This window comes from Peromyscus californicus, unplaced genomic scaffold, assembly GCF_007827085.1.
Source record: "Peromyscus californicus insignis strain IS unplaced genomic scaffold, ASM782708v3 Scaffold_19__1_contigs__length_69161282, whole genome shotgun sequence".
Taxonomy (NCBI): domain Eukaryota; kingdom Metazoa; phylum Chordata; class Mammalia; order Rodentia; family Cricetidae; genus Peromyscus; species Peromyscus californicus.
The window spans coordinates 65,676,817-65,965,174 of NW_026294491.1; the positions used below are offsets into that span (position 1 = coordinate 65,676,817).

The following is a 288,358-nucleotide window of genomic DNA, read 5'->3' on the forward strand; positions in this document are numbered from 1 at the left end:
CATCCCCTCTAACCTCTTTGTGTTTCGATTTCCTCTTCTGTCATATTGTGATGAAAAAATAAGATACTTGCCTCAAAAGATTGTTGTATACATTTGTTCTATAGCACTGCCCTCCAAGCCAAACAGCCCCATCTTCATCAGAGCAGCAGTCCCTGCCTGTATGGTACCATCAGAAGCAGTCCTTTGGCTTGTTGATGTTTCCCAGAGAGGATGGCATTTGGGAGGCAGTGGAGGCACCCACTCCTCCCACCATTATTTATTTATTTATTTATTTTCAAGACAGGGTTTCTCTGTGTAGTTTTGGTACCTGTCCTGAATCTTGCTCTGTAGACCAGGCTGGCCTTGAACTCACAGAGATCCGCTTGGCTCTGCCTCCCTTAAAGATGTGTGCCAACTCTGCCTGGCCCTCCCACCATTTATATACACCTTTTGCCTAATTGCCAGTGGCTTCCTGGTCTAAGAGTCGGGCTCTAGTATAGAGGCTGAAAATGACTAGAGGAAAGAAGCTCCATCTTTGTGACCTTGAGGAAGCCATCATTTGTGCTGGGTGGAGTGTAGTCAGAAGTTTTCCTGTGTCCTGCCCAGCTGGTGGTTGGGACAAATCTCTCCTACTTTTGTCCCCCAAGTAAACACACAAAGGCTTATATTAATTATAACTGCTTGGCCATTGGCTCAGGCTTATTACTGACTAGCTCTTATACTTAAACTTAGCTCATTTCTATTAATATATGTGTCTCCACATGTTTCATGGCTTTACCTGTGTGCCATTACATGCTGCTCCTTGGACAGCAAGATGACATCTCTCTGCCTCTCCTTTCTCTTCCTCCTATCTCTCTTAGATTTTCCTGCCTGGCTCCATCCTGCCCTGACATAGGCCAATGCAACTTTATTTATCAACCAGTCAGAGCAACACGTATTCACAACAAACAAAGATGTTCCACAGCAGTGGAGGCTTTCTAGTGTGGCTGCTTAGGCTCATGCACATTCCTGACTATACCCCTTCGCCTGTGCTCTCTGTCAGTAAGCCTAATAAACAGACAACTGACCCACAAAAACAGAGTCAAGCTTTAGTGTCTGAAGGTAACTCAGACTCGCCTGTTATGGTTCCTAATTTTTGTGTTCAATTCTGTAACATCCTCATTACTTAAGTTCTGGATTTTGCCATCTTTCAGTAATATGTCATAAGAGTCCACACTCTTCTCACCTCCGTAACTAACCTGTGCCTGCTAGCTGTAGCTGTCTGCTGAATACCATTCCTGTTATGTTCCCAGCTAGAACTTAAGAAGCCTGGTTCAGGTGATTTCACAGGAAGACAGAGTAAAAGTCTCCCTGTCACTACCACAATAACTAGATGTTGTTTCATAAAACTAGCTCAGACCAAGGGTATGCCCTGCCAAGCCCCCATATCCATCCCTTTGTGTGTAGTTTGGCTTATAAGAAAGATTTAATAAAAGAGATAATCAGCGTTATGCGTGTTGGTGGAGAACAGATTCACAAAGGTGAACACTGTAGGGTAAAGGGTCAAAGAAAGAACACCTTGCTGCTGAATTGACCCCAAACCCAAGACCAGGGCCAAGAAAAAGAATCTCACTAATCCCCAAGCACAAAATCCTACCAGTCCCTGAGCATGAAATTCCATCAATCCCTGAGCTTGCTCCAGAGTCTGACCAGAGAATCCCACCAATCCCTAAGCTTTGCCCAAGATCATGGTACCAAAATCCCACCAATCCCAACCACCCTGGTAAGCCCCCCTCCCCAAGAAACCCTATATAAACCCTGCCCAGCCACCCTCCTGGGTTTTTCCCTCCCAATAAATGTCTTGTGTGAGGTTTGTTGTGTGGTGTGACTTTGTGGTATTTCTTGGCTCCCGATCCCTAGGACACCTTTCACTTGCCTTGAGGAAAACTTCCCCCACTGGAGCAGAGCTGTAACACTTCCACTGGGGAAGTCCTCCCCTTCAGAGCTGTAACACAAACAGGTTCAATTATAAACCCTACCTTTGCTGCATAGTCCAGACCTTACCAAGTGGTGCCATGTTGACTTCAGCCCTTCACAAAAATAAGCTTTACTGAATGTCCACAGAGTGTGTGAGAAAACCCCAGTGAAGTGGCCTGTGACCAGCATGAGTCTGATGAAGGAGGTGATGCTTGACTTGGATCTGACATGGTGGAAGGTACCAGCTGAGTGGAGACAGGAGGTAGAAATGTCTGGAAGGCTGGAGTGCTGGGAGTAGGAAAGGGGAATTCCAAGACACTGGTCAGGACCTATCAGCCATCTTTGTAGGGATCCCTTTGCACAACTGTGAGAAGAGTCCAGTGAGTACTCATCAAGACACGAGGAAGGTCAATTAAATGGGAAGGGTAAAGGACAGACAAGAGACAAACCCAGCAGGTTAGGGCTGCTTTGACAGGAATGTAAATATAGATGGCTCACCTACTTAGAATGTTTGGGATTCACAACGACCTGTTGATTTGGAACTTTGGAGATAGCTGTTCCAAATGACATCATTGAGTCACATTATGCACCTCCCCAGGTCACGTCCAAAGCCATTTGGTATATAAGAATCTATTTGGCTTCAGCACAGGCCATTTCAAGCCAAGGACTGAGCTGATCGGGCCTTGCTTTCTGCCGCACAGCCCAGCTATCTAACAGCTGTTCTGTAATTAACAGCAAAGGTCTGCTCAGGTCTGCACCTGTGCTTGCTAGGTTTCATCAACTTGGCACAAGCCAGAGACATCTGGGAAGAGGGAACCTCAAGTGAGGAACTGCCTCCATCAGACTGCCCTGTGGACATGTCTGTGGGGGCATTTTCCTGACTGATGATTGGCGTGGGAGGGACCAGCTCACTGTGGTGCCACCCCTGGGCAGGTGGTCCTGGGTGATAAAGAAAGGAAACTGAGAATCCATGAAGAGCAAGCCAATAAGCAATGCTCCTCCACAGCCTCTGCATCAATCCTGCCTTCAGGGTCTGCCTTGAGTTCTGGCCAGAGCTTCCCCAGATGATGGACCCTGTGAGTCAAATAAACACTTTCCTCCCCAAGTTATTTTTGGTCAGTGTTTTCTCATAGTAACAGGAAAGCAAAGTAGGACAAAGACTATCCTTTAAAATTTTTGAGGAAAAAAGAAGTAATTATTTGTTTTACAATAAAAATACTTAGATAACAATTCATTATTTTTGTGAAGAGATATGAACACCTAAAAAATATACCTGTCTGAAAAATAGGGGCGCAAATACCTACCTCACAGAGTGCTGAGGATTAAATGTGGTTCAGGCAATCTACCTGTAATGCTGACATAGCCAATATGTCCAACCAGACTATGCAAGAAGTTGTAAAATGCCCCCCCCCCCATTTCTTGGGTGTCATAAACAGGGGAAGTTGTGGAGTTATTCCAGGACACTATTGGAAGAACCCTTAAACATCTTCTGCCTTGAGGCAGAAAGCCAGAGAGGGATGGAGCCTCAGAAATCATTACACATGTAGCTTTCTGGCCTGCCACTCCCTCGTTCCTGCTTTTTACTTCTTAGGAGTGGGACCATGCTCAGCAATCATCAGAGAGAATGAAATATAACAATATTTCAGAAAATCTCTAGAAAGCAATGTTATAGTCCCTTTGTATTGTTTTATTTTCATTTCTGTTGTTTTGATAAAGTATCCTAACCAAAAGCCACTTTGGAGACAAGAGGGTTGATTGTAGTTAACAACTCTAGGTTATAGTCAATCATTGCAGAGAAGTCAGGGTCCCAGGAGCTTGAAGAAGTTAGTTACATCACATTCACAGTCAAGAGCAGAGAGAGACAAACATTCATACTTCTGCTCAGTTTCCTCTGAATGCTTTTTGTAAGTATCCAGGATCCCCTGCATAGTGGACTGGGTCGCAATGGACTGGGTTGTCCCACATCAATTAACAATCAAGACACTCTTCTACAGGTAGCCTGAAGGATAACCTGATCTCTGAGACTCTTGCAGGTAATTCTAGGTCTTAGCAAGTTGACAAACTAATGATCACATAGATGATGTGAGCAGCTTGCACAAGCATCAGAAAACTATTGTTATTGAAGTCAAGTTCAAGTGCTGGGCTGCTGTCAGAAACCATCCCACACTGGGCTGTATGAACTTCGCTAAGGTGAGGACCACAGCATCATCCTTTGGTGCCTCTACCTCATTCCTCCTTCGGTGTCATGATATGCATTGTGAGTATCAAAAGAGTTGGTAAAGCACCTTCTACCAACTCACTCACTCAATCACTGGGCAAGCTTCAGTGAAACATTTCACTATTAGGATAAGAATTTGTACTGTATCAAGCTGATAATAGAAAAAAAAAATCTGGAAAAAAGAGTTGGCAGAGCACCTTCTGCTTGTCAGAAACTCTCAGGCAGCCCCTGCTTTGTTTCCATCAGACACCTAACATGTTGATTAATGTGGCTTCTTTACTCTCTAAGTGCCTCCTTAGCTCCAGCAGGGAAGGTGGGCACTGTTCCCTGGACCCCAAACTCCCCACTGATTCCCTTCTGCGCTCACTTGGCTGAAGTCCTGAGCTCTGCTTTGCTGAGTCTCAGCCAGTCTTCAGAACAGCTGAGGGCCCACTTCTCTCTGAAGCCCTTTCGGATCACTCTACCCTGTAAGCATCCCCCTTGGCTCTCTACTTCTGTACTTGTTTGCAGTGACAAACAGTTACCACTTTGCGGCTGTCAACTCTACATTTACGTTTTCAACCAGACTGGAGTCACATTTAACATCTTGCCCTTCAGATCACATCAACAGAACTGAAAGTGAAGGCTCTGGCATTTCAAAATTCTAACTCCTGAGGTTTTCAGAGAAAAACCCAAGACTTAACCACAAGGCAGAGGCTTTTCCCTCCTCTACCCACTGCCAGGCCTGACTTCTAGAGCCCAGTCCTTTCTGTGCATGCTTTACATGTTGAACACCCAAGCAAACTTGTGTTTGGAAGAAGAATCCCTGTCTTAGAGGTTGCTCTATTGCTACAAAGAGATGCCATGACCAAGGCAGATCTTAGAAGAAAAAGCATTTAATAGGGGCCTTACCTACAGTTGTAGAGGGTTAGTCCATGATCGCCATGGCAGGAAACAGACAGACAGGATTCTGGAGCAGTCGCTGAGAGCTTTACATTCTGGCCCAAAGGCAGCAAGCAGAGAGAGAGAGAGAGAGAGAGAGAGAGAGAGAGAGAGAGAGAGAGAGAGAGAGAGAGAGAGAGAGAGCAGCCTAGCTAGAGTGGGCTCTTGAAACATCCAAGTCCACTCCCAGTGACACACCTCCTCCAACAAGGCCACACATCCTAATCCTTCCCAAACAGTTTGGGACCAAGTATTGAAATATATGAGCCTATGGGGGCCATTTCCTTTTAAACTTATACTCCCTTGATCAAAACTTGATATCTACATGTCCCAGCCACTGGAAATGTGAGAGTTAGTTGACTTCTATGGTAGTGAGGGATATTATATTCATCATCACCTATGAATGCTGATATACTTGGGGGAAATAGCAATAGTGCTCAGCCCTTGGGAGCCAAGCCCCCATAGGAAGGGCAATTCATTCCTTGCCATAAAGCTGATAATACAGAAAAGTGCAAAGAAAATCATAATCATCTTACCACCCAGAAAAGAACACTGTTAATGTTCCTGTGCTTTTCAGTTTTCCCATGGTACACACATGAGCAGAGCTCCCCACAGTTGAGAGCATTCTGTATGTTCCACTTGCTGTCCCTCTTTGATACACAATTATAATACAGTCTGCTACTTGTAGGTAGCAGTGGGACCATTGCCAGCGGAGCATCAGAAGGCAAGAATATAATAGTCCTATCGACAAATTTCCCCAACAGAACGATGCAGCCTTTGGGAATACTGCTACTGGTTTTCACAGTCACACAGGAAACTAGTGTCCCCAGAAAGCAGCTCTGAGGTACAGAGATGTGTGTGCTGTGTTGGAGAATGTGTCCTGAGACTTAACATGTGCCAAAAGGAAGAACAGGAAGCAGGGCAAACAGAGGAAGAGACTGAGCTGTGAGACAGGCCCAGGAAGACCTTGGTCAGCTCTTCAGGGAGGGTGCTGCAGTGCCCTAGGCTGCAGTGAAAGGTTTGAATCTCTATATCCCAAGTGGACCACACGTTAGTTTCAGGCTGCTCCTACAAGAATGCATACATTTTAGCAAGGCCATTTCTAGAGAGGCTCATAGCTGATGGTCAGCAATCTCTGGGGCTGGGAGAATATTCAGTTTATTCCTGAAGGAGGATCCAGACAGTACATCATAGTGCCCACTACAGAAATAATAAAATATAATATGACCAAGAATGGTGGAAATTGTATATTTACTATTTGACAACATTGAGCTAGAAGGCCTTACTTAGACCCACAACTGTCGAAGAGATGATTGGTGGTTTGTTTTGTTTCGTTTTGTTTTGGTTTTGGTTTTTTGAGACAGGGTTTCTCTGTGTAGTTTTGTGCCTTTCCTGGATCTTGCTCTGTAGACCAGGCTGGCCTCGAAGTCACAAAGATCTGCCTGCCTCTGCCTCCCAAGTGCTGGGATTAAAGGCGTGCGCCACCACCTCCCGGCCTTGTTTTGTTTTTTTGAGACAGGGTTTCCCTATGTAGCTCTGACTGTCCTGGAGCCCATTCTATAGACCAGGCTGGCCTTGAACTCATGGAGATCTGTTTGCCTCTGCCTCCTGAGTGCTGGATTAGTGTGCACCATCACCGCCCAGCCAAACAGATGATTGTTAATGGTGTTTCCTTTTACCAATGAGCTAAAAGGTCAGATGCCTATAGCTGGTCAATGGAGGAATCGGGCTTTGAACACTAAACAAGCCTTTGCTTTATTTGCTCTGGTAAATACTGAAAGAGTGCTGTGGATGAGAATACAATTGTCACACAAACGTTTTAGCACGCGTTGAAATGAGATGAGGGGGTACCACGTTTTCTTTGTGTTCTCAGGTAGCTGGGAAGGACCGCTTTTCAGAAGTGACAAAAATGATGTGGCCAGACCAGGGAAGTGAGGAACACTGAAATCATGAGAGCACGCTTCTAAAAGTGTGAATAAGTGACAGCAGGGACAGCGAGGAGTTCTGTCTAACGCGCTCAGTTCCTACTGTTGGACTCAAAACACAGCTCTTTGACGGGAAACCTGGGGTAGGCTGCCTTTCCCTTTCTGCATGTGAGCTATTATTTCTGTCACGTGTGAGAAGGTGATACTGGGGTTCTGTGTGGTCTTTTATGATCTGCACTGCTCTCAGTTTTGAAAAGGTTGTCCAAAAAAGCAATGATAAAAATTGACATTGCATTTTCTTATAATATTTTCATAGATTTTAGGGTTTATTTTGAGAAATTGAATTTCCATTGTCATCTACATATAGCAGTTATGATATTCTAAAGTAAGCTTATCCAGATTTTTTATACTTACCAACACAGTGTTCCAGAAAAGAGGAAGGCTTTACAAAAATAGAATATTTTTAATTGTTGTCTTTGCTATCCTGCAGTCTGTAGCTTATTTATCAAAATGGATGCTCTTTCAGGGTGGTTGTGTTTATTTATTTATTTAGCCCACTTCAGCATCAACACAAAAATTAAAATTCAGGGTTAGTTATTGCTGGGGAGTGTTCTCAGCGATGTAATTTGGTTGCTAGGCAACATGTGGGCGGGTATTAGCGAGAGGAAGGGAGAGCTCCTCAGCTTGCCTTCAATAGCAGTATTGCCTTTCATTGCGAACGTGCTAAATAACAGGGCCCTGCAATTTGCCTCCCTCGCCCCGTGCTGCTTTCTTCTCCTCTTGAATGGAAAATTAATCTGGTTTAGTGCCGGTAACGTTCGCAACCGTACTTCCTCTGCCAAGCACTAAAGGGGATGGGGGCGGCTCATTCATTTTGACTGTGAGAAATGAAAACTCCTGCATCCTAGTGATTTTTAGTTCTTCTTTACTGTTCCATTGTTCTTCTTCTTTTCTTTCTTGGTTGTTGTTGTTGATAAAATACATCATTTACAACCTCTTTATGCAGGATGGAGAAAGAGTAGAGGAGAAGCCTGGGTGGGACTTTATTTATAGGGTGCTGTGTGGAGTCTGGTGAGGTCATGGAGTTCTGTCAAGTCTGAGAAGATAGAGAGACAGAGTGGGTAATAGGCAGTGATTAGGGAACCTGGGAGAAAGTCAAAGCAACATTTTCCCCATCACTGTGGCCCAGCATCCTCTGCTGGACCTGCTCTTAACCTAACAGAGCACCTTACACAGAGTAGGTGTTCAACAACCACACAGAAGCCAACATTCTGAGGTGCTGGGCCTGGAAATAGAAAGTTTTTCTCAGAACAGCTGCAGGCTGTCATAGTGTTCAGATCTTACGTCATTTCCTGTCTCAGCAATATTTAAAAAAAAAAAAAAAAACCAAAGACAAGCATAGTAGCCGAGGCTGCCAAGCTGCCCTGGCAGCCCACAAGCCAGACTCCAGTTCTCCACTGCTTCTCTCCTGTGCTTTTTCTGCTCTGAGGAACTGAGTTCTTGGCTATTGAGAGGTGTCAGCGCTTCCTAAAGAAGAGATTTAACAGGAGGCCCGGGGCTCTGCCAGTCTGCTAACCGTGGTCCTGGGCTAGGAATATTAAGATACGAACTAGAGATTCTTCTTGAGAAATTCCTCTTCTCGCCTCCCATTGTCTCTGCTCTAGGCAGTCTAGATGCTTCCTGTTTTAGGGCTGGCGTGGATCCAGTCTTCTGACTGGCCTCCTGCTAGTAAACTTCCAGCTCCTCCAGTCTCCTCCTGTGTCCTTCCGACCACATTGCTTGCAGAATCTTCTCCAATTGCTTGTCAAGGTTTTAAAATATCACCTCCACCCACTCTTGTTTCCTAGAATCCTGTCACAGCCACAGCCAAGATCTCCAAGCCAGGCCAGTGCCTAACAGTGAGAGCTAGGCCACATTGGTGGCCCTCAGAGATTTCTTCCAGGGTCTAGAAGCCATCAGAGTCTGAGAAACAGTAACCTTACCAATTGTACCCAAACAGCTCCTCCTCCTCGGTACTGTGCACTTGGATTCTCTAACCCAAGGTGGCCTTGTACATTAATCCTGTGATGGGCAGTGACAGGAACAGCACCAGGAGAGGGAAGGTTATGGTTAGACCCTTAGAAGTTGGGCATCCCAGGGAAAGAGGACTGGGGATGCTGGAGCCAGCTAAGTCTTCAAGGGGGACTTGGAGATCTCAGAGCACAAAAGGCACCTTTAGATGACTGAGAGGTGACAAGCAGCTGGGTGCAGGACCCGGAAGTGTGAGGAGGAAGCTATCTAGAGCGGGAAGCCCAGGAGTGCACGCAGAAGTGCAGGCCCTGAGCAGGCCAAGACAAAAGACAGGAACCAGGCTTTCTCACTCTCCTCCCCGTGACGCTTCCCTCTCCTTTTCTTTTAGATTTCTTAGGTTTCCTTTCTTTCTTTCCCGAAGCCGTCAGTGTCTCTCTCTCCCAAATTTCCTGTCTTATCTTTCAAGTGTGTGTTTTCACAGGTGGTGAAATCAATGTTGTGAATAGTCACAAGCATTTTCAAAGCATTGAAAGACAACAGAATAATACAGGGCTGAGAGCATAGCTCAGAGGCACAGCACCTGCCTAGGCTGTGCACGGTCTTAGGCTTCATCCCCAACACTACAAAACAGGTAGTAACAGACCTGGGAAGGATAGAATGATTTCAAACTGATGTTTAGGATAATAGACAATAAATTAGGAAACATTTGAGTGTATCTAACCATGAACACAGGCTTTCACTTCACCCACGTGAGTGGGTACAGGTGTATGTGTGTGTGTGGAATTTTGAACCATGGATTGCCGTTAAACGTTTGGAGAGAGCCAGGAAGATGATGGCTCAGCAGTTAGGAGCACTTGCTGCTCTTTCAGAAGACTGGACTCAGTTTCTAGTAGCCACGTGGTATCGCACAGCCATCTGTAGCTCCAGTCCCAGGGGATCTGACACCCCTTTTCTGGTCTCCATGAATATCAGGCACACAGGTGGTACATATACATATGTGCAGGAAAAACACTCATGCATATAACAAAATTAAACGAAGTACATACAACTTTTTTAAGTTTGAAGATTATAAAATCACATATTTAGAACTTGAGAAACCTGTGCATTAGTGTAGTTGGTGATGCTACACTCATAAGAACCTTTGAGGGAATCATGTTGATAAAGTTTTAATATTTCTTTATCTTAACATCTATCCCAAACAAAAATATTCTTGAATTTAAAATTCTTTTTTTCCTGGAATTTTCCCTTTGTGGGTTAGTATCCTTGGAGGGAAAAAAATATGGTTTATTTCTACCCCCTAAAAAAGGCATAACAATAAGTTTACATACACACTGACTCTATACACACTGACTCTAGTTACAACTCAGGCAATGTCCATTCGCAGGATGAAATTAACTCAGTGCTGAGGCTTGGCTTGGAGGAGGTGAGTTCACTGGCCACTCTTAGATGCCTCTGTGGCAGGAAAATGTTGTGACATGTAACTAACTTTTATTAACTATGGCAGGCATTGCCCGAATGGATGGTAGGTACAGAGGAGCCCGTCTTTCCTTGATAAGAGCCTGTTGAGGTTTTGGTTTACTTGATCTGACATTGTACCACTGAACGTTAAAATTCATTTGTGGAGGCCCACAAAGGTTTCTTAGTGAGATCTGAGCTTGCTTTACCCAGCAGGGCTGCATTAGAGGATTGCTTGACCATGTGCATGGGTACTAGGTGATTGGAAGGGTCTGCACTTGGATGAGCTAGGGGGAGGTCTTTTGCTCCACCCCTTGGCATTCCTATAAATAGCCCTTTAGCAGAGATAGAAGGGGTCAGTGGAAAAGGATCCGGGCCCTCCCGAGGCTATCCTGTGGTTTCTATCTGTTTCTCTCCCCTCTATCCTTCTATCTAATCTCTTACCCCTCACTCCTCAAGACTACCCTGGGGTAAAATCTCCCAGTTGGCCTCCCACACATGATAAATATGTAGCCTACAGGTTGTTTCATGATGATTATTTCTTTACTGTTTCATAATTCACAAAAGACACACTTTTCATTGAGTTAAAGTCAAATAACACAGGTAAATAAAGGAAAACCCAAAGCATCTTCATATTGAATACCAGTCCCTGGTCTTACGCCTCACTTCAGTAACTTTTGGGTTGACACCCTCTCAGATATAGGCCACATCTACTGAAAATTTAATGGGCATTCAAGTCATCTGGGATGTCATTAACTGAAAGTTGTGATTCTGCAGGTCCAGGTAGCTGCTGTGACTCCATACTTCCAGCAGGCTGTCCAGGGAATACATAGGCTAAGGGTCTAGGGCTCACACTCTGACATCCCACTGAGGGAGTGTGTCCTGCCCAGTGCAGCAGCCCCTCAAACTTTGAGTAATTTAGATAGGAGTGAGATTATTTTTTATACTTTGTTTTAGATCTTTCCTGTTTATATCCTGTGTTATTTTTGAACCCCCTCAAATATACTGTTTTTATTATGTGGTGACAGGTAATGGTATATGGTATTGGGACCAGGTATAACTTTTTTGGTTCATGTCTGATGAAATGTTTCTTTTATAGTGAAAGAAGTAGATATCTGTTTATTTATTTTTTTCACTTGTTTATTTGACACTAGTATTGAATATGAGCCAGAAGAGAATGCAAGCCTCAACATTAAATTATTTCCAAGTTTTCCAGGGAGAGCATAACTTTGCAGTTTATGTCTAACTCAGTGAAACTGTTCATGAACCACCTTCATTTTCTCTTTTTCTTCCTTTTTTACTTATTCTTCTTTCATATATAACATCCCAACTCCAGTTTCTGCTCTCTCCCCTCCCCTGTCTCTCCTCCCCTACCTGCCCTTTCCCCCAGATCCACCCTCCTCTATCTCCCCTCAGAAAAGAGCAGGCCTCCCAAGGACATCAACCAAACATGGCATATCACACTGCACTAAGACCAGGCACACACCATCACATCAAGGCTGGACAAAGCAACCCAGTAGGAGGAAAAGGGTCCCAAAGGCAGGCAAAAGAGCCAGAAACCGCCCCTACTCCCACTGTTAGGAGTCCCACAAGAACACCAAGCTACACAACCATAACATATATGCAGAGGATATAGGTTAGATCCCTACAGGTTCCCTGATCCCTGTGAGCTCCCATGAGTCCTGGATAGTTGATATTGTGAGCGGTATCCTCATGGTGTCCCTGACCCCTCTGTCTCCTCTGATCCCTCCTCCACAGGACTTCCTGAGCTCCGACTAATGTTTGGTTGTGGGTCTCTGCATCTGCTCCCATCAGCTGCTGGATGAAGTCTTTGGTCCCTTTGATGATGATTCTGCTAGGCTCTGGTCCCAGAACACTCTGCAGGCAGGACAAACTGCAGGTGGAAGGTTTTTTGGTTAGGTTGGTGTCCCAATCCCTCTACCTGAGGCCTGCCTGGTTACAGAAGATGGCCTGTTGATGCTCCATTTCTCCTGTTACTAGGAGTCTTCGCTAGTGTCACCCTCATAGGTTCCATGAAATTTCCATTGCACTACATTTCCACTTTGCTCCCCAAATGCCCCCCAACTCCAGTCATCTCTCCCAGTATTCTCTCCCTCTACCCTCCCCATCTGATCCCTCCTGTTTCCGTCCCCACCCGCCCCCAGTCCATCCACGAAATCTACTCTATTTTCCCTTACCTGGGAGATCCTCGCATTGCCTCCCTAAGCCCTTCTTGTTACTTAGCCTTCCTAGGTCTGCGGATTATAACATGATTATCTTTTACTTGTTAGCTAATATCCTCTTATAAGTGAGTACGTACCATATTTGTCTTTCTGGGTCTGGGTTACTTCACTCAGGATGATTTTTTTTGGTTCCATCCATTTGTCAGAAAATTCATGAACTACCTTTAAATAATAATTAGCTATTTGTTTTTAAGAAACATATGCATGTGCATATAGAGAGACAGAGAGAGAGAGAGAGGTCACACACACACAGAGATCCTACAGACTCAGAAAGATGAGGTTTATTTAAACTTGTGTAGTAAGTAGGTGAAATCCAACCTCCCTGTGTGTGCCCAGGGAAACTCACTTTAACATGGCACTTACGAAATGAATATTATTGTCTTACAAGAATATTCTTACAGAATGCTGCAGATATTATCTTTAGAAAGCACATCTCTTTGAATGATTTGATGAACATTCAAACTTGTGTATCACAGACACAGTCCTGATGTGGGGGGTTCTAATATCCAGTGCAGCACTGACCCAACCATGGCACTTGGGCACGCCTTCCACTTCTCCCTACCCTAAGCAACCACTGTTCTGAGTTCTGCCATTACGGATAGGTTTTCAGTTTTAGAACTTTATAATAATAATTATATAGTGCATATTCTTTTGTGTTACTCTGTATAATGACTGGGAGAGTCACCCTTGTTGTGGCGTGTGTGTGTGTGGGTGTGTGTGTACCATGTGCATGCCTCATACCTGCAGAGGCCAAAGGGCATAGGATCTCCTGGAACTGGAGTTTAGGCAGTTGTGAGTCATGATGTGGGTGCTTGAAACCAAACCCAGGCCTCTACAGGAACAGCAAGAGCTCCGAACTGCCGAGTCACCCATCCAGTCCTTAGTTGCTCCTTTTAATGGCTGAGTAGTAGTTCCTAGCTGGAAGGCATAGCAGTTTGCTTGTCTGCTCATCTGTGATGACATTTGGGTTGCTTCCTGGCAGGAGTGATTGCGAACACTCTTCTCTGCGTGCCCACATCCATTTCTTGTTGTGGATGTGTGCTTTCACATCTCCTGGGTAAATATCTAAGAGGGTAACTGCCAAGTGCTACATTTGGTAATTATTTGACTTCCTAATAACCTGTCAGATTATTATCTAAAGTAACTATCCACCAACAGACAAGGTTCCAAGAGTTTCGGTTTGTTCACAGCCTCACTGATATTTGGTATCATCAGTCTTTAATATCAGCAATTCTAGTAAGTGTGTCAGGGTATTATTATGGATCCAATTTGCATTTCTTTAGTGATAAATAATGTTGAGTGTCTTACTTTTACTCTATTCTGCATAACTTTCTTTGAAATAGCTATTCCAGCCTTTGTTAATTTTCCTTATTATTGGGTTGTAAAAGCTGTTTACAAAATTTGAACATAAAATCCATGTCAGGTACATGTATTTCTAATGATGTTTTCCCTTGGTTAATGGATTCCCTTCTCCTCCCTCTCTCCCTTTCTTCCTTCCTTTATTTTTTTGTTTTATGCAGCCCAGACTGGTGCCAAATTCACGCTGTAGCCCAGGCTGGCCCTGAACTCCTTTTTCCTTCTGTCTCCATCTTCTGAGTACTGGGGTTAGAGGCTGTCCTAGAACTCACTCTGTAGACCAGGCTGGCCTCAAACTCACAGAGATCCACCTGCCTCTGCCTCCCAAGTGCTGGTGCTGGGACATAAAGATGTGTGTCACCACGCCCAGCTCCTTAAAATTTTCTTTTTACATTTAAAAAATTTTTAAAATAATATATTTTAAAAAGTAATGTTCTTAATATTGATGGGATAGAGTATGATTTACATGTGATTAAAATGTCCAAAATCCCAAGAAATCTATGTCTATCCTAAATTACAGACTTATTCTCCTGGGGTCCTTCTTCTAAATGGTCATAGTTTTTTCATGAACTATTTTTTGTTAACTTTAGAAGTATGGTGTGGATAGAGATTTGATTTCTTCTATATAGCTACCCAGTATGTCAGTGTCACTCCTTTACAAGACCACACTTATTCTTTCTCCATTAGATGACATCTGGCACACTTGTACAGAATTAGGTTTTTTAAAATATATGTGTGTGTGTGTGTGTGTATATTACATATAGCATAATATGTTGCATAATACATATAGCTAATCACTGATGTATGTATACGTATGTGTATATACACATCTATACATACATATATTTATTTGTGTACATATATATTAAATTAAGTTTTAGTGTGTGTGTAGGTTAGAGGACAGCTTGCCGGAGTCAGTTCTCTCCTTGCACCATGTGGGTCCTGGGGATCAAGCACAGGTTGTCAGTTTGGGCAGCAAGGGCCTTTCCACACTGAGCCATCTCACAGGCCATCTCTGGTGTATTTAAAGACTGGCCTTTTGTCTTTGTTTTTTAGTTTTAAAATATAAATTTCTAGAAATATTAAAAAGCAAATGAAGATGTGTTCTTTTACTAGTAAAAGGAGATTGACTTGAAAATCTTGGGCATGAGTCATTTCCACTTTAGCAGATAAATCATGAATACTTGTGGGAAGACAATAGTTAAAACCCAAAGCATGTTCCTGTCCTGTATTTATATGCTTACCAATGGTTATGGGAAGTTTTATTTGAATAATATTATCTTTTATAATTTTTGTTTCCTTTTTTTTTTTGTTTTTGTTTTTCGACAGGGTTTCTCTGTGTAGCTTTGGTGCCTGTCCTGGAACTCACTCTGTAGACCAGGCTGGCCTCAAACTCACAGAGATCCGCCTGCCTCTGCCTTCTGAGTGCTGGGATTAAAGGTGTGCGCCACCACCACCCAGCCCTTGATGACTTTTTAATTTAAACAAAATTTCTTTTAAAATATAAATCTATTCAGGTTATCAGGAAACACAGGCTGGGATTATTTTGTGTTTGGGTTTATGGTTTGGACTTGACCTAAAAGGTAACAGAGATACATGTGGTGTGTCTCAGTTAGGCTTCTGTTACTGTGATAAAACACCATGACTAAAAGCAACTTGAGGAGGAAAGGATTCATTTCAGCTTACATTCTTAGCCCATCCTCCAGGGAAGGCAGGGCAGGAACCTGGAGGCAGGAACTGAAGCCTTGGAGGGGTGCTGCTTACAGGCTTGCTCCTCATGGCCTGCTCAGCCTGCTTTTTCATAGCACCCAGGACCACAGCCCAGGGGTGGCGCCACTCACAGTGAGCTGGGCCCTCCCACACCAATCACCAATCAAGAAAATGCACCACAGGCTTGTCCACAGCCCAGTCTGGTGGGGGCATTTTCTCAACTGAGGTGCCCTCTTCCAAAATGACTCTAGCTTGTGTCAAGTCGGCATAAAGGGAGCAGCGCATGGCAGCAGCACGTCCCTTACACAGGCTGCATTCTACCCTGTGTAGCTGTGCTGAACACTTCGTGTAGAATTCTCAACAGACACACTCCCTAAGTCTGAGACTGGCCTTTTCCTTCACACCATCCTATTACTTCTTTGAGGCTCAGGAGTCCTGGGAAAGAGGACTCCTTACGGCTTGAGGCAGAACCCAGCCCACAGGGTGAGAGGGATAATTATCAGGTTGAAGCCTTCCTGGGGTCTGTGACCTAAACCACCAATTGGACGTTACTCTGCAGTCAAAAGGGGATCACAAAAGTGTAGGAGCAAGTGAGGGTGCACTTGGCATTGCTTTACAGGAGTAAATGTCTGGTAACAGTGTCCATCATCATTTTCTCATTTGCTTTACTTGTATGTAAATATTTATTTCATTTTATTAAGAACAGGAAAAAGTCCAAATTTGAAGCTTAACTCTAAGCCTTGGGTTGGAATCCAGTGCCCTGCTCTCTCTGTAGGCCTCCTGGAATTGACCCAATGGGAACAGTGAGAGAATGAAGAAATGACAGACACACGGACTCAGAAAAGCTGAGATCAGGTGGGCTGAGCTCTCAATGGAGAGGCTGCAGCAGCCTGGATGCTCAGCATGGTTCTTGTATATAGTTGAACAGGGAGCTGGGATTATCGCATACATCTGAACAGGGAAGGAAAATTATTACAGATAAACAAGAAGACACATTTAGCAATCTCAGTAGGAGCAGTTCTGCAAGCCATGAACATTCTTGGGGAAGAAAGCTATGATGGATGTTTTCTTCACACATTATCAACAGTCACACTTGGACCCAAGGAAGGCTTCGTAATCTCTCTGAGAACCACAGTGGAAGGCTTTGCCACTCCCGTAGACTGAGGCATTGGTCCTTGACTTGGCAGTGCCCATGTCAGACAACACACATTCACTCAGGACTTCACCCACCCCCAACAGTCTATTTCATTCATTTGCCTTGTGAACTTGGCACCAACAACAGAAATGTCTTTAGTGTCACTGGGCTGCTGTGAGCACCAAATAAGATCACTTCAAAAGCTTTGTATTCAAATGATATGTAAAGTAGGTGTTCCTCTAGTCACCCCAAAGTTATGATACTCAAATCTGAGCCATCATTTAAATGCACTTACTCAGTTGAAATCTGCTTCGGGATTCACTGTTTTTAAATTTCTATCAGCAAATGCCTGCTTGTTGAATGGTATTCCCAGAAGTTTAAAATAACCTAGAGTTAGTTTTATAGAAAGGCACTTGTTTCTATAAACAAGTCAAGGTCATGGTTTATTTGCCATTTACTAAGGGCTAATGTTTTGCTGAATAAGTATTGAAAAGATGCAAGAAAAGGACCTTCATCTGCGGCCGATTGCAGAAACGAAACAGAGCCTTCCCCAAAGGCCACAAAACACTTTACCGAACATACTGCAAAATAGATGCCAACAGCTTTCTTCATTTTTGAAAAGAGTTAATTTAGTTTTAACTACGTGTTTCTGCATGGATATGGGCATGTGAGTCATTGGATCCCCTGAATCTGGAGTTACAGGTGGTTATGAGCCACCCAACATGGGTGTTGGGAACCAAACTCAGGTCCTCTGAAAGAGCAGCAAGTGCCCTTAACCTCTGAGCCATCTATCTATCTACAGTCCCAATAGATTTTCTCTGATACAAATTAACTTTAATAAATATTTTGTCGGTAACCATTTTTCCTAATTATAATATGTAATACAAACCCATTATAGAAAACTTGGCATTCATAGACCTATGAAATTGACACTTAAGCTCACTGAGTACTTTATACCTACAGAGAACCACTGATTAATATTTTGATGAGTATTTTCCAGCCATTTGTGTTCATATATGTACATACTTTTAGAAGATGTGTTGTTGAAATAGCTTTGCATGCTTTCTCCCACATAGTAAGTAGCATATCATAAGCCAATTACACAGTCTGTGAGTGTTCTCACAGAGATAATTTTTAAAACCATTCATATTTTAGCATATTTGCAAATCATTTATAGCTCTTTCCAAATTAAGTTTATAAAAATTAATTTTTTTCTATTTAAATTTGTAGATTGAATTTATTGGAAGAGTTCTAAATTTGGCTTATAGTAAAGAAAATAACAAATACATTCAAGCACACACATAATATTTAAAAGTAGACTATGCATTCTTAGTGCAGGTGGTACAGCAGTCAGAAGGAAGTAAATTTGAATGAGAAGCTTGCTTTTGTCTACATTGAACACATACATGCCGTTCATAGAACACACACGGATCTATACTATATTCATAGCATCAAGTTTTCTTGGGTGAGCGGATAGCTAGGAAAAGGTTTCCTAGGGGGTAAATGAAAGATGAGGTGGAGAAACACTGTGTAATCTGTTCGCATGAAACCCCATGGGGTGATTTAACTGCTTGAAAGCTCCACCCTAACACAGACATTTCTGATGTGAACAAGTTCCACCTGGCATTAGGCAGTCATTTCTGTTGAGGATGCAGAGGCAGGAAAACATGCAAGATGGAAATTTCCATATGTTACAGTTATGTTGAGTGGCAGCACTGTGTGATAAAACCATTTGTGAAAGGGAAAATCCCCCTACTGTGCCTTAAAAACCCAGAATTCATCATTAAAATTTATTTGAAAAGGTCAGTTAATTTCTTTGTATTTTAATTTGGCTCCAGTGTTTTTCCAAAAGTATTCAAATAATCAAAAATTACATGCACAAATGTAGCAAAAATAATTCATCACAAAAATAAAAATGGGAGCAAGATACAGAGTTCATTAATTTCTTTCATAACAGCTTTATTGAGTCATAATTCATCTCTACAAAATTCACCCTTTTAAACCACCCAATGGTTATCAGTACTCTTACAGTTACATGGTCATCAATATTAATTTCAATGCCTTTCATCACTCCTAAAAGAAAGCCTATGCCTGTTACCAGTCTCTTGCCAACCCCACCCTACAGCCCTCAACACGACCAATCTACGTCCAGCCTCTAAAGACTTTTCATCATGGACTTCTCATAAAAATGGAATCACATACCATGTGGCCCTTAGTGATTAGCATCTTATATAGCATAGAGATTTTAATGTTCATCCATGTCGTAGTTTACACCAATACTTCATTCCTTTTTATTCCTTGATAGTGCTCATTGTGTGTACCACATTTTATCATTCACAAGTCAGCCCCCCTCCCCCCCCCGCCCCGTTAGCTGTTATGAATGACGGTAAATGAACATTTTTTATATGCTTTTCTGTGAGTACGTATTTTGATTTTGGGAAGTGGATGTCAAGGTCAAATTATATTTCCTTGTTTAATGTTTTAAAAAATTGTGAAACTGTTTTCCAAAGAAACGGTTGCATTTTACAGTCCTATCAGCAATGTATTAGGATTCCACATCCTTGCCAACACTGTTATTGTCTGTATTTTTATTTCTGCCATCATGGTGGGGATGAAGTTGTATCTCACTGTGATTTTGATTTACGTTTCTCCAATTAATAGTAATGTTGATCATCTTTTTATATGCTCATTCCTATTTTTAAACTGGATTATCTCTTCATTGTTGAATTGTGAGTATCCTTTATATATTCTGAATGCAAGTTTCTTACCAGATGTATAATTTGGACATATTTTCTTTCATTCCTTCAGTTATCTTTTTGCTTTCTTCAGGATGTCCTTTGAAGCATAAGATTTTAATTGGATGAAGATTCATTGTTTCAGTTTTATATCTGTTTCTGCAATAATTTACTTTTAATAAATGATTATTATTATTTAATAATTTATTTCATTGTAATATTTCTGGCAAAAAACAGCTAGGGGAGAAGGGGTTTGTCTTAGCTTACAGTTCCTGAAGGAATTGGTGGCTGTAAATCCAGTAACCTTACCTGTTGACTTGGGTAAGCTGGAACACCCAGATAGTCCATGGAACACTGGTCTGATGCTCAGCAGGTCTTTCCCAGATGTACAAATCAGGAGACTTTAAGAAAAGAAAAATCAACTTGAGAATCATGGTGGTCTTCATCTTCAGAGCAAAACCAAGCCTTCCTGGGGGAGAGAGCAGTCTGCTGGCCTGCCCTACGGATTCCCAGCGGTCAGCTCCACAACTGTTGAGATATGGTTAATCCATATGGGCTTTGGAAAACAAATCACCATTGTCGATGAGTGTCAGGTGTACTAGGTTGCTAAGAGCAGGTAGTTAATGAACAGTGAAATCACCTTCTGAATCTTGTGGAGTTTTGTTCCAGAAGCATTTGATGAAGATAATATGTAAGTGTCTAGGCTGCATCTTCTTTAGCTCTGTGACTTCCAACCTTTTGGATGCTTAAGTATTATCATGTCATCTTCAATCTTCAGCATGAGAGCATTTCAGAAAGACTATTATAAAGAAGTGAGTGTGGGCCTTCAGATGGTTATGAAATTTGCAGAAAACAACCATGAGTTTACTCAGACAATATGCATTACTTGGTTTCATTCACAGTATGTGGGGCCTACGCATTCAGTTTTTACAGCTGGCACTGCCTAAACCATTGAATTGTGTGACTCACAGTGAGCCAAGAGGTTACCGATTCCTTAGCTTATCCCAGGTACACTCTCTTTAATCATTCACAGTATTTATCTTTGTACAGACAAAGAAAACAGAAAGTACAGATTGTGGAAGCTCTTTAGAAAGACTGACTTCTATTATGGCTGTTTGGTTAAATGTATTTTAACAAACACAAATCTTGCTGCTGCTTGGTGTCTTTCGTTGTGAAAACCGCTATGGAATGCATTTGACATTGATCTAAAGTGATTCGCTGTGTATCATTTCAACAAGAGGAAGCAGAAGCGAAATGAGCTTCATGGAGACTTGTGCTTTGACTCCCGGCACTCTCCCTGGCTCGTGAGATGAAGTGTGCTGGTCTCTCTCAATGCCAGGCAATGGCCAGGGGCTGCTGGTGGACACCTATGGCGCCACCAGCGCAAACAACTGACAGTCGACAGTGGACTGTGTTGGGAGCCATGCTGATCAGTATCTAATGGATGCATGGTGTCTGACTTGCATCTTCAGCTTAGGATGGATTTATCAGGATGAAACCATAATGAAAATGGAAGAGCATTGTTAAATAATAGGAAATAAAACCAAGAGACCACTGAAATTCATTTCTTAAATCATTCACAAACATAAATCGAGATTATAAAGCTTTTGCCAGTAGGGATTTTAGCCTTTATAATTTTTATTGTCACCGATACCATAGGGACTGATATAGAGTAGGCATTCAATGTTGCATGAACATAGCAGTCAATCAATACTTGGGGGTCATTGTCTGAGGAATAGTCATTATGACCTAGCTTGACCTTACTAGGTCTTTACTAAAGCAGTGGTTTTATGTGAACTCTGACCTTCAACTGTGTAATTGAACATGCACTTGGCTCAGGTTAGAACTTAAGGCCTGGAAGGCTGGGCTGGGCTGGGCTGCTTCTTGGGTGGTGCTTTTATTTAGGCAAATCTGGTGGAAAGCACTTGCCTCATCATCAGTTGCTTCAAGCCTACCAGTACAAAAGCCGTGTGAGTGAGACCAGCCAGTTTGTGTTGTCGGCCTCCAACAGCAACAGTTGCAGAACAATCATGATGATTTCTAACTCACCAAGACTGATCTGTAGTAAAAACAATCCACTTCTCAGAAAAGGAAACTTTTATTTAGTCCTTTCAGTCAATACATACAAACACTAAAAACATGGCTAAGTCATCAAAAGCTATGAAGTGTAAGGGACAGGAATTAAAGTCTCTGACTAGAGACAAAGTGCAACAGTGAGAGTTTATCTTGGCAAAGAATATCAAAAGACACAGCACTTCGATCTGAGAGTGTGACTTCTAAGAAGAGAAACCTGGGATGATTGATGGCAGTGCGTGCTGCCAAGATTAGCCACCTGAATTCAGTTCCCAGGGCCCCACAGGGTGGAAGGCGAGAGCGAACTCTTAAGAGTTGTCCTGTGACCTCCACACGTGATCTGTAATATTCACATGCAATAAATAAATAAATAAGTAAATAAATAAATGAAAATGTAAACAAAATCTAAGGTAAAATCAGATTAATTTAAGAATTTTTTTCAACCATTGCTAATTTACGTTGTTGTAGAGGTCCAATTCAATGCAATAATATAAGAAAATACGGGGTTGGAGAGATGGCTCAGTGGTTAAGAGCACTGAGTCATTGAGACCCCAGTTACATTTCTAGCACCCACACTGGATGGCTTACAACTGCCTGGAACTCCAGTCTGTGGGGATCTGACACCCTTGTTTTGACTCCTTAGGCACACACACACACACACACACACACACACACACACACACACACGCACACATTTAAAGTTAAAATATTTTTTTTAAAAATAAGAAAATGTGGTTTTAAAAATTACATGGTTTAGCCGGGCGGTGGTGGCGCACGCCTTTAATCCCAGCACTTGGGAGGCAGAGCCAGGCGGATCTCTGTGAGTTCGAGTCCAGCCTGGACTACCAAGTGAGTTCCAGGAAAGGCGCAAAGCTACACAGAGAAACCCCGTCTCGAAAAACCAAAAAAAAAAAAAAATTACGTGGTTTAATGTGGATAGAAAACCATCTGAAAAGACATTCTGAGTGATCAAAAGGGGCTGTGTGGAGAAAACAGACTCCAAGGTGAAGAAAAATCTGACTTGTGCTTTCTTCCTGTGCTTCAGGGCAGCCTGAAATTTGTATTTTACCAAAAATATGCATTACATCTTGCATTTTAAAATTTCTAAGTATCAGGAAATCAGCATAATCATAACACAGCATGGGGTGAGCCAGAATCAGAGTGGAGAGAGGGGGCAGGCCAAAGACAGAGCATGAGGCAAGCCAAAAACAGTGTGTATGTGTGTGTGTGTGTGTGTGTGTGTGTGTGTGTGTGTGTGTGTGTATGTGTGTGTGTTGGGGGGAGTCAGGTGAGAGCCACATTTGAAGAGGGTGGGGATGGAGTCAAAGTTTGAAGAGCAGGAAGTCGTGAGTGAAATGGAAAGACTGGCAAGCCACCTGTGACAGCCCTGTGGTGACCGAGTTGTTATGTGCATAGTGCAGTTGGGTGTGCCTGTGTCTGTATGGTCAGAACAGAGATGAAAATCTGAGTGTGCACAGAGAAGTTCTGTTTTGCAGTTAAGCAGGAAATCATACAATCCTGTTTACATTTTCCCCTACTGTTTTACTTTTAAACATTCAACTCTATGAAAAATTAGAAGAAATTAGAATAAAATATTATGTACATTTCATCTCATGTTATTAAGATTTTGTAATTTTGTATTATTCTATGAAGTATTTAAAAGTAAGATGCTGGGATGTAACTCAGTGGTAGAGCACTTGCCTAGAGTGCCTGGTACAAACTCAGCAGGAGGAAACGGGAAACAAAGCGACGGGCATCGTGTCACCAGATCCCTAAAATGTCCACATATGCATATATAGTGATATATATGCACACACACACACACACACACACACACACACACACACACACACACCCCACAACTTAATTGTATACCACACAGTTTGAAGACTGTAGTCATAACTGTCCAGTTTAGACAGTGTTGCAGGCCATCCCTGTGGTAAACACTTGCTCATCAAGCCTTGCAGCAATCATTTAAGAAAGTTTGGCTAAGGTCCCTTTGAAGGGAAGACCAAGTTGAGATTCTAATCTATGATTGGTTCCAAGCATCATGAAACAGAAGGCAGGTAGAGTTAAGGGAGGAGATGAATGGAAGTTGTCATTGGACTTCAAACAGGGAGCAATTAGAGTGGACTCTGTTAGCTCAGGCGTGTTTCCCAGTGGGGGAGAGCTTTGAGCTGGGCTGACAGAAAGAGACTTGTCCTAATGTTGGGCACGTGTGTCCTAAAATCATGGACTCTTGCACGTTATTTCCCCTTTCATCTTCAAAAGGGAAGCAGTGTGTGAGCAGACTCTCTAACAGAGGAGACTACATAACATTTATCTTGCTCTGATAGCACTAAGCATTTTCCTGGTAGAAAACATTTTTTTTCTATGTATAGCTGTAGAGAGACTTTGAAGGAATCCACACAGTAAATCTATTTATAGCGTATGGAGGGGGTTTGTTATACAGAGACATCAGCCAAAATGTAGAATATTGAAAATGCAGATAAATATGTTTTATAAGACAGCAAAACAAGAGAGAAGCTGAGCCACAGCACTCTGCTCTTTGTGTTTCTCAGGACAAAGGCCTTTGGAGGTCATTTCTGAAGGACGTGAGTCAGAGGTGTGGAACGAGATGCTCTACTTGTACTTTACCAATGTTTTACTGACAAGGGACATGGGCTAGCTGTTCCCAATAAGGTGGTAAGTTACTTTGCAGACTCCGACCAGCCTTCTCTTAAGAGAACTGAGCTTCCCTAAACTGCTCTGATTCAGTGAACTGTACCTTGATCATTTTTACCTGGGCGGTCCCCACTAGGGACCAAGAGTGCCAGTAACCTTAGGAGAGGTTGGCAATATCCACAGCCAGCAGGAGACAAGGCTAGGTTGACCCTCTCCAGATCAGAACATGCGTGAAAACATACTAGATATTTGTTTACATTGTAGCTTTTTTGATGGATTTAAAAATTCTGTCATGATGAAAAGGTCAATGAAAATAGTCTTCTGACCTATGAAGGGGGAACTTTGTCTTGTAATTTGAATGTTCTAGTGTGATTTGGAAGTGTCCGAATTTCATTCCTTTGTATATTTCTCATCCCCACTCCCCAAATTTCCCCTATTGAGTCTAACATTGAAAGATTTTATATATATGTATATATATATGTGTGTGTTTTGTTATTTATTTATTTAATTATTTGTTTGTTTGTTTATTTACTTCCATGGTCTGAATGTGGAGGTTAGAAGAAAATTTGACAGTCCATTCTTTCCTTCTTCTGTGTGGGCCCAGGGAACCAGACTTGGCTGAACACACGCCAGACACTGGGGCCATCTTGCCAGCCTGGATCAGGATATTTGAATTCTTTAGTTTAGTGGTTCCTAATGAGCATCAGCTGTGGTTCCAGCACTAGACTAGGGAGCGGAAATCAACTCTATTTTAGTCCTGCTTCCCTCTATAATTTTACAAGTGAACCTTGTTTTCCAGCCAACTACCTGGGTATACACAAAGCAATGAAAAGAATGAACTTAATCTTTTCTGTGGATCCAACTTTTAAACTGCTGGAAGAGAGCAAGAGCTTAAAAAATACTTCTTCTAATTGGTGTGTGTGGTGTGATGCACGTAGCATGCATGGTCATTCGTGTATGCACATATGTGTGTGGAGGTCAGAGGCCAGTGTCAGGTGTCTTTCTCAAACACTCTCCTTATTTTTTAGATTTATTTATTTGTGTGTGCATGTGTGGTGTGCATGTGTGTGTGTGTGTGTGTGTGTGTGTGTGTCTGTCTGTCTGTCTGTCTGTCTGTGAATGTGTATGTGGGGCTGTGCCTGTGTAGATGCCAGAAGATGCATTGTGTCCCTCAGAACTGGACTCACAGGCATGGTGGGATGCCTGGCTTGCCATGTGGGTGCCGGATCTAACGCCCTATCCACAGTGGTTCACCAGGTACTCTTGCCTGCTGAGCCATTGCTAGCCCCTCTACTTTAGTTTTTAGAGCAAAGGTCTGTCCCTGAACTTAGAGCTCAACTATTTTTCTAGGCTGGCTGGTTAGCAAGCCCTTGAATCTTCTTGTCTCTGCCTCCCCGTGCTAGGTTTACAGACACACACCACCACATCGGCTTTTTACACGCGTCTGGAGATCAAAACCAGGTCCTCATGCTTAGGTGGAAAGCACTTGACTGATTTGAGCCCTAGCTCCCAAGGACAAGGCTTTTTTTGGTGTGTGTGTGTGTGTGTGTGTGTGTGTGTGTGTGTGTGTGTGTGTGATCGTAAGTGGCTTGTCTTGAGTTGCACACAAGGCCATGGTTTGTTTTATAACCTCACTACACCTTCTGTTATAGGGAAGGCCTATGTAACCCAGTGACCTGTCTCTGTAGTTACATTAAGAACATGTGTTCCTTCTACATACATAGCTTGTGAAAGCTGGAGTGGAATGGGAACTGTCACATATAACTCATTCTGCTATCAGTGCTGAAGGACCTGTTCTCTCATCTGCTGGCAGTGATGTCCACACATGACCCTCAGCCCTCTCCAGAGCTGGAGGGCCCCACCTTATGGGCCTGTCCTGTGACCAGGCACCTGTGCTATCCACACATGGCCCTCAGCCCACTCCAGAGCTGGAGGAAGCCACCTTGTGGGCCTGTCCTCTGACCAAGCATCTAGTCATTGGTCAATGGGGGCTTTAAGGCTGTAATCTCCAGCTTGTTCCAGTGTGGGCTGAGTCTTCAGGGCCAGTCCAGTTTCTGTGTTCCACATAGGGCTGGCTGCATTCTCCTGTGACATCAGAGCCAGAGTTCTCCCTGCCCAACCCTGTTCTTTCCTCTTTATCTCAGTCATGTCCCCAAGAGCACTTGTCTAACATCCCCTATCCGTCTATCTCTCTCTCAGTGTCAGGTTCCCAGAGAATCAACTCACATGACTGACCATAAAAATGAGAATTCTCTGGATATTTTACAGAATGTCGTAGAACACGTAATAAGGGATCTTCAGAGATTAACTTTGTGGAAAACTGTTTTTTGCTCAGTGTCTTTGCAGTGGGATTTTCCATTTTAGTTTGATATCCTTTCCATGGAGTTCTTACCCCCCACATCCCCATTTCCGGCTTGCTTTTTTTTTTTTTTTTTAGTGCTAAATGCTGTTTGATGTAAGATCCAAGGCTGAACTTCCACAGTAGGCAAGGGTATGGGACTCGATTTATGGCCATTTGGCCTTGGGTTGTTTCCATTTGATTTCAGAGGCTGATTAATCTTCCTGAAAATACCTCCAGGGACTGATAGTACTGTGTTGCACATTGTCAGAGCAGAATTATTCCGATGTTCATGTATTGGCTCTCCTCTGATGGCAGTTACCTTTTTAAAGTCCTCAAAGAGAGCAGCACTTTGAGAAGAAAACACTGAAGGGCAAAGAAATCACCTACGTGGGCCTCCGACGGTTGTCACGTGAAATAAAAGAGGGACGTAGCCCTGGTTTCCTGGTAGTAACACCCCAAGGCTAGGGAAGCTGACTTCCCAGAGAACATTAAACTTTCCTTATCCATCAGTTCCTCTATAACCTGTGGGCTCTCAATCTGTTGGAGTGTTAACCTTAGGATGTTCTAGGTACTCTGCCCTGTTAAATCTCTATTCCTAGACATGACCTCAGACCTATAGTCACATTGGGAATTGGGAAGAGCCTGGCATCTGAGTTGTGAAATATAATATGTGATATAATAATTAAGTGGCCAATATACTTTGTAGCCATGTTCAAATCTTGGCTCTGCCACTGGCTAGATGTTCAACCTTGAGTTGATTTACCTTTCTGTGACTCAGTTTCCTCATCTGTACAGTAAGGATGACAAGGGTGTCTAATGCACAGAGTTGTCATGGGGACTAGGTGCATTAATACATCTAGTACTTAGAACATTAAACACTGTATTTACTTTGCATAGTGGAAAGGGCAAAGTAATAAAGCAAGAGCATTTTATTTGGAAATGGGTCCATGTGACTACCTTTGACCAATAAACTGAGAGTCAGAGAATGGTGGGAGACTAAAGCAGGAGAATTGAGATTTTAAGGCCAGCCTGGGCTGCGTCACGAGATCCTATCTCAAAAAATTAAGACAAACCATATTCATAGTAATAATAAAACAGGAAATGTCCTGTTACAAAAATAAAGCCATCCAATAGCATGAGGGCAGCCTGTCCAGCTCCTCTGTGGCCCTAACTGTAACAAAGAACAGATCAGGTCAGTACCTGGAGTGGGTGGTGAGTGCATGGAGCACACAGATGCCGGCTAAATGGCCACATTTGAACAGTATTAAAGTAAGACTTTAAATGCTAAGAAATAGAGTGATATCCAAAGAAAATATGAAATTTTTTTTGACACAGGGTTTCTCTGTGTAGCCCTGGCTGTCCTGGAACTCTCTCTGTAGACCAGGCTGGCCTCGAACTCACAGAGATGCACCTGCCTCTGCCTCCCAAGTGCTGGGATTAAAGGTGTGTGCCACCACTGCCCCACAGAAAATATAAATTTTAATGTCCTCCAGAAAGACAAAAGCACAATGGTTAATTCTAGTTAATTCATTAATTAATGGTTAATTCAAATTGTTTAAGTCACCAAACTTACTCTTGGTAAGGATGTGAAAAACTATCCTGGTGCAAATCAATTCCCCACAAGAAGAGCCACCTTGGTCCCTGAAAGATAACCTGGGTGATTGTCAAATGGAATGTCTTATCCTGGTAAAGACAGCCTGGACAGCTATCGAAATGTGTTTAAGCCATGGACACATGGTATAATTCAGACAAAAGGAGAAAAATGGAGCCTGATTTTTTTTCTCCTTGTTAAGGTATTCTTTAAGCAAAACCCAGAATACGCAAGCATTGAGGATTGCAAACAAAATATGCCAAGAAGTTTCACATGACATACATTTTCAAACTCAAATCTGAACTCTGTGTGTGTGTGTGTGTGTGTGTGTGTGTGTGTGTGTGTGTGTGTGTGTGTGTTGTGTGTGTGTTCCCATTAGTAGCTATGGCGAGCACTATTCCCAACTCTGTCTTGAAGATTATTATTAAAGTATGAGAAAAATATGGAGAGTGGTCAGAAAGACTAATAATGAGCTAGTGCTTCATGTCAAGTCATCCGAGACTTTCAAATGCTGCGTGCTGTGGATGGGCCTCACATCCTATCATGGCAACTCTATTATGTATAATTCCAGTATGTTTTTTCTTAACAAATTTGCTATGAAAAATTTTACTGATTGCTTTTCCCCTTCCATTTTTTGGGGGCAAGATTCTTTTTGTTGTTGTTTTGTTTTCTTGTTTGTTTGTTTGCTTGCTTGCTTATTTTAGGTCCACAGAATTTTCTTTAGCCTGTGAGGAGCTCCTAGACTTTGAGCATTGGGTCTATACTGTCTAAGAAGTTAAACAATCCATTAAGCAAGTTGGGTTTTTTGTTTGTTTGTTTGTTTATTTATTGAGATCTTATTCTAGGAGCAGAGGAAGCCCAGAGGGAGTAAAGTCGTGAGTGAATGTATACTGTTGACACAGGCATGGCCATGACAGGGACCCCAAAGCCTCAGATCCACAGGAAAATGGCAAAGGCCTCCATGCCCCATGAGGCTCAGGGAAATGGAAAATCTTTCCAAGGAGGTCTCACTATGGATGCTGACAGTGTGAGCAGAAAAAGTCCACCATAGCTTTCTCCCTGGCCCCGTCTGGGTATTTACAGCCTGAAGACTGCTCCCCTACAGAGACTGCTCCTACTATATACATATATGTACATATACATATACATATATGTACATAGTCCTGCCTCCTGTTTGTCTCTGTGTAATAACCCACCTCTGTGTCCAGCTGTATGCAGTAACCGTGCCTCTCTGCCCCACTATATATAATAAACACACTGAGCTTCTGGGATGCTGCATTTTCTCTAGACCGCCCGACTCCAGCTTTTCCTCTGTGTGTGTGTGTGTGTGTGTGTGTGTGTGTGTGTGTGTATGTCATTTCTTCATTTTCTCCCCACCACCAATCAGGTCCAAGTCCCTGGAGCCATGCAAAGGACTTGGCAATCTCAGTTCCTCAACTATGAAGAAAGTGTTTTCTAAACTGAAATCTAAAGCAACTGGTGGGCTTAAGCTCTCTCTCATGAGTCTTTGGTGAGGTGGTAGGGTGGGTATGAGTCCAGTTACATTATGACTTTAGCACAGAGTAAAGGATTCAGAATTTGCTTTTGGTGAAGCTAATGTCCCCAAGATGCTGCCCAGGCCAACATTTTCCTAAGCCACTTCCTAGGTCAGCTGACTCCTAGGTGAACCTCTCTGGTTGCATTGCCTCAGTGTTCTGTGGGCACACTGACCAAATGGTCCCCACTGGTCACACGTGACTATTTGACATGAACTAAAATTAGATTTAAATTTTTCTTCTTTAGTCAAGTAGCAAACCATGAGGCAACTCGAACCCATGGCATGACATAAAATATTCCCATCATCCTGAAAGTTCTCATGGACAAGTGTTCTAAATTCTTACTTCTGGGTTTTCTTCAGAGAGAATTATTCTAATACTCAAATATTTATTTTTAAAACAACTTCACTGAAATATAATTTACTCACCCTAAAATTAACCCATTAGTTTTAATTAATCCATTTAAGTCTACAACTCAAGGCTTTCTCATACATTTACCAAGCTTCATCCTCTAGACCACAGAACACAGAAATGGTCGAGTGACTGCTTTCTCAGTTTTTTCCAAGGATGGTCCGTGGCTCACAAACTCCAGACGCCAAGAGGAGAAGTTAAACATTGTGGTGTACACATGTCTACCTTAGTGAACTGACACTTGCTTTCTCCCAACCCCGAGTGAGAAGGACGAATCTTTATGTGGCTGCGTCTTAAATGACATCAAAGGGAGGCGTAAGCCTAGCTGGATTCTCCTGAGTCACATGCACATGGCACAACTGTGTCACCAAAACTGGGCAACTCATGTGGTCATGTTGCAATGTAGCATAGCATTTCCCCTACTTTCCTGTAGACAAAAATATCTCTCTAGCAAGAGAGATCTAAGTCTATTAAAACACGGTCAATGTAAAAATGTTTTAGAACATTTGATTATTGCAATACACAATGTCCTATGTAGCAGTACGTTACTATTAGTATGTACATTAAGTAATACATTACTGTTAATGTATATAATTATGTAAAGTAGTATGTAATAGTATTGAACTCTATATAATTATGCAGTATTACTTTTGCATTTTTCATAATTCAGGTTTTTAATTTATAGTCATACAAAAATATATTATCATATAATTGAAAAGAATATTATGCAGTATTTCACTTGGGCTTTTTATTTTATTGCAATTTTAGTATTTTTGATATCTATTCTTAGTATCTTTAGACTTATCACAGGAGTTTTATTTTGTAGATTTTGTATAAACCGGCCTCTACTTAATGCTATTTCAGTGTTTCCAGTGTTTTGACATAAATAATACCACAATGATAAAATTGTACTCATTTTTTCTTTACTCATTTACATATGTATATACACATATATGTGTGTTTATATACAAGTATTTCTATACCATATTATGTAGAATATAATTCTATTATATGTCAACACATACAGTTTGCTCAACATGATTTTTATAAATTTATCAGTCATGATAAAATATGTGGAGCCTGAACAAACATGTACAATATTTGCAAAATGCACATAAAATTTGAAGATGGCTATAAGCAAAGAATGCAAAATATATCACTGATAACTTTCATATTGAATATATTTTAAAAGATTAAAAAATGATTAAAATTAATTTCACCTGCTTTTTAAAAATTTTTTCAAAATATGGCTACTGGATGATTTAAATTATATATGCTCTTAAGTTTCTTTTGACAACACTAGTCTAATGTCCTAAATGTATTTCTGATTTTCTATTCAGTTGATTACTTTTTTAATAATTGTGCCAACTTGATAGCTGTGTTTTGTATGACTTTAAGAATTTAAGCTGAGTGTGATGGTGCACATCTTTGATCCCAGCACTCAGAAGGCAGAGGCAGGCAGATCTCTGAGCCTGGCCTACAAAGTGAATTCTAAGACAAGAGCTGCACACAGAAACTGTCTTAAAAAAAATTAAAATATTTGAAATTAACATGGACGCAACCACATCTCTAAAAACAATTGATTCTTATTTCAGATGATTCATATCATCAATTTACAAAATGTTACATATTATCTTATGGGAACGTGATTACTAAGTGAATTGTATTAGATGGTTTTGTGTGTCAGCTTGACACAAGCTAGAGTCATCACAGGAAGGAGCCTCAGCTGGGGAAGTGCCTCCTCGAGATCCAGCTTTTGAAAGGGATTTTCTCATTTAGTGATCAATGGGGGAGGGCCCAGTCCATGGTGGGTGATGCCATCCCTGGGCTGCTGGTCCTGGGTTCTATAAGAAGGTGGGCTGAGCAAGCCAGGGGAAGCAAGCCAGGAAGCAGCTCTCCTCCGTGGCCTCTGCATCAGCTCCTGCCTCCAGGCTCCTGCCCTGTTTGAGTCCCTGTCCTGACTTCCTTCAGTGATGAACAGCAATGCTGAAGTGTAAGACAAATAAACCCTTCCCTCCCCAACTTGCTGTTTGGTCATGGTGTTTCCTCACAGCAGTAGGAGCCCTGACTAAGACTTGAATTAAACCTGCTTTTCTCTTCTTTAGTGACTAATCTTGTTGTTTAACATTTTCACACACATATACAACGTATTCGGATTATTTTCTCCCCGCGTTGCCTCTTCTCCCCCTCCCAAGTCTATCACCTCCCTCAGAACTTAGAAATATGTAGTCTTCCAAATTTAGGCTTTCCAAATGTCTGATTTCTACTTTATTTACTATATATTCCTGCACCATCCATGTTTTATGATACTTTAATAATAAGCCCATTCTGTCATTAGCTTTTTGTTTGTTTGTTTGTTTGTTTTTTGTTTTTTTTTGGGACAGTGTTTCTCTGTGTAGCTTTGCACCTTTCCTGGAACTCGCTTTGGAGACCAGGCTGGCCTCAAACTCACAGAGATCTGCCTGCCCTGTCATTAGCTTTATCTTACTGTTTTGATAGGAGGACTTCACATTTTCTACTAGCTGTCATCAGTGCAGAGAAATGCCATTGAGGTCTGGCTCTGTTGTCTGTCTGTCTGCCTGCCTGTCTGTCTGTCTGCACACACACACACCCCCTATTTGTTTTGTTTTCTGATACAAGGTCTCACTCTGTAGTCAAGGTTAGTCTTGAAATCAAGGCTAGACCCCTCCTCGGCCTCCTGAATGTTGGGGTTCTAGGCATAAATCACCATGCCCAGTGAATTTTGTGACTGTCTTACATCCCCTTGACAATTTCTGAATTATGTATAATACTATTGTGGCCTTTTTCTAGCTTCTGGGTGTAGGTACATTAACTTGATAAAATAAAATTTTAAATTTTATTCTTCCTTATGTTTAGATAGAATCTTTCCTCTTGAGAATACTGTGATGAAATTTATATGTGGCTTTTGGTGTGAAAGTAGCTATATGTATGTTGCTAATTTCTTATAATTCATTCCTTTGATACTAATGGTCCATTCCAGGGAGGATCCTGATTGTTCCCACTTTGGATGACTTTGCTCCTATTCTGTTCTGCTTGTAAAATATTGCTTCAGGTTTTGTAGTGACAAGTTTAAGCTCAACAGTTCATACTGTTTTGAAGGAGGCATACCATACTTTAAAACCATATCTTGGGGCACTTTAAGTTGTATAGGAATTGTTTATTTTTTAAAAGTTTTGAAAGAATGCACCACTAACGCGCTGGGATAATAGCACCCATCTTACCCTATGGTTTTCTATTCGTGACCATGTGTTTTCTATTACATGCTTGTGCAAAATCAGAAAAGCATGACTATTAAATCAATTAGTCAGACACTTGCAGCTAAGAAAAATGGGTTTGTTTGTTTGTTTGTTTGTTTGTTTGTTTGTTTGCAGGCTGGGATTGAACCCAGGAAAAGCCCTCTACCACTCAGCTGCATCTCCAACCATGAACAGTGTTTCTTAAAATTTAGTAAAATCAATTTGATCTTGATCTTTGCTGATCACATTTACTTGCTATTTCTCTATTTATTGGTTAAAACTTTGCCAGTTTTACCCATTTTGTCAAAATGTATACTGCTTTCATGTTGGCTTTCTTTATAGGGTTGCCATTGTATTTTTATTTTCTTACTGTGTTTTGGCTCATTACTTCCATGCTAGGAATTTTAGGTACAGAATTAATTCATGACATTTCTAATCTCATTTCTTTAATAGTATGTACTTAGAGAAATTTGCTTGCAGAATCTCATGGCATTTATTTTTTGTTACTATAGCTTCACTCTGTGAGGGTTAATACAGAACTTTGGCTTTCATTTCCATGAGCTTGACTCTGTAGAACGCTATTCTCTTTGTTTAATTATAATTGTATTGCTCTGTTGTAGCGGGAGAATATGGTTTCATAGATTTGATGCTTTTGTTTCTTGCATTTAGAAGAAGTACAGTTTTCTATCTCTGATTATGATTAATTTGTGTGACTAAAAGGCTCTCTTTAACCCTTTATTCTCCATAGACTTTCCACATGTCTACTCTTGTGCTTCCTTCCTTCCTTCTCTCCCAGTTGTCTATGGACTCGGCCATGTATTTCAGCACCGAGATCTGGGAGGGTCTTCGGCTGTTCCCATATGTGCTTGATGGGGGTGGCTTCCAGTATTTTATGATCTACCCATAGGTTCCTAGGCTCAGAATTTATTTTAATTCTCTGCTGTTACTCTGATGTCACTGTCTCACGATTCTTAGTCATTTCAGCATCTGTACTTTGCAGAGAGCTTACTCAAATTATGTAGCCAATGCTGCGTAGCCCTTATATCCATCGACTTTGCTGGACTCACATGTTGTCACAGGTTGATTGGGGATGATTTGTTGGATTTTCTAGATAAGTTATTCCATCATTTAAATGAAATACCTCTCCAGCAGGCAGTTTCGACAAAGTCCTCTGGTTAGCCTCCCTCCTAACCAGAGTGAAATCACTGCAAACGATTCTCTCTGTGTCTCCTTCACTTAATGTCAAATGTTCCTTTATTGCTTCCAGAGGAGATTGAGGTCAGGTGTCCAACAGATGGGACTCAGCTCAGGCCCTACCAGGGCTTTCGTTTGGAGCAGCAGCTGGAGTAAAAGGAAGCTCTGGTTTTAATCTTTTTTTTTTCTCCCATAATCCTTCTGCCCTAACTATACCCTACCATCATCCTGAAGGTGCAAAACTCACATTTCTCCAAAATACAGCCCTTCTCTGGAGCAGTGAAGGTATAGGGAGTCTTCTCTGTGCTTTCCAGGTCATAGAGCTGTCTTTGGTGGAGCAGCGTGGGGTTAACCCACACGGAGCAAACTAGAGATCTGACTTTGGCTCCCACTCCTACGTCAAATCCTTCTCATCTTCCTGTCTTCTTAATTCTCTCCATAAAATGGAGAAAACGGCAGTAAGTGTTCGTGAGCGTCTCTGTGTGGGCGAAAGGAGGGAGTCTAAGAAGCTTTTGGAATAAACAGGTGCCTGATAAGAACTCACTGCTTTTCCACTGAGCCTCACGGCTGCACCAAGATAGCCATGGTGTTTGAATATGCAGAAGAGTCTCTTTGTAGCACAGTCTCAGGAAGAGAAAGGAGAGAAGAGTGGGGAGATGGACATTCCTCAAGCCTCGGTGCCCTGGTAAAGCAGTAGCTAACCAGCTGACTGCCTTGGGTCCCAGTTTTCTGGAAACGATTGTGATATCTTATACCTACCCATTATGTTAGGGCTGTGCTTTTGTGGATGGCATCCTGACTCCTCTCTCTCCCCGCTTGGTTTTGCCCAGTTGTGATATAAATGGGCTGCATATTTCAGTTGTGTCTCAGTGTCTCTGTGAACGGGAATAAATGTGCCAGTTCTGTCCTTGCTCTGCTCTTGTCCCTTCCCTGTCACTCACAAGGGAGGGGGTGGCTCAGAGGGAGGTGAGTGTGCTTTGCTGTCACTGTGGACTCTAACTCCCCTTGACCAAAGGCTGAAACAACAAAGGAATCCCACTTCCAGATCTTGGACACAAGGTCTCTATGACATAAATCCATAATGTGCAAATGTCAAAGCAGGTCTACCATAAAATCTCTATGTGCTCCAAATGTCAAAGCAGGCCTACCATAAAATCTCTATGTGCTCCCCTCAGAAGGCCTGTGTGACAGCCTGAGTGTGAGGTGGCTCTCAGATGCCCTCTTCATCCCAGGATTCTTGTATGCCCCACCTGAGGCCTGGAATCAGTTGGACTTGCCAGGAGAACCAGTAAATAAGCATTTCATCCTCTCCACTGTTCTATTCTTGCTAGAAGTCAGGCCATTGAGCTAGCTGCCCAGGAAAACCCTAATTCTAATATGTTCTTTCATTTTGATACTGGGAACAATCCTGACCGGTGATGCCCATTCCTTACCTGCCTTTCTGGATTGATTAGTGGATTTCCCAAAAGACATTTTCTGTTTGTTAAGCAAGTACCCCTCTTTCCCAATGAGATCCTTCATTTCTCTCACTGTTCTGTTTCTTTCTCTTTGGAATTATCATCTTAGATTTAGAAGACTAAATGGTTTTATAGCTGAGTACTGATGGACAAGTTGATGTGCAAACAATCCCCAGGCCAATATGTCAAACGGGATCTATCTTTAACAGACTTCAGTGGGACACAGTGTAGTCTGTGTTTATGTTCACGATGAAACACATATTTTATTATATTAAACATGGAAATAAGGAGGCTGCTGGTCACAAGATATTACACCTAAAAACATAACCTTTAAGGAAACAGTGAGAAGGAAACATTACATGTTGATGTGGCTTAGATGTCTTGTGTGTCAGAAACGTCCTGTAGATTATTAGGGGAAATTTATTTATGGATTTAAGTTGCTACTTTTAAAATCAGTGTTCATGGCATTCTTCAAGGCTTGTGATTGGCTCCATCCTGGGTGCCAGATATAAAGTCCAGTCACTTTTTTTTTTTTTTTTTGAGACAGGATTTCTCTGTGTAGATCTGGCTGTCATGGAACTTACTTTGTAGACTAGGCTGGCCTCGAACTCACAGAGATCAACCTGGCTCTGCCTCTCCAACTATTTTTTATTTTTATTTAAAAAACTTTTATTACATTTATTTGTGTGTGTGTGTGTGTGTGTGTGTGTGTGTGTGTGTGTGTGTGTGTTGCTTCAGAAGTTGCTTCTCTCCCTTTACCACGTGTGTTTCCAGGGATTGAAATCAACTCCTTAGGCCATCAGTCCCTTTTCCTTCTGAGTCATCTCACTGCCTCCCTGCTCAGTCACCATTTTTATCCCCAGGTGATCAAGGTGGAAAAATAAAATCCCCACAGTTTAAAGGATTTGCTTTACATCAAGCAGCGTCTGACTGCCAGGCAGAGTGCCTTAGGTCTGGGCTGAGTCACCTAGGTAGGGTGCTTCCTACTAGCCTAAAGCAGATTGAGGGGAGCTGGAACAGTAGATTGTTGGACTGAAATGTTTACACAGCACTAGAGAGAAAAGGTCTTAGGGCTGACCTTTGAACTAAGCTACATGCTTAAGTGGAAAAAAGAGACGTAGTGGAGACAGTGAGGATAATTTTTATGGCTGAAGTATCAGTGCAGACTAAAAAGGTCTTTGTAGAGAGACGGATGGGTAAAGAACGTAGAGCTGGTTCAGTGTGTGCATCTGTGGAGGCAAGAAGGCTCAGTTTGATACTGGAGAATGTGGAAGGGAAAACAGCTTTATTTTGGATGCAATGTAAGTTGAAACCGGAAAGTACCAGAGCTGAAGACTGAAGGCAATCGCTTCACACACTTTGATTGCGTTGCTCTAGCACTGTGCCACACTCCTGAGCGCTCCTGATTGTCACAAACACAGCAAGCACACAGCATCAAAGAAGTTACTATATCAGGAAAAAGGCATTTATAATTGACCAAGTAACCAGGGATCTCTGGCTTAATGACAGAGAGAAAATGGGAACCTACTTTACAAGGCAGGGGAAATGGGCCAGTTAAGTGAACCGTTAGAACTCAGACTCTGGAAATACATGGCGACAGGATATTTGGTTTCAAGACACCAAAACTCCACAGGAGAGAAGTATGCATTTGGAAGAAGGCAAACCATTTTACTGCGTCACACCCAATAGTAATTCTACTAAAGTAGACTGGGAAAAATGGGGTGGGGACTGGGGGCTGCTGCTGGTGTACAGCATCTAATTTGACTTCAATTATAGAGTCAAAACCTCAGTGATTGAACACCCAGAACCAGCAGGTCAGCCCAGAGTCCTTCGGTCTGACCTTTTCCCTGGGGCTGAAACTGCCTACCACCCTGGGAGATAATTGCCTTCCCAGTTCTCAAGGTTCTCCTGTAAAAGAAATTCCAAAGCTCCATTGGCAGTGCATTCCAGTGACTGACAGCAGAGCAGGGAAGGTTTCCCTTCATCCCAATCTAGCTCAAGGTCCATGATTCATATAACATATGAACTCGATGATTCATATGATTGCTTGAGGCTACCTCCCTGCAGTGCCTTAACACACTTCAGTAATATAAGGACCGTTTGTACAGGACTCGGATGAAGACAGAAGCGAAGATGAACTGTGCCTTGTGCTGTCAGCTTCCCCACTGTGACCTCTGACCCCCATGTAGCAAGTCGGTTCCATCACTTCCTCTGAGCCTAGCTCACACAGGCCTGGCTTCCTTTCTGTGTTCTCTGTCGCTTGACTGTCACCAAACCAGATTATAGAGCCGTAGCATGTGACTCTTAATCTTCTCATTCTCCCCAAGCCCCTCCACCTCCTTCCCTGTGTCCCCTCCGAAGTCCCGTAGAGGGTAGAGTGCATTGTGTGGGCCTGCCCTTACTATGGCCTTTGTGTGACATGATTAAGCTAACCTTTGTGCCTCACAGGGGCTCCAGGTACCTCTTCCATCATGAACAAGGCAGAGTTTGGCTCGTTTTTTTCTAATATGTGTAAGTGTCTAGGGAAGCTTTCCTTTGCCAGATAATTTGTTCATTTTAACAGCAGCTTTCTGGAGATCTCATCCCCTCTTGTGTTGTATATTGTTTGGCTGGGAATTTCTAATTATGGAGTTGGGTAGTGTGCCAAGCTGGAGGGGTCTGGTGGGGCTTTCCTATATCCTACTCTTAAATATAGGTCAGGATTTTTAATGTCCCTATAGTGAGGCCTGAACTGCTCCATTAATTTATCTTTAATGGAATTGTTAATATATACCCAGTGGACAATAGATAAACTTTCTATTCCAAACTTCTCATGACCTTCCTCCACAGAATCAAATAGTCACTTTCACAAAGTACAGATGGTAGCTACATGACAGAGTTTGTTTGCATGGGATAAATAAAGAAAAGATAGAAATAAGCATAATGTATAGAGTTTATAGAAACTCAACATATCCAAGGAAGAGGCCTTAGGAAACAAGAGAGGATTTATGAGGGTGGACGGACAATGATAGTCATGAATTAACATCTACAAATTTACTAACAATCTGTGGTCTAGCTGCAGTCTGAGGGTAAATCCTATGAGATGTCAAGGGCTGACTAACAGTGTGGAGACAAAGCCTTAAGTGGAGCTAACTCATATGGGGAAAGGATTAATAAACAAATGAAGGAGGTATGTTTTAATGAGCCATTGTGGAGGTATGTACTTAGCGCTGCAAGGGCCTTGAAAGAGTAATTACTTGTATTTTTGGTGTTAAAATATACTATAAAAGGAAGAAACATTTAGGCTTCCTGAAGGATGCCTACTGCTTCTAATGGCGAGAGGAAAAAGGAATTCTACACCTAGCAGACACCACAGGCTGAAGGTGACAATACCTGGCTTTCTCACAAAGATAGAGTGCAACTGTTAAGTACATTGAAGCAGGAGATTATACTAGAAAGAAACCTGACTATCCATAAGAAAATGGTTTTCTTGAAGTAAAACTGTTGGAGACTTTGAGCAGTGGCTTCCCCCACTCTCCCCAGAATCATTCTGTTGCAGTTGGAGAAATAGCTTGATGCTGGAAGGGAACAGGGGCAGGCAGGGTTAGGAGGCAATGGCAGAAGTTGGAGTGAAGGGTGATGACACTGTGAATAGCCCATTCTGGTGGGAATGGGCTTTCGAGACATTTCTAGGCTGATTTTTAATGCCTCAGTGATTAAATGGAGCAAGAGACGCAGGAGGAGGCTATTGATGCTGACTTTTTCAATGAGGCTACCATGCGGGTTGAACACTTCTGAATGACGTATGGAGTATAGGAAAATAGATCTGTGGAGTTCAGATGTAATATATTAAAGTCGATGTGTGGCTTAGTCAGGCCCAGAACCTTGGCAGGACCGGGGAACATGTCAACAATAGAGGGTTTAGCATCAAATGTTCCAGAAAAGTCAACAAAAATAAAAACTAAAAAACAGCATTGCATGTGTTCATTGGGATGTACACTAGGATCTCTGTGAGAGCAGTTCCAGTAGAAAAGGCAGAAAGCAGACATGGCAGCCTGGAAATAGAGAGAGAAGAATCCTAGAACAGGATATTTTCTAGACAGAGATGTTTCATGTTAGAGCAGGGAGAGCGAGAAGAGAGAAAGATAGTTTAAGGACAGGCTTTAGGAAAGTCAGTCTACAACATACTAATATGTGGAAGAAAGGTAGCCATAGAGACAGAAACAGACTGAATAAAAAAGCAGGAGAGCCGGGCAGTGGTGGCGCACACCTTTAATCCCAGCACTTGGGAGGCAGAGCCAGGTGGATCTCTGTGAGTTCAAGGCCAGCCTTGTTTACAGAGTGAGATCTAGGACAGGCACCAAAACTACACAGAGAAACCCTGTCTTGGAAAAAAAAAAAGCAGGAGAGAGGGAGGACCTGCCCCATGTCGGTGAAATTAGGAGAGAGCAGCCCCCCATAGGTGCCTTGGGCCTCTTCAACTCAAGGGTTCACGTTGCCCTGGCATCTCTCATCAGCTGTTGTGAGCATCATGCTGACTAGGAGTGAGGTGTGGAGGCAGATGTCTTCTTTTCTTCATAGACTGTCCTTTTATCCATAGTGGCACAGTGGAGGGGAGCTATGATTGGCACAATCCATCTTAAGTAACAATGTCAGAGACTCAGAACCATACAGAGCAAATTCTAGTTGGCTACCTAGTGATTCTACCTCAGAGTTCAGCCTTGGAGTGCTTCTGACAAAGTCATCTCCTCCCTGCCTGGCTTCTGGGTGCCCTTCTCATTGCCTTGAGCAGGATTCCTTAAACTTTTCCCATTCCTGATCCCCTCACTCCCCAAATTTTTATGCCATCCATGTGCATAGGTATTTAAAATAGGAATATAGGTGGAACATTTTCTGACAATAAATCATAAACTTATTTTAAAACAATTCTTTGGTATACATATAATTTTTCTGTTTATTAAAGCAAAGGCAAATTTCACTCTAATGAGATGGATGTATGGTATGTTTTTATTTTTACATAAAGATTTAAATCTTGGCTGTATATTAGCAGGATGTAGAACATCTTCAATGTTTTTCGGAATTGATTGTAATTTTGATTTTATGATTGTCAGTGCAAAGGATACTGTTTTGCATTAATATGTAGCACAAGATGGCAGACATATGTATAGGGCCAATTCAGAAATTGCTGGAAATGTCTTAATTCCAAACCAATATTCACTTAACAATTTAAAAAAAAAATGAAGCTCAAATCAACAACTTAAGTGGTGACTTCACAGACAAATCATTCTAATTCAACATGACCCAATACGTGAATTGATATTTACATGCCAAGAACTGGTGGTAGGAAATTACTAGAAGTCGCTGTTTTCTGTGATCAAACCACCATTTATCTAAGAGCAGAAAACTTTGTGTTCACACAGCTCCTGACGTGCAGCAGTGCTCTCTGAGAGGCGGTGCTCCTGACAGCACTCCTTGGGTTGCACAGGATGTCCCATGAGTGCAGTTACTTCCAGATGCAAGGCTGTGGTGAAGTCATGTGACACAACATGGGTGAGTGCTGCCCGACACCTCACATTCATCATGCATTGGACCGTGAATGAAAGCTTGATCACGTGTTCTAAACCCTCTTACTGTGACCCCTACACTCACACGTGTGAACCCCACAGAGACTTGCTGCCCATAGAAGAAGCTGGTGCCTTGAGCACAGCTGGAGTACTTTGTTCTGCTCAGCTCTGGGATGTTGTGCATGAGAGGCAAGTGCCCACCACTGGACCGTGGCCCATCTTCTTCTGGAGGCATCTGCTCTCCTTCTATGTTGCTTTATGATATACTAGAATCAAGGCTGAGGCTGTTTCCAAAAATTTTGATTTCTTCTTGTTCTTATGTTTAGCATTGGTAAGGACTACTCCTTCATGGAAGGCTCCACCCAGGGAAGTAACAAAACTTTATGTCTCCTAAAGATCAATCACATTATAACAGAGGAGCCTAAGCACACCTAACATGCAGTTTCTCATCTGAAGCTAACTTTAGATCACAGGAGAGCTGAGCGGAGGTAAGGGCAGGCAGAGTGGATGAAAGGCCAATGGTGTGGATTTCTTGAGGGAGTTTACTGTCTGTTTAAGAATTCTAGGGCAGCTGCTGAGCTAGGGAGCCAGGGAGCCCAACAGTGTGGAGAACAAAGATCTGTGCCTAGTAGCAAAGGGTAAAATGTTGTCCAAAAGCACTGGGGACCCCGCTAGAGACAAAAGTCATGGTTGTCAGATAGCTTGGCTACATTGGTTTTTTGTTTGTTCGTTTTTTGATTCAGCTGAGTGGCAGCTTGGAGTATGCATAGAGAAGGCCATGATCAGATCTATGTGGAGATCTTCATTGGCAAAGTGGGCACTGGATGGCAAAGATAAGAAGGGACTAGCATGCCAGTGAGAATGTGATTTTCTTCGGCTGCCCCTCAGTGGGGTCCCTGGTGCTGTTGGACATTTTCCCTTCCCCCTGGGCAGGAGAAACAGTGTAAGAGAGCTGAGGGACTGAGAATGGGATGGGGTGGAGGATATATAGCCATGCTGACTGGCAGGTGGGTTTAGGAGATCCGGGGCGGGGCTTGTGCTGCTCAGTTTTCAGTGTCAACTTGACACAACCTAGAATCATCTGGGGAGAGAAAGCTTCAGTTTAGGAATTTCCCAAATAAGAGTGGCCTGTGTCTGTGAGAGATTATCTGTTTAATGACTGATGTGGGAGGGCCTAGCCCACCACAGCACAGTCCCTAGGCAAGTGGATCTGGGCTGTACAAAAAAGCCAGCAGAGCACATGTGAGCTAGCAAGCAGTGTGCCTCCATGGTTTCTGCTCCGAGCTACTGCCTTGAGTTCCTGTCATGACTTCACACAGTGACGACTCATGACCTGGAAGTGGGAGGTGAACTAAACCTTTTCTTCAAGTGACTTTTGCTCACGGCTTTTATTACGGCAGCAGAGAGCACACTAGCACAGGACTGATGAAATGGTAAAGTTTCTCGCTAGACAGGGGGTCCCTCGCTTCAGGTTTCAGAGTCGAAACATTTCTAAGGTTGACGGTGTGAGATGGGGAGATGAAGGGAAGTGGGCTGGGAGCAACACACTGCACACTGGACATTTGACGGCTAACATTCATGGAAATAAACGTGTCATTAAAAGTCATGTTAACACGACACACAAAAAAATCAAATTCGGGAAGGTTTCCCTAAGCTTTTGCTTACCATGCTGTTGGAGGGGGAAGAGGAGAAAACAGGTCTTTCCATACACCTTACAAAGGATAACGAGGGACATGGCGGCTTGTGTCTGTGATCCCAGAACCCAGGAGGATTACCAAGAGTTTGAGACCAGTGAGTTCCAGGTCAGCCTGGACTACAGTAAGTAAGAGACTGTCTCAAAAATATTAATAATAACATCAGCCAGACACCCCCAGAGCTTTTTCATTTTGTGGTATCTCTGAAAAAATCAACTGAGTACATAGCAAGTTTTATATTCCAGATTTGTGCTTCTCTGGAAAACTGAGAGGAAGCTGTCTGCTTGGGCCAGCCTTTCTCCATGGAAGTGGGGACCAGCTGACATGGGTCCCCGCCACAGCACACTGCTGTCCCACACTGGTTGAATGACAGTGCATCACTCATCAGTATGTTCACACTGGCTTCCTCAGAGACAGGAGAACATTGAGATGTTTCTTGTGTCAAGGACCTATCAAAATTAGAAAACCATAGATGAATCAGGCAGGATATTCCTCTGTATTATATAAGCAAAGTATATCATCGTTGAAAACTATAAATTCTAGAAGTCTATGAGACAAATCCACTAGGAATCTTTCACTACCCATAGGCCACACAGACATTTGTGTTTGCAATGACCAATGACTCCTGTAATAAAATAATGACACAAAGCACTCAAGTATACAAGAGAAAATTAAAAAAAATAGTGTGATAAACAACAGTTACCTTTGAGGTGAATTGTATTAGTCTACCTACCATATTGTTACTTTTTTAATAGAATAATTTTATTGAATCCTAGGTAATTAATAGATTACCTCAAAGTGCTACCTAATTCAATAGCCACTGAGAAGATTTAATGAATTCACGACGTGGCTTCTCCCTGACTGGAAAGCATTGATGCAATTCTCTGAGTGCACAGTTTCTTGGCAGCCATAGGTACTTGCAGAAGACAGATCCAAGGAAAGTGGTTGAAGGTCCTTTAGTGCCAAAGGAGAGTAAGAATACGGAAATGAAAACTTTTGGCAGCTCTGGCTTGCCATAAGAGTGCTCAGAAAGAAAGGGTCATTACATATTTCTTGTTGTTAATGATGATGATAAAATAAACACAATGTAAGTTTCAGGGGCACAATAGATGAAAACAGAAAGCATGGACTGACCCAGGAAGCAAATGGGCACCTTGTATGGACCAGTACTCTGATATAATCTGCTGCTTCCTTAAAGCATTTCATATTTTCTGTTCCAGGTAGCTTTCACATTAAGCATGTGGGGAACAGTAAAATATGAAGGCCCTGAAATTGAACTGCATCTTTAGAGAAACACAGAAAATAAGATGAGAATGGGGCTTGGGAAGTCAACATTGTCATAATACATTGAGGAGAAAATAATGCGGAGTCCAAGTTCTCAGTGAGTCAAAAAAATCTGGAGTCGTAATATTAGAGCCTGTGAACTGGAAACCAGATCCGAATTCATAACCTACCAGGGTGTAAGTGACAGGGAGAAGTCTGTAAACAGCATCAGGGTTATCTGGGGAGACTGAAAGTTTATTATGTGCCAGGGACCCTGAATAGCTCAGGGCCTAGGTATCAAATTAATAATGCAAACAAATGGAAGACAGTTTAGCAAGAATGACAATTAAAAGCTGAGGTGATTGAAATGTGAAGAAGGCCTAAGAGAGACAAAGTTGTGAATTGCCAGCATGTTAGAATGAGATTATAAAGGTATTTGACAACTTTAAACACGAACAAATTGCTTATCAGAATTCAACCATTACTGTATGAATGCCATAAACTAGGGTTATCCGGAAGAGCAAATTTATCAATGGCATGAGCATATTTTATTGCTTGCTCTGAAAATCAGACGAAAGGAAATGCTAACAGTATTTGTTGAATGACTATATTTTGGCTCTAACTCTAACTTCTATGAATTTTACAATGCCATGAAACACTTCAGCAAGGATTTTGGCATAATATTTACAATTTCTTTAATAACATTGCTCATGGAAGAGGAGCGATAGGAAGCATTCACTTAGTAACTGCAGAGGCAGAGGCAGGAAGGAGGAGAAATAATTGCTTACTGCACTGTTTGTGATGAAGAAAAAGTCTTACTTGAGCTTGAGAAACACGTAGGGAGACAAGAATTGCGTGTCACAGGAACACGCCTCTTCTTGTCACCATGTAAAGGTACCTACCATTTGGCTGTTTGTGGACCAAGGACCTCTCTAACACGTGTGAGCAGTGTCTTGTGGGAGACAAGCACTTAGGTCCAGGATAAATCCAAACCTGGCACAGACTTCTGCCATCATTAGTTACAGCTCTGCCAAGATGCTTTGGGGAACATTTTAATTTAAATGCCAAATTTATTTCAACGAAATCTCGTTCATATGATCTGTTGGGAATCTAGAATGAAATAGATAGGTGCTCATTTTGGAGGGCATTAGGAAGGTGAATTAGATGGTAGTTTCATAAACCACCACCACCACAACCCAAAGAACCCATTCTGGGTGTTTGACCCTCAGTGTGCACCTACTCAGCTCAGAGCACTCAAGGGAAGAGTTGAGGAGTCTTTGTTGGGTCCAGCGTTCTGCTATTGACAGGTAAAATGCAGAGAATTAGAGTCTACTACAGAAGGGGCAGGACCTTCCAGGTGATTGTTGAAAACATCAGTATTAGAGCTTCAGCAGCAAGACCCCTGCGTGCTGCCTCTCTCTTATAACATACAGGCGATTATGACTGCAAATCTTATAAAACAAACGAGAAAGTGAATTATTTGGAGGTCTTCTCCTGCAAAACTGTCACAAGACAAAAAGATTTTGAAGTTAAACTAGGCAAAGAGTTAGCATGGAAGGGTGGGGCAGAAAAACAATTCAAAGGCTGTCTATCCACAGAGTGTACTGGCCCAGTTCGAGTTGTCCAGTGGGTTACAAAAGCATGCCAGAGGATCAGAAGAATTAAGACACCCCAAGAATAACAGGGAAGGATTTTGATGTTGCTTCTGGGGCAAGGGTGAAGCTTATTTCCTTAGAGGCCTCTTGGCAATTTGCTACCACATCATGCTAAATGAGGGCAAAGTCTCTAAGTTCAGTCCTCGTGGGCTCTCAATGTCTCCTGTGCCCGGGGAATCGAAAAGGAAATGCACAGTGAGAGAAAAACTGGGATGCCAGAGCCAGGCATGAGGCTGGCCCTCAGGGTGCCTGGGGTGGAGAGGTGGGTGGAGCCTCTGGTACCACACAGTGCAGTGGTCCTGCTGCTCTGCTAGTGCTCTGGTTAGGCTGTATAGCGGTCCTGCCCTCTTCCTTGGCTCCAGGAATGGAGGTTTAGGGAAAGTATTTGCATGTGGGAGCGGTACGTTCATCACTGATTTTTGTTTCTGTCCCAAAAGATGTGCCTGATTTGGATGGTACCCACGAGGGGCTGGACAAGCAAGCATCCTTGGAGGCAGGACTAGGAAGGACACGACAGGGAGGGACTACAGTGATAGATCAGTTCCCCTGGGACAACCCAGAGGCACCAAATAAACTCTGCAGATGTCTTCCGTCTCTCAATGCCTGCCAGCCATCCCACCCCAACCCCAGATCCTGGCAACCAGTCATGTCCACTGAGTTTAGCAGTCCAAGGGCGCGCAAGGGAGATTGTTTCTACATATAGAATGGGTCTGCTCGACCGAGGAAGCCCAGCAGGAGCTGGGTGGGAAGGGACGGGGTTCCGAGTGCGGGGTTGAGGCTGGACGCCCAGCAGGAGCTGGGTGGGAAGGGACGGGGTTCCGAGTGCGGGGTTGAGGCTGGACACGAGGTGCAGCGGCCAAGCCCACGGCCCCAGGACTGTCAGTCCGCACGCGACTCGCGTGCACGCTGTGCCCTCGGGATGGGGATGGCTTCGGATGACTGACAGTTGGCGGTGGGGTCCGACCGCTGGCCCGGCCTGGGACCGCGACCCGAGCCCGGACGGGTCCCCGCGGCCTGTAGGGGGCGGCGCGAAGCTCGGGAGGCGACGGCCGCGGGTAGGTGGCGGTGGGCCTGGGGCCGTCAGAAGCCGCCCTGGGCCTCGGCTGAGCCCGGAGGGGACTGACGGGCCTGGGCGGAGCCGGGAGCCGGGAGCCCCGCGCGACGCGCCTCCGCGTGGTCGCCAGCGCTTCGGGCGCCGTGGAGCGAGCCCGCGCGGGAGCCGGGCCGGAGGGGACGCGGCGCTCGTCGGTGAGCGCGGGGCCGGAGGGGACGCGGCGCGCGGCGGTGGGCGCCGGCGCGCGCGCGTTATTTTTGGCGCCCGCAGCGGCGCGTGTGCCGGGGCGTGTTTTCCTTCCCCAGGTGCCGGCAGCCGGGGCGCCGCCGCCGCCCGAGCTGACTCTTCTCTCCCTTCTCTCTCCCCCTCTCCCCCCGGCCCCTGCAGGACCCCAGAGGTAATTCCGCCGGCACGACGTTCTCCGTGCGGGAGGCGAGCTCGCCGCACGCGTCACCTCTGAATCAAAAAGAGAAAGAAAAAAAAAAAAAAGCCAAGAAAAAAAGCGGAAGAAGCGGCCGAGGCGGCGGCGAGGAGGAGGAGGGGCCGCGCGAGGCGGCCCGAGGCGGCGGCGGCGGCGGGGACGCGGGGACGCGGCTTTGTGCAGGCGGGTCGTGGGGCGCCCATGGCGGAGTGTGGCCGGGGCGCCGCAGGCGAGGCCCTGCCCACCTCCCCGGGCCCGGCCCTCGGCGCCAAGGGCGCCCTGAAAGCCGGAGCCGGCGAAGGCGGCGGGGGAGGTCGCCTCGGCCACGGGCGGGCGCGCTATGACAGCGGCGGGGTTTCCAACGGAGACTGCAGCCTCGGCGTGTCCGCCGACGAAGCCCGGGCCAGCCCTGCCAGGGCACCTCGAGGCGTGGCGCTCGCACGGACCCCTAGCCCGGCCCCCGGTCCTGTCCCCAAGGACAGCAAGGCGGGCGGCCTGCCCCGCAGGAGCAGCATCATCAAGGTAGGTAGGAGACCCGCGCGCGTCCTTGGGCTCGGTTTCCCCGCCCCGGGGAAGCGGTGGCGGAAGGAGGCGATGCAGAGTGAGCCTGCTGCGAAGAAGGGGAAGCCAGGGTGTTTGGGTGTTTGCAGTGCTGGAGCAGGGAGTGGAAGCCCGCGGCACTGGGGAAGAATGGAGAGGTGATCCAGAGTGTGCATGAGAGCTGTGCTCTGACATCCTCAGAGCAACTTGGGCTGTCACCTCTCTCCGGATTGACTTGGAATTAAATGGGCCTTGTACCTGCCTGGATAGGGACATGCTTTTCAACAGCACCTTAGCCTGGTGGCACACTCCCTGTAAGGTTGCTATTGTATTTTAAAGACAGGGATCATGTGAAAATATTTTCTTAAAACCCCGGACAATGAGCATACATTATTTAATAGGTTTCTTCTAATCGACATTGTAATTAGTTGCCCCTAGCCAGTGATCATATTTGTAGGATATAAAATACCCCCTCCTTCAATTACTCGGAGAAAGGGATCACAAACGCAGATTTCCTCTTTCTTAGGCTCAAAAGATCCCTGGGAGATTACAGTTCCCGCACAATTTAATCCCTGGCTGCCATAGGCAGGCCTCCAGTCAGCAAGTTCCTTTGGAATGGTCTTGCTGGGGTTGTTGTTTGTTTGTTTTTGTTTTTTTCATGGTGCTATTTAGAAAGCCACCAGCTGTTTTGTGAATTTTAAATTTCAAGGAGTGACATTAAGAGTTTGTGGTGGTTTCCTTCAAATATTACGGTTTAGTTTGCAACATAAAAATATTTCTTGAGACATGAAGTAGAAAAAGAAAGTTGGTAAACTAAGGAAAGCAGAGCCTTGGGCCACATTAACCCATTTGGCTTGCTTAGATTTGGAGCAAATATGGACTGCTGCTTTTGGGAAATGAAGGGGATTTTAGGACAGGACAGTGAGTAGCATAGCACATTAGTAGTGCCGCACCCATCCTTCTCGAGGTCAGAACGTGCCGGGGGCACAGTCAGAAATCCTCCAGTACTGTGAGAGTCTCTCTGTGTTAGCAACCTTGCGTCCATCCAGTGAAACACACCACTTGCTGCTGTCAGAGGCAGTTGTGAAACTGCATTCGGCCTTGTCCTGGGCTTGCTCAGTTTGTATGTGGGAGGCACCGTGCAAGGGCTTCAAGTCAAGTGCATCCTCCCCGCAGCTAACTTTTAAACCACGAAAAGTTGTGACTTTCTGTTGCCTGTGTAGCTTTTAGTGATGATGTCTTTTCTTCTAGTATGTAGTTTGTTTTCAAGTATATGTGAGTATTGATCCTATTTGCAGAGCTATGTGAGATTTCTGTTTTTATTGGTTGACAAATATTTGTGGTGATTTTACATGGTGATATTAATAAAATTTTGTGTGAAAATTTCAGAGAAGATACCGTCTTACTTAATTTTAACAACCTTTTCCTCCCAAGGGTTTCAAGGGCTTGTTTTCACATTTAAAAGGCTAGAATTCATCAGTATCCACATTGAGATTCATAGGGGAACCTGATGGATAGCAGCAGTGGTGCTCCGTTTCGTTGTTGTGGAAGCCAAGACAAGATTGGCTTGCCTGTCCGTGACGTGAACTTGAGATTGAGTCCTTGGCACCATTCTCCATGGAAGGCTGTAGAAACACAGGATGAGTCGTGAAGAAATCACTGGTTGGGAAATGGAGATGCTACTTATACTGAATTCTGAGTTTCAAAGTCATGTTTTCATTTTCCTTCATTTTAATGAAGCCAGTTAGCTTTTTATTCACCACCATGCCCCTGGATACACAGTACCAGGATCATAGTAGGTGCTACAGGAATGATCAGGAAGTTCGTGTTTATCTAAGTTCTGTTACTTTCTGAAACAGGTGGTTTTGGATTTACTAATCATATCTTAGTATCTTGTACCAGGTAAGATAATCTGACAGATTCCCCTTTCTGGTCTTTGTTTTCAACTTATTTTTTTCTTAATCGTTCTTGAAAATGATGGAAGTAGTGTTAAAAGTTGATTGTGCCTGCAGTATAGAAAGAAAGGCCACTCTAGATAGGGAAGTAGTTGGTTCCTCCATGAATTGGTTTCTTGGAGCATCAGGATTTTAGGAATTTAGTGTTGTGTTTTCTGAAGACATATTTACAGCATAAAGATAATATTTTAATAGAATAAAGAAGTCTCTTAATTTAATATCAAAGTCCATAACACAATGAGTACTGCATAGGTACCTTTGAATGGCAGAAATTGTATTTCACATTTGTTAAGAACTAACACAAGTCTTATGCTTAAGCAGAGCTCAGGGGAAGGGCCGTAAGGGGTCTGTCCTTGCTCTCTTGTGCTCTTTCTAAAGGGCTTTAAGGACTAAATGTGGTCAGGTGGTCTGAGGTGGGGGACGATGAGGAAGCCAAGGTGCTGAAGACAGTAGCCCATCAGTGACTGGCTGAGGGGCAGAGGCCACTGTGTGTGGCTTGAGCAGGCTGCTGGCGGCCTCTTGCTTCTTTCCTGTCTTCTGCTTCTCAGGCTTCACATCCTGTTAGGTCAGGGTCACTAAGTGATAGGTAAAGGAAGGCTAAATACTAACTCGATTGGCATGTTCAGAAACACACTGAACTGACCAGAAGTCTATTTCTTATTTAACATAATTTCTTTGGTGTTTCATCTGTTTTATAAATAGTAATGAGTAAGAAATTGTTGTAAAACGCTTTTTGTTTTTTGTTTTCCTCCCCAGATAGGCACACAGTTCTATACTAAAAGAGCTCCTCAGTTATGGTAGCAATCTTGATGAAAATCCAGAGAGAGTCTTATAAAATCTTTTACAGATATTTTGAGATGATACAGAAGTCATGGGAAGCAGTGGCAGATATTTTTAGCTTTCTTTAACCTATTGAAAATAACAGTATGTTCTTGAGATTATCTGCAGAGTCACATGACTGGATTTTTAGGGACGAAGTTGTATCTGTCATCTTTAGTAATCTAGTAAAAATGAAAACACCACTTTCATTTTCTCCTTGGTCACACTACTTAATACAATCTACTTTATTTCCAAATAGATAATTTGGTTAATTGTTCAGATGACCACTTTTTTTTAAATACATAGCTTATTTATTAATTAAGGTATGAAATAGTACTTGGGGCCTTAGATTTATTTTAGAAATCAATGTATCAAAATGACTATATTAATTTTGGTGGCTTGTTTTAATCAGAATTAGTTAAATACTTTGCAGTCAAAAGGGTGCTATTGCTGCAGTTGCACTGGGCATCAATTTTGTGAGCTATGGCAATGCATGGAGTCTCCTAGTCATTACCATAGTCAAGCTACTAAGCAGTTTGGCCAACTCTCTTCACCCTACCCCCAGATCTCTTTGTCATCCTCCCTTCTCCACGTTCTTAGAATGTGGCAGCTGTTGATGCTGGCCCCTCCCATACTGAGGCTATGCAGCTATTGATGCTGGCCCTTCTCATACTGAGGCTATGCAGCTATTGCATTACTTGGTGTTCAGATGAAGTAACAGTAACCACCGCTTACTGAACTCTCATTGTGGGCAGGACATGTGACAGGTGTGGTGCTTTCCCTGACTCTGACATGGTCCCATATCACCCACAGAGGGTGGAGGAAGGCAGCGTTTAGAGAGGCTAGCAATGTGTCCGTGGTGCTGGAGCTGCATGCCGTCTGTCTCTCGACTGTGGCCACGGTCTTTTTTTTTTTTTTTTTTTTTAATTACTCTATCCATTTACACGTTTTGTGTAAGTAAGGGAGCCTTCCTGGTCTGGGATACCAGGTTTGTTTTTCTCTTCTAAATATACAGGGTGTTGGAGGGAGAAAGACTGTCTCCTGCAGAAGTAGTTGATAGATAACATAGCCAGGCAGCTGCTTCATCACCTGTCATAACTACTTGGCCAGGCCTTCAGCTTCACAGTGACTTTGTTTTTCTTAATATAGCTATCATATATTGTTGAGTAAAAAAATAATCTTACAGTCTTTATAACAACATATATTCTTCTACCTTGATGCTGAGCTCCCAAGCATGAACAACACTAGACTTTTTAATGCCTGTTATACATATTTAAGCAAAATAATAAAAACATACCTGAGCATTGTACTGGGGCATGGTTTTGTTAAGTGGGCTTTTTACAGGCCCAAACTGGTGCTGGCGAGTTCTGCACTGGAACATACAGTGCTCAGGAACTGTTTTTTGAATTGGAACTTAATATCTGTATTCAACAGATATTAATATCAATATCTTAATATCTGTATTTAGTGTCTTGTCTTTCTTTCTCTTCTCTTCCTCACATAAGGAGAAACAGGCCACTGCTTGCCATGCATTTAAGAACTGGATCACAAAGGGAATTGTCTGAATAGATAGGCAGATCCAAGTAGACCCTTTGGATCAGAAACTCTCACGGCCAATCAGCAGCTCTGCACTTTACTTTCTACTAATGTGTTTAGACCCAATAACTGTTGAAAGGTCAGAGCATGGCTGACTGTTCTAAAGAGCTTTCCCCAAAGTCATGAGAGTGCATTGTTTTTATACACCACCCTTTGCTTTTCCTTCTTTCAGTCCTTCTAGTTCATTTGCGTTTTAAATCAGCTGATGGGAAATTGTTTTATTAGTTGATTGTATCATTCAAGTTTTCTCAAATCTGTTTACTTCCTTCTACAGTGCTGTGTGCTCTGTAAGGGGTTTAAATTATGCTGTTTTGTTTTAAGGTTTAGGTTATGAAAATTTGAATTTTCAGTAGATGTAGCAATATTATTGTAGCCATAATGCGGATCTAAAATGAACATTTGTAGTTTTCTTTTTAGACATATATATTGGTCCCAAAGTAATTGCTCTATCCCTTAAATATTGTTTTGGATGGTAACGCCTACTCAACTTCTAGATCTCTGTGTTAGTTCAGCTACTTTTTATTTTTTATTAGTGAGATGCAAATATTTTCACCAGAAGGTCACATGAGTGGCAGAAATTGTTATATGTTGAAACTATGTAAACAACCTGACAATGCTTTTTTCTACTGATAATGAATCAGGAAGATTGTGCTTGGCACAAGAGTATGTCATAACTCAACCTCAAGCCAGAGCCACTGGAGAAATTGTAGTCCCCCCCTCCATGTCAGAATAACTCCAGACTTTGGGGTTCACAAAGCATATAGTTAATTGCATTGGTCTGACAGTCAGTGAGTTCCGGCTGCTGGTAGACGGTTGGCACTTGTGCACTCTACAACATCAGAGCAGGGCAGGCATTTGAGTTCTCTGGCCTCTAGCACTTGACTATGGCAGGGTTTGTTAGGTAAAATGTATTCTAGGGGACCCTCTCAACTTGGCTGCCCCTGACTGTGTGGCACTTGTTTGGTCATTCCTAAGGAGCAGGACCGAAATTAGAGGACTGCCAATCATCTGGCTCCCCTGCATCCTTGTTACATAGCCTTGTGGACCCCATAGCTAAGATGAGGAGGATAAAGACCCTCTCCTAGCACTGTTAAGATGCAGTGAGATGATGTGTGCTCAGTGGATGGCAGGCAGTCGGGACTCCAGGAGCGTTATCCAGAGTGTTTTTCCTCTCCCATTTCTCACTGAAGGTCATTCTGAAATGAGCTGGCTTCTTCAGGTTCATTGCAGTTGGAGTTCACTGGTACTACCATGCCTGTTTTGGAAGATTTATCTTTCAACCCATAGAGAAAAGCTTTGAGAAGCTTTCTAGGTGTATGCTGTGATGCTTTGGAGAGTGAAATATTTAGGTGCTTTTTCTGAATCCCATGTTTTATACAATTGAACATGTGTAAGAGGCCACAGTGCATGACATTCCCCTCTGTCTTGATTGGCTTAGCAAAGTCTGGGTTTTTATTTTTTGTCACTACAAAATTTTTAATAGTGTCTCTATTCACTCTCAGAAGTATCCCAGTTTGGATGATCCATTGCCACCTCGCCAGGAACTTTGTGGGATGAACTTCTCAATCAAAGCTTAGCCTTTCTTTTGGTCCCACTGTTTTCTTTGCGTGGAGTAGTTTTCCCCTTCTCAGTCACGCCTAGGATGTTATTTGGTTTGTTGCCTCTCAGTGTGAAGTGTTTGTTTTTCTGCCTTCTAGCTCCAACTCCACCTGTATTTCCATACTGCTCTGCTTCTCTCCACCTCATAGGTACCTATGTCTTATTTACTCCGTGAGCTTGTGAAAAAGGTTCAGTGTCATGTATAAAGTGTGTATTTAAGTGTGCGTGTGTGTGTGTGTGTGTGTGTGTGTGTGTGTGTATGCATCAAATGTGAGTTAATAAATTGATAACTCATCAGTTTTTTGAAGAGATTATTAGATTTAACTCCAAGTGATTTTAACTGGAACATACCACTTCATGGGCTGTATTCTTCAAAAAGAAGTTTCTTTCATGTACTTATTTTTTTCTGAAAAAAATTATTTGAAAATAATCATAAGGAAATACCTTCATATAAAGTTGAGTCTAGGAATTTCATTCCTTCCAGAATTGTTCTGCATGAGGCTGAATGGTCTGTCCCTTTTGTGTCCTGAATTATGAGTAGACCTTTGAATTTTTGTTTTGGTTTTAGAGTTTATAAAGCATAGCCAGAGAGTGTTACTGTTTGTTAAAGCACTTAATCTCTTTTCTGGTATTTGGGTTTTTAAAAGTGACTTACATAATTTCTACTCAGCTTTTTTTTTTTTTTTTTTTTTTTTTTTTGGTTTTTCGAGACAGGGTTTCTCTGTGTAGCTTTGCGCCTTTCCTGGAACTCACTTGGTAGTCCAGGTTGGCCTCGAACTCACAGAGATCCGCCTGGCTCTGCCTCCCGAGTGCTGGGATTAAAGGCGTGCGCCACCACCGCCCGGCCTACTCAGCTTTTTTAAGGAGTTAATTACTTAAACTTTGATTGTCATTGATATTGGAATGCCATAAGGTATTTATTGGGAGTGCTGTGGAATTGATAATACAGAGGAGTGTGCGGGTTTGGATTTGCAGTGTCGAAATGGGAATCTCTGTTCTCTCAGTTCATTTTGACATCTAATGCTGGAAATCCAGTCCTTTGTTGCAGTGAATGGATTAGGTACAGAAGAAATGGGTGTTTCATAGGCATCATTTCACACACCTCTTACCAGAACTTGCAAGGAGACATCATCCTCTTTACAGGCAAGGAAACCTTTTCATAAGGATTGAGAATTCCCAAGCAGGGTCACAGAATTTACATGGGGCAAAGTCAGCATTCAGACCAAATTTGTCTGTCTTGAAAGTCCATGTGGTTTCTTTTGTTTGTTTGTTTTTTCTCATTCACCATCCTTTTCTACTCTAACTTCTGAAATATGGTTTTTGTTGTTGTTGTTTTTCTTATTTATTCATTTTACTCCTCTTTGACCAAGCCATTCTGGCTCCTTAGCATTAAAAGTTTCCACCCGTCTTGAAATATTGGCAGATTTCTAAAAGAGTTTGTCTGTTCAGAAGAAGCCACATGTACCTAACAATGTGAATTAGAGCTGCAGTCCTGGCTGCATGCTCCAAGTTCTGTCTGACCTACAAACCACTTTCCCTGACTGTGAGGTCAGTATTCAGGAGTCTTCTTGTAGTGTGCTAGTGTATTGCATTGCAAGCTGCAGGTGTTAACATCCCCAAAACTAAGCAGCGGGATTTAAATGCATCAATAATGAAGATTCGTGATATTTTCAGAATGGAAAGTGATCACATAAAATTCTGTCATTAGTTATATACAAGGCCATACTGGTTAGTAAGTATATTTAGCTCCTGGCTATGGTTGAATTAATTTATTTGCATACCAGTATAACAGAATTGGAAAATTTGTTATGTAATAATACTGCAGTATATGGCTATTAATAGAACAAAATGTGGTCTTACAGATAGTAATTTTTGTGGATCTTTTTCTGTTGTAGATAGCTGCATACATACAATTCTACTTATGCATGCATATACTGTTTTTAAATAACAAAGATTGAGCGCTAAGCTAACCAAACAGTGTAGAAGAGGTAGTGAGTTGGCCTGAGGCTAGTCTGTCTGTCTCCTTAGAGGATGAGATGGGTAGCAGATTTCTGCTCTCTAATTGAAAATGACCATGAAGGGGTTGCACATTTTTTATGAATATTGCTTATAAAGCTTTAGTTGCTTTTACCAATTAGTGTGGTCACAGAGGGATAAATGGCCTGTTTGCAGCTACCATTAGATTCAAGTTTTATGACTGTTCCCCTGTGGTCTCCTGCTCCTTTTATGTTTCATCTCCTTCTGAACCTCGTCTCCTGTATCATGGTGGTTAGGATTTTTTGAGTTATTTTATATTTTAATGTTTATTCTTGAAAAATATAAATGAGTTGTTTAGACGTCATGTGTCGTGTGTGTGCCCCCCCCTCATTTTGGGGTTAATGAAATAATAGTATGAAGGATATATTTATTCTTGGAGCATTTAATAGTTTGTTAAAAGAAATCTGTACATGTTTTAAAGCTTTCATTGCTTATGTATAGTCTCATAAATAATTTTATATTTATTAAAAATACTAACCTCTTTCATAGCACATATTTATGTTTGCTGTAGTAGATACTGCCAAGCATTTTCCTAGCTAATTAAAGTATTTTAAATACTAAACAGGTTGAATAATTCTAATTGCTCCAAATATACATAATTTGCATTGTCGGGTTTGTTTTGTTTTGTTTTTTTCTTTTTTCTTTTTTGTAATCATTACTGTGATTTTCTGGTTGAATATTCTGGTAACTATGATACTGAGAACTTTTTCATGTTTTTTGATCATCTGGATGTTGTCTTTGTAAAAAAAAAAAATGCCGGTTTGACTCCTTTGCCTGTTTGAAATTTTTTTTAAATTGATTTGTATGACTTGATGTTTTCTGGATGTATCTCTTGTGAGATATAGATGTGAAAATGTCTTCTCCTGGGTATGACTTGTCTCTTCACTGGCCTGAGAGGCTATCTTGTAATGAAAAACAATTCCTAATTTTAGTGAAACCAAATTTATTAACATTTTCAGTTATGGTTATGGTTTTTGTGTCTTCTTTTAAAGAAGTCTCTTTTTTTGTGGGAGAGGCGTTTTTCGAGACAGGATTTCTCTGTAGCTTTGGAGCCTGTCCTGGATTAGCTCTGTAGACCAGGCTGGCCTTGAACTCACAGAGATCCACTGCCTCTGCCTCCCGAGTGCTGGAATTACAGGCGTGCACCACCACTGCCCGGCAAGAAGTCTCTTTTTAAGACCGTGAAGATTTTTATTAATTAACTTCTGGAACCTTTGCTTTGCTTTTTATATTCTGTGTGGAATATATATATTATATATTATTTATACACATTAATATTAAATATATTACATAAACATTTCTATTATATATTTTATATCATTTATACAGTTATTTATATATTTATGCTAAATATAAATATATTACATATTTATATTAAACATGTTTTATACTTATATGTAAGTGATTCCTTCAACACCATTTATTTGAAAATAGGGTCTTTTATTCATGTATTGCATTGCCTTTTTTTGATAAATCAAGTGACTAGTTATGCATAGTTTTGTCTGTGTGTTGCATTCTGGGTCATTGGAGAAAGCCGCCTCAGAGCATTGTTTTTTCAAAGAACGGATCTGACAGTAGAACCAGCACCGTTCCTGGAGAGAGGTGACTGGACCTTTCAACCTTGGCTGAAACATGTCTTTGTGTTTCCTTTAATCTTGTCATCTTGTGCTCAGATGACACACCTAACATGCAGTGAATGCTGGTACTCAGCGGAGGTTATATGGTGATGCTTGCGAACAGGTGTTTGTTAGCCCAGGTGGTTCATATCGGAAGGGACAGACTGGTGGTACTGCAGTGCCCTCGATGTGGTGGGCTCATTGGCAAAGTTTGTGTGTCGTGATGAGTGAACACAAACTCCTGGAGTATCCATAAATGTATTTCATTAGTTACAAAGCAGTAAACTTTCAACTGGTGGATATTCCCAGCCTTAATTATGTGGTGTGTACTCTGACCTCTCAGTGTGTGCCCTTAGATTGTCATTAGTTTTGCTTATTCTATTTGGATAGTATTTATTTTCCAAATTAATGTGCGGGAATCTAACACAGAAGCATGTACCTTTCACTTGTCTTAGGCAGGTTCCAAGGAAGAGAAGTAACCTGATGAGAGGGCTGAGCTTGAGTTTGGAGGAACTCTAGGTTTTGTTGTTTCTATTTAGGCTGTGTGCTTCCTGTTATTGCCTTTATTATGTTGAGCTATAATATCCCAGTATACTTATCCTCTCCACAGGACTTTTATCATGAGTGGTTGTTGGATTTTGCCAAAGGCCGTTTCTACACTGTCTTAGTCAGTGTTTTATTGCTGTGAAGAGATACCTTGACCCTGGCAACTCTTTCAAGAGAAAGCATTTAACTGGGGCTATCTTACAGTTTCAGAGGTTTACGTGGCGGCATGCAGCCAGACATGGTGCTGTAGAAGTAGCTTGAGAGTTCTACATCTGAATCTGTAGGCAGCAGGGAGAGAGAGGACACTGGCCTGGTGTGGGCTTTTGAAACCTCAAAGCCCCATTGACACTTCCTCCTAAAAGGCCACACCTCCTAATTCTTTTCAAATAATGCCGCTCAATGAGACTAAGCATTCAAATATATGAGCCTATGGGAGTCATCTTATTCAAACTACCACATGCATCTAATGGGGTTTCTAATCCTTAGTCTGTTTTGTGGTGGTTAAATTTATTGATTTATATATGTTGAATCATTCCTACATCTCTGGTATGGAGGTGACTTGATCATGATGTATAATATTGTTTATGTGTTCTTGAATTCAATTTGCAAGTATTTTATTTAAAATTTCTGCTTCTATGTTCAAAAGAGGCATTGACCTATACTTTTTTTGTTGGGTCTTTGTCCGGTTTTGGTATTGGGGTAATACTAGTTTCATAAAAGAAATTAGAAAAATGTTTCTTCCTTTTGTAGAATAGATTGAAGAGTATTGTTAGTTCTTCACTGAAGGTCTGGTAGAATTCTGCACTGGATCCATCTGGCCCTGGACTGTTTTTACTTGGGAGTTTTTAAACCATGATTTCTATCTTACTGCATATTAAGGGTCTGTTTAAATCATTTATTACATCTTGATTTAATTTTGGTAGGTTGTATATATCTAGAAGTTAATTTGTTTCTTTTGGATTTTTCCAATTTGGTAGACTATAGATGTTAAAAATATGTTCTTGGGCCGGGCGGGTGGTGGCGCACGCCTTTAATCCCAGCACTCCGGAGGCAGAGCCAGGCAGATCTCTGTGAGTTCGAGGCCAGCCTGGGCTACCAAGTGAGTTCCAGGAAAAGGCGCAAAGCTACACAGAGAAACCCTGTCTCGAAAAACCAAAAAAAAAAAAAAAAAAAAAAAAAAATGTTCTTCCAATTCTTTGAGTTTCCTCAGTATCTGTTGTAATATCTTTTTTTAATCTACAATCTTATTAATTTGGATCATTTTTCTCTTTCTTTTGGTTAGTTTGGCTAAGTGTTTATCAATCTTGTTAATCGTTTCAAAGTACCAATTCATTATTTCATTGAATTTTTTTATATTGTTTTCTTTGTTTCTGTTTTATGAATTTAAGCTCTGATTTTAATTATCTCTTCACTCCCACTCTTTTTGGTTCTTATTTTACTAGGGCCTTCAGATGGATCATTAAGTAATAATTTGAGATCTCAATTTTTTTGATGTAAGCACTTATTGCTGTAATAATCCCCTTTAGGACTAGACTGCCTGACTGCCTTCATGTGTCCATTGATTGTGTTTTCATTTTCATCCAAATTCTATTTCATCCAAAATCTCCACCTTGATTCCCCCTTCACCCAATTTCACTTCAGTAGTGTCTGCTTTAGCGCCTAAGAATTTGTAGACTTTGTCTTTTCTTTTGTTGTTGCTATCCATCTTTATTGCATGGTGGTCAGATAGGATGTGGAATATAGTTTCAATGTTCCTGTATTTATTGAAGTTCACTTTGTGTCCTAAAATGTGGTCTGTTTTGGAGACAGTCCCACAGGCCACTGAGAACATGTATTCTTCAGTGTTTGTGTGAAATGTTCTGTAAATACATACCTGTTAAGTCCATTTGATTTGTGATGTCATTTAATTCGAGTTTCTCTATTCAGTTTCTTTCCAGATTACCTGCCTATTAGTGAAAGTCAAATGTTGAAATTATCACTATCACTGTGTTGGTGTTAATCTGTGGTTTTAAGTCGTGTGTGTGTGTGTGTGTGTGTGTGTGTGTGTGTGTGTGTGTGTTTACCTGCCTATTAGTGAAAGTCAAATGTTGAAATTATCACTATCACTGTGTTGGTGTTAATCTGTGGTTTTAAGTCGTGTGTGTGTGTGTGTGTGTGTGTGTGTGTGTTTACCTGCCTATTAGTGAAAGTCAAATGTTGAAATTATCACTATCACTTTGTTGGTGTTAATCTGTGGTTTTAAGTCGTGTGTGTGTGTGTGTGTGTGTGTGTGTGTGTGTGTGTGTGTGTAAGTAATTGAGTGTTCCTGTGTTTGATTCATGTATGTCTATGATGTAAAGTCCTGTTGGATTTTCCTTTAATGAGGATAAATTGTCCCTTCTTACCTTTTGCCTAGTAGTGGTTTGAAGTCGATTTGGTCAGATACTAGAATAGCCACACTTGCTTATTTCTTGGTTCCATTTGCTTGGAAAACCTTTCCCCAAACATTTACCATAAGGTGGTGTCTATCATGGTCATGGGGTGTGTTTCTTGGAGTCAGCAAAAAGGTGAATCCTGTTTTCTGACCTGGGTCTCTCATTAGGAAGTAGGACCATTAAGAGTTACTATGGAGCTTCATGCATTAATTGTCATTCTCTTGTTTTTGTGGTCTTCTATTAGATCTCTTTTGATTGAGTGTTCTAGGATTGTTTATTTGTCCCTTTTGCTTTCTTGGGTATGTTCAAAATTTTCTTTAGCCCTAAGTATTCCTTCTGCTATCTTCTGTAGACCTGGATTAGTGGTCATAAATGCCTTAAATCCATTTCTATAACGAAAAGTCTTCCTTGTTCCTTCAGCCGTCTCTCTGAGTTTTTGGGATACTGCATTCAGGGTCTTAAAATACAAAAACAAACATGTGATAGTCCTGCCTTTCTCAACTACTTCCTGCCTCCTTCTTGCCCCATTTGTGGCTGTATCTTGAGAGAGGTGTGTGAGTTATTTCTCTATCTCCTCTGAGCTACTCCTCGACTGTCTTCCACTGGTAAAGATTATCAGGCACACAGTTCATGTGGCCTGAACAGTTCACTAGGCCTCCTCTTAGTTCATGGCTCATTCTTGACAACTTTACCATAGGTGTAGATACAGTTAATTACAGATTCACTGATGAGGTTTTTTGTTTGTTTGTTTCTCTACACAGGGTTTCTCTGTGTAGCTTTGGAGTGTATCACGGAACTTGCTCTGTAGACCAGGCTGGCCTTGAACTCACAGAGATCCCCTGCCTCTGCCTCCCAAGTGCTGGGATTAAAGGTATGCGCCACCACCGCCTGTCATTCACTGATGAGTTTTAAGTTGATATCTTCAGCTCAGGTTTTCCCTCAGCACCCTCTTTAGCACATCACCCTCAACACCTTACTGCGTATAGTCAGACCTAGTCTTCCTTTTCTCACCCTGTTATCGCCTCCTGGGGAGTTAATTTGGCAAAATGGACCATCATCATTCTCCTTTTTTTCTCTTTTAATTTTTTTAGAGGATTGTATTTGTATGTGGCGTATGTTTGTATGTGTGTATGCATTTGGATGTGGAGGCTAGAGGTTGACGTTGGATATCTTCTTCAGTCATACTCTATTTTTTTGAGACAGAATTCTTCACATGAACTTGGAGTGTGCCATTTCAGTTGGACTGGCTTGTCAGCAAGATTCAGGGACCTACCTGTCTCTCTTAGGGTTACAGATACATTCCACTGAGCCCAACCTTTTATGGGGGTACTGGAGATCCATGTCCAAGTCTTTGTGGTGTGTAGCAAGCACTTTACCAGCTGAGCCATTTCCCCAACCCCATTTTCATTTGTGTCCGTTAAATCAGTTTGAATGAGAGACGATTTATTTTTGTACAAGAAGTTGACAAGTTTCATTATAGCTTGTCCTCAAAGAGGCGTGATCAATTCTGATACTGCTGCTGTAGTATAAATGTGTGTGTTCCCCAAGGGCACTGAAGTCTTGGTCCCCAGGATGGCAATGTTGGGAAGTGATGGAATGTTTAGGAGGTGGGGCCTTGTGGAAATTCTTTAAATCATTTAGAGTGTCCTCTTAATGGGAATTTTGGGACTGAATCCTCACCTTCATTTGCTTCCCAGGCATGAAGGTAACATGTTCAGTTAAATACTCCCATCCACTATTAACTAGTACACCCACTAGAAACCCAACTTTGAAACTAAGCAAACAAGCCCTTACATTAACTATTCCAGGTGTATTGCTGTGGTGTGGAAGTCTACTAATACACTGCTATTAAAATAAAATGAATGATTCCATGTAGCAAGAATTAGGTATAACTTTAAAAATTTCAATCTAAAATGTTATGGGAGGAATTGTGTGAGTATCTAGATGCTGATATGCCTGTACCCTCAACCTCTGTTAACCTTTGAGGATCTTGTATCATCATTTTCCATGTGTTGGGTCACTTAAAATCAAAAAGCAAAATTTAATTAGAATCTGCCTCTTAGAAACATTTACTTCTCCCAAGACAGGATTTCTCCATGTAGTTTTGGAGCCTGTCCTGGATCTCACTCTGTAGCCCAGGCTGGCCTTGAACTCACAGAGATCCGTCTGGTTCTGCCTCCCGAGTGCTGGGATTAAAGGCGTGCGCCACCACCGCCTGGCTGAAACATTTAGTTCTTAGAAAGGGTATTAGAAGCTAGGAGTGTACAAATTTGTTTGCCAAAGAGGAACAAATATTGAGCATTTTGAAAAGGAGAACTCATATGAATTTATTTTCTTTTAGGTTTTAAACCTTAAAACCTTTAAAATTTAAAGCTTAACCATCTTCTTATCCTGTGATCCATGAATTGTAATTTTTTTCCATCAGTGTTTTTCCTGTTACTTTGGAATTATTTCTGTGAAAATATTTATTTTTATGCTGCAGTTGGTACTAAGCAATCAGATATTAGGTGGGATCCATTAACTTTATGTGAGATCTGGAAGTTGGCTTTGGTGACCTTCACTTTCTGGGCTAGTCCAGTTGTCCTTTGTAGCACTAAAGCAGTTCTATTTTGACATGCTCTCAGATCCTGAGGAAGTCCACTAGTTTCTATAGCTATGATAAATCATAATGACCAAGAGCATCATAGGGAGGAAAGGGTCTGTTTTATCTTACAGCTTCTAGTCCATCATCCAGGGAAGTCAGGACAGGAACCTGGAGGCAGGAACTGATACAGAGGTCTTGCAGGATCACTGCTTACTGGTTTGTTCCTCATGGCTTGCTCAGCTTGCCTCCTTGTAGCACCCAGGACCACCAGCCCAGAAGTGGCACTGCCCACAGTTAAGCTGGGCCCACCCACATCAATTGTCAAGAAAATGCACCTCATGCTTGCCCACAAGCTAATCTGGTTGTGGCATGTTTTCAGTTGAGGTTCCCTCTTTCACAGTGACTCTAACTATGTCAGGTTGACATAAAAGTAGCCCACACAGAAAGCAGAGTACATTGAACTTCTGCTCTTTAATTTTACTTTCATTGCTGAGTATATAAGAGACAAGGCCCTGGAGCTGGTTTCACAGCAGGGCATTTGCCAGTGAAAGTGTGGGATCTGTAGGAGTTGTGGTGTGTCTGTCACTGTGTGCCCATATGTGTGAGAGGACATAGTCTGAAGGTTGACAGAGGTTGGGTGTCATGCAACCAAGTGGGAGGAGAAGCCACACCCAGTGGAAAGCATTGCGTGGAGCTTTGTTTCTGGGAAATGGTCAAACTGGGTTTGTGGCTGTGTGCAGAAGAAAAGATTTGCAGCAGATTCTGTAATGTGGTGCTGTATACCCAGGGTTCTGAGGTTTCTTTTGTTCTCCAGGAGGTTTTGGCAGGACAGGTCCCTTCAGCCTACTCTTTTGTGAGCCACTCAGTTGTGACCCTGTGCTGGTTTTCATCATTCATGTGCATGTGGGGACTATCCAAGAATTACCTGTTGTGGTCTCTTGGAAAGTGAAGTGTTGATGGATGCCTTTGACTGTGCTGGTAAGAAAGCAGTGATTCCAGGGAAGAGACCATCAGATGTGGGCAGCTAACCTGGCTTTTCTTATTTAGTCAAAGAAAACAAACAAACAAATCAGTGCCTCTCATGTCTGGAGTTACCTGTAGCTTTTCATGTCCCTGCTCAGTTTTATCAATTGTGCTGTCTAGTAACCCTGAAAAACTGGGTATATGACATCTGGCATTGTTCATTTGGCCAGATTTTTCACTTTTTAGCCTTTTCAGATCTTGGTAAAGACAAAACAAAACCAACACAAAAATACATTAATAATGAAATAAAGCAGTATAGAATTTGTTACCACTGAGCTTTACTGGTTTTCTGGAGAACCGGTGTAAGGGAGCATGTGTGAGTGACAGAGGAAGGATATGCAGGATATCTTTCAGAGAGGCAAACTGTTTGCAGAAGAAGAGCTTGCTGGGGGGCTGGCCTATTTGGTGGCTTTCTGGCCCTGTGAATGAGGTCTTTTAGTTCAGTCTTTGCCGTTCCCACAGTGGTGGCTGTTCAGAAGCTGGGAGTGCTTTCATCCAGCTGCTGTTCTGGAAGCACAGCCTGTAAGCAGACAGCCACACACATCTGCAGGCTGGAGTCAGGAGTGCTTGGCAGTTGGCAGCCTCTGCAAGCAGAAACCACGGACTCCAGGACAAACAGCAGAATGCCTTCTAAAGTTTCTTTGGTTCTCACAGCCTCCTGTTGAAATGTGGGCTGTGTTCTCTACCTCATGACACAGATGGCATCACAACAGCTGTCCTTACCACAGAGACCCATGTAGGGTGTGTGGGCACAGGGAGTGATGCAGGTAGATGTAGCCAGAAGAGACCAAGGATGTTCATGCTGCTGCACACACGCTCGCTATCCTAAGCTTGGCAGAATGGCCCTCATTCCCTACTCGGCACCATATGTCTCTGTCATCATTAGAACAGAAACTAGAGGTCACAGACCAGGCCCTGGCTTCAGCTTTTGTGTGAAAGTAAAGAAGCAGACTGCCAATGGAAATGGTGCTTAAAAGGGTGCTTCTTGTTCTACCTGCAGATTTTTGTATTTTAGGTGCTTCCAGTTGATTATTGTAATTTAAAAATCCTTCTGTGTGGAGAAAATGAGTTGCCAACTGTAACATTTCATGCAAAAATGAACTGTATGAAAAATTTGGCATTTATGTGGCTATATTTCTAAATGTTTTCATCTGATTTACAAAGGGATCAGAAAGCAAGCACTCAACAAACGCCTGAGAGAAAACTGCAGTTGCAGCAGCTCTAGCTCTGGGCTGGAGCCTCCAGGGAGTGTCAGCAGCAGGTGGGAAGGAAGCCTGCTTTGTTCCACATCTCTCTCTGTAGAGACTGGAAGCATTGCGAAGGGCCCTGGAAAGGAAGGAGTATGTGCTGATAGTGGCCCATCATTTCCCAGGCTTATCTAAGACACCACTGGCCACCTCTTACTTTGGCAAGGTAATACAGAGCCAGCCATCTAGGGAAGCTTCTGGAATTGGAAGGACTGTATTTGTAGTAGGGCTACAATGATTTTCTTAGTGAGTCTTTCTTCTGTTGAAACAAAAATAAGAATGATATTCTGTTTGGGTGTAATGACAAATAATATTATATATTGAAACCATTTTTTTGATCTAACTGACCATTTCATTTTTCTGATTTTAGAAGAAAGCAAACATTTTCATGGATCTTTAAAAGTATTGTGAGCCTCAGTTCAATATTGTGTGCATAGTAGATAAGTTGGACCTGATATGAGCAGACAGCCTTCTGATTTTCTTACTAAGAAGTGTGAAGAAGATGTAGAATATATAATTGTTTCTTTTTACTTTCAACCTATAATTTTCAAGCAGAAATTACTAATTATGTTATTTAAAATTTGAAGATAGAGAATCTTACAGTAGTTAATGTGTAACTTGTATCAACTATTAGATCCATGCGTTACTAATTTTTCCCAAGATAATAATTTTCAAGTTTGGACAAATTTGATTTTTAAAATTCAAAATTTTCTGATATTAATGTTAGTAATGAATAGTCTCCACATTATAGGATGTACTCTTCTAAGTACATTTGCAATGAAAGGTATTTTCAGCCCTCTTTATAGCTTACTTAATTTGTGAACATGTATAACATCTTTTTACCTAAAATTACTTTCAAAATGAAAGTAGCTTTATGTAAGAACTTAATGTCTCTTTTTGATTCTGAGATTTTTTTTTAATGAATTCTGTGAGTAAAAATCTATTTTAAAAGGCAGTAGGCCATAATTTGTGACTAGGGGATTCCAGAGTGGCCAGGAAGAACATACCAAGAATAGAAGCTGTGCTTCTTCACTCCACCCAGTCCAAGTCCCAGCCATGTGGTTGCAGACTCCGGGAAGGCTAGGGGTGACTTGGGAAGTAGTTTTTCTCTAGTTGCAGAGTTGAAGAAGTCATGCATTCTTATAACTCTTCAATTCTGTTTCCTTTTTAAGCAACTCAGATAAATTATTTCTTATAAGCTGTTACCTAAAAAAGGTTTGACCACATTAGTTTTCAGTTCCTTCTTACTCTCTTTTCTGTTTGTGTATTTAAGTATTGTCCCATGGTGAAAGTGTAAAAACCATTGTGAAGTTCAACAGCTTCACATCGCTATTACAACTGTATAGAATGAAGTTCATTGAGATGTGTAGACTTTGAGTCTAGTTAATCTCTGTGTGATTTTTTAAGAAAAAAATCACAAGTTCTTTAGAGTAAAGATTAAAAATTTTTTAATAAAAAAGGAAATTTTTGAGATTGTAGATTTTATCACTAATTGTGCTCTGAAAATTTGTCACTTAGAATTAAAAATTTCCGGGACATGCTGGTCGACGCTTGTCAACTCTCTCTGGGTTTGTGATCATCTAGAAGATACACTGGGCATTCCTTCATTGGCATTCCCAGAGAGGCTTAACTGAAGAGGAAAGGCCCATTCTGAGTATGGCTGGTACTGTGTTAGGAGCTCTGGGCTGATGAAAGGGGAAGTAGAAAGCTGGCTGGACACTTTTTCCTGCATTCTCCCTCCTGGTCTGCCCAGATGTGGTGAGCCCAACCATAAGCTCCTGCCACCATGAATTCTACCATGGCTTCCTTGGTATAAAACTGTGAGCCAAGCTAACTAAATCCTTTTTAAGTGGCTTCTGCCAGGTATTTGGTCACAATAATGAGAGAAATAACTAGTAATAACCAGTACACTGGCATTTTTATGAAAGCCTAAAAAATTGGCAATTAGCTCAACATATTTGTTTATTATATTTAAAAAGAGTCGAGGGGGCTGAGGATATAACTCAGTGTTAGAGCACTTGATTAGCATGTCCAAGACACATCGGCTTAATCCCTTCAATCCCCAATAGCTAGCTCATGCACACATGTGTGGGCACACCCACACAACACACACACCCACACACAAGCCAGGGGCAGAGGTATAGATAGTGAGCTTAGTTCTTGGTTAGGCTTAGAACCTAGGAAAGACATAGTTTATAAGACCTGTCATGGATCCTGAAAATCTTGGAGAAGTACGCAAGCACAGCAAAGCCACAAGCACTAGAAAAATAGCCTATAGCTGGAGTTTTCTCTCCAGGTCCCGCCAAGCCCCGGCAGTCTGACAGCCCACTTATAAAATAAACACACAGACGCTTATATTATTTATAAACTGTGTGGCTGTGGCAGGCTTCTTGCTAACTGTTCTTATATCTTAAATTAACCCATTTCTATAAATCTGTACCTTGCCACGTGGCTCGTGGCTTACCGGCATCTTCACATGCTGCTTGTCATGGCGGCTGTTGGCAGTGTCTCTCTGACTCAGCCTTCCACTTCCCAGAATTCTCCTCTCTCCTTGTCCCACCTATACTTCCTGCCTGGCCACTGGCCAATCAGTGTTTTTTATTTATACAGAATGATATCCACAGCAATAGCCCAATAACATAGTGTTGGGCCCCTTACGGTATTAGTCAGATGCTCAAGTGATGCTTCACTAACTCTGTGACCAGGTCTTGGTCATGGATGAAGTTCATTTCTGTAAGGTGCTACTTTGGAAGGAGGAGGGACATAGTGCTCAGGCTCTGAGTGTTAATCCAGGTTGACGATCATCTGCTGTCTACTTTCCTCATCTCTAAACTGGTATAATGCTGAGGTCATTGGATCTTTGGGAGAACTTGTTGAGGTGAATGCATACAAAGCACTGTTTTCAGTAATTATTACAGATTCTTTTTAATTTGTTTTCAGGAGCTGTGGAATATGGTTCTTTGCTTCACAGTGTCTTCTAGTCATTGCATGAGAAAAAGCGACTGTCCAGTTATGTCATTGCATTACGGCTCATCTTCAAAATACATTCTGTGTATTTATGACACTAATTTTAGTATTTTTTCTAAATAATGTTGATATAAATCTAAGAATACTTCCTGCTACTGGCATTTTTGGCACTGACAAGCTGATATTCCTAGAGTATATTGACTACCTCTTCCTTTTGAACGCTCACATGTGATTACATGTCCATACTCTGCCTGTCTGTCTTTCTTTCTCAGTTTCTTCCTGTCTGTCTCTACCTGTCTTTCTGTCTTTGCCCCCCACACTCGTGCCCCTCACCTCCCTGTGTGTGTGTGTGTGTGTGTGTGTGTGTGTGTAGACATCCAGAGTTAATAATGATATCTCAGAAGGAACCCATGATTATCACCATGTCCATGGGTACTCTATAGCAGCTCATGTTATCTGCTTGCTACATTTGACATAAAAGTAAAACTGTACATAAGCAAATGTGCTATCGCTGAGCTGCACCCCTAGTCCTTTTTGCCTTATAAATTTGAGATAGCTTTGCTAAGTTGGCCAGGCTGCCCTTGAATTTTTTATCTTGTCTCAGCCTCAGGAGACTTGTGACTGCAGATCTGCAACCACTAGGCTCAGCTTGTTTGTGTGGTTTGTATGGTGAAATGCGTACTCAATATAAAGGTGTTTGTTTGCTCTTTCTTTCTTTTATTTTTTTATTTATTTATTTTTTCAAGACAGGGTTTCTCTGTATAATTTTGGTGGATGTCCTGGATCTCGCTTTGTAGACCAGGCTGGCCTCAAACTCACAGAGATCCGCCTGGCTCTGCCTCCTGAGTGCTGGGATTAAAGGCGTGCACTACCACTGCCCAGCTTGTTTGCTGTTTCTTGATAGCAAGGACTGAGGTCCAGTTCTAGCTTTATCACTTAAAGTTTATTAAACAAATATCATCAACCTCCATGTAGTTTCCTCAACTGTGAAAAAAATGAAGAATGATTTTAGCATCCCTGCAAAGGACTGCTGTGCTGAGTAAGGGGAATGGGTTTGTGACAGTGTGTAGAGCTGGGATGACTCACCACAGCAGTCTGATTTGAGGTGTCATTTCATTCCTTCTGACCCTCTTTGCTTATTATCTTTTAGGATCATCACTTTAAAGTGCTCTAAGCAGGCAATAACTAATGAAGAAAATTAGCAATTTTGTTATTTGGAGACAGGCTTTCACCATTTAGCCCAGACCAACCTCAAACTCTTGATCCTCTTATCTCAGCCTCCTGAGTGTGAAGATGGCAGTCACATATCATTAGGCCTGGTTAGTACACCCAGGCGCTCTTTTATGCTCTGTAACTTCCTGAGTCTGAAGTCCCATCCATAGCTTGGCAAAAAGGAGGAGTGTGTCAAGAATATTGAGTTAAATGATGTCTTCTAGGTAACTAGGAGATTCAGAGTTAAGGGTGGTTCCTTTCTTCTGTAAAGGATCTTCCTTCCCATCCTAGAGAACAGTAGAATTGATCTGACTAGTACCCTTACTGTTCCTAACTATGACCCAGCACTGTGTCTACCCATTTGTCAGCATGGCAACCGTAGCTTCTGCCATCCTTACCAAGATGAAGTAGCCTGAGTCCTGTCCAGGGCTGGTCTTCCCATTTAGGGGGAAGGTCTCACCCCTTTGCCTCAGCTCATTTCTACAGTACTTCTCCCTCTATCCCCTTTGCCCCAGCCTTCACTGGTTATTGGCCTGTTCCCATTGACTTCGAGCATTCTGGCTTTTCTCTCCTGTTTTCTCCATGCCCTGTCTCTTGTTGGCTCTTGTGCCATTTCTTTGCCTGTCTTGTGACAGAACAACTTGTCTGCATGCTTCCTGAGTTCTCCTCTCATGTCTTCCCTCCAGCCTCACTTGACCTCAGGATGCTGAATGACTCTGGTCTTTTCCCACCTTTTCTGTTTACATTCCTTAATGATCTCATACTGTCTTACAGCTTTAAGTGCCATCTGTATGCCAACCCCTCCCAATCCCCACATCAACTTTCATATATGCTCCCCTTATGCCTCAAGCACGACTCTTTCCTCTGCCTAGCCTGTTCTGTGCCTTGCTTGTCTTGGTGTGATGATATTAATTGCTCAAGCCTTTCAGTCATCTTTTATAGTTCTCTCTCTTTCCTATACTATAGTCTGTCAACAAAATCTTTTGACTCTATCTAGAATCTGGTCATGTAACAGAGGTATTGTCTCCTTTATAAGAGTAATCATGGTTATAAGTTTGATTTGAATACATATGTATAAGGCTCCAAAGTCTTCACTGTTATTTTATATCATTACAGTTTTGTATTTACATAATAATTTTATTTTTATCATGTATCATAGCATAATAATGGAAAAGTAGGGAGACCATCTAGAAGTAAGGAACAGAAAAAGAGTACTCTAGAATGTCATTATATTACACTTACTTCCCTAGTTCTAAGAAATGTAAATCTAATTCATGCTTTAGACTGTTTTCTTGTGAACAAACCCAAGTCTTAAAAGGGGGGTGGGCTGTTGAGAACCTCTTTCAGCAATTAGTTAAGCTTAATTTTGTTAGGAATAGGAGCTATAGTCCCTGAGTTTATGTAGTGGAAGAAAACCTGAACTGCTTCCAGTGTCTGTCAGATATTCCCTATAATCAGTTTTTATGCAAAAATGCCAATTATAATTTGTTCTTTATTTTTATGAATAATTTATGGGGGATCTGACTTATAGGCACCACCCAGTGGTTTAGTACAACAATGAAATTATTTTTGTTTTAAAATACTTTTTTTCTGAAGGCTGTTGAGATGGCTCAGTGGGTGAGGGTACTTGCTGCCAGGTCTGATGACCTGAGTTTGATCCCCAGCCCCAGGGGCTGAAGAGAGTGCTCAGTGGTCAACAGTGTGCCTGTGCTTATTAAGAGCCTGAGTTCAGTCACCAGTCAGCTCACAACCACCTGTAAGTACAGTCCTAGTCATCCATAGTCACTGGTCAGCTCACAACCACCTGTAAGTACAGTCCTAGTCATCCATAGTCACCGGTCAGCTCACAACCACCTGTAAGTACAGTCCTGTAGCTGGAGAATTTTTCTCCAGCTCCCACCGCCAAGTCCCGTCAGTCCCGGAGCCCACTTATAAAATAAACACACAGACTCTTACATTATTTAAACTGCTTGGCCATTAGCTCAGGCCTATCATTGTCTAGCTCTCACTCTTATATTCAGCCCATTTCTATTAATCTTTACTTTGCCACATGGCTCGTGGCTTACCAGTACTTTACATCTTCCTTGTCTTGGCGGTGGCTCCAGCGGGTCTCCCTTTTCTTCCTCCTTCCTCAATTCTCTTCTCTCCTTGTCCCGCCTATACTTCCTGCCTGGTCACTGGCCAATCAGTGCTTTATTTATATAGAGCGATATCCACAGCACAGTCCTAGTCACCAGTCAGCTCACAACCACCTGTAAGTACAGTCCTAGTCACCAGTCAGCTCACAACCACCTGTAAGTACAGTCCTAGTCATCCAGCTGCAGGAAATCAGCCTTTATGGGCACACACACACACACACACACACACACACACACACACACACAAATAATAAAAATCTTTTTTAAAGTTCTTATAGAAATTGTTAGTCTTTTTGATTTAAGTAATTTAAGGGTATGTGTGCTTTAAAGATTTAAATATAAACATAAAAATATCCCTTTAAATTGTAAAGTGGTACTGTTGGTTTGTGAGAGCGAATATTTGCTGTGCTTATTAGCTGTCCAAGTGGATGGTAATGTAAATTGATTAAGAAAAATGAGGCTGGAGAGTTCAAACTAAGCACTGCTCTTCCAGAGGACCCAAGTTCAATTCTCAGCACCCAGTTAGTGGCTCACAACCACCTGTAACCCTAGCTCCAGGGGATCTGATTTTTTTAAATATTAAAGAAAGAAAGAAAATGAGCTTGAATCAAACAATGTATAACATTATTGAAGTTTCTTTTTGTTTTGAGGTTAATTCTTTTGACTTAAGAGCTAGAAATACTAGATTTAGATTTCATTGGAAGCTTTGTGTTTATTCTCACCTTCCTTCCTCCCTCCCCTCCTTCTTTATTCTTTTCAAGACAGGGTTTCTCTCTGAGCTCTGGCCATCCTGGAACTCACTGTGTAGACCAGGCTGGTCTTGAACCAAGAGATTCACCTGCCTCTGCCTCCCAACTTCTGGGATTCAAGTTGTGTGCCACCATAGCATTTCTTTGCTGTGGGATCTCAGAAAATCTTCAGTGTTTCTGCCCTGGCAGAGCCATTCATGTTCCAAATTCATGATTACTTACTTTTTTGTTGGAAACAGTTACTTCCCTATGGTTTAGATCTATTCTCTTATGTAGGTAGGATTCTTTTATGCTCTAATATTTGTCCTTTAAAATTTTAGTTTTTTCCTCATTTTATTCAAACACCATTTCATCTCTTCTGTGAAATTACTTCTTACTGGTTTATTCTGTTGTTTATTCCTTCAAAATTCATCATTTGAACTATGGAAACTCTTGGTAATTTCTAAAAATTTCATTATTTCTAAAAGGATCTTTTATATTAATCGAATCAGGCCAGGTTGGATGTAGGGCAGAGGTCACAGCCCCTCTTGTGCTTTGAGAAAGGAGAGGAGAGCGGTAAGAGGATGGCTAGAGAGGGGGGAGACAAAAAGTTCCCAGGCAGCCCCACTGAGTCTAGGAAGTGATTCATGAACATCCAATGCACCACTATCTGTAAATAAGTCAAAATGTACTTACTAAGGGCTGCTTATAATCTTGAAGTGTTTGGTGATTTGATACAACTACAAGTGTTTTTGTTGCTTTCGTTTTTTGTTGGTAGGAGCCTTTAAATAGGAGAGGAACAACTGACACCATGAAGTTGGCACACTAGAAAACAAATGTGAGGAATATAACATTGGTTAGCTTTTCAAAATGTTAAAATAAATTTTACTTTTAAATTGATAGTTTTTCACATTTTGGAAGCAAGAAAACTTATTATTTCTTGTTGGATAATGATTTGATGATGCTTGTAAGTTCCTGTCGTAAGCTAGTTCCAGCCTGTACTGAAAGACACTTTTCTGTAGTATTGAAGGAGGAAAATTAGAAAATGGACCATGGATAGAGTAACGGTCAGGTGGAAAGTAGCTTCTCTTTAAATTATTTCTGATAGAAAAATGTATTTTGGAAGGTGGAGTTTTAATTTGTTACTGCTAAAGCTCCAGGAATAACTTGCCTCCAAGGACATCCAGTGTGTTTAAGAGAATAGTCCAAAAGAAATAAATTACCTCTATCCAGACAAGTCAGTGGTATTTTGTAGAGAGAATACACTTCATGTAACTCTGACAGTCTCTTTAATTTAAAGGGAAGATCCAAGTAGTTGATGATGAATATTTGGAATAATTTTGGTATCAATTACTTAAAGGTATTTAAAATTTACATGTTATAAACATGATTTTGAGGTTAAATTGTGAAGATCATTGAAATACTTGATTTTTCCTCTTCGGCTAATTATCTGTGGGCTTTCTTCTCTCGTATGTGGTCATACATTGCCCATGTGTCCTCAGTGGGAAAACAACCGTTCGTTCTTCACACTATCCATCTTTCCCCTTGCCTGTGTTCTGTCTCATGAGCTCCTTGGAGAAGCATAGTCAGCAGCTCAACTTAGAATCACCCGAGTAGTCTGTCTGTCACTAGCTGATGATATAGTTGTGCTGTAGAAGCTTTACCTTTCCTGCCTTAGCGTCTTTCTGCCCTTCACAGTGCAGATGTGCAGAGGACACGGGCCGTTTTGTTAAGACTTGCATCCACTATGTATTCGTGGGTTGATCTTCATTTCAACTGGAATCAAGTCTGAGAGATCTTTTCAGCCTTGTGTCCATCTGGCGACCTAGCTAATGCAAGTAAAAATGGGTCCTTTTCCTAGGCTCAGCTTGTTGTTTGTTTTAGCCAAAACATGTTCTTTTGGCTATTTACAAACTGTAGAAGAGACCTCTTCAAACTTAATGTCAGATAGCAATGACCATTTTATTGTGATCTTGGATTATGTGGGTGGGTGGTTTGGACAAACACATTGATGATGTCCTGTCTCCTTCACAGTGTCTGAGCATTAACTGAAAAGACTTCCATTTCCAATATAGTTTCTTACTGACATGTTGGGATAAAGGGAGGGTGGATTATACTGGACCTTTCAGCTACAGTGCCTACTTATATCTCCTTTATTGTGTTTGATCATCCTTGAAAGTGAGCCCCCAAGAGACCATTTGGAAGCTTTATGGCCTCTTTTCAACTGCATTCTTTTTTTTTTTTTGGTTTTTCGAGACAGGGTTTCTCTGTGTAGCTTTGCGCCTTTCCTGGGACTCACTTGGTAGCCCAGGCTGGCCTCGAACTCACAGAGATCCGCCTGGCTCTGCCTCCCGAGTGCTGGGATTAAAGGCGTGCGCCACCACCACCCGGCTCAACTGCATTCTTTTTTTAAGTTACAAGTTAATCAGTGGTCAGCCCAGATTCAAGGTGAAGGATATGGGACCCTACTTTTTCTTCTTCTTCTTCTTCTTCTTCTTCTTCTTCTTCTTCTTCTTCTTCTTCTTCTTCTTCTTCTTCTTCTTCTTCTCCTCCTCTTCTTCCTCCTCCTCCTCCTCCCTCCCCCCTCCTCCTCCTCCTCCTTCTTTCTGAGACGGTTTCTCTGTGTAGCCCTGGCTGTCCTGGATCTCGCTCTGTAGACCAGCTGGCCTCGAACTCACAAAGATCCGCCTGCCTCTGCCTCCCTAGTGCTGGGATTAAAGGCGTGCACCACCACCGCCCCGCTGGGACCCTACTTCTTGATAAGGGAGTGGCAAGCTCATGTTGAAGAGGACAGTGCAGGTTAGGAGCCATTGTGGTAATTATCTTGGAAATTTATGCAAAAGGGAAATTGCAGTCATCTTGATACTTGGTATAACACAAAATTTTAATTTTCTTATGTGAATCATTCAGTGTCTCATTCAAAAATGCAGTATTAAGTAGAAAAAGTTAGACAAATATGTGACTGCGCCTTCATTCTCTGTGTGTGCGGCTGACATATAACTTCTGTGTTAACGGCAGGGCCAAAGGAGGACAGGTGACAACGGCCTTGCTTCATATCCTTAAACTGAACAACTAAAACAAGACTATAAGGGAAACAAGGCATTTCAACCTGGAAGATAAAAGAAGATACATGTTAAAAGAGTGGCCTTTTTGTGTTTAATGAAGATGTTATCTAAGTTTGTAGTTTGCTGTTGAAAATGTGTGCAATGATAATAGAAACTGTCACAGAATTTGACTTTTGAGTTTCAGTGACAAAGTAATTCTGCCACCCATTCCCCAATTTATAATGTGTCTGAAAATGAAGTCAATTTTCAAAGAACGGTGGATGGCTCTAAGAACTACAGGGGCCAGTAGTCTCCATAGATTATATATGAAAACTCCCATGAACACTGATGGTTGTGCTGACCCTAAATAGTATGCCACAGAAGTACATGCTTAAATTTGAGCCATAATGTTGTATTACCTTCATAGTAAAGGTAATAAAATAAAGACAGAGCTGTGTTCATAGGGTATAGAGTTAGGCCTTTCTGTAATGGAGGAAAAGACTAAGCTAACATTTTAACCTGGGCAAATTAATTCCCCTCCTGGGTCCCAGTTTCCTCATCTATAAAGTACAGGATTGAAATTTCTTTTAATTATACAATTCTCTGGCTTTGTTACCCTTTGCACTTATATAACACTGGAATAAGGCAGTTATATGGCAGCTCAAAGTTAATATTAAATATGGGAGGACAAGGGCCATTTAGTTTCAGTTCAGAAAGTTCACAGATTCTAACTGCTTGCCACTAGGTAATCTGTCTGAACTGCTATTGACTCAGCCCAAAGTTCAATAGAAATGCTTTAGGAAAATTCCAGATTAAGTAAAATTATTTCAAAAGATATAATAAAAGACAACAATAGCTGTTTTTAAATATCTTTCATACACTTTTTTTGATCATATTCTTTCACTTCCCCAAGCCCTCTTAGATTCTCCCCTCCTCCCTGTCCACCCAACTTCATTTTCTTTCCTTTTTTCTTTCTTTTTTTTAGCTTCTTGAGAAAGGGTTTCTCTTTGTAACTGCAGTGGCTGCCCTGGAACTCACTCATGTAGACCAGGCTGTCCTCGAACTCACAGAGATCCGCCTGCCTCTGCAGGGATTAAAGGCATGTGCTGCTACCACCCGGTCCAACTTCATTTTCTTTATCTCTCTCAAAAATAAGCAAAGAAATCAAAACAAAATAAATTAAAACAAAAATCCCACAAACAAAACAAAACAACACATTACCAACAACAAAAAACTGAGGAGTCCACAGCAGCCAGGTTGCCCTGGGGCGTGGTTGATATACCCAGTGACACTCCATTGGAGAAAACTGATTTTCCCTTTCCCAGCAGGTAGCAATTGTAACTAATTTCTGGGTTCGAGGTGGGACTTTGTGTCTGTCTCCCCTTCTTAGTGCTGGGACTTTGCCTGGTTTGAACCTGTGCTGGTCCTCTGTGTGTGGTCACAGTCTCTGTGAGTTCTTGTATTATCAGCCCTGTTGTGTCTGGAAGGTAGACTTGCCTTTGAGTCATCCACCTCCTCTGACTCTTAACAGTCTTTCCATGTCCTCTATATAGATCCCAGCCTTGGGGGCAGGGGTTTGATAAAAACGTCTCGTTTAAGGCTGAGTGCTCTAAAAGTCCCTCTCACTTTGTACATTGTCCTCTTAGGCGTCTCTGTATCAATTACCATACACTGAAAGAAGCAATTTCTCTGAGAAGGCTGAGTGACACATGGACCTATGAGTGTAGTAATTATAAAAGACAAAAATCTTAATTTTAGAGCATTTATGAGTGATAACACTTGAGATTATTTTATTTAACATTGTTCGTTTTATTCGTTTGAATCCCTATACTAAAACCCACTCATTTTGGGGGCAAAAATTGAATTAGTAGATGATTATTTAATAGGAAATAATTCAATTTAAATTTTGATATTATACACTGTAAATCTAGACACTGCGTTATTTTCATACTGTTGATTATAAATTTTTCTATTTTGCCTGAACTTTCTGATGTATTGGTGTGATGGTCATTATATTCTCTTGCCTTTTCCTGTGCCTACTGCATATATAGTTCCTACTTTTAATACTAGTATTGTTCATTCTGCCTCTTTTCTTGAGGGTGCGCCAGAGGTTTGCCAGTTCCAGTCTTTTTTTTATTAACTGACTTGGCTTTGTTGAGCTTGTATATGGCTCTGTTGTGCCTTTTCTGTGTCGTCGTCGTCACTCCCTCTAACTGTACTTCCCCCTTTTGATTATTCTTTTTGTTCATTTCTGACTGCTTTAATTGTTTGCTTAGCTCTTTAATATTTAGCTTTCCTCTAGTGTATTACTTTGTGGCTCATATACTTGATTTAAGTAAATATACAGTGTAGATGGCCACCTAGCTCCCAAATAAATCACACACGGAGTCTTATTTTTACTTATGAATGCCCGGTGTTAGCCTCTAGCCAGCTTTTCTTAAATTATCCCATCTACCTTTTGCCTCTGAGATTTTTCCTTTTCTTCTGTAATCTTACTTTTACTCTTGCTCCGTGGCTGGCTGTGTGGCTGGGTGACTGACTGGCCCCTCGAGTCCTTCTTTCTTCCATATCTCTCTTTCTCTCCTTCTGTTTATTCTCTCTCCTGCCAGCCCCTCCTTGCTATTGGTCGTTCAGCTCTTTATTAGACCATCAGGTGTTTTAGACAGGCAAAGTAACACAGCTCCACAGAGTTAAACAAATGCAACATAAAAAATGCAACACATCTTTGCATCATTAAATAAATGTTCCACAGCATAAACAAATGTATCACATCTTAAAATAATATTCTACAACAATACAGGTTTTTTTTTTTCCTTACCTCTTCTGGAGTCTGCCTGGCTCAGAATGAGGGAGAGCTACCCCACATAGCAACATATAATTAGGATTCTTTCCTTGGACCCCATATTGTAAAGATTCTGTGAATGTGGAACATATAGTCTTTTCTATACGTCAGAATTAGTGAAGCAATTGTAAATTCATTCAGGCAGATTTTAAAGTGAATAGTCGTGTTTTAAAGGATGAATGCAGGTCAGTGAGATAAAATGTCCTGTGTGTTTTAAACAAGCGGAAACAAGTTGTCTATAATGTTTTGCTGATGGTGCTATTTGTAGTTACTTTATTGTTTGTAAAATACCTTCCACTTTGCAGCCTGTTACGTTGATAACATGTACTTAAGTCACTATACTGTGGGTCCAGGTTCCAGAGTGGCCTGCGGCTTATAAGGCAGTGACTTCTTACGGATCCAGTGGCTTTAGAGCAGCATTGGACTTTTTTTATTTATTTATTTATTTTTGGTTTTTTGAGACAGAGTTTCTCTGTGCAACAGTCCTGACTGTCCTGGAACTCACTGAAATCCACCTGTCTCTGCTGGGATTAAAGGCATGTACCACCGCTGCCCAGCTATCATTTGACTTTCTAATAACTGCATTTGTTAAAATGTTAATCTTATGGATGATATAATAACATGTTAGCATGGTGTTATCTGCTGAGAGTATTTCAAATAGTTATGTTGATTTTTTTTTTTTTTTTTTTTGGTTTTTCTAGACAGGGTTTCTCTGTGTAGCTTTGCGCCTTTCCTGGATCTCGCGCTGTAGACCAGGCTGGCCTCGAACTCACAGAGATCCACCTGCCTCTGCCTCTCGAGTGCTGGGATTAAAGGTGTGCGCCACCACCGCCCAGCTATGTTGATTTTATATGCTATGATTACCTGACATATTAGTCAAGGGTATGATTATATGATATGTTAACTGAAAACTGGCTAAAAAGATCAACAACATGTTGGAAAGGAGATAGGGAAATGAGACACAGAGAAAAAGCGGGCGAGCAAACCTTTTGAGCTCCACAGGGGCTTGCATGCTGCTGTGGCCCTTAGGAAGGATGCGTTCACTGGATAAAGGAGGAAAAATACTTATGTGGTATTATTATTTTGTTCATTTAGATGCTACCATATGTTGCTCTGTTTTTGCTTTTAAAATAGGTTTACTTCTATTTAATAGAAGTTCCTCAAATACTGTGGATAAATCAGAGTTTACTATATTGATAACTACTATATAGTAGCTACTACTGAATGAAAATAGTAAAGCATTATGAATATTAATTTATCGGGACCAAATCACAATGTATAAATGTATTTTTTTGTAATTCCTTATTTCCTTTATCCTTCTCTTTTGGAAGGAGTTCAATGCCTTAGCTGATAATAGAATTGTACCTTACTTGTTAGTTAAAGTGACTTAGGAATTTTTATGAACAGAATAGAATAAGGCCTTTAGAAAAGGTGCTTCATATTTTTTACTTAGCAGTACCCTATCCACTTCTCTGTGCTAGAGATTGTTTGCACATTCTTGACAAATGTTCTGGGACCGTGGCTCTTACAAGCATCTCTAATTCCTGAGGAAACAGAGTCCTATTCAGCCACTCTCTCTACGTCTTTATTTTACAGGGTACTGCCTATGTTTTGTGTTTTTGTCTTTTTGTTTAAAACAGTTTCAGAGTTCATATCGAGGTCTTTGATCCATTTGGAGTTGGTTTTGTCTAGGGTGATAGAGGTTCCGTTTCATTCTTATACATGTGGACATCCAGTTGTCCCATCACCATTGTTGAAGATGCAGTCTTTCTCTAGTGTGTTTTGTTAGCTTCCGTATCAACTATCAGATGGATATGGTTTCATGTGCTCATGCTTGCATCCTCTCTTTTGTTCCACTGATCTGCTTGTCCTTTGGGTGTCAGTGCCACACTGACCGTTCTTACTGCTGTACCTCTGTAGCAGAGTGTGGAGTCTGCTCTGTTGGCATCTCCAGTATTGTTCTTTTGGCTCAGGAATGCCTTGGCTGTCTGGTGTCTTTTATGCTTCCATGTGAATTTGAGGGTTTTTCCCCTTTCTGTGAAGGATGTTATGGGATTCAGATTGGTACCGCATTGAATCTGTAGGTTGCTTTTGGTAGGACGGTCATCTTCATAATATTGATTCTGTCAATCTATGAGCGTATGAGGTCTTTCCATCTTTCAGTGCTTTCTTCAGGTTCTTCAGAGATTTGAAATTTTCATTGCAGAGGTCTTTCACTTCCTTGACTAGTTTTTTTTTTTTTTTTCCGTAGAGGTTTTGGAGGGAGGCTATCATGAGTGAGAACGTTCCTTTCTGTGCCTGTTTGTTGCTAGAATGTAGAAAGGCTACTAATGTTTGTAGGTTGTTTTTTTCTTTTTTTTTTTTTTAAATCCTACCACTTTGCTGAAAGTGTTGATCATTTCCAGAATTTTCTAGTGGAATATTTTTGGTATCTTATATATTAGATATTAAGGCCAACAACAGACAAATGGGGCCTCATAAAACTGTACAGCAGAGCAAACAATCGACTGAGTGAAGAGGAACCCTCCAGAGCAAGAGACAATCTTTGCCAGCTGACAGAGAGTTCATATTCAGAATATATAAAGAACTCATGAAAAATACCTCAACTATTACTACTACTACAACAACAACAACAACAACAACAACAACTTGCTCCTCCCCCCACCCCACCCCAGAACCCCACAAGATCCATTCAGAAACTGGGCTCAGGGTCTTAACAGAGAATTCTCAAAAGAAGAAATAAAAATGGCTAAGAAATATCTTAAGGAATTGCTCATCATCCCTAATCATCAGGGAAATGCAAATCAAAACAACTCTGAGATACCACCTTACGCCTGTCAGAATGGCTAAGATCAAAAACACTGAAGACACCTTATGCTGGAGAGGATGTGGAGCTAGGGGAACTCTCCTCCACTGCTGGTGGGAATGCAAGCTTGTACAACCACTTTGGAAATCAATATGGCGCTTTCTTAGAAAATTGGGAATCAATCTCCCCCAAGATCCAGCTATACCACTCTTGGGCATATACCCAAGAAATGCTCAACCACACCATAAGAGCACTTGTTCAGCTATGTTCATATCAGCATTGTTTGTAATAGCCAGAACATGGAAACAACCCAGATGCCCTTCAACTGAAGAATGGATAAACAAAATGTGGTACATATACACAATGGAATACTACTCAGCACAAAAAAACAATGGCATCATGAGGTTTGCAGACAAATGGATGGATCTAGAAAAAATCATCCTGAGTGAGGTAACCCAGACTCAGAAAGACAAACATGGTATGTACTCACTCATAGCAGGATACTAGACATGAAACAAGGATGAATTGTCTGCTACTCACATCACCAGGGAGGCTACCCGGAAAACAGGACCCCAAGAAAGACACAGGGATCGCCCAATGACAGAGAAATGGAATGAGATCTACATGAACAGCCTGGACATGAGTGGGGGTAATGAAAGGCGAGGGTCGAGGGAAAGAGAGCTTGGGGGAGCGGGAGATCCCAGCTGGATCAACAACAGAGAGGGAGAACAAGGAATAGGAGACCATGGTAAATGAAGACCACATGAGAACAGGAAGAAGCAAAGTGCTAGAGAGGCCCACAGAAATCCACAAAGATACCACACAACAGACTGCCGGCAATGGTCGAGAGACAGCCCGAACTGACCTACTCTGGTGATGGGATGGCCAAACACCCTAATTGTTGTGCTAGAAACCTCATCCAACTACTGAGGGATCTGGATGCAGAGATCCATGACTAGGCCCTGGGTGGATCTCTGGGAGTCCAATTAACGAGAATGAGGAGGGTTTATATGAGCGAGAATTGTTGAGACCAAGGTTGGATAAAGCACAGGGACAAATAGCCAAATGAATGGAAACACATGAACTATGAACCAATGGCTGAGGGGTCCACACTGGATCAGGCCCTCCGAATGGGTGAGACAGTTGATTGGCTTGATCTGTTTGGGAGGCATCCAGGCAGTGCGACCAGATCTTGTGCTCATTGCATGAGTTGGCTGTTTGAAACCTGGGGCCTATGCAGGATTATTTGGCTCGGCCTGGGAGGAGGGGACTAGACCTACCTGGACTGAGTCTACCAGGTTGACCTCAGTCTGTGGGGAAGGCTTTGCCCTGGAGGAGATGGGAATGGGGGGGGGGGGCGTTGGGGGGGAGGTGAGGGGGACGGGAGGGGGGGAGAACAAGGGAATCGTGACCGATATGTAGAACTGAATTGTATTGCAAAATAAATTTAAAAAAAAAAAAAAGAAATACCTCAAAAAGTTTCTTTATCCCTAGCAATTAGCAAATCAAAACAGTTGAGATTTCATTTTCCCCAATCAAATGGCAAAGATCAGTGAAAAAAATCAACAACAAATGCTAGAGAAGATGTAGAGAAAAGGAACCCTTATTTGCTTATTTATGGAATTTCAAACTGGTCCAACCACTCTGGAAATCAGTGTGGAGAGTCCTCAAAAAGCTAAAAAAAGAAAATCTGCCATACCCCAGCTGTACCACTCCTTGGCATATACCCAGAGGACTCAACATCCCGTTCCACAGACACTTGCTTGGCCATGTTCGTTGCTGTTCTGTTCACAGTAGCTAGGAAATGGAAACAACCTGAATATTCTCCTGATCAATGGATAATAAAAATGTGGACCATATACGCTGTGGAATACTATTCAGCTGTCACAAAAAGTGAATTTTTCAGGTAAATGGATAGAATTAGAAAATATTCTACTAAGTGAGGTAACCTAGACTCAGAAAGACAGCCACTGCATGTCCTTTCTTTCTTTCTTTTTCTGTTTTTCTTTTTTGCATGTTCTTTCTTATTTGTGAATCCCAGCCCTGGATCTTTAGATGTGTGTATATAACCTGGAGTAACACCATAAATCTGGAAAGTAAAAGGGCATGTTGGGGAGAAGAGGGAGGCACTCTGGAAAGGATAATAGGACATAGATGTTAAAAGGGGAAAATGGGAAAAGGGGGGTGCTTTAACTAAGAAACAAGGGATAAATAATCATAGGAGAATAAGGAAACATTTTATGTTTAAAGTACCCACATAAATGTTAGGACATATATACATATATGTATATACACACTATACATACATACACTTGTCCATCCATTTCTGTCTGTCTGTCTATCTATCTATCAAGTTATACCACTTGGGTTGATAATTCTCCCCAAGAGCCACATACTGTCTGACAGTGCCATGCATGGGAACCTTCCCTTTGAGTTGTTGGTCAGGGGAGTTCAAGAGACCCCCCACCCCAAACAATGTAGGCTATTGCTTGATTTCCTCCCATAATGTGAAGGTGAGACCCTATTGTGAAGAGACCACATACTTTGGACACAGGACTGGAAGAATAGAGCTGGGACTGACTTAGAAGCCTTTTCCCTGAGGACCATCTCTAATAGTATGTGAGGTGCTGTGCATGCTGCCTAGGGAGCCAATCAATAGTCCTACCCAGCTGTAAAGCGAAGGGACCATAGTAATGACCAGCCTGCCAAGATCTACCCAGTGGTGCAGTTGTGGCTTTTATATCTTGGGGTAGCCAACAGCTGTCTAATTGATATAAGGCCCACTCAGTAGGAGAGATCTATGCCTGGTACTATAAACCTAGCCAACTTTATGGCTGTGAAGTTATGGAACCTAGAAGAAAACTTAATACTGTCACATTCCTAAATCATTGTATTTCCTAACTCCTTTCTAAAAACTTATCCTTATGCCCACAGATTAGTGTAATTCTCACTTCTCATCAAAGATGCTTTTTTATGTAGCTAATAGTGACTATTTTAGAAATCTACAATGGAGCAAAATGTAGAGAATAACAGACTGTGGGTATCTAACCCAACTGATAACATCTTCAGTACAACCCTTATGCCTGTGATTCAGTGAACATCATGGAAGAGGGTGTGGGTTTAGATTTATTTTGGGTGTATATAGTGGGTCTTGAGCATGCCAGGCAAGAGATAAACCTCTGAGGAAGCCGCCCCTCACCCCTTTAGATAGAGGGTCTTACTGTGCAGTCCAGACTGGTTTCAAAATTTTAATCCTCTGTCCCAGCCATCCAAGTTCCAAGATTACAGCTGTGTACCCTCATACCTGATGGACTGTTTTGTTTTTAATTTAATCTTTTACCTCTGTTATATTAGGAAGCTTTAACTACAGTGATGAAGGGCCCAGGGGATTGGTATATTGGAGTATGACTGACTTGTTTAGTTGCACCAGGCATTTCGAGGACTGTGGACTGGTGAATGTTACATCTGTTCTCAGCAAGCTGATAGAATAGAGGCTAGCATCATTGAACACATGAGCTGGGGATAATCTTTTGAGTCAAGTGGCATTAGATAGTCCTGAAAAGGGTCTGGATCCCATTTCACCTGGCTTTTCAGTAGTCTTAGTCATGGTTAGAAGAGCAAAACAAGAGATGGGCTGCCACCTGTATCTTAGACAAATGAGAAACAGAGTTCTGAGGTTTTGGGAGAACAGGGCCCTAAATTACTTGAATATACTCTTCATTTTCATATGTGAACACAAATTTTAAATCATTTTAGCATGTTTTTTTTAAACCACCGACCCATTTCTGTAAATTAGGCAATCATCAAGAAATAATTTGATTATGAAGAATTCCAACAAAAACCTTCTCTAAGTAAGGGCACAAGAGATGTTAAGATATTGTGTGGAAGAATCTTACCCAAGACACTGGAAATGGAGAAAGAACGAAGATGATTTGATTATTGAGTTATAAATATATATGCATATATATTTAGCAGAACAAAACAGAGTTGCATGCAACCATTTAGAAGGAATGTGCTACAACAGAAGTTGTTCTTAATCTCTGCCAGGGTAGAAGGAACATTATCTTTCCTAATAGTTTTAAAAATTAATTCCTACAAAGCAGAATTTGTATTGCTAGAAAAAAAATTGGCTCTGCAGTTTTTGTTATGTTTAAACTGATTCAGGAAGAATCTAATATTCAAACTTGAACACCTTGATTCAGTTTGTGATAGAAAGGCTAAGCAAAGCCTGTTTTAAGCTTATCATACCTTTTCAGCTTTAAAACAGTTCCGAAATTTACACAGGTAATTTCAGTGTTTGAAATCCCTGTATGCCTTTCTAACTGGACAAAACTTCCTTTGATATAACTTGTGTCTTTACCTCTTATGAAAGACAACTTTGTTTATCATATCTAACCAAAGGTTTCATATTCTATTCTTTGTAGCTGTTGAGAAAGCCTCTTACTTTCTAGCCTCACATACTTAACAAAGGTCTCAGAAACCATTTTAAGTGCCCATTAAGTATATCTTTCACAAATACTTCTGTTAACATGTTAAATATTATCATTGGCTCTTGGCAAATAAATGTTCTATGTGTAAATGGGTGCAAAATCTTTTCCTAACTCATTAAGATGAAAATATATGTATATTTAAAATAAAACCTTTTTCTTTTTGAGACAGCTGGCTATATGACCTCCAAAGGAAGTAACCAATGATAGGCCTCAATAGAAGTGGCCTAATATCTCTTATCCTCCATCAAGGCATCAGTTAGCATTTTGGCCAAAGAAAATAACTTGTGAAGGCAACATTTTGTGTTATTAAACCAGACTTCCTTATAGCTATGTAAAAGTTGAACACATACTGGGGACAACTATAAACATTTTATGATATTTAAATATTCTATAATATTTAAAATGCTAAAGCGTTTCTAAAAATGAATTAAAATATCTTAAATGGCACAATAGTATTACCTCTTGCATCCCACCAACCAAGAGTGATCAGACTCTTAGCAGCATCTAAGGTTAGATCCTCAGTTCTTTGCCTTCTGCTGGTAAGACAAGGCAGACCTCATATGTACCAGTTGCTTCCTACCACCCTAGTGACTTGAAACGAGGCTGGGGCAGATGACCTGGCAATGAGGAGTGGGCAAGACAAGGGCCAGCCAGCTGGGAAAGGCATAGAAGAGAGCGGGAAGAGATAGAAATGACCATTGATGATGACCAGTTGGGCACAGGTGGTGGCCTGACTTTTTCAGCCCATCTCTGTTTACTCTTAAGAGTCTTTAACCAGTGTTCTTGGTCTCATCGTCATCTCAGTGTACTTTGATTACAGGAATTCTATCCTATTGGACTCTGTGTTGGTATGATTGTTAGTGTCTTGTTTTCTTAAACTGTTCTCTTTTCTTCATTCCCCTTTCTCTTCCACAGGCTGGTAACCTCAACTGACTTTGTCTCTAAGTTTACTGAATCTTCTGATGGCCCAGATCTGCTATTGAGTTCTAGTGAGACCCTCCCTTCACTTATTGTACTTTTCAATGCCAGAATTTATATTTGGTTCCTTTAAATCTTTTTATTCATATTCTATAGTTGATGACGCATCAATCTGGCTCAAAACTCACCATATAGCCCATGGTGGCCTAAATTTGTGGTGATCCTCCTGTCTCAGCCTTCAGACTGCTGTGATTGTAGCCATGAACCACCATCTCAGCTAATTCCTTTTGTTCTAAAAACATCATTCATTCATTTTAGTTCTTTGAGAATATTTGAAAGAGTTAAAGGATCTATTTACCAAGTCTTATGTGTGGGCTTCCTCAACCATAGTTTTTTATTAGTTGCCTCTTTTCCTGGATGTGGGTACCTTGTTTCTTGGCATGCCATGTAATTAAAAACCCTAAAATTTAATATCATGATGTAGAAACTGCATCAGGTTCCTTCCCCACCTCAGATTTGTAGCTGCTTTTGTTTGTTTAGTGATTTTTGTTGTGCTATTTTTGTGCTGTTTCTATCTGTGGCTGTTAGAGTCTGTTTCCTAGCTAAAAGCAGTGAGCTAATGATTAGACTACAGTTTCCTTAAAACACAAACAGCTCTCAGTGTTTGCAGTTGGACTCTGTTGACACTAGCTAGCAGTTTACAACTCTGCCTTAACCTTTACTTCCTGTTTGTGAAGTGCCTGAAGGCCTGTGAGAGGGAAGTTGAAGGTTGTCTGAGATCTGTACTGGGCTTGTTGTTAGCCCCAGCAAAATAACTAACTTCTTCATAAAGTGCAGTTGACTTACTTGTCTGTCAGGTAGGGGGCATGGAAATAGTAATAGGTTCCCCCCAGCTGTTTGCCGCAGCAGCATAGAAGGTAGTTTCCCAGCATTGATTAGTAGAAGTTAGTGATTGGAAGTAACTTTATACTCTTGAAAGCAAGGGTTTTTTACTGGGTATTAGAGTATACCTCTAAGGCAGAATTTCAGATTTTATTCAGCTGTATTTTATTTATATGGGGTTTACATCTATAGAATATGAGTTTTTTAATTATCAAATGTGAATGACCTAAGTCACTGTTGCTAACAGATGTCCATATTAAATTCCACAATCCTATTTGTATACATACTTAACCAATTTCAGTTGTAAACAGGAGCTTTTTTTGTTCAATTTCTTTATCATAACTATTCAGTGTTTGAAATTAAGATATAATTCACCTGCTATAAAACTGACCCTTGGCCGGGCGGTGGTGGCGCACGCCTTTAATCCCAGCACTCGGGAGGCAGAGGCAGGCGGATCTCTGTGAGTTCGAGGCCAGCCTGGGCTACCAAGTGAGTTCCAGGAAAGGCGCAAAGCTACACAGAGAAACCCTGTCTCGGAAAAACCAAAAAAAAAAAAAAAAAAAAACTGACCCTTTTAAAACATACAGTTCATTATGCTTTTTATCATATTCACAGCTATATAGCCATTACTACTGTTGAATCCCAGAACATCTTCAGGTCCTGTAAAACAAGCGCCTTGTCCATTGGTAATCATTCCCAGTCCCTGGCAACTACTAATGCACTCTGTCTCTCTGAATTTGTTTTTTCTGAACATTTTATTTAAATGAGAGTATATGTTCTTTTCTGAGCTCTTTCATTTTGCACAATGTTTTAACAATTTATCTCATATCAGTTTGTTTCATTTGTATAGTTGAAAAACATGCCATTGTATAGGTATAATATCAGTTTTTCAGTCACCAGCCAAAGGAGCTTCCGATCATCTCTACCTTTGGTTATTATTAATCAAGGCTGTTTAACATTAGTGTGCTGGGCGGTGGTGCCGCACGCCTTTAATCCCAGCACTTGGGAGGCAGAGGCAGGAGGATCTCTTTGAGTTCGAGGCCAGCTTGGGCTACAGAGTGAGTTCCAGGATGGGCTCCAAAGCTACACAGAGAAACCCTGTCTTGAAAAACAAAAAAAACCAAAACCAAAAACAAAAAAACCCAATATTAGTGCACAAATTTTTGTATAAACATATATTTTCATTCCACCACAATTCCTAGAAATGGTACTGACAGGCTATATGGTAGCTCTCATATTTTAAGTATATATGTCAATTTGCTTTTTAATGTATTTTTAATTGAGATAGACTTTTGTCACTTTCACCCATTCTTTTTCCCTCCAGCTCCTCTAAGGTACTTTCCCTCTACCTGCTCTCATCCCCCATCTCAAGTTGATAGCCTCATTTTCTTTGATTATTATTGTTACATACATATGTATGCATATATATACATAAATATATAAATGCAACTTGCTGAGTCCATTCTTGTTGTTTGTGTGTATATGGTTTGGGGGCTTACTACTCTGCATTGGATGGCCAATCAGGGGCTCATCCCTGGGAGAACTAATTCTCCTTCTTGCATCAGTCATTAGTTGTCCATAGTTCTTTGTCTAGGAGCAGGAACCCATGAGATTTCCCATCTCCCTGTTAGAATGTCCATTGATATTGTTTATGCATCCATTTCTAGGAGAGACTTTTCAATAAGACTTCTTGGTATTCTGGCCCTTACAGTCTTTCTGCTCCCTCTTCTGAGATGTTCCCTGAGTCATAGATGCATGAACTGTTGCATCTGTTGGGGCTGGGCTCCCACAGCCTGTGGATTTTTGCATTGTGTCCCGCTGTGCTTTTCTGTGATGGTCTCAATTTGCTGTAAGAAGAGGCTTCCTTGATGAGGATGGTAGCCACACTTACATCTGAGGATTAGTAGGGTTCCACCTCAATTCCTAGAAAGGATATTGACAGCTTATGTGGTAACTCCTGACTTTTTAAAACCTGCCAAGATGTTTTCTAAAGCAGTACACTTTGCTTTTCTAGTCACTGTTTCAAGTTAGTGAAGCCAAGGAGTAGGCCTTAGGAGTTCAACCCTTTGTACATAAATACCAACACAATTTGCAGGGGAAGTGTGTATATGAGAACAGTTGGAATTACTTTCTTGTGGAAATTCTCCAGGACTCCTTTACCACTGTACTCTTCAGAAGTAAGTCATTTGCTGATTCCTCACCGTTTATTAAGCTTCAAATTGCTCTGAATCAACAAAATTGGCCCCTGTTCACAGTTAGACTCTCCTGAACAGAAGACATGGGAGTTCCTCCACTTCTTCTTAGTAGGGTCACTTTGGGGAGTAGCTACCTTTTTGAAAAAACTTGAGTTCTTTCTCTCTGAAATGGGATTGTGCCTACCTCTAGGTGTTTCTGAAGGTATTAGACTTGGATCCCGTCAGAAAGAGACTGGCCTAGCGTTTCTAAGCGCTCAGTGAATATTAATTATTGCTGTTGTTATCACTGTTAGGTTATTAATAGCAAGAAATTTTTTTTGGAAAATGTTTTTAGAAGATTAAATGAAATCTATTTTAACTAACAATCAGATTCTTACTTTAGGAAATGAAGTCATTTATAATGAAAACTTTCTTACGGTGAAGAAAGAATGGGGGATGACTGAAAAAAAGCAATTGAAATTATTCTTTAAAAAAAACTTTAATTTTATGTGTGCGAGTGTTTTACATGGATTTATATCTGAGCACCACGTGCATTCCTGCAGAGACCCAGATGAGGGTGTTGTATCCTCTGGAACTGGAGTTATAGCTGGCTGGTTGTGAGCTGCCATGTAGATACTGACAGTTGAACCCGGATCCTCTGGAAGAGCAGCCAGTGCTCTTAACTGCTGAACCATCGCTCCATCCCTTGAAATTATTTTTTTCATAATTTTCTTTTATCTTTGGTATCTATTACAACCAAAACACTTTTCCTTTTCCTTTCCTAAAGCAAATTAAGTTTAAACGAAGATTTCTAAAGGCTAAAATAGAATGCTAAACAAAATCATCATCCCTGTTAGCACTTAGGCTATCTTTTAAGGAAGAACTGAGTAAACCTTTCCAGAATGTTTAGAAAACATTTGATTGCACAATATGGCATCAACTGTCATATTTCCCTTTAATTTTTCTTATCTTTTTATAGCTAATGATCAAATAAAGTTATTTTTTTCTAGTAATATTTTCCCATAAGGTAATGCTCTAAATACATTGCAGATAGAATACTGGCAATAAAATGCAAAAATTAAACATAAACACATGTATAAACAACTGAAGACAAAAATGAAAATAACCAAGAAAGTGACTGAGCAGTTTGATCAGATACTCTGTTAGTACTTTGTCCTAAATAAGCTGTCCCATTATCTTGTCTGGGGCATCTTGGTAAGCATTGCATGATTTCTAGCTTTAGAGCTGGGGCAGGGTGGAGGTGTTGATAATCAAGATTGTCCTGGTGTAAGCTTTTCAGCCAGACCACCACTGACATTTTAGATTGATAATTCTTGGTCTCAGGCGCTGTGCTGTATGTTGTAATCTACTCGGCAACGCCTCTGCCTCTCTCTGCCTCTGCCTCTGCCCTACGCCTCTAAAATGTTAGTAGTTCCCACACATGTAAACCACTAGCATAGTGTTTGGGGAAATGTGCTTTAGAGTATATGGAGCACTCAAGGAAGAGAAGGTCTTTTGTTTACGTAGGTGTGGGAAATCATTATTTGAACAACAGATTGACAGAGATTGTAACATCTTGTCTAATGTGAATTTTTAAGAGGAGAACATATAATATATATTAACTTATTTGCCCACAGCTCCCTTTACAAAGGGCAGCTTGCAGGGTGGAGCAAAACTTCATCCCCTCGCTCAACTGTGTCTTTTTCAACTGTGGAAGGCCCTGGGAAGAAAATGACAATTTGCAGAAGAGATGAATGGTAGCCCAGTAACTACAGCTCAGTGTGGTTATAGTGCCGAAGGGGGTGGGGCAGACAGGATGCCCAGAGAGGAGCTAGGAAGAGCCTTTCACTTGAATTCTGTAGAGAGCTGAGCCTGCACTGAGCAAGTGTCAGTCAATAGACTGACTGAAGGGGCTGACTTCGTGTTCCAGTGCTTACTAATGGAGACTAGGTACTGAATGTTGTGTAAACTGAGGACTGCTCCATAGTATGCCTAAGAGGAAGGTTTTATTGTAGATACAAAAGGGGGAATAGCCAGAGGCACCTGGAAGAGTCCAGAGCAGAGAGAGAAAGATGTAGACTGAACATGGACAGCAGACTGGACCTATCCAGAGACTCTGAAATGTGTAACAGGTACTTGTGATACTTAAGGAGCTGGGGCCAGCATTAGTTTTGGTATGCTAATATTCTGCCAGTGCTAGGGAAGTGACTCCTTTTGGCCGAGGGGAACTAACTTCACAAGTTTGTGAGGAACACTGGCTTTTATCTACTGCTGGGAATCTTTCTATAGTCTAGGTTGAGCCCATTTCTGGATATTTGGACTGCCTTTTGGAGTTTGGGGAACTGGAATTTCCTTTGGACCTGACATGTGAGCATCCCAGGGACAAAGAGCTAAGAAGAGAACCCTGTGAGTATCAAGTGTTTAAGGATACAAACAGACAAGTGGACCCAATGAAGGCACGAGGGGGGAGGGCAAGCAAGGGAGGAGGCCAGCTGTAGGTGAGAGTTTGGGTTTGAATACCATCTCCCCTCTCGCAGCCTGTGTGACATCGGACACATAACTGCTGATCAAAGACTCAGTTGATGCAGGGAGGGCATGTCTCATCAACTTAAGAATCTTAGCTGAAGTATATGAAATACAGAATGCCATGCTTGGCATACAGGTGCTCGGTAAATTCTGGGTGATGTTGTTCTTATTATCAAATAAAAAAAGGACTCAGAAATACCTCTTGCATTTAGAAGGTCATCAAGATTGTGGGTGGCCTTGGGAAAAGTCACATTGTGGCATGGTTTGAAAAGAAAGGTGAAAGAAAGGCTTTGAGTTCAGAACTTTCTCACTTAGTTGTGAGTCAACCTGACTAACCAGGAGGTTTGTAGTTGTAGAAGGTGGAGTTTGAATGCAGGTTTGAAAGGAAAAGACAGAAGAAGCTGGGAAATGGCAGAGTGCTTGTGGGTAAGAGGTAAGGGGAGATGGAGGTGGGGAAGCTGAGCCAAGGGAGAAGGTGGCTAGGGTAGTGGGTTTAGGAAGGCAGGTAGGTGGACTTTGCAGCCAGGGGCCTAGTATAGAGACTACTCAAGTTAATATTTGTTGATTCTTGAAAATCAGGGTGGAGCAGAGCCCTCTCCTCTCTGTAAAAGTAACGTCTTCCCAAACCCTGGTGGACAGGAAGAGAGACCTCTCCTGTGCAGATAGCAAAAATCAGTGTGCCCCCACAGTCGTCCAGCAACCTGAGAGTCGCCTCGGAATGCACACTCGCTTTGCAGCTACTCTTTTGTAAGCCTGGGCTTCATCCCTGCTACCACAAAAACCAAGTTTGGTGGCACATACCTGTAAATCCCTGCACTTGGGAGGTAGAGGCAGGGGATCAGAAGCTCAAGGTCTGTCTCAGCTACATGGAGGCCAACCCCTGCTACATGAGACCTGGCCTCAATAAAACAAACAAACAAACAAACAAACAAACAACAAGCAATAACAGTCAAACACCCCCTAAATCAGCATCCAACTGAGGCCATTGGCCTAAAATCTCTGTGTATAGATATTTCTGCAATTACTTCCTCCCCTGCTGGCTGGTGATACATTGTCTGAATAGGGATGACAAGCCCTTCCCCTTTCTCAGGGTCCCTGAAATTCTGCAATCTTAGTGGACTGAGGAAGCTGAGTCCGTTTGGCACTTGAATGGAGGAGATGCCTTGTGCTTCCTGGCACAGGTATCGTGGGGGTAAAATACTCCATCCTTGGGTGCAGAGGAGCCATTTTTACACTGTTGGGCCTGACAGGTCACCTGGGGGTCTTGCAACATTCTTTGTAACCATCTCCTTAGACTGCTCAGGTTCAGCAGGTGACCTTCCACAGGCCCTTAGGGACTTTTAGGTGGGTAGAAGACTCTTCTTTCACATGGAGAAATATCACAGGACTTGACTGCTACAGAAGAGTCATGTGACTCGGATTTAGTATCATCTTATTTTACTCAAAGTCTGCCCAGAACATTCCTCTTTTGAGGGAGGCATTCCTTAAAGGACATTATTATAGGGAAGTATGCCTTGGTTCTCCCCTCATTTAGAAGACAGGCAAGATTCTTTGAGTAGATGGAAGAACACCCAGACTTTCAGGAGTTCTCAAAACTGAGAGGAAATAATGGGCCTCTTTTGATTCCCACAGAGCAAAGCTAGTATTGGGAACAGCTGTGTTTGAGTACCTCCTAATTGTTATTTATTCTATCTGAAATCTAAAGCCCAACAAACGTATGAATAGGATCTTTGCTGATCCTATCCCTGTTTTGGTCGGAATTGCTATAAATAAGAGAGCCACAATGTTCTGTTTTCTTAAACTCCTAGGGCTTTGCCACAGTTCACTGTTTCTTCCTTTGAGACTGCCTCCTTCAGCCTCTGTTCCTTTCTGAGAAACTGAACTGGGAGAAGAAGACAAGTAGGACTGCCGTCAGTTCCCATGTGTGTGCGGATGGGTGTGTGTGTGTGTGTGTGTGTGTGTGTGTGTGTGTGTGTGTGTGTGTGTGTGTGTGTGTATAATATATATAACACACACACACACACATATATATGTTAGGCCAGGATTTAAAAATCATTGCTCTAATTGGTTGATGAACTATCAACTCTAAAGCATATGAGATGCTTCAAGACTGTTTCCAATGTCTCTTTATTTGAGGTTGATAATTTTCTTTTTGTCAAAACAGGAATGTTATTCAGTTGTTGGTTTCCTAAGAGAACTCCTGAAGTTTTCTTCTCATTAAAGAGTTTTTGGGGTAGTCATTATTCTCTCCCCATATTTTGGATTCTACTGAATTTGGGTGTCTTTTCAATGTGTCTTGGCAATTAAATTTAACATTTTGTTTTAAAGGTGTTTATTTTCATCATGGGATTTATACAGGATGTTTCATAGTTATCTGTTTAAAAAGTGCCCATCTCTCCTTGCAGTTCTTTTTTGGGGATAGGGTATTCTCTCCAGCCTTCATCTGGTATGTATGGGTATACATAGTCAGAACTGGGAAACAGAAGTGATCTAGAACATGTTTCCCCATTGTACATAGCTTTAGGATGTAGGAAAGTCAAGGCTCAAGCATGAGTTCTGACTATATAATTGCTGTGGATGGAACCTGTAACCCACTGCTAATGAAGAAGAAGGTAGGCCTACCTTCTTACTGCACCACGGTAGCTGTAACCCATGCCAGCCAAGAGGACAGAGAAGCTGTCAGTGGAGAGTTTCTCTTATTCCTTCCTTTTGTCGTCTTCTTTCCTCCATTCACTTTTTTATAGCCCTGTGAACTCCAGCAAAATTGATATTCAGTGCTCTTCAGCTGTCCTGTTTGATAGTTCTGACTCCCTTAGGGCTGATTTCAGCTCCGCTGTCTGATAAGAAACGGTTCTAGTCTTTTACTGCTTTCAAGAAAGTGGATGCACTTAAGCACTGGTAGGACCCTTTCTAGTGGCTGCTGCTCAAGTCACTGTGGCGACAGCCTGAGAACGAGAAGAAAGCAGAGCAGGAGAGGAAGGAACCCCATTTCCACCCCAGAAACAGTTGCTCAGAATCAGCTGACAGGAAGATGCTGCTGCTGCTGCCTCTTGGCAGCAGATTCAAGAGCCCTGGAAGCATTTGTTTTGTTTGTTTTTGGAGGGAGGAGAGAAATTAGTTTTTGAGTTTCTCCTAAGAAGAATTTTGTTAGACATATGTACTTAGTTAAATAAAAACCTGGAGCAAGCTACTTTTGAATTATGTAGTATACTAGGCTCAATTAACTATAAAGATGAAGCGAAGAAAAGTCTTTCCCTCGGTCCTGGTCACCAAGCCTCTGCCCCCAGATGTGTTCTTCCACCAGTAGTTGCTGCGTAAGCATGTACCCCAGGCAGCATGTTATAGTGTTGCTCAGCATATTGCTTAAAAAACAAAACAAAACAACTTTATACTATTTCTCCAGTTAGTCTGGGAAGATGTCCTCTTCTTATGGCTGCACAGTTCTCCACGGTATGGATGTGTGATCTTGAAGCAATTTCCTCATGATGGAAATTTAGGATGGTATTCCTCTTTATCACCAAAGTTCTGGATTAGAGGAACTGTTTTGTTTGTTTGTTTTTTTTTTATTAAGATTTTTTTTATTCATTTTACACACCAATCAAAGATCCCCCACTTCCCTCCTCCTGGCCCCCCAGCCTCTCCCTTACAACCTAAGCCCCACTGCCACCCACAAGATGGCAAGGGCCTCCCATGGGGAGGCACATCCTGTAGAGGCAAGTCCAAGCCCTTCCTCCTGCCTCAAGGCTGCACAAGGTGTCCCATCATAGGTAGTGGGCTTCAAAAAGCCCCCTCATGCACCAGGGATGCATTCTGATTCTACTGCCAGGGAGCCCCCCAAGCTGATCAAGCTACACAACTGCCTCACCATGCAGAGGGCCTAGTCCAGTCCCATGCATGTTTCACAGCCATTGATCCAACTTTCATGAGTTCCCACTAGTTTGGTTTGGTTGTTTCTGTAGGTTTCCCCATCATGATCTTAATGCACTTGCTCATAGAATCCCTCTCCTCTCTCTGGTGTTGGGCTGTGGATCTCTGCATCTCCTTCCATCAGTCATTGGAGAAAAGCCCTGTGATGACAGTTAGGGTATTCACTGGTCAGGTCCTTGGGGTAAGACAGTTCAGTTCAGGCACCTCTCCACTATTTCTAGTAGTCCAAGCTGGGGTCATCCTTGGGGATTCCTGGCAACTTCCCTAGCACCTGGTTTCTTTATCCCCATGATATCTCCCTCCATCATGGTATCTTTCATTGCTTTCCTACTCCATCCCTGTTCCAGCTCAACCATTCCATTCCCTTATGTTCTCATCCCCCATCCCCTACCCTCCGTTGCCCCCCCCCCCCATCATCCCCAGTTTACTCATGGAGATCTCATCTATTTCCCCTTCCCAGGGTGATCCATGCATCCCTCTTTGGGTCCTCCTTGTTAGCTAGCTTAGTTAGCTGTTTTAGAAATTTGCTGCTTGGTTTGTGAAGGCAGTCTTGTTCAACGTTTCTGTTAAAAGATTAATAATTTCTTCTCCTTAAGAGAATAAAGAGAGCCATGTAAGATGCTTCCAAGTCCAGCAGAAATCACATTGGTAGGTCTTAAAGGAGAACCAACACACACCCGAGAACCGTGAAACTGCCTGTACACTGTGGCTCCCATCCATGAGGTAACTATGTGCAAGTGCTTTCTTATAGGAAAGTTAACCGAACATGTATGAAAGGAATATTAGGGCTGTTGTTATAGCATTATAGCAAGCCTTCCCAGTGAGAAATCCTTATGCAACCTAAGTAGAAAGGAAAATGCTCGCTAGTAATAGCATGCAGCTGGTTCTTGTTAATGCACAAAAGGGAACCAGCCCCCAACAGGACATTTTACCAGCTTATATAGGCTTATGTATTCTGCGTGTATGCTGCCATCCTTATGTCTCCTTCAGGTCCCGGCCCCAGGCTACACTTTGAACAATTTAAACAGTGCCAGGAGACTGCAAGTCTGGCCACTCGGCATATGGGAGATTTACACAGCAAAGATATTTCCAGAATTATTTCTGAAGTACACTGGTGGTGTTCTTTTCAAATTGTTGTTATCTGGGGTCATTGTGCTCACCTGGCATAATTATGCTTTTTCTGGTAAGAACACAGGGGACTTAATGGCAGACCAGAAGTTGATGGTGGTTGTCATCGTGTGCTGCCCAGTTTGAGCTGCCTTTTAGAGAGGCATGTTCTTTGGTATGGGTCTGATCCTAATGGCTGGTTATGTCAGGGTTATCTCTTTTTGTTATAAGAATGAAGCCTAACTAGAAGTCAAGCTTGGTGAACTGACATTAGCAGAATTTTTTTCTTTTTCTTCTGCAACCCTAACAGCATTCCTAAAATTATGGCACAAAATTTTCTTCCTACAATTTCTAACAGGGCTGGTTAGTATAGTGCTCTTCCCCCAGTCATACTGGAGGCAGTGCACCATTAGCTAAATTCTACTTTGTGTAACTTTGTATCTTAGTGAGGGTTTTTATTGCTGTGAAGAGACACCACAACTCTTATAAGGAAAACATTTAATTGAGGGGGCTAGCTTACAGTTTCAGAGGTTCAGTCCATCGTTGTCATGGCAGGGAGCATGACAGCATGCAGACCAGATGTGTTGCTGCAGGAGTAGCTGAGAATCTTGCATCTTGCAGGCAACTGGAAGTCAACTGATACACTGGGTGGTATTTTGAGCATAGGAAACCTCAAAGCCCACCCCCACAGTGACACACTTCCTATAACAAGGTCATACTCATTGCAACAAAGTCACACCTCCTAATAGTGTCATTCCCTATGAGATTATGAGGGCCAATTACATTCAAACTACCACATTTAGTTAATACTTTATAGCATTAATTTTATTACTTAAAGTGTCTCCTGTATCACTGTAGATAGAGGAGTTGCTGTAGGAACAAAGCAAGCAGAGAGTTGGCCTTTGGCCATGTGGTAGCTAGACACAGGCTAGAGTTATCTGAGAAGAGGGAACCACAATTGAGAATACCCCCATAGGATTAGCCTGTAGGCAAGCGTGTGGGAGAGCACATTTCATTGTGGCTGGTGCCACCTCTGGGCAGGTGGTTCTGGGGTATATAAGAAAGCAGTCTTGAGCAAGTCATGGAGAGCAAATAGTAAGCAGCCCACTTCCATGACCTCTGAGTCAGTTCATACCTCTGGTTTCCTGCCCTGCTTGAGTTTCCACCCTCACTTCCCTGGATGATGATGGATTATAAGCTATGAGTAAAATAAATCCTTTTCTCCCCAAGTTGCTTTTGGTCATGGTGTTTTATCACACCAGTAGAAACTCAACTAAGACAAAAGGTGACCTGAGATACCGGTAAATTGGTGACATACACACTTACACTCTAGTTGCGATACAGTGTTGTCCGTGCTACAATTTTGTATAGAGCCAGGCTGTGGTGGTGAATGCCTAAGAATTACATCTCACACCGGAGGAGGAGTAGTGTGGCTGCAGGGAACAGATCAGGGAAGGGAGAACAGTATGGAAAACACTCCAGGAGAATGCATGCTTAGAGGTTAGCCTAGCCTACAGGAAGGACTTCAAGAGTGTGTCCATGTAGGGTGATGAGGCTGGCCAGGTAATTAGGGGACAGGAGTACATAGCTCTCAACAAGTGTTAAGGGTTTGGACTTAGAAAACAAACTAGAAAGGAGTCGGATCCCCTTGAGAGGTAAAGGTGACTTGAACTGTTAAGGTCCGTGTGAAAGAGGGAGAAGCAGCATGGAAGAGCCTTTGACAGTGGTATGCCAAGTTTGAGATTGGGGAATTGTGTGTGTGCAGACATACTCAACTTTCTGGCTGTTTATCCTTAATGAAAATATTATAAGCAATGTGCTTATTATTATGCATGCACCCTTGTGATTCTTACTATTTCTTTTGAGTAAACCCTGGAAGTAGAGCTGTTGAATAAAAGGAAATAAATTTTGAAATCTTTTAATAATGTGGTGAGATTGCCTCCAGAAAATCTAATTTGCCAGTTTGCATGCAATTAGGAAGCTGCTTCAATTCATCAAGTATTATTGCTTTCAGTTAACACTAATGTGATAGAAAAATACATACTTTTACTTGTGTTTTTTAGTAGTTGTGTGGTTGAACATTTTTCATTAATTATTTCTAAAAATTTTTCCTTCTCCCTCCGTTTCTTCACCCAGTGCTGGCGAGTGAGCTCAGAGCCTGTGTGTATTAGGCCCTCTGCCCTGAGCTGTGTACTCCTGGCTGTGGTGTCTGTGTTTGAGCTGCTTGTCCTTTCTGCGTTTGACTCCGGTGGTTCTAGCAGTGCTTAGCTGCCGAGCTCCTTGCCATTTGTATTTAGGCAGCCTTGCTCTAGTTTGTTTGTGCTTAGTGTTTGCTTGTTGTTTTGTTGATAAGAAAATGTCCCAGCGCAGTAAGATGTTTTGCTTGTGCTTTCTGCTTACGCTTAGTTGTGAAGAAACCCCTCAGTCAACACCATGTTGTGCAACTATTAGTATTTGTGTAGATATTCCATTTATTTCTATTTTCAGCGGCTTCGAATATCTAATTCTTTAGGTGTTTTCTGATAAAAGCACTATTGTAGGAATGCACTCACTTAAGTTCCCAACAGTCTAAAAAAAGTAAGAAAAAATTTTTTAGCCCCGAATCAGGATAACTTAGTCTAACAAAGAATTTTCAAAAAAAATATTTTAAAATGTATTTTTATTTTATGTGTATGAATGTTTTGCCTGCATGTGTGTATATGGATCTTGTGTGTAGTGTCTGCAAAAGCCAAGAAGAGGGTGACAGAATTCCTGGGACTGGAGTTACAGATGTTTGTGACCTGCCAGGGGGTTCTGAGAACCAAGCCTGGCCCCTCTGCAGCAGTTGTGAAGTGCTTTTAGCTGCTGAGCCCTCTTTGAACCAGACAGTGAATCTCTGTGTAATTTTGGGGGGTGGGTGGGGTTGAGGCATAGTCTCTGTTTAGATATAAAAATGCTGAAATTTCTGAGACACATTGCTATATTTTGTTGTAGAATATTATTTTTACTTTTGTTTATGCTCTGGAGCATTTATTTAATGATGCAAAGATGTGTTTGATTAAATAAAATTCACCTGCGGTCAGGAGGCTGCCTCAGCAACTAGCTGACAGGAAGTGGTAGGGAGGAGCCAGGTGAGAAAGGGTTTATAAGGAGGGTGTGAGCAAGGAGAGGAGGTGAGCTACTTGCTCTTCAGCCTCTGAAGAGCAGAATTCCACCTTAACCTTTGCATCTTGAGTTCTTTAGAGGGAGAGAGGTTTAGTTAAGTTTCCTTCATAGCTTTGAAAGAGTTGGTGCAGGAGGGAACAGAATCCCCTCAGCCACAGCTCCCATGGCCTCACCGCTGCTGGTAGCAACGGAGTTGCAGTTGCTGATTTGGACAGCCATGGCTTAAAAGGCAGCAACAGTTGAAAAAAAAGGACAACAGTATTTGGTTAAAAGAATAGAATGTTTGAAATTGAGAGTAGATGAGAAAATCCAGGTCATAAAATATTGCCAGTGGTTTATGTGTTTGCAAGCTGTTTTCTTCTTGAAGATGGAAATTCTCCTTTTTCTTTGAAACAGTTAACATAGAAAGGACTTTTCCTGCCAGCAGTGGCTCTGATCTTCGCCTGTTCTGAGGTTCTTTTCTATGCAGATCATCCAGCACAACCCTTCTCTTGAGTAGGTAAGCACAGTCACAAGACCACAGAATGTAGAATCTTTACCCACAACACTAAAGGAAAGCTCTAAGTAACTAAAGGAATCTTGGGAAATCAAGTGCTACTCTTCTGACATTTATCATCTGACAGCAAGATAAACATTTGAGAAGTAAATCCATCGCCTGACGGAGTTCATTTTTTTAAAATTATGGAGCTTAATTAGTTTTTCCCGAGGGACAGTGCTGCCTTCTGCTATAGAGGAGGAACTGAGAGATTGGAGTCTGACGATAGGACTGTTTATCTGAGGTTTGCCAGCGAGGCTGTGTTGCCTACACTAGCTGAAAATACCTGGTTGGCTTGGGTTCCCAGCAAATGCTGGCTACAAGACTGAGGTGGGTCTCTGTGGTTATTGGCTGCCCAGGGTGCACCTGTTTGATAAACTCTGAGGTTCATCTGCTCTGTTTTTGCCAGCTTGTTTAAGAAAACCAAGTGAAAGAAAACTAAACAAGCAAACAGGCTGCAGAATGTGTTAAATATTTATCTTTTTACAGGAAAAATTTGAAATTGTAAGTTAATTCCTGAAAGGACAAAAATTTGTTTCCTTGGGGAGATATTTATGGGAGGAGCATGTGCACTTCAGGGAAATACCGATTTGGATACATTTTTTTTTCTTCATCGATGCAGATTTTCTGTCATTTAGGTGCCCTAACCTTATCTCTGTGGTCCAGATATTTTCAGTCTCAGCAGCACTTGCTGTTTGAGCTGGCTAACTCTCTTTGTATTGCAAGTTGTTTGTGATATCCCGGGTTTCTCCCAGCCAAGTGCTTCAAGCCCGTGACAGTAAAGATCTCCCCAGATATTGCCAGGTATCTTAGAGTACAGTCCCTGCTTGGGAATTGAGGGGAGAACCAACAAAGGATGCAGGTAGGCTAGACCGCAACTTCTTTGACTAGTAGCTGGAGAGATGGTCCAGCAGTTAAGAGCACTGGCTAAAGGACCCAGCTTCAATTCCCAGCACCCACGTGGTGGCTCACAACTATCTATAATTCCAGTTCCAGATCTGTGCCCTTTTCTGGCTTCTGCAGGTACAACAGATGGTGTACAGACAGGCAACACCTTACCATAAAAATGGAATTTTTTTTGCCTGACATTTTGGATGTGTTTTGAGACATGTGTCACTATGTAGCTTGTGTGGCCTTGAACTTGCAGAGCCCTCTCTGCCTCCAGAGAGCTGTGTTGAAAGGCGTGGGCCACTGTGCTAGGCCGCTGGTTGACTCTTACATGGCTACTTAAAGAGCAGATATTTGTTTTCTGAACAAGAATAGGCTTTTAGAACTCAGCATCACTATTAATTTTGTTACATTGAAAGTTTAGTGAATTGAGATATGGAGACAGGTTAAGAGGCTGGAGAGTAACTGTAGCTGAAGTTTTCCTGTGTCCCAGCCTGCTGGCAGTCTGGACAAATCTCTCCCACTCACGTCCCCCAAGTAAACACACAGAGACTTATAAACTGTATGGCCGTGGCAGGCTTCTTGCTATCTGTTCTTATATATTAAATTAACCCATTTCTATAAATCTATACCTTGCCACATGGCTTGTGGCTTACTGGTATCTTATATAATGCTTCTCTTCATGGTGGCTGGCAGCGTCTCCCTGCCTCCACCTCCCACTTCCCAGAATTCTCCTCTCTCCTTGTCCCGCCTATACTTCATGCCTGCCTACTGGCCAATCAGCACTTTTTTTTATCAATCAATCATCCACAACAAGTAACTTTCTTTCTTTTTTTCTTTTCTTTTCTCTTTTTTCCTGAGACAGGGTTTCTCTGTCTGGCCTGGAACTCATTCTGTAGACCAGGCTGGCCTGGAACTCGGAGATCTGCCTGCCTCTGCCTCCTGAGTGCTGAGATTAAAGGTGTATGCCACCATGCCTGGCTGGGAGGTAATTTTCTAAGAGGACTGATCTCTAAAGATTCCAGGCCAAAGGCAGGACTCATAGGGCAAACCAGGTATGAGGTACATTTAGCTTTTCTCTGTGTTGGTATATAAACCAAAGAACAAGAAATGTCTTTCTTAAAATATCCCCTGCTCTTCTGGTTGTGCTGATCACATGAGACTTGCTGGTTGTGGCCATTTGCAGACATTCAGCTTATTTAGATGAAGTGCCCACCTGCTGCAGAAAACCTAGAAGATCCACCCAAACCTGCAACCAGACCTCCATTAGACTGCGCACTGCAGTGACTGCAGGGCGCACACTTGGACTAGAAATGGGTGGTGTGTGCGTCTCCCCGTGGGCTTTCGTCTCCTCCCCACGATTGCTGAGTTCGTGAAGTACAGAGCAAGCAAACTCAAGAGCCATGTCTGTGAGTCAGTTTCAGCAGTGAGTGTTGGTTACATGGGCATTTAATTTTGGATGACAAGTTATAATTGTATTTTTGATAACATGATAGAAATAATTTTATGTAAGTTAGTTTGAAAGATAATGGTTCATGTATGATCTGTTGTTCCATGTTAAAATGTACTTGTCTTACATAATTTTTATCACTTTTCAATGCAACTGTGTTAATTCATTGTTAGATGTATTTTTACTAATTACTTAACTGGAATGAATTATAAATCTTTCCAAAACAAAGAACCTTGCTTATACTGAACATGTAATTAATCATGTTTAGATTTGGTTTTTAAAAGCTTTGATGGTTTTATAATGCTTTTGGATAATTAGGCTGAAATGTTTCTGTATTTTAAACGGCCATAAAGTAAAATTTGGAAATTGGAACTAGAGTCAATTTCATTTCAGTGATCACTGCCAACAGAAGAGGCATCACAGAAAACAAGCAAGCCTTTGGAAAGAAGGACAGAACACTTAGCTGCCCTCATTTCTGTTCAGTCTTAAGCTTTCATCTAGAGTGAGAAGGGAAGCCACTGCTTAAGAGAAGGCAATCCACTGTGAGAGACTGTTTTAGTGGTTTTTTTTTTTTTCTCTCTGTTTCATTGGCCCTTGTTTGAATACATTTCTATATGAAACCAGAAAGTAATGTGTTTTTTATTGTTACATTTATAGTGCAAAGGTAACATTTAAAAGCATTGTGATGGATGGAGCAGACATCAACATGTGTTGTAACTGAATGCCTCCTGGAACACGAAGATGGCTTTAGGATTTGATTTTCCACATCCCTTTTTTCTTGTGTTTGTTTTCACACTTGGCACCAGTTTTTTCAATCAAGGATTTCCATTTAGTTTACTGTCTCTGTGTTGTTTCCGGATATAAACATTGTCCCTCCGAAAATTAGAGCAATAGAATTAGAAACATGTACTACTTACACATGTGTACAGAGATATACTCTTCCCATTTATAACTCTTATAGAATTAGAAACATGCGCTATTTACATGTTTACAGAGACACACTCTTCCCATTTAAAACTTTCATAGGCTGGGCAGTGATGGCACATGCCTTTAATCCCAGCACTCGGGAGGCAGAGGCAGGCAGATCTTTGTGAGTTTGAGGCCAGCCTGGTCTACAGAGGGAGATCCAGGAAAGGCGCAAAGCTACACAGAGAAACCCTGTCTCGGAAAACCAAAAAAAAAAAAACAAAAAAAAAAACTTTCATAGAATTAGAAACATGTACTACTTATATGTGTGTACAGAGACACACTCTTCCCATTTAAAACTTTTTTTTTCTTTTTTTTTTATTTTAATTTATTTTGCAATACAATTCAGTTCTACATGTCAGCCACAGATTCCCTTGTTCTCCCCCCTCCCGTCCCCCTCATCTTCCCCCCAACCCCCCCCCCCCCCCATTCCCATCTCCTCCAGGGCAAAGCCTTCCCCACAGACTGAGGTCAACCTGGTAGACTCAGTCCAGGTAGGTCTAGTCCCCTCCTCCCAGGCCGAGCCAAACAATCCTGCATAGGCCCCAGGTTTCAAACAGCCAACCCATGCAATGAGCACAAGATCTGGTCCCACTGCCTGGATGCCTCCCAAACAGATCAAGCCAATCAACTGTCTCACCCATTCGGAGGGCCTGATCCAGTGGGGACCCCTCAGCCATTGGTTCATAGTTCATGTGTTTCCATTCATTTGGCTATTTGTCCCTGTGCTTTTATTCAGTTTCGACAGCTCTAGGATTTCCTTGAATCATCTGACCTTGGGTGTCTAAATATAGACATTCCCAGGAACAGTGTGAGTGTGTGCTTTTACACCTTGTCTTCGGTAACTAAAGTCCGTCTGTTCTTGTAAGAATGGTGGGGGAACAATTCTATTTACAATTTTAACTACCTGGAGTGCTCAGGGAGCTCAGATTTGCCTCTGTTGACTGCTGACACTGTCACTGGGGTGCTTCCCACTGAGCACCTCGTCACATCTCTTCATTTTTGGAGCCATCCCTTTCCATTGTTTTCCTCCTTAACCCTGGCATCCCTGCAGCTAGACTGGTTTATGGGAAGATGGTTCCCTGGAAACCCTTCAGCTCCTACTGTCCTCCCATCTCTTTATGACAGTTTGGCAGGAGAGAGTAAGGTGCCTGTTTGTGTTCATCATGGCTTTGTTAGGGTGAGAGCCCAGTAGACGTTGGGGTAGATGGAGCTGAGTGAGGAGTTTCCAGAGTAGTCTAGAGTTTTCAGGTCTGTTGATTTAGACACAAATACAAATATGTGGCTTGTGGATTTTTATCTTTGTATGCTACTGTAGGAAACGGTGTTTGTTGAGTTTGTTGTTACATGGAACTCTTGAGTTTGAGTTCTGCTTCTAGTGCTTGGCTTTTCTAGACTTCGTGATTACACTGTATGTCTTGACAGAGATGGTCTGCATGGGGCTATGTCAAAAGAGCATCTTTCATTCCACTTACTAGGAAAACACCAGCAAACAAGACAGACTATAAATTTATACAAAGATGTGAGGAGATTATTAATAATTACATGCAGGATATCAAAACAGGGGAGTACAACCTGCCTTGATGGCTCATGCCTTTAATCCTAGTACTCGGAGGCAGAGGCAGGTGGATTTCTGTGAGTTCAAGGCTAGCCTGGTCTATGTAGTGTGTTCCAGGACAGCCAAATCTGTGTAGAGAGACCCTGTCTCGAAAATAGCAAAACGTCCCACAAAGGCAACAATAACAACAAAACTGAAGAAAGCAATCGAATGGTATTTATTTCTAGAACAAAATCCATAGAGATGTATTGACTACAGTAGAATAAAAATAATTATAATGCTACCAACATCTGAATGCAGACAAATCCAGATTCCCACCCTTTTCATATTATACAGTGTCTTAGTCAGGGTTTCTGTTGCTGTGAAGAGACAGCATGACAACAGTAATTCTTATAAAGGAAAACGTTTAATTGGGTGGCTTACAGTTCAGAGGTTTAGTTCATTATCATCGTGGCGGGACATGGAGTGTCCAGGCAGACATGATGCTGGAGGAGGAGCTGAGAGTGGAGAAGCAACTGCCTCTTGACTTACAGCAACAGGAAGTGGTCTGAGATACTGGACAGGGCTTAAGCATATATGAGACCTCAAAGCCCGCCTCCACAGGTACACATTTCTTCCAGCAAGGCCACACCTTCTAATGGTGCCACTCCCTATGAGCTTATGGGGGCCAATTACATTCAAACTACCACATATAGAGTAAAGGCATAGCTTTTCTTGTAATTTTTGCTGTTATTGCCACACTTTTCTTGAAAAGTAACATCTTTCAGAAGAACTGCAGAACCGGGTGTGAGTGAGCAGCGAGGAAGCAGAAGGGAAGGGATTTCCGAGCAGCGGTGCATAGGCAGGACCAGAGGCTTTGGAGCCCACCCTTTGGCCCTTTGACTGTTGTCCATTTTTTTTTTTTTTTTTTTTTTGGGTTGGTTGGTTGTTTTGGGTTTTTTGAGACGAGGTTTCTCCATGTGACTGCTCTGGTTGCCCTGGAACTCACTGTTGTGCTGCTGTAAGGACAGCCGTCGGCAGCTCATTTATTGAGGGGAGACATGGAGTTGGAGAACTAATTACTCAATTTGACTTTCCTATCTAAGGGAGTAAAACTTAATTCTTTGGGGCTGGCAAAAAAGGGAAATACACACACACACACACACACACACACACACACACACACACACACACACACCCCTTCAGGATCTTTCTGTCATCTCTCTCATCTCTTTATTTCTTTGTATTCTTAATTTTTCCTGACAGCTTATATACCCCAGCAAAATCTTTCAAGCAGTATAAAAAGTACAGTGTGGTTACATTCTATTCTTTAAGTGAATTATTACAATGAATATAAGTTAAAAAACATGTTTCTCATTTCCCTTTTATGATTAAACATTTCACATAATATATGTGAAAATTACAAAGTATCCCCAAGAACTCACATACATTCATGTTCCCGAGAACCCAGATAATTACAAGTTACCCCCAAGAACCCACATATATTCATATTCAAACAACTTGTTATAGATTAACAGAGTGTAAGCAAGCAAGGTATTTTTCTTAGCCAGTTCTTTTACTGACAGGCTGCATTTTTTGATTACAAAGAAAGTATCAATCATTTTATTATTTATCTCAAAAGTTAATCTTATAAAAAAACTTAAAAGAACCATAAATCTAAGTTTCTATATATGAAAAACAACCAGTCCGCTCTACTTTAAGTCCTCAGGGTGCGTACCTGCTCATCAACAGTTTTTCATATCAGGAAGCTGGGGGCAGAGATGGGTACAAGGAATTAATCATCACCTTTGATCACCAACCCATCCTACCAAGAAAGCCAGCAGGAGCCAGGCTGCCATTGCTTTGTTCCCTAACCTCAATGAGTCCCTCGCTCAACTATTAAAAGTATGACTTTCTGAACTTTAAATTGTTCCCCAAGACTTTCTACCCCACAGCCCTTAACAAAAACATCTTAACCTAACCTTAAGTCATTATTTAAAGCTTTGTTTCAGTTACGATGCACACTGAAACCCGGGAGCACATCTCCCAACATTACATTAAAAGAGCTCGAGCTCAGCAAAGCCTCAGTCTATGCTGCTCCTCAAGAGAGACTCGCAAGTCCTAGTTGTGTGGCTCTTCCTTGTTCTTATTCTCTGTCCTTCGCACCCCCGCTTTATCAGGGGCAGGGGCAACACTGTGTCCTGCCTTTACCTGTATCAGTTTCCCCACTACACTGATCGCTATCCTAATTCCTTACTATATTTGTTAATATAGTAAAAACCCTCAATCATCAAAATTCTATCATAATTCCTTGCTATATTTGTTAATATAGTAAAAACCCTCAATCATCAAAATTCTGTTTAAGCGAACACTATTATTGTATAAAATCATTGCTTCAGTTACACAGTACAGCTTAAGAGGAAGTCATCTTCATAATAACTCAGAGGTTAAAAACGCCCAGTAGAACAGGATATTTACCTAGAGGTAATCACACTGCATTAAAGGCAGTGGAGATCCCCCACATCCATTCACACTGTGCCAGACACCAGAGAAAAATGGCAGCAGCAAACGCGTAAAGGCACAGCACTACTAGCAAGAGACATTCTGGAACTGAAGCCCTCGGGGCCTTGCTTATCAGAGAGTCTCCCATCAGTGCTTAACTTCCTGGTGGGCCAATCTCCTGAAGTCAATTCCTGCTGCTCCTCTGACATGGCCATAGGCTGGCCTTGAACTCATAGAGATCCTCATGCCTCTGCTTTTCAAGTGCTGGGATTGTCCATTCTCTCTCTCTCTCTCTCTCTCTCTCTCTCTCTCTCTCTCTCTCTCTCTCTCTCTCTCTCTCTCTCCTTCTCTTTTTTTTGGGGAGGGGTGTTGGTGTTTGGTATTTGCCTTTTGGTTTCTCGAGACAGGGTTTCTCTATGTAGTTTTGGCACCTTTCCTAGATCTCACTCTGTAGCCCAGGCTGGCCTCAAATTCACAGACATCTGCCTGCCTCTGTCTCCCGAGTGCTGGGATTAAAGGCGTGCACCACCACCATCCTGCCCGTTGTCCATTCTTAAAAGCACTCATTACAGTGAGGGAGATGGTAAGAGTCTAGATTACAGTCATGTGGAATAACTCAGGCAACTTCTTTTCTTCCCCCTCCTCTAATCTCCATGGGTGAAATGTGCCCCTGATAGAGCAGCTACTCCCAGATTCTGGTCTTCTTATCCTAACTGTCCCTCTTACCCCTCATCTCATCTTCAAAGAGCGTCATGTAGAACTTTACTAAATCAACCCTCTTTTTTTTTTTAAATGCCAAATACCGTTTATTGAAGGAGGGAGGAGGTCTTAAATACAGGTTTACAGCACAATGTGAGAACCCTGAAGGGCAGGAGGGCAGAAGTTGCTACTGATGTTTTACATCTTGCATCTAAGCTGTTAATGCCCAATATGCAGGATACACAGACAAGGAACTTCCCTTAAGCATTCAGGAGGGTGGGACCCGGCAGGGAATTAGCATAGGGAGGGTATCAAGGTCAAGGTCAACAAGCAAGCAAAAACCTAAAACCGGGGTCAGGGCCCTACATCAGCCCTCTTATTTCATTTCCCTTTTGCCATTTTTGTTGCTAGGCCGGTCAGTTCTTCCCATACTGTCTATTTTCCCATGCTCTGCTTTTGCAACAGCCGTATGTTATAAAATCAGGTCTTTATTTTATTATAATCTTTATTTATTGAGACAGGGCCGCATTCTGTCCTCAAACTTATGGCAATATTCCTGCCTCTAGAGTTACAGTTGGTGATAGCACACCCAGCCCTTTATTCTATTTTTTGCAGTACTGAAGATTGACTTGGGACCTTGTACATACTGTGCTGTATAAATGTGCTATACTCAAGCCCTAAATTGATTTTAAAAATAAGCATTGACATCAGATAGATGTCTTATCTCTGCTATAAAACTGACACCAAGCAAGTTATTTAATCCCTGCACTATAAAATGGGATGACAATAGCTTTTATTGTAAAGATCAAAGGGATGAAGTATCTAACATACATGTTCTTAGCATGGGAAAGCCCCAAGAAAGGGTTTCCTTCCGGAGGGATGTCTGCTGTGCTGTTCTCTCTCCCACTAGGCCTTGTTCCTGGTCTCCATTTTGCAGGTTGGCAGGCCTCTCCATGCTTCATTCTTTGGTTCCCTGCTTTATCTTGTAGGTGAGTGCTTCTGGTCTGTGGCCTGTCTGACCTCCCTGGTCTCTGCCTCTCCTTTTCCTTGGGTCGGTTACCCCTCCACCCCCATTTTTCTGTTTTGCCGTCCACACTCACGGTTTTAATTATCCTGGAGTGCTTATCATCCTCTAGTTTCTCTCTTACTTGCTGACATCACCACTGGGATGCTCATATTTAAACACCTCATCATCTACCAACTCACTGTTGCCTCAGGCTCATAATTGTTCCTTCCTTCTGCCCTTCATCCTTCTCTCCCCTTATTTCTTGTCTCCCCAACACCCCCTTTTTTTTTCTTTCTTAAAATTTAGCCACCCCATAGCCAAGGTGGTTTCTAGAAAAAACGTGAATTAGATTATTCCCATAAGCCTTTTAGCCCAGTGCCTGGCTCCTCCCTCAGGTCCGACCCCTCCCCCCTTGCCTGTCCTTGCAGCACTGACCACAGCACCTCTTCATGGTGCCTAGCACCCCTTGACCCCACTTCTGGCTCCCAACTCCTCCACACTTTGTTACCCTTCTTGTTCCCTAGGGTGTGCTCTGGAAATACCCAGTGCTAGTAGATCCATCAAAGGAGTGCACTGTAGACACACTGCTTTTGTCTCCACAGGAATACCTTCCCTCCCTTCTCATGCCACGTTGCCTCCCCTTGGCCTCCTCAGCTTTTTAGGAAGGCCCTCTTTGAAGCCTGATTGTTCACAGCCCCTCATTTTTTCTCACAGCAACACTTCTGTCTTTCAGACCTGTGACCCATATTTTAAAATTTTAAATTGAATGGAATGGACTAGGAAAGAATGCTATTTTTCATGCTTGTATACAGATGTATATAGAGTTGTTGGGTAAACTGTTTTATCCTGACTCCCAAAAAATGCTTGGGAAACACAAATGAGTCATTTTATATTGAAATGATCTGTGTATGCCTGCCACAGAATGTAAATTCCTTAGAAGCAATGCCATTCTTAACACTGCCTAGTCAGAGTCAATGAAGAGCTTGTGTAACAAACTTGAAGGGGAGTGAGCCATTGCATGACTGCCCCGTTTGGCTACCCCCACCTAATTCAAAGGAAGACAACTTGTTTATCATGCTATAGACCATACATAAAAGCCATAGTAAGCTGGATGTGGTGGTACATGCCTTTAATTCCAGCAGAGGCAGGCAGATCTCCAAGTTCGAGGCCAGCCTGGTCTACACAGTGAGTTCCAGGACAGCCAGGGCTACACAGAGAAACCCTGTCTTGAAAAACCAAAAAAAAAAAAAGGGTAGCAGTCCTCAAAAGATTGTGTTCGATCTCTATCCTTACAGGGTGTAACTTGGAACAGTGAACTCAGATTTCTGTCCAGCTCAATGAGTCAGTGAGAACCACATGTGGTGCTACAATACTACACTACTTTTTAGTTAGCCCACCCTTATACGTTTCTCTCTCTCTTTTTCATGCTTTTATGCTGCCTCATGTTTTCAAACATTATTATTGGTGCTTTATTGTTTAATTCTTGCAATAAAGGAATTTATTTTATGTGTATGAGTATTTTTCCTGCATGTATGTATGGGCACCATGTGTATGCCTGGTATCTGGATACCAGAAGAGGGTGTCGGATCCCCTAGAACTGGAGTTACAGATGGTTATGAGCTGCCATGTGGGTTCTAGGGATGGAGTCCAAGTCCTCAGAAGGAGAAGCAAGTGCTCCTAACTGCTGAGCCATTTCTCCACTCCCCTGTGATCATGACCCTTTGACACAGATGACAGTCTTGAAAGGTGTGACACTATTAGAAACACCAGCTGTGTATGTCCTGTAGACTGCTCTTCTGTGAAACGCTGATTTAAGTTTCCCCAAGTGTTAGCTGTCAGAAGGTATTCTCTGAACCAGCTCTAACACCCTAGCATTGACAGTGACATTGTGAGGTGATGTGGGTGGAGTCCCTGCCATTTGCAAGAAGTACCTACAAAGAGGTTTACAGTGCCAGCCAATCCTAGAAGCCTTTAACTTGAGTTTGAAGAAAAAGTTATATAGGAAATAGTTTTTAAAATACGGCTTGGTAAAAGCATCATTTTTCAGATTTTGTGAATGTTAACATTTTAACTATTTTTTGTAGTATATGCATATATAGGCATTTATATTTATAAATTATATGTAATTTTAATACAGTATTCTAAAATTTAGTTTATATGCTTTAAAAAAGCTGTCTAACAGATATGTATTATGTAATAAATATAGCTCCCCAGCAGTGTTTCAATGGTTTCGTAGTGTTTTATTACAAGGATATTCCATAATTTTCTACCAATGACATGTATATATCCTTATTATTTTAGTTTTATAAAAGTAACTTTCTAATTAAAATCTGTTCCAGAGAGCTCTGATAAATATTGGGTCTCATACTTAGGGCCAGTTCTGATTATGACTGGGTCTAATCATTTTTTTTTTTTTTTTTTGCCTTCACCGCCTGGGTCTCTCTGGAAGCCATGCAGTTAATTAAGGGTTGACTGATGGATCAGAATGTTTATGTTGAAATTCCTTTTATGATACTTAACCACCTCTGTGACCTTGGGCAAATTGTAAAACCTTGTTAAGCCTGGACTTCCTAATCTGTAGATGAAGAAGGTAATCCTGACGTCATGTGATGTCATAAGGATTGAATGAATTATGTCCATAAAGTACTTAGCACCATGTCTCACTCTGACTCTGTGAGAAGATAAAGTACTGTTGTTTTGGCTGCCAGTCTGTTTGTTATCACAGCCTGAACAAGCCAGCAGCAGCTCCTTTTCCGCTCGCACCTCCAGTCTGACCCTGCGAGCGTACCTTGCAGGATATACCCATGTCTCAGTACGTCTCCTCACCTTTCACTTCCGTTATCTCGGTCCAGACCAGCACCATCTCTGGCTTCTTGTAGTGATGTGGCATAAGTCAGACAGTATTATTCTTCTGCCTAAACTCAGCCATGTCAAACAAAAGGTGAAATCCAAACCATGGCCCATGAATCATGACATGATCCGGTCGTTTGTTATCTTCCTCCTTTTCTCCTGCTGTTCTCTCCACCTCAGTGTGCTCAGCTGCCCTGCCTTCCTGATGTTCCTCTTCCAGGCAAGTGCGCTGTGCTTCTTGTGCTTACCCATGCTCCCTGCCTTGAACATGGGTCCCACAGATACCCAAGGTTTTCAGTCTCATTTTTAGTTTACATCCCTAATCAGAAACCACCTTCTCTGTGAGGCTTAACCTGATTACCCTGTTTAAAATTACAAACACAAGAATGATTGTGACTGTGTCCTGATTCTTTCCTCATGGAGTAAGAAATGATTTAACTTGCTATTTTTTTTTTTTTTTTGGTTTTTCGAGACAGGGTTTCTCTGTGTAGCTTTGCGCCTCTCCTGGAACTCACTTGGTAGCCCAGGCTGGCCTCGAACTCACAGAGATCCGCCTGGCTCTGCCTCCCGAGTGCTGGGATTAAAGGCATTCGCCACCACCGCCCGGCTTAACTTGCTATTTTATTTAGCAAGAGCCCACAGTTAAGATACTTGGAATATTTCAGAGAAACTCTGAACTTTTAAAGAAACAAGGAAACAAAGAAATAGAGGCAGTGGATTTGAGAGGCAGCAAGGTGGGAAGGGTAACATGGAAATGGATTGAGGGAAGGGAAATGATGTGATTATATTTTAATTTCAAAAACAGATTTAAAAGATGCTGGATATTGTAAAGATTCTGAGCTTTTAAAGTCTTTGATTTGTTAAAAATACTATCGGACTCCTAAAGTTACACGTTTTAGTGTTCTGATATTAACATTAAGCACTGGGAATAAACCAGAAAGGCTATAGTTTAATAGTTATGTGGTTATGTGTCAAATTGACAAGGGTTCAAATATATTGTTTTGTTGTTGTTAAGTTGGAACAAGCTAGAGTCATCTGCAAAGAGTGAACCTCTATCACTTTGGCCTGGAGGCAAGTCTGTGGGGGCGTTTTCTTGATTAATGATTGATATGGGAGGGCCCAGCCTTCTGGGTGGAGTGTCACACCTGAACAGGTGGTCTTAGATTAAGAAAGCCAACTGAGCAAGCCAGGGGGAGCAAGCCAGTAAGCAGCCCTTTCCATGGTCTCTGTTTCTGTACCTGCCTCTAGGTTTCTGTCTTGAGTTTCTGCCCTTCCTGTTTTGGTGATGGATTGTGGTTGGGGTTGTAAAGTAAAAATAAACCATTTCCTCCCTGAGTTGCTTTGTTTGTCTAGCAACAAAAGCAAACAAAGGCAGACTGGCCTTAGGGACACACACACACAGCAACACTTGTCTTCCCATCTCTTATTTTACTTTTCTCCACAATCCTTTTATCACCTTATTTGCCACATAGTCTCGTGTGTGTGTGTGTGTGTGTGTGTGTGTGTGTGTGTGTGTGTGTGTGTGTGTGTGTTATGTAAACACGTGGGTATTCATGCCTGTGTGCACATGCACAAGCCAAAGGGGGGCAGTGGGTGACCTGCTCTAGCTCTCTCTGCCTTACGCAGGGTTAGCTGGTAGCCAGCAAGCCCTGGGCTCCTTGTGTCTGCACACTCACAGTACTGGTGTCACAATACTTGTAACAGTAGTCTTGTTACTTTTACAAAATGGCTCAGGGGGCCGGGTGGTGGTGGCACACGCCTTTAATCCCAGCACTCGGGAGGCAGAGGCAGGTGGATCTCTGTGAGTTCAAGGCCAGCCTGGGCTACAGAGTGAGTTCTAGGAAAGGTGCAAAGCTACACAGAGAAACCCTGTCTCGGAAAAAAACGAAAAACAAACAAACAAACAAAAAACTGTAGCTAGAGTTTTCCTGCCTGGCCCACAGTCAGGACAAATCTTTGTCACCCACCAGTCCCACAGCTGCTCAGACCCAACCAAGTAAACACAGAGACTTATATTGGTTACAAACTGTATGGCCATGGCAGGCTTCTTGCTAACTGTTCTTATAGCTTAAATTAATCCATTTCCATAAATCTATACCTTGCCACGTGGCTCGTGGCTTACCAGCATCTTCACATGCTGCTTGTCATGGCAGCGGCTGGCAGTGATTCCTTCTGCCTTCCTGTTCTTTCTTTTCTCCTCTCTGTTAGTCCCGCCTATACTTCCTGCCTAGCCACTGGCCAATCAATCTTTTATTTATTGATCAATCAGAGCAATTTGACATACAGACCATCCCACAGCAAAAAACAAAATGGCTCAAGAGTCAGTAAGGAGTACTTGATAGTGATGAATAAAGAAAACTTTTTTTTCCCTAAGTTTAAGTCCTGCGTGTGTATAAAAATTTCCACATTTTCTCTGCAGTGGTTAACAATCACATAGTTTTTCCTCTTTGAACTTGATGATGTATCAGTTGCCTTTATTAGTTTGCCTTGTAAATCAGTTATATTCTAGAATAAATGATGCTGTACTTGATACACTGATTGGCCAATATTTTATTTCAACATCTTTGAATGTTAGTTCATAAGTACAGGTGATAGATGGTTTTCTTTTGTTATTTTATCAGTGTTTGGTTTTTATGTCAGGGTTATGCTAAACCATGAATACAGACAGTCTCTCTTTTACCTCTAAATAATGATTTTTATCTAGACTGTGGAGAGTCTAGATAGAAATGTGAGAAGCTAGACTTATGGAAGAAGCTGGGTGTTTCTCTATTTTTGTATGTGCTTGTATTATTTATACAGCATGGAAGTTACATATTCTTGGAAAATGGGGCATAATTTTCCTAAAATGACCCGAGCCAGTTATCTTTAAAGGGTAGATATTTCAGAACTATATAAATGGTTTTCTAGGCTATCATATGATGTTCTTACTGAGCTAAGTTTGATAATTTTTTATTAAAATATTAAATTTTCTATTGTGTATGTGTGTGTGCATGTGCATGCATGCTACAACGTACATGTGCAAATCAGAAGACAACTTAAAGTTAGTTCTCTCCTATCCCCATGTCAGTCCTGGATATTAAACCCAAATCTTCATCAGGCTTGGTAACAAATGCCTCTCTCTATCCCTGACACATCTCACTATTCATGGCAATTATATATTCCTGGAAGAGTCTATTTTATTTTTTATATTTATACATAATAATATTATTGCAAATTACCTGAACTTAGAAAGTAATAATTCTATTAGCTCTCCTTTAAAAATTAATTTTCCCGGAGGTGGGTTTTTTGCTTTTTTTACTTATCCTTGTGGAATACCAGGCTTTCATTTTATTGATAAACTCTACTATTAACTAACTCATACATCTGTCTTATTATAGTCACCAATTTTTTTAATGTTTATTTATTTTGTTTCTGTTTTTGTTGTTGTTGTTTATGGTTTTTAGAATTGAAAAGTCAAGTTTTTTCTTTTCTTACTTTTCAACAGGTCTTTGATGTACCTTTTCAGACTACCAGTTTTCTAGTAGCATACATTTTAGTGTAGTGTGTGCCCACTAGTCATTTAAAACATGTTGATGATTTTAATTTTGATTGTTTTCCTCTTGTGTTTTGAATTTTCCTCTTGTGTATTGGCAAATGGCTCAATAAAATGTAAACCATTTCTGGCATTGGGGGTTTTACTTGTTGGCATAAGATGTCTAGTTGGTACATTGTCTTACCTGTTGTATGGTAACTCCATTTAAATTCTTTTCGTGTATGTGTTTTCACTTGAACTCATTGGCACAGGAAAGAACCTTTTCAACAGCATGCTCTTAGAATGGGCATTAGGCATAACAATAAATGGGACCTCATGAAGCTATAAAACTTCTTAACAGCAAAGGGCACCATTATCAGGTGAAGAGGCAGCCTACCCAATGGAAAAAGATCCTTACCAATTATACCTCCAACAGAGTGTTAGTATCTAGAATAGACAAATACCTAAAAAAAAAATCTAAATGTCAAGAAAACCAGTAACCTAGTAGTTCACCAAGAATGAAACTGAAATGTCTGAGAAACACTTTAAAAATGTTCAACATCCTTAGTTGTCAAGGAAGTGCAGATTAAAACTACTTGGAGATTGGCCTTATGAAAATCAGAATGGTCAAGGTCAATAAAACAAGTGGCAGCTCATGCTGGTCAAGATGCAGGGAAAAGGGAACACTTGCTATTGCTGGTGGGAGTGTGAGGTGGTAGGCTGCTATGAAAATCAGTGTTAGCAAAGGTCCCAGGGAAGGTGGGGGGTCTTCCAAAGAGGAGAAATAGGATTTTGTGTTATAAGGAAATGGAAGGAAAACCAGAATAGGAGCACTAAATGGGGAAGGTTTGGGGAGGGTAAGTTAAAGGAGGGACCCTGGGAGGAAAAACTAACATTATAGTTCATGATTTTTAATTTATGAACCCTTTCCAACCACTTTTAGGGATCTGACTCAAGAAAATGCAAATACAATTGGTGATGCTCTTCAGCTTTTTTTTTTTAAGGTTTCATAAGTTTTTTAGATCTATTTTTATTTTATGCATATGGTTGTTCTGGATGGATGTATGTCCACATTGTGTATACAGTGCCTGCAGATACCAGAAGAGGACCAAAGGACATAAGGTCCTTCAGTGCTGGAGTTACAGATGGTTGTTAGCCACTGAGTGGGCACTGGGAATTGAAGCCATGTCTTCTGGAAGAGCAGGTAGTGCTCTCCCTCCAACTCTGCTTTATTTTTATCATCATCATCATCATCATCATCATCATCATCATCATCTTGTGTGTGCATGTTTATGATGTGTGTGAGGTGGTGGGGTGCTCATGCACGGTGTGTGTGCTGAAGCCAAAGGACAGCTTTGTGGAGCTGGGTCTCTCATTTCTGTGGGTTGCAGGTCTTGAATTCAAGTCTCAGGGAAGTGCTTTACTACCCATTGGGCTGTCTTGACAGCATCTCTGCATTATTTGTAGTAATGAAAAGTGAAAGGTATGCCTCTGGTAGACACAGGTAAATAAACACATCTGTAACTTTAATATTCAATGAAAGATATTAAATGTGTCAAAGTGAGTGGTGGTTCTTTAAATTTTTCTCTTTCACAGGTATAAAACAGTGATAACATTTTAATGAATGTTATTATAGTAATTGATTTGTTAGAAGTCAAATATTTGGCACTGAGTACTTCATGACCTAAACAAACTAGTGTTAATTTCACTAAAATTTATCTGGAAAATGTCTAAGAAAGTAATTAATAAAATTAGGAAAATTAGGAATACTAACGCATACTGTGGGGGAAAATCCATAGGATTTGAACAATTGTATCGTTCATAGAAGACATAGAAATAAGTTTTAGGAAAAATATCAATTATGGTAGGTTATAAATATCATGATGTTAAAAAGATCCAGTACAAATACTGAAATTTGAGTTGTTTTCATTTTCATATAATGAACTGATATACTTTAAAATACCTGTTACTTTATATAGCATTAAGCTATGATTTTTCACTTAATAGGATTTATATCATTAAGCATTTCTGTTATCCCTTCTTTAAAATTTTTAGCTACCATAAAACACTAAGAGCGAAGCTAAGCAAAGGATGTGCAACAAAGCATTAATTATATGTAATTATAAAGCTAGTTTTTTTTTTAAAAAACAGTGTTTGTAGAAATGTCACATCAATTTAGATTATATGCTAAGTGTTTTCATGTTTCTACATTTTGTTTCTGATATCAGAAAATGTACTTTGTGTACAGTAATTGTGGGCAACATTTATAACAAGGCTATAATAAAGCAAATTAAAAGTATAAACAAAGTAAGTCCTTCAGTTTATTCCCTGAAACTTAGCAAATAAGTTAAAGCCATTATTTTCTTTAGCTCTCTGCTACATAATTGAGATGGATGTCATCTTGAATCCTTGATACACAGATCAGGGAGGGGAGGAGGAAAGGAGGAGGAAGATAATGGCTTAAAATAGATGTCAGTTCTCTATGAAAAGCAAAGTCACTTTGAGCAACCTGGAGAGTTTCCATTTTGATGGTTTGGAAACTCATGGGTTAGCGTGTGTCTTCCTCAGTTCTGTACCTCTCGGGTCAGATGGTACTTGTGTGCTGCTGTACATGTTTGTGCACCTCTGTGTCAGGAGCAGTGCTGGCCAGGGTCTGGAGCTGTCAAGTGAAGTTACTGTCTCTGTTAGCTGTGTGGATGTCCTGGCTGCTGCAGATCTGGTCCCTAGTTCTCTTCTTTACTGGGATTAGATAGATACCTGCTGTTTTCTGATACAAATGGCAGTACTTTCCTTCTGCGTTCAGCTTCAACAACTCAGGCCTCTTTTGTTGGCTTCACCTTTACCCTTCAGCTTCCCAAGCAGAGGCAGAGAAAAGCTGTACTGACTTTGCTCTAGTGCCAGTCCTTCCCTTATTCCTTGTGGTGTCACCCTGGCTCCAGGATCTTGGGTCACTGTCTCTGAACTCGGACTTCTGTCATAACATTCTGTACCCCTGGCTCCTATTCTCTGTCCTCTAGTCAACCCCTCTCTTTACTGTTACTTCTAATTTTTGTTAATGTTGTTGACCATGGCCTTCGTGAAATTCTTTCCCTTATGTCATCCATCCAGTTCTTCACACCCTGGGGTGATATTTTATTTGTGCTTTAATAAAGCTTGCCTGGCGATGGGGGGGGGGGGGGGGAAGGCCAGCCAATTTTAAATAAACAAGAAGTCAGGCAGCACAAACCCTTAATCGGATCACTTATCAGGCAGGGTCTCTGTGTGTTCAAGGCCACACTAGGGAACAGAACCAAGCGCAGTGACACATGTCTTTAATCCCAGTACCAACCATAGAGACCTGGCGATCTGTACAGACAGACAGTGACAAGGAAGTGAGGTAGCTGGGCTAAGATAGCCAATGAGAGGGCAGAACAGCAAGGCAATGAAGGTGTGGGTAAGACAGGAAGTAGCTTGCATTTGGAAGCTGCAGAGTTGGTGAGGTAAGGTTGGCTGATGGCTTTCCCTATTTCCCTGATCTAAGGCTTTCACCCCCATATTTGGCTCCATGTTTTTTATTTAATAAGACCGTTCAGAAATTCATCTACAGTATCTTATTGTCTATTGGCTGTGCTGGTTTCTGTCCTCCAGCTGCTCATGTTACCTGGGTGCTCATCATAGATCTGCCCTCATGCCCACAAGCTTCACTGTCGGCCTCACCTTCATCATGACTGTCAACACTATGTTCCACACGGGGGCAGAACTTTTCAGATGCCCCTCTCCAATGGTCATTCCAGTTTAAGGACCTGGGATCTTTGGGTGAAAGGAAAACCACCCTCTCTGTGACACTAGTCCACCAGAATTCTTGACCTGAGTAAGTCACCATCATTTTCTAGTTGCTATGAATGGCAGCCACTTCGTTAGCAATTGAACCTACAGTCTCTGTGTCTCCTGGAAGGCAGCCCACCCTGTCGTCCTATTGAAGTCCTGTACTGCCTGAGATCGCCTCTCCCAGCACAGGGCCTTCCCTCTGGTCCTCTCACTTTCCTGGCCTTCTGATTGTCTGACTCTTCTTGTCTTAGTTCCTTGGTGGGTGTCCTTGCTGTCTCAGGACACTTTCTGAACACCACTGCACTCAGCCACTCCTTTCCTTTGACCTTGGCTTCAGCTCCTGGACCTGACTCTCAGGTACCTCAGAGGATCCCCTTTCCTTTCTTTTCTCATTTGCTTCCCCTTACTGTTCCCCACTGACCTCTGCTGGACTGAATGAATTCTTCCTTTAAGCGTTAGTTTTAGAGGCCCTCCTAATTGGGATGGCCTGTGTCACCCATGCTAGATCCTACCCATCTTTGAGGACCAGAAAAGTCTCTCTGAGTTAGTGACGCGTATTTTGTATTTTAGTAGATTATCTTTTCATGTCATATGTATGTGAGTAACTAACCCAGGGCATAAAATTGGCCTTTGTTGAAGCCTTTCCATTTTTTTACTGTTTCTTCAAATAGATTGTAGTCTTATGTTTAACTGTACTTTAGGCTTCTTGAGTGTAAGAATATATCTTATCTTCTCCGTCTCCTGTGAGGGCAATAGACCTAATTTCCATAGGTACTGAGTAGTTGTTTATTTTAGGCTTTCACAGTTTGAACACTTACCACATTGAGAAAATATAAGATATAAGGTTTCAAACTGCAGTTATCCATATTCAACAAAACACCAAACACCTCTGCTGATAGTGTGTACCAGGGCCTGACATTCTTGGAATTAAGACAGAAGAGAACTGTTTCTAAAAGAAAGTTTTGCTATTGAAGGACATGCTACCTTGTTTTAGTGGAGATAGAAAGCCACCTGTTTCCCCTAAGATAACCTTCTAACACTTAGTACCTCCAATTATTTCATGCCATAACATAGTGGAGTCTTTGAACATTCATGCTAGAAGGGCCTTAGAGATAGCCCTGGAAGAATGTTCTCCACTTACAGTTGACACTAACTGAGAGTTAGGGCCTGGTTATTCCACCAACAATTGCGGAGGTAGTGACTGTACTCTGGTGTCATATTTCACATGTACAGCCCTTCCCAGTGGACGTTTCCTCATATTTCCTGAGTTAAGTAAGGAAAACTATCCAGTTCTTTCATTCATGTTTGAGTCTTGTGCTCCCATACTTCTCCAGTGTTAGTAATTCAGAGGCAATTGTTTTTGATAATTTGAGTATAAATCTTTAGAGGAGAAGATGAAAGAAATAAGTATACTCATTATTTTCAAAATTCTTTCTCTGTCCTATGGCATTGCCTGCTACTAGTAAAACTTGATATGGTAAATATTTTTATTTTATAATTAATTTAATTTTACATATCAGCCACAGCCTGTCCTTCCTCCTCCCACCCCCCAGCCTTACCCCCCAATCTGCCCCCCCATTCCCACCTCCTCCAAGGCAAGGTCTCCCCTGGAGAGTCAGCCCAGCCTGGTAGATTCACTTGAGGTAGGTCCAGTCCCCTCCTCCCTACACCAAGGCTGAGCAAAGTGTCTCAGCATAGACCCTAGGTTCCAGAAAGCCAGCTCATGCACCAAGGACAGGTCCTGGTCCCACTGCTTGGGGGCCTCCTAAACAGTTCAAGCTAATCAACTTATCTAGAGGGCCTGGTCCAGTTCCATGGGGGCTCCTCAGCTATTTTTTTTTTAAATGCCGAATGCCGTTTATTGAAGGAGGGAGGAGGTCTTAAATACAGACTTACAGCACAATGGGAGAACCCCGGAGGGCAGAAGTTCGCTACCTATGTTTTACAATCTTGCATCTAAGCTGTTAATGCCCATTATGCAGGATACATAGACAAGGAACTTCCCTTAAGCATTCAGGAGGGTGAAACCTGGGAGGGAATTATGATAGGGAGGATATTAAGGTCAAGGTCAGCAAGCAAGGCAACAGTTATCCAAAACGGGGGCCAGGACCCTACAGGTCACCCTTTTACTAATAAATGAGCTTCTGACTTAGGTTGCGTGGGACGTGAGCAGGTCACCTTACCCGTCATGGAGACGCCTGTTGATATGGTAAACATTTTATGCCATGAAATTGAAATGTGAATGGAGTCAAAGCAAGCAACTGACACATAAAGAATTATTATGGCCTTTCTTAATGAAAAAAATCTTTTAGTGAATAAATAGATGTAGAAAAATATGTCTGAGTATTAAATCTCACTCTTCCTATTCTTAAAAATGTCTAGAATTAGTAGCAAGAAATAAACATTTGTGTGTGCACACAGATTTTATATACACATACACAAAAGTATTTGAAGCATAGTTTTTCCAAACTTAAAGTAACAGTTCATCATAAGTATAATGATTTAAAAATAGCTTCTTGGAATAAGTAGCTTATAAAAAATAGCTTCTTGAATTGGGTAGATGTCACTCATTAGAAGTAGTAGAGAATAGTTTACAGTTGATGTAGTTTGTTCTACATGTTTATTGAAGTAAGTACTTTGTGGTTAAGTTTTATGTGTATGTGCATGGGTGTCTGTATGTACACATGTGTGCATTTATGTGTGTGCAAGTGTGTGCATTTGTGTGTATATGCAGAAGATGGAGGAAGACATCAAGTGTCTTACTCTAGCACTCTCTGCTTTCTTCCTTTGAGATAGGGTCTGTAACTGAGCTTGTAGCTGGACTCGTGGCCAACAATCCCCAGTGGTCCTTCTGTTTCTGCTCCCCTAACTCCAACAGTGCTGAGGTCCAGGTGTACATGACCATACCTTTCATTTTATTCATGTTTGGAGACTTGAACTCAGTTCCTTATGCAGCATATACTCTTAGCTGCTGAACCATCTTTCTAGTTCCATGGTTTTGTTTATATAAGGCTGGTATAAGTGTACAATGACATAGTACATGGATAAATGAAAATATTTTTGAATTAATTACCTGAATGGAAAATAAATTGCAAATACATAAACACAATATAATACATATGTATAGATATATACAATATATGTATTTGAAGCAGTATATCATCAGACTTCATTGTAGCAGGTTGTAATAACTGAATTTGTAAAACCGTAGCTGGAGAAGCTTTTGACTTTGCATGGTTTATCTGGAAGGAAACGTGTATGTTAGTGGTGCTGGTTAGTTTCTCGACTCATTACCAGAACTAGAGTTACCTAGGAAGAGGGACCGCAATTGAGAAAAGGCCTCCATCTGATTGGGCTGTAGGCAAGTATGTAGGGCATTTTCTTTTTGATGATTGATGGAGGAGGGCTCATGTCACCCTTGTGCAGGTGGTCTTGGGTTGTATAAAATAGCAAGTTGAATGAGACCTGGAGGAAGCCAGCCAATAAGTAGCACTCCTCCATAATCTCCTTCAGTTTCTGCCTCCAGGTTTGTGCCTTGAGCTCCTGCCCTGATTGTGACCTGAGAGTTGTTATATGAAATAAACCCTTTCTTCTCCAAGTTGCTTTTGTTCAGAATATTTTATGATAGCAATAAAAAGCAAGCCAGGACAGGAATTGGTACCAGAAGTCCGACCTTGCTGGACAGACATGATTGTGTTGCTCTGGGGAGATGACAGAAGGATTTTGGAGCTTTGGGTTGGGAAGGCTCAGGTGCTCAGAGCTCAGTGAGCTATGGTGATCTTGGAAGATAATGCTGAGAACATGCAGATGATGGAGGCCTGGCTTGTGAAGTTTCAGAGGGAAGTTCCAGAGTCCCTCAAAGATTACCAGGGACTTTAAATTTGATACTTTAAATTAAGAATCTGTGTTTTCTGGTCAGCTGGATCTGAAGAATTAGTGTGGTTAACAAGAGACCAGCACCACTGGAATGCAACCTTTACATTACTGGGATAGTTGATGCTGGACAGCTGGGGATGAGAAATCAGCAGTAATGAACGACCAGCAGCACCGAGGTTATCTCAGAGTCAGCCCAGCACACACAAACTGCATTTCAAATTGGCAGAAATTTGATGAGATGTAAGACCCATGGGGTCATGACCCACAAGTTGAGAACCTCTGTTTTAGACCATTTGGTAGGTGGTGTGTCACTTGCCAAAAGATGTAATTGTCAAAAACTGGTCACTCTAGGGCATGGTGAGGTTTGTTTGGGGTATTTGCTTAGGTACAGCACCAGCAGTTTGTCTAATTATTAGTTAGTTATCCCTTACTGACTTAGGGTAATCGACCTTTGAGCTGTTATAAGCCCAGGAGGAATCTGAATTTGATTGACACTTCAAAGTCAGCTGCTGTTGTGACATGGGCACCATAGGTCACATTTATTCTCTGATTACAAGCCCCATAAGGGCTGACGAGATGATCCATCAGGTGCTTGCCTTAAAAGCCCAATGACCGATTCCCAGGACACACAGTTGCCCTCTGACCTCTACACGTGTGCTGTGGCACATGCACCCACATACACCATACATAATAATAATAAAATACATTTTTTAAACCCTCAGTTAAGTCTCTAGCATGAAATCTTGGGTTTTTTTTAGTCTTCAGGTTTCCCAGAGTATTTTGTACATACGAGCACTGCTAATTTAATTGGAAATATTGCTTTGGAAAAAAACTGTCAAATCACTGGATTACAGTTGCCATAATTTATATTTACTGGAAATGGGCTCATTTAATATTATAATACTAACTATATTGATCATATAGCAAAAATGGAAAAGCACATTTTCCTAGTTTATTATCCGTTTTAATTCAAGACAATTTTATGTCAGTTTCTTGTTTCTGTTTTTATTTTTGGTGTACTTTAAAGGTTTACTTTGGGGATCTGGAAATGAGAGCCACCTGTAATATCTTGACTGAAATTGGAACTCTACCTTCATTTTCAGCATCTAGGAAGTGTGAGTAATTTTAATAGCGGCAAAGCATTGAATGCAGTTTAAGAGTGAGGAGCGTTCTGTGAGTGTGTCTCTTGGGTTTACCTGTGGTCTCTGTGTACCTACAGGATGTTTTCAGATGGCTTAGTGTGGCCAAAGACTGCCCTGGAGAGTTAACTACTGACTTTCATGTCTTCCCTTTCCAAAGAGAGGTGTTGCCATCTGCTTTAATGTTTAGTGATCTGTACAAGAACCACTTGATAAACTGCATCCTGAAAGTCGGTCTCCAAAAAGACTTCTTCTTTTACTACATTTCCCTGGACTATTAAAATTATGCCCTGTTCTTTAGCATTGTGACCATGTTGTTAAGATTCAGTATGTAACAATAGCAGTTTATCCACTTTAAGGAGATGATAGTGCCTTATTCCAAAGCTCCTTTGGTTATTATGTTTTCTTCATCTGCAAGTATAACCAGAGATCACCTTGGATTGTTTGTGAGTAGGCAGGGCATACATTTATAAAAATGTGTTTTCTGGTTAATAGTTTCATTTTTAGGAAGTGGTGCAGGCAGAGAGAGAGATCTGAAGCAGAGAATACATGTACTTTATGTCCAGTTCATTAGAAAAACAGTTTGTAAATACCTGTCTAGTCCCATTGAATATACCACATAGAATTCTCTCCAGGCTATAAACACTGTTCTCCAAGTGACTTTTGCTTCATTCAACTTGTACACTCTTCTTTATTTTACTAACCTAATTAGGTTTTTGCAAGCTTTTAGGAACTCTGCCGTATCTCTGCTGAGAATTCTACAAGAGCCCTGAGTCTCACACTCACCATTTCTGTCCTCCTTTCCTGTGGTAGAATGTCTACATGCTTTGGGAATGGGATGGCATTTTGTTGTAAGACAGCACGTATGTGATCAGGAATGCTACCCAAAGCCCAGGCAGAAATGCACAAAGAGCAGGTGTCAGAAGCAGAGCCAGGGACAGTTAGGTTTCGGAGCCTTTCTGATTTAATATAGTGTTTAGTGCTAGCCACTGTGTCCTTCCTTTTTCCTGTTCTTGGGAGCCTGCTGGCGTAGTGGAATATGGCTTCTTAACAGCAATGACAGTTCTTTCTCCATTGCTAAATTTTCCCTTCTGTAGCTGGAGTTTTCCTGCCTGGCCCACAGTCAGGGCAAATCTCTCTTACCTGCCAGTCCCACAGCCGCTCAGACCCAACCAAGTAAACACAGAGACTTATATTGCTGACAAACTGTATGGCCGTGGCAGGCTTCTTGCTAACTGTTCTTATATCTTAAATCAACCCATTTCTATAAATCTGTAAGTTGCCACGTGGCTTGTTTCTTACCAGTATCTTACATGTTGCTTCTCCTCACGGCGGCTGGCAGTGTCTCTCTGCCTCAGCCTTCCACTTCCCAGAATTCTCTTCTCTGCTTGTCCCACCTATACTTCCTGCCTGGCTACTGGCCAATCAGCATTTTATTTATACAGAGTGATATCCACAGCAATGTAAAACAATTTCTAAACAAGTTGTTACTCTTTATTTATTTATTTATTTTTTTGGGGGGGTTTTTCGAGACAGGGTTTCTCTGTGTAGCTTTGCGCCTTTCCTGGAACTCGCTTGGTAGTCCAGGCTGGCCTCGAACTCACAGAGATCCACCTGGCTCTGCCTCCCGAGTGCTGGGATTAAAGGTGTGAGCCACCACCGCCCGGCAACAAGTTGTTACTCTTTAAAAGTAGATTCCATAATCTCTTTTTTTATCTTATCATATCCACATTCTCTCTTTTTTCTTTTCATAATAGATTCAATAATCTACCTTTTGTCATTTTTATATCTTCCCCATTTTTCTTTTTAGAGTAAATTCAGTGATCTACCCATTTATCCTATTATTTATCTTTTTTTCTCAGAATAGACTCAATGATCTACCTCATATCTATATTCTCTTTTTTCTTCTTTTTTTTTAAACAAAAGCTCTGAATCTAATCTCCTTGTTCAGCTTTTTTCCTGACCATTAACAATTAACAACTTGTAACCAACCGTCATAAACAATGACAATATCCATAACTCATTAAGTAACTAAAAATCACCCATCCCACCTCTTGGGAATGTGGGTGTCAGTTTTCTTAAAATTACTTCCTGCTTTCTATGGGCGAAGACATCTTTAGGGAATCCTGAAAAGAAAATTTTTGGGTTAATTGTCAGGTTCTGTATAATTTGTCTAGTCTCTGCATAATGAGAAAGTGCAGGGCTTGTTTCAAGTCCTTGTTCAAGTAGTCTGTCAGGCTGGATCATCTCAGCTAGCCATCTTGAAATTGTCCTAAACAGTTTGTAGTCCAATTCGATCTTTTGGTGGTGTTAATCAGCTTAATGGCTTTATCATAGTCCATGTGGAATCATCTTTGTGGAGTCCCGTCTTCCTTTTGAAGATTTCAAAGTTGCTGTTAGGCATGGTCATGGTTCCCTGCAGATTTTTTGTGTGTGTGTATGTGTGCCTCCTCTGTGGTTTGGAGCAATCACAGTCTCAAAAATGTCTGTCTCTTGGAACCATGAGTGTTCTTCCCTAGAAGAGAATATCTTCACAGCAATTTCTCCCCACCATTTGTCTTGCCAAACTTTTCCAAACTAACCTTTGTCAATGCTTTTTTGTAACATGATGGTCCTGGCAATTCTTCTCTGAACAAGTAGCGGTAAATTCTTTGTCCCAGGTAGCAGCATCACCACAGTCACCAACACAATGAAAAGAAGCCAGCAATTCGGAGCAGCAGCCGCTGCCTCCATGATCCCGCTGCCACCGTTTGTGCCTGGGCCCTGGCCGAAGCTTCTTCTTAGCAAGCCTCCTAGGCCGCCCTCAAACTCGGGATCCTCCTGCCTCTGCGTCCTTCAGCAAATCCAACCAGTGTGCTTCACCATAACTGGCTGAGGGTAGCTCGGGTCTGAGCAGGACCCCTCAAGGCCACAGGCAAGCAGCTTTTTCATGAATTCATACCACGAATGTTGGGCGCCAGATGTAGCAGGAATCTTAAAAGTTCTTATTAATAACATCAAATCTGAGGCCAGTTATTGGGGTGAATGCTGGAAGATCAGAAAAGCAGAACAAGCCACAGCTACCTCACCTTGCCAATTCCTCAGCTGGTCCTGTTTCCTCAGACTGGAAGCCTCTGAGTCCTCATCCAGAATGAATCTCAGCTGAACTGCTGCTAGAAGCCTGAAAGCTTAACCAGCCAAATGCTTCTAGTTTCTGGTCTTCACGCCTTATATATCTTTCTCTTTCTGCCGTCACTTCCTGGGATTAAAGGCGTGATTCCCCATGCTTGGCTGTTTCCAGTGTGGCCTTGAAATCCAGAAATCCAGAGGGATTTATGTCTCTGGAATGCTAAGATTAAAGGTGTGAGTGCCACCATTTTCTAGCCTCTGTATCTAGTGGCTGTCTGTTCTCTGACTCCAGATAAATTTATTAGCGTGCACAATATTTTGGGGAACACAATACCACCACATCCTTCCCTCCACTGCCCCTGTCTTTCCCCCTCAGTTTACTCAAAGCCAGAAGCTATTCCACTCTGTATGTTTTCTTATTTAAAGTAGTATAGGCCTGTAACCCCAGTGCTGGGGATGAAGCAGGGCGTTAAGGCCAGCTGTGACTGCACAGTGTGGTCACAGACAACTTGGGCACATGAAATGTTACCAAATACCAGGAGGTGGGGTAAGGGGAGGCTGGGGAACAAAGCCATATGTTTTTATAAAGAAAATAAATAAAACTGTGTTCCTGGAAAATTCTATCTCTATGTAACCTTGGCTTAATCATTTCTTCTTGTGTGATGATTTCTTTTCTCAGATGGAAATAATGCCTTATTGGCAGGTATTAACGCCCTCTTTGCTTTTGGTTGAAATTAACAATTAATATAATTGGTTTTAGATATTCTGATGTGTTAAAAAAGAAATGTGAACTGAATAATTCTAAGAATAAAATGAGTTCTTGTATTTTATGTAAATACTAATGTATGAATCTACAGTTAGTGAGCTTTTGCTTCAATCATGTTTTTCCATATGAGAAGTATATTTCTGTCATTTAACTTTTCTGGATTAAGAATGGGAAATATAGCCAGACTGTGGTGGTGCACGCTTTAAAGCCTGGTCTACAGAGTGAGTTCCAGGACACTCAGAGCTACACAGTGAGACCCTGTCTTGAAAACCCCAAACCAAAAACAAACAAACAACAACAACAAAACAATAAACAGAAAAAAAACAAAACAAAAAAACCACCCCAAAATGAGAGAATGATATGAATGTTGTAGGTGTTCCCTCTAGTCTCATCCCTGTTACTCAGATATATTCATTAGTTTTTGCTACATTCTAGCTGTAAAGGATGGATTTTCTTTATGGCTTGCTTTGTCATGATTCAGCCAGTCTCTAATCCACGCTCCTTTGGGTTTATAAATGACTGAGTTGGAGAGTCTGTAATTTGTGGCCATGGCTCAAAGGAGAGCTAAGTAGATGAGATAAAGTGAGGGGTGTCTTCAGAACAATGCTTCAGACAAATGCAAATCCAGATGTTCACCGCAAGTCTTGTACAGAGCTATGGTGGCTTGATTCAACTCCAAGGAATTGGATAGGGACAGAAGAGTTCCCTGGAAAGGCTCTTTCTACACTGTCTAGAAAAGTATCCTCAACCGTTCCTGGGATGTCATTAGAGCAGGTTCTTGGTCTTGAATTCATGTTGAAAACGCACTAATGCCGACTGTGCTGGAGACTTTTGTTTCATTTCTCAAGGTGGTGATCTTGTGCCTTGCATGGGTCAGCCACAGTGTTCTCCGTACATGGTGAAGACACTTAGTCAGAATATGGAAACTGTTTATTTTTAGCAATTTAGGTAAATTGTTCTGTAAGATTATCCTATTGTTTTGCCAGAAGTCATCTTACTGTCTTTGGTTTTTGAATATAAGGAAGATATTTCATTCCTAAGAAACAAACCTTAAGTAATAAACACCCCCCCCCCCCGCAGGTATTAATTCTCGCTTTTAGTAAAGATGAGGGAAGAATATATGTATATTAGTTTTTAAATTCTGATATATTTAAGGAAGAAATAAGACTCTAATAATTCTAAGAATAAAAACAACTTGTGGCTAGCTGTTCCCACTATTTCATCTTTTTTCTACTTCACATAATGATTCTGCTCAGGAGGCTCGTAACTGGTTATAAAGTTCTGGAAGTTAGGGGAAAATGAGGTTTTATTAAATAATGAATCATTTCCCTTGGCCTTGGTTGTAAGATTACAGCCCCAGAAGGCATGTTAAGAGTTTCTTGTTTCTCTGTGAATCTTTTCATGTTGCTTTTTAAAGTAATCTAGCTTCTGATCCTTGAGTAATATGTGAGGAAATCCAGCAGCCTAAGGTTGTCTGTCTGTCCTGGCAGGAGCAGCTGGAATGCAAGCACTATATGTCCTAGTGTGTGTGTGGGGGCAGGGGGCTCCTTTCCTCTCTGTTTGGTTGAAACACAGACAGGACTCCAGGCCAACATGAGTTGCTGGTCTGAGTCTGCTTACTGACCTTAGGCACCGTGGTATCTGACAGGGCAAACTACTCAATGAATGTTTATAGAGTGTGTGAAAAATCTCAAGGTACAGAACCATTTCAGCAAGTGGCAGGTTGTCAGCTACGTTCAATTTGTCATCTTTACAACTTTATGGAATTACTGAACAATGTGACACTTATTAACAGGAGCTCCACTCAGGTAGCTGGTACAGCTTAAAGATCTGTGTTTAGAACTGAAGAATATGTAAAAAAAACTGATATAAAACTCAACATATGTCAGTGGTTTCAAAAATTAGACTAAGATGAATGCTGCCTTCAGAGAGAAGTAATCTAATTATAAACTAAAAAATACCCTTTAAAAAGTAATAAAGCTTGATCCATATACATTCCACTTATTTCCCTCCAAAGCTTAAATGTGCGAACGTTACCATTGTGACAATTTTAAAAAACACTATTTATCTTCATGAAAAGGACAATGTTTATTCAGATTGAAAATAAAACAAATAATAATGTAAAAAGTAACAAACTATTTCTGTTCTTAGCCAAGTAATTGACACTGTTAGCTGTGTGTGTTGTAAGAATTTTTGATGACAGAACCTGAAATAAATAGCTGGACCTTGATAATTTGTTAGCAGCCACACAACTGTGGATTTGTCATGGGATCTGACGAAAGTTCTACTAGGTTGAATAAGGAAAATTTTAGTTAAATGAGAATATTTTTCACTGTAGTTTAGAAAAAACAAGTGATTGCTCCTGCCAGAGGGTGTCCTTTCTTGCATAGGATGGAGTTTGTTGACTTCAGCCCCCTTTAGTAGACAGGGATCATTTCTATAACTTAACTGCTAGCTTTAAGTGCTCTATCATAGAGTACCTCAAGCTTCTTGTATAGTATCAAGCAGAAGTGGTCATTTGAGTGTTTTGGGGTGGTTCTTTCTGGTCATTTATTATGATCTGAGATTGGGTTTTGATCAAACAAATCTCAGCTCTCTTTCTCTGTTGCCCTGTCTCTGTCTCTGTCCCTTCTCTCTCATCTCCCCCATACCTGCCCCATATATCTCTAGTTTATCTTGCTTTCCCTGTGTTCAGTGTGGCTTTTGGAATAATTTTAGGTATTAGAATTTTTTAATGATTTTTTTTACATTTATATTTTTTGTATTTTAAAATAATTTTAAAAACTCTTTGTGAATTTCAAGGTGTAAAACTTGGAAAACTGATGTTTCTTCAAAAAACTACAGCTTGGCCTCACTTACCTTTATAAACCTTTCTTTCTAGCTAGTTACTCCTAAGACCAGTGACCATTTGCTGGGGTTTGCTTTAGGCAAAGCATCACCCTAGAAATACCAGGGAGATTTAGAATCTAGTTAGAACAGTTGTTGACCTTGAGAAGCCTGGCATCCTGACCTGCACTACCTGGTATGGTAGCCATTGACTCCCTGTGTCTGTTGATCAGGAAAAGGAACTTAGTCCATATTGAGAAAGGTGATGGATGCAACATAAAACAAGAAAGCAGATTATTTCAACTATTTTTATGTTGATTACATGTTGAAATGATGGTGATTTGGATATTTGGGGATAGATAAATTACTAAAGTTTATTTCATTTGTTTCTTTTTTATTAAAAATCTTACACAAGTATATATTTCACTTTTTATAATTTAAAAAAATGTAACAATTTTTTTTGGGTGCAGTTGATCTATAGGATATCCTTTCACCCTTCTGTCACCATCTGTAGGAGCAAGTATCCCTATACCAAAAGATAATTCAAGTGTTCCCCGTAAGTGCACATGTTCTAACTGTAATAAACAGTAGCAACTGAAGTATAATAGGATAGGAAATCAAGGCGTAAGGTTTATAAGCCCATTATTGTGTAAAATCATGATTAATTTGCATAATTTTTTCTTTCACAGTATGATAAAATTAGTAGTAATACTGGGACTCAGGGTTCTAGGTGTTAGAGACAGACTAGAAATAACAAGAAAGAAAGAGATGTGGTGGCAGGGGTAGGGTGGGGGGCATCCCTGTGGGATGATGATTACTTGGTCTTTGAATCTACTGGAAGTGATACAGGTAGGAAAGAGAGCTCTGGTCAGGCTCTGGCCTGATGCATCACAGAATAGGGTGATGAGGAGGAGGATTGGTTGCAGACCATGTTGATTACACTTAACATACATTCAGATCATCAGACTTTAGTGAAAATGTTTCGTGTTGTTCTGTTTGACGCTAGACTGTAGCTAGAGTTTTCCTGCCTGCCCACAGTCAGGACAAATCTCTCTCACCTGCCAGTCCCACAGCCGCTCAGACCCGACCAAGTAAACACAGAGACTTATATTGTTTACAAACTGTATGGCCGTGGCAGGCTTCTTGCTAACTGTTCTTACAGCTTAAATTAATCCATTTCTATAAATCTATACCTTGCCACATGGCTCGTGGCTTACCGGCATCTTCACGTACTGTTTGTCATCGTGGCGGCTGGCAGTGTCTCTGACTCAGCCTTCCACTTCCCAGCTTTATTCTCCTCCTTGTCCCGCCTACACTTCCTGCCTGGCCACTGGCCAATCAGTGATTTATTTATTGACCAATCAGCAACACACTTGACATACAGACCATCCCACAGGACTAGACAGCAGTGTCAAACAGACATTCAGTGACCCTAGACATTCAGATCGTCAGATTTTAGTGAAAATGTTTCGTGTTGTTCTGTTTGACGCTAGACTGCACCATTACTTTAGTCTCTGTTCAGGGCTAGTTACTCTGGCCCTAGTGAGGCAGAAACCAAACACCAGCCAAGGTGCTCTGTAAAGATATGGTGAGTTCCCTCAGCATAGCTTTTGCTTCAGCAAGGGATGTTGGAGACCACTGGCCACCCAACTTCCTGCTTAACAGTAAAAGAGCCAAGTGTTAGTAAATAAAACATGAAGCATTTGCCGGTGGCTGGGTTGTTAATACCCATTAGATTAGCTTGAGTGCTGATTTCAAGTAAACTACCTTCTTTCTCACTGCATAGCTAATTCTGGTAAATGAGTCTTGAGAACTTGTACATCTGTGTTGGTTAGTTCTGTGCGGCGGATCAGCCACCACTTTTATGACCCAGGGTACTCTTGAGTAGGGAGAAGTGAGAAATATTAGCTAGAAAGAGATACCGAGATGACGAGAGGAAAGACAGAAACACAGGGTAGTCTCTGGAGGGCCTGGATCTGAACCCACCAGTCCAGAACTTTATTCCAAAGGGCTTTTTATCACAAAGACCCCCCCCCCTTGCGAGATACAGCCAAGTGTAGACCCTTTCAAGCATCTGATACTCAGGCTCGTGGTTCGGTCCTCTTCTTTATACAGACCTGCTGGGCAAAGCAACCAGGAAACCCAGATGGGCTCCAACAGTTCTGTCAACTTGATGAAATCTAGAGTCATCTGGGAAGATGATACCTCCATTGAGAAAATGCCTCCATCTGGTTGGAGTGTAAGCAGCCCGTGGGGCATTTCCTTGATGAATTATTGTTGTGGGTGGGAGGGCCTAGTCCACTCTGGGTAGTGCCATCCTTGGGTAGGTTGCCTTGGGTTGTATAAGAATGCATGCTAGTAATCCAGTAAGCAGCACTTCTTCATGATCTTTGCTTCAGTTCCTGCTGTTAGATTCCTGGCCATACTTCTCTTCATGATGAACTATAGGCTGACAGAAGCCTTTCCTCCCCATGTAGCTTTTGGTCATAGCCTTTATCGTAGCAATAGAAAGAAAATTCAGACACAGCCTTTATCATATCTCCGCCTGCCTTTCTAAACCCGGCAAAGTAGTTACTTTCCTCATTTTATGAGACTGGTTGTTGATGTTTTAAGACGGGTTCTCCTAAGACCACACAGCCAGTAAAGGGGATCTGCAGAACTGAAGTCAGAATGGTAGTGTGGGTGGAGACCAGGCGGCCGGGGAGAGGCCAGGCGACCAGCTTTGGGATCTGACTTTGCACCTGGCAACTAGAGCTTTGAGCACTTAGTCATTGCAGGCACCCAACTAGAAAACAGTATTAGAAACAGAGGCTGTCATCAAGGGGAATGTGCAGTGATGGAAGAACCAAGCGGTCAGATGGATGCTGAAGCTGCCAGATGTTGTAAACTGCAGAAAATTGCCTCCATCCCATGATATGGCCGTAAAGAGCAGATCGTCCCAGAGATAGGGGCCATAGGAACCCAGAGGGGATGCAGTCTCTGCTGGTGACATCTCCTACCCCTTTTCAGGGAGAGGAGGAAGAGACCCACTGCACTGTTGCCAGCCAGATGTTATCACCCAGAAGGTAATTGGTGGCATGGGTCTAAGAAGGACTGCAGGGGGCCAGTCATCAGCCACATGGAGCTGGACAGGGATCAGGGATGAATATGTCTGCCAGGGTCAGTTATTTAACCTCTGAAATGTAACCTCAGCCATCCCTGAAAGGGAGATGGGCTGAGCTTCCTAAACCACTATGTAGTTTGGAGAGTCTGTCTACATAAGGGTTGTATTCCTCTTGGCTCTTGAGTACTGTGAACAATTGTAGATTTTTCTTGATCATGATTTTACTCTCCACACTTCATTTTCTCAGGAATTTTCTTCTTTCTTAATTTATAAAGCAACATTAATTCATAAAGAAAATCCATTACATTTTATAGATCAAAGAACCTTCTAATTTTGTCAGGCCATAATGGGCTGCAAGAGCTAGTACAATGCAGAGGGCTGATTTTTTTTTTCTTATTCTTCGTCCTAGCTTATACCAAAGTTATAATCTTATTAAATTAAAAACTATTCTACAGCAATGCTTTCAAAAGCAAAACTAAATTAGTTTAAAAAATTTATAATTGGAATAAAACATGATTCAGCTAAAACTCCAGCTTTTTCCAGAGACAAAATGTGATTTCTGTTTTGCCATTATAGCTTCCAGTAAACCTGAGTGAATTTTACATCATATTTGGGTTGGGAGAGGGGAGAAAATGCATGAAATTAGATTTAAAAAAAAAAACCTTTTTGCTAACTTAATTTTCGATGCACATCTCTAATAGCATAAGCCACAGACTAACCTTGCAAAGGGTTTTTGGAAATGTTAAATTTTGGGGTGATAGCAGGATGTAGGAGAGTCCTAGGTTGTCAGTGATGGTACTGAAGTAATGATGTCCTTTGTATGTAACACATTTGTATTTGGCTCAAAATGGAAGTGCAGTACACTTGCTTATGAATAGGGCAGGGACATGAGGTAGCAATGAGCATAGTTTATCACCAGGAGCACCATCTTACGGTCTATTACAAAATCAGTGGGGCCAGCCCATCCACCAGTGTCTTCAGCATCCGCAGCACCTCACTTCCTTGTTTTATATCCATGAACTCCCACACAATCTCCAACACCTGCCTTCCAACAACTGGTCCCTTTGCGAAGGGGCGTTGCTGCTGCCTGCCCTTTGGAGTGTGCCTGTGTGCCTTGGTTAGCACATAAGCAAACGACAGTTCTTCTTTATGTTGCTTTGGCCCACCTGGCAGTGCTGTACCTCACAGGAGTCACCTGAGAGCAGGACTCTGCAGCCAGGAATGTAGTGCCACTTTGTGCTCCCCATGAATTCTTTGCCAATCAAAGACAAAGTCCAGCTCGCAGCTGGCTTCAGTCTCCATTCTAGTCAAGTGGCTAGGAATTAGTTAAGGGGCCATTCCCACAAAGGGCCAGAGGGAGGAGGAGCTGTAGCACCCTCGGGATACAAGCATGAAGCCGTCCATTATAATGGTCCATACAGCCTGCCCACTTGGTTGCAGGCAATGAGACTAACCCCGACCTGGCCATCAGCTGTAGATGGATTCCAGACCTCGAAAGACAAATTGGACCAGGTACTGTCTCCAGCCAGACCAGCACTTTGAGCCTGCCTGCCTTCCAGTCAGGATGGCCCTGTGGAAGGCCTGAGTTCTCAGTGTCTGGTCCTGCAGAGTCACAGATGTTTCCATCCTTCCTATTGTGGCATAGTTATTAGTATCCACGTTTCACTCATAAAGTACCACCTTTATGTGTTCCTGTCTGAAAGTATCTATTCACTCTCCACAGCTATATATTCACTAAATGCCAGAGACTTTATGTGCTCTCTGCTCCTTCTGGGAGCCTTCTGCCCCACACCAGTTCATTCCCTGCATGCTTTCTCTTAGGAAACCCGGCTTGAACAAGCTTTACGGAGGCATGTAACTGGTAGAAAGGTCAGCTTCCAACCTCAGATCACAATACTACTTAGAAGTGAGTGTTAGTCATGGCAATCTGATTTGGGAATAAGGATAGCATCATGTTTATTAAGGGGTTTTGGTGATTAGTTTGTAGGTAGACTCAGAATTTAGTCCTTTGTTTTCTGAAATGTTGTAATGAAATAAAATACAGTATAATTAGATATGACATTTTAAGATTACATTATAATACTTGTATATAAAACCTAAGCATTCTTTGTAAATGCCTGTATTTCATTCTCATACCCATTTCTGGAGTATAATACAAAGCCTTTCTAGTTCCAGCTCTCAGAATTAAAGTTTTCATGATGTATTCTGTAGGATTGCCCAAGCTTCTTGGTTCTGTAGTTGGTACAAAATGATGCATAGACTATTTATTATGTTATTTAAAGCACAGAGCATGTTTAGGATTTTAGAATGACTTGTATGTGTCCTGTGAATTAATTGTGCCTTGGGGCTGGAAATAGTGACACAGATTGGTTCACAGAAGCAGTTACACTGCTTTAGTTACTGGTGACACATGCCATTTACAATACATAAATGATGAGACTGACTCTTTGTAAAACTGCTTTTTATTTTGGTTTGGTGAGCTGATTAATTTGGAAGAAACTTGTGGCTTTGAAAAGGTATCCTGCAGCTCAGGGAAGTGGTAGACGTCGACCTTTGGCAGTCCAGCTTGGCTCTCTCTGCTTTGCAAATGCTCCACACCAGTCTCTTGGGTCTTCTGGGTTTCTGCCATATAGGCATTGACATTTTATTGATTCCTTAACCCAAGTACAGCTTTTAATTTAACAAAACAGGAGACTTGCCCTGGGCATGATATAAAGCTTGAGAGTTTTGATGCTCCATGCCAAGTAGATACAAAGAAAGTGAAAGTTATCTGCACATCAGCAAACACACTGGATTTGCTCCGGCAAATAGGAAATAGGAAAACAGAGATCTTGGATTTACTATAATTTTTAAGGTTTTTAAATAAAACATTTTGAGCTATAGTAATGAAAATAATTTGAAATAATTATAGGTATTTTAAACCTATCTTTAAAATGCCCCAACTTCTCTGTTGTCTTCTATGGTCATGTTTCAAGTGGTAGTCTTTGTGTCTATCCAGTTGTTCATGTGGGTTGACAGACTACCAGTTAGGTACCATTTATCATTTAGTTCAGATTTATGAGCATGGTAAGGCAGAAACAAGACAAATACTTGCAAAATGGGCTGATGATTCTTAAAGCCGTAAAGCAAACAAGGCCTTTTCTGCTTGTTGACCTTGAAAAACAGGTGTTGAGTTGTATTTTCACACAAGGAAGTGTGACTTATTATCGGTTTCATAAATGTTTGTATTTGTTCTATCTGGTGCAAGGGCATGCATGTACTCCAGGCTGTGGAGGCCTTCACAAGGAGGTACTCACTCCTCTCCTACTGAGGTTGGCCAGCCCACAGCTCACATCTGACTTCTCTCTAGTCTGCTTCTCTGCTTTCTGCCCCATAAGTTTCTCACAGTGTGGTCTCTTTGTGCTTGCTCTGATTACCCTTACCCACTTTGCCGTTTTCCATAAGGATCTAGCTCAAAAGTTACCCTTTGGAGCCGGGCGGTGGTGGCGCACGCCTTTAATCCCAGCACTCGGGAGGCAGAGCCAGGCGGATCTCTGTGAGTTCGAGGCCAGCCTGGTCTCCAAAGTGAGTTCCAGGAAAGGTGCAAAGCTACACAGAGAAACCCTGCCTCGAAAAACCAAAAAAAAAAAAAAAAAAAAAAAAAAAGTTACCCTTTGGGAAAAGCTAATGGCAAGGCCAATCTCTGCTGCATCCCCAACAACCTTGTTCCTTTGGGGCTATGTTTCCCTTCTCCTCCATATTAATTTCCCCTTCTTTATTGAATAAATCCCTTTAGGCAGAAACCCGTGCCATAATCTCTTGTCTAAACAGAGACTTTTCCTTTTAAACTGCCAATTCGTCTCCCTATTTGTCCTTCCCAGGATTTTCTGTCCTCACTGTCTCTGCCCTCACATCCCTTACCTCTAGGCCTTACCTATTACCCTAAAACTCACTTGCTGAGGTCACAAAAGAATTCTCAGCTGCTAGGTTGCAAACATACTTCAAATAAAGGAGTGAAAAAACATGATGCACATAGAGTATAAGATGGCAGGTAAGCCGGGCGGTGGTGGCGCACGCCTTTAATCCCAGCACTCGGGAGGCAGAGGCAGGCGGATTTCTGTGAGTTCGAGGCCAGCCTGGGCTACCAAGTGAGTTCCAGGAAAAGGCGCAAAGCTACACAGAGAAACCCTGTCTCGAAAAAAAAAAAAAAAAGATGGCAGGTAAAATTCAACTGCCCAGTACTAACGTAAAGTATGAAGGGATGGGATAGCCTAATCAAGGCAGAGAAAGCCAAGCTGGATTTAAACAAGAACGTTCCTATTCTGTGCTATCTACAGTTTAGATTCAGAAGGACAGTGAGTTTAAATATAAAAGGATAGGAAAAGATACATCATACAAACAGCAATCATAAGGATATTTTAAATTATTTCTCTTATTTTGAGATTAGGATATAATCACACTCTCAAAAAAGAAAAAAATCAAATTGATATATTCTTTTCATTTGATTGTTATTGTTACATAACGTATATGTGTGTTTAAGTATACACAAATATATAAATACAACCTGCTGAGTTTGTTTTTGTTGTTTGTGTGTGTATAGTTTTAGGGCTGACCACTTTGTATTGGAATAACCAGTTAAGGAGTTCATCCCTGAAAGAGGCTAATTCTTCCTCTCTCATTTGTTACCAGTTGCCTATAATTTTTTTGTCTAGGGTGAGGACCCTGTGAGTTTTTTCTCATTCTGAGGCATTATATTTTAATCTACTTTGTTTTTAGTATTTTAGTTATGGTCTTTGAAGATGAGATCATATTATTAAAATTAGGTTCTTTTTTACTTAATTTAGAAGCCTAATTTTACTCTTTATAGGATGTATTGGACAACTCTAGGTTTAGTATAATGCTAGGCTTATGGAAGATTCAATATGTAATTTTTTTTGAGACAAGGTTTCTCTTTGTAGCCCTGACTGTCCAGAAACTCACTTTGTGGTCCAGGCTTTGAACTCACAGAGATCTACCTGCCTCTGCCTCCCAAGTGCTGGTATTAAAGGCGTGCACCACCACCACCCAGCATATAAATGTGTTTTAAAATGTGGAATAAATGCATGCTTCAGTGAGGGAAGGACAGTTCAGAGATTTCCTTCCTGTCTTTGTAAAAGTCACTGTAAGCCAGAAGCATTTAGAAGAGAGAGATTAGTCCACTCTCAGTTGCATAATTCCCAGAATGCCTGTGGTATCGGCTAGATGTCTAGGTTAGAGCAAACTTAGGACGTGGGGATGGACCCAAGCTGATGAACCTGAATATTTTGTTGCAGGAGGTAGGTTGTGTTTAGGGAGAGATGGGATATTCAGGAGTACAAACTACTGATGAGCGTTTTAAAGCCTGCCAACAGCAATGACGCCTGACGGCAGAGCTGTGTTCTAGCTCTGAGTTCCAGATTCGGGGCCTGGGGGGCAGGAGGCAGCATGGCTGCTGTAGAGTAATGGAGGGCTGTGTGTTACACAGATCTGGTGAGGGTTTGGGTTCATTTCTCTGCTTCTCAAATCCTTTGTCCCCTTACTTGTAACATTAAGGTAAGCATACTTGTCCTCAAGTTGTTCTGAGGATTAGAAAGGAACAAAACATTTAGTTCAGTGTCAGTGCATGGATACTACTCACTACTTAGCAGAAATGGCAATTGCTATATTAACTTTTTACAACTTAATATTTTTATTGATTATTTGGGAATTTCACATCAGTACCCCTATCACACTTACTTTCCAGTCCTCCCAGCTCCTCCCCCACCGATGTGACACCCTGCCCAAAAAAGAAGAAAAATAAAAAAAAAAGAGAAAAATGGTAAAAAGAAAAATGAAAAAGAAAGTAAACAAAAAAACACAAGTCCAATTTTTTGTTGCCCATGTACTCACTGGAGCATGGTCAAACTTACAGTAGCCAGCCCCTTAAAGAAAACAGTCCAGCTGGGCTGTGGTGGTGCACATCTTTAATCCCAGCACTCGGAGGGCCAGCCTGTTCTACAAAGTGAATTCCAGGACAGCCAGTGCTGTTAGAGAAACGCTGTCTTGAAAAAGAAAAAGAAAAGAAAACTGAGTCCTTCCCCACCTGCCCCCCACCAGAAGCCATCAGTTGTGGAGAGCTACACTTCAGCATCCTTATCACAGTTTTTAAGAGTTCTCTTCAATGTTACTCTTTTGGGGGTGGCATAGGGGTTGTCCCAGGAGCCTTCTATTTCCCTCTTTCTCAACTGTGAGTCTTCAGTCATTGATGCCACTGCAAAAAGTAACTTTCTTGTACTGTAAACAGTAATTGGGAGCAGATTGGATCATGAACTTCCACATGGTTTCTGGTGACAGCATGGACCACAGACATCTACATGGTCTCTGGTGGCAGTACAGACCATGGGCACCAACACAGCCCTCTGCCTCAGTGAACATGACCAGTAGAGGCCACTCACATCAAAATGGCCTCTGGCAGCAACCTGGACCACACATATAATTAATATGGCCTCCTGTGGTAGTGCAGACTACAGAAGATGCTTAATATTGCCTCTCATGGTAGCAAGGGCCTTGCACATCCACGTGGTCTCCAGTGGCAGCCCAGACCACAGATATCCACATGAACCTTGGGCTTCAACATGACCTGGGGCAGAGGACTATAGATACCAACATGGCTTCCAGAGGCAACACAGACCATAGAGGTCTTTCGAGGAAGTCTAATTAAAAAAAAAAAAAACGAACCTTCATCTCAGATATCCTGTTGTTGCTCAGAACCAGGATGATCATGTGACTGGGCAGCGTATTTGGGGGCTAAGTCTGCGAAAGCTCCAGGCTGCTGCACACCACCCTGTTGGCTCTACTTAGCAATGACATGTTCCCCGTCCACCCTGTCCATAGCAGCCTTCCCTCACACCTGTTGCCACCATCAAGTCTCTAGTTCCACCTCTCTCCACCTCGCACTCACCTCTCCATTTCTCCATCTTTTCAACCTCTCTGCCGCATATTCGTTCATCATAGTGGCATTGGAAACTGCAGTGTGTCACACAGTATATTTTTTTTTTCCCAAACAGCTTTACATGCAAATACTCATTGCAACGAGTAGTTGCATTGGGTCAAGGTTTCTGGTTTCTGAATAAATACTGGACTATTACTGAGATTTGTCTCGGATATCTTGCTGTTGCTCAGAGTCAGGGTGATGTTTTGGCTAGACAGGAGGTTCAGGGGCAGGTTCTGTGTGAGCTCCTGGCTGCCACACACCTCCCTGCCCTCCATGTCTGCCACCCCTAAGCTCACCAGGCTCCAACTTCATGCTTGTAGCAGCTCCACTACCCTGTACTCTACCTCTCCCAGAGGGCAAGCAGTGCGAGCGGCGGCAGCAGCAGCAGCAGCTCCATGCTGGGGGCCATCTGGCAGGCCTAGGGTGGGCCCTATTCAGTAACAACGACATGTTTCTGCTGGAGCCCTAGGACACCACACTCACACTCCACCTGTTCTCGGTGCTGACCACCCTGCGGCTCACCAGGCATGACTTCTGAGCTTGTAGGATGCAGGGAGCACCTCTGCCTAGTGCTCTCCCGTCGCCCAGCAGGCAAGCAGCACGGGCTGCAGCACTGCAGCTCCGTGTGGGGATCTGCATCTGCTGGAGCCCCAGACCACCTTATGTCACCTCGCCTAGCTGACAGCAGCCCATGGCTGATCAGGCTCTTGTGCTGCAGCCCATGGCTGCGTCGCCTCATTTGCCGCTGCTCTGCTCTGCTCTGCTCTGCTCTGCCATCTTTCCGTTTTTTGTGAGTCCACTTTTGAAAGCATCTTCCTAGAAGACTTTTAAGGTTCCAGAGTTACTGCTGTCTCAGTGGACTCTCTCCACTGGGTCACCCTTCAGAGCCTCTGTGAGTCTCTAGCTAGGACACTCTAGAATGTAAGACAAGGCTTGTTTCCTTTAAAAATTTACCTTCTACTTGAGATGAGACTAACCCACATAAAACAATCAGAGCACCAAATCAGGCTATCAGTAAGTGTTGAATTACAGAGTAGAGATGACAAATACCGTATGGTCTGGAGAAGAGACAGTTCTACTGGGAACTGAGCTAGTGTAGACTCATAAATCCTTTGAAACTAAAAAGAATATTTTACAGAGAGCTGAGTTTCCCTTTGATAGGATTCATTATTTTGTGCCTTTTCTTATTTTTTTCTGATACCTTTAAACATAGAAATTTTATATGTATGTTAACTATTGGATTTTAAAAGGATCCCAAAAAGTTTTCTCTACCAGATAGAAAAATTGAATTATATGAATTCATAATATAATTTTGGGCCAGTGCCTTAAGTTACTGTTCTGTTGCTGTGGAGGGACACCATAACCAAAGCAACATATTAAAGACAGCGTTTAATTAGGGGTTTGCTTACAGTTTCAGAGGGTGAGTCCATAAGCATCGTGGCAGGAGCATGGCAGTAGGCAGCCATGGCACTGGAGCAGTAGCTGAGAGCTTTCCATCTGATCCACAAGCAGGAGGCAGAGAAAGTGACACTGGGCCTGGCTTGGGCTTCTGAGACCTCTGAGCCCATTCCCAGTTACATACCTCATCCAACAAGGCCACACCTCCTTTTCCTTCCAAAACAGTTCCATCAACTGACACCAAGCATTCAAATATATGAGCCTGTTAGGCCATTCTCATTAAACCATCATAAGTAGCTTTCCTTAAGATTTAATTTTTAAAAATGTAGATTTATTAAAATTTCTAAGTGAAAGAGTTGCTGTTCTTCAGTCACTGTGTTTGATCTGGCCCATGGCACGAGCTTTCCCTCTAACAGCTGACTACTGCATTGTTATTCCATTTTTCTCCATCCTGATCAATGCAGTATTCAGGGTGTAAAAGAGGAGAAGACTAAATATTCCTTCTACATTATCTTTGAAATAATGGAGAACCAGCACAGTTTAGGAGTGAAATATTAGTGATGGAGACAGTGCTCTTAGAACTGGCCATGGACGAAACTAAGCAGTCACATTATGTGATGATGTTGTATACCTTTTCACATTCAATGCAATTTACTAGAAAGTTTTCAGCCATTAGTTATATGATCACATCTTTCAATATCTCTGTGGTGTATAAGTCAGCAAGCTCTGTAATGTGCTGCATATGAAATTACTAGCTGGGCATGGTGGCATACGCCTTTAATCCCAGCACTTGGGAGGCAGAGCCAGGCGGATCTCTGTGAGTTCAAGACCAGTCTGGTCTCCAGAACTTGTTCTAGGGCATCCAGGACTACACAGGGAAACCCTGTCTCAAAACAAACAAACAAAAACAATAAAAAAATTACCACCTATGAGAAACACTGACAGTTTCCACATCAAATGGGGGCTGCTTAAATACCATTATTATAGGTCATAAATTAAATGCCTTAGTGTCAATTTTTCCGCCTGGGATGTAAAGTCTAATTTATAGAAGCCCTGAGCTTTTACTATTAAGTTTTCATTACTGACGAAAACCCAATGAACTTTATTGCAGTTTATATTAGACACACATGTAAGTCATGGTTTTGTAAATTTACCTTGAATAACTGTCTCAGCAGTGATGAAATATGTCACTAAAACACTGTTGTCGTGAAAATGCTTTTGCATCTATAGCCTCTGATTCCATAATTCTAGACCTCACTGTTTTAAGGGAGTGTAACTTGTCACAGCAAATGACTTGGATGCTTTAACCTGACCTTGAAAGTGCCATTGCACAGAAATTAGGAGTTGCTTTCTTCCTCAGAGTTGAACACTGGAGGTGAATCTGCACAAGAACTGTCGTGAAGGTGAAAGAAAAGCAATCATCTGAAGAAGTCTGGTCGTAAACTGCTCTGAGTGAGGTCATTGGAATTTTATGATGACCTTTGCTTCACATTTGCATTTTATATGTGGTTATTTATATAGAAATTAAATTGTTGCGAGTAAACTACATGTCGACTAGCATGGGCTTAGTAATTAAACTGATGAAATTAACATAAGGCTTTGAGAAATGGTTTACTTATTTGTCCCCTGGAGGAAGATGTGCAATGCTGCCTCTGGCTGCCCTCCTTCACCAGGAGCCAGAGGAAGTCATGTGCAAACCTAAGTGATCAGACTATTCCAGTTATGGATTTCCAGTGGTATTTTGTTTTGCTTTTCTCTTATGAAGAGCTCTCCTCAGCCTACAGTATATTTCACAGAATCTAATAATGTTAGCTATGCAAAGTTCTAGGCAGCACCTAAAGTTCCTCTCAAGTGTGAACTAATTTTATCCCAGCAGCTCTGTGCGGCAGCTGCTTTACGTAACTGGCGAGGGACGGATATTTCTTTGAGGCCTGTTGTACTTGTGGGAAAACTGAGGCACAGCTAATCATGTCACTCCGGCCCACGGTATTCTGCCCAATTCTGTGGGCAGTTGCTAAACTAGAGACTATAAGTTGTTGAACTAGATTGTTCTAGAAAAGCATTCTGCAGTTGTCAGAGTTTTTTCTGTGATTGGTTTTGTTATCTTTATTAATGAAATGCTGTTTATGTCTCTAAGTTATGTAATTTATGGTTTTCTTCAACCCGTTACTCATTTCTTCCTCCTTTCTTTTTGATATTATTAAATTTTCTTCACAATTCTATAAAGCATCCTTTCCCTTCGCTCTAGTTTTTAATAAGTTTGGCATGCTCTCCCAGGGAGCGATAATTCTTTTCTTCACCCTGTAAAGCATTTGCTAGTAGCGCATGGTCCTAACCCTCTTAGGTAAAGGGGGATGGGTTTATCCTTCAGAAACTACTGAACTGAACTGGGACTCCTCAGAGACTGGCTCCTGCTCAGGGACGCCTTTGTCTTTGAAAACACAGAGCACTTCAGGACTACACTCCTTGAAAAGAAGTGATTGTTCCCATAAAGTTGTCGCACATTCCTAAGTAGACAATGTGTGGCTTCTAGAAAGGTCTTCTCTAATCCATATCAACTGTATTTGTTTGTGCTTCATTGTGTGTAACGTTACTCTCTTCTTGTCTTAAATCCTTTCTCCTATCAGATTTTCAATTGTTTGGTTCTGATATTTCTAGTTGTGTGTGTTTGATTCTGCTTGCTCTAATTGTACAACATCCCAGGACACCGGCTCTTCAGATCTTTGGCCTTGTCTCTTTCTCCTTACTTGCCCCGGCTTCACTTTCATATGATAGACAACGTCTCTTAGATGCTCTGGGATTATTTGTATTTAGTTAACTTCTTCCTCTTTTCATGTTTTCATGCTGACTTGTTCTCAAGTTCACTGAATCTCCCTTCTCTTGTCTAGTCAGCTTATTAACTTAGTAAAGGAATCATCTCAGATGAGTTTTGAGTTTTTGAAATAGCATTCCCTTGAGCCATTTCTTACAGCCCTCATCTCTCTTTGGAGATGCTGTCCACATTGTCCACCTTTCTCACTGGATCTTTTTTCTTTTCCTTTTATTGAAAATTGGTTGGTTTTTTTTTCCTCTCACATAATATATCCTGATTATGGTTTCCCCGCTACTCCTCCCAGTCCCTCTCACCTTCCCTCTCATCCAGATTCACTCTCTTTCTGTCTCTCATTAGAAAACTAACAGTCACCTAAGGAATGGTAATATAGTATAATATTATATAATATAATAATATAATATAGTAAGATAAAACAAAAACTAACACATCAGAATTGGGCAAAGCAAAGAGAAGGGAAAGAGTCCAAAAGAAGGCATAAGACTCAAATGAGTGCATTTGCACACCCAGGAATCCCATTAAAACTCTAAACTGGAAGCAGAGGACCTGGTGCAGACCTGTGCAGGCCCTGTGCTTGCTGCCTCAGTCTCTGAGTTCATATGAGCTTTGATCATGTTGATTTAGAGGGCCTTGTTTTCTTGGTGTCCTCCATCCTCTTTGGCTTTTACACTTCTTCTGTCTCCTCTTCTGCAGGTTTCCTTGTGCTGTGAAGGAAGGGATTTAATGGACACATCCCTTTTAGGGCTCAGTGTTCCAAGGTCTCTCACTCTCTGTAACTTTCTGATAACTTTCACATGAGCCAGAATCAGCATTTGACTATACCTAGCCTTTGCTCAAACGGTCCTGTACTTCTTCACTTCATCTGAGTAAATCAGTGACCTCTAGAATGACTGCTTTGCCTCAGCTCGTCTTCCCCTCCCTTGTCTTAGCAATTACATCACAGTTTTAAAGATGTGTGAGAACTCTGCAAGGTGACCTGCTAGACCTGGCATGACTACTACTCCAGTGCAGAATTGTTGCCACTGAGCTGTGCTGATTGATAAATAAAACACCGATTGGCCAGTAGCCAGGCAGAAAGTATAGAATAGGCAGGACAAACAGAGAGGAGAGGCTGAGAGGGGGAAGCTGGAGGAGAGGCCAGTCTGCTGTCCAGGGAACAGCATGTAAAGGCAGCAGGTAAAGCCACGGAACACATGGCAACGTATAGAGTAACAGAAATGGGCTGAGTTTAAGTGTAAGAGCTAGACAGTGGTAGGCCTGAGCTAATGGCCGAACAGTTTAAATAATAAAAGCATCTGTGTGTTTATTTTATAAGTGGGCTACGGGACTGCTGGGGCTTGGCGGGACCCAGAGAGAAACTCTCTAGCTACAAATCGTGCCCCATGTGGGGCGCCAGATATTGGTTTAAATATTATGGCAACTCCATGTAGTTAAAAGGGAGGTTTATTTTGTGGGGTAACTTACAAGTGAAGGGATAGGTTACAGGGTCTGGGAAAGGTGTAGTGCAGTCCAGCGGTGTTCTCTGAAGAACTCTGGTCGGTCTACCTCCACTGTCCAGGATCCAGGAACCAAGAGAGCTCACGGATCTGGATCTCGGGTCTTCAGGGATCCTCTCTAGGCTCCGCCTTTTAGGTGTGACAGTTACTGAAGCCTCAAAGGGGGTGGTTCTTCCAGGTCAAAGCTGAAACGGCTACCCCCTACAGGTTGTTTTGTTTTCCTTTACTAGTTTTTAAAAAGGTAGAAATTTCCTTGGTATGGTGTTTCTCAGCTAATCCAGACTTCCCTGATAAACGTACAGATTGCGTTCCTTTCTTCCATGTTACTTCTAATCCAAATGAAACAGCTTCATTCCAAACAAACCTCAAACAAGGGCTGATTTGTTCTCACGCTTTGCCCTCTCGCCCATCTGAGACCCCCTGCCTGGACACTTGCTTCCCTTCTTAGCCCTTAGACCTTCTTCTGCTGGGATATTGACCCTGGATAGTGATGCAGCGTTTTTGAATGGTGTTCATTGAGGAGTAATCAACTTTCTGTTGTGTCACAAATCACTTTGAAAGGTAGGGGAAATACAGTAGGAAATGGCATGCTGCCTGTGTGCTTGTGGCTAAGCCTATATAACACAGGTTAGGCTCTTTTCCAGGAGCAACTCCATCAGTGCCCACCACTTGATTGTGAGCAGGAGAAACGAGGCCCACCTCATCTCAGGATGAGAATTTATGAACTCTTCCCATTATGAAATTGCTACTGCTTAGATATCCCAGATGGCCTACTAATTTTGGTGACAACTTTCTATTAACTAAAGTAGGCAGTTTTTTCAGGAAATACGTTTTCCATTCTACGAAATGTGGTTCTTTTCACTTTCAATGCTTGATGTGAGTCCTATAAAGATTTCTATTTCTCCTGAGTTTTCCTGTGGTGCAGGCATTTCCTTAGCCTCTTCATATTCATTGCTTTTCCTAAAATAATTCTTGGTACAAAATTGCTATTCTGTTAATAACTTTTCATTTATGTCTAAAGGAATCTTTAAGCATTTTTTATGATTCTTTATAAAAAAAATTACAAATTTTCCAAGTTGCTAGGGAGGCGAACCCCTTAGGAAACCATTTCTCACCAAGTCCAGGCCATTTTGTATGCTCTTTCCCTTGCTGTTGGTATGTGCCCTGGAGGAGCAGGAATGTTTCATCAGAATAAGTTTTCATATTGTTGTTTTCTCCACTCCAGAGTGTTAGCTGATGAGTGCTTGTACCAGCCAGCTCTGAGAAGTAAGTTTTAATATTCTTAAAACTATTTGAGACATAGGAAGTTAGGTTCTTTTTCTGTGGTTTTAGAAGATTAATGCATGCCAGATCCACTTAGTTTTGTAGTTAAAATCTAAAAAGAAAATAAAAACCCGTATATATGGCACATATAGTTTGAGTCCTTTCCAATATTCAGTTTAACACAACTTGTATTAAGAAACACACAGTGAATTGATTCCAATTCTGCTAGTGGCCAGCTGTTTAGCCTAGGCAGTGCTAAATCACTGTTGGGTTAAAAAATGAAGGCCAAGTTGAAATAAGCAGGGAAGGATAGAATCCCGGAGTTAGGTGGTGTGAGGACTGATCTGCTATCTCACCCTAGTTCTCTTTCTCTCTTGCTCAGGTACTTCTGTCTTCCCCTTCTTTTGGCTTGGCTCTAGGGAACCCAGCTGTATATATGTCTTGGCATCATGTCTACCTGTTTCTCTCAGCCAGGAAATCTGGTCTAGCTAATGACACAGGTCAAGTTCACACCTCTTCTCCTTATTGACCAAGCAGCTTAGGAAACAGCTTACAACAGGAAAACTATTTATTTTGGCTAATAGCTTGAGAGGCTTCAGTCCCTAGTTACTCGTCTTCATTTTTTTCTGAGCCAGTTGTAAATTGGAATAACATAGTTGGGAGCATGTGGAGAAACCACTCACCTCATGGCAGCCAGGAAGCAAGAAGTAGAGAGGAGCAGGGAAAAGGTACACCCTTCCCTTCAGGGGCATGCTTTCCTTTCTTTTTCTTATTTTTTTAATTTTTTTGTTTTCTTGTTTTTTGTTTTTGAGACAGGGTTCTCTGTGTAGCTCTGGCTGTCCCAGAATTTGCTTTGTAAACCAGGTTGGCCTCAAACTCAAGTAGATCCATTTGCTTCTGCCCCCAGAGTGCTGGACTAAAGGCATGTGTTACCAATCCCAGCTCAAGGGCGTGAATTCAATGACCTTCTTCCTCTAACGAGGCTCTACTTGGGAAGTTTTAACCACGTCAGATATTCCAAGTGGTTATGAGTCCATAAAGGGAATACGCCTTTCATAGGGCCAAAGCCCTCGTGACCCAGTCACTTCCCCAAGGCTGGGCTTCTGAGTGTTGCTGCCTGGGGATCAAGCTTCCAACACATAAGCTTTGGGGAAGGAGGTAGTTAAGATCCAAACTGCAACAGTTTGTAAGTAAGCATGTCTTCTCCTTGTGGCTCCTAATGGCTTTGTCTGCTAGTGAGGAAGGAGAAACAGTGTTTTCATTCAAGTCTTGTTATGGAGAAGACAAGATGACTTTGACTAACACAGATAGGAAGGGGAGACTGGCGAAGAGTGCCCTTGCTATCATTATTTCAGGCTGTGTTTGGGTGAACCTTGTGAGTGTGCATCAGTATAATCATTGGCCTGGTTTGTAAGACAGAAGACAGGACTTGTAGAGCCACAGGGCAGTGCTGAAGCTGCTACCTGTCCCACATCCACTGCCATGAACTCATGCCTGTGCTTTGTGCATTCTTTGAAGAACTTTGTTCAGTCCTCTCCTTCTTGATAGCTAAGAAAATCACGAATGTGAAATGTGTCTTTTGTAGCAAATTAGAATTTGTTGCAGTAAATTATTAATCAGTATAAAAATGAAAAAAATGGAAAATGCTGAGGAAATACTATATATTTTTAATGGATCAGTAGATAAACACCTCCATTTAACTTTGTGACTTCATTTTACCAGTAGCACTCTGAAGTGTAATTTATAGATTATGAAATTCCCTTACTAAATTAACATGTTGCCCTTATTAAAGGAAAATGTGTCTTTTTAGAGGCAATGATGCATTTTGTTCTGACAAATAGGAAATTTATACATTTTTTTCATGGCTGACTACAAATTTGATTTCGTGCCAACTCAAAAAAACACGACGTATGCTTTAGGGGTTTGGAGTGACTAAGATACAATAAATCTTACAGATGCAATTACCACAGCTTTTACCTCTTTTGTAGTTTATCATTCTGATGATATAGTTAGAGAGAAATACAATGCCTGATGGCTGCATGTTTTACTTTATATCTCAGAGCACAAAAACCTCCATGGTTCATTTTAAAACTTTGAGGAAAATGGTACCCATATGATTTAAAGTTTAAGTTTAGTTACCCTCTGCAAATTGCTTTTGGAAGTATAGATAATCAAAAGTAAGAATAGTTTTAAACTTCAGATATAGATAGTTTAATAATGGCTTTTTAAATATAGAGATTTTTATTTACATAGATGCTGTGTGGAGCAGGAAAAGCAGCATTGCCTTTACATGATTACATTTTTTCCCTTTTTTATTAATGAAAGTTATACAGTCCCACACCTCTGTTCCTATTCTGTTCCTTATTTATGAATACAGTAAGTTGCTAAAACTGTATCACAGATGTCGTATACTTCCTGAGAAGCAATGCTGTCTTTTAAGATCACCAAAGATATTTGTAGTCATTTCAGCGTTTTTTTCCCTCTCCAATAAAGGTATCTGCATAGGAAAGGTTTGAAATATACAAGTGAATATGAGTGTCAGCTGTTAGATGTGAGTGTGTTGAATTTTGCAGGAAAGCAGAGGGTGAAGTAGGTGCTCCCTGAAGCTTTACTTGGGTAGCACTGTAACCCATATTTATATTGGAGGTTCCTGAGCCACAGCATGAAAATGCACAGCAGCAGGTTTTCATAACTCCAACTCTGTCATTGTAGATGCACTCCAGCTGTAATCTATAACTCCTCTTCTGCCCAACACGACTAACAGTAATCTGTGTCTACCTGAAGTTTGCAGGACCATGACTAGCTTACTGTGATACTGTTCAAAAGCCAGGAATTCATGTCTATCCATTTAACATACACTTTGTGGGTTCATGCTTAACCATTTCTGGCCTAGTCATGTATAGAGTTCAGAAATAAAATACTCAAAACATACTAGTGAACCCAAGTGGCTAGAAAATGTCTTCCAGGCTTTAGTCTCTACACCCAGCATGTGGGATGCTTCTGAATACAGATCCCTTCACCATCCCTAGAGATCTGATTGCACAGACTCAGAAATCTGCATTTTAACCAAGTAACATAGGTGATTTTGAGGCATGTAGGGCTAAGTCTGTAGGAAACACTGATGTAGGAGATCTGTATCTGCATAGGCACATGAGTGGTGTAGTTGCAAAGGCCCCACACACAGGTGGGTACTGTGGTTGGCTTAATGTTCTTCTCTTGATGTCTTGGAATTCTTTTGTGAGGAAAGGAGTTCTGTATTTCCTGAAAATTGTAGCCAGGTCTATAGACAAGTCTCTGCTCTCTGTGATTGGGATACCTTGTCATGCATGAGTACGCTTATTAAGCAATACTTCCTTTCCTATTGGCATTAGACTGAGTCTCTAAGGTCTCTTCTAAGCCTTAAAGATGAACAGCTGTCATTCATCACAAGAGCCAGAATAGGAAATCATAGCATACATTTTTCAGGGAATTAAAATGTAATTCCTTATCTGAACACGAACACCTGCGTTTATGTTGTCCTCACACACTTTTCTCCCCTCCAGGATGGCACGAAACAGAAAAGGGAGCGGAAGAAAACTGTGTCGTTCAGCAGCATGCCAACAGAGAAGAAGATCAGCAGTGCCAGTGACTGTATCAACTCAATGGTTGAGGGTTCTGAACTCAAAAAGGTTCGGTCAAACTCCAGGATTTATCATCGGTATTTTTTGTTGGACGCTGACATGCAAAGCCTGAGGTGGGAGCCATCTAAGAAGGATTCTGAGAAAGCCAAGATTGATATCAAATCTATCAAGGAAGTAAGAACAGGGAAAAACACAGATATATTCCGCAGTAATGGCATTTCTGAGCAGATATCTGAAGATTGTGCATTTTCAGTCATATATGGAGAGAATTATGAGTCACTTGATTTGGTTGCAAATTCTGCAGATGTTGCGAACATCTGGGTGACGGGACTCCGGTACCTGATTTCTTATGGGAAACATACACTTGATATGTTAGAAAGTAGCCAAGACAACATGAGGACTTCTTGGATTTCACAAATGTTTAGTGAAATTGATGTAGATGATCTTGGACATATAACTCTGTGTAATGCTGTGCAATGTATCAGAAACCTCAATCCTGGTTTAAAAACAAGCAAAATTGAGCTTAAGTTCAAAGAATTGCATAAATCAAAGGACAAAGCTGATACTGAAGTCACAAAAGAAGAATTTATTGAGGTTTTTCATGAACTTTGTACTAGACCTGAAATTTACTTCCTTTTAGTCCAGTTTTCAAGCAATAAAGAATTCCTTGATACCAAGGACCTTATGATGTTTCTTGAGGCAGAACAGGGTGTAGCACATATAAATGAGGAGATAAGCCTTGAAATTATTCACAAATATGAGCCATCCAAAGAAGGTCAGGAAAAGGGCTGGCTCTCCATAGATGGGTTCACTAATTACCTGATGTCACCTGATTGCTACATATTTGATCCAGAGCATAAGAAGGTCTGTCAGGATATGAAGCAGCCATTGTCTCATTACTTTATAAACTCCTCTCATAATACATACTTGATAGAGGACCAGTTCCGGGGCCCCTCTGACATCACAGGGTACATCCGTGCTCTTAAAATGGGGTGTAGGAGTGTTGAATTAGATGTGTGGGATGGGCCAGATAACGAGCCTGTGATTTACACAGGCCATACCATGACCTCTCAGATAGTCTTCCGCAGTGTCATCGATATTATTAACAAGTATGCATTCTTTGCTTCTGAGTATCCTCTCATCTTATGTCTAGAAAATCACTGTTCTATTAAACAGCAGAAAGTGATGGTCCAACACATGAAGAAAATTTTAGGAGACAAGCTGTATACAACATCACCCAATATGGAGGAGTCTTACCTGCCGTCTCCAGATGTCCTGAAAGGGAAAATACTAATCAAAGCAAAGAAGCTGTCTTCAAACTGCCCTGGTGTGGAGGGGGATGTTACTGATGAAGACGAAGGAGCAGAGATGTCTCAGAGGATGGGGAAAGAGACTGTGGAACAGCCCAACCAGGTGCCTGTGAAGCGCTTCCAGCTTTGCAAAGACCTGTCTGAACTGGTCAGCATCTGTAAGTCAGTCCAGTTCAAGGAATTTCAGGTGTCCTTTCAGGTGCAGAAGTACTGGGAAGTGTGTTCATTTAATGAAGTGCTTGCCAGCAAATATGCCAATGAAAACCCCGGGGACTTTGTAAATTACAATAAGCGTTTTCTTGCCAGGGTCTTTCCTAGTCCAATGAGAATTGATTCTAGTAACATGAACCCTCAAGATTTCTGGAAATGTGGGTGTCAAATTGTGGCCATGAACTTCCAGACTCCAGGACTGATGATGGACCTGAATATCGGCTGGTTTCGACAGAATGGGAACTGTGGCTATGTTCTTCGACCAGCCATCATGAGGGAGGAAGTCTCCTTCTTCAGTGCCAACACAAAGGACTCTGTTCCCGGGGTCTCACCTCAGTTACTTCACATTAAAATTATCAGTGGCCAGAACTTTCCCAAGCCCAAAGGGTCCGGTGCCAAAGGTGATGTAGTGGATCCTTATGTCTATGTGGAAATCCATGGAATTCCTGCTGACTGTGCAGAGCAAAGGACAAAAACCGTGAATCAGAATGGAGATGCTCCCATTTTTGATGAAAGCTTTGAATTTCAAATCAACCTCCCTGAACTGGCCATGGTGCGCTTTGTAGTGCTGGACGATGACTACATTGGGGATGAGTTTATTGGCCAGTACACGATTCCCTTTGAATGTTTACAGACGGGCTACCGCCATGTTCCTCTGCAGTCCTTGACCGGAGAAGTCCTCGCCCATGCTTCTTTGTTTGTCCACGTGGCCATCACTAACCGAAGAGGAGGAGGGAAACCTCATAAAAGGGGCCTTTCTGTGAGGAAAGGGAAGAAGTCCCGCGAATACGCATCTCTGAGAACACTGTGGATTAAAACCGTAGATGAGGTGTTCAAGAATGCCCAGCCCCCCATACGGGATGCCACGGACCTGAGAGAGAATATGCAGGTGTGTGTTCATGGTTAGATTTCTACTTGTATGTCTATGATTTCTGGATGTTTATTTTTTGCAATAGTAGATTTAATTTTAAATACTTTGAAATTACAACTGGTTGTTAGAATGTTTATTACTGGTCTCATTTCTCATCATTTAAACTTCCAAAACTGTGGTTGTTGAAATATTGATTGATGCTAGAATAAACTGGTCTTATTGCTGACTCACAAACTGCTTACCTGTGTTCCTATTATGACCAGTTAACAGCTTTTTTTTTTAACATAGTGTACATGGGAATCTCTGATGTTTTTGAATATTATTATTTCTTAGATGGAACACAAATTGATAACCTAAAAAAAGGTAGATTGGTTAAAGTAAAGAGATATGTTCCAGATATTTCTTATGGAGCTCTAGTGCTTGGAAACATTTAAATGAGCCATTGTTCTTTTGATTTTAGAGGATAGATAATTGTTTACATAAAGTATTTATGGTAAATGTGTTTATGAAAGTCTTAAGATAATTTGTTCTGAAATAACATGTTTCAGAGCAGTCAGTTAGGAATTATATACCTGATTAAGGATGAGCCACACATCTAACTATATACTAGATGTAATATATTGGTAAGCAATATAGGACTAAACCCCTAGGGTCTCCCTTACAGAGAGTCCACAGCAGTGTGTGAGATGTGTTCTATGTTGTAGGTATTATAAGATGCTTGCTTATTTAAAAAATACTTATTTTTGTTTTGTGTGTATGAGTATTTTGCCTGCATGTGTATCTGTGCACCACATACATGCCTGGTGCCCACAGAGCCCAGAAGAAGGTATCAGATCCCCTGGAACGGGAGTTACAGATGGTTGTGAATTGCCATGTGAGTGCTGGGAATCAAACCCAGGTCACCTGGAAGAGCAGCCAGTGCTGCTAACCACTGAGCCATCTCTCCATCCCATTTGTTTGCTCTTAAGCCACTATTATAAAAATGACATTAGCAGTGAATCCTAACCCAGGAAACACTTTCACTATGTTTCCTATCTAATTCTGTTTCTCTGGAATAAGAACAGTTGCCAGCAATAAGGACATCCATTGCCTTCCTCTCAAAGTCAACGGATAACCAAAATTGGAAGAGTTTCTCCATTGTTGGGGGTGCATGCATTTTGGCAAACCCTCAGTTCCAAATAAACCACACTGTCCCTTGCCTGTGGCTATTGGCGTGCATATGGAACATAATTCCTTTTGGGACCTCTTAAGGCTCAACCATCATGCCTCCAGGGCTTGTCTGTACTGAGCCCCACAAAGCCATCTGTAGTGGTGCTTAGTGGTGCACCTGCTCTGCATGTCAAGCTGGCTGTGAGAGTGTGCCGGAACCAATAGAAGGCAGCCTGCCCTCAGGGGACTTGTGCTACAGTCAGGAGTGGGCGGTAGAAGGGGAATCAACAAGGAGTTACCACCGACTGCTGGGGAGTACACTTTAGATAGCTTAGTAATGTACCTCTGTGCATGTCACAAAATGAGTTTGAACAAGAGGATGCATAGCTTGATGGCTGTGGTTAAAGCATTGTTAATTAAAATGAAATGTTTTAATTCAAAACTTATTCCAGAGCATGGATTGCTTAGGAGCCTAGATCTCTAGATCTGCTTCTTCTGGCCACCTGTTCTGTCCACACAGGGCACAAGCATGCCTGGAGTCACACTTATGACTCATACTCTGACTAGGAAAAAAATTCCCTTTATATATGTGTATATACTTACAACACACACACACACACACACACACACACACGCACACACACACACACACACACGTGTATATAGATATGGGATTTTTAGAATGGCTTACAGGTGTGGTCCAATTAGTCTAACAATGGTTATCTAACAATGTAAGGTCTAGTGATTGTTTAGTCCAGCAGACTGGATGTCTCGGCTGTCATTCAGTATACGCCGGAATCCTGAAGAAGTAGGCTCTAATGCCAGTGAAGGAATGGATTTGCTAGTGAGAGCGAGAGCAGGCCGGCAAAGAAAGAGAAAGCTTCCTTCTCCCATGCCCTTTCTATAGATTTCCAACAGAAGGTGTGGCCCAGATTATCTTCTCAAAAGATCTGGATTAAAGCTTTATTTTCCTACTTCAAGATCCGGATTAGAAATGGGTCTTCAGCCAGGCGGTGATGGCAGGCAGATCTCTGAGTTTGAGGCCAGCCTGGTCTACAGAGTGAGTTCCAGGGCAGCCAAGGCTACATAGAGAAACCCTGTCTCAAAAAACAAACAAACAAACAAACAAAAAAATGGGTCTTCATACTTCAAATTATTTAATTAAGAAAAAACTCCCTCACGGGTGTGCTCAGCCCTTTGTGTTTTAGTTAATTCCAGATGTGGTCAAGTTGACAACCAAGAATAGCATCACAATGACCCAGAAGGCTCTTTTCTGTTTTGCAGAATGCAGTGGTATCATTCAAGGAGTTGTGTGGCCTCTCCTCGGTGGCTAACCTCATGCAGTGCATGCTGGCTGTGTCACCTCGATTCCTGGGGCCCGACAACACCCCCCTGGTGGTCTTGAATCTTAGTGAGCCCTACCCTACCATGGAGCTGCAGGCCATTGTGCCTGAGGTTCTGAAGAAGATTGTAACAACTTATGACATGGTAAGTCCTGTTTGTCCTGTTCCTGGGGAGGAGGGTGTTTTAGGGTACCACACCAGATGTAAGCAACAGCTTTTGCTGATCTGTTCTTTCCTGTCTCACGCATCATGTGCTTATGCTGGAAGAGTGTCTCCTCTCACTTTGTTGTCCTTGAAAAAGTTTCATGTTAGCCAGGCGGTGGTGGCGCACACCTTTAATCCCAGTACTCAGGAGACAGAGCAGGTGGATGGATCTCTGTGAGTTCGAGGCTAGCCTGGCTTCCAGAGCAAGTTCCAAGACAGCCAAGAACAACTAAGTAAGGCTACACACACACACACACACACACACACACACACACACACACACACACACACACAAGTTTCATATTGTATTGTTGTGTTAGAAAGCAGGGTTCAGAGACTCTTTCCTCAGATTAAACATGAACTTCCTAAAAACTGAATCTGAACCAACTTCTCATGGATGCTCTGTGTCTTACATTTATGTGATTAAACCAAACAAACAAACCCTTTTTATCCTGTCTTGGAACTAGTCATTGATTTATTTTGTTTCCACTTTCTCCTCAACCCAGTAAAGTAATGAATTCAATGTTTTGGAAGATGAGTTTGGAATCCCATCAAGGGCAGGTGCTCCCATATTCAACACTACTGGGTGGTGGTTACCTTCCTCAGGGCAGCTGTTCCTCGAGTTATCTTCAGGACACCTAGAATATTACAGTTTTGCCTTTAAGATTTATCTTGCATTTTCTTAATTGAATGCTGCTCTCTTTTTGTGCTCTTACAATTTTTTATAACTCTAAGGGAGAATTTTTTTTATTGTGTGTTCATAAGTAAGGGGTGGAGGGGCGATACAGCACGCACCGTCGTATCGTGTATGCCAGCTTGGAGGACAGCTTTCGGGACTTGATTCTCTCCCTCTGTGGAATCCAGGGACTGACCTCATGTCCTCAGGCTTACAAGGCAGAACTTTGAATCGTTGAGCTATTTCACTGGCCTGCTAAGGAAGAATTTAATTTGTGAGCAGCACTTACTTCAAATTCCTAAAGTAGCTAAGGATGTTAGAACTGGCTGTGTGTATCAGCAGTGACTTCTTAGTCTGGCAGTGTGGACAATCCTCTCAGGTAGGGCATTGAGGTCATTCAGGATGAGTGTCCCTGGAAACGCTAGCTAAGGCCACAGAAAACGAAAATGAAGTTTCCTCTGGTACATCTTCTATGCTTGAGAGAATAGGACCGGCCTCCTCCATCCTCTCTAGAACATTTTGACTGGTTGGGGCTGAAAGCTGTAATTTAAAGGGTTAGGTGATTCAGGGGGGATACAGACCTCTTGGGTGAGCATTTCCCACACTGTGTTATGAGGAATCCTGCTTTCTTTGAATATTAATAAACATGCAGTGCAGGAAAGGGCACATAGAGAAGTAATTTGGAGAAATGCTCCTCTGAGTGAAACTAACCAGACGTCATTACTGCCCTTTTTTTTCAGCCATTCCAGGACACCAGCCCATGGGATAGAGCCACCCACAATAAGGGTGGCTTTTCCTTCCCTTGTTAAACTTCCTCATAGACAAACCTAGGGATGTTTCCATGGTGATTCTAAACCCTACCAAGTTGAGAGTGAAGATCAGCCATAACAGTAGTCACACAGTATACCAAGTGTTCATCCTCCCTCCCATTTCAGCCTAGATCTCATGGAAACTTAAGACATACAAGAGACCAAGCATTTCCTGCTTGAGACAAGCTGCAGACAGCCTCATCCACTGCAGGAAATGCTTAGTTCTGAAGAGAAGGTTAAACACACCCAAGAGAGCAGAGAAATAACCAATTCCAGAACATTTAATCAAAAAAGGTATAATAAAACACCATGAAAAGCAACAAAATGACAGGAATAAATAGATTGTTCAGTAATAACTCTCATTATTAATGGTGTCAGTTCCCCAGTTAAAAGACACTTACTAACAGATTGAACTGGAAAACATCCAATGAAATAAAAGAAGGAACTGTTTAGGAGGCCCCCAGGCAGTGGGACCAGGACCTGTCCGTGGAGCATGAGCTGGCTTTTTGGAACCTTTGCTCAGCCTTGGTGCAGGGAGGAGGAGACTGGACCTGCCTCAACTGAATCTACCAGGCTGGGCTGACTCCTCAGGGGAGACCTTGCCTTGGAGGAGGTGGGAATTGGGGGGTGTGTGAATTGGGAGGAAGACTGGGGGTGGGAGGAGGGAGGACAGGGGAGTCTGTGGCTAATATGTAAAATTAAATTAATTATAAAATAAAAATATTTAAAAATTTTTTTTTCTAAATTAAAAAAAAAGCCTAGGGCCATATGTATTTAATGTACAGTTCTACCAGACTTCCAAAGAACCAGCACCATTTTTTATTCCATAAAATAGACCATGAAGAAATACCTCCAAGTTATTTTTAATTTTTTTTTTTTTAGATTAAGGAAAACTTTCATTAGCTACACATCTGATAGAAGGTTAGTATCTAGAGTATACAAAGAATTAAAAAAATAGAACCATGAAGGGAACAATCAACCCAGTTCAAAAAATGGGCTTGGAACTAAACAGAGGTTTCAAACTATGAAATATAAATAGCTGGGTAATTTTTTAAAATTGTTCACCATTCCTATCCATCAGGGAAATGCAAATTAAAACGTTTTGAGATTTTATGTTACCCAGTCAGAATGGCTATGAACCACAAAGCAAACAGTGTCAATGCTGGCATGGATGTAAGGAAAGGGGGCGCTTACTCACTGCTGGTGGGCAGTAGCTGGTATAGCTCCTGCTGTAAAACACTACACACTTGAATCATAGACTGTGGAGAAATCCCCTTTCTCCTCTAGCTGTCTTTCTTAATGCCAGAAGAGAAAATAGTCATAGATTTCACCTGGCTACAAAGTTTGCAAGCTACAACAACGACTGGTGTGACAGGACACGCTCACAGGGCAGTAGAGGCATGAATTGGTTATGGCAGTAACCACACACTTTCTGATGTGATGGGTTTCATAAGATGGAACCCATGCATCACACCATACTCAGGGCCAGGAACCTGTGGCTGGATGGGCCCTTACTACTATTATTGTACTAAATGGACATTAGTATTAAACCAACCCCTAATGAGTCGTTGCTATAGTCACAGATTAGTGCATCTCTCAACACCCATCAGAGAAGCTTCTTTTTGTAGAGATGGTGAATATCACATAGAATCACAGTTTGTCAAGGTGCAGAGAATAAGACACTATAGAGTACTTAGCCCTGAACGGGACATCCATAACACACCCCTTCTGCCAAGACTCGGGTATTTCAGAAGAGGAGGTAGGAAGAGTGTAAGAGCCAGAGGCAGTAGATGTCTACAACAGAGCAGCGTTCTCCAGACACAGCGGGATAGTTGCACACGTGAACTCACAGTAGTTGAGACATCATGCTCAAGATAGTCGCAATCTCAAGATTGACAAACTCCTACCACAGAGGGGAAGGTGGTCACGAAGTCTTACCACTGCTGAAGAGCTGTTGGTAACCGATAGCTCCGAGGACAGGGAGAGTTCGCTTTCTCTAAGCATGTGGTCCTGGTAAGTGGAACATGACACAGTGGATGGCCATAGGCCCAAACGCTGATTGGGTTGGATGTGTTTAAAAAATATACTGACACAAAATTTGGTGGTATGGAGTGAGTGGTGGATTTAGGGAGTTGGAAGAGGGGTGCATATGATCAAAGTACAATGCATAAATTCTCAAAAAATTAATCAAAAATATATTTTAAAAAAAAGAAAATAGGCCAGGATCAAGTCTATCTGAAGTCATTGGTGATTGAGTGTTCTTTGTATTTCTGGTTTTTGTTTGTTTTGTTTCTTTTTTTGAAAGAGGAAAAGAAAACAAAGTGGGTGAATAGGAGTGTGGGGGATGGTCTGGGAGGAAATGGGGGAGGAGAAACATGATCAATATGTTGTGTGAAAAACTTTTTTAAATATGTGAAGTGAAGGCTTTTCTTCACACAACTGTTGATTGTTGGCACTGAGAGCAGCAGCCTTCTGTTTATACAACAGATGTGGGTTTGTGTGCTTTCTCTTGCTACCACAGCACTTGGTGAGGAGATAAGTCACGTCTCATAGTTAATGCAGCATGCTACTCTGAAACAAGACATGATCTGCAATAAGGCTACTGCTGATTCTCATCTCCTTCATGACTCCTTTTGTCACTCATCTTGAAGAGCTGCTTTCAAGTAGAGGAAATGCCTTTATCAACATTGAAAATATGGGAATAAAAGAAAGATAGAATGTTAAGTGTTTAGAACACGATTGACCTAAAGAGAGGGGAAAGGTGAGAGGGGGAGTGGAGGAAGGATAATTTGGAATATGAGTGCATCTTGCAAAAAGATCAGAAACCCATAGTTTGTAGTTTAATTTGTGGCTGGAGAGGCTCAGCAAGTGATGTTCCCCAAAGCTGCACACCTGAGCTGCTCCAGAGTGGGCAAGAGCTGTTTATAAGATGGTGTGATGACCATCTGGGGCAGGGACGTTGGAAACTTCACGGCTCACACACAGGTGATTATATGACTCTTTCTGATCCAGTTTTGTAGCTTTATGTGTCTTTACAGAAACCATCATACGAAAACTACATGGTCTCCCTCATGTACGGAATCACACAAATAATTTGTACATACATAAACAAATGTACCTACGATACAGGTTAACCTAAAAAAGAGAACAAGAGCTGCACACCTTTAATCCCAGCACTTGGGAGATAGAGGCAGATAGATTTCTGTGTGTTCGAAGCCAGTGAATTCTAGGACAGCCAGGACTGTTAGACAGAGAAATTCTGTCTTAAAAAATCAGAGAGAGAGAGAGAGAGAGAGAGAGAGAGAGAGAGAGAGAGAGAGAGAGAGAGAGAGAGAGAAGGAAGAAGGAAGAAGAGCTAAATATTAGGAGACAAGGAAGGACTGATTGTAGGCAAATGAGCATGAGTTATGAAAGAGGATGCAAAACTAATTGTTTTTCTAGTTTTAACTCTTTTAGATTTTTCATTTTTGGTAGCAGATAAGTATATAAAATATATTTGATAATGAAAGAATAAAATCCAATATGAAGTATTGTTTTTTTCTCTCTCTCTCTTTTGGGGGGCCTGCCACCCAGCTCCCAAATAAATCACACACGGAAGCTTTTTTTTTTTCGATTTTTCGAGACAGGGTTTCTCTGTGTAGCTTTGTAGCCTGTCCTGGAACTTGTTGTGTAGACCAGGCTGGCCTCAAACTCACAGACATCCACCTGCCTCTGCTTCCCAATTGCTGGGATTAAAGGCATGTGCTTCCACTGCCTGGTCCAGAGGCTTATTCTTAATTATGAATGCCCGGCCTTAGCTTGGCTTGTTTCTTGCCAGCTTTTCTTATCTTTAACCCAGCTAGCTTTTGCCTCTGGACTTTTCCCATTCTCTTACTTCTGTAAATCTTACTCTTACTTTGTGGCTGGCTGTGTAGCTAGGTGACTGGCCCTTGGAGTCCTCCTTCTCTGGCTACTCCTTTTTCTCCCACGTTTCTCCTTCTATATATACTCTCTGTCTGCTGGTCTTGTCTATCCTTTCTCCTGCCTTGCTATTGGCCATTCAGTTCTTTATTAGACCATCAGGTGTTGTAGACAGACACAGTAACACAGCTTCACAGAGTTAAATCAATGCAACAAAGTAAAACACCTTAAAATAATATTCTACAACAGTGAGGCTTCACAGCTTCCATTCACTATTATGTTTTTATTTATTTTAAATACCAGCCACAGTTTCCCCTCCCTCCTCTCTTCCCATTCCCTCCCCTGACCTCCAGCTTAACCCCCCACCCACTCTTCCTCCTTTCAGAAAGGGGCAGGCCTCCCATGGGAGTCAACAAGGCATGGCATATCAAGTTGAGGCAGGACCAAGCTCCTCCTCTTGCATCAAGGCTGGGCAGAGGCATCCCAGCATGGGGAATAGGTTCCTAAAAGCCAGCTCATGCCCCAGGGACATGTCCTGATCCCACTACTAGAGGCCCCACAAACAGACCAAGCTACACAACTGTCACACACATGCAGAGGGCCCAGGTCAGTCCCATACAGGCTCCCTGGCTGTCAGTCCAGAGTCTGAGCTCCCTCTAGCTCAGGTCAGCTGTCTCTGTGGGTTCCCCTGTCATGACCTTGTTCATATAATCCCTCCTCCCTCTCTTCCCCTGGACTCCAGGAACTTGGCCCTGTGCTTGGCTGTGGATCTCTGTATCTGCTTCCATCAGTTACTAGATAGAGTATCTCTGATGACAATTAGGGTAGTCACCAGTCTGGAGAAGGCCAGTTCAGGCACTTCTCCACTATTGCCAGGAGTCTTAGCTGGGGTCATCCTTGTGGATTCCTGGGAGTTTCCCTGGCATGAGGTTTCTCCCTAACTCGAAAATGGCCCCCTCTATCAAGATATCTCTTTCATTACTCTCCTCCTCTATGCCGCCCCCAACCTGATCCCTCATGTTCCCATCTATCTCTCCATCCCACCCTCAGCCCCCAGTTTACCCAGGAGATCTCATCTACTTCCCCTTCCCAGGAAAATCCATGCGTCCCTCTTAGGGTCCTCCTTGTTACTTACACAGCTTCCCTTCTGAATGGCTTCTGTAACTGTATAGCAGTTCAGTGAATTGCACAGTCTTTGGGTGTGGTTAATTTTGCTATGATTTTTTTTTATTTGCTACCTTTTTAATAATAAAGTTTAGAATTTTTTTTTCAATCAAGGTTTCTACATGTAGCAATCCTGGCTGTCCTGGAATTGACTTTGTAGACCAGGCTGGCCTCGAACTCACAGAGATCCTCCTGCCTCTGCCTCCTGAGTGCTGGGATTAAAGGCAATTGCCACCAATGCCTGGCTTAGAATAAAATTTTTAAAGGAAACAATTGAGGAGCACATATTTACAGGAATCCCTGCCTGTGCATCACAGCACAGGTACTCAGGAACAGTTAGGGGAAGGGGACTGGAAGTATCAGCAGTCCCCTCAAAAGAGACTTCACCATTGTCTTTGTTGGGTTTTCTGTTGCTGTGATAAACGCCATGACCGTAAGCAACTTGGAGAGGAAAGGGTTCATCTTAACAGTTTGTAGTCCATCATCCAGGGAAGTTTGGATAGGAACCCAGGGGCAGGAGCTGAAGCATAAGCCATGGAGGGTGATGGCTTACTGGCTTGCTCCTCATCGTTTGGTCAACCTGCTTTCCTATAGCACCCAGGACCACCAGCCCAGTGGTGGTACCACTCGAAGTGAGCTGGACCCTTCCACATCAATAAAAAAAGTCCTACAGGCTTACCCACAGGCCAACTTGGGAGGGGCATTTTCTTCATCGAAGTTTCCTTTCCCAAAATGATTCTCTCTTGTGTCAAGTTGACATAAAACTAGCCAGCATAATAGATCTCTTGTCACCTTGATATACAAGCACATCATTGTTAAACCATAGCCTTTCTTAGCTCATTGTCCCCAAGATGTTATATTAATATCAATATCACAATATAAACATACTGCAAACTTTGAAAGTCTCACCATCTTTAAAATTTCATCTTTTTAAAACATTCAAAGTGGCTTTCATCTTTCAAAGCCTCTCCAAAATGTTCAAGTCTCTAAAATAGCCAGTCTTCTCAAAACTCCAGTCTCTTTAAAAGTTCAAATGTCTCGACTGTGAGCACTATAAAATAGAAAATAAGTCAAATACTTTCTTCAAGAGGGAAGAACTTGGTCACTGTTATAATCAAATCATAGCAAAGTCAAAGTTCGAGAATATACAAGATCCAGTGCTTGCCCGAACCTGGTGACAGTTATAATCAAATCATAGCAAAGTCAAAGTTCGAGAATATACAAGATCCAGTGCTCGCCTACACCTGAGTCCCTTCCGTGTTCCATTTCTCCACTGCTGTCTGCAGCCCAGACAACTTGTCTTCTAGACTCAAGCCAGCTCCACTTCATGGCTGCTGCTGTTCCTGGTCCAGTGGTCTTGGAATCTCTAGATGATGGGGGTTTCCATCCTAATTAGGTTGCACCTTCACCAGTGACCTTCTGGCTTCAGGGATTCTAAGCTGCCATAAGCTGCCAAGCCTCAGCCTCTCCCCGTGACCCCTTCAATCCTGAAATTTTCACAGCTCCTCTGGCTGCACCCTCACCAGTGTCCTGCCCTGGCTTCTCACAGGCCACACTCGGCTGCTCTCTATGACCTCGTCATACCTTCAAAACCAGTACTACCTGGGAGCCTTGTACACATTACCAGTTTCAGCTGCCAGCACGAAGTACAGCCTTGGCCCCCTCTGGACCATAGCTCTGTGTGCTGACCCTGATGAAACACATCCCAGGTTTCACCTCAATGATGCTGGTCTCTTCTTAATCACAGATGATTCTTCAGCCCTGGCTGACCAATAGATTGTCCCAGCAAAACAAAGATTTCATTTTAGTAGCTTTTAATTCAGAATATTGGACAGCCTCAATAGAGTCTTTAAGAAACTCTCAGAACTTGCCTCTGAAATTTCACAATCCAGGTCTCTATTGTCTACATTTCTCTCAACACTCTTATCTTCCAAGAGCTCACACTGATCTCTGAACACTCAATGGCTTTCCCAGCCCAAAGTTCAAATGCTACCACAATTCTCCCAAAACACATGTTCAAGTCTGTCACAGTAATACCTCATGACCTGGTACCAGTTTCTTGGTTAGGATTTTTATTGCTGTGATAAAACACCATGGCCACAAGTAGGTTGGGGAGGCAGGGGATTATTTCATCCAAGGAAGATAGGACAGGAACCTGGAGGCAGGAACTGAAGCAGAAGCCATGGAGCAACACTGCTTACTGTCTTGTTCCTCATGGCTTAGTCAGCCAGCCAGCCCAGGAGTAGCACTGCCCACAAAGAGATAGGCTCTCTCACGTCAGTCACCAATCAAGAAAATGTACCTGATGGGGTCATGTCCTTAATTGAGGGAACCTTTGACCAAATGACTCTAGCTTGTGTCATAGTGACATAAAATGAGCCAGCACAGCCGTTCAGCTGTTCTTATCGTTTAAGTCCAGTCTTTGTCACCATTAAGGGAATCGGCATGTTGTCAGATGGTTTCATCAGATGTGACCATGTGATCAGTGCTATAGAGCTTCCCTAATATGAAAGTCCAGATTTGGAGTGTTGCAGATTTGGGATTCTTAAATTGGGGATGCTCAACTAGTGAAGTGTACATAATTATGGTTTTTAGACATTTTGGGTGAGAGATACTCAACCTGTGTGAAGCAAGACAGTGTATTGTCCAACATGACAACATCATTCAAAATGTGTAAGGAACCTAGTAATTGATAGGCATGGTGCTGCCCAGTCATATCTGTGAGTGGCAAGCTGGAGCCTTTTTTGACACATTTCTACTTCTTGGGATATATCATTGGTACCAGGACTGTCACAAGAATCCGTGATGTGAGGCCTTGACTTTGATAGGGTCTCTGTAGCTTTGCTGTGTTTAGAACCTTGGTATTACTTTCTAAAGGGCCAGAGAAGGATTACTTATTTTTTCAAACATTTCATTTACATGACTGTTGTTAGGTCTGTATCTGAGGACATGCACACACACACGCACACGCAATCTATCCGGAACCTGAGCTCCAGGAATGAACTTAGGAGAAGGGCACTGGTAGTGCAGAAGTCTTCTCTTCTTCCTGTGCCCCAGGCGGAGGGAGACTCAAGTCGGGGGCCGTCAAACCACACACTGAGTGTTAGATGCTGTTCTCCCTTCATTCCTTCAAAGCTTAGCTCCCATAGTCTTTCTTAGAAGTGCTTTTGTTTTTGTAAAGAAGAATGGAACTTAATCTTTATTTACAGGACATTGCAGGATATGAAATTCTATGTAGAAATATGAAACTCAGACAAAGTATGTACAGTTTACAACTGTTCAAGTATAGTTTCTTTGTAAAAATGCTACAGTAGCAAACCACATTTAAAGAGTTCTTAGAGAACAGTAAGAGAAATCTATAAGAGACACAGCACATGTCCTCAGCTGGACGTTAGAAGTTAAAAGTCCCAGGAGCCCCATCCTGAGCTTGGAAGGCCACGCCTTCCCAGGTCGTTTCTGGCACCACATTTTGATCCTCCTCCTCCTCCACTGAAAAGTACTTCTCAATAAAGCTTAATGAGGCCTTGTCTGTAGACTCATTTTCAGGGCTTTTCAATTTTGTTCAACCCTCTACTCTCTTCATTATTCTGAGTTTCACTGTCTCACTGTTTCTCAGCAGCCTGAAAGATATTAGAAATGGCATCAAGAATAACCAGAATAATTTTGGTATCTTTTGCACTTACGAGGTTCATCAAAGGTTCTTTAATGCCACAGTGAACAAGATACATAATCTGTTCAACAGTCCCACCATGGTTATAGTTGGTTACAGCCACACAGCTTTCTTCTGTGTCTTAAAGTCCACCTTAGAGAGGACACCAACAAGAAATGAGACTAAGCCATGACTCACAACTTGTGTATCTGGTCCTGGCTGTGATGTTTGACATTGTCCATGTGGCCTCCTTCTGAATATTAGTTTTTGAGTTTGTTAGCAGTCTGGGAAAGACTGCAAGTACTCCTGAATCTGTCACAATCAGAGTCTGCTCATCTGTTCCAGTGACAATATTCCCCCAGGCTCTTAGTGCAGGAGTCACGGTTGGCAATTCAGTAACTCCTAGAAGCTTCACAAGTTGTGCACAACTCCTGTGTTCACAACCATTTCAATGATTGTCAGTCAAGTTGGAAAAGAAATGTCAGTCAAGTAGGAAATAACCCAGCAGAGATCTGCTGATTCTTCTGGATCCTTGTGATGCTGAAGATGAACTAGAGTAGGAAGAATCTGCTCAACGGCAGATTGGAAGTGTCCAGGTAAGATTACATAAGTAGCCACATGCCAAGGATGCAGATCAGGAACTGCAAGAAGAGCCCACAGTTGGTCAGCTGTACCATATTTGATATCTATTTCTCAGAAACCTGCAATCTTTCCAAGAGCCAATACACTTTGGTCACTGATGCCAAGAGAAATGAGTGCTGGGATAGAACCTCATCCACCACAGCCCTGGTCTGTTTGGATGTTCCAGAAGCAATGTTAGTAAGCGCCCAAGCAGATTCAAACTGAATGGGACAGTTCTGCCCAAGAAGGACACAAATTTTGGGAACAAACCAGCCCGATGATGTTGTCTATAGGAGGCCATTTCTTCCTAGAAAGCAGTTTCTGAGCAGCTTTAGTATCTTGGGGCTGGCTTCCCATTGCTGTTTATGCCTTTAACCGTGTCCTTGACAGACCAATTTACAGTGCCCTGATTGTTGGGGTTTCCTGCAGTGGAGAAGTGGCGTCATTGGGAAATGAGCTGACGTTTTTCCTTTCAGCATCTGGTCATCTTCCATAGCTTTCCTTGGTCCCACATGAACTTCTCTTTGCATCTCTGTCCACCTTTTCCCTTGTTCTTGAGTCTGTTTCATTGGTGGACACGGTTGCAGGAACAAAGGGAAACGCTGCACGGCGTGTTCGGACTTCCAGGAAAGGTGCTGCCGGGCTCCCAGGATGTCCACTACCCCTCAGCCCTCGGCCTTTGTGAAGTGTTTTTGTTGTTGTTTGTAATGGTTATTCATTTTATCTTTTTAGTGAGTAAATGTTTTGCTTGCATGTGTATGTGTGTGTCACATGCATGCTTGGTGCTGGTGGAGGTCAGAACATGGTTTCAGAGCCCCTGTGGAGTTACAGATGGTTTTGAGCCACCATGTCGGTGCTGAGAAATGAACCCACGTCCTCTGTGAGAGTAACCAGTGCTCTTCAATGCCATCTCTCCAGCCCCCTAGAAGAGTTTTGTATTGGTGTTGTGTCTGCGGGTTGAGGTGCCTTTGAGTTGTTTACCACGTTATTTTCTCTGTCAAGGATCCCTGTAAGAGATTGTATTTAAAATGGGACTTCATGTATGTCTGTAATTCTGTACTTCTGTACATCACAATACACATATTTCTTTTGGTCAGGCATGTACACTGGTTATTTGTGAAGCTGTGAGAATGTGTTTAGCTTCCTTGCCTGGTTTATCCAGTGAACTGTGTGGTCCACACTGGAGTCTGAGCACACTGAATCGAGTGTAGGAGAGAGCACTGCTCCCCTCTCCTCCTGCAGTCATCATTCTAGTGCAGCTGTTTGCCACATTCTCCTGAGTGACAGAGTCTGAGGACTTAATCCTCAGCCCAGGAGAAAAAGAAAACGTATCTGTCCTCCATTTCTCGGGGCAGTGCACGTCCTTAGGTTTTCAGTCTGTTTAGCTGCCTGGCTTGTTTAGAGTGCACAGCGCTTAGCTGTTCAGCAGCACTGCTCAGTCTCGCCTTTCCCGGTTCTCTCTGTTGCTCCAGAGTGCCACTGGGTCTCTGCAGAGGCAGGCATGGTTGTCTGTGCCTTCTGTTTTGTTCATGCCCACCATGCCGATCTGAGTCGTACTAGCACTTCCCCCTCCCCCGTCAGCCTGGAGCCTCGCCATGTGGAGGGACTTAGGAGGACCTTCTAGCTGCCTCAGAAGTTACCCTGACCTGACCACAGGAGATGTGGGGGCACCTCTACTTCTGTCCTCTTCTTATCTAAGAACTCCAAACTTTTGCCCTGCCTTGGTTAGGTGAAGGGAAATTTCCACCCTAATTGGTAAATCTCTGGAACTTTGGTATAAAATAATTTGGAAGAGGTTTTCTCACAAATCCTGACTTTCAAGTTTATCATTTTGGTCAGATCCTAAGTGAGTAAACATCTAGGAAACTGAGCATTTTGTGTGTGTGTGTTTAGTTGCTTAAGATCTGTATCACATCCTTTGAGTGGATAAGAAGCTTCCCCTGCCCTTTTCCAAAAAGCATGCTGTATAGAGCAACCTGCATGAGAAAGGACTCCTTTGCATTGTCCCATTACACTTCTGGAATCATTAAGGCCACTGAGCCTTTTGGCCTTCCCTTCCACACCACAGCCCATTTTCTACATTACCCTAAAGACCTCCTTCCTGAAATATCACCTAGAAAAAGGTTTGGATGGGGCTGGAGAAATAGGTCAGAAGTTAAGAGTACTGGCTGCTCTTTCAGAGGTCATGAGTTCAATTTTCAGCAACCACATGGTGGCTCACAACTATCTATAATGAGATGTGGTGCCCTCTTCTGGTGTGTAGGCATACATGTAGGCAGAGCACTCTATACATAATTAAAAGAAAAAGGTTTTGGCATTCCAGAGAGGAGCCAGAAGAAAGAGCAAGAAGTAGAATGTGAGAAGATGTAAGCAAGCTAAAAGGCTTGTTTTATGATCACCGAGAAAGAAATAGGCCGGATTACTCTCTCTGTCTTGATTGTTGTCGGATGAATAATATTTTTCTTCCAGTGTCTTGGAAAAGTGGCATCTGTTTGTTGTATCTGGGTAAGTAATTTATATTAAATTTCATAATTCCCAAGAGTAAAGGAAGATGGTGGTGGGGATAACAAGACATGTACCTCATGTATATATTCTAGTCGTTAAATATCTCCAGCACCAGAACCCTTGACTTTGATATTGAAGCAACCAGCAAACATGACAGTCCCTGTACGGTTTGCATAGCATCTGGACTCTGCGATATCTAAGGTGTGTCGTTACTGCAATGGTGGCTTTGTCTCTTCAAACTGTTTTGTGGATTGTGTGGCTTCTGTTTGTGGGAATTCTTTTCAAAGAATCACAGAACCCAGTTGCCTTTTGTCATATAGTAATTTGTATATTTTGTGCAGTTTGCAAGTTCCAGATAATTTCAAATGACAAAAATGAAGCAGCAACTTGGTGCTGTTTCTTAATTCACTGTAGCACTCAGCCTGATTCCCCCTTTGTTTGAGGGTGCCGCCTGGCTACCTTGTTCCTACCAGGGAGTCATGTTGTTTTCATCTTCTGATCTGTGTTTTGGCTCTTGGGTGGCTGGATCAGCTTATGCATCAGGGGCCTGTGTTAGGAACCCTGGAAATGTCAGGTGAGGTTCATGGTAAACCAGAAAGCACCTTCCTGCTCCCCTAGCCTGCTGTTGGCTCTCCTGGTTTGGGTGGGATTCAGGATGCTCTCCAGACTGTTAATGGTGATATTTGATTCCCAACAGTATTTTCCCAGTGCTGGCTTCTAAGTGTGGCTTTCGGTTACTGAGTAAGAATTACACACATAAATGTCTTCATAAAAATACTTTTCTTTTGACCAAGAGTTATCCTTTGGATGAACTGTTTAATATGTCATTGTGTCAAAATGTGTAATTTTATTTCTTAGGGATGTCATATCATTCCCTGACTTTAGAAATGTAGGACCCACTATTTCTGTGTCATTTCGTGAAGCATGTGATCATCTATTTAGAAAAGCAGTGCTAGAGTGAAGTGACAGAGGATTGTTGCTGAGAGGATGGGAGATGGCCCAGTCGGTAAAGTACTCGCTGTGTGAGCGTGAAGCCTGAGTTTGTGTGTCATAACCCAGATTTTAAAAGCGAGGTGCAATGGGAGTGCGCTTGCAACCCAGCAGTGAGGGGAACAGCCAGCCTAGTCTAGTAGGGTGCACTTCAAGCCAATGAAAAGCCATGTTTTTGCTTGGATCTTCCAAGGTGGAAGGATCCTGAGAAAAGACATTGAAGGTTAGCCACATCGCATGCATGTATACGCCCGCTCTCTCCTTACACACACTCTCTCTCAAACACACACATTTTTAATTGTAATGCAAGGATTTGTTTGTAGATGCAGCAGTGAGTTTGTCAATATTTGTAACAGAAACATCTTAGGTGTGAATACACATTTTAGAAGACAGTAGTCTAAGAAATGGAATAATTTGCATGGAGTCTACTCCATAAAAATGAAGCTTTTGAAATATCCAGTTTATATGGCAGATCATATATTTCAGTATTGTTTTCAAGTAAATGTAATTGTAAACACTTTCTTGGACCATCATTTGTTATCTTTTCCTGAATAGTAGCATACACTTAATTTTCTATCTTGGGACTTAGTCATGAATGAACTCAGGCAAATGTTGCTAAGTATCTTTCCATAGCTCTTTTGAGAGACTGACTTTTACCACCCAAACAGGTGTATTCTTGTAAATAACAATGGATATTTTGATAAACCTTGGAAGCCCTCATTTTGTTGGTATGCTACTTTTGACCTTAGTCCATAAGAAAAGCAAATTAAGCATTGCCTTAGTTAGGATTTCTACTGCTGTTAAGAAACACCATGACCCAAAAGCAAGTTGGGGAGGAAAGGGTTTATTTGGCTTACACTTCAGCATTGCTATTCATCCCTGAAGGAAGTCAGGACAGGAACTCAAACAGGGCAGGATCCCAGAGGCAGGAGCTGATGGAGAGGCCATGAAGGGGAGCGGCTTACTGTGTTGTTCAGCCTGCTTTCTTTTAGAACCCAGGACACCAGTCCAGGGATGGCATTACTCACCATGGGCTGGGCCCTTCCCCATAGATCACTATATGAGAAAATGCCTTAGAGCCAGATCTCCTGGAGGCGTGTCCTCAGCTGAGGCTCCTTCCTCCCTGATGACTCCAGCTTGTGTCACCTGACATGCAAAACCAGCCAGTGCCAGCATTACCCATCAGTTCCTCGTCTCCGTCTCTCCGGATTTAAGACTGCATGCCTGGTGCATCCCTGTGCATCCTGCCTGCTCCCCACTGGGGAGGCCATCAACTCTGCTGTTTTCTTTCTTCTTAGACAGGGTCTCACACTGTAGCCTTTGTTGGCCATAAACCGTGTCAGTCTTCCTAATCTAGCCCTGAGTGCTGGAATGGAGTGTTACTATTTGGTGAGGAGGTTGTGTGTGTGCTAATGTACATGTGCGTAGCTGCTTGTGCACTTGAGTGGGCGTGCGTGTAAAAGCCAGCGTCAGGTGTCTTGCTCACTGTTCTTCACTTTTTCTTTTAAGACAAGTGCTCACCTGTTTGGCTGTGCTGGCCAGCCTGTGGGCTCCAGGGATCTGCCTGGCTCTGCCTAGGATTACAAGCGCCACTGCACTTACCCTTTGTGGTGAGTCTAGTAACCAGACTCAGGGCTCCATGCTTCTGTGAAAGCACTTGGCCCGCTGAGCCATCTGCCCAGCCCACAGTGCTCTGCTGAACAGCGTTTTCACTCTTGGCCCTCTAGTTTGCTGTGAGGTAACTATGCTCCTCTCCCTCCAAATCCTCAACAATGAGAAGGTTGATTTTACATGAACTCAGTGGGAGATACTATGACGTAGTAAGAGTTGAGTTTAATTCTGTAAGTTTCATTACTGGTTAATCTTTATTTTTTGTTTATTTATACTGATTAATTTAAAAATAACTTAAGGTTTGAGTTAAAGTATATACTTCTCTATTGAATATTTAGGGCTGAGTGTTACATTTTACGTGGAAGTTTTAAGTAGGAGGCTCTTCATTTATTTATAGAAATTCTTAATTATTTTTAAATCAATGTGGATCTTTCTAATTGTCTTTATAATAATTATATTTATACACTGGAAAGAGGTCAGCTGGGGCTTTTATTTATGTCATTATGAAGCATGAAAACATGGAATAATTTTAGCATTTATGTCACTTATCTCAGGCCAAAACAAGATAGACTAAATCTGTCTCTGTGAATAGAAATACTTGACTGTAGTTAGGCAGAACTGGAATGACACCCATTGATTTCTGTTGTTGTATTTTAGACTTCTTTATATCTCCATAGACTTTTCTTTTACCTGAAAATTCCTTAACAGGTGTTCCTCTTAAAAATAGTCAATGTATTTGATTTTTCACATAGCATATCAAATCTGTATTGTCCTGAATACTTTTAGGTGAATATCACATGTTATTTAGAGGAGAAATCAGAAAGCCATTTTATGATAGTCTGCAGACTAAGAATGGTTTGTACATTTCTAAATAACTGAAAAGAATTCAAAATGTGAAAGTTCTATAAATTGTATATTTCAGAATATGTAACCACAGCCATTAAGTCTCACCAATTACTGCTTTCCTACAATAGAAGTCAGGTGGCTATGGCAGGAGTTACTCTTAACCCAAGACCTACAGTATTTCCTCTCTTCCTATTTCTGTATGCCAGCCCATCAAAGAGGATCTGGACAATTTTGATACTGTGTTTTCTAAACTCCTTTTTGCCAGCCTAAATCATGATTTTAAAAGTTTTTCTCATCTAATATACTCAGTGCATTTTGCCTCTTTTGTCCACAAGAACATGATTTACTTGCTGACTTAGTAAGAGGAAAATACTACAATTGCCTGAGTCCTTCTTGCCTGGAGAGAGCAAGGGCCTTATTGTAAGGTCTTGACCTGAGAAAACAAGAGGTGTGAATCAGAAGAGGAGAGACAAGGGGTCGTAGCTTGTGCTTTGAGGTTTTTGTAATATGTGAAAATGCCGATAGTTAAGGAAAGCTCTGTGTAAAAGCCCAAGAAAACTTGAACAGAAATATGTAGCTTCACACATATTTAGTGGTGTCTGTCGTCACTGCTTGGTGATGAGGCATTATAAAAGAACTGACCAATAATTGAATTTAAGTCATGCTCTCTTTTTAAAGCCAAATCATGCATTTCTTGGGCTGTGGTGGTGAAGATGGTACTGAGTGGAGCTGCTTAGACTGAAAACCCCATTTCCTTTCACCTCCCTTTGGGCAGAGACGAGGGCTCTTCCCAAATGATTCAGTCCAAGCTTTGCTGACTACACTCTGCGAACTGTCTAGTAAAGAGTGCTGTATCAGAGACCAGTCCTGGCAAACCCACTCCCTTCTGGGAAGGATGTCCTGGAGCCCCCTTAAACCCACCCACCTACCCAGTGCCCAGTCAGTGCCAGTGTGGATCCCACCCCTGCTACTGATTATGCCAGTCACTCCCCTCTTACTTTGTGAAGTGCCTTTCTGAGGGTGAGTGGACATCCTTCCTATCTGTGTAGTAGATGAGACTCCGACTCCTAAATCAGTGAGGGGTGCTCGGCAGGAGGGTGTGGCCAAAGGCAGGAGGCCCCAGACTGAGCAGACAATGGATGAGAGGAAGATAGGCATGGGCATCCATGGACATCCCACTCCTGGGCTCATTAGCCTTGTGTAGACTTAGTATTGCTACCCTAATAGTCACGTGAGCTAAGTAGTAGTCAGTGTTGTAGCATAGGACTGGGTAGAGGAGAGGAGGGAAGACTGGAGTGGGAACAGCTTCCGTTGGCTCTACTAGAAAAGTCTTCCAAGACAGCAGCACCTCTGTCACCCTCGTAGGCCCCAGTGAGGCACCATGTTCACTCCTGTGCTTCCTGAGAATGACGTCTTGACCCACTTGCTGCCAGTCCCAGCCCCACCTTGGCAAAGCATTGGTTTTTGTTGTTGTTGTTTTGTTTTTTGTTTTTTAACCTGCTAATGTGAGCTGACTACTAGGGGTTGTTTTGCAAAGGATGAATCTTAGTAAGTATAGTAGAGCGTTCACAGACCATCTCAGTAGGTGTACATGGGTGTGAACAGCAAGTTGTACACACACAACTATTTTTATATGAGGATGCAGTGTCTGACTTGAGACAGAATAGAGGAAGAAAAGATGGGTAGTGGCATCTTGCTTTATTTATTTGCTGTTGGTAAAGAATAAGAGTCCTGATCTCAAGGCAGTCTTTGGTCAGTTCTGCCACTGTGGGCAAGTCCATTTCTTTATCTACAAAATGAGCATGAGATCACCCCCTCCTAGGATTGTGCAACTAAATTTGGTTAGCCCAAACATAGTAAGTCCGTGATAAATATTAGTAATTATCATTGGCATTATTAATTTTCAAAGGTTAGACATACCCTTGAAGTTTTACAACCCTATACATGTGTGTATTGTAACATTGCCCTAAGATCCAGGGCAGCAGTCATTTCTCAGTACTTTGAGCATGGAGATCAGGACACTTGTTATGAAGCAGTGTAGAGATCAGAGTTTAAAGGAGAAGGTTGGTCCTCCCAGCACTGGGCTTGGTCTGTGGACTCTCCTTACAAAGGAGAAGGCCTGCCGCACTGGTGGTGTGCCTGCAGCAGTAGCAGGAGTGTCTGAGTTTATGTGGAAGTACTCTGCCCACACTCCTGTACATGCTGGCCTCTGTCGGGGCCAGATACCATGGGCATTACACCGTGCTGAAAGGCTTGCTTTTCGTTACACAGAAGTCTCCAGTTGCCATTCTCTCTTAACTAACATCTATTCATGGTTACCCTAGACCCGAAAGAAATGAATGAAACTAGAGTAAGACTGTGATTCAATTACTTTTAGCTAATTAGGAGTTTCTTAATCACCTTAATCTCCTTGGAGAAAAGGCGTGATATAAATAGGCAGTAATAACAGTGGTACTATGTTTAATTCCAGTGATTTTTTTGAAATTAATTAATTTAGTAATAACAGCTTTGAGCAAGCATGTCAGCACTCTAGATGGCTCTTAGACCTAAGACTGAAGTTCCTAGCACTCTCCAGCAGTGACTTGCTCTGAGAAATTGTCTTCAAGCAGCTCCGAATCACCTTTCCTTTTTCAGAGTGACTCAGGCCAGGCTTTGAGCGGTTCTCTCCACTATTCTGTATGCAAAATGTGGCCTCTAAAGAGAGCTGTCTCTTAAACATCTGAGACTGAATGAGACAGAAGGACCTGGCCTGTATTACAGGCCAGAGGCAGAAGCTGCTGGATATATCCCCACAGACTATAATACGTTGCTGCCCCATGGGTCTTGTCAAAAGTTCCTTCCAGTTGCTTAGTCTCTTCACTAGCCACACCCCTTTGTGCTCAAAATACTGTAGAGAATATTCGGGGCAGTGCACACGTAAGTTCCAAGCTGCCTGGAACAATCTGGGGCTGTGTGTAAGCACACTGTCATTACAGTCTAGATAAGCAGTGTGTAAGAAGCTGACATGACCAAAGGCCCAGGATAGGATGGGCTTGTTGATGTTCATCCTTAAGGTCCTCAAGTTGTAAGATAATTTCTTTCATATGCTGGATAGTTTAATGTGTGAGAATATGGCATAAAAGTCCCCATAGTGATCACTTCTGAAACGCTGTGTCGCATCCCAAGCTCTTCCCTAGCAAGACGTCTGTACACAGAAGGTTGGTTACAAAATGGAGTAATAAGAGAATTGGGGCAATTTATACATACACAAGTTTGCTTTCCTGGTACTCTCTATATGGAAAAAATTTCAACAGGACAAACTTCTTAAACTGGTAGAAATTATGTAAATTAGATGGGGTTAACTTTATAATTCACGGAGTTCTTTTTTAGCATATAAGTTCTGTTTTGATGCTCATATTTCAACATTTTTGTTTTCCTTATGAATACAAAATTGTGTAGAATTAGAAATAGTACAAGATCAAATATAAAATTCTGTTTTTTGGAAATTCTGTTTGAAATAACATTTTTTAAAAAGCACTTGTATTTTTAATATTTTGGTTTAAAACTAAATTAAAATTTAAAATTCAGGAATTTAAAATATAGCCAACAGTTAATAGTGGAGTAAATATTTCCTTACATTAACTTCACAACTAACTAACTCTTGGGGACAGTTAGAAGCCCTGCTTCACTGAGCCCTTTTCCGTTTCAGTGTTGTTTGGTGGCACAGGAGACATCTGCAATGCCATGTCCCCATTAGGCCAGAAGTAAGAGGGGATTTCTTTTAACTAGAAACTTTGTTTTGACTTTCATTTATTCAATTGGTGGCATAAAATAAAACTATCTCATGTTGCTTCAAATACAGATATTGGTGCATTCAGTTTTAGGTCTCCAGAAGTTCTGTTTGTGGGCTTGCTGTCAGCCTGTCCGTCTGCCCCCTGCTTTCCACCCCCGCCCCCGTTTTTTCTTTGAGAAGTAGATTTCTCTCCCGCTTTCCTCTCTGTGCTGTTCCCTGTTATCTCTGCCCCTTTCTCCTCACCTCCATGCTTGCAGATGTGTATTACTAAGGACTTCTAGTGGCTAATGCTGGAAGTGCCTCCCAGAAAAATCCACAAATACAAACAGTTGATCTACGTGCTATCATAAGCTACCACAGCAACCGGCAAGAATCCTGGTTGTAAATAATTTTGACTGCAAGACACTATTTATTTTCATGAAATTTTTACTGTATTCAAGTGAATATTTCAGTAAGAAGAGCCTGTACTGTACTGTGTATAATAAGCATTGACTGTTACCTTCTATTTGAGTCATTTCAGAAACTGCACTGAAGTTTCATTGATAGAGACATTTACTGTGGTCAGAGAGACGTATAATGTGAGAGTTCAGCCAGATAAAATGGAGTGTTAATGCTATGCGAGCTGCAATCCAGTGCACAAGAGGATCTGGATGTCCTGTTGCTTAGGTGACAGCTATGTGGCATAAAGCCTCTCCGACCCCTGAGAAACCACCCTCACTCTGACATGAATGTTGTGAAATGTTAGAGCAGGTTGAAAAGGCAGAGAATTCTTGGCTCTCGGAGTTGGGGTCAGGGGTCATTCACAACCTCCAGACACTGCATGTTTATTTAGCACTTGGCATCTTCTCTGGCAAGGTATGAGAACAGTGGAGTGTATTTTGTAAGCAGACTTGTGTGATGGCACAGCTAAGTTTTGGTTGATTATGATAGGAAATGGTTAAAATTACATTCATTAAAAAAAAAAAGACAGAAAGAAATGAGAAAGATTTGGAAATATTCTCCCTCCATAGTGAATACTGGGATTGCACTTGGTTTGAAAATGCAAATTTGTTCAAATTTGTACCCAATTGATACATTTAGGAACATTTTGCAAATAATTTAAACTTCACACCTCCTTAGGCACAATTTTGTCTGTAAAAAAACAACACTAGATGAACCAGAACTGTGCCTGGGTGAACTGAACGTTAAGCCCCTGCCAGTTTCCTGGTTGACTGAGTGTGTTATGAGCTATTGGCATCCATATGTTGTAGTACTACTTGTGTGAGAGTTCAGGTACTCTTCTTGAACCACCTCATAGCAGCTCACAGCACAAGCTGTAGACTTCCAATGCCTACTTCCTCTTCAGGGCCTTTTCAAGGTAAAGTGCCACATTTCTCACAGTGTGTGAAATTATGGTACTGCTCTTACCTGATTAGTGTTTTATTTGATTCATGTTATTTCAACTTTTTTCAGTGTTGTGCCCTTAACAACCTTTTCCTTATAAAGCCCTGTATTTTTTAATTATGCAGTTTTAGATAATGTAGTGATTTCCAGGGGGCGGGGGGCGGCAATATGCAGCATCATTACAGCATTGTTGACACTGCAGTTGCATTCTCCACAGTTATCCAAGATTACAGATGACAATGCAGAGTTCCCTTAATGGTGGACTTCTTTCCAGAGACTCACCTCACCCATCAAGTGAATGCTTGCTGATGCCATTACTCTTCCACTTTTAATCATTTGAGGATTATTTTGATCATATTTACCCCCAGCTCTTCCCCAGATCTACCTCCACCCTCCCAAATTCATGTTTATGTGTTCTCCCTCCCTCCCTCTCTCCTTCCCTCCTTCTCTTCCCCCACCTCTCTCTCCTGTGTCACTCAAGTATTCTTGGGTATGTGGCTAGCCCCTGGAGAGTAAGTCAGTATACTAGGGGACCTACCGGAGGTTGCACCCATAAAGAAAACTGGCTCTTGCTGTCCCAAAGCTGTCAAATGCCAATAGCTCCTCAAGTAGGTGGTCCTCGGGTTTGTGCTCTGCCCCTTCGTGCTGAGATTTTTGTTTGTTTGTTTTTCGAGACAAGGTTTCTCTGTGTAGTTTTAGAGCCTGTCCTAGATCTCACTCTGTAGACCAGGCTGGCCTCAAACTCCCAGAGATCCGCCTGGCTCTGCCTCCTGAGTGCTGGGATTAAAGGCGTGCGCTGTCACCACCACCTGGCCTTCCTGCTGAGATTTTTTTTTCCAGCCTGAGCTTGCATACATCTTGAACATGCTAACCGAATCACTGTGTGTTCATATGTGCATCTGTTTTGTTGTGTCTGGAGAACACTGCTTATAACCATCCACCATCTCTGGCTCTTACAGTCTTCAGTCCCCTCTTTATCAGTGATCCCTGGAGCTCATTGATCTTTAAAGCTCCTTTTTCCCAAATACAAGCATAACTCTTAGCTACTGTAGTTGTGCAGAACATTTATATATTTTCCAAATTCCAGAGCTAAACTTTGCCTGGTTCTAGTTGGTGCTGGAGAGTCTCCCTTTTCCCCATTGCTGCCTCCCAGGATTATCTGTGGGTGTGAGACTTTACTTTGGTCACAGCACATCTCTGCCTAAAGTGGTCAAGAGTTTGTGATGAACCCCAAACTCTACAGTAGATTTCCACATTGTATCCAGGCTGGCTCTTTGCTCCTTTCCCACTCATAAACTCTACTTTTCTCTAAAGTGAATTGAGACAAAGTGTATTTTTTCATTGTTTAAACCGTTTTCCACCTCTTGTACCTATAATTCTTGTATGTAGCAGCATCACAGTATGTTTCTTTCTGTCGAAACAGCTCAGGCAAATCTTTAGGTTCTTCTGAAAGTTTTATTTAGGGTCCTCCTATAATTTTCAATGATTGTGTAGAGAAAGCTCTGTAAGTAAAGGAGAAGGGTTATGAGGAAACCAGAGCCAGTTACTCTGGAGACAGTTTTTTATTTAAACAGTATTTTCATGGTGATCTTGAAAAAGTTGATGACCACAACTCCAAGTGATAATGTAGGCCCTGTGAAGATGACTAGTCCCCTGTCTTCTCCCTAACATTTGGATGTGGCCACAGTCCTTTTCCATTGTGAGATAGAAAGAGAAACTGGATTTTTTGCAAGCATTTCCCACAGTAATAAGCCATTCATGCCCCAGTTAAAGTGTAGAACTTTTGTATTCTGTCCAGGTATTACAAGGTATGTTGTGAGCTGGGTTTGATGGCACACACCTTTAACCTGGCACTCGGGAGGCAGAGACAAACAGAGCTCTAAAAGTTCAAGGTCAACCTTGTCTTTACCATGAGTTTCAGGACAGCCAGGGCTACATAGAGAGACCTGTCTCCAGTGGGCAGGAGGGGAAGAGGGGAGATTATATTGTGTGGGGGGCGGTTTACATTTATTTTAAATTGTGTGTGTGTGTGTGTGTGTGTACACATGTGAGTAATTATAGGTACCATAGAAGCCAGAGGCATAGGACCCTCCCGGAGCTAGAGTTACAGGCAGTTGTAAGCTTCCTGACATGGGTGCTGAGACGCAGACTTGGTGGTCTGGAAGAGTAGTACACACTCTTAACTGCTGAGCCATTAGTGTTTACACATGTGTCTCAGTGTGAGCATGTACAAGTGAATGCATGAAGGCTAAGAAGAGGTTGTCAGATCGAAGTTGCAGGTGGCTGCAAGCTGCCCAGTGTGGATGCCAGAAGGCTCCCTTGGGTTCTCTGAAAGAGCAGCATGTACTCTTAATCAACAAGCTGGCTCTGGCTTTTGAGCTTTGAAGACTGTCTCAGCCATTGGTGCTACTGGATACCACAGGCTGGGTAATTTATGTCACAATTCTGGAGGGTGAGAAGTCCACAGGCGCCAACATCTAGTAAGGAAATTCTTCATCAGCATGGTAGAAGGCAAAAGAAAAATTCTCTGAGCAAAGTTAGAAGCCTCTTTTATGAAGCATTTCACTCCTTTCACAGGGGAGGAACCCTCAGGACCTTTTTAAAACACTCACTTTTTTTATTAAGAATTTTTTTCATTCATTTTACACACTAATCAAAGATCCCCCTCTTCCCTCCTCCCGCCCCCCTAGCCTCCCCCACACCCCCCCAACAAGAAGGCAGGGCCTCCCATGGGGAGGCACATCCAGAAGAGGCAAGTCCATGCCTTTTTCCCCTGCCTCAAGGCTGCACAGGTGTCCCATCATAGGTAGTGGGCTTCAAAAAGCCCCCTCTTGCACCAGGGATGCATTCTGATTCTGCCACCAGGGGGCCCCCTAAGCAGATCAAGCTACACAACTGTCTTACGATGCAGAGGGCCTAGGCCAGTCCCATGCAGGCTCCACAGCCATTGATCCAACTTTCATGAGTTCCCACTAGTTTGGTTTGATCGTCTTTGCACATTTTCCCATCATGATCCTGATGCACTTGCTCATAGAATCCCTCTTCTTACTCTTTGACTGGACTCCTGGAGCTCTGTCTGGTGTTTGGCTGTGGATCTCTGCATGTGCTTCCATCAGTCATTGGAGAAAAGCTCTGTGATGACAGTTAGGGTATTCACTGATCTGATCACTGGGGTAAGCCAATTCAGTTCAGGCACCCTCTCCACTATTTCTAGTAGTCCAAGCTGGGGTCATCCTTGGGGATTCTTGGCAACTTCCCTAGCACTGGGTTTCTCTCCATCCCCATGAAATCTCCCTCCGTCATGGTATCTCTCATTACTTTCCCACTCCTTCCCTGTTCCAGTTCAACCATCCCATTCCCTTATGCTCTCATCCCCCTTCCCCTACCCTCCATTGCCTACCCCTCATCCCAGTTCACTCATGGAGAACTCATCTACTTCTCCTTCCCAGGGTGATCCATGCGTCCTTCCTAGGGTCCTCTTTACTAGCTAGCCTCCCTGGAGCTGTGGGTGGCAGTCTGGTTATCCTTTGCTTTACTTCTAATATCCACTTATGAGTGAGTACATACTATGTTTGTCCTTCTGAGTCTGGGTTACCTCACTCAGGATGATATTTTCTAGTTCCATCCATTTGCTGCAAATTTCATGATGTCATTGTTTTTTTTTTACCACTGAGTAATACTCCATTGTGTAGGTCTTGAGGAAGATTGATTCCCAATTTTCTGAGAAACCGCCACACTGATTTCCAAAGTGGCTGTACAAGTTTCCATTCCACCAACAGTGGAGGAGTGTTTCCCTTGCTCCCCATCCTTTCCAACATAAGCTGCCTACAGTGCCTTTGATCTTAGCCATTCTGACAGGTGTAAGATCTCAGAGTCATTTTGATTTGTATTTCCCTGATGACTAAAGATGCTGAGCAATTCCTTAAATGTCTTTCAGCCATTTGAAATTCTTCCTTTGAGAATTCTTTGTTTAGCTCTATAGCCCATTTTTTAATTGGATTGTTCATTATTTTGATGTCTAATTTCTTGAGTTCTTCATATATTTTGGAGATTAGCCCTCTGTCAGATGTGGGGTTGGTGAAAATCTTTTCCCTTTCTGTAGGCTGTCATTTTGTCTTATTTACTGTGTCCTTTGCCATACAGAAGCTTCTCAGTTTCAGAAGGTCCCATTTGTTAATTTTTGCTCCAGTGTCTGAAAACAATGTCTTGAGTGTCGCATGAGCAGCACATTAATCTTGGAGACACAGGGTGGCTGCCGTTCACACAGCTCTGGTTGGTGGCAGGAGACAGTCTTAGATGGACTTGGTGCCTGTCCTCCGAAGACCTCATCTCCAGCTCATGTTTGCATGGATCCCTATTCCTGCAGTCCTCAGACACATTCTCCTTTGGCCCTGTCCACCCAGGGTCTTTCCCAAGCCTAGTCATGCCTGGACACTACCTGACCTAACGTGAAGAAGTCTAGGAACGTTAGTGTGGAGGGTCAGGTCCATTCAGTGACCAGCGTGTTTGTAAATTGTGATCCTTAAATGATGAGTTTCTGGGAATTCTTAACTAATAGTTGTAAATAATCACGACTCCATATAAAAGAACAAAGCTATTTTGCTCTAGGATACCTGAGACTGTGCAGCCTACCTTGAAGTACCACAGGCGTTTCCACCTTTTCAGCTCAGGGATGAACAGAGGAAGGTATAGGAGATAAGGGATCTTCAGAGAAGATAAAAGGAAAAAACTCGATAACTCAGAAGATGTTATTGAAACTTTTGTTACCCGAAGAAAATTAATGACAAACTACTTTTGTTAAGAAAACCTGTAGCCAGGCGGTGGTGGCGCACGCCTTTAATCCCAGAACTCAGGAGGCAGAGCCAGGCAGATCTCTGTGAGTTCGAGGCCAGCCTGGGCTACCAAGTGAGTTCCAGGAAAGGCGCAAAGCTACACAGAGAAACCCTGTCTCAAAAAACCAAAAAAAAAAGAAAATCTGTGTTCCTTGGGTGACCAAAATCATCTAAAAACTAGATATAAAGTCCTCATACTAAAACTTTAACATTCTTATTCCAAAACCAAACTTCTCTTAATTGTTGAGAAGCAAGTTTCAAACAGAAAATAAAGCAGTAATGGATACCAACAGTGAGAAGTAGTAAGTTCTTCTCATAATTTTATTTACACACCTTAGGTTAACCTGGGCAGTTACTTTCAAAACAACTCTCTTATGAAAGGCATTTCTGATTTTCTAGTTTAATAAAATATATATTTTAACTTTTTTTTTTTACTTTTAGTTGAAATTTTCTTTCTGTCTGCTTTGGTTTTGTATTAAAACCTTATATTAGAGTTGAACAGATTTATTAGACGGATTTCTGAGCTATGTTAAATCCATAGTTTCCTAGTACATTAGCGTTAGAAATTTAGGAGCTACTAGTAAACAAGTAATAAAAATCCACTAGCAGTGGACTGTATAAAGGTATTTTGGACAGAATAATAATGGCCATGCCTGTGGCTGGTTTTTCCATCTGGCAGTGGGTATCTGTGCTGAATAGAGAGTGAGGAAACTATTTCACTTGAGTTTTGTAAACAGTGTTTATAAAATCAACCACTCTACTTGGCCTCATATTCTGTTGTTATTATCAATGTGATAAACACAGAGAAGACGGGATGATGTGAGGAACTTACCCATTCCCCACACATCTGCTTTAGTCAACACTCAGATCTGAGGTGTTTATTCCAGTGCTTCCACATTGGTATACGTTATTTCCTTTATAATAATACACTGTTACGCATTGTCAAGTAATTTGCTTATTACTATAATATTTTAAACACATGTTTTCTCGGTGTTACATTGAAACATCATTTGAAAGGTCTTGGCGCTCAGCAGCAGTATATGTGCTGGCATGACAGGCCCTGTGATCTCCAGCGTGGAAAAATAAACTGTAAAATTTCAGAGGAAACCAGCATCTTTAAGCTAGTGACTGTGTTGCTCTCAGGAGTGACAGTCCCTTTGCTTTGGTGTGTCCTGATTGGACTACCTTTCCCTCTTCACTTGAGTAGTCACTACACAGAAGATCGTGGTGCTGAGGACAGTCAGAAGCTTTGGAGGCAAATGGGATGGCCAGACCCGCTTGTCAGTTTCAGTCCCATAACCCATAGTACCAGATGCCCCTGAAAAAGTGACTCACCTCTCAGATGGCTCTTCACTGTTCAGATCTGTGAAGCTAAGAACCCAGCCTCCTCACATGGATCCTGTGAGCAGTCCTATGAGATACAGCACTTATACTTTGTATGGAGGAGGCGAGAATTACTTACGTCTTGATTCATCTGTCCAGCATTCATACTATAATTGCTGGCTATAAAATAGCAGACCCAGACAGGAATTGCTTCTTACTGAACCATTCTCCTGCTGCACCTGCAGAATCCTCAGAGCCACATATTTTCGATTCGATCATAATGGCCAGTGGGATGGAGGGAAGACAGCAGCTGTCCCTTAGGAAAGCCACACCTAGCCCTGTCCTACTGCAGCCCAGGGGCCTTCAGCCCAGAGGGCTTCGAGAGGGACTCGAGGCCTTATAGAGTACGTAACAGCTGCAGGATTAGAGGTTAGTGAATTCTACTCTCTGGACAAGGACCAGGAGCTAGTCTTCACCAAATATTAATTTAATTGTAAATATCCCTAAACTATAAAAAGATACAATCCTATAAACAACTGACTCCTTCTTCAAATGGAAATGTTGCGGACCTTTACCAACAGCTGTGACAGAGTGAGTGTGTTGCCTGAAGACTGCAGGTCTTTCTTCCTGCCAGCTTGGCTGATTGCTCACTATTGCTGCTTTCTCTCAGGATGCTTCCCTCTGGAACTCCCCTTTAACATGTTCTGGGAGGAGTGTCTGCTGCTGTTTACTGATAGACCAAACTGTCTCTTCTCCACCTGAGTATTAGCCGCCTTCCTGTGTGCACACTGCTTAGAAGAAATGGGGGACATGCTCACTATCGTTCCTAGCAAGGACTCTGTAGTAAAACCTGAGCCACACACAGATCTCTACGTAGGCATCAGTGTGGTTGTCCTTACACACCCTACCAAAGGCCTGTGCCTAACTAGTGCTGTATCACATCAGTAGCTCACTGGCTGGAATAGCAATGCATGGTAGTTGTTTGTGTATCTGTCTTCTTTCCCTACCTTAGTCTCAGAGTCAACAGCATTTCTTCATTCTGCATAAGCACTTAGCTCAGATTCTGGCACACAGAGTGAATGAAAAAAATAAATAAATAAAAAATGGAAGGCTATGACTGTTCCTAGCTATGGTGGAGGAGAAAGCTTATTATAGGTAAGAGGGAGAGCATAAGCAGGGGCAGAGCCATTGGGGAGAACTATAGTGAGCTTGGCCAGACTGAGCTGGGTCATGAGAGGAGAGGGGAGGGAGAGCAAGAGATGAGCCACCAACCAAGAGGGGCAAAAACCACTCTGCCTGCACACACATAGATACACCACACACACACACACACACACACACACACACACACACACACACACACACACACACACACTTACAGAGTTAGCATAAGGAAGCAGAAGAGCTTCCCAGTCCACACCCTTGAGATTTCTCCCAAACATTGTTCAAGGCTTGCATGTGCTGTGCAGCTGGAAAGATAGAATGATTTAAGCTCTGGCACTTCTCCGTGGAAGGTGCTTCTCAGTGGAAGGTGCTTCTCATAGTAACAGTGTGCTATATTGGTTCTCTGAGCTGCACAGCAGACTTTCCAAAGTTTAGTTAGCACCAAAGTTAGTTGTGTGCTGGCAGCATCGCCAGTAAGCATATGAAGAGAAGGCATACTCATCAGCTAACTTTGAGCTTGCAGGAAATGCTCTGCCAGGCCTCCTGAGTTAATGGAGACTCAGCCGTGACATCCACCATTTGCGAGTGTCTTCCTTGAGCCAGGTTTTTAATCCTTGCATTATGAGGTGTGATGTCTTTAGTAAATGCCTTTTACAAGAAGAGTGTTATTCTGAAAGATTTAATATGGTCCTCATGAGAGGATGCCCCAGGGCTGGAACTCATAGACACATGCCTTCTCTGTCCCGTGAGTTTCTGTGTGTCAGTGAGCCAGTGTTGATGCTGTGGTTTTGTTCTCCATCCAGCCTGCTCCTCTGCCTCACAACTGGGTTCATTTTATTGCCGGTATTTTCCTGTGTCCTGCTTTATTGATGGGCCACTATTAGCCAGTTCTTTGATAACGAGCTGTGGCAACTGACCCTGCATGGAAAAGTGCTTGTCGCTCCATATCTCTCATTTGACTTAGAATCAAAGCTGAACAAAGGTCACTGAGAATGGTTTGGACCTTTTCAGTATGCAGATTTGTAATGGCACAAGTGACGTGATGTCAGCACAGTAGAGTTCCTAACTGTTCCTTTTATCACTGCCTGTTCAATATGGTAAGCTGTAAAACAGAATATTTTAATTTACATGAATTACTCAGAGCTTGAAGAGTGAATGTTAAAATATTGGATTCCAAAGTGCAAGCTCCTCTAAGAGGCTGGGGGTTGTGTGTCCTCAGTGAACATAAAGCTATGTTAAATTTGCTGTCTCCTATGTCTTAAAGCACAGGAAATTGATCAGTGCATCCAACTACTGTAAGAATCTAGTGTGCTTAAGAGGCATGGTGGATTATATTTTAAATAAATGTAACAAAAGTGTGGTTTTCTCTGATATATACAAATAATTCAGTCTTTATATTTGATTACTACAAAATAAGATGGGAGTTAGTGATAAGCAATACAAAGCAAAACAAGGTAAAATTTAAAGGAATAGATGGGTTCATGTCTCGGAGTCTCAATCAGGTTCATTTTCTCTTCAGTTAAAAAAAATAAAAGGCAGCCGGGCGGTGGTGGCGCACGCCTTTAATCCCAGCACTCGGGAGGCAGAGCCAGGCGGATCTCTGTGAGTTCGAGGCCAGCCTGGACTACCAAGTGAGTCCCAGGAAAGGCGCAAAGCTACACAGAGAAACCCTGTCTCGGAAAACCAAAAAAAAAAAAAAAAAAAAAAAAAAAAAAAAAAAAAAATAAAAAAAAAAAATAAAAGGCAGGAAAACTCTTGAGCCAAAGGTAGCAGGGAAGAAATGTTGAACACAGCAGACAAAATCAGAAGTTGAAGAAAGTCAGAGGTGAGGAAACATACACATGCAGTTGGCACACAGGAAAATAGAAAAAAGGACCCCCCAAAACAGAGGGGACCCTCAGGAACCTGAAAATTTGGTCTCTTCCCTGGGGTTGCCTTTTAAAATCTCTGAAGGGCCTTCCTCTCCTAATGTAGTGGTTTTAGTTTGTGGAGAAGCAGGATGGCTGCTTAGCCCAAGTCCGATCCGGCCTCCAGCTGTTAGCCAGTGTGTCACAGGGCTCTGCTGGCCAGAGCACAGATCCACAAGGCCTTTACGTTGCCAGACTTTGTCCCAGGTTAGGAGGGTGGGCAAGAAGCCAGCCATTTTGGAAGTTCACTGTTTCGTCCCCTTTCTTTACCAGACTGCCTACCCGGGAGTCTGTCTAACTCCTGATCCCTCAGCTAGGTGCCGAATAAAAGCATTGAGAGAGCCAGGCGGTGGTGGCACACACCTTTAATCCTAGCACTTGGGAGGCAGAGGCAGGCGGATCTCTGTGAGTTCGAGTCCAGCCTGGTCTACAGAGCGACATCCAGGAAAGGCGCAAAGCTACACAGAGAAACCCTGTCTCGAAAAACAAAACCAAAAAACCAAAAAAAAAAAAAAAATGAGAGAAACATTTTAAGAGATGGGGTATTTTGAATACTGTTTGTGAATGGTATCACACACTATTAGTGGTTTCCCCTCTCTCTTCTTCCTGTGTGTGTGTGTGTGTGTGTGTGTGTGTGTGTGAGAGAGAGAGAGAGAGAGAGAGAGAGAGAGAGAGAGGAGGGTAAGTGTGTGGAGTATGTGGGAATGTGTGTGTGAGAGTGTGTTTGTGTTGCTAGAGATTGAACCCTAGGCCCTGGAGTATGCTCAGTGAGTGCTCTACCACTGAGTTACATCCTTAGTTCTGTTGAATTCTTTAAACTAATTATCATATGAAGACATTTTGGCTAAAGTGGGTGAAAGTTTCACGTTTCTAGGTGTTAGAGACGTTTGTAAAATGAATTTGGACATTTTTTTAAATGATCACCCCCCAAAAAGCAAAAGCAGGGGCATTTAGAACTTGGGCCAAAGCCAAGCACAGTGGCTCATTCTTAGAATCCTAGCTCATAGAAGGTTGAGGTGGGAAATTTGTCCAATTTTAAGGCCATTTGGGCCATCTACTGAGTTCCAGGACACCCTGGACTATGGTATGAGACCATACCTCAAAAACAGACAATCAAAACACAAAAAAACCCAGAAGAGCCCTTAGATGGGTTGATCACACATTTATTTATAACTTTTCATTCATTCCTGTCCAAGGCAAGTCCAGTGTTTTCTAGCGTAACTGCAGCTGGAGTGCAGGTCTACTGTCTCACAGATGTGGAGATACCTGGAGTGCAGGTCTACTGTCTCACAGATGTGGAGACACCTGGAGTGCAGGTCTACTGTCTCACAGATGTGGAGACACCTGGAGTGCAGGTCTACTGTCTCACAGATGTGGAGACACCTGGAGTGCAGGTCTACTGTCTCACAGATGTGGAGACACCTGGAGTGCAGGTCTACTGTCTCACAGATGTGGAGACACCTGGAGTGCAGGTCTACTGTCTCACAGATGTGGAGACACCTGGAGTGCAGGTCTACTGTCTCACAGATGTGGAGATACCTGGAGTGCAGGTCTACTGTCTCACAGATGTGGAGATACCTGTCTGCCTGTGTGTCATCTCATGTGTGGCTGTTCCTTTACAGATGATGCAGTCTCTCAAGGCACTGATTGAAAATGCAGATGCTGTGTATGAAAAGATTGTACATTGCCAGAAGGCAGGTGAGTGAGTTTCTTTAAAACAAAAGTAACACCATCATCGCATTTCCTCACAATTATGTCCTTGCTTTGATACTCTGTCAATAAAACAAATAAGACAAGTATTTTTCCATGGCTAAACACTGATTCATTGGTTCCCAACCCCAGATAATGGATTCACCTGGGGAGAGCTTTCAGAATATATCAACATTGGTTGGACGTGTTGGCTGGGAGGTTCCTAACTACTAAACCCTGCAGATGATGGCTCATGTGTAATCCCAGCACTTGGGACTCTGGGCAGGAGGGTGCTGAGTTTAAGACCAATCTGGGCTACGTAGTGAAGCCTTGTCTCCAAAACTCAAACATTCTAGGCATTTCTAACATGCAGCTGTGATTGAGAGCCTGTGTTGATCTCTCCAAAGTTCTGTGTTTGCTGGCAAACCTCCTGGCAGCTGCCTGTGCATTTCCAAGGTGCTGAGAGGGGTTGGAGCAAAGGAAAGGTTCTTAGAAAGGACAGGCCCCCTTCCCGCTGCTCAGTGTGCTGCATTTTCAGGTGTTGATAGATTACCACACTGCGCTATAGAACTCTGCTTGTGTGAACAGCCTCATAGACAATGGGATTTTGTTGCCGTGAACGTCTCATAAACTTAAAATGCCATGTAGTGAAAATGCACTGTACTCGCCACCCTGCTTAGCAGTGTGGCTTAGAAGCGCAGGACACTGCAGAGCATAAACTGTTGCCCCATAACACATGGCTGCTGGCTACGACTTACTGTTGCTGCCTAGCCTTGTGAGAGAATAACATCGAAACTTTAACTACATTTTCTTTCCACTTCCCCTCCACGATAAGGTTTAAAAAGTCACAAGTTTGAGCCCTCATAAATCAGGGACCATCTGTAGATATCTGTAGCTGTAATACTTTTAAAGTGTCTTACATTGTGATAAAAATACAGTGTTTTCAGTTCTCCATCTTCAAGTATCAGATTGGAAGGTTCTAACATGAAGCTATTTCAAGTTTTAAATAAGGCTGACCTTGCTTTCTAGGGTGTCTTTAAAATAAAGAGAGTTTATAATTGCTGGGCTTTTTAAAAGTCACTTTTTTCAGAAATGAATTAAAATAGATTGAAAATAAAAGCATATGTGAAAATTTTTGTTATTTATTGGATGAATATTCATATTTGTGACTAATCAGCAAACTCCCAAATCCACATTTTTTTTTTGGTCAGTAAAATACTGTTAGTAAAATGTTTTTATTTCTAGTTCTTTCCAAGCTAGTTTTCCCTACAGTATCCATCCAAATGCCATTTTGGCATGTCAGTGTCCTACATAGAATCATGCATTAAATTAGGTGTGAATGCAGATCTGATCTCCTACTTACAAACGAGGCCATCAACCAAGGGTCCCACTATTTTGCCAATATTATATAAGATTCATCATATACCATCTGCTCCTACATTTAATAAATATGTTTTGAACTTCTGTATGCATAAGGCTCTTGGTAGCTCTTACATACCAAAATGTGAAAAGTATGTGAGTCTGGTTTTATCCCTCTAGAATCTTCAAATCATGCAGAAGATATGAAAATGGTCGGAATGTTGGGTACTTAGAGCAGGGTTCTCAACCTTCCTAGTGCTGTGACCTTTAATATAGTTCCTCGTGTTGTGGGGACCCCCACATAAAATTATTCCTTTGCTGCTTCATAACTGTAATATTTTTTGGAGGTAGAGGTTTGCCAGAGGGGCTGTGACTCACAGGTTGAGGACCACTGGCTTAGTGTATTGTCAGTGCTCTCAGCTCACTCAGGAGGAGATGCAGAGACACTGGTGTTTGCAGCAGAACAGGAGGCCACCGAGCTGACAGCTTGGCAGCTGCATGTGAGGATCTGAAAAGGCAGATCACTGGGGCTGTTGGCAGTCTTGAGAAGGTGCTTGTGAAAGCAGTGAAGGAGGAAGGGAAGTGTCCTGTCACGCTGCAGCTGCCCTTCCCCGCCTTTCCCTGCGAGCTCTACCTCATCACATTCTCAACCCTCCAGTAAGACTCCCCATCGTCCTCTGCCAGCTCTGAAATTGCCCGATGTTTCTGAAGACCTTTCATGATCCTGGGCCTATGTTACTACAGTGTTCCATTCAGGCCTTCAGTCCACTCACTCCCTTCAGTCGGCAGAACTTCAGTTGGGCATTTTATTAGTGTATTCCATCTTCTAAATGGGACAGCTTCCTACAGCACCAAGATTGAACATTGTCACACTCTGTATCTTGCCCGAGACGTGTTCTAACATCCTGTGAGGAGTGCTGGCTTGAATGTTAACTAGAAAAATGGGAGTTGACTTTTATTAAGTATTCTGTTAAACACATGTATGAGTATTTTGAATTTTGTGGAAACAAGAACTATTTATTAATTCAACTATTTGATTGTGTCATTTTTTTGCAAATTCACTGGTTTATGAAAATGATAACTTCTTCTGTGATAGGGTTGTGTTGTTCAGCTTGATTTTGATAAGGAAATGTGTGCTGCACTTAGCAGAGTGTTGTATAGCAAGGGTTATTCTGATGAGAGGTGGAGGGTGACCACTGTATTAGGCTCCAGGTTAGCCCTGGGCATAAAGCTACTAATACACAAACCAAGATTACCTGTTGGTTGCCACCTATTCAGGAACCCTCAGAGCTCTGGTCTTTCATTTTTCATGTTATAGTTATTGTAAGGACATATAGTCATTAGTCATATGAAGAATTGCTAATTTGTATTGCGTTAAAAAGACCTCTGTGTAAGATTTTACTTTAGAAGTAATTTCTCCACTTGCAGAACTTCAGTCTTGCAAAGGAAGGTACAGGTCACCAAAATGTCATAAGAAAGAACTGAGAAGTATTTCTAGCTTTTAAACACAAATTTATATTCGTATTAGATAACATTTCATTTAAACAATTCAGTGGAAATAACATTTCTAGCCAGCATCCATCCCAGTCACTTTTTAAAAAATGCTCCTAGGCTTGAATTCCTTGAGCTTTAATAGATTTTGAGGGAAAGGAATGATGTATCATTGGTGTTAAGTGGAGAGAGTTGGGCAGGTGAGGTTTACTCCCTGGTGAAGACCTGCAACTATGAAGAGCTGGCAGTTTGGCCCCGGGGGATGGAGCCTTAAGGGCAGGTGAACAAGCCATTGGAACAGCACTGGTGGGTGGCAAGGCTTCTCTAGTTTGTTCTTTCAGGAGAAGCTGGTGGCAGAGAGAATTGAGGGGTAAGGAAGATTTTAATAAGAAAACGCTGTTCATGGGAGTATAAAGGACTCAGTAAAGAGGAAGATGTTAAAACACACACACACTTAAAAAATAAAAGACAGAGTTAAGAAAAGGAAGCCATAAGGTGAGGAGGAATAGAACCCTTGATTTTAGGAAGTGAGCAGACCCTTTTCTGAGATAGCAAAAGCAATGTGACTTTTAGAGAAAGGATAAGACCTGGAGAAGGGCATTCTCTTCTGGAGGTGCACAGAGACACACTACCACAGAAATGGCTTGGGGGAGCAGGTGGGAGAGGGAGCTGGGGACAGGGGTGTGTGTGTGTGTGTGTGTGTGTGTGTGTGTGTGTGTGTGTGTGTGTTCAGCCAGATCTCAGCAGTGCCACCTGAAGAATCTGGTTACAAACTTGATCCTGCAAGGTGGTGCAGGAGGCAATGTCTGAGCACCATATGAATAAGACCAAGGAGTAATAAAGGACAGACCTCTTCAGGGACACGTGTGTGTAACTTAACACACCCTTTCTCAAGTGAGTAAGTGGTAAGGGACGCGTGTGGGACAGCTGAGCAGGAACCTGCAGAGGAGGAAGTATCATAAAAAAATATTCTTTAAACATTTATAAACACTGATAAAATCTGCTAAATTCCTCTAGAAAAAAATCTTTCCTACTCAACTCTATTTCTTTTTCTCCTCCAATGTCCTTGCTTTGCCCTGTGGGTTTTCTTCTCATCACTGGATTGGCTTGCTTCTTGAAGGTCAGGAAAATTAACTAAAAGGAAACACATGTTTTTGTCAGGTAGTTTTAAGTGGAAAATTGTCTCTAGAGGAGACTAAGTCAATTATATACTTCCTGTTAAAGAATTAACACCTTTGTTTAATCCATTCCCTCTTGAAACCTCAGTAAAATGACCACAGGGCTTTTTTTTTTTTAAGGCAAAAATCCATAAAGACAAAGAGAACAGGAACAGCAAAATTTCAGGAACTAAGATCAGCCCCACAAGTGACAGTGGTCAGATGCATGATGCCTGCTCACCTGCTGCCCCAGGAAAGCTGCATGGAAGCTGGCACAGTGGCAGTGGGAGCGGGTGGGGTCTAACAAGCAATTTCATGCACGCCGTTGGAGGTGTAGATGCCCAGCCTCCAGATGCGGAAGCTCCCAGGGGCTCCCACGCAGGTCCTCGGAATGGCATTTCTGAATGAAGGGTATAAGGCAATCCTGCAGACAGAGAAAGCTTTTATTGCTGTTCTCTTACCTGGTTCGTGGGACTTCTTCCATATTGGGTCCTGTGTAGCTGTGCTATCTTAAATATGTTTTTCAAAAATTATTTTGAAGTTTTATGCTGATGACTGAGTCATCTTGAGGCACATCTGTAGCAAGGCTATGATTTAATACAATGATTTTTTCCAAAGCCTCAAGTTTGGAGACCCTATTACCTGTGCACCCATATCCCACTTGCTGTGTGTTCATGTCCTTTCCTCTTTGGTGAATGTTAATAATTTCATTGTATCTCCTTTTATTCAGCTCTCATTTCCTACTGCTCATTCACACCAGGTTTCCAAGCTCCCATTTGTATCCTACTGTTATTCTGTCTCTGTTTGCTGTTTCCAGTCTGCTGAGCAGTTGACATCTACCCTGTGGCCAACCTGGATAGATTTGTCTCACCTAAAGCAGGTGAGGCTCCAGCACTCTTCTGTGTGGGGAGGGTAAGCAGGGTGTAGACAGACCTACCTGGTGTGAATTCCAGGCAGAGGCCTGCCTTGGAGCCTACCATATTCCTGGGAGCTGCAGTCACCATCATCACATGGTTCTCTCATGGTTTTGTTTAGCCTAGCACAGAAAACTGCAAGTCACAGGAGATTCCTGCTGACAGCAGGTCGCTAGTGTTCTGTCTAGAAAGATTTGCAGAAGGAAACCCAGGAGGCTCTGACTTTTGCTCTCTGGCGGCTGAGTGTTTCTCAGCTCTGTTACAGAAGTAAAACCTGCCTGGGAGTTGTCCTCGTGTGCTTTTTGCAGTGGCTAGGGCTGTGACTTCAGTCATTTGAGCCTTTCTCGGCCTTACTTTATCTCTGGGTGGCATGCAGTTCCTTGATAGCAGCTTAGATGCAGTGACCTAAGATTAATTGCATGAGCAGTATTTTAGAATGACTTAAGTTCAGCTACTTAAAAAGATTAACAGACTTTATAACAGTCATTTCATATAATGTTACAGCATATGTAAATTACAGCATGTCCGCATGAGTTTTGAGGAAAAGGGAATGGCTTCTTAACTCTTCACCTAACTCTGAAGGTGAAGCGCAGCCCTTTGATGACAAGGCCCTAGGAGGCTGTCAAACATCTGGACCTCCTTGGAAAACCTAATATGTGTCTTCATCCCTGTAATGAGGTAAATGACCGTCATGATCTCAAGGCAGCCTTTCTCTTACAGACTCAACAGACCCTCTCTGAGGCACGTACCAGCTGAGTAGTAAAAATCAGAGAAAGCTTTGGGAAGCCAAGAGGTAGCAAGGCCCCTGGCATTCCTTGCTCTCTTTCCTCCCTTCATCACTGATAAGTGGGTCTAAGGGGAAGGATCACAAAGGTGACAGTTCGTTCACAGCCCAGAGTTAGCACGCAGCTGGTCCCTAGAAGCCCCTGTCTTCTGACACGCCCACTTTACTCACTCTTGACATCACCCTTTGCATGGTGATGTTTCAGAGGCTAGTCAGTCAGAAGCTCCTGGAGATAGAGTCCCTCTAAAATACGGCCATATACTGCTCAGGGATGAACTGTTCTGAGCACCCCACAGTTTGAGAACTTCTCATTTCAGGGAAAAGTAGAGCAGACCTTCTGGCACACCCTCGGCCCTGTGTCTTTTCCCTCTGCCCTCACAGGGACAGAGACAGCTCAGCAGCAGATACAGACTGGCTGGGTGACAGAGTACCAGGCAGCCATCCTTCCAGAACAGTGACTCCTTTTTTGTATATAACTTCCACTGGTGACACTTTCCTTTCCATAAACAAGGGGAAGGAAGTTGCAGGGGGCTTGCCCTTCCTGGGTACATGCCCTTCCTGGGCACATGCCCTTCCTGGGTACATGCCCTTCCTGGGGCACATGCCCTGGGATCAGATCCCAAAGCTGCACTCTTCGGCCGTGTCTCCCTCTGCTCTTCCTTTGTGAACACAGTCTCTGGACACATCCTTTCCATCTAAGTAGCAACTTGATGGTTTCCATGGCTGCTGAAGGTGGGTCAGGTGTCGTCCTCTTTAACTTTTAGCTCTGCCGCTCGGATAAAGAGCTTCTCTGGTTGCTATGTCTGTTATAATTGCCTGGTACAGCCAAGAGCCATAATTTAAGTACACAGGCAAGTCACTGTTTGTCACACAAATGCTAGAATATTTTGAAAAGTCACATATACCCCTGATAGGAATCATCAGATCCAAGATAAATTAGCCTAGATGATTTCTGAGGATTTTTCAGCTCTCAAATGCAAATCCTTATAATGAAATCATTAAGTATAATATAATATCGTGTAATATAATGTAATATAACATAACGTAACAGCAGAATACAACATACCACAACATAATATAAAAAGGATATAGCTGCTGAAGGAGTGGGACATTTCAAGTGAGCAAGATTTAGAGGGCCTCATCATGAAGCAGAGCTGGGGCCGAAGTCAGACCTGTGTAAGACAGGCTGCCATCCAGACAGAGGAGCTACGGGGATGGGAAACCCTCTTATGAAGGAAGGGCTGGAAAGAAGTGCAGGAAATCCTGGGACAGGATCAAGTCTCTGATTCAGACAGATACCTTCACCCTTTTGATGCTGAGTTTTGTCAGCTTGACACAGTCCAGAATCCCTTGGGAGTGTGTCTGCATCAGGCTGGCCTGTGGGCATGTTTCTTAGGAATTGTCTTTATTCCACATTAATTTGTGTGAGATTACCCATATGGGTGGCACCGTTCCCTGGGTCTGAGTCCTGAACTGTATAAGAGTAAAGAAAGCCAGATGGGCAGTAGGCACACATGCATTTCTTTCTCTCTGCTCGTGGCTGCTTCAAGCTCCTGTGACTCCCTTGCAGTGATACACTGTAACCTGGAACTGTGAGCCGCATGAATCCTTTCTCCCCTACACTGCTTTGTCACCGTGTTTTATCACAGCAGAAGAAAGGAAGCGAGGGCAGTTCCAAAAGCTTAGCAGCGTCCTGGCCTCGCTCATCACCTCCTAGCGTACCTTATGATTACTTGTGTTCACAGGCAGTGTCTGTTTTCTTTCATCTAAGGTACAACCTCAGGCTTGGGCATCTCTTTATTCATAGCACACTCGAGACACCAAGAACGGTGCCTGGGAGAGCTTGCACAGAGCAGCAAACCTCTCTGCCATCACGTGACAGACAAGACTGGGATCCAGGCACAGGGCTTTCTACTGAACTCTTAAGTCAGCAAATGTGGTCATCAGACACATTGAACAATTTCTGTGTGGCTCAAACTAACCATCTGAAGGTTGGGCTGATAGTATTTACTAGTAAATTGCTTATGGGTAGTAGGATAAAAGGATGAGTGTGACTTGAGCTCTTTGTCCCATCCAGGAGAGATGGAACTGCTGTTTACCACTGTGGGAGACCTCAGCAGGTGTGAGTGTGAGAGGAGAAAGATCAGGGCTTGTTCAGGGTTAAGTTAAATGTGACTTGCCTTGCTGATTTCCCAGTGTAGGGTTGAGAAGAGAAGTCTAGACTGGAGATAATGAGTTAGGAAACCATAAATACAAACGTGACTGTGGGTTGAAACTGTGGACACCTGGCCCTCCAGGGCTTCTATGTCAGGAGGCTTCTATACAAAATCAGCACAGGCACTTGAGGTGCAGCAGCCCGAGTGTCCAGGTGAGAGTGCTGATCCACGGAAGGCAGGAGGCAGCCACGCGGAAGGGATGCTGGCTGCCCTCCCTCCGTCAGATCCAGCTGAAGAGCCCTCAGCACCCTCCAGTGCACCTGGTGAGGGTGACAGGAAAACTGGTAACTGTCACATGTGTAAGTTGCGTTCAGAGTTAGGAAAGCCATATGGGAAATTTCAGAATTGCAAATTGTATATATTTTGAGTCAGCAGTTCTGTTTTTTAGAGTCTTTAGACAGATATGATTATATACTTGGCAAAGTTTTCTTTCTAATCTTGAGAACAATCTAAATATCCAACAAGAAGGCCCTGCTAAGGTGCATTATACATCTATATAATGAACATTAGATATAATATGTATGTGTGTGCATATATGTGTATATATATATATATGCTTATTCACATACTATACATATGTATGTAAAAATGCATGAACATTAGATATAATATGTATGTGTGTGCATATATGTGTATATATATATATGCTTATTCACATACTATACATATGTATGTAAAAATGCATGTTGTTTACGTTATTTATTTTGTAAGATGAGATAGAAGAACAGCCTATGGCTGTGGTCCCTCCTCTCTGGAAGGGTTCCTCAGAGGTAACAGCTCTGCTGGAGAGGGACTTGAAAATTGATAGATGGAGAAAGGAAAGACACTTTCTGTGTATTGATTTGTAGGTTTATGCTTTTTAACTTAATGAACCATATTATCTGTCCAGAAGTAAATACAATGTAAGAGAATTGCAGACAGGCATGATGGGGTGAGCTCTACACGGTGTGGTTATTTGTGTTTATATACGTGTGTGTGCATACACATGTACATATATATACTCAGTGTTTTAGAACAAACCTGGGGTTTTGCTGATTCTAGGGAAGTATTCCATGCTCTCACCAAAAGTGGGGGGTGGGGGAGGTAGGAGCAAGCCTCATCTGATAAGGAGGCCCCTGAGTCTCTCTGTGACAGGACAGGAGGAGTATCTTGCTGAACTTAGTGCTTCTTCTATTAACCGAGTGAATCACATGTGTGTGCATGGCAGTTAAATTCCACAAAGCATAAGTTATGCAACTTCACTCACCTAGATTTACCCAGATGGGAAATGCTGGCGGAGTGGGAGAGCACATGGAATCCATTCACAAATGGCACTGCTGTGGCTGGCATCGCAGGGATCTTGTCACCCATCTGGTTTCAGGGCTATATTTAAGAGACCTGGCTTATCTATTCTGGCTCATGTGGAATGAGATTTAACAGTTCAAAATCCATCTTAAAATAATTTGGCTTTTGTTAATGCCAAGATTGTTTTGGAAAGATGGCCAAGAACAGGAGACGAGGACTGGGGCTGCTGGGAAGTAACTGTGTTTTCACACCTCCCCGGACACAGATGAGACGCCCCTGTGCTCACAGCACGCTCACAGCAGCCGCCCACACCAGACCTCACCCTGCGCGGGGCAGAGCCCTTGACCAAGGCTGTCTTTATAAATGTGCTATGTGTCAGTTAGTTGAAGATGATGATCTGAGGACCCCATTTGCTCTCAGGCAGTGGGGTGCTGTGCTGCAGCACTTTTAATACTGCGGATGGGTTGAGGTCCTAAATGTCCTGTCTTATAGGTTCCATCTTCTAGGAAATAGCCCAATTTACCTAATTTGGAAAATTGGAAATACATTAAAATTATGCAATCTAGTTAAGTTTTGACACCATTTAAAAATTTGTACTCTTTGATTTCCATCTTTTGAAACACACTGATGTTCTTGTGTTGATTTTGTTGATAAGAGAAATCTTTAGGACAGACAGCAAAGTAAATTTTCAGCTGAGAAATAATTGTTAGTGTGGTTACAGCATTTTCTGTCAGCAATTAATCGAATCCACAGATATAGAACCCGTGGAAGCAAAAGCCTACTATTCTTAATTTAGTAACTTCAAAACCACTTAAATAGTTTAAAAGGCAAAATACAACTAATCTTTAAGTATGTCATTTTAAGATCAATGTATCTCATGAGTGTGTTTCCAAGTTTGACCACATGTTATACTGTATCTAATCTCTTATATTTCAAATTTATAGAAGAAACTGTAACCACTATATGTATATTGCTTTGTATTTGATTAGGAAAATGGCTCTAATTTTAGTGGGATGAGGAAACGATACTCTGCTTCTGACTTGGCCCATCTGCTTTTACAGCAAGAGTTGCTTCTTTGTGTTTTTATTAAATATATGTGCACTTATATGTGCATGCAATGTGTTTTATACTTAGGATTGATTAAGGTTTTACTTACAGTATTATTTGTGATGAGAAGTATAAACAATAGAAATCAAAATTTCTCTTGAGTATACTCTAGAATAGTGTGTGCTTACACTAATATTCTGAGTTTGTTTGATTAGATCATTTGAAAATTGTTCAGCCATTTATTACTTTTGATTAACCTGACAGTCTACCAATGTTACCTTGACTTTTGTTATTAAATGTGAAGCTCCTGAAACTTCCCCTTAAAGTGTTTAAATTATACATTTATATATAAGTATTTTGAAGTAATACCCAGATAGTTATGTGAAACAAATACCTGTATATATCAAAATCTGAGCTGTTTAGATTGGAAGGAAATGACACGTAGAGAAACAATAACCGGCCTGTGGAGTTACTTAGTAAAGTGTTTGCTGTGTGCCATGTTAGCCTGAGTGTGGGTCCCCAGAACCCGTTTCAAAGGTGGTGTGTTAGGCTTTATAATCCCGCTGCTGGGGATGAGGCCGAGACATGCAAAGTTCCCTGGTTAGTCAGTGTAGCCATTGTGTGAGTTCCAGGTTCAGTAAGAGACTTTGTTCAAAAATTAGGTGGAGAGTGGCTGAAGAAAGACACAGTCTCAACCTCTGGTCTCCACATACAGATGCACATGCACTTGCACATACATGTGCACATATCCACATGAACATGTCCGTATACTCCACACACACTTGAAAAACACTTTTTTCCAACATAATATTTTTATTGATTATTTGGGGATTTCATATAATGTACCCCAATTACACTCATTTCCTAGTCCTTCTAGGTCCACTCCCTGACTCTGGTGACCCCACCCCCACCCCAAGGAAAAAGAAAAGGAAGGAAGGAAGGAAATAAATATACCTAGTCCAATTTGTGTTGCCCATATACTCACTGACACATGGCCAAACTCCCAGTGGCCAGCCCACTATAGAAAACTGAGTCCTTCCTTACCTCCACCCCTGCCAGAAGCCATCAATTGTGAAGAGCTACAGTGTTTAGTTATATAAAGGTCTGATTGACATACTTTCATGTGAACATACAAGTTTTTAAAATGTAACTCTACAGCTGTAAATGAAAAGTTAAATACCTTGTGTAGTACAGATTGATGGCCTAACATGGTTCTTTCTCATGTGGCTGGCCGATGGATTCCATCCCTTGAAGATCAGAGCTGAACTAAACTGAGACATCACCTACCCAGGGGTTTCCATTCGTCCTGTCCTTAGTTCTCAGTGGAACCACCATTTAGGCAGGGTTTCTCCTTGGTTAGTATGCCAGAAGTAAAATGACATTCTGTTCTTTCCTAAGAGCAGGCTATGGAGCCAGAGGACTCTCACTGTAGAGTTTAGAGGCACAGAATAACCAAGGCTTAAAAACAATCTGTGGTGGTATTGTGTTCCCCGAAATATTGTGCACGCTAGTAAACTTATCTGGGGTCAGAGAACAGGACAGCCACAATATTAAACATAGAGGATAGGCAGTGGTAGCACACGCCTTTAATCCTAGCATTCCGGAGGCAGAGATCTACCTGTATCTCTGTGTGTTCAAGGATACAGCCAAGCATGGTGACTCATGCCTTTAATCCCAGAAAGTGAGCCTTTAATCCCAGGAAGTGATGGCAGAAAGCAGAAAGGTATATAAGGCGTGAAGACCAGAAACTAGAAGCGTTTGACTGGTTAAGCTTTTAGGCTTTGAGCAGCACAGTTCAGCTGAGATTCATTCTGGATGAGGACTCAGAGGCTTCCAGTCTGAGGAAACAGGATCAGCTGAGGAACTGGTGAGGCGAGGAAGCTGTGGCTTGTTCTGTTTCTCTGATCTTCCAGCATTCACCTCAATATCTGGCTCTGGGTTTGTTTATATTAAGACCTTTTAAGATTCGTGCTACAACAGTCTTTTTTAAAAAAAAAAAAAATTGAAAGATCAACGATCTTGTTGGAGAGATGGTTCAGTGGTTAAAGAGCTACTGCTATTCTTCCAGAAGACTTGAGTTTGTTTCCCAGGTACTGCCTGTAACTCCAGTTCCAGGAGCACCCAATGCCTCGTCCTCTTCAGACACTTGAGCTTACATATACATAAACACACACACACACACACACACACACACACACACACCATTGCACTCGCATCTCCCGTGCAACCTCTAACTTTGTACAGTGGTGATATGCTGAAGAACCCTGGCCTCTCTGTCTGTGTAGGACAAGGACTAATCTGGGTGTTGTTCCCCAGGCACCATTCCCTTTTTATCATTAGACAGGGACTCTCATTGTGTGGGCTCATGGAATAGACCAGGCTGGCTTTCTAGCATGGCCCAAGGATCCCCCTGTCTCCTCCAGCCCTTCCCTCCCCAGCGTTGGGATTGCAGGCAGGTGCCATCCATTACACCTGACTTTTCTACATGGATTTGGGGGCCAGACTGAGTCCTTGTGCTTGTGTGACCAACCGTCTGCTCTGCCCTCCTCTGCCTCCTTAGCAGGCTCCATGGAGGAAAGCATGGCCTGGCTTATGCTTTCGGTCAGGTGTGTCGTTTAGTTTGAACCAAACTAGTGTTTGGGACACTGACTAATAGGAAAAACATGATTATTTTTGTCAACAGTTACTCCAAGATAATGTGACAAGTTATATGTAGCTCTAAAATGTACAAAATTATGACAGATGTATTTTGGAAGAGTTGTTTGGAAGTTAAAAAGATACAAGGAAATAGACCTTCTTCTTGAGAGAAACAGAGCTGTGTCCCATTCCCCCGTTATTGTTGACCTGGTTTCTACTTCTGAACTTGAAGATTCCATCTGCAGCAGGACGCTTACACTGTCCATACACAATGACAGCGGCAGCAGCAGTGACGATCTCTGCTATTCTCTACACTGTGTTCTCGAGAACACCAGGACTCCTTAGGCTTACACACAAGATTTACAACTTCTCAATACTGATTTTGCAGATGATTATCACAGAAGTAATTTTCTCAGGTTAAACAAAATTCCAGTTATTTTCAAACTATCTGTGTTTTCTTATCTCTAATCCTATGAAAAATACTTGAGCTTTTAGGCTGGAAGGCCCCAGTTTCCATTCCTAACTCCTCAGATGAGGCGACAGGCCCCACAGACAGTCTTCTTCTTGTGCATCTTTCCCCACTGGTGACAGCTCAGCGGTGTCTGCTAGGGGAGTGTCATCAGCTGTTTCTGTCTTCTTCTTATCCCCGAAGAAGCTGCTTTGGGTAGTTCTTCATCTTTCTGTCCTGTTAAGGTCTCTTATTAAAAACCAGTGTGGGTACTACCACTGTGCCACAGTTGAGGGACTGTCACCAAACGCCTGCAATCCAGACCCCCAGGAAAAGACAGAGTAGTAATTGGTGAGCATGTATGAGCACAGAAGGGTACTTTCATGCCAGTGGGTTCCTAGCATAGCTAATAGGAGGGGAAGAGGAAGAGCCACACCCTCCACCAGCTAACTGAAGAGCAGCCAGCAAAGTAGCCAAGTCTTGTTTCTGAACAGAATGATGTAAACTGAGAGGCCCTGGGGCCAGCCTGCCAGCATCATCAACTGAGCTGTGTGCTGCCTGCTCCCTGCCTGTGTCCCAAGCTCTGGATGGCCTGCTGTCTGCTGATGAGAGACACTCAGCACATGGCCTTATTCCTCAGAGCGTCACATGGGAGGAGTTGACCAGTTCTCTTGTTTTGTATGACTACTTAAGTAAAATGACAGGCTGTTCTTTCTTAGAGTGGTGGTTTGAATGAAAATGGCCCCCAAAGGGAGTGGAACTTCCAGGAGGTGTGGTCTTATTGGAGGAAGTGTGTCACTGTAAAGGCCGACTTTGAGGTCTCATATATATATATGATCAGGCTAGGCCCAGTGAGACAGTTCATTTCCTGTTGCCTGCAAGTCAAGATGTAGGACACTTGGCTACTTCTCCAGCACCATGTCTGTCTGCATGCTACCATGTCACACCATGATGATAATGGACTAAACCTCTGAAACTGTAAGCTACCCCAGTTAAATGTTTTTCCTTTATAAGAGTTGCCATGGTCATAGTTTTTCTTCGAAGCAATAAAAACCCAAACTAATGCATTTAGGTTTTCATAAATGTAAATTTGTCTGATAATTTTAAAAGAATAAAATAATTTTAAATAACCTACTATTGCAATTTATCTTATTAAGCTTTACATTGTGGCATATGGGCTTTCTTATCTTCCACATGGCATGCTTCCTAGTACAGAAATCCTGCGATGGTATTAACCCACACGTGTTTTGACTCTGATTTCAAACAAAGTCATTGTTGTATATTCTCGTGTCACCATTTTAATGCCGTGACCACTTTGGCTATATGATACCTAAGAACTTTGCCATCGTCTTCCTTAGCAAAATTATGAATAGTTATGCTAATTGCTTAAATACAAGTTTCTGTTCCCAGTTTGCTGTGCATGCATCTACAAATACGACTTTTTGCAAAGTAGTTGGTATATTTAAGTAATGAGGTAGAATCTAGCATGACATGTAATCATGCTTACTGGTGATATGTAATCAATAAATGTTATTTGCTGACCATTTAATATTTCATTTCAACAATCAAGAATTAATTCTCATTATCCCACATGGTGAGATCTTTTGTCTTTAATATTATAGATAATTGACTGCTAATTAACAGAAGCAGGACAAGGCTCTAAAAACAACCACATGGCAAATAGTTCCCTTTTTCTTCTTTAAGTAAATGTTCCTCATTAAATTTCATGTTATGACTGCACCCATCCTAAAATTCCTAAACCATAATCTTCCAGAGGCAGAAAGTCTGCATTTTAGGTGCATTGTGGGTGATGAGGTTTGAGATTGGCCCCCCTAGTCCTTGCACTCTTCAGTGAAGTCTGTCCCCATCCTGCTCTGACAAGTTGTCAAAGCCCCACACTCATAGCCGGGAAGAGAAAAGAAGAAAGGAAGGAAGGGAGGGAAAGAAAGAAAGAAGAAAGAGGGAGGGCCTGGAGATGTCTGTGGTTAAGAGCACTAGCTGCTTTCTGCAAGGTTCTGTAAGGTTTCTGAGTGACTACACCTACCGCCCTCTGCCTGGTCACCAGCCACAGGCTCCTCCCTATCACTTCTTCTTCCCTGTGCCCTATTACTTCCCTCTGATCAAACAACGGAGACTGTTGCTAGAGTTTTCCTGCCTGGCCCACAGTCAGGACAAATCTCTCTCACCCGCCAGTCCCAAGCCGCTCAAACCCGATCAAGTAAACACAGACACTTATATTGGTTACAAACTGTATGGCCGTGGCAGGCTTCTTGCTAACTGTTCTTACAGCTTAAATTAATCCATTTCTATTAATCTATACCTTGCCACATGGCTCGTGGCTTACCGGCATCTTTACATGCTGTTTCTCATCATGACGACTGGCAGTGTCTCCCTCTGCCTTCCACTTCCCAGCTCTATTCTCCTCCTTGTCCCGCCTATACTTCCTGCCTGGCCACAGGCCAATCAGTGATTTATTTATTGACCAATCAGCAACACATTTGACATACAGACCATCCCACAGCACTTCCCCTTTTCTTTTCTTAAAAAGGAAGGTTTTAACATTTACACATCTCCAAAGTCAGCTTGGTATATTTGGGAATTTGGGCGTAGCTTCTCTTACTACTTCCTGCTGGAGGGGGGCGCTGTATCTTCTGGGGAAACAAAGAAAATTTTAGGATCATGGAGTAGTCCGTGAGGCTGTATCATCTGAGCCAGTTGCCTTGAAACGGTTCTGGATGTTGGATCATCTGGGCCATGGTGTCATCGGACACCTTTCAGGTGGTCTTGGCTGGTCAAACCTGATGTGTCTTAATCTGGAACAAATCCATAGCCTCTGGCTTTCTGTGGAAACAAAAGCAGAGTCTCCTTTCCAAAGTAACATATCCTTATATCCAAATTTTGAAGTCAAGGTACCTTTAAAATATACATTTTGGCATAACTCAACATCTTTTACAATCAAATGTTTTTCTGCAGTTAAAAATCCCAAAGACAACACAATCCAGATTCTCTGTGTAATATTCATCTTCACGTGGCTTATTTTTTTATATTAATTTTACTGTCTCTTTAAAGACTTTATTTTTTAAAACTATGTATTTCTTTCTATACTGTATATATCACCTTTTTTGTCTCTTTCAAGCCTATGTATATTCTACACACATTTTAAACTATTACATCTGAATCTGTCTTATTGTGAATCTATTGCTTTAAGATGCAGCAGCTGTGGTTGCTGGCTCCGCCCACCTCAGCTTCCCAACATGGCGGCGGTACTGTAGTTTTCCGCCAGCTCTAGGAGCCATCGTGGGTCTATGCTTTTATCCAAGCAGCATGTAGCCCAGAAACCTCTTTTTTTTGTTTTGTACTAGAAAAGGCTAAATCCACCATGCAGCTTAATGTGCCGCTTGCAGAGGCCTCATTCCCGCCATACGGTGGCAGGTCAAGCACGCACGCCAGGAACCCGCCAGTAGTTCAAACTGGCAGACTGCCGCTAACTTGAAAGAGACAACTAGGAACTGTTTTTAGCTCCGTTTTAGAATCTTTTTTCTCAGGTTTTAGGTGGAAACTCTTGCCCCACGTTGGGCGCCATTTGTTGCTAGAGTTTTCCTGCCTGGCCCACAGTCAGGACAAATCTCTCTCACCCCGCCAGTCCCAAGCCGCTCAAACCCGATCAAGTAAACACAGACACTTATATTGGTTACAAACTGTATGGCCGTGGCAGGCTTTTTGCTAACTGTTCTTACAGCTTAAATTAATCCATTTCTATTAATCTATACCTTGCCACATGGCTCGTGGCTTACCGGCATCTTTACATGCTGTTTCTCATCATGGCGGCTGGCAGTGTCTCCCTCTGCCTTCCACTTCCCAGCTCTATTCTCCTCCTTGTCCCGCCTATACTTCCTGCCTGGCCACAGGCCAATCAGTGATTTATTTATTGACCAATCAGCAACACATTTGACATACAGACCATCCCACAGCAGGAGACTTTTAAAACAGATCTGCGGCAGGCTGTGGGACTTGGTCTTGACATTTTTGTTTCTCTGATTCTTACCCGCCACTGTAGAGCTTGCTCCATCCTTAAACAGAATTATGTTTTACAAAAGGAGGAGCCCTGCTTCTAAGTTTCTTAATAAGATAGGATGTTTTTCAATAGGTTAGTTCTTTGCTGTAAATATTGGAAAACAGAACTGAGGTTATTAACATCTAACCAAAACAAGTCCTTTATGTCTCCTGTGGAACAATGATCTTGGAAGCCCCCCTGTGACTTGCTAGAATAATTCCTGGTAAGTTATTGCCAACATGAGTGTGTGCTGTATGTGTATGTGCATGTGTGTTGTGTGTGTGTACGTGTGTTGTATGTGTGCATGTATGCACACGTGTGTGTGTGTGTGTGTGTGTGTGTGTGTGTGTGTGTACATCTTCATGTAGACATGTACATATATGAGTGTGCATATGTATGGAGGACAGAAGTCACCCCCAGTTCCTTAGCCGCCATTCACTTGTTTTTTGAGACAGTGTTACTTACTTGTTTAGAGCTCATCAATTAGACAAGTCTAACTTGCCAGCTAGTCCCAGGGATCCCCCAGTCTCCACTCACCAGGCACAGGATCACAAGCACACACCATCACACCTGGCTTTTACACACATTCTGGAGATCACACTTGGGTCATTATGCTTGCACAGTGCCTTGGGGTTTCTATTGCTGTGAAGAGACACCATGACAACAGCAACTCTTATGAAGGAAAATGTTTAATCGAGGTGGTGGGTTACAGTTCAGAGGTTCAGTCCATTATCATCGTGGTGGGGAGCATGGTGGCATGCAGGCAGAGGTGGTACTGGCTGCATCTTGATCAGAAGTCAACAGGAAGTGGATTGTGACGCTGGGAGTAGCTTGAGCATAGGAGACCTCAAAGCCCACTCCCACAGTGACAAACTTCCTCTAAGACCACAACTACCCCACCAAGGCCACACCTCCTAATAGTGCCACTCTCTTTGGGGACCATTTTCTTTCAAATCACTTCCTGGCCTCCAAAGGCTTGTAGCCATATCATAATGCAAAAATGCATTCAGTCCAACTTCAGAAGTCCCCATAGTCTATAACAGTCTCAAACTTATTTAAAAGTCTAAAGTTCAAAGTCTCTTCCAAAATTCATGCAATCTCCTAACTGTAAAGTCAAAATAAAAAAGTAGATCACATACTTCCAACATATAATGGCATAGGATATACATTACCATTCCAAAACACAGGGAAGGGATAGCGAGGAAATACTGGACCAAAGCAAGACCCAAAACCAACTGGGCAAACTCCAAACTCTGCATCTCCATGTCTGACGTCTAAACACTTTCAGATCTCCAATTCCTTTCAGCTTTGTTGACTACAACACACTTCTCTTGGGCTGGTTCCACACCCAGTTAGCCACTCTCTTAGGCAGGTATCCCATTGTTGTGCCCAGATCGTGACCCCCAGAGAGACCACCAAAGACGAGCATGCCAGAATGCAAAAGCAAGGTTTAATTCTGGATATCCAATACAAGCCTAGGCAGGGACTTCGTCCAATACATCCAACACAGTGGAGGCTGGAGGAAGTGCCCGCCTGTCCGCAAGCTCAGTTTTTAAAGGGAAAAATCACAAGGTTACATCGTTTAGGGGTGCTAGTACAGATACAATTCTGATTGGCTCGCTTCTAGGGGCTTTCTAGAAATCATGGCTTAATCTTACTTCTAAGGGAGTGGTTGCCCGCCACCATTTCTCATTGGCTGCCCTCAGGTGGGGGCATTTCTGTGGTCAGTTACCCTGGAAACCAGGGAGAGGACATTCCATAGTCCAGCAGTCATTACCTCATGACTACCTTGTGACTCTGTACTTTTACACTTCCTGGTTTCTGGAATCTGGACTGACTTGTTTCAGTAACTATTGGCCTATTCCTAAAAGGAGAAATCTTAGGCCTTAGTTTTTGGGTGAAAGCATTTTGGTCTTATTTCTAAGATGGCTCAATTTGGTCTCACACCATGACTCTGGCATCTCCAACAACTTGGGTTCTCTAAGACAATCAAGGTTTCAATTTTACAGCTTCATGCAGTGGTCTCTCTAGGCTTCCATTCAGGGACACCCTTCCCACATTCCTGGCTTCAAAGGCTTTCCTTAGACATGGAGGCAAATTCCATAGCATGTTTCTTCTGTCCTTAACTCTAAACCCAGAACCACGTGGCTGAAGCTACCAAGTTCTGCTGCTTGTTGGGGCTGGAACATGACCCCCTTGTTCAATTACATCTTCACCAACTTTCTGTTTTCCATGGTTTCCTTTGCTGCCTAAGCTTGACTGTTCTTGAATTTGTTCTGTAGACCAGACTGGCCTTAAACTCAGAAATCTGCCAGCCTCTGTCTTCTGAGTACTAGGATTAAAGGTGTGCCCCACTACACCTGCATCTAAGCTTTTCTTTAATTCCTTTTCACAAGTTGGAAATTCATCTGGGTGGGATCTTGCCCTCAGGTCACCATTCCCTTTATTCCATTTCTTAATCCATTTATCTCCTTGAGCACTCCTTCTACTTCCTGCTCCTTTTCTACTCAAATTTTACATTTTGTAATTACCCTGATCAGCTTGCTCCTTTTCATTATAAATTTTCATTAGAGTTACCACTAATATCTACACAACAGAGTCTATACTAGGCTGTTTTGAGATTTCTTCACCTTAGCCTCAAGAAGACTGTAAAACTAATCTTAAAAGATCTTATAACAAAAGAACCCAGAGCCAGATATTGGGATGAAAGCCGAAGTGTCAGAGAAGCAGAACAGCAGCCACTAGCTTACCTCTACGAAATCCTCAGCCTCAAGAGAGCAAGTTCCTGTTTATTCTTGCCTTATATACTGCCTCCTGAGTGATAGGATTAAGGGTGTGTGCCACAGCTGCCTGACCTCTATGTATAGTCTAGTGGCTGGCTCTGTCCTCTGATCCCCAGGTAGGCTTTATTGGGGTACACAATATATCAACACATCTCGCCTTTTTTTGTCTAAAATAATAAAAAAAAGGTTATAGCTGATATAAGCAAAGCTATATACAATAAGTATATATAATACATATAGGCAATAAATACATCAACAATGTCTAGCCCTTTTGCATTTGACAAATTCAGAGAAAATACTCCACTATCTATCCTATCTTTGTGAATCCAAAGGATTGTATCTAATGCACCTTTTTTCCTAATTTGCATTACCAACCCAAAACTGTCTTTTGATATCTTTCAAACTCATACACTTTACACCTCTTTAGTGAGTTTCTTTTCTGAATTTGATAATGAGGAAAACTGTAATTATCTAACCTTCAACTCCATCAGAGACCCGAGAAGGAAATAGTATTAACTGAGTAAGCAGGAAGTGCAAACAAGCAACTTCCAAAAATGTGAGAAATGACAGAAATAGCTGGCTGCCTGGACAGTCACTCAAGGTTCCCCTGCAACATTGGGTCATACATCTTTGGCATGTAAGCCTACCATACCTGATAGACTTTTCTGTGAAGCAGGATTTTCTGAAAGGGTGTCCTAATTTGTCTTGGCAAAGTTCAACAGTCCTTTCTTTTGTGTCTTGCTTATCCATTTTGTACAGCATACTGTCAGCAGTTGATGAAAGAGCACTTTCTTGCCCACTGGCTGACTTTTGCCACAAAGAAAGTAAATTCCATTTCTTCAGTGTCCATCATCTTCTCTGAAGGAGATTGGTGCTGACAGGAGCAGACATGTCTCATAGCCATAAAAAAGAAAAAAATCTGTTATTAAAACATCTTAAATGCCATATTCTATAGATCTCTGAAGTGTTTGAAGATGACCTATCTATCTAAAATATATTTCTGTTTAACCTTGAAAACATACCTACTATGACTACAATTTTGATTGTAATGACTATTTCTAGTTAGTCATTTCTTATATCTTAATAAGTTGGTAATAATAACTTTCAAGGACTAGAAAATTGCATTACATTGTTAAAGGCGCTATATAGGTACAGTGCCTTGAACAAGATTAGAAATATATGCACAGTATTTTCTAACAAAATCAATCTCAAAATTGTATACAATATACAAAAATCTAATCCAATGTAAAATATTTAAAACTAGTAGTTGCTTTTTAAAAGATATATATGTATATATATGTATATCTCCTCCCCTTTTTCTCTTCAGAGTAGATTCAATAATCTACCCTTTTATCCTATTATTTCTATATCTCTTTTTTAAAAAGAGTAGATTCAGTAATCTACCTCTTATCTATATCCTCTTTTTTCTTTTACTTTTTTTTCCAAACAAGAACCCTGAATCTAATCTCCTTGTTTAGCTTTTTATCCCTGACCATTATCAATTACCAACTTGTAACCAACCATCTTAAACAATGACAATTATCCATAACCCACTGAATGACCAAAATTCACCCACCCCACCTCTTGGGAATGTGGGCGTTGTTTTCTGAAAATTACTTCTTGCTGTCTGGGGGTGACAGCATCTTTAGGTGATCCTGAAAATAAAAATTTTGGGGTTAATTGTCAAGTCCTGGGAGAGTTAACTGTATCATTTGTCCAGTCTCTGCATAATGGGGAAGTGCAGGCTTTCTCAAGTCCTTGCTCAAGTAGTCTGTGAGGATAGATCATCTCAGATAGCCATCTTGATACTGTCCTGAGCAGTTTGTAGTCCAAAGCCAATCTTTGGGTGGTGTTTGTCATCTTAGTGGTATTACCCTGATGGAATCATCATTGTAGGGTCCCATCTTCTTTTTGGAGAGTTCAAAGTCGCTGTTAAGCGTGATCATGTTTCACTGTAGAAAATCTTTTTCGTGGGACGTTTTTTCTGGATGATTTGTCCTTTTTCTTCAGATGTCTCATTTGTCCAGTGTTCTTCAGATTCCTTAGCCTTCATTCTCCTGAAAGACAAAAACAAAAACTCTTTCCCAAGCCTAACTTTGGGGAGGTTCCCTTTTGGCAAGTTATATCTGATTAAATGAAAAGCTTTTTTGTAAGTGCTATAAGTTAGTTTAAATTGAATGGTCATGCTGTTTGATGAACTATCACCTCTTCTAATTCAGAGGTCTCTCTTGTTCAAATCAAACCTTTATCAATTTTGGTGGTATCCATATCATTTCTTCTATAGAATCAAAAACAAAACCTCATCCCGAACATAATACATATCCTGGTTTCCATTCTGAGGTCAGCACATCTTTAAAGTATATAGGCTGATTTAATTCTGTAGTTTTTTCTATTATCCAATGTCTCTCCGCAGCTGTTGTTCCTTTCTCATTAGCATTGAGAAAATTCAGAGTTAATAGAGCATTATGTAATCTATTTTTGGGTGTTTTTCTTACCCCTTTCTGTTTATTTAGCATATCTTTTAGAGTTCGATTTGATCTTTCTATAACTGCTTGGCCTGTAGGATTATGTGCTATACCTATAATATGCTTTATATTGTAATAAGCAAAAAACTGTTTCATTTTACCAGAGACATACGCTGGAGCATTGTCAGTTTTAATTTGTACAGTATACCCATGATGGCCATAACTTCTAGCAAATGTGTGCTTATAGAATCAGCCTTATCAGAACTCATAGCAGTTGCCCATTAAAATCCTGAATAGGTATCAATGGTGTGGTGTGTATATTTCAGTTTTCCAAATTCTACAAAAAAGGAACACATCCATCTGTAGATGTAACCAACCTTCTTATTAAATAAACACAGAACCAATGCAAAGAAGAAAGCCAAGAGGTCAGAGCTAAGAGCTAAAACCTTACCCTTCCTCCTGCGGTGGTCCTACCTCTCCGAACCAGAGCTACTTTCTGTGTTAAAGTCCTAATACAGAATTTCTGTTCTGCCTTCTCATTGGTTGTAAACCCAACCACATGACTGCCTCGTCATAGCCTGTCTGTATAGACCTCCAGGTTTTCCATGATTGGTATTGAGATTAAAGGCATGTGTATCCAATAATGGCTGTATCCCCGAATCCACAGAGACTTACCTAGCCCTGCCTACCAAGTGCTGGGATTACAAGCATACACCACCACTGCCCTGCTTTCCTATGGCTTGCTAATAGCTCTGACCCTGGGCAACTTTATTTATTAACATGCAAATAACATTTTAATACAAATAAAATATCACCATATTCATCTGCCAGATTTCATACCCTGCTGGTAGTGAAGTTTGATTGTAAAAAGAACAAGTAGGATATTTCCTTATAATTTCCTTGGCTTGTTGCCAGGTTATGGAAAAATCCTTCTTTAAACCCTTACTATTGACATGATGTTTTTATGAAACTCTGAGGCCTCCAGCACATTTCCTGTCAATAGTTGATGAATCTCATCATTTCCTTGTGCTAGAGGGCTTGGCAGACCCGTATGGGATCAGATGTGAGTTATATATAAGGAATGATTCCTATTCCTGATTATTTCTTGTAACTGAATAAATAATGAAATTAATTCTGACTCATCAGGCATAAATTCAGTATTTTCAATATGTAAGACCACTCTTTCTGCATACTGAGAGTCAGTAACTATGTTGAGAGCTTCCAAAAAATCCATTAATACCATCAGAATGGCATATAATTCCATTTTTTAAACAGAATTATAAGGATTTTGAACTACTTTACTTAAATTTTCTGATTTGTAACCTGCCTTTCCTTGTTTGTTTGCATCTGTATAAAATGTAAGGGCTCCAGATATTGCTGTTTCCCATGCAATGCGAGGCAGGATCCAGTTAACTCTCTTTATAAGTTTAATTTTATTGCTTTGGGGATATTTATTGTTAATCTCTCACCAAAAATTACTGAAATCTCTTTGCCAAGGTTCACTTTCTGCCCATAATTTGTCAATTTCATCATTAGTTAAAGGTACTACAATTTCTGCATGGTCTTTTCCTGCTAATTGACAAATTCTCAATTTTCCTTTTAAAATCAACTCAAAGATCTTTTCCACATAGGTTTTTAATTTTTTACTCTGTTTATTTGGTAGAAATATCCATTCCAATATAATATCTTCCCTCTGCATTAAAATTCCTGTAGCAGAATGTGTAGAGAGTAAAGTAACCAAAACACAATCAAGGTTATGATCCACGTGTTCATCCTGTATTTTCCTTTTCACAAAGCCAATTCTCTCTCAGCTTCAGTTGATAATTCTCTTGGACTGTTTAAGATCTCTAGGCAACATACTAAAATTCTTCACCTCTGAAACCTCTTGAGCCAGCCTCTCTACAGTTCAAATCATTCTCAGCACCTCTGTCTTCCATGCTTCTGCTAGAATGGCCCATTAAGCAGTGCTTAAAGCATTCCACTGCAGTCCAAATTCCTCCAAACAAAAACATGGTCAGGCCTATCATAGCAATACCCCAGTCCCTGGTACCAACTTCTGTCTTAGTCTAGGTTTCTGTTGCTGTGAAGAGACACCATGACCAATGGAAAACATTTAATAGGAGAACTTACATTCAGAAGTGTTAGTCCATTACCATCATGGTGGGGGCATGGTGGCGTCAGGCAAACATGGAACTGGCTGCATCTTGATCAGAAGGCAACAGGAAGTGGACTGTGACACTGGGAGTGGCTTGAGCATAGGAGACGTCAAAGGCCACCCCACAGTGACACACTTCCTCCAACAAGGCCACACCTCCTAATAACGCCACTCCCTTTGGGGGCCATTTTTCTTCAAGCCACCCCACACAGCAAACCCTTTCTGCACTGAGCTGCCAGCCTGGACGCTTTCATTTTGTGTGTCTTGTTTTCCTTTAGTCTGTTAGGGATAAAACTAGTGATAGAAGTTACAGCTCATTGTCTAAGCTGGTTACCAGCACAGGAGTAGAGTGGGTTTAGTTAATTACACTGGGATAATCACAGGTACCTTCATTAGCAAAGTGTGCTAGGCATTGGGATGGATTTTTCTAGTTTACTCCTCTTAATGGAACCAGGGAGGCTCTGACGCCTATTTTAATAACTAGTCCATGGGTACTTTTAGATGTGGGAGAAACAGAGAAAATACTAAATTGGTAGCTTATTGTATTTACCTTAAATGTGTCATCGTTTTTAAAGTTTTTTTTTTAAATTTTATGAGTATGGATGCTTTTCCTGCATGGATATCTGTGTACCACCCATGTTCCTGGTGCTTTTCCTGCATGGATAGATATCTACTACCATACACATAGACACAAGCAAACAGTGAGCCAACAGTTGAACCTAATTATGCCTTGTCCATAATATAGCCACATGGATGACAGGATTTACTGTACATTCTCAGTAAGACCTACTCTAAGGACAAAAGTGATAGACTTTAAATTCGGCCCAATAGTCTTAACTATTTACTAGTCACAGTGGTTGGTAGGAATTAAGATTTTCTACCTATAAAGGAAAAATAAGCATAAATTTTCAAAAATTATATAAAAACACTCAAATTTGAATCTAAAGAACTGATAAGATCCCTTTTATTTTTCTTCTTCTTCTTCTCCTCCTCCTCCTCCTCCTCTTCCTCCTCCTCCTCCTCCTCCTCCTCCTCCTCCTCCTCCTTCTTCTTCTTCTTCTTCTTCTTTTTGAGGGGAAGAGTTTAAAGCAAGTTTTCTCTGTGTAGACTAGGCTGGCCTTGAACTCACAAAGATCTGGGATCTCTTTAAAAATGTTCATACTGCTTGTTTTAATTACTGTTCTGTTGCTATGAAGAGACACCATATAAGGCAACTTATAAGAGAAAGTTTGAGGACTTGCTTACAGTTTCAGAGGATTAGAGTCCATGACCATCAGTCTGTGGAGCAAAGTATCAGGCAGGCAGCTGTGGTGTCGGGGTGTCAGCTAAGAGTTTACATGAGATGCACAAACAGGAGGCAGAGAGAGAGCTGACTGGAATAGAGTGGACCTGGGAAACCTCAAAGCCCACCCCAGTGACACATCTTGTCCAACAAGGCCACACCTCCTAGTCCTCAATATAGAAGTTTGTGGGGACCACTCCTCTTCAGACCATGGCACTGTTCTATTCACAGGAGCCAGGAAATGGAAACAGCCTGGTTGCCTACCAACTGATGAATGAACAAAAAATATATGCAGTGTTATTTGTCTGTTAATGTAAGGAATTATGAAATTTGTAGGTAAATGAATGGAGCTGGAAACAGTTTTTCTGAGTTAGGTTACCCTGTAAAGAAAGACCAATGTCTTGTGTTTTGTCTCATTTTTGGATAATAGCTTTGTATCTCAATATATGTGTTACATTTGGAAACCTGTAGAAGTTAGGAGTCTAGTATGGAGCCATGGAAACTGTGCTTTCAAGAGAGGAGATAGAACTGTGGGATACAGGGTAATGAACAAGAGAGGTTAGAAATGAGAGGACAGAGTAGAGGAGGGACTGTGGGAAGGGATAGCTAACACTGAAGGCCTTTTGAAAATCCCATATGGGAAACACTATAGCATTTACGTGTGTGTGTGTGTGTGTGTGTGTGTGTGTGTGTGTGTGTGTGTGTGTGTGTGGTTTGAATGGAGTTACCTTGCAGCAGGAGATAATATAACAACTAGGCTAGCAAATAAAAACCCCGTACCAGGAATGGGTTACCTCTTTTTCAGTTTTAGCCAATGGAGTCCCATAGATCCCCAAGCATTACAGAGACAATTGCCAGTATCCTCAGTTATCCTTTGGAACTTGATCATATTGCTGAAGACACCACATACTTCACTCATAGAACATGGATAAATCACGCTTATACCTGGAAGCTTCATACCTACTGGCTAAATTTCATGGTTATGGAGGATGCTATGTGTACTCTCAGAGGAGAATGATAATCATCAGTCACACCCAGCTATGACCCCTGTAAGCTGTAACTGGCCAGACAAAGATGTGGCTACTGGTATAATAATGGCATGAATGTTATGGGAGTAACCAGCCACTTTCTGCTTAGAGTTCCACCCTATGAGGTGAAAACCATACCTGGCACTGCTAAAGAATCCATGAACCTGTGCCTGGATAGGCCCTAAGCCCTGGGAGAGAACCCAATACTTTTATTTTGCTGAATGGACATAGTGTTAAAACTACTCCTAATAATCTATTGTTATACCCCTGGGTCAGTGTGTCTATCAACCCTCATCGGAGAAACTTCTTCTTATAGTAAATGGCAATTAACATAGAGACCCTCAATTGGTCAGTGTGCAAGTAGGAAGAGACTGTGGGATGCTCAGCACTAAATGAGACACACACACACACACACACACACACACACACACACACAGGCTAGTTTTATGCCTACTTGATATAAGCTAGAGTCTTTGGAGAAGAGGAAGCCTCGATTGAGAAAATGGCCCCATGAGATTGGGCTGTAACAAGCCTTTAAGGCATTTTCTTAATTAGTAATTGATGTGGGAGGACAAGCCCATGGTGGGTGGAGCCACCCCTGGGCTGGTGGTCCTGGGTTCTGCCGGGGACCAGTCTCAGCGGTTTCGGGGGTCTGAAGGACAGGATACCTGGAAGGCACAGTAGCCACTCACAGACAGTGCTTGTGCAAGCTGACGGGTCACGTCGGGCTTCTGCAGTAACCACTCACAGACAGTGCTTGTGCAAGCTGACGGGTCACGTCGGGCTTCTCCAGTTGCTAAGGAGCTTTTTTGCTATAAATTTTTTAGTTTTTGCTTTTGCCTTGGTAACCTTAGTTTTTTACTATTATAGGCAAGGGAAAATTTAAAAAAAAAGGAAAAAATACCTAATATAAAATGTTTTTATAATTTTAAAGATTATTTTTTAAAAATTACCAATATATTTTTTATTTTTTACTAAACACAAAAACTTAACAACAAAGCAAGCATAATTTATTTTTATTATTAATAATTATACAATTTAAAGGCTCGCAACATGCAATTTTGCCAAAAAGGTAAAAATAAAAACAGTGGTTAATGGACTAAAGTTATTTATTTTTCACACAGCCTGCTTTAACCTTAAAACCCCTGCAGCCGCCTTGATTTTTTTTTTTTTTTAGCCCTTTGCAAACCTTAAGCCCCTTAACTGGTGGGCCATAATAACCTTAAACAAAAAATTGATTTTTGCAAGTTAGCAACTTTTGTTTTTTTATATTTTAACAATTAAAAAAACTAATTTAATGTTTAAAGCTTTTATAAATAACAAGCTACTTTTTTGGCAGCTTTTTAAATTTAAAAACCCAGTAAAATTTATAGCAATTACTTTATTAATTGCCACATTGTTTTTACGTTTTTTTGAAAAAATTAAAAATATTTAAATTAAAATTGCCCATTTTTTTGGTAAAGGCCACTATATTTTTTACTTTAGGTTTATACTTTTAATTTATTATTTTATTTATATATTACTTTATTTACAGTTTTTAGCCAATAACTCTTAGGGTTTTAAGTTTTACACAATGCTCTTAAAATATTTTTAAGAACTAAATTATTTATTATGGCCAATTTAAATTTAGTGTGCTACTATACATTATACCATGTGCTGTAGTTAATCACACATTTAATACAATTTATTTAAGCCTATAAAGCTTTTTTAGGCTACAAACTTTTTTTTATAAACTTCGTAACTGCTTTAACCCCAGCCTAAATAATTATTTTTATATAATTTTTTATAAAATTTATCTTACTTTTTTATATTATAAAAATTACCATTAATTTAAAAACACAAAACATAAAAATTAAATTAAAAAACTAGTATTACAAAAAATATTTATATAAAAAAAACATAACATATGCACGCCATAAAGCATAACCTTAAAACATGTAAGCATGTTTTGCCTTGACCCTTTAAAGGCATGCTAAGTAAAAAATTCAAAAAAAATGCACAAAAAATTAATGGTTTACAGTGTCGGGTCCCCTTTTTTTAATCTCTGCTGGCAGCACATCAGCCATCTTACATGCCGTCCCCAGCAGGGTTCTATATGAAAGCAGGCTGAACAACCCATAGGAAGTAAGCGAGTAAGCAGCACTCCTGCATGACCTCTCTATCAGCTCCTGCCTCCAGGATCCTGCTCTATTTGAGTTTCTGTCCTGACTTCCTTCAATGGTGGACTGTGATGTGGAAGTGTGAGCCAAATAAACCCCATTCTCCCCAAGCTGGTTTTGGTCATGGTGTTTCATCATCGCAACAGTAATCCTAACTAAGACAGCATCCCTCCCCCAAGGCTCAGGGATCTTTATGATAGAGGGGGTGGAAAGATTGTCAGAGCCAGAGTTGGTGGGTAACATCGGGTAAATGATGTTTTCCAGACAAAGCAGGGAACTTGCATAGGGACTCACAGCGGTTTTGACAACGTACACAATACTTGCATAAGGTCAGATCAGACAAAAACCCAGAAGGGAGTGATTCTGGAAAGTGGGTACAAAATCCCACCACTAGTTGAGAAGCTGTTGGCATTTGATGACTGTAGCAAGAGGCTACATAAGGTTACCTGTCGAAACCTACTTGCTGTAAAGGGGAGAAGTACCACCAATGTTCCATTTCCTAAAGAGTTCCAAAGGTGACGTAATCAAATGACTATTCCCAGTTGTTTTTCAAAACAGTTTCTCTAGAAGGATCCTCATAACGATAATGGAAGAGTCATTCTTTTGTGTGCAATGTTTGTAACTCATAGGTTGTCTTTGCTTATTCCCCCAGAGTCAGTCATTCCATCCCTGGCCAATGACACCCCTTCAAAATGCTCCCCACACCAATTCTTAAATAACCAGCTGGCCTTTGATACCTCCCCTGCTTTCTGGAAAAAGTCATTCTTTTCCTGAAAAAGAATTCTAGAAATCCAGAAAAACACTTCCGAAGGCTAGTTATTTCCTCCAAGATAGTGTGTGTGTGTGTGTGTGTGTGTGTGTGTGTGTTCACGCTCATACATGATGTCACATGTACCTCCCTTATAGACAGTCTTGCTACTGAATCTTTATTCTTTACTTTTTAAACAACGTTTTTGTTAATTCTGTTATTTTATATTATATCTATATTTTGATCATATTCACTCCCTAACTTCTCCCAGAGTCCCCCCTCTCCCTCCTCACTCAGTGTTGAGTCCCTCTCCCCCTACCACATAATACTGAATTCAGTTTCTGCTGGCCAACTACTCCTGGGCATGGAGCCTGCCCTGGAGTGTATTTGCCTTATCAGGGGTCACATCATTAAATAAAACTGATTGACCTTTACTGACAGGAACTGTATGTCCTTGCATCCTGTTCCTCTCCTGTGCTAGTGTTGGGTCAGTAGAGATGATGTTTGCCTCTGAGACTCTAGATACCTGTCAGTCTTAGCTCCTTTTCTGATTGTTGACAGACTGTCCAAAATAAGCAGGTGGAAGTGACCACCTGCAGATCTGTGGGAGCATTCCCTGGCCTCAAAGATACCCTCCATCTCCTGATGTGTTGAGTCTCCCCTGCTTCCTCTCATCGCCTTCTAAAATAGACACATCTATAAAATTCCAGTGCAGCTTGGAATTGTTCTAGATATACTTAGGAAATGCGTGTTCCCAGTTCATTACCTCCCGTAGGAGAGGGAAGTAATAACCTCCATTTGTTTTTCCTCTCCCTCAGCCATGGAATTCCATGAACACTTGCACAGCATAGGCACCAAGGAGGGCCTGAAGGAGCGGAAGCTGCAGAAGGCGGTGGAGAGCTTTACCTGGAATATTACCATCTTAAAGGTACGTATTCTTCACCTTTCTGTTGCTATAATAAAATACCACGACCAAGGCAACTTAGAGAATTTATTTTGCTTACCATTCCAGAAGGATGAGTGTATTAGAGCAAGGATGCAAGGTAGCAAGCAGGCATGGCCAGAGCAGGAGGCTGGGAGCTCATGTCCTCAACCACAAATGTGAAACAAAGAGCCATCTGGAGGTGGGACACGGCCCTCAGTGACACATGTCCTCCAGCAAGGCCACGCCTTCTAGACCTCCCTAAACAGTGCCACCAGTGGGAGCCAAGTGTTCAGATGCCAGAGCCTGTAGAGGATATTTCTCATTTAAACCATCACACTCCAATCCTGGGTTTCCATAGGCTCATGGTCATATCATAATGCAAAATGATTTAGTCTCACTTCAGAAGTCCCCATAATCTTTCAGTCTTGATATTATTTAAAAGTCCAGTCTCTTCTGAGATTCAAAGACAATCTCTACCTGTGACTGTAAAATAAAATATAAAATTACATAATCCAACACACAATGGCACAGAATATATATTACCATTTCAAAAGGGTGAATGGGGGCGTAGGGAGGAAATACTGAACCAAAGCAAGACCAAGCAGGGGAAATGCCAAATCCTGTAGCTCCATGTCCGCTTTCAGGGACTTTAGTTTTAAAGGGCTTCGATGGCTCAGCCCCTCCAGCTTTGCTGTCTCTGACCCCGAGCCTGTGTGCCGCTCTCCCTGGCAGATGCCCCACAGCTCTGTCATCTCCAGCACCTTGGCTCTAGTGCATCCTAGCTACTCTCACAGCTTCATGTGCTGGCCTCTCAGGCCCCCTGGCACTGCCAGGGCCTTCACAAAGGTATTCCCCTGCCACGTGTTGCCTGGCCTGAGAGGCTCTGTGAAACTGGAGAAGAGGAGCCCATAACTGCTTCACTCTTGCATACCTTATGGATGAACCCAGCACCCCATTTGGATGACACTGCCAAGCTGGCTGCCAGCCTGGGGTGGGCGCTGCCCCTCTTAGATTCGTTGGAGATTTAGATGGATGGGTCTTGCCCTGAGGACAGTCTTCCCTTTGTTCCACCCCAGAGCGGCCTGATCTCAAAGGCGCTGTTGTCCTTGGTAGTTCCAGCCTGTCTTCCAGCACAAACCTCGGCTGGAACCTTAAGCGTCCTCATGCTCCTTTTCTCGCTGTCGTTGCCCTTGTTCGTTGTAGACCTGCGTAAGTATTTTCTAATAATAAGAATAATGCCATAGACCCAAAATTATCCTGTCTTGAAATTTCTTCTGCCAAACACGTTAGTCCCTTAATTTTTAATTTAGCCTCAGACAGCTTCTCAGGGCATGGGCAGAAAACAGCCTTATTCTTTGCTGCAACGTCATAGGAATGGCCTCTAGCCATTGTCCTCCACTGAAACCTTCTCTTCTGTAGTGGTTGGTCTCTGTAGGAAAGAGAGGTTTCCTTGATGAGGGATGAGGAGTCCAGTTATCTGTGAATGTGAGAACTCCATTGTCCACACAGCTCTAAGTACCGCTGGGAACTCCTGCTAGAGGCTACCACTATAACAACTTTTTAAAAATTATTTCTTTTCTCTTTCGATATTATAATTACATCATTTCCCCTCTTTTTCCTCCCTCCAAACCCTCATATATTTCTCCTTGTTCTCTTTCAAATCCATGGCTCCTTCTTTCATTAATCAGTATTACAAACGTGTGTATATACATACATATTTCTAAATAGATAACTATAACTTGCTCAGTCCGTGTAGTGTTGCTTGTGTGTATGTTTTCAGGGCTGACCATTTGGTATTGGATAACAGATTGGTGTGCTTCTCCCTGGAAGACTCTTTCTCCCACTCAGCATTCCTTGATATGACTTTCATTTCTTGTTAAGATTTTTGGAGGTATGTGTGTATGTGTATGTGATTTGATACTGTCCCACAAGGCACATATATTTGTTTAAAATCTTTTATCTATTTTAAATTTCATGATATTTGTAAGCAATATTGTTATGTCTCTAAGCTTTGTGCTCTTTCTAAAGTATAGCATTTGCCATTAATCTTATTGGAATGGAATGGTGCTGGGAGAGAACGCAGGACCTTCTCCACGCCAGACAAGCTCTACCACTGAGCCAACCGTCAGCCCTTCCCTTTCACGTGTCTCACACCCGTCATGGCTTCCTCCTTTACTATATGTCCCACACTTACAATCGGTCTGGAACTCCCTCTGCTGCCTGCTTCAGAGTCCAGCCTCAGTGGCTGCCCTAAATTACAGGCTGCTTTGTGTCCGGTGTCCGGTTCCCCTCTCAGACACGCTCTGGTGCTGCTTCTCTCTGGTGGCATTGTTGTTTTTTGTGTTTACTCTCTAGTTTTCTGTCTTTGTCTCTTCCTCCCCCTCTCCAGTTTTATCCTCAGCTCCATGAACAGAACACAGAAGACCATCATTACATCTGTCCCTCTCCTGTTTGGTTGAGTGTAAGACAGAATTTTCTGTATTGTTATGGTTTCCAGTGTAACTATTACCAGCTTTGTGAACCTGTTAAATTAAGTGTCGTGTGGTGCTCCATGCTTGTGATCACAGCACCTGGGAACTGGAGCAGGAAACCCAACTGTGAGGCCAGCCTGGACCGAGTTGTGCCACAGGAGCGGTGGCAGAATCTCATGGTGGAAAGTCCTGGTGTAACTGGCTATCAGGAGCAGAAATTCACTGAGACTAGCTGACAGAGATGGGTGGGAGGTGTTGGCACACACGGGAGATCATGAGAGACCACAGGGAACTCTGATCAAAACACTGGATTCCTGCCTCAGAGGGCCAGGAAGCCATCAGAAGCCCTGGTGGTCTGGAACATCTGTGTCCCTTAGGGCCAGGGCTCTGCCAGCTTAGCTCTGTGCATGTCCACATTCTTCCTCACCAGCTAGCTCCTGCTCAGACAGTTCCTACTGCTTTATTGCCCGGCCTCTCCTTGGACTTCTGTGACATGCTCTTTATGAGCTCTGTAATAAGTGAGCCCTCTATGGTATTTGCTGGCTCAGCCCAGCCTTTTAGTTCCAGACCAGCCATCCCACAGTGGCAGGCCTCCTCAGATTGGTTCTTCCCAGCCCCAACCCACTGTGTCCAAAAGATGGCTACCTTCACTGGCTGTTCCAGGTTCCTATTGCTGTGTAACAAATGACCTCAAAACTAGTGGCTTAAGATGGCCTCCCTCTTGCCCCTGCCCCCACGATTCTGTACATTAGCTGAGGTCAGCTGAGAGCTTTTCCTGATCCATGTGGTGTTGGCCAGGGCCACTCAGAAGGCTTGTTTTGTTGGGAGCTCACCTGCCTTGGAAATAAGGAACAGGCTTCCCTCCTATGGCTGGCATCTCCCTTAAGGGCTGGGGCATGTTTAGGGCTTGTGTCGTGTATGTTTAGTGGGTTAAAGGCAGGCTGCTTACAAACCAAGCTGTCATCAGATGAAATGCCCAGCTGCTTCCCCCATGTCCTGCACTGTCTGCCCGCAGAAGCAAGGCTAGGAGGGAAACTCCAAAAGCAATTAGAGACTTACTCTCTCGAGGAACATAAGACTTCTGCCAAAAATAAGTCAATAAACCAGATGGTGTCTGTACAGACATAATCTAGATTTTCTTCATTTGCCCTTGGCTCAGTACTTACCTTAGAAACTTGAAGACTGTCTTTCCAAAAGTTAATGTGGTGACCCATGGATGACTCTTTTTGCCTTTAAGTATTAATTCTCAGATGTTTTAGTTACTGTAGTACCAGTGATATCACATGTTGCTAGTTTTTCTGGAAAGCTATACTTGACTAGAAGTTAATGTCCTATTTAAATAGTGTGTGAAAATGTAGAGTGGTTCAGAAAAACACACAGTGGTGTTCATCATTAGGCAGGCTGCTCTTTCTGATCTGTTGAAAACATGGCGCATCCCCAAGGACCTTACCACTGTGCAGTGATTCCTCAGCTACTGTGTGATGACACAGAATGTGCTCGAGAGAACTCTCCGCCTCCTGTGAAGGTGCTCAGACAGAAGGTGGGAGAGCTGCTGGTGTGAGGGAAGGGTCCTGGGTTGCTGCTTCTCCAGTGCTCTGAGCGGTGCAGAGCTGATCTGGCCCACCCCTCCCTCACTTCTGCAGTCTGACTGCTTCTGAAAGCTCTGCCCACTTGTCTCCAGAATGCCTGTGCTATGCCAGTGGGTGAGCCTGCCCTCTCATGACAGAAATGACCGGGGAATGAGTCAGAGCCAGCATAGAAAACAGTGTAGGCCGGGCGGTGGTGGCGCACGCCTTTAATCCCAGCACTCGGGAGGCAGAGCCAGGCGGATCTCTGTGAGTTCGAGGCCAGCCTGGGCTACCAAGTGAGTTCCAGGAAACGTGCAAAGCTACACAGAGAAACCCTGTCTCGAAAAACCAAAAAAAAAAAAAAAAAAAAAGAAAACAGTGTAGTTCAGATACAATGGTACCCAACAATGGCTGGACTCTGGTGTGATATTTCCTGGGGACATGGCGGCTGCTGGGTGGAAGGCATCATTCCCAACATTCCTTGGACCTGCCAGGATCCTTTCCTGCTCCTGTCCAGGCCTAGCTCCTACTACCTCCTCTACAATGCTGCCTAGTAATCTCCATCTTAGGTGAAGAAAAGAGGGAATTGCTTTCTCGAGAGAATGGCATTTCTTCTGGATTTAAATTAAATTGGTTTTTTTTTATTTGAAATCATACAGAGCTTTGGTAAGTTGGAGGATAACCACAGATTAGATAAGAGCCCAGAGTGAGGGCAGGAGTCTCAGGACTCAATAGTAAAGATGAACCCACCATCCTTGTGTAGCCAGGACGCTACACCATAGAGTTGAAATAAGCTGGAACACAGTGTATCATTTTCATTCTTTCCTCGGGGCAGAGCTGCTGTAGGGTGTTATAGAGAGAAATCTACGGAGTCTGCTTAAAGGGCAAAAGAATGTATTCGGGAATGAAACTCACTACAGCACAGGAGATTTATCGTAGGGTCTTGGAAAGCAGAGTTACAGTCGCACACTCTTCTTCCGCCTGGTCTGTCTCAGCATCCAAAACCACAAGGGAACGAAGAGAAACCGCCTATGTGCATCTCAGGTCTTAAGTGTCCCCGAGAGGCCACGCCCCCCAGGGGCATGTACTTCAAGGTCATAGGCAGGTAGACCCATTACCTGCTGCATCTCTAGGGGCAGGGCTTCATGGCCATAGACAGACAGCCATCCACTATAGGACATAACTGGGTGGACAGCAAGCAGCATCCTATCACTTGTAATGCACATTTTCTCTGTCAGCCATGAGTGCCTGTGTGGGAAAGCCACAGGGTGAAAGACATAGGGTATATCTGGACAATTCTCACACCTGGAGAAACGCATGCATCTGTTGCTCTAGCTGTGGATTACTTGATCTTGAGTGATCTTGTTTCCAGTTCGAGGTTTAGTGAGACTTCAGTGGAAAGTGGGCCTGACCAATAGGAGGCCGTCCCCTGGGTACTGTGCTTGGCTTTAGCCTCCCTCATGAGAGAGGGTGAGGGATGCTCTCCAGCCTGTAGCTGGACCTCCCACAGCCTCACTGGTTTATTCACTCATTGTTTATTCAGCACACCAGAGCTGGAAGTCTCTATTTCCGTGCCAGTATTTAAGTCACAGGAAGCATGGGTATGCCGCAATGTCCACACTCCGAAATGGTGGAAATTCTATTTCATTTGCTTCAGTGAGTGAGGTTCAACTTTCTTTAGGTGGAGCTCACATTTGCTTGAAAGGAAGATGAGACACACACAAAGAAAGCGAGGTGTATTTCAGTGTAATTCGCTGTTCAGATTCTACCTTGGCCAAAGTCCCTAATTCGTCTAAATTCAGCTTCTTTGCTATCAGCTAGGGGCAGAAGAGTCTCCACAGACATGGGAGACTCACGAGCAGTCTTACCACGCTGACTCCAGCACCTGACACAAGGCAGGCACCCAGTGAATGGTGGCTAGTGTTCCCAGAAGCCTTTCTGTTTGGTCTCTGACATAGCATAGGCTTTGTGGCTTTAGACTTTCTACTATAATTACAATCGAGAGCCCTTCTGAGCCAGTTTCAATGTGGCTGAAAGAAATGTACTAAGGGCTGGAGCAATAGCTCAGCATGGACCACTCTTCCGGGAAACCTGGTTTTGAGTCCCAGCACCCACATAGCAACTCACAAACATCTGTCATTTCAGTTCCAGGAGGTCAGACACCCTCTTCTGACCTCCACAGGCACTGCTAGCACATGGCACACAGATATACCTGTAGGCCAGATACCATACACATAAAAATAAATCTTTAAAAAAAGTAAAGAAAACATTAAATAGTTCCCACATTCTTAAAAAGTCTTTTATTTTTCTATTGCAGTTTTTAAGTTCATATCAAAGTTGAGAGGAAGGTTTCAAGGTTTCCCACATCCTGTCTGTTGCATGCAGCACCTCTCCATGCAGCATCCCCACCAGAGTGGTATACTTTTTGAAGTCTTCAGGGAGTCTACATTGACATGCCATTATTGTTCAAAGTCCATAGTGTATACTAGAATTCACTCAGTGTTATGCCTTAAATAGACTTGAACAATCTCTAACAACACGTTCCCATTATTTTGCCTTTTTTCAGTTCTTGGGATTGAACCTGGGGCTTTACAGATGCTAGGCAAGCACTATACTCCCGAGCCATACCATGTACACATTTAAGTTGTGTAACTTCATGTTTTGATTGTGCCCATCATTGTATCACACAGGATCTACATCTGTGTTCCGTGCTCTAAACATTCTCTATGTTCTCTCTGCATGTCCCTGATATCTGCCACCCACTGATCTGTTCCTGTCTCTATAGTTTGTTCATAGCTCTTAAAGGAGGTTTGGGCATCTGGCTTGTGGTTCTAAATGCCTATGATGTGGTAAATTGAAGCATACTCACTTTGTAGGTGAGCCTCCCGTCTCCTACAAGCAGTGAGCATAAAATATTTACTAAAAGGCATCATGGTGTGACTGCCTGGTAAAAATGTGTAACCAGCATAGGCAAGGCCACTTCTGTAAACTTGACTTGTATGTCCTGTTGTGAGATGTGTGTTGGATTTTGCAGTTGTCTGGTTTATATTGCAGAAGACTCTCAGATGAGAAATAGCATAGCAACTACACTGTATGTCATCATCTCTGAGTGACACAAATGCATGGCCTCTTGGAGACCTACAGGATAGATAAAACCCAGTTCTGTTGTGAGAAAATTAGATGCATACAGATCTAGTCACCAGGCAGCAGCCAGCACATGGGCTAGACCTGAGTGTAACTGGATAGTATGTCTTCCCTGGACTTGGGTGCTTTCTAGGCCTGAGCCTGATTTGGAATTATCTCAGGGAAATGGATGTATTGAGGAGGATTGCCAGTCTGCTGAGTGGACAAGAAGATCAAAGCAGGGTATTTTTGTGCACTTTGCTAGAGACCCTAAGGAGAGGGACAAATGATGCCAAAAATTTAGGGAAAAGCCCTAAGAAGTCATGTTATTTCATATTTACTCCAAATAACATACAATACATATATGTGTATATGTACACACACATACATGTGTTTCTGGAGACGATCGTGTGATCGTTGAGGCTTCATCAAACAAACATGCTGTGATTGGTCCCCTGCTCCTTCTCCTTCTGTATTGGTCCCCCCTTATCCTAGTGTTTCCCGTTTCCCACCTGACCACCTGTATCCTGTATCCCCTTCTCAACTCCGCCCCCTGACATCTGTGGTCTCTTCAGACTGTCCTGTTTCTGTGTTCATTCCATGTTGTGTGATCACACAGGAAGATTTGGAGCTAAGACGCATTGGTGAGAGAGAGCATGCTGTGTTTGTCTTTGTAGGTCTAGGTTATGACACTCAGTGTAATCATTTCTAGGTCCATCCATTCACTTGTACATTTCAGTTTCTTCTTTCCTTACAACTGGACAGTGTTCTATAATGTGTATGCACCATAGCCTCATGTCCATTTATCTGTTGAAGGACGGTTAGGCTGTTTCCATTTTCTGTCTGTTGTGAATGGGGGACAATGAACATTGCTAAGCAATTGTCTGTAGAGTAGAGTGTTAGGTCCTTGAGGCATACACCAAGGAGTAAATAAATGGGTCATGTGGTAGCTTTACTTTTAGCTTTTTGAGGATTCTCCACACTGATTTCAGAGTGGCTGCACTTTGCAATTTGCATTCTCACCAACAGTGAGTGAGGGCTCCTCTTTTTCCACGTTTTTGTTGTGGGAAACCAGCATTTTTTTTTTGTTTGTTTATTGTTTTGCTGATCTTTGCCATTCTGACTGGGGTAAGATGAACACTCAAAGTAGTTTTGATTTTCATTTCCCTAATTGCTAGAGACAATGAATTTTTTTTTAGATATTTCTTAGCCATTTTTAGATGATCATGTGATTTTGTCTTTAAGTTCATTTATATTATTTATTATATTTATTGGCTTATGCATCTCTAACCAACCCTGCATTTCCAGGATAAAGCCAATTGGATCATGGTTGATGTTCTTCTTGATATGTTGCTAGTATTTCATTGGAGATGTTTGCATCTGTATTCACCAGATGTCACTTTGTTCTTTGTGTCTTGCCCTGGCTTGTGTAGTAGAGCCTTGCTTGCTGCACAGGATGACAGCAAGATGATCCCTCTGCTTTTCTTTCTTTGAAGAGCTTAAGGATTGGTTGTAGTTCATCAGTGAAGTCTGGTAGAATTCTTGTAACGCCATGTTTTAAAGGTCACTTTGTGTACCAAAGTGAGAACCTTCAACAGTTGGACCTAAATTTATTAGAGTTCTTTTGAGATGAAAACCAAATAGAAAAAAACAAATAAGTTATAAGTTTGAAACTGAATACAGTTTGAGTTTTTCATCTGAAAACACTGTAAAGCCAGCTTGCCGCGTCTTCAGAACCAGTTCACCCTTGTCAACGGTCAGAAGTGGTTTGCAAAGTCCTTGCTCTGAAAGGGCTTTAAAACCCAGCCTGTGCGTGCTGCCCCGGCCAGCACTGCCCTCTCCAGATTCGCTCCTTTTTCCACTGGAGAGCTGAACTTGGTGGTCCATTTCAGACACCACATAGAACAGCATCAGGGCCAAGTTCAGCTGCCCCAAACTTAGACGTGTTGCCTCTGAGCTCCTTTTCTGCCTCATGAATAGTGGTTGGGCACCTGATTGATCTGTTTCAAATGCCATAATGACCCACCTAAGTTTGGGAAACAAAAGCAGCCAAGAACCCTGTTATTACACATTATTCTGTGCCTTTTGGGGGGTTTTTGTTTTTAAAATTCTTTTTCATCATGCTGTGCTGACAAAGAACAACAAAACCTAGATTTCTTATTCCAATGTGCCTTAAAAATGAAGTGTCTGTCATAGGTACAGACGCAGAGAAAGACAAAACTGAATATTCTAGAGAAGAACTGCATGTTTTTTATTTACATTCAGATACTTACTGATCCCTTACCAAATAACTGGTAATGTTCTAGGCTAAGAGGGTCCAGCAGTGATAAGGAAACAACAAGACAAACCCTCAAAGCCCCAGCCCAAAGCCTGCAGGTGCAGTAAGTGTTGAGAAGTGCACACACAGCAGAGGGTAGGGAGGTCTGTGGGCCAGAGGTGGGAGTTCTGGTTTGGAAGGAATTGTCAGGGTGGGGATTACTGTGAAGGGAAATTCAGAGTCACGACCTGAGGGAGGTCAGGGAGTAGCCGTGGGCTCTAGTTCAGTCTGCACATGTAAAGCTCACACGGAGAGGACCTGCTGGCTTCAGTAGCCTAGAATAGTGAGGGCTAAGTGACCAAGGCAGGAGATATGGGGATAAAATGCCAGCTGTGGGGCAGGTCTCAGAGCCACAAACAAGGACTTTGATCCTCACTCTAGCCACTGGGGAGCCACTAAAGGGTTTTAAGCTAAGAGAAGGCATGTTATGACTGGGTCATAGATGAAACTCTCAGACTGTCATGTTGAAGGGAGAGAGTAAGGAATATTCCTGTCCTAAGGTTACAGAAATATGACAGTAGCTTAGAGTGCAGCGGTGGACGTGAGTGTGGCGAGAAGCTGTAAGAACCTGATTTGAAAGCCGAGCTTGCAGGTGCAGTGGTCCCAGGAGTCAGTGCTGACGTCAGAGCAGCGACTTTCAGGATGGGCTTGCTGTTCCTGAAGGGAAGCTTGTGGAGGGGGAACACGGGCCAGAGCTCAGTCTGGACCATGTCACACCCTAGAGGGTATTACAGCTAGGCATTTTCACTGAAGACCAATGAATTTCCATTAGCAAAAGTAATATTCAAGTAGTAATCAGTAGAGTTGAAAACAGTAAATGAGTCAACAAAACAAAAAGCTGTTTAATAAAAAATAATAAAATCGCCGGGCGGTGGTGGCGCATGCCTTTAATCCCAGCACTCGGGAGGCAGAGCCAGGCGGATCTCTGTGAGTTCGAGGCCAGCCTGGCCTACAGAGAGAGTTCCAGGAAAGGCGCAAAACTACAGAAAAACCCTGTCTCGAAAAACCAAAAAAAAAAAAAAAAAAGAAAAAAGAAATCTTTAAAAAATAATAATAATAATAATAAAATCAGTAAGCCTCTAGCTAGACTGAGCGGGGAAAAGATATGACAAAAATTCCTACTGGGTAAAATAAAAGGACTTCATATCCTATGGACATTAAGATATCAAAGAAATATCATAAAGCATTCTGTGCACACAAACTTGGTGACATACAGGGAATGGACCAATTCCTTGAAAAGCATATTCTTCCAACACTCACTCTGTAAGGCCAGTGTTATCCTAAAACTCAAACCAGAGGAACAAAAAGTTCTAAACTATGAACCAGTATTTTTCATCGGATATAGGTGAAAATGCAAACATTTATGTCACAAACAAGGGGAATCTATGTTGCCTATGCAAAGCTGACTCAGATTACAAAACTTAATCTGTGTAATACAACACATTAGTAGGCTAAAGAAGGAAAATGCATAGTCAGGCAGTGGATGCAGATGCTTGACATGGAATCCAACACCCATTCGTAGTATTCGTTACTGTGTGATGTAAAGTGGAAGAGAGAGGGACATCAGCACCATTACGAGTCCCTACCCAAGCCTACAGCTAACATGATACTCTGGCACGAATCAGCAATGCCATGACGTCACCAGCTTTCACCATTGTTTTAGAAATCCTAGCTAATGTAGTAAGACAAAAAGGGAAGCTAAAGGGCACGAATAATGTGAAGGGGGAAAAAGACTTGGTTTTGTTCAATGGTGAGGTAGTTGTTTATGTACAACATCTGAAAGAATAAGTGAAAATTCCTTCAACTGTGTTCTGTTTGTTTGATGTTGCTGTGATATACTGGTTAGTTTTGATTTTAGCTAGACACAGACTGGAGTCATCTGAGAAGAGGGCACCTCAGTTGAGAAATGCCCCACCAGACTGGCCTGTGGACACGCCTGTGGTGCATTTTCTTCATTGGTGATTGGTGTGGGAGGGCCCAGCTCACTGTGGGCAGTTCTACTCCTGGGCTGGTGGTTCTGGATGCTATTGAAAGCAGGCTCAGCAGGCCATGGGAGCAAGCCAGTAAGCAGCACTCCTGCATGGCCTCTGCACCAGCTCCTGCCTCCAGGTTCCTGCCCTGGCTTCCCTGGATAATCAACTACAAGCTGTACGATTAAATAAACCCTTCCCTGCCTAAATTGCTTTCATCTGTGATGTTTTATCACAGCAATAGAAAGTAACTAAGACATCTGATAAACACCATTACCAAAAGCTGCTTGGGGGAGGAAGGGGTTGATTTCAGTTCCTGGGTCACAGCCTATCATCAGGGGAAGCCAGGGCAGGAGCTGGAGGCAGAAACCCAAACTGCTGCTGGCTTGTTTCTCCTGGCTTGCTCAGCTTGCTTTCTCAACACAGCCTAAAAACGCCATTCCTCTGGTGCGCCACCCGCAGTGGTTTGGGCCCTGCTCTGTCAATTAGGAATGAAGGAATGCTGCACACGTGCCCCTAGGCCGGTCTGGTGGAGACCTTTCCTCGGCTCTGCTCCTCTTCCCAGATGTGTGAAGCTGACAGCTGAAACTGACTGTGAGAAACTCTGAAGTCCGTTTTTTTTAAGTTGCAGCCTGCAAGGTTACTATACAAAAATCTCTTCATTTCTTATACACCAACAAAGAGGGGAATTTGAATTAAACACACATTGCTATTTACATTAGCATCCACAAAAGTAAAATCTTTAAGGATCCATTTAGAAAAATACATATTAAACTTCTGTGAGGAAAACTATAAAATGCTGACAAAAGATCCAGAAGGACTCATAATGCAGAGGTGTTTCATGTTGCTATTAGTGTTCTCTAGAGGAACAGGATAGACAAGGTGGATCTATCTACATGAAAAGGGGTTCCTTAGACTCCTTACAGGATGTGGTCTGGCTAGTCCAACAATGGACTTTGGAAAGGACCAGAGCCTAGTGACGGTTTGGTCCACAAGGCTAGAAGTCTCACCAGTCCCAATCTGGTGCTGGAGTTCTGGAGGATTCCTGGAGAGCCTCTGGGCTTGAGTCTGATAGAATACCAGAGAAGTCAGCTCTCCTGTCAGTGAAAGAATGCCCCAGCAGCAGGGGGAACGGACTTCCCGTGAGTGTGAGGGCAAGCACTGGAGGAAAGTTCCCTTCTTCTGTCTAGAAGGGGTGGACCAGATTTACTGTGGGTCCTCCTGCTCTAAATAATCTAATTAAGAACATTGCTCACAGGAGTGCCCGGCATCTTGGATTTTAGTTGATTTCCAGATGTAGTCAAGTTACAACCAAAATTAGCCATCATGGTGTTCATAGATGTGAGTCAATGTTGGCCAGATCTTGATTCTTTCAAACTTGACTTGTAAATTCAGTACAATTCAAACGAGAATCCCAGCCATTTATTTTTCAGATACCAACAAGCTGATTCTAAACTGTCTATAAGCATCCAGAATAGCCAATGCAGCATTTAAGGAGAAAAAATACTGTAGTGATATAATTGAAGTTGAGGGAAGGGGTTGTAACTACCTGACTTCAGAGTCTACTGAAGTTTTATAGTAAACAAGAAACCATGCTATTAGCAGAACTGCAGACAGAGTGAAGGAACACAATAGACTGAGCAGAGGTGCCTCAATGAATAAAGACTCTTCAGTCTTTATTAGTCCTAAGCAACTGAACGTCACATCTGAAAGCTGCATCAGGGCACATGATGCACCCTTCACAAGAACTAACTCAGAACAGACTATGGATCTGAAGGGGAAGCACAGAACTGTAAAGGAGACAGTGGACGAGCTCACCAGTATTGAGTGTGATGATGATACCCGGAGACATGCCACTCTAGATACAGTTCGTTAGAGGGCTGGAAAGGCTGATTTCATTAGAACTAAAACTGTTCTTGAAAGACCCTGTCAAAGGAAGACACAGATTGCAAGAAAATCCTTGCAGAGGACATCAGTTAAAGGAGTGCTTTCCAAATATCTGGAGTTCTCACAAGTGTCAGTTAGGAGTCAAGTCAGTCTGGCTTTCAAAAAGCCTAAAGACGTGTGACCAAACACAGTGTCCAGAAGGCAAAGGCAAAGGCTCAAAATCATGTTATTATAGAATTCAAAACTGAAACAGTGAGTGGCCAAGACAGTCCTGTTAGGCAGTACCAAACACTGGCTGGAGGCAGAACAGCGAGAACCCCCATCCGTTACCAGCTAAAGTCAGAACGGTGCCTTGGAAAACAGTTTGACAGTTTTGTAAGAAACTGCATGTTTTAACAACACCATAAAGGAATCACACTCCTTAGTATTTATCAAAATGACTTGGGAAATTATGCCCAAAGACATTTATAGTAGATTTTTTTTAAATAATTGCCAAAATGTGGAAGTAGCCAGGATGTCTTTTGGTAGGGACCGTATTTCAGTGCAAACAAACAAACAAACAAACAAAACACAAAAACAAACAAACTAACTAACAAAAAACCAGAAGAGTACTGTCAAGTTGTAGGAGGACATGGAGGAACCTTAAGTCAGTATCCTCAGTGGATGGCAGCTACCTGAAAATGCTGTTCACTCCAGCATTCCAGCTGCTTAGCATGCTAGAGAAGGTCAGAGTATGGAGACAGTAGACTGGAGACAGCGTGGAGGACAATTGACAGAGTGGGACATGCTTTTCAGATAAAAAAAAAAACTACTTTGTCCTACTACAGAGATGGATACGTGCCTTTTCACATCTGTTCAAGTCCATACAGAACCAAGGATGAATGCTACCTTTAGCAGCAGGCTTTGGGTGACACGGATGTATTAGGGTCACTGTGGTATGGGATGCCCCTGCTGGAGGGACTGGGGGTGTTGTGTGATGTTTTGTTTGTGTGCTGACAAATAAAGCTTGCCTGGAGATCAGAGGGCAGAGCTAGCCACTAGTTAATCATAGAGACTAGGCAGTGGTGGCACACACCTTTAATCCCAGCACTTGGGAGAGGAAGCAGGAAGATCAGGAGTTCAAGGCCACCCTGGGCTACACGAGATTGAACCAGTCTAAAAGAGAAACAGAGCTGGGTGGTGGTGGTGGTGGTGGTGGTGGTGGTGGTGGTGGTGGTGGTACACACCTTTAATCCCAGCGCTAGGGAGGTAGAGACAGGAATCCGTCCCTGGCTTTCTGGAGCCCACTACCTATGGTGGGATGCCTCGCACAGCCTTGATGCAGTGGGGAGGGGTTTTGTCCTGCCTCAACTGAATGTACAGGCTTTGCTGACTCCCCATGGGAGGCCTTACCTTTTCAGAGGAGGGGATGGGGAATGGGTTGAGGGGGGAAGGCTGGGGGGGAATGGAAGGAGGGATGAGAGGGGGATCTGTGGTTGGTATGTAAAATGAATAAAAATTTCTTAATAAAGAAAAAAATGCAAAGGCCTCACCACTGTAGACTTTCAGTATATGAGTGTAATGACAAAGAAGAGTCATAAAAATGAAGCCCCTCTAGGTTAACTCATGAAGGGAACACCTATTTATAGTTACTAATTAAATGTCTCTGTAAGGCTGGAAAATGGGTCTCTTGACGATTTTAGATTGCATTATAGTCCAAGTACCAGGCAAGGTGGGTCTTTCCCTTTGTCTTCTACAGCTGCCCCAAACTCTGGTTACACAGAAGTCTTCTAAATGAAATACACATTAAAGGCAGTTAAAAAGAAAAAAGAGAGAGAAATGAGGCCTTAAATATAAAGAAAAATAAGTAAACAGCAAACTACAGAAGAATCATGAAACAGTGGAATAAACTGGGAACCTGAGGAGGTGGAAACAGTGAAGGAGGAGGAGGAGGAGGAGGAAGAGGAGGAGGAGGAGGAGGAGGAGGAGGAGGAGGAGGAGGAGGAGGAAGAGGAAGAGGAAGAAGAAGAAGAAGAAGAAGAAGAAGAAGAAGAAGAAGAAGAAGAAGAAGAAGAAGAAGAAGAAGAAGAAGAAGAAGAGTGGGAATCCCAGCAGCCCAGAGGGTTGAGATAGGGTCAGGATCCGGGTCAGCCCCTGCTGTATAGTGAGGCCAGTGTGGGCACATGAAACCCCGTCTCAAAAAGAAAAATTACAGAAGGAAAAAAAAGTCCCAGGGTATAACTAGGAAGAACTGTCAGTGACGGGCAGTGGACGTGTGGAGTCCACAGGGAGCACCACGGCAGCTCTCTGCCCAGTGAGGCTGCAGGTGCTGCGTCATGAGCAGTCCCTCACAGGGACTGCTGCAGTGGCAAGGCCACAGACACTTTGGTGTTACAGTGGAAGGGTACTACTGGTGTGTGAATGAAGACAGAAAGTGTTCCTCAGTACCCAAGATGCACAAGGCAGCCCAGAGCCAAGAGTGACGAGGTAGACAAACTCCATGGACCCATCGTCTTCAGTCACTGCCTTTTCTACGTCTGGGTCAGGTTGGTGGTCAGACTTCATCCAGGAAACTAAAGTGGACTAGGAGCAGTGTCCTCGGCAGATACTCCGTGGGCTGCTGTGTGCCCACCAACAGCCTTTCAAAGGCCAGTCTTCAGGATGAGTTTACATCAGGCAGAGCGAGGTTGTATGGGGTAGGGGAGGATGGGGAGCATTTGAGAGACCTTTGTAGCTCTGGGCTAGTCCTGTGTCTTAACTGCATGAGATAAAGTAACATACATCTAAGGGGCACAGTGTGTAAATGTCATGTCGTGGTTCTGATATAGTACAGTTGCGTGAGATGTCATCCCCAGGCGAGTCTGGGGAAGGGCATACAGGGCTGCCCACTACTGTGTGCGTGATTCTCTGATTTGGTACTACGGCATGGGTTTTCATGCAGAAATCCTTTTTCACGCCTAGTAAACAGGGTGGTGATGAACCAAAGAAATGATTCTAAGTGCAGTTGGATGAACCAGTGACTTACTGGTGTTACTTACAGGAGCATGACAGACTCCCGAAGCCTGCATCACCAGGGTCCTCTGTGAAATTTGCAGGCAGCTACACCACTGAGCAATCTATACTACCCAAGGAATTGCATATTGTTTGTGTGTTACAGTTTAAATGTGAAATGCGCCCATAAGACACCCTAGCTGGTGGTGCTGTTCTGAGAGCTGTGTGACCTTTGGAGGTGGAACCTTGCTAGAGAAAGATCAGTGAAGGGCTGGCTTGAGGTTTTATGATCCAGCCTGACTTCCGATCTGCTCTCTGCTTCCTGACTGCAATGTGAGCATCTGCTCCGTGTTCCCACACCACGGCTTCCCCTAATGACGACAGTAACCTCACACTATGAGTAAATGAAGCCTCCCTCCTTCCTGGGGTGCTTTGTTGTGTATTTAGTCACAGCTTTGAGAAAGGTGACCGTACACTGCACGACGATGTCATGAGTATTGTCAGCTCCCCACCCCAGGAGGGAATGTCTCCATCTGATTCGAGCAGTCCGCACAGAGAGGTGGCCGTGCTTTAAGTGGGGGTGCTGAAAGGCAGACCTCTGTGGAGTGCAGTGTTGAAACCACAACACAGCTCATTCTTATTAGAGTTGATGTCCTCAGATGTGGTACCAATAGGACCAGATACCTGTTTGCAAACTCAGGATGCTTGTATTTCCACAGAATGTCTGTGCCGGAGAGCCCAGCAGTGGTCATGCCTGTCTAATGCTGTTTAATTGCATGTTTTGTTCTAGGGACAAGCGGATCTTTTGAAATACGCTAAGAACGAGACCTTGGAGAATCTGAAGCAGATCCACTACGCGGCTGTTTCTTGTGGACTGAACAAACCAGGCACGGAGAACTCTGAGGCCCAGAAGCCACGCCGGAGCCTGGAAGTCATCCCTGAGAAAGCCAGTGATGAAAATGGAGACTAAGGAGCCTCCCTGTCACTCTCAAGCCTCCAGCCAGCCAGCAAGGGCGCTGCACTCACAAGGAGGACAGCTGGGACTGCAAAGCACAGCTGGAATACCCAATTGCAGTCTATTACCGCTGTGGATGTGTGCAGCAGCCCTCGTGTGAAGGCAAATAAACCAGAAATTCTATCCCGCCCAAACATGCTGTATTTGTAGACAAAACGCCCCGAGTTCCACTGTGAAGACAGTGCATTTGCTCTAGTTCCACAAGAAACAGACAGTTCCTACTCGAAAACAGTGTGCTCAGGTGGAGGTGGATTGCATTGTTAAGATGTATTTATTGGTGAGAAGGCTTACATCTCTTACTCATGTGTGCTTGCCAGTCTTGGGGCTGCAGAGGATCTGGTGGCATGCTTGCTGAGCCATAATTACTAAGCAGAATGTAAGAGCCTAGAGCTGAGGACAGTGCCGCAGGACTGGGCTGCCTGGCTGAAGATGTGCTGGCAACGTGGCAGCTGGGTGGAGGCCGCACCTTGTACATCGTTTTTCATTGTATGATGTAGTGTTCACATTAAAGATATCTTTTATGATACTTCTCCAGCAGCAGTGCATGCTTTTAGTGCACCTTTAACTTTTGAAACATGTCCTCTTCCAAGTAGCCAATTACTTCTTAAATGACTGCTAAAAGTAAGTCACCTCAGTCGCTGTCTGACTTTAGGATGGTCGTGACAATTGGAAACAGTGCTTAAGTGGCAGATTGTGACATTTAAACTGTGAGCTCGGACTCCACATTGCCCCCCAGACTCCACACTGCCCCCTGCAGATCTGAATAACCCCCCAGCCAAGGGTGCCATGCTGTCTGCAATCCCCGTAGCGGTGGGGACAGTGTGGGCAGGCCACACTTTCCTGTAGGCCCACGGTGACAAACCCCTCAGTTCAGTTCTCAGGAAAGGTTTCTCCTTTATGGTGAAAGGCACTTGTACCAGCTAAGTTTTAAATCTGACCTTTTATTTTCAAAACCAATGAAATGTCATGGGCTTTTGAGAGACAGGAACCTGCAGTCTGCTCACTGAATGCTCCCCACAGGGCACACTTCTTTCCCTCTGGAAGGGCGAGGCTCTGAGTACAGGGTGGGTCAGTGATTGGGACATTCCCTTACACAAAAGGTGGCCTGGCGAGCATCTCACAGTCCTTCCTCCCGTGGGCCATCCGCACAAGGCGGCTGCTCCTAAACGCCTCTTCGAAGATGTTGCTTTGCTCAGGTCTTGCCACAAGCCCTCTAATAATTCCAGTCTCCACTGCTCCTTGGCAGGTGTGAGTCTCGTTGGAAAATGGTTTCTTAGGTGATCCAGATAAACACCAGTCAGTAGCTGAGGCTCTTGACTTGGAGGTGAACTCCTGACAGAGAAAAATGAGTGGATAATAGCAGAGCATAATTTATACAAGCAGAAAGTAGTGGGTAGCTTGTTAGCAACCCTTGAACCTAGCAAATAGCAGCGTTCAATTTGAAGTTAAAAAGTATAGAAACCATCTCTAAAAGGGACTTAAGATACAGTAAAATAAAAATATAGCTGTATCTGTGATAATGGTGGTTACCATACACTGGCAAGTCAAGTAACTGTAAGACATGTAATTCATTGTGTTTCATACAGGCCTAGAGTCAGTGATTCAGAACTGAAGTGGGTAGAAACTGGGCGAGCGCTGTGATCCTGGCACTCCAGAGACTGTAAGACCCTGTCTCCAAACAGCAGCAAACTGAGGGAGTTGCTGTCACTCACTGGCATGATTCTTCCAGACACGGAAGCTGTAGGTGCCTGAAGTCTCCGTGTTCATTGGGGCCATGTCGGTGCTAATTAGAACAAGAAGGTGCTAATTAGAACAACTTCCTTTGGCTGCCGAGTGGTGGAGAAAGCAGGAGGGGTTCCCAAGGCAGATGCTGTCTCCTGTCTGTCTGTCTGTCCTGCAGAACATGCCGCCTTTCACTGCGGATAGTCCAGTCAGCAGAGCCTGAGTTCAGTTCCCTTTTCCTCACTCAGATGGAAACGAAAGTCATTTGTCAAACTAAACAGAAGCAAGGATTTGATTTACAGGCCCCTGGGAACAATTCTCTTTTAAAGGTCTCCCTGGCCCACTCTGAATCAAACTGTGGAGGCCTGTCTTCCCACAGCTAACAGAAATAAGGTCTCTGCTGTGGGGTTTCCAACAGTGTGGGGAAAATCAGGGCAAGATGTTGGTTGACTTCCCTCCATCATCTGTTCATGGGGATAGCCATGTGAGTCCCCTTAGGTACAAATCCCCATGGGTTTGACTGTTAGTGTATTGACTGAATTGTGTGTGTATGAGCATGTACACACACACACACACACACACACACACACACACACACACACACACACACACACACACACAATTTTACTCCTGTTTTGGGGGCTGTGTAATCCAAGACAGCATAGGAACAAACAGGCAATAGGTAAATCTTCACTGAGGATCCAGGAAAATGAAGAGCTGGGCCAAAATGTACAGAAAATGGCAAACATTTGCTCAGTCCCAGGGAAACAAAAAGTCACATTATATGTGTGAATGAAGCCAGGGTAAAGCTCCAGCTGTCATGGTCATGTCCTACCCACAGAATAAATTCAGGGGTGTCTGTGACGAGCTGTGACAGGGTGATCTGTCACCCCTACACACCAAGTGAATCCATCTCCCACATGAGTCTATCCGGTGTAGACATGGCACCAAGTGAATCCATCTCCCACATAACTTTATCCTGTGTAGACATGGCACCAAGTGAATCCATCTCCCACATAAGTTTATCCTGTGTAGACATGGCACCAAGTGAATCCATCTCCCACATAAGTTTATCCTGTTTAAGACATGGCACCAAGTGAATCCATCTCCCACATAAGTTTATCCTGTGTAGACATGGCAGGTCCAAACTTTGCTTTTGCTAGCTATGGCTTCTAGGTAATGGGAAAGAAGACATGGAGACCCATCTGCTTACGTCTGCCACCTTAAATCAGTGAGACCCAGGAACAGACTGTGTGTGTGTGTGTGTGTGTGTGTGTGTGTGTGTGTGTGTGTGTGTGTGTGTATGGTAGTGTGGGGGGGTAGATTCTCCTTAGGCTGGGTGTTTAAGGTAGCAAAAGGAGGATGTCCTTGTCACCCACATTGAGTTGGGGCCCCACACAGGAGGGAAAGTCACCAGCTTGTATAGACCACAGTCTGCAGCATGAGGCCTCTTAGCATGTTGTAAACGCAAATTTTAATATCCTCACAGCATAGCTCTGCTCCAGCTGTCCGGGATGTCAGACACAGAAAGGTCGAGCTCCAGTTCACAGGTGTTGCCTCTGATGTCAGCAGGAGCAGACCTAAGTTCTGCAACACCTGGAAGCACTTTCTGTTGCTTGGGTTTGCGAAGGAGGGGCTCTCGGTTGAGGCTGTGAGCCAAGGGATATGCTCAGGGCACTTTGCTCAGATCATTCACTTGTGGCGGCTTAGTTCTTAAATTCTCCCCCAGGCCCATGTCTTACAGGCTCAGTGCCCAGTTTGGGCTATTGTGAGGTCTGGAATCATTGATTTGTTCTTGAAGATGCTGGAATATTGGCCCCTCCTCTTCCTCTCCCTTTGCCGCCTGATTACCAATGAGTGAGCAGTGTCCTGTACCACACGTATGCTGTGGTGTGTTAACGTCCCACAGGCCTTCAAACAGAAGCACCTTCCTTCCCTGCTTCTCAGACATGGGAAGGCCAGGGCAGGGAGTCGTGTCACTTAGAGCAGCCGGCATGTGTAAGGCCGACCTGAAGAGTGTGGCCTGCTGAGGACTGTGACAGGCATGAGGAGGGAGGGGAGAGGCTGTGGTGTGGTAGGGGACCTGTGGTCCTCCCCAGGGATCCAGCTCTTCTCTCCTCAAGGTAGTGCTGAGCATTAGCTTTATTTATTTACCCCAATGTTTTGTTGGTCTCATAGCAAATGTTAATTTTTATAAAAAAAAAAGGTTAGATTCTGGCAAATATAAATTTAAAAGTGGCTGTGTCCAGAGAAATGGTTCAGGAGGTGAAGGGGCTGTGTCAACCCTGAGGACCTGAGCGCGGTCCTAGGACCCACACGGTAAAAGGAGAGATCCAACTCCTACAAGCTGTCCTCTGACTTCCCCTTGCATCCCATGGCACATACACACAGCAAATAAATAAGTGTAAAAATGAATGAAGTGTGTCTTTTACCTTCCTCCCTCTCCTCACAGGAAATGGCACCTCCAGCTCCTTCATGGAGATGTGAGACGCCATCAAACACTGCCTTACTCTGTCAAGCTCTGGCTTTAACCAACTGTCTGAGGAGCTACTGTCCCTTAAGACCCAGAGCAAGCCCTTAAGGACCTAAGCCGTGCCTGAAACTGGAAACAGAGTCCACCTTAACTACAGCCTCAGAGGAGAGGGCAGAAAGGAGGCAGGGGTTAACTGTGGCTAAATGTGACAGACCTTACAAGAGCAGACGGTGACAGGGGAAGGGTCTCCTTAGATGACTGTACTCTACAAAAATGTTAGTCAAACATGAAAAAGAGAAAAGCTTTTATGGACAAAGCTAATGGAGTTGATGATATTATGGCACAGAGAGTTCCAGATGCAGAAATGGATCTGCACAAAGAAAGGAGAAAAATTGGTAACCACACAACAAATAGTTCTTAAATTAGGATTATTCCTTTCATCTTTTCAGAGAACACACTGTGAGGTGTAGAGAGTACAGCAGGGCAACAACGTCCTAGGAGAAGAAGCGGAGGTGCCTGCACCGTGCTAACCCTGTGGTGCCTCAGGGTTCCATGCTGGGAAGAGACACCATGACCACAGCAACTCTTATAAAGAAAAGATTTAACTGGGGCTTGGTTACAGTTTCAGAGGTTTAGTCCATTACCATCATGGCAGGGAGCGTGGCGGCGCGCAGGCAGACATGGTGCTGGAGAGGCAGCTGAGAGTCCTACATCACTGCTTAAAGCTTTTTTTAATTGTTTTATTCCTTTTCACAAGTTGGAAGCTTAGCTGTGTGGGGTCTTCCCTCCAGGCAGGCCAAGCTTTCCTGTTCCCTAATCATGTCATCTGTGGCAGTGTGTGGTCTTTTGAACAATTTTCCTTCAAGGCCTCTGCTTTCCTGCTCTATGTGTGCTGACCACTTGCAAGGCTGCTGTGTTCATTTGTGTTTTGACCCCCTTCCTCCCAGTTTCTTCCTTTGAGTACATCTAACAGTGTTTATCAAGGGTAGATTTTCAGTCTTATAATGTTCAAAAATTGTTTTCAGACTTTCTTGAAGGTTCGGCTATCCATCTAATGCTAGGTTCAAAACTGTTTTCTCTCTGAATCCTGAAAGTCCATGGCATTTTCCTCCATGTTGAACTGACTTCTTTGTAGCTTACTTTTCCATTTTCTTGGGGATTTTTGTTTGCATTTATTTTACTTTCTGCTATTCACCATTGTCTTAGTGATGCAGGCCAGCTTTTTCATTATCTGCCCCGAAAATGTTTTCAATATTTTTAGGGAGTCTGGAAGTCGTCACTTGGACCCTTCTTCTGGAAGTCACCTTCTGGGTGGGCAGTGAGTAGATGAGATGCCCTTAGAGACTGATAAATGTATGAGGGGAAGCTTGAAGTTAGGGGAGGGGACCTTTCTGAGGTGACAGTTAAGCAGAGTCGTGAATGATGAGGACCTATGGAGGGGTTTGGGGAAAACACGAGAAAACACAAAACACAGGCCAAAGGTTCAGGTGGGAATGGACAGAGTGTTTGCGACAGGGTGAGCCGAGTGGCTGGGGACACATCTGGAGGGCAGTGATGAGGAACACAAAGCCCATGGAACCTGAGACACTAGAGTGGCAGGTAATCTGGCTTCCACATGAACAGAGCTCTGGCTGTAGTGTAGAAAGTGAGGCAGGAATGGCCTCAGGAAGCCACTCTGTGAGCCAGGCAAGCCATAGGGGACGTGGACTCATGGGTCACACCAGAGGCAGGGAGATACGGTCAGATTTAGGTTTCTAGTGGACATGACAGGACAGAAAATGAACCAAAGCCCCTCCATTTTCCCCCTGGGCAATCAGGTGAGTGGAGGGCCTGACACAGAAGGGAAGGCTTGAGGAAAAGCAGGTTTGGATGATAACATTACAAAGTGCTGTTTGGACACGTCCAGACTGAACTGGATCTGGTGTATACTCGGATCTTCAGGACAGACCCAGGCACCGTCAGTGGCTCGGTGTAATAAATGCCCTGGATTACTGACCATCAGGGAAGCACTCTGCACTGATCTACACCCACGGCCCAGAGCTTTTACTGTCAAATCTTGTGTCATCACTTTCCCCTGCTGCTTAGTCAGTTACAAATTCTGTCTGTTCTTTCCAGAACTCTCCTTGATGGGCATAAACGTCCTGGATCAACCATGCTCAGGGTCTCATCACATCCCCCATTTCTTCATTCACCTTTCTTCCATGTTTTAGCTGACATTTCTTGACTCTTGCTCTCTATTTCTTCGCACCTCTTATGACAGTCTGTTCTTATTTTGTGGCATCACTACCCATGTGAACCCTTGTGACTTGTTCGCTTCCTACAGCGTCTCTGAGCAATTCTATTTGTCTTGGCCCTTCCCTTGGAACTGGTTTTCCATTTTAAGTCAAGAGGCTTGAGGCTCAGCTTATGTTTCTGGAGAAGTACTTCTGAGCACATGTCTGGGATGCTTTCCATGCAGGTATGCTGCCTCTGACCTTCTAAGTTTGGAAACTGAGGTACTTTGTGGAGTGTGTCCATTAGCTACACAAGTAGGAACTGGCAGGCAAACTGATGTCTTAAATGGTTTTCAGCTTCATGAGGTGTGAACTCTTCTGACAAAAAAACCAGTGACTAATTGACAGCTAGCTACTGCAGCTCCAAGGCAAATGTGATTTTCTGTGTCCCCAGAGACAAGGGACATGGCAGCTCAGAGCCACAAACTCACCTGGTTTTGTTTCTCAAGAGACAGGGGCTCCTCCACTTCATGAGAAAAACTGCTGCTGCGGGCGCCTCGAAGGTGCCCAAGGGGCCGACTGCTTTAGATGGGCTGATTATGCATGGGTAACTTTAGCTGCATCTGGTGCTTTAGGTCTGCAATCCCAGAAGTGAAGAGGTTGAAGCACAAGAATCACTGTGAGTTCAAGACCAGCCTGGGCTATGTAGCGAGTTCCAGGCCAGGCCAGCCTCAGCAGTCAACAAACAAGGAAAACTAGAACAAATAAACTATCTATAAAATCTTTCAGTCAATTTTATTAAATTTCTACTAATTTTATAAAATTATAAAAACTACCTAAATATGGGAAAGTTCCTACTAAGCCAAACTTAGTAGGAGGTGCATCTACTGAGAGCATCTTCCTTTTCCAGCAGAGGGTACCATGAAAGTGGATCAGAAATGGGGATGATGACACACAAAACAGGAGCCGTTACTTGGGGCCTCGCTTTCCTCTATAGAGAACATTAGGGACACTGTTTTTGACTCCTATTGCCACCATCGGCTTGTGGCATTTCCTACAATGAAATAGCAAGAGGAACAATAATTAAGGGGAAAGGCTGGGTAAGGTGAGACTGATGTGAGTGAGCAAGACAGGCCATTGACATTCAGGTGGCCTCTCCTGGCCACAGCTCACCAGGCAGCCCAGAGGCCCCTGACCTACTGAAGGCAGCAGGGATGTCCTCTAGGACACTGTAGGATGAAGCCGCAGTCCCAGCTGGTAGGAATGTCTCGGGATCTACGTCCATGCTACACAGCTGTCATCAATTTGCTGCCCTCATTTATTATTTAAAACCCTAAATAAAAATGAAGGTTAGCAGTCGTTCTGAATTAATTAGCTTTTCTGGCAGCTGCTGTCTGAGAATTAGGAATTATCCAGAGCCAGTAAATTCTAACTGATACTTTTTCATGTGGTGTCAGATTGGATTAAAGGAAATGTGGGGAAAATGAAATGCCATGCCTTTCTCATTGCTTCAGCTGCCTTCAGATAACCGCTTTTCATGATGATAAGTGGACCACAAATTCTCATAACAATAACAAATTCAAACAAATAGGCTGTAGAATCTACGAGGCTGTGATTTTCCTCTATAGGCAGCTTGTTTACTGTTTATTGAATAGCGTCTGGGCTTTATCTTTGAAAGATTTTTAAGTTCAGGGTTGGTCTAGATTTCTCAAGGAATTCCCCAAACTGAGCATGTCTTCAGTTCAAATCAAATCAAACAGCCTTTGATCATCTGTGCAGTATTGAGGTTACAGGGCCATGGGGTTCTTGATCCCCAAAGAGCACTGAGCACAGGAGCGATGAAAGAAACACAGCAGGAGAGTCAGGAACCCTGGGCTCTGGTTCACCCTTGACCTGAGCCAGGCTGCTTGCATTGGGCCCTGGTTTGCTCAGCTGGTGGCTTCCCTGCACACACCACCATGGCGACTCCTGTCAGAGACATTAGGAGCAGCCGCTGTGAAGTGGAGCAGGCTTGTCTTCTACCATCACAAGAGATGAGCTACTCTAGGCAACAGACTCACAAGTTAAAACGGCTGGCAGGAGGAAGATACGTGGGCATTCATAAGTGAAATGTCACTTATGTTAGTCTGAAGGTAAAGTCTGAATAGTGTACACATGCTGAGGTAAAGGCACATTGAGTTGGAGGCTTTAAGTCATGGTAACTGAATTTCAAAGTCATAAAGCCCAAGTTAGGTGACACCTAGATATCTTAAAAATCAATGAAAAAAGTTTGATGATGTCTTAGTTTGGGTTTTTATTGCTGTGAAGAGACACCATGACCACAGCAACTCATAAAGAAAGCATTTAATAGGGTTGGCTCACTTATAGTTACATGAGTTCAGTCCATTATCATCATGGCAGGGAACGTGGCAACATGCAGGCAGATGTGGTGCTGGGGAAATAGCTGAGAGTCCTACATCTTGCAGGCAACAGGAAGTCAATTGACAGACTGAGGGAAGCTTGAGCAAAAGAGAGCTCAAATCCTACCCCACAGTGACACACTTCCTCCAACAAGGCCACACCTCCTAATAGTGCCACTGCCTTTGGGGGCCATTTTCTTTCAAACCACCACATTCCACTCCCTGGCCCCCAAAGACTTATCATAATGCATAATAGCCATATCATAATGCAAAAATGCCGTCAGTCCAACTTCAAAGGTTCCCATAGTCTATCACAGTCTCAAACTTATTTCAAAGTCTGAAGTCTCTTCTGAACCACATGACTGAAGCTGCCAAGTTCTGCTGCTTGCTGGGGCTAGACCATGGGCCCCACATTCAATTATATCTTCACTAGCTTTTTGTCCTTCACTCCCTAAGCTTAGCTGTCCTGAAACCTGCTCTGTAGAGCAGGTTATCATCAGGCTCAGATGATACTGGGCTCAGATATCCAGATCTGCCAGCCTCTGCCTTTCCAGAGCTGGGGTTAAAGATGTGCTCCACCACACCCAGCTCTAAGCTTTTCTTTAGTTTCTTTCCACAGTTGGAAATTTAGCCGGGTGGGATCTTGCCCTGAGGTCACCACTCTTTTTATTCCATTTCTTAATCCATTTATCTCCTTGAACACAGGATTTAGCTCCATTCTACTTCCTGGTGTTCTTTTTCTCATTAAAATTTATATTTTGTAATTTATTCTGTTCAGCTTGCTCCTTTTCATTATAAATCTTCATTAGAGTTACCACTAATATCCACACAACAGAGTCTATACTAGGCTGTTTTGAGATTTCTTCTGTCAACAAAATTAATCCAAAATTCTTCACTTTAGTCTCAGGCACACTCTTTGGACAAGAGCAAAAACCAGCCACTTTCTTCACCAAAATATCACAAGAAACATCTCTAGGCAACATACTAATATTCTTCTCTGAAACCTCTTGAGTGAGTCCTCATAGATCAAATAATTCTTAGCACCACTGTCTTCCATGCTCCTACTAGTACAGCCCATTAATCAGTGCTTAAAGCATTCCTCTACTTTCCAAACTCAAACTCCCAAAGTCCAAATTCCTCCAAACAAACACATGGTCAGGTCTATCACAGCAATACCCCAGTCTCTAGTACCAACTTCTGTCTTAGTTAGGGTTTTTATTGCTGTGAAGAGATACCATGACCATGGCAACTCCTATGAAGAAAAATTTACCTGGGTTGGCTTATAGTTTCAGAGGTTCAGTCCAATATCATCATGGCAGGAAACTTGGCAGCATGCAGGCAGACATGGTGCTGGAGGAATGAATAGCTGAGAGTCCTTCATCTTGCAGACAAAAGGAAGCTGACTGACAGACACACTGAGGGAAGCTTGAGCAAGAGATCTCAAAGCCAACTCCCACAGTGACACACTTCCTCCAAAAAACCACACTTCCTAATAGTGCCACTCCCTTTGAGTATCATTTTCTTTCAAACTATGACAATAGTAATCTTAATTGACACCTTGTCTTGATTGAGAGATCCCTAGGGATTTGAGAAGTCTGCCCCAGGGTCTATGAGGGTGTCTGCAGAGATGATTGGGCCATAAGGCTCTCTGACTGAGGAAAGATAAAAAGAAGATATGTTGGAGGGTAGTGAAAAGTTGGAAGCAGGGCCTGTTTGGAGGAAGTAGACAGTGTGTCTTTTCCTGGGCCCACACTGTAAGCCTCACATGTATGGCTCTATGATCTCTCTGTGTCTCTCTTATTTCACTTGGCATGGTGTCCCCCCAATGCCATCTATGTTGCTGCAAATGACAGGATTATGTATTTTTTATGATTAATATTCCACTTTGTATTTTTTAGGCAAGGTTTTTTGTCAAGACTTCTAGCCAACTCCTAAATAACCATACAGAGACTTAATATTAATTATAATGCTTGGCCAATAGCTCAGGCTTGCAACTAACTAGCTCTTACAACTTAAATTAACCCATATTTCTAATCTACACTCTACCACATAGTAGTACCTTCTTTCTTTCCTTCTTTCTTTCTTCTTCTTTTTCTTTTTCTTTTTTTTTTTTTTTTTTTTTTTTTTTGGTTTTTCAAGACAGGGTTTCTCTGTGTTATAGCTCTGGTATAGTGGCAATTAATGAGGCAATTCCACAGAGTTTATCTGGTAATTTAAAAAGGTTTATTTCAGGGTAACTTACAACCAATAAAGGATCGGTTACAGGATCTGGGAGAGGTGAGGTGCAGTCCAGCATGGTTCCCTGGAGAACTCTGACTTGGTCTGCAATCCAGAATCCAGGATCACAAGGAGCCAAGAGAGCCAGCATGTACGCATCTTGGGTCTTAAAGGATCTTGTCTTGGCCACACCACAGGGGCAGGTCATAGGCAGGTGTGGCAGTTACCTGCTGCCTCACTGGGGCAGTGCTTCAAGGTCAAAGCTGGAACAGCTACCCACTATATCTCTCCCTTTTGTCTAAATAAGAAAGTTTTAACCTAATATAAAACTATATACAATAGGAATGATTATCAAATATTGTCCAGGAAGAATAAGGGGTAATGACCTAGACAAGATGGAACTACAACCAACAAGAACAACACCAAACAAGAGACACATACTAAAATCCAGAGAATTTTGGATCATAGATAAATGGCATGTTACACAGATAATTCCAAAAGGTGTTCTATCCTGAAGAACCTGAATCTAATACTTAATATGTTCCAGCTAAGATACAAAAAGATTGTAACTATAACTGTTAGTCTTCAATCCCATCAAAGACCTGAGAAGGAATATAATACCTGAGAAATGGGAGAAGGACACAAGCAACTTTCAGGAGTCTTGCAAGAGTAGACAGAGACAGCTGGCAGCCTGGACAGTCACCTAAAGTTTCTCAGTATCATTGGTGCATTCAAATTTGCTACAGGCCTAGAGTATCTGTCAGACCATTTTTAGAATCAGGTATTTTGAAAGACCATCTTACCCTGTCTTGGCAGAGTTCGTTAGTTGCTTTTCCTTGTGTCCTGCTTGTTCAGAAGGGACAGGATTCATATTGTCAACAGTTGAGGCAAGGGCAGTTTTTGCCTAGTAGGCTATTTTGTGCCAAGAAGAAGACAAACTTCCAAACAAAAATGTCTCAGAATCCCAACATTCTCTCAGAATCAGGTCGGTGCTGCCAGGAGCAATTGTGTCTCATTTCAACAGAATTCTAAGCTAGCAAAACATTTAAATGCCATATTCTCTAGGTCTATGAAGTGTTTGAAGATTACCTATCCATCTGACATATGTTTCTGTAAGTCTAGATATCCTAACTAACATAACTATAGAGCTGACAAGCATAGGTGACTATAAATCTGTAAGTCTTATCTAACTAGATAACTTAAGGACTAAGGCTTCATGTAAATGGGGTAAAGAGTCTGTAAGCAAAAGGACAATGACCTCAAAAATTGTGACAATACACAAAATAGCTAAAGCAGAGGTAGGAATGTATAGTACAATATGCAATATGATAATAATCCTAAATACGTATCAATATACCAAATATCCTAAACAGAAGTAGAACATACATACAGTATGACAAATATAATTTTACATTTGTATCAGTATACAAACATTTCAAATAAGAGTAGAAATATATGTACATTACAACAAATATGGTTCTGTATTTGCATCAATATACAAATTATCTTAAGAATATAGAAATAGTTTACATTTCAATCAATATACAAGAATCCATAACAGTGTAATTTATCTAAGGCTGATATTTTACTAAATTAGTTTACTAGTATATACAATAATCTACCATAATATCCTATACCTATTCATTCTCCTTTTTCTTTTCTTAAGAGGAATAATGAGTCCAATGTTTTCTTCTACCCCCAACCCTATAACCATTATCCATAACCCTGAGAAGCATGAAACTTTTGAGGAAAAGGGGCCTTGTTTTCTTAGAATTTCTTCCTGCTGTTCAAGAGGCGATGGTATCTCTGTGGGGTCCTATAAGAAAGCTCAGATAGTTAGGTCTCAGTTGGACTAACTGTAGATTCTGCAGCGAGTCTCAGAGTATTGGGTAAGGTTGTCTGAGATTCTGGCTAGAAGTGAAGTATGATGAGCCATCTTATTATGGAATTATTTTGGAGAGTTTTCAGTCCAAGGTTGATCATTGAGTAATGTTTGTGAGTACCATGGCTGTAGCTAGAGTTTTCCTGCCTGGCCCACAGTCAGGACAAATCTCTGACACCTGCCAGTCCCACAGCTGCTCAGACCCAACCAAGTAAACATGGAGACTTATATTGCTTACAAACTGTATGGCTGTGGCAGGCTTCTTGCTAACTGTTCTTATATTTTGAATTAATCCATTTCTATAAATCTATACCTTGCCACATGGCTTGTGGCTTACTGGCATCTTCACATACTGCTTGTCATGGTGGCACCTGGCAGTGTCTCCCACTCAGCCTTCCACTTCCCAGAATTCTCCTCTCTCCTTGTCCCGCCTATACTTCCTGCCTGGCCACTGGCCAATCAGTGTTTTATTTATACAGAACGATATCCACAGCACATGGTATCATTCTGGACTGGGTGGAGTTGTTGTAGTGCCCCATCTTCCTTCTGGAGACTTCAGAGATTGCTATTGGAAGATTTATTTTTTACTGTGGAAAACTTGAACATTATTAATATCAAAATGGAAAGTTTGGATTTAAAGATGACATGACATGTAAGAAAGGATTCTAATAGATCAAGAATAAGCATGGAGAGAAATATAATCTTGAAGACAATGGCCCTTTTTATTGGATTTCTTCTGTCCCACACCAGGCAGCTCTTTAGAATCTCTTAATTTTTTCTTTTAGCAATATGCTTGGGTTTAGAGAAGGAGGAAGCCAAATTCCAACTTTAAAGCCAGCTTGATATATAACTGAATAGGAATCATAGCTTTTCTAGAGTTAAAGAGATATAGATGTTAAGCAGTGAGATAGTACCCTGTGTAGATTGGTAGCAATAGATTCTTTCTTATATCGGCTGTAGATGTCTGGATATCCAAGGTCTTATGATTTCTGGAAGATGGGTATTTCTATTACCCTGTAAAGACAAAAACATAACCCTGCCCCAACCCTTGTTTGTTAAATTTTTCTTACAACTTGTAGAGATGTCACATCAGTGGATGAGCTTTTACTTTTCCTCATCAAGGGATTTCTCCTGTTCTAATCAAATTTTTATTAATTTGGTTGATATCCATAGCTTTTCTTCTCCTGCAGAAACAAAAGCAAAACCCTTTCCCCAATATAGGATCTATCCTGGTTTCCATTCTGAGGTTAAAACATCTTTGAATTAAACCAGTTGGTTTAGCTCAGAAGTTTTGTCTGCCATCCAATGCCTCTCTGCAGCTGTTGTTCCTTTCTCAACAGCATTGAGAAAATTCAAGGTTAATAAATCATTATGCCATCTATTTCTAGGAGTCATTGTTACCTTTTTGCTATTTATTTAGCATATCCTTTAAAGTTTGATTGGATCCTTCTATGACTGCTTGGCCTGTGGGAGTGTGTGGTATACCTGCAACATGCTTTATATTGTAATAAGCAAAAACAAAACCTGTCTCATTTTATTGGAGACATATGCTGGGGCAGTGTCTGTTTTAATTTGTACAGGTATTCCCATGATGGCCATAAATTCTTATAGGTGTGTAATCACAGAATCAGCCTTTTCAGAACTCATAGGAGTTGCCCACTGAAATCCTGAATAGGTGCCAATGGTATGGTGTACATACTTTATTCTTCCAAATTCTGTGAAATGAAACACATTCATCTGCCAAATTTTATTTCTTTGTATACCTTTAGGATTACTTCCTTCATGTAATGGAGTTTGGTTATAGAAGAAACATGTAGAACATTTTTTTTCACAATATCCTTGGCTTGTTGCCAAGTGGTGGAGAAATTCTTCAAAATCTTTGCTATTTACATGGTGTTTCTTATGAAATTCTGAGGCTTCTAGCATGTTACCTATTAGTAATTTATCAATCTCATCATCACTTTTTGCTAGAGGTCCTGGAAGACCCATATGGGATCTGATATGTGTTTTATATATATAGGATAATCTCTATTTCTGATGATTAACTGCAATTGTATGAATAATAATGCTAATTCTGTATTATCAGGAATAAATTCAGCAGTTTCAATATATAAGACAACTCTCTCTACATATTGAGAGTCAGTGACTATTTTGAAGGGTTCTGTGAAGTCCATCAATACCATTAGAATGGCATACAGTTCTGCTTTTTGTACAGAGTTGTATGGACTTTGAACCACTTTACTTAAGTTTCCTGATTTGTATCCTGCTTTCCCTGATTTATTTGCATCAGTATAGAAAGTGAGGACTCCAGAAATTGGCTTTTGTTGTACAATGTGAGGAAGGATCCATTCCGTCATCTTTACAAATTCTATTCTCTTGCTTTTGGGATAGCGGTTGTTAATCTCTCCCAAAAATTCACTGCAAGCTCTCTGCCAGCATTCATTATCTTTCCATAGTGAGGAAATTTCCTCATTAGTTAAACATACTACAATTTCTGCTGTGTCTATTCCTGTCAACCGGCAAAGTCTTAATTTTCCTTTTTAATCAAATCAGAGATCTTATCTATATAAGTCTTTAACTTCTTACTTAGTTTATGTGGTAGAAATATCCATTCCAGTATAATATCTTCCCTCTGCCCCAGGCTGGAGAGATGGCTCAGAGGTTAAGAACACTGGCTGTTCTTCCAGAGGTCCTGAGTTCAAATCTCAGCAACCACATCTATAATGAGATCTTGTGCCCTCTCCTGGTGTAAGGCATACATGGAGGTAGAATGTTGTATACATAATAAATAAATAAATCTCAAAAAAACATCCCTATGCATCAAAATGCCTTTGGGGGAATGTCTAGAGGGGAGTATGACCAGAATACATTTAAGTTCTGGATTCACACGATCCACATGCGCTTCTCATATTGTCTTTTCTACTAGAGCCAATTCCTTCTCAGCTTCGGCTGATAATTTTCTTGGACTGTTTAAGTCTTTGTCCCCTTTTAGAGTATAAACCAAATTTTGTAGTCCATCTTTAGGTATTCCTGTGATACCCAGTAAACTGGAAATGCTTCCTAACAATTTTTGAAAATCATTAAGAGTCTGCAATTGATCTCCCCTGAGTTGTACCTTTTGGGGTCTAATTTTCTGTAGCTCTATCTTATATAATAAGTAATTAATAGAATCTCCTCTTTGTATTTTTCAGGAGCAATTTGTAGTCCCCAGCAAGGCAAAACTTTTTTTACTTCTTCAAAATGCTTTTTAATGTACCTAACTTTGGATCAGCAAATAAGATATCATCCATATATTGATAAATTATGGATTGTAGAAATTTTACACGAATTATCTCCAATGGCTTTTGTATAAAATATTGGCACAGGGTAGGACTGTTTAACATTCCCAGTGGGAGGACCTTCCATTGATATCTATTGACTGGCTGGGAATTGTTATAATTAGGTACTGTGAAGGCAAATTTTTCTCTATCATTTTCTTGTAAAGGTATGGTAAAGAAACAGTCTTTTAAGTCAATAACTATTATAGACCATTCTTTGGGTAGTAGAGAGGGCAAGGTCATTCCAGTCTGTAGGAAGCCCATAGGCTGAATTACTTTATTAATAGTTCTCAGGTCCGTCAGTATTCTCCAATTACCAGACTTTTTTCTAATAACAAATACAGGAGAATTCCAAGGGATGGTAGATTCTTCAATATGTTAAGCATTTAACTGCTCTTGAACCAGCTGTTCTAAAGCTTGTAGCTTCTCTTTTATCAAAGGCCACTGTCCAACCCAGACAGGTTTATCAGTTAGCCATTTTAAAGGTAGGGCTGTTGGTACTCCTGAGAGTTCAACAGCAGTTGTGCTCTATTTATATACAGTTGGAACAGTTGATGACTTTTTTATAGCATGTTATGATGATATTATTCCTAGAAACATGCATTGGTCTATATTCCTTTTCTGAGATTTTAGAAATTTTAATCTGGGTATTCCACTGCTGTAATAGATTTCAGTCACATATGGCATTTGCCACATATGGCTTCAGCCTTCCTCTCTGTCCTTCTGGTCCTTAGCATTCAACCCATCTTGAACTCTGTTTTATCTGAGATAGGGTTCCAATCCCTAGAAATTGGACACCTACCTCTTGAAGAGGCCAATTCGGATGCCATGATTTTGGTGTAATTATGGTCACATCTGCACCTGTGTCTGCCAGGCCTTCCAGAACAATGCCATTAATTTGAATTCTAAACTTTGGTCTTTGTTCATTTATGGAAGTCTGCCAAAATATTCACTTTATTGTATTCTTTGAAACTTTTGATTCATCTATCAGAGCTGTTCTACCATCCAGTGTAATATCATTCTTTACATTATACACTGGGCTATTTAATTGTCCTGAAGAAGAATTTCCTCCACAGTGGCTGGAAATGTTTGGAGCACGTTCAATTTGGGGGCCTGCAAGAAGCCCCCTGAAGTGTTTCCCACCAGTAAAGGGTTGCCTCGTATATCTATTATTGATCTGCACTCATTGGTCCAATGTCAGCCTTTGCTGTATCTTCTACATAATCCAGAAGGTTGGGGTTCCTGTTTGGATTATTTCTAGAAGGAGTATTATTTCTAGGAGCACCTCATGTATAGTTTTTACTTATATGACCTGGTGTACCACAGTTAAAGCATTTGGTAGCCCAGGGCTGTGGTGGTATTTTACTTGTACTGAAATGTGATTTTAATTGTATGTTAATAAATAAAATTGCCTGGGTGTCAGAGCTATTAGAGCCATAGCAAGTGCGTGGCAGCGGTGGTGCACGCCTTTAAGGACCTGGAGGGCGGTACATACAGGCAGTGACAAGGCAGTCACGTGTTTGGGTTTGCAACCAATGAGAAGGCAGAACAGCTAGACTATATAAAGACATACACACAGGAAGTAGGCCCCTTTTCAGAGAGCTCTCTTGGCTGAAGAGGATCGCTGAATCAGGAAGGGTGAGGCTCTTAGCTCTGACCTCTTGGCTTTCTTCTCTGAATCGGCTCTGTGTTTCTTATTTAATAAGATGGTTGGATACATCTACACAGGGCCTTCTTACATCTCTGGAAATTGCCTCTCCTATCCAAACCTCATTACTATGGTTAAGAGAATCAACACCATTAGTATATTGAATTTATTCTTCCAAAGGAGCTGATCTGACCTTTAATGGCATAAGTATTCTTTTGCATTCTGTATTAGCATTGTCAAATGCCAAGGACTCAGTTAATACTTGTCTTAATCCTTTATCTGACACAGTATTTGTTATAGCTGTGGTCAGCCTTTGTAAAAAATCAGTGAAAGATTCTTGTGGTCCTTGTAATAACTGTGTGTATACCTCAGTTAGTTTTCCTGGTTCTGGATTTTTCCCCAAGCATTTAGAGCTGCTGTAGGGGATAGGGATATTGTATGCTCATCATAATTATACATTTCTATCAGCAAACCTCCCTCAATAAGAATTATACCTTGGGATATCTCAAAATCTGTGATCTTACCCTGGTGTTCCAGGTTTCTAGCCTCTTCTCACAACCAGGTTTTCCATTGCAACTGCTGGCTATGTTCTAGAACAGCTGACATTAACTGATGCCAGTCATCTGATATGATTCTATGTGATGTAGACCATGGATTTAACATGTCTTACATGTGTTGAGTGTAGGCCATACGTGACTACCCCTTCCGTCATATTTAAAAAAAAATCTCTCATTGGAATATGTTGTAATGTATATTCTACATATGACTCAGGGTGTCTATCATCTGCTGGCCTCTCATGGATGATGACAGGATAAGCCATTATATGAGAGCCATTTGGAGATGTTACAACCTGTATGGTCTTGCCCTTCTGCTTATTAGGTCCCGTGTCATTTTTACTGACAGTTTCTTCTAGGGCTTGCTGATGAGCACCTAGGGTCTGTTCCAGTGAATGAACCTCCTCTGTTGTAAGAGATTCTAGAGATTTCATGGAATCATGCAACCTTTTATGTTCTTCTGAAACAAATGATTCCATAGACCTTATTTTATCAGTTAATGATAATCTTTCTTACTTATAAAGTATTTGAATAGTGATAACTTCACCCTGGAGAGTTATTGTTCTCTCCATTAAGTATTCATATTTATTATTAATAAAATCAAATATGTACATTTATTATTAATGGACTGAAGTTCTTGTAGTAAGTTAGCAGATTCCAAACTAAGGAGCCTGTTTTGTAAATCTTTATTAGTACCTTGTAAATCCTGGTTAGCAGATTCCAGAGAAAGAATCTTTTTATGTAAGTCTTCATTGCTATCTTGTAAAGGCTGTATCAGTCCCAATAATGACTCATCTTTGTTATTATTATTAAACCAGTTTTCCAATGCTATGTGAATTATTATGGTAAATGCCAGAATGGTGCATACTAAATACACCCCAGGAAGGTTGAATATTTCCCATAAAATTTTATCCATAATACAAGCAAAAGGTTCTTAAATCCTTGTGAAGTAATATTTTCCACCATGTTTTAAGAACTATTCAAAATTTGTAAAGAAAATTTTATTAATTTGTTTATTTATTAATCAGTTTTAAGGTGTAAAAGTATCGAGTACTCTTACCTGCTTGTGTTTCGTCCTTGCCATGGTTTTTGGTGTAGTAGCACAGTTCTGCCAGCAGGTGACGCCAGTGTGACACTAGAGCAGGTCCCACTGAAGACCTCCCTGTTTTTGCTTAAGAGCTGTGGCCATGGGTTGAGCTCAGTGGCTCGCTCCATGGGTGTACCTGGATATGCAGCTGCTCTCTAGTGCTGCATATGTAACCCAACTGGCAAAGAAAGCCCTCTTTGGCACTGGTGCTGGGCGGCTTCTGCAGCAGCCTAATGAGGCCTGAGGCACAACACGGATTGGGTGAGGGGCTAGGGTTGGGGGCTACCCCCAGCAGGTGAGCCTGGGCCACGAAAGTGCCTGTGATGGGGCAGTTGGGCCACTCGTGGCTGGGAGTAGCCACTGGGGCAGCTCTGGGCTAGCAGGTGGGTCCATCGCAGCAGCAGTAGCCTCTGCAGCCCACAGCCCTTCTCATGGCCTGTGAGCAGCCATGGGGCAGTGCCCTCGGGGAGCTGGCCAGGTGGTGGGCCTGCCTCCTTGTCATCTATTCTAACTGGGCAGCCTCTGAGAAGCTTCGGAGAGAAACAGTGGAGGCTGTGGGCTCAGGTGGAGCAAGGACAGGCTCAGTGGCTGCACATCCAGCAGTGGGCTGGGCACGGGGTGGGTCTTCTCACCCCGGCCTGCACTAGGTAAACCTAGTGGCAGTGCTGTAACTGGTGCTGGGTGTTAGAATTCTGCCCTCGCTCCAGCTACATGACTGCACATATACACGGTTCAGGAGCTAAGCAAGAGGTCTTGCATCTTACCTCATCAGTATGTGCTGGTGACTATGTGTGGGCGGTGTGGTCACACAGTCAGCGCATGCGTGGTGTAGTTCCATACCTGGGAGCCCTTAAAAAGCTGGATGCAGACCTCACCCTCTCTCTCTGCTCTCTGCTCTGCTCCTCACCACCACCATCTTTCTCTCTGTCCTCCACAGTGCTTTCCTCTCCAAGCCTGGCTCTCCTCTCTCCTCTCCTCTCCTTCCCTCCTAATAAAGCTCTGAAAACTAATACTGGGTTCTGTTGTGACTGTGACCTTTCCACTCGGTAACTAGCACCGCCACCAGCACCACAACCAGCACCGCCACCAGCACCATTTATCATCCTTTCATTGGTGCCGTGACTTGGATAGGAAATTCTGCTCACTCTGTGTCCAGGACTGAGCATTGTCAGAAACCTATACCGAGGACCTGTGACTGCCTGCTACAATTTTTTCATTTGCTCAGCCGCAGGACCACTCTGCACACACCGCACATGCTGCCAAGATTGGTGAGTTTCCCCACCGTTGCCTGAGACTGCAGCTTGAGCTGTATTTCTCACACTGGACCCCCAGGGGGTCCTCAGGCTGCACTGGCACTGACTCACTCTCTCTTGATGAAGAGGTCAATGCTGTTGTACCCCTTGGGGGTCCTTGTGCTACGTATGCTCCCAGCCATTACTCCTCTCTTGACGAAGCGGGGGCGGGGGGTAACATGTGCTGATTCATAGATCCTTCTCCAACCCTGGGGATGCCTGGGACTGGAGTCTGATCCCGTTTCATTATTTTAATTTTTTATTTTTCTTTCTCAGCACTGCAGCCATGGTACATAGGGGCAGATACCAGTAAATTCTGAACCCTTCTCCCTCTCCAATTCTGATTCTTTCTCTGCTCTGTGCTCCACTCTCCGCTCTCCAGTATCGGGTGGGCAGCTGCTTCCCAACCCTGGCTCTCACCTTAACTCACCTTAACTCCTCCCACTTGTTCTCAAGCTGCCCTGAGAAGCACAGACAGGTGGGTCTGAAAGCAGGCTAGAATCCATGCAAATAAGTTTACAGTAATCAGGATGGTTCTTAAGCCAGAGATCAGTTTACACCCTGCCTCCTGGCAGGTCTTCCTAAAGCTGTCCTCAAGCCAACAGACATCAAGGAAAAAATATTCAAGACATGGAATAAAATCCATCACTTGTCTCCCAGACCTCCCTGACATAAGGGCTAAAACTTAAGCATCTGGAGAGCAAGGCTCCTGACCCCATAGGCAGAAGTTTCAGCTGTGGCATTTAAGGTGTACCGGGGAGATGAAAAAAGCCTGAGAACAGAATTGCCAAGTGCTGACACAAAGCTGCTGGGCCCCTGTTTTAAGTGCTGGGGGAGGGGGGAGGCCACGTGGGCTAGTGCATGCCCTGCCAGCCCATCAATTGAGCCTTGTTCGAAGTGCCACCTAGAAGGAAAACCGGTCAGCTGACTGCCCCCAGGCACCGAGGGGCATGGGAACATCACGCTAAGACCTCCAGCAGACCCAGGCTCGACCACAGGCTCGTTTGCAGGGAACCCAGAACGCAACATGGAAGTGATCCATTTCTTTCCATCTGGACACTGGAGCCACTAACCCAGTCCAGGGAGTTTTGGGGTCTCACCTCTCTTTGTTTCCCTATTGTTGGGGTAGGGAGGACAGCCTTACCCACCTCACCAGACTTAATTGTACTTTCAGGGTTATTTAATGGGAAAAGATTTTCCACCTAAGGTAGGAGATTTCATTTCATTGCTCCCTCCATGTGCCTCACTCCAGACCTGTCAGAAGTGCTTCTCCTCCTCATGCACAGGGACACAGACAGGGCCCTGCTCTCTGCCTTGTCTCTAATTCCAACAGAATGAGTTCTCACCCCACAAGCTTTTCTTTTCCCTGCTCCCTCTTCTAATTAACTGCTCAGCTAATGGTTACAGGATTACCACAGAACTGGAGTCCAGAGATCATCAAGTATGAAACTGTAACAGCTAAAAGGTATTTACACCCCCAGACCCAAAAGTGTCTGGGCTCTGCAAAAACAGACTTTAATATAACCATCTATTACTGTTAAATGCTCTCAACAATTGATCACCTGTGTCTCCTGAATGCTAAACTAATAAAAGAAATAGGTGTCTTAAATAAACTACCTCTGATAAAGCTTATCTCAGATAAAAATTAAGCAGAGTACTAAATACCACAATGGTCACTGGTTTTCTCATGGCTGCTTCTTAACATGTTCAAAATTTTTCCCAACCTCCAGAAACCAGTTTAAATTCATCTGGACAGGTCGGACCTACTTCAGATAAGTGCCAAACACAAACTCCCCTGGTCTGGGAACACTCCAAAGAAAATAAAAAATAATAATGATTCTTTTTTCCTAAGCTTTTTCTGTTTCACCAAAGAGTTCTGAGCCAGAAAGGATGGACAGCTCCAAGGCAGCAGGACAGCCCACCATCCCAGGATGCCAACCCACCTAAGAGCCAACCAACGCCCACCAAGTCAGCTGGAAGCAGTTTTTCTGGGAGAAATGATGCCCTATTCTTATTCACTCGCTTTTTCATAATAAGCAAAAAGTCTGGAATGTTAGAATTCTGCCTCACTCCAGCTATATAACTGCACATGCGCAGTTCAGAAGTTAAGCAAGAGGTCTTGCATCTTACATCATCAGTATGCACTGGCGACTATGTGCGGGCGGTGTGGTCACACAGTCAGCGCATGTGTGGTGTAGTTCCGTACCAGGAGCCCTTAAAAAGCCAGATGCAGACCCCACCCTCTCTCTCTGCTCTCCACTCTGCTCTGCTCCCCACCACCACCATCTCTCTGTCCTCCACAGTGCTTTCTGCTGTGGGATGGTCTGTATGTCAAATGTGTTGCTGATTGGTCAATGAATAAATCACTGATTGGCAGTGGCCAGGCAGGAAGTATAGGCGGGACTAACAGAGAGGAGAATTGAGAGAACAGGAAGCTGGGTGGGGGAGACACTGCCAGCTGCCATCAGGACAAGGAAGATGTAAAGTACCGGTAAGCCACAAGCCATGTGGCAAGGTATAGATTAATAGAAATGGATTAATTTAAGCTGTAAGAACAGTTAGCAAGAAGCCTGCCACGGCCATACAGTTTGAAACCAATATAAGTGTCTGTGTTTACTTGATCGGGTTTGAGCGGCTTGGGACTGGCGGGTGAGAGAGATTTGTCCTGACTGTGGGCCAGGCAGGAAAACTCTAGCAACAGCTTTCCTCTCCAAGCCTGGCTCTCCTCTCTCCTCCCCCCTCCCCTCCTAATAAGGCTCTGAAAACTAATACTGGGTTCTGTTGTGACTGTGACCTTTCCACATGGTAACCTGCACCACCACCGCCACCGCCACCACGTGCCACAATCAGCATCATTTATCATCTTTTTACCAGTGAGTTGGGAGGAGGGAAAGGGGTAGTACCCATGCATTTGTGAAGTGCTGGGTTCCCAGGAAGTGCAGGAATTTGCCTCCTCATGTGGGTGCCAGATATAGTGGCAATTAACAAGGCAATTTCACATAGTTTATTGGGTAATTACAAGAGGTTTATTTCAGGGTAACTTACAACCAATAAAGGATCGGTTATAGGATCTGGGAGAGGTGAGGTGCAGTCCAGCATGGTTCTCTGGAGAACTCTGACTTGGTCTGCAGTCCAGCATCCAGGATCATGAGGAGCCAAGAGAGCGGCACATAGGCATCTTGGGTCTTAAAGGGTCTCATCTCAGCCACGCCCCAGGGGCAGGTCATAGGCAGGTGTGGCAGTTACCTGCTGCCTCACTAGGGGCAGTGCTTCAAGGTCAAAGCTGGAACAGCTACCCACTACACTCTGGCTGTACTGGAACTCACTCTGTAGACCAGGCTGGCCTTGAACTCACAGAGATTTGCCTGCCTCTGTCTCCCGAGTGCTAGGATTAAAGGCATGCGCCACCATCACCTGGCAGTACCCTTTTTCAACGTGGCATATTCATCTTGTATCTTTCCATGTCTCCTAGAAGCTCTGCTTTCTTCTACCCCACACTGTCTTTTTGTCCACAGGTCCTACCTAACCTCTCCTGCCTAGCTATTGGCCAGTCAGCTCTTTACTAACAGCTGGTGGTAATACACATTAACAGTGCATCAAATGATTGTTTCACAGCAGTATCTGCACACCACATTTTCTTTATTCATTCATTCTTCAAAGGACACCTTAGTTGATTTTCTATTTTTGTTATTGTGGTGTATTGGTTTCATTTATATATATATATATATATATATATATATATATATACACACACACACACACACACACATATATATTAGTAGGAGGGATCAATAGCTCCATCTAAATTTTTGAGGACCCACCATACTGTTTACAATTGGTGAAATTATTAAGGCCACTCCCATGTAGTTAAAAGGGAGGTTTATTTTGTGGGGTAACACACAAGTGAAGGGATAGGTTGCAGGGTCTGGGAAAGGTGTAGCACAGTCCAGCAGTGTTCTCTGGAGAACTCTGCTCAGTCTACCTTCAGCGTCCTGGGTCCAGGAACCAAGAAAGCCAGCCTATCCAGATCTCGGGTCTTCAGGGTCCTCTCGGCCCCGCCTTGTAGGTGTGACAGTTACCAAAGCCTCAATGGGGGTTGGAATTTCCATATCAAAGCTGGAATGGCTACCCACTACATCTCCCCCTTTTGCCTAAATAAGAAGGTTCCAACCTAATACAAGACTATATACAAAGGAATGGTTATCAAATATTGTCCAGGAGTAATGAGAGATAATAACCTAGATAAGATGGAACTACAACCAATTCGAACAAAGCAAGCAAGAAACACATAGTAAAATCCAGAGAAGTCTAGAGTGTAGGTAAATGCATGTTACAAAGATCATTCCGAAAAGTGTCCTATCCTAAAGAACCTGAATCTGATACTTAATATGTTCTATCTAAGATATTATAATATATACTAAGTTGTAACTATAACTGCTAGTCTTCAATCCCATCAAAGACCTGAGAAGGAATATAATGGTACCTGAGAAATGGAAGATGGATGCAAGCAACTTTCGGGAATCTTGCAAGAGTAGACAAAGACAGCTGGCAGCCTGGACAGTCACCTAATGTTTCTCAGCATTGTTGGTGCATTCAAATTGGCTACAGGCCTAGAGTATCTGACAGACCATTTTCAGAAGCAGGAATTCTGAAAGACCATCTTACCTTGTCTTGGCAGAGTTCAGAAGTCACTTTTCCTTGTGTCTCACTTGTCCAGAAGGATAGCATTCATACTGTCAGCAGTTGAGGCAAGGGCAGTTCTTTGCCCAATAGACCATTTTGTGCCAAGAATACAGACTTCCAAATGGAAATGTCTTAGAAGCCCAACATTCTCTCAGGATCAAATTGATGCTGCCAGGAGCATTTGTGTCTCACGTCAACAGAATTCTAATTTATTTAAATGTCATATTCTCTAGGTCCATGAAGTGTTTGAAGACTAACTGTCCATCTGACCTATGTTATCTGTGAACCTGGATAACCTAACTAACATAACTATAGAGATGACAAGCATATGTGACTATAAATCTCTAAGTCTTATCTACCTAAATAACCTAAGGACAAAGGCTTCCCCTAAACAAGGTAAACAGTCCATAAGCAAATGTACAGTAAAGGATGATGTCTTCAAAATTGTGACAGTACACAGGATATTTATAACAGAGGTAGGAATGTATAGTGCAATATGCAATATGACAATAATCTTAAATATATATATATATATATATATATATATATATATATATATACAGAATATCCTAAACAGAAGTAGAACATACATACAGTATGACAGATATAAATTTACATTATCAATATACAAATATTTCAAATAAGAGTAGAAACATATGTACATTATAACAAATATAGTTCTGTATTTGTATCAATATACAATTATCTTAAACAGGAATATAAAAATAGTTTACATTTGGATCAACATGTAAGAATCCATAACAGTGCAAATTACAGTCCAAATTATCTAAGGCTGCTATTTTACTAAATTTGTTTACTAGTAGATACAATAATCTACCATAATATCTTATACCTATCCATTCCATTTCTTCTTTCCCTTTTTTTGAGACACTTTTTCTTTTCTTAATGAGAGTACTGACTCTAATATTTTCTTCCACCCCCAACCCTATAACCATCATCCATAACCCTGAGAAATATGAAACCTTAGGGAGAAGGGGCATCGTTTTCTTAGAATTGCTTCCTGCTGTTTAGGGGGTGATGGTATCTCTGTGGGTACTGTAAGAAAGCTCAGATAGTTAAATCTCAGTTAGACTAACTGTAGATTCCGCAGCAAGTCTCAGAATAATGGGTAAGATTGTCTGAAATCCTGGCAAGAAGTGAAGTATGATGATCATTACCATGGCATCATTCTGGATTGGGTAGAGATGTTGTTGTTGGGGCCCCATCTTCCTTCTGGAGACTTCAGAGATTGCTATTGGAAAAACGTATTTTTTATCAAAATGGAAAGTTTGGATTTAAAGATGACATGACATGTAAGAAAGGATTCCAAGAAATCAAGGGTAAGCATGGAAAGAATTAGAATCTTGAAGACAATGGTCCCTTTTTATTGGTTTCCTTCTGTCCCACACCAGAGGGCTCTTCAGATATGGGACTGAAGAATCTCTCAAACTTCCTTTTAGCAATATGCTTGGGTTTAGAGAAGGAGTGAGCCAATTCCATCTCCAAAGCCAGCTTGGTTTATAATTGAATGGGAACCACAACTTTTCTAGATTGATAGAGATATAGATGTTAGACAGTGAGATTTTACCGTGTGTAGATTGGTACCAATAGATTCTTTCTTTCTGCTGTAAACATCCAATATCCAAGGCCTTATGATTTCTGGAAGATGGGTATTTCCATTATGCTGGAAAGACAAAAACAGAACCCTACCCCAACCTTTGATTGTTAAATTTTTCTTACAACTTGTAGAGATGTCACATTGGTGGATGAGCTTTTACTTCTCCTCATCAAGGGGTTTTTCCTGTTCGAATCGAATTTTTATTAATTTTGTTAGTATCCACAGCTTTTCTTCTCCTGTAGAAACAAAAGCAAAAGCCTTTCCCCAATGTAGGATATATCCAGGTCTCCATTCTGAGGTCAACACATCTTTGTTTAGCTCAGGAGTTTTGTCTGTCGTCCAATGTCTCTCTGCAGCTATTGTTCCTTTCTCATCAGCACTGAGAAAATTCAAGGTTAATAAAGCACTATGCAATCTAGGAGTCATTGTTACCTGTTGCTGTTTATTTAGCATATCCTTTAAAGTTTGAGTCTATGACTGCTTGGCCTATGGGAGTGTGTGGTATTCCTGTAACATGCTTTATATTGTAATAAGCAAAGGACTGTCTCATTTTATTGGAGACATATGTGGGGCATTGTCTGTCTTAATTTGTACAGGTATTCCCATGATTGCCATAACTTCTAATAGGTGTATAATCACAAAATCAGCCTTTTAAGAACTCATAGGAGTGGCCAATGAAATCCTGAATAGGTGTCAATGGTATGGTGTATTGTAGCTAGAGTTTTCCTTCCTGGCCCACAGTCAGGACAAATCTCTCTCACCAGTCAATCCCACAGCCGCTCAGACCCAACCAAGTAAACACAGAGACTTACATTGTTTACAAACTGTATGGCTGTGGCAGGCTTCTTGCTAACTGTTCTTATATCTTAAATTAATCCATTTCTATAAATCTATACCTTGCCACGTGGCTCGTGGCTTACCAGCATCTTCACATGCTGCTTGTCATGGCAGTGGCTGGCAGTGTCTCCTCCCTCCTTCCTGTTCTCTCAATTCTCCTGTTAGTCCCACCTACACTTCCTGCCTGGCCACTGGCCAATCAGTGTTTATTTATTGACCACTCAGAGCACATACAGACCATCCCACAACACTTCCCCTTTTCTTCTTCTTCTTTTTTTTTTTTTTTAAAAAAAAGGTTTTAACTTTTACACATATCCAAAGTCAGCTAGGTATATTTGGGAATTTGGGCGTAGCTTCTCTTACTACTTCCTGCTGGAGGGGGGCGCTGTATCTTATGGGAACACAAAGAAAATTTTAGAATTATGGAGTAGTCTGTGAGGGTGTATTGCCTGAGCCAATTGCCTTGAAACAGTTCTGGATGTTGGATCATCTGAGCCTTGGTGTCATCGGAGACCTTTCAGGGGGTCTTGGCTGGTCAAACCTGATGTATCTTAATCTGGAACAAATCCATAGCCTCTGGCTTTCTGTGGAAACAAAAGCAGAGCCTCCTTTCCAAAGCAACATATCCTTACATCCAAATTTTGAAGACGATGTATATTTAAAATATACATATTGGTTTAACTCAACATCTTTTCCGATCAAATGTTTTTCTGCAGTTAAAAATCCCAAAGACAACACAATCCAGATTCTCTGTGTAATATTCATCTTGTCTCTTTTAAGCCTACGTATATTTCACACACATTGTAATCTATTTCATCTGAATCTGTCTTATTGTGAATCTATTGCTTTAAGCTGCAGCATTTGTAACACTGAAATGGTGCTGTGGCTGCTGGCTCCACCCACTTCAGATTCCCAACATGGTGGTGGTATGTTTTCTGCCAGCTCTGGAAGCAATCAACTCTCAGAAATAGTGGGTCTATGCTTCTATCAAAGCAGCGTGTACCCCAGAAATATCTTTTTTTGTTTTGTACTAGCAAAGGCTAAGTCCACCACTCAGCTTTATGTGCCACTTGCAGAGGCCTCATTCCCGCCATACTGCAGGTCCAGCACGCATGCCAGGAACCCGCCATAGTAGCTCAAACACACAGGCTGCCACTAACTTGAGAGAGACAACTAGGCACTGTTTTTAGCTCTGTTTTAGAATCTTTTTACTCAGGTTTTAGGTGGAAACTCTTGCCCACACTTTGGGCACCATTTGTAGCTAGAGTTTTCCTTCCTGGCCCACAGTCAGGACAAATCTCTCTCACCAGCCAGTGCCATATCCACTCAGACCCGACCAAGTAAACACAGAGACTTATATTGGTTACAAACTGTATGGCCGTGGCAGGCTTCTTGCTAACTGTTCTTATATCTTAAATTAATCCATTTCTATAAATCTATACCTTGCCATGTGGCTCGTGGCTTACCTGCATCTTCACATGCTGCTTGTCATGGCAGCAGCTGGCAGTGTCTCCTCCCTCCTTCCTGTTCTCTCAATTCTCCTCTCTGTTAGTCCCACCTGTACTTCCTGCCTGGCCACTGGCCAATCAGTGTTTTATTTATTGGCCAATCAGAGCACATACAGACCATCCCTCAGCAGTGTACATACAATCTTCCAAATTATGAAAAATGAAACACATCCATCTGCCAAATTTAATTTCTTTGTATACCTTTTGGATTGCTCCCTGCAGATAATGGAGTTTGGTTATAGAAGGAACAAGTAGGACATTTTTTTCACAATATTCTTAGCCTGTTGCCAAGTGATGGAGAAATCCTTCTTCAAACCTTTGCTATTTACATGGTATTTCTTATGAAATTCTGAGGCTTCTAGCACATTATCTATTAGTAACTGATCAATCTCATCATTACCTTGTGCTAGAGGTCCTGGCAGACCTGTATGGGATCTGATATGTGTTATATATATAGGATGTAGGTTAAGAGATTCTTATGTCCCATATCAGAAGAGACCTCTGGTGTGGGTCAGAGAAAAACCAATATTTTTATTTAAAGCAGGTTGATTATAAATGCAATCTCTTTCTAAAGAAGAAAGGGATAGTTTACATATTATAGGATGAAAGGGTAGATTAATGAACCTACTTTTAAAGAGCAACAACTTGTTTAGAAACGTTTTACATTGCTATGGATTTTAGCTTATTGATACAAATTTAAAGTTAATTTTGTTATACTGTATGTATTTTTACTCTTGTTTAAGGTATTATGGTTATACAACTTATTTAAATTGTAATGGAATAATTAGTCATCAATGATAGTCAAACTTGTAGCATGTTAGTTAAGTTTTCTAGGTATACATATATATATATATATATATATATATACATATATATATATATATATTTCAGATATATAGGTAATCTTCAAATACTTCAAAGACCTACAGACTATGGCATTTAAAATGTTTTAAAAATTTAGACTTTCTGGAGAGTGAGACATGTCTGCTCCTGGCAGCACCGATTTACTTCAAAGAGGAGGATGGGCATTGAAGACACTCCATATGGAGTTTATCTTCACTTGGCAAAAATAGCCATTTGGGCAAGAAACTGTCCTTGCCAGGACTGCTTGATCGACTGGACATGCAAGACCCATGGAAGGATGACCACTGAACTTTGCTTGGTGAAATGGTCCTTCAGGTTCCTGCTTCACAGAGGAAACTGCCAAACATTCTACAGGACACAGAGAGAAATGACTGAGAGACTCTAGGCCTGTGGGCTGAAGACAGATGCCTCAACTTTACAAAGGAATATTAGGTGACTGTCCAGGCTTCCAGCTGTCTCTGTTTACCCTGCAAGACTCCCAAAAGTTGCTTGCATCCTTCTCCCATTTCTCAGGTAATAGTATATCCTCCTGGGGTCTTTGATGTAGTTGAAGACTAGTTATAATTTTCCTTAGTTATGATAAAAGATAAGTTAGAAATGAAACCTTAGACTCACAAATATAAGATAGATAGGGTATCTTCTTTAATTTTGCCAAATACAAATAGACTAGATATTATAAATAGACTAGACATTGTAACTGTAATTCTTGCTTGATAATTGTTTTGTTATCTGCAATTTTACTATGTGAAAGTTAAACCCTTCCTTTTTGAAAAAAAAGAAAAGGGGAAGTGCTGTGGGATGTTCTGTATGTTAAATGTGTTGCTCTGATTGGTTAATAAATAAAACACTGGTTAGCCAGTAGCCAGGCAGAAAGTATAGATGGGACAAGGAGAGAGAATAATTCTGGGAGGTGGAAGGCTGAGGCGGAGAGACACTGCCAGCCACCGCCATGAAAAGTGAGATGTACGGTACCGGTAAGCCACGAGCCACGTGGCAAAGTATAGACTAATAGAAATGTGTTAATTTAAGAGATAAGAACTAGATAACAAGAAGCCTGCCACGGCCATACAGTTTGTAAGCAATACAAGTTTCTGTGTGTTTACTCAGTTGGGTCTGAGCAGCTGCGGGACTGGCAGGTGAGAGAGATTTGTCCTGACCCTGGGCCAGGCAGGACCAGGAAAACTCCAGCTACAGTTGACTGTGATAACTGCACCAATTTACACCCGCCACCAGTGTGTGAGACTTCTCCCTCCTCTGCATTCTTGCCAGCATCTGTTATCTTTGGTCTTATTGATAACAAATGTTCTGGCTGGGTTGAGTTGATATCTCATTGTAGTTCTGACTTGCATTTCCTTGATAACTAATGACATTTAAAATTACATTCATGTTGATTATCTTTTGCTCCAGCAATGTCGCTTCAGTTCATTTGTCTGCTTACAAATCTTATTTTTGTTGTGTTGTCTGAGTTGCTTCTATATTCTGGATATTAATCCCCTTCCTGGATGCATATTTTGCAGATACTGCTCTTTGCTGACAGAATCTTACTGTCCACCTTTGCTGTGCGGTCATACCCAAAACTAAATGTCTACACTGGTACTCAACGGCAATCCACCATGTTTTCTTTAGTGCTTTTATTTTCAGGAATTTGAAACATTTTAGGTGCTTTTTATATTTTGTGAATGGTAAGGGTCCTTTCCCCAATGTATGCTTTGGGTGCCTTTGTCAAAGTCTAATCTGTGTGAGGCAGGATTTACTCTGTGTCTCTTCTGTCCAGCTGGGCTGTGCGTTGGGTTTTATGCAGTGCCAGGCTGCTGTGGCTGTCACATGTTTGAGGTCAGGTATGTTGCTAGCTCTCTTCTTTTTGCTTGTTGCCTTGGCTAGCTTGGGTCCTTTGTGGTTCTTATATTGATTGGCAATATAAACCTAAACATATTTATTATTCATCATGGCTTTTTCTGAAGTCTTTCATTGACTCAAACCAATGACTTGGCTTTGCAATAACTGTAAGACCAGAGGAGGCTGGGTATGGAGGGGATAGGCAGGGATAATGACATTAAATACCAGCATCAAAAGGATATATCTCCGTTTTACTTTATTTTTTTTAAAAAATCCTCTTCCTTCAAGGACAACATATGTAATGCCCAGTATTTGTTGGGTGCATTTCTGTGGGCAAAGTCCTGTGTCCAATAGACCAGTGCCCCCTGAGCCCTTTTCCTGGGTTCTGCCATATGAACAGTTGGAAGAGCACAGCCTTTTTATGCTTCCTGTTGTGGAGGTTCTGCTGCTTCTGGGTGTTGTGTGATATTTTGAATGAATTCTGATGCTCCAGAAACTGCCAATTAAATCTGCCTTGAATCAGAGGGTGGCGCTAGCTACTAGCTGACCAAAATTAACCAAAGTGGTTTTGGAGGACTAAAGACAGAAGGAGAGACACAGGAAGTAGTAGGGCGGGGCTGAGAGAGGATCCAGGACTTTTTGGATTGAGGAATGAGAGAGAGGAATTCACTGGTCATTTCTTTACTGCTTCTCTGATCACTCAGGTTCTTACCCCATATCTGATTCCCCAGTTTTTATTGATAAAGAATAATTAGATAAATGCTTCAACTGGGCCTTTATGGTAAGTGAGCATTCACACCTGTTCTTTCCACATGTCCTGAGAGGCCACCAGTGTCCTCCAACTACACAAAAGAGTGTTAGGGTTCACAGTGTGCAAGCTTCTCAGGGCCCTCACCTTGTCGTCACAGGCTCTTCCTGAACCCAGAGATCATACCTGCAAACCTCCATCCCTCCCCTCACAGCTCCTCCATGAACGGGCTCCTTGCTGTCAGGTCATAGAGGAGATAGTTGCATAAATTCTGATTCATGGAACAAAATTAGCTGTCGTTGAAATCCTTTCGTGGGGTCTCTGCTACCATCACGGCCAGCAGAGGATCAATTCATGAGTTAATTTTAGGCATATTTAGCACAATTTGTTGATAATTAACTTAGTACTGTTTGTACAAATAAGCTTAAGATGTGACTATATCAAAACTCTTTGTAAAGTACATGTGATATTTTCCATAAAAATGGACAAGTTCACAATAAGGGTATAGGGGAGAATCCAGTGTGGTCTTGACCACACAGATAGTGCAGAGATCCCCAGATTGTTAACCACATCTGCTCCCAGCCTTCTGCACAGGTAACAGGTTATGTTCCTTTGAAGGAACAAGCACAGGTTTTTAACATTTCTGGTTTCCCTAGTGCTTATCTGTGAGCAAAACAACCTCCATGCTTCCCAGAACCTTGAAGCAGGAAAATCCAGGTCACCTACTGAAGGCCGGTTTCCCTCTTGTAGGAAAGGGTATAGTGTCCTCCAATATCACATTGGGTTAACAGGCTGTTTTCCAGGTGACTCTGAGAGGAGTGTGTTCAAGGAAGGCAAGCAATGGGGAAGTGCAGACAGATCTTTCTTGTGTGGGGGAGGGGTGCAGAGACACCAAGGGTCCTTCACAGCAGGTACCTAGACTAGACTCACTCCTCCAGTATTCCCACTGGCTCACTGTTGCCACCTGGCTGGGGACATGTGAGACATCTGCGCTTGGTGTGGCATGTGATTTGTCTTAGAGGCCATCCCTTCTGGACCCCCAAGACACACTGTCCCAGGCACCAGGCTGGATCTCCTTTCTCTCATGAGGTTAGGGAACATTGTAAATTATTCTTGGAAGAAATGGACTCTTCCTGCCTTGTTCTTTCCCTTGAGTGACAGCGAGGGCTTGGAGCAGATCTTTTCTTGGCTTAAAATGCCCCTTAAGCCACGTGGCCACTGACTTCTGCTGCATTCCATGGCACTCAGTAACATTATGGTCACTTTCATTTTTTAAAGTGTTATTTTATGTGTATGGGTTTTATCTGCATACATCTGTGCACCATGTATGTGCAGTGCCTGTGGAGGCTAGAAGAGGGTGTTGGACCTTCTGGTATTGGAGTCACAGGTGGATATTAGCAACCATTTGGGTGCCTCTGGAAGAAACTTGCCCCATAGTCACTTTCTTAGGGGATTATTTGGATTTTTTGTTTTGTTTTGGTTTTGGTTTTGGTTTTTCCAGACAGGGTTTCTCTGTGTAGCTTTGCACCTTTTCCTGGAACTCACTTGGTAGCCCAGGCTGGCCTTGAACTCACAGAGATCCGCCTGGCTCTGCCTCCCGAGTGCTGGGATTAAAGGCGTGCGCCACCACCGCCCGGCTGATTATTTGGATTTTTAACTGAAAGCATTGACTCATGGGTAGCCCAGAGGATCATCAACTTTAGAATAGATTAGACAAGGTGAAATGCAGCAGGATAGGGTGGAAGTTTCCAGAATCAGAAGGGATTATCTCCAAGAGGGACAATTTCTCTCATAATCCTTTGTGGAGTCCAGTGCATGACGAAGGCAGCTGAATAACAGTCCTCTCTGCCCACGGCCACAGCTGTGTCCCTAGGGGGACATCTGGGTCAAGCTGCTGCTGACACTGGTGGAAGACTCTTGAATACTGGAGCCTCACAATGGGCTAGGTCCCCAAACGTCATGTGAAGAACAACGGGAAACCTCCCACTGACTCTCAGGTGAAGGGCAAAAGAACTTTTCTTCAGCCTTGAACACTTCAAAAATGTACTTTTTCTTACCAACACACTTTGTTTCTTTTTAAAATTTTATTTATTGTTTTTTTGAGACAGGGTGTGGCCCTGGTTGACCTGGAACTTGCTATGTAGACCAGGTTGGTCTGCACCACTACTTTGGGGTTTAAAATTTAAAAAAAATTTATTCAATATATTTTGTTCATATTCTTTCCTCTTTCCCACCCCAATGTCAAGTTCTTTTTCTCAAAAAAAAATTAAATTTAAAAAGAAAGAAAAACCACCAAACCAAACCAAACCAACCAATCAACCAACCAAAAACTAAAGCATGGAGACCATTTCGTGTTGGCTTATGTCTTAGTTAGAGTTTCTGTTGCTGTGAAGAGACACCATGACCCTGGAAACTCTTGTAAAGGAAAACATTTAATTGGGGTGGCTTACAATTTCAGAGGTTTAGTCAATTGTCTTCATGGCAAGAAGCATGGCAGCATGCAGGCAGACATGGTACCAGAGAAGGAGCTACATTTTCTACATTTTCATCCACAGGCAGCAGGAGACTGGGTCACACTGGGCAGAGCTAGAACATATAAAACCTCAGAGCCCACCCCCACTTCCTCCAACAAGGCCACATCTCCTAATAATGCCCTGTAGGCCAAGTTTTCAAACACATGAGTCTATGAGGACCATAGTTATTCAAACCACCACAGCTTACTATTCTTGAACTGAGGCCTGCCCTAGAATGTAGCTGATACACCCAGAGTCACTCCATTGGAAAAACTGATGTCCCCTCTCTCAGAAGGTATCATTGCAAAGAGTTGTTTGGTTAGGGGTGGGATTTCATGCCCACTTCTCTGTGACTTGAAATTGTGCAGGTCTTGTGTATGTTGTCACAGTCTCTGTGAGTCCATATGGGCAGCAGTCCTGCTGTGACTGGAGAACACTGATTCCTTGGAGTCACCCACCATCTCTGGCTCTTACAACCTTTCTGCCTCCTCTTCTGTGTAGATCCCTGAGCCTCAGCAGGGGATTGTGATAAAGACATCTCATTTAGGGCTGAGTGCTCTGACTTTTCAGCCTTTTGCTGATGATAAGGGGTGATGTTGTCAGTGCCCAGCAAAGCTATAATGCTAGTCAAGGCTGGGAGTGGAGAAGGGAGTCAGGTAATAGCAGGGGACATCTGGTTTGCTGCCCAGGTTCTGCAGGACCACCTGAGGTTACTGAAGTATTGGCCACTTTGGAGCATTCTAGAATGCTGGTTCAAAGCAGGGGCTCAAGCTGGTAGGTGATGGTAGAAGACCTGAGGTAAGTCTGTCATAAGCATGTGGTTTACTGACTATCAGATAATTTTGCTATTTGTTTCCTGAAGTAACCTGAAAGGATAGAGGAGGATCATTATTATACAGAGTATAGAGATCAGTGGGCCAAGGAGATGGAAGAGTCAGGGCCCCAAGGGAAACAAAATGAGAATTCTGCAAAAGTGATGGCCCCTGGAGGCCATTAAGTTGTTGACAGCACATGTTAGTTTTTAATCCTTTTTCCCACCTAGCTGGACTGGTTTATATTGTCCTTTTAGCAAGTCCAGGGCTCACTGGTTCTGCAGAACCACCTGGGGTTGGAATGTTGCAAATGATTTTGGAGCAGGTTTTAGGCCACAGCTGATTCCCAGATGGAATTTGTAAGCTGAGTGGGAACCTGTTGGAGCAGATAGAGACTAGTGACAGACAGTAAGTTATGGAGCTTAGGGGAAAATCTTAAAGGTGTACACTTGAAACTTCTAGACTTGTGGTCCTGGTAGTTGGCATGGCTCCTAAGATCAGGGGAAGGAGACAGCTCACTTCTGGGAAGAGACAGTAGATGGGAAAACTTAAACTATTGACCAACAGCAGTGCTTATCTGGAATTGTTTGACCTGTGACAGGTGGATCCAAATCACAACTCCCAAGCTTACATGAATTTTTTTTAAAGTTTACAAAAAGAGATGAAAGTTTTAGATATATATTAGCATGACACTGTTTATAATCTGCACTGAAATCCTCATTGTAGAAAAAACAGTTAACAGTGTCTGTAAACAGCTGGAGTAGATGCAGGCCTTTGAACCACAGCAAAACCTTGAGGACCCAAAAGGATGGTTCTGGGTTAAAAGCATGGATGCTCTTTCCTCTGTCCAAAAGGCAGGATATCTATGTACAGATTGGACAGAGATGTTTTTAGTGTAATACTTAGAAAACAATCAAAAGATTAGATTAATAGCTTATCAGAACTCTACTGATTAATATGTTAAAATTCTGAACTTTTGAGGTCTTAACATCAGGTATCATCTTTAAATCTCATTCTTTACATACCTTAAATCACTTCCTCAGACCTTTACAGCTTGTACTTACATACATTAAATATTTCTTAGACCCTCATAACTTACATAAGCTCATATCCTCAGACCTTTACAACTTGCGTTTATACACCTTAAATCATTTCCTTACTTACATAAACTTTAAACCTTTTTTCCCCATCCAGTTATTTACCACAAGACGTAAGTGGTTGATTACTGAGAGTAGTCATTGAAAAGCACGTTCTTTTAAATAAAGTAATAGTAAAAAGTTAGTTGAGTTTGTTTTGTGGGTTTATCTCTTTCAGTGTGAAGCCTGTGAATCTGTGTTTCTCAACAGGAGACCTAGTAGCTCTAGAAAAGGCAAGGCCTGATTCTTACATATGAAATGGACTGACCAGGCCTCTGCAGCTTTGGGGAGGAGTTGGTATGCTTGCTGCTACAAAACTGGCTACAGTTAGCCTCAACAAATTCAGAGATCTGAGAAGGATAAATTTGAACAAGTATAATCCAAATGGACTCTGTACCAATTAAAATGACAGAGACTTACCCACTACCTGGATGGCCAGCCTGGGCTCCTCAATGGCAATCTCAGTGTTTTTTTTTTTTCAGGGGAGGGAGCTGAGGCTATCAGTCTTTGGCTTCACACAGGATAGCATTTAAGTCTTTGCCTATCACACAGGGCAGCATTAAGTCTTCAGATGCCAGAACCAGAAGGTCTGAGAGACTTCTCTGTGGAGGAGGAACTTGGGAAAACTGACCTACCTTGGCAAGTCAGAGTCGGTCAGTCAAACCAACAATGTCCATAGTTTGAACAAATCCCCTAGCAGCAGACAAGGTATGGGGCAGCTCTTTGTCCAGTGGTTAGCATTACCACAATCCAGGTAGAATCTTCTTTGGAGACAGCCTCAGCTACTGCTACCAGAGGCTGGTATTTTGTCTATCAAGGAAGCCTTTTCATTAAATACTTCAAATGCCATATTCAGCAGATCACTCTGAGGGCTTGAGGGTCATCATCTAATCTATTAGTATACCTGATTTTAAACAAACTTAACCTTGATAGCATATACAGGAGGCTAGAGGTTGTCCCTGTAAATGAATTATATTTGTATGTAGCATGACTACAAGCATAGTACTGAGCACATTGAAGAATTTGATCATTTTCAAGGTAACTGACCATTAACTTGCATGTCATAATTATTTTTAAGTTTCCAAGTTAATAGCTTTTTAAAAAAAATTTCTTTTTCTTTATTCTATGTGTCTTTTATATCATGTGTCTTGAAATAATTCATTTTCTGGTCTCTTCATATCCACCCTCTGCCCCTGCAACCCCCTCCCCCACAAAAATGTAAGAAACTCACACCATCGGGGCCAGCTCTATTGTGTTGCCCAGGTGAGGTACAGGGTACTGCAGCTGGTGAGGGGCAGGGACAGCCCTCCTGCTCTTAGGACCCCAGGGCCAGCTCCTCCACCTGTCTCAGGCATTGATGGCTGAGGGGAGGACACTGATCCTCTGCCCAGGCCTCCAGATATCAAATGAGTAATGGGGACAGCTCTCCTTTGCTCAAAACATGGGGGCTGGGTCACCTCTGACCAACAGGCAGCTCTGCTGTACTACATAGGCAAAGGGCAGGGCCCACTTTCCTGAGTGCTGCAGCTGATAAGGGGGAGAGTCAGTTCTCTCATCTCATCTGTTGAAGGTGGTGAGGGGCACAGGATAAGGGGCTGCTAAGTTAGTAGCTTTTATAAAATTAAGATTTTACAGTTTCATCCCTGTTAAGTTTAAGCCTTCAAAATTGAACTGAAGATTTAATTGTAGATCCTTTAGCATCAAAATATAACTGTAAACCACAAATACAGTCTACAGAGAGACCAGGAGCCTTTCCAGATCCTTTCACAGTGTAACTTTATAGAATATCAGTTTGTTGTATGAGCCATTTTATCCAAATAGCTACAGTGTAACAAAGTTAGTGAAACCAAGAGGCTGGACATATATCCTCAAATCAGTTTCTGTCATCCTGAATAGTCCTTAGGAATTTATAAGCCTTATGTATAAAAAAATACCTTATTCATCAAACCTATGTCATTCCTTATCTAAAATGTTTTAGAAGCCTGGAGTTGACCAGTCAACAGACAGAAGTGGTCAGACATGCATCTCTAATCAGTTTTATAACCTGGGTAGACCATTATAACCTTAGGAGCTGAGAAACCTTCATCAAACATAAGTTATTCCCTATCTAGAACTTTTATTCTCAGGACAAAAGTCATTATACAAAAATCCATATTCTAATCCAAAATATCTTGGAGACCTGCTGCTGCCTCCTTAGTCTAAAAAAGAGACACATTGAACAGAGGGCTCAGCAGGACTAAGAGGTCCTATGGGTGCTGCCTTAGGTGGTTGATAACACGTGGGCATCTTATTCAAGATGGTGGTGAATTTACATGGCACATAGTATCTTTTACCTTAGTAAAGATAGCTGTCAGCCACATAATTGCTCCATCCTGATGAGGTCATCAGCCAAGATGGCAGCAAGACACATGGTTGCTCTTTATTCCAAGGTGAGTCCATAAGCACACACCCATTTTTCATTTAAAAAAAATCTTTTTTTCCTAAACAAGAGTTGAATCCAAGTTACATATAGTGTATGTTGTAGCAAATGAAGATGATCTATTTATAGATTTTTTTAACTATTAACTTATTTTTACAAGTTTTCAGCTAACTTTTTGCTAAAGATATTATGAAAGTTTTTAAACCATACCCAGTGAACTTACAAATCCTGAGATAGTTTGCAAAATAGTCTTACAAATCTTGACATAAAATTTATATTTTAGCAAAAGTTTTAGAGATATAAGAGAAAGAAGCAATTTAGAGTTAAATAAAACCAAGAAAAGCAGTATGAGATAAGCAGCTGTGGTTCACTTCTTTTTTTCCCAGACAGGGTTTCTCTGTGTAGCTTTGGAGCCTGTCTTGGAACTTGCTCTGTAGACAGGCTAGCCTTGAACTCTCAGAGATCCACCTGGCTCTGCCTCCTGAGTGCTGGGATTAATGGTGTGTGTCACTGCTGCCTGGCAGGGATAGTTCACTTTTTAAAGCTGTAACACTCACGGCCTTCCCTGGACTCTTCTGTTCTGCTCTCCTCCTGTCAGAGGCGGTCAGGCAGCCTGAGCCAAGACAGATTTTGGAGGAAATTTTTGAACAGGCTTGCTCTGGTCTGGAGAGGAAGGGCCATAACCCAACTCCAGCATTAAACAATTTTAATATCATCCACATCCAAAAGCCATTTGAATCTCTGTAGGACTGATCCAGTGGTCAGAGGGAGGAAGCGGAGTCCAGACAGCAAGGGAAGCAGGACAAGAGCGGAGCAAAGGAGGCTCAGAGACAGGAGAGTTTTGAGAATGGGGAGCAGACACAGCTTAGAGATTTGGGGATCAGTTCATTGTGAAGTGACAGAAGTTGTTACAATCTGCACGAATTTGGAAATTGATTGTGCCATCATTGGTCACTGAGCTGTACTGAGGCCGACCTGTTTGCAGTTAAGATGCCCAGTGGACTCTCAGAGTCCAAGGAGGAAAGAGATTATTAGAGAAGGCAGGTGCAGCTGACTGGGAAGACCCCATGGTTAGAGACATGAGCCAGAGGAGAGATGGCGCAAGCAGGAAAGAAGACATCGGAGAGACTTTGGGAAAAGGGTCACAAAGGGGAACTCCACCAGAGGGAGGAGTCTAGTAGCTTAGGGGCCCAGGAAGGTGCAGAGAAGTGCGTGATGTACCTGTGGGACTTTACCTAGCAAGCTGACAGGAGGGACAGAGGCAGAGGCAGAGCAGGCAGCTCCTGGGGGAGGGTGAGAAAGTTCCAGGAGGGAGCTGAGAGCACCCAGGAGCAGAGTAGATGACAGGCAAGAGACAGATCAAGCTCCAAGAGGGGTCTGAGAATGTGGGGAGGGAGAAACAGGAGAAAGTGTTCTGTTGACAAGAACTTCAATCCAGGCCCAAGCAGACCAAGAGACTTGTCAGAGAGAACTGTCCTAAATCACAAAGGAGAGGTGTCCTGTCCCATGTGACAGCTGCCCAGTAGGGCAAGAAAAAGCCACCTGACACACTGGTAGGACTTTTGTAGTAGTAGTAGGCTCCAGGAGCCAGCAGACAAGAGCAGGTAGGTCCAAGGTGACACAGGAGTACCAGGACAGAGACAGAGCCTTTCCATGTGATGGGTGCCCAGGAGTCACAGCTGAAGAGGTGCCCCAAGTCAGTAGAGAAGGAGGAGTAGCTGAAGAAGTGGACTCCAGAGTTTGTAGTCGAATACGGTGGGTGGCAGAAGCCAGCAGAAATAAACGATCCATACATACCTTAGGAGAGCCACCTCAGATGCTTGATTCAGTTAGGAGAGGTTGGGTCCCTTGGAAAGGGGTCCATTTGTGCTTCTCCCGGGTTTTGGCACCAGAGGCATAAGCTGGCACCATGACCATGCCATGGTATGTTTAAGGTTTTAGATATAAGAGAACAGCCAGAGGCATCTAGAAGAGTCCAGAGAGAGAAAGTAGACTGAACATGGCCAGAACACTGGACCTGGACATGAGCGAACAGGAGGAAAGAAGAGCAGAGAGCAAGAATGAATATAGCTAAAACAACAAGGTTATAAGAGTGAGTAGCTGGGGGGAAGGTGCGTCCATGAGCTGGAGGGTAAGGGTGGAAGTGAGAAGAGACATTTGTCCCTTCTGCCTTTTGAAATCTGGTGAAATGGAGTTTCTTTTGGATCTGACAGTAACCAATAGCATTGGGAACAGTCTAATGTCTGGGGACATCTATGGGACCCTTTGAGCCAATAATTTAAAAATATGCAACCCATTCTTGACCCTGATTTTCCATGGTGGCATATGATGTTTAGCTGAGGAAGGGAAACAGAATATAGTATTCAAAAGGGAGAAATGGGAAACTAGAATAAAAGGATTAATTAGGAAAATGAGAGGGCAGGGCAAAGGAGGGGATGTAGGGGACAGCTAACACTAATGGCCTTTTGAAAAGTCATATGGAAATCTACTGCTGTGGAAGATTCCTAAAGCATATATAAAGAGAATCTAAATGGAATCTCCACATGAGGGGACAACTTCCTCATTTTCATGGTGGGTGGAGAGGCTTGGGGGTGGAGGATGGCCACCGTTTCCTGGCTGACTCAAGGAGGGGTGGCTCTGAAATCTGCACTCTGCATGCTGCAGTCCTCAGATCAGCTCAGAGGAGAGAAGTATGGCTGTTGCTTGGCCACCTCTAGGTGACCCTGTGGTTAGCTTCTCTGCAGGGCCTGCTACAGGCTTTCTTTGAATCTCTGAGAAACAGAAATCTGAGAAGCCAGCAGCTCCTGCCCTGTCACAATGTTATACCTCACACATTTGCTAGCCTGACACTTTAAGCCTTAAATATTTTCAAATGTTTTATTTTTATTTTATGTGCATTGGTGTTTACCTGCATGTATGTCTGTGTGAGCATGTCAGATCCCTGCAACAGGAGTTACAGACAGGTGTGAGCTGCCATGTGGGTGCTGGGAATTGAACCTGGAGCCTCTGGAAGGGCAGCTCTGAATTGCTGAGCCATCTGTCCAGCACACTTTCCCCTCTTCAGTTGGCCAGTCAGAGGTCTGGGCTCCAGTGCTGGCTGTTGTAGATTAAAGCCTAGGAAGCTGCTGAGGTCATGCAGAGCCTTGAGCCCAGAAGCTGATGCCATCCCAGGCTTCGCTGGCCAGTTGTGGGCTTGAGGGCTGAGCACGCTGTCCAAGACAGCCACACAGAATCTGCCCCGTAAGCTATGAGGGTGACAACCAGGTGTAATCCCACAGCTGCAGGGCTGGCAATCCAAGCATCCCACCCCTCACAGATGATGAAACGAGGCTCCAGTGATGTCCTTTCCTGTGTCCCTCTTACCTGGGAGGGGGGTAGACACTGGTTCCATCGCAGGCCTCTGGACTTTCTATGTTCCTGCTGGAGCAGTGGAGTTCCTACCCCACCATTGCTGCTGGTGTCCCATTTGCTCATCTGCTGAGTCCTGTATCTTGCTGGTTAGACTACAAGTTCCAAAAAGCTAGAGGTCCACCTTTTCATGGCGAGTCTCTAGCTCCAGGCAGTGCAGACATGTCAGATCCTCAATAAACAGGAGTGGTTAATGTGTGGGCCTCTTTTCAAGGAGGGCATGGAGACTGCTGACTTCCTATGAGTACACAAAGCAGCGGGAGGACAGGCTGAGAAAGACCTGTGGCCTCAGGACAGGAGCTCAGAGATGAGCCACTAGTTTGGACACAGGAGAAAGATAGCCCTACATAATTACTCTGACTGGGGACACACGGGAATTAGCAAAGTACAGACACACTGTAGCTGAAGTTTTCCTGTGTCCCACCTGGCCTGTGGTCAGGACAAACCTTTGTCACCTACCAGTCCTGCAGTCACTCAGACCCAAGTAAACACACAGAGGTTTATGCTAATTAAAACTGCTCGGCCATTAGCTCAGGCTTACTACTGACTAGCTCTTGCACTTAAACTCAGCCCATTTCTGTTAATCTGTATGTCGCCACGTGTTTCGTGGCTTTACCTGTGTGCCATTACATGCTGCTCCCTGGACAGCAGGCTGGCATCTCCTGACTCAGCCTTCCTCTTCCCAGAATTCTCCTTGTCTGCTTATCCCGCCTATACTTCCTGCCTGGCTACTGGCCAATCAGTGTTTTATTAAATCAGTGTACAAAAGCATTATCCCACAGCAACACACAGACACCCACATAGTAAAGTTGGGAGTCTACCACTGCCCTACCTATTAGGCACAGCACAGAGGGAGGGGTTATCTAGTCTCTGAAGGAGGCTTCTGTAGCTAAGCAGTCTTGGGCTGTAAACATCTTTGCATACACTGGCCAATCAACCATAATCATTCATAGCTGGACTCAGGAGGCAGCCATCCCTCTGAGCCTCACTGGGGCAAGGCCTTGAGTGGGGCTGAGGCCTTGGAGTTCTCGAATTGCAGCATCTATGTCGGTAATACACATTCAGTCAGGACTTGGTTCACTCATGGCAAAGTGAAACCAGAGCGTGAAATTTCAGGATGCAGCGTGGGTGGAGCTGGATGGAGTCTCCTAAGGGCTGCCTGCCTGGTAGGGCTGGCACTTCTAAAGCAGACTTGGTAGCAGGGCTCAAGCAGAGGAAGGGACATGGGTGTGGCTTGGGTAGAACACGCCAGGGTGGGAACATACTCACTGGGGTAAAGAGGTTGCCTCCTCTTTTAGAGGAGGGGTGAACTGGAGACTGGGGGGAGGGGGGCTAAGGCCACTGGCCACAGGGAGCAGATAGGGACAAGGTCTTATTTACAGTCAGCTAATTGGAGGACAGGAAGCTATGAATTCAACAGCAGGGCTTGGCTTGGGCAGCTGAGTGGCTGTGGTTCAGGGGTAGGAACAAGGAGGCAGGGGCTGGCTATGCCATGTTGAGGACCAAGGATACTGTGGAAAGGCGAATGACCATCTCTGCATGGCCGCAATGGGCTGCAGTTCTTTGGAGGGAAGACGGCACCCACTGCAGCCATTTCTCTTTTTCTTTTCGAGGCAGGGTTTCTCTGTGGAGCCCTGGCTGTTCTGGAACTTGCTCTGCAGACCAGGCTGGCCTCAAACTCAGAGATCCGCCTGCTTCTGCCTCCAGAGTGCTGGGATCACAGGTGTTCACCACCAGCTCCTCTCATTTTCTCAAAGTCCCCTGCAACAGCTGGGGGCAAGGGCGAGGCACGCGGCGGCGGCCAGGATTAGCCGGAGAAGTTTAGTTCAGGTGATCTAGTTCCTGTACCCGTGATGGCTTGAAGCTGCTGGGCCCCTGAGGCTGCCTGAGCCTATGCTAAGTGACTGTCACGTGCTGGCCCCCTGGCGTCCTCTGAACTACAGGTGCTCCCTGCACCCTTTGTCCCTCCTGTGTCATTTGAGATGTAAAGTGGCAAATCCTGGGCTGCAGGAGCCTGACGTGGGCAGGGAAGGGCAAGCTGTACTGGAACAGTGGCTGAGCAGGGCGGCCTCAGGGTGGGACCCCCACATCAGGAGGCCTCTGCAGTCCACACTGTCAATGGAGTGGGGACTTCTTCCTTCAGTGGCACTTCCAGAACCACAATCATCCCTGGAATGGCTCTGCCACTCACTTCACACCTGTCACACAAATGTCTTAACCCCGCCGCTGGCTGACAAGGGCAGACCAGCATTGGTGGTATCTTGCAGGTAAGGAAGCACTCTCAGGAGGCTACGAAGGCTCCCATGTTGCAAAGGAAGGAAAAGCAGGTGAGGTCAGGCCATGGCCAACAGCAGCACTACCTGGCCAGGCGCTTCCATGCTTGCCTGACCTCAGAGCTAGGTTCCTGGAAGAAGTGGATATTCTCCCAGTTCTAAACAGTCCTTTATGAGAACACATCGAGTGGGGCCCTCTACCAAAGGAGGAGGTGTCCTCATGAACCCTCATGCTGGAACTCAAACTGATGTAGGGATGACAGTGGCCACAGGCACTCCCACTCTGTCCTTTGGTGGTCACTCGGAGAACTTTTACAAAACAAAAGCAGCCTGCATGAGCAGCAGCAGGTCATGCTCAGAGATAGTTCTGCATCTGCTCAGCTCTCTGGCACAAAAGGCGGCACTGGCAGGCTTGGCCAGCACAGCCCACCCCATGCTGGTAGCCAACCCTCCAAGGAGGCAGGTACAGGGAGGTGGCTGTGTTCTCGAGTCCCACTCATGTGGTGGCGTGGTCATTTCTTGAGGAACAGCAGGTCATCTTTGGCAAACTAAGCCAGGAAGGTCCCACAACCACGGCGCAGTCGTAAGATAAGGCAAGGCTATGGCTCTCTGTGTAGCACACAGTGTGTTTGGACTTACAATTCTAATCTGATCAGAGAGGACTGCATGAAACACAGAGGCATGGATAAAAAACTAGATGACAACAGGGCTTAATCTAAGCTTGGCGTATATATAAAACTGTATTTAGCTGCTATAATCAAAACATGAGTGATTAGAACTGATGATTACCACGTGGTTAAAGAAAAAGGTTCTATATATCCAGGATTTTAAAATGTGCAATTCGACAGAAGTACCTGATAAAATCACAGGGAAGGAATGCATTCTGCACCAGCAATGCAGGTAATAGAGAGGACGCAATATTCAACCAGGAAGAACGGAGTCACTTAGAAAAGACTGCACTCTCCATTCCTGTTTCTTTCAAGCAGAGAGTGGACTGACTGGGGACCACAGAAACATCTCAGTGTGAACCCAGGAGCTCTCATGTGGCACCCACACAGGCAGAGGATTAGGGGAGGGGGCACGGGCATGGCAGGTAGGTTAGGGACTATGAAATGCCATTCAAAGGGCAAGGAATCAGCCTGTCACCTTGGCCCCGTGAATAGCTAGTAATACTCAGCTATGACCCTTATTCTCAAAGCAAAGGGAATGTTGGGGACAGTGCCCCAGCTGGGACATATGGCCAGTACTGTCCCAGGGCTGGAGGGGTGAGTCAATATTCCTATCTTAGGTCTAAGGGTACCCTCGGGATGGATGTCCATCATGTGGTGGTCCTGGTTCTTACAGAGGATCTTTATGGGACATGGACTAGTCCTCCTCAGAGTGTTGAGAGGACTAGGCAGAGGTCAGGGCATAGCTCCCCAGGCACTTGCTGAGCCTGGCTACCATGTGAGTCATGAGCCCTGCTATCTAGCACAGCTAAGGAGAAATCCTCATGGATGACTCGAGCATGGGGGAGAAATAAAATCCTGACATTAGCATACGCGTCTGCAGAGACAGACGGTGCTAGGAAGGGAGGGTCAGTGCCCAGAGGCTCTGCTGCCCTCGAAGGACAGGGGCAGAAGGCAGAGAGAACAGGTTGCATCTGCCAACAATCCCCACTGTCCCCAGAACACCTGCTTGGGCCCAGAAAGCCCTTCTCATTGCAGGAAAGATGTGTTGTGTCTGACACAGCTCTGTACTCTGCCAACCGAGGAGGAGGTGTCACACCTATGCCAGCTGGCAGGGGCATGGCGCAGGAAGACCCATCCTGGCAGTGGTGCCTGGATGCAGTTTACATCCAAGTGCCCAGAGTGGAAAGGGGTGAGGAGGAGCCCTGCATCCTTCTGGCACCTGGAATGTTCTTTAGTAAGCCTGCTCCCATAGAAGGGACTCCAAATCTAATTCCAAGTGGGGGTCTGGCTCTGGGGGTGTGAATGGTTTTTCTTTGTGTTCATTGAACAGGCCACTGGAGCTTACAGCCACCGTGCTTCCTGGCTATGGAGAGTCTAGAAGGTGAAATGCAGTTTCTCAGAGAGGAACAGAGGTGGCTGAAGTTTATAACCCAGGGCCGGAAAACGTGCCCAGGCCGGGGAGCCACTCCTGCTGTTTGTTCTGCTGCCGTGAGTCTGTGGTTGGGCTTCTGGAGGCAAGAGTGAGGCTGCCTGCCAGATTTCCACAGTGTCAACAGTTTTCCCGTGGCTGAAGCTTTGATAAAAGGGAGTCTTGAAAGCAGCCCTTCCTTCTAAGTGCAACTGACAGCTGTTGGGGAGGAGGGACTGGTAGACAGCTGGCTCGGTTGTGGCCTGGTCTGACAGTGGGCGTGGAGCTAGCCCTAACTCAGAGCAAGGGTCACAGGGTCAGGAGGGCCTGGAAAGGTCTATCTGCACTTTTGGTGAATACAGCGCATTGAAAGAGGAAACCTCTTTCTAAAGGGTTCCAAAGGGTTGTGCCAATGCCAAATGCATGCCAGGAAAGAAACACTGGTTCAGCAGGGTCTCCACTAGTGGGGTCCCTGTGTTCAGATGTCCAAGGGGCTCACGATGGTGAAGCCAGAGTCCTTGCTGCTGTCGTCATCAGGGCTGGAGCTGGGGTTGCTGGAGGAAGCTGAGGCTGGGCCCATTAATGGGTCTGAGAACACCAGTGGGGAGCAGGCTGGGACTCTGCTTTTCCCAGATGTGCTTCTGAGGGGGAGAAGAGGCTGGGACTGGCCTGCGAAGGCCCCCTTGGCACTGCGCCCCTCATCTTCTCTGGAAACCAAAATGAAGTCATCTGAGGTTCCTCCACCTGTGCCCCCTGGCAGCTCTGAAGAGGCCTGTGGAGTAAAACCAGAGCAGAGGAGGACAGTCAGAGACCAGGCATGGCCACTGCACAGAGGCCTGCCAGCGGGGCGGCCATCTCGGCCAGGCGGCCATCTCACCCTGCACCCCACTTGGAAAGACGATGGTTGGTCTGGTTGTTCCACGGCCCTGACACTCTGACACATGGTAGTGGTACAGAGCCAGTACTGCCTTGCGAGCCCTCTGAAACCAAACACTTGCTTCCCAAGAGATAGAAGTCAAGTTCTTGTTTGAAAAGCTGCAAGGAAAGGCGGTATCCACACTGCAGGAGGGCCAGGCCCAGGAGCCAGCACCAAGCCAAAGGCGCCACCCTGGGAGGGGCCTTGTGTGAACCACTGTGAGCGAGGGCTGCATCTCCTACTCTGTGGGCACAGTATGGTGAGACGGCTGGCTGGGCAGACCACAAAGCTGGCTTTTGAGTGTGAGCTCCCACATCTGGAGTGATTTCACTGTCTCACAACTGGCTAATCTAGCTGATGTGCGGGTCTCCTGGAGCAATGTTGGTAACTGGTGGGTTCCAGCAATAAATAGTAAACCAAGAAAAATAAATTGGAAAATCACGAAAAGCAAAGTTCAGATGAAAAACACATAGCACTTATTTAGTCCACAATTATTTCCCCCTTTACAACATTTAAGTGGATTTTTATTGTTTTTAGCTGACAGACACTAATATCTATGGATACATGTAAAAGTTTGGGGTTAGCTGGGTGTGTTGGTTCACACTTTTAATCCTAGCACTTGGAAAGTAGCTTGGTCTACATATTGAGACCCTGTCTAGAAATAACAAAGTTAGCTAAGCAAAGCTATAATCTTGCCAAGATGATCTAATATGCGGATCTGCATGCACTGCATGCAGACACAGGGTCTGCACCTGCTCCTCCATTGTGAGGCAGAGACTGACCCTAGAGGGCTGACAGAGAACAAGCCTGCCTCCTATCAGCTGCTTCTTGCAGAAGATGAAGACAAGGCCATGGGGCTCCTTTTAGTGCAAACCAGATAACCACAAGGAGCCTGG

General features: G+C 42.5%; 2 protein-coding genes and 1 pseudogene across 8 annotated transcripts in view; 1 reads left to right on the forward strand and 2 right to left on the reverse strand.

Annotated features, from left to right (window-relative positions):
- The first annotated feature begins 47,942 nt into the window (after positions 1 to 47,942).
- On the forward strand, positions 47,943 to 239,534 carry Plcl2 (phospholipase C like 2). The gene is made up of 6 exons (XM_052745608.1): positions 47,943 to 48,318; positions 152,746 to 155,232; positions 157,648 to 157,851; positions 190,685 to 190,760; positions 221,581 to 221,690; positions 238,784 to 239,534. The coding sequence occupies exons 1-6, from the start codon at positions 47,998 to 48,000 to the stop codon at positions 238,961 to 238,963; spliced, it is 3,378 nt and encodes a 1,125-aa protein (XP_052601568.1). The 5' UTR covers positions 47,943 to 47,997; the 3' UTR covers positions 238,964 to 239,534.
- On the reverse strand, positions 160,252 to 188,841 carry LOC128115051 (importin subunit alpha-1-like; annotated as a pseudogene).
- A 45,643-nt stretch (positions 239,535 to 285,177) lies between the features above and the next one.
- Positions 285,178 to 288,358, reverse strand: part of Tbc1d5 (TBC1 domain family member 5) — a 477,512-nt gene continuing 474,331 nt past the window's right edge. For all 7 annotated transcript variants that reach the window (XM_052745614.1, XM_052745612.1, XM_052745611.1 and 4 more), the window contains one exon: positions 285,178 to 287,318. In XM_052745614.1, coding sequence (XP_052601574.1) covers positions 287,025 to 287,318 — 294 coding nt within the window. In that variant the 3' untranslated portion in view covers positions 285,178 to 287,024. The remainder of the gene's footprint in view (positions 287,319 to 288,358) is intronic.

Coding starts and splice junctions, on each gene's coding strand:
- Plcl2 (XM_052745608.1), top strand. CDS start 47,998: ATGGCGGAGTGTGGCCGGGGCGCCGCAGGCGAGGCCCTGCCCACCTCC. Junction 155,233..157,647: donor ACCTGAGAGAGAATATGCAG/GTGTGTGTTCAT, acceptor TCTGTTTTGCAG/AATGCAGTGGTATCATTCAA. Junction 221,691..238,783: donor GGAATATTACCATCTTAAAG/GTACGTATTCTT, acceptor GTTTTGTTCTAG/GGACAAGCGGATCTTTTGAA.